Genomic DNA, 288,358 nt, shown 5'->3' with positions numbered 1-288,358 from the left:
GTGTGAATAGAGATGTTTTTGACAGTGTTGTCTGCTTGCGAAACTTTTGCAAAATGCAAATTTTTGCATATTGTTGTGTAATCTGAAACTATTTTGTACTGATTACAAGTTTAAAGCCCCATTCACACCAAGAATGATAACTATAGAGAAAACTATATTAGCGTCCACACCAGTGGACGATATCGTCTGTAAGCGCACACTCAACTGCGTCTTTAAATTCTTGAGCTCATTATAGCAGGATTGATTCCAATTGGCTGTCAATGTTTTTATCGTTCATCAGCTGGAAAAAAAAATCATTCTGAAAGTGATGCCAATGATATTGTTCCTCTGTACATTTATCGTTATAGCTGTGGCGTGGACTCTGCTATTCTTTAATATTGATAACGACTTTTAGAAGTATATCTTTATCGTTATCTTTATAGATATATTGTGCTTGGTGTGAACGGGCCTTAACACTTTCCACTTTACCCATACAAACACTTTTATGTATTGAGTGATGTGTTACATCTGCACGCCATCACAAAGTCCCCACACTCATGTTTTTCTTGCCCACAAAACAAGTCAAATGTTAATTTCTGTAAAAATATGTTGTTACACAAAAAAAATAAAAAATAGCTCTCTCCCTCTCTTCCTGTCTACAGGGGAAGTTGTTGGTGCGCACAGGCCGCGTGGGTCTCGGGGAGAAGATGCTGAGGGACGCGATACAGGTGGAGAACACGGCTCACGAGGCCTGGAGCTGTCTAGGGGAGGCGCTGCAGAGCAGAGGCAGCGCACAGGCTCCCGACTGCTTCCTCACGGCATTAGAGCTGGAGTCCAGCTGCCCTATACGGCCCTTCACCATCATCCCACGAGAACTCTGACACGTCTCTCACACTCATACACGTGTGTATGAATGACTAGAGCGAATGCTGTTCTTCAATCACTTTAATGACACATACTGTATAACAATAACTTTTAGAACATTTAGGCTTTTTACTAATGAAAGGGAATGGTCTAAAGGTGTGGTCACATTAGTGAAATATCAGCAAAATTTTGGGGGTAAAAACGGTATAAAGCATTGATCACCCAGATATCTTTTTCAAATCAAGCTCTGGGAATTCGTATGACCAACTCGAATATGAGCAGAAACTGGGTAGGGAACTTTTTCGACTTTGCATGAAACTCATGTGAAAATGACTGGATTTCGCCTGCAAAATGCACTAAGCAACTGTATATGTGACCACTCATTAATTCAGTAGCTAAATTACATTAGCACAATTACATTAGCTAATTTTAATGGGCGTGAAAAGTCCATTGTGAATTGAGTATAAAGCACTGTCCACCCAGGAATTAACTTTCAAACCAATCAGCTTTCCATTGCTCAATGTCGTGAATTCACATGAAAAACTTGAATCTGCCCTGGCACAAAATTCTTACATTTCTATTGAAATGCCTACGAATTTCAACTAGCAACAGTAAATGTGACCTTAAACACACTGCCACTTTCAAACCAAGCAGCTTTCTGTTGGTCAACACAGCATATCTCCGTGATCAAACTGAACACAAGCGAAATGCGCATGGGCAACTTTTTTGTTTTTTTACATGAAACTTCCAGTCAAACGTTCTATCGGATTCCTATTATAATGACTGGATTTCGCAAAGCCTCTTTTAGCGTTAAAAAAGTACTGTCAGGAATTACTGAAGAAGCACAGTGAAAAATTATTTTAAAAAATGAGTGATTTTTTGCGGCTGAAGAAGACGCCTAATTTATGGGAGGAGAGTATTTAAATGAATCACGCAACATGATTTACTAAGGTTTGTGGTAGTGAATTTCCTGCTTTCATTTGCGCCATTATTTACCGCCCCCAAAAAAGCATGTTTTAACACATTTTGCGCTTAGCATGGCTGTGATTGTTGCTGCCAGCAGAAGGCAGAAGCGGCTGTGATTGTTGCTGCGGGGTGTTTTTGGAATGGTGGGGTATTAGGGAGTATTTTTGGAATGCAAGAATGCGTTGGTCATTGTGGAAAGAAAACGTTGCGTCTGTGTTCTTCATTTAGAACATTGTCAGTAAATCACTTACAGAAATTTCCACTCCCATTTGTGTTTTTTTTTCGTTTTTTTTTTTTTTTTTTTTTTTTGGAATTGTGCTCTCATGCTAATTTGCCTTTTTTAGTAAATCTGTCCCTCAGTCTTTCGGAAGTTAACCAAATAGCTTCTTTTACAGCTCCTTTAGTGTGATGAAAAACATACTGTATTAGCCCAGGGTTATGTGTAGTGTAAAAAGTCTTTATTATTATATAATACACTATATACACAGCACTAAAATAGCGCCGCCCTTGTGACCACAACACAGAATGACTGAACAAAACTCATTTTCTTTCTAACTGCAATAGTTTTTGCAAATATGCTGCAACATGTTCAGATACCGAGTCTTGTTTCTCAGGGACAAAGCTGTTGAATTCTTGACTCTTTAAATTCTTTAGTATTTATTAACCTAATAATCTTCTGTACTGTGTGTTGTTTAAAAATTGTTCTCATAAAGAGTTATTTTGCAGTCCCAGTTTCTCTTGTTTTCATTGCATATCAGTTTCAGTCCTGTAGCTCCAACCCTTAAGATCTTATGTAATGTTTACAGCGCTGCTGGTGAAAGCCTCGGTCTTCTTTCTCTGGGGCGGCTGTGGTTGCCTAGCAGCCGAGCCTTGTTTGAGTTTCTGGGGAGGCTGTTGGATCTTCAGCACGTGGGTCTAAAGCCTCATGGAAAACAGCGCTGTGCTATTTTAGCTGGTTCTCTTTGATGACGGGATCAAGATGTTAATTAGGGAGAGCATTGAACGAACGCATAGACCATTGAGTTGAGTTATGTAAGTGTTATAAGTGGGATTCTTGTTTACTTGCACACATCTACAGTATACTGTACATGCCTATGTTTCTGCTGGCACAGATGAACAAGTGTTCTTTAAATTGTATTTCTGTCACCCTCCCATTTCTATTGTTTGAAACCGGTCTTTGGCCTTTCTGTTTTGTTTTGATATGTGGAAGTGATTCAAAACAAGTGAAAAATGTGTGAAAAATGAAAAATGCGTTATGTAAATATTTAATTAAATAATTGACAGTTATACCACCAGATTTTTTTTGTTATTACATTGCTAGAATATTTTTATTAGTACATGCCTAATGCCACTGGAAGTACTGGAAGTAAAACTCCTGATCATGTTCTCCATAGAGAAATAGATTATGTACAAACCTTTTAGGACAGAAGTACCGTGAGCTCTGAAATTGTTAAAGGGATAGTTCACCCACAAATGAAAATTCTGTCTTCTTTACTCACCCTCTTGTTATTTCAAACCTGTATGACTTCCTTCTTCAACTGAACATAAAAGATGAAGAATTTTCAAGAATGTCGCCACCAGTTTCAATTTCCAAGATTTTCTAAATATTAAATTTTTTGTGTTCCACAGAAGAACGTCATACAGGTTTGGAATGACATGAGTGTGAGAAAAGAAGTCATTGGCTTTACTTGTTGGTGAAATATAAATTTAAAGATTCAAGATGTTTTGGTTGTGGTGTAAGTGGAAGTTTGGCATGAATCAGCAGAGCGGTGGCCACTTTTACACCCATATAGTGTACTTTAGTCCATATAGTATGTATAATCTAGTAAAAAAGTAATATACTTAAAATACATTTATTTCATACTAAGTATAGTTTAAATCTATTTGTATATTTACTGAAATATCGCTCAAGACTTACTGATAAAAAAAAAATAAAAAATTAAACGTTTTTTTTTTTTTTTTTTTCGGAGTAATACTTGTGTACAATGCACATTTCATGTAACATGATCACTGTTGCAGATCATGGCAATGTTTTTGAGGGCTTCAGCACATGCTGACATAAGGTCAATTTATTTTGTGTGTTTGAGGTAGTAGGTAGGCTGTAAATGATGGACAGAAAAAATTTTCAGTATCTAAATCAAATTTATTGGTGTTTAAAATGGGTGGTATAATGTCAAATCAAATGTCATTCTGCTTATCCTTCTAAAGATTCTTAAAGTTATAAATGTGGCTGAAGTTTACTATTAGAAATATCCCTGACAGTGTTATTATAGTTCATTTTAAACCAAAAACCATAAAACAACCCCACTTTATATTTGGGACCCTTTTTATTTTTCAATTTCATTTAATTTAAGTTGATGTGCTAAAATAGCTAAAACTGAAATAAAATTAATATAAATGTTAAAAGAGAAATTTAGACGTTTATGAAATAAACTAAAACTAAAAAAAAAGACATCATTATTACTAAAACGTAACGTAAAATTAAAAAAATTACTACAATTACTAACTTTAAAAAAAATATGATATGACCCCTTTAAATGTATTGACTGTCAAATCAACTTTGAAAAAACTTTGAAAACACTGAGTTTATAAACTGAGTTTTCAAGGTTGTAACCTTGCATTCGCGCTCACATTCGGAGTGCTCAATTAGTTGTTGTTCTCAGTATGGAGAATTTGTGCCGTTCATATTTCACCAACAATAGTACACTCCCTGCTGTCCTGATCCCAGACCATCCTCTTTAAAGAATTATGAGTCATATAATAAACCTGTGATGTAGTACCAGCACCTGACCATTGCAATGTAAAATGATACGAGGCCTCCAGCCACTTTTGTCTTGTGTGATATTGACTCTGAACCTGACCCTGTTAGAAAAGACTTGTGTGATTGCATGAAGCCCTACAGCGTCACCTGACTGCACACAAGTCTCGTTCACGTTCTATTTTGGGAAGAATGGACACGGGTACACTCATTTTGTACTGACTTTGTGCAGTTGTTGATTTGACACCAATAGTTTTGGTTTCCCTTCTTGCTTTTATAAAACAGTAAATATGAGCATTATCACACAAGTAGCCATGTGATATCACACTATACCAGCATGGCTGTGATTCGGCCATAGTCACGAGATGCATGCATTTTACTAATGTTTCTCTATCTCTCTCTCTCTCTCAGTATATAACCCACACGGAGGCTACATTCTCAGTATCATTAATGTCAGCAGAATTATTCAGGACCTCAACAATGGAGTTAATCTAGCTATTGGTGTGAGAGTGTTGTAAACAGCTGTTTTATTGTGTGACAATGACCTCTTTGTTCAGGCTGAATGAGTTATGTGAGTGTGAGAGTCATCACAAAGCTTTGTGCATTATCCACCTTTTTCCTACTCCCCATGATACTTATCCCAGTATGGAAGTAACTTCCGTTTGCACTGTAAACAATTAGCAAAAGGTTCGCACTGTGAACACAATAATCCACATCAATATTACGGATGTGTTAAATATCATTATAGTAATATATGTATATATTTCGTAACAATTACATTTTACAGCATCTGTGTGAAAAACAAACCTGGAAAGAGGTAGATATATAATATAATATAATATAATATAATATAATATAATATAATATAATATAATATAATATAATATAATATAATGTATAAAGTCTATTCAAGGGAATTATTCATGGTTTATATCATAAATTAAATCGGGAGAGCAGACCACAAATGCACAGTATATGTTATATTTTTTCATTTACTTACAGCGGAATACAAAGGAAGCATGCAAATAATCAAGAGGAAAATAATGATAAAGAGCTATTCTATAGATGTTGTTATATCGCGTCACAGTAATATTGTTATTCTCCTGACTTCTGAAAATAGAAAATTAATGAAAATAAATTTCCAGCCCATTCAGTCAAAATGACGGATAAGTTTTATTTGGAGCGCAATCTTATGATTTGAAATGATTTGTTACAGTCTTTTTGAATGGACCTTCCCTAAACTGTAAGTGCCTTACATAATTTAAAACGCAGTGGGCTTGTTAGGAAAAAGGCAGATGCGGGCATTATCATAACATAATAGAGATAGCAATGAGACCCTCCCTTGTGAAAATAAAGTGTGCAAAATTTTATTAAATGTGCACCTGTGCATCTTAAAAGTATATTTAAAAAAAAAAATGTAATACATAATCATTTTCAGTTAATTTGTAACTTTTTAGAGGCAACCCAGCCAGCATTTCAACAATTATTCACAGGTAAAGCAACATCATGGATCAAGGTTGAATCACTATTTAATTTTGTTTTGATTGTTCAGATCGAATCAATGTCAATACGGCGATGTTATTTCAATGTATCTTCAATATCTTGTTAAAGTGCCCCTATTATGGGTAATGAAAGGTTAATATTTTGGTTTTGGGAGTACCCAACAACAGGTTGGTATGCATGCAAGGTCAAAAAACACTTTTATTGTCTTATTATATGCATTTATTTTTACCTTACTTGCTCAACGTCTCCCAAACGATTCGTTTTTTCAGTTTTCCAAACCCCTCTTTTGCGTGACGCTAATCTGCGGTGATTTGTCCGATTGGTCTCATTTCCATTTCATCATGGCAGTACACTTTTTAAAACTTTGCAGGATGTTTTCATTCACTTAGAGCTGTGTTACACACTGCATGAAAGGTCATTTTCAAAAATTTTCAGTGTTAGTGTATGCATCTTTTTTTAACTTTGTTTTTTTACAATTCAGAATTAATGTTTTTCCAATGTTAAAACAACCGCTTACATTACTGTATTTCAACCACATTTCAACACTGAACGTGTCACATGCCAGCTGGAAACACTTTACTTACTAAAGAATGGGAAATATAAAAGGAATAAATGAAGTTCATGGTATGTTGCGAAAAAGAAGTCCACTTTGACATAAGTGCTATTCCGCTGACCTTTGTCAAAAACAGGCAAAATGGCAAGGTTTTGAGACTTTTAGCTTCATTTCACATTTAAAAACATGTACATCCTTCCCACTTATGATGAACAATATACTGTCTGGCTGTGGTGTTTGCTGGCCTTAAACTGATTTTGCTATTGTAAAACAGGCATAGAAATGGAGCTTACCGAGTGCACGCTGTACAGCTGTGGTACAGTAGACCTAAAGCAGGAAGTGACTGCAATGCCTGTGCTTGGCCTTGGGTTGTAATGTCCAGGTGCTGGTCCCTCCTTCAAAATCCATCAGTGGAAGTCAATGCAACAAAAAAGAAATTAGAGTTTTATTTAATTAACCATTAGATGGAATAGTTCACCCAAAAATTATCCTTTTAGGACTTCTTTTATAATTTTGGACCATATCAGTTTAAATCACCATCAACTTCCTTTGTATGGAATAGAGCCGCTAGGACATTCTATTAAACTTCTCATTTTGTGTGTCACCAGGCTGAAGTATTTATTTAAGGTTTATTTAAGAACCCAAATCAAATTAGAATATTCAAAACTGAATCCAAAATAAAGCAATTCATCAACTTTAGCTTTAATGCATAAACACCAATAGGCCTATTTATATGCTTTCAAAAGCATAGTTGAGAAGACTCCTGTCCTACAAAAGCTGTCTGCTATCATTATATGCCATTTGATTCCACCGGCGGCCTCACTTAATCCAGCTGGCCTGTGCTGTGGTGTGTGTGTAGTGGGTTGAACTGTGCCGGAGGTGTTAATGCTGACCGCAGGGAGATCGCGTCCCTCTGCCTGCTTGCCCATGAGGTCAACTTCTGATGGTTTTAGAGCCCTCATACCATTGCGCCCTTCTTCTATGGGACAGCCAGCCAGCTCGACATTCCCCTGGATAAGAGCGGATAGCTGTGCCATTCTGCACATGTCTGTAGAGGCACTGAGCTATTATTTCATTAAAGGGTGTGAGTCCTGTCCAGAAGAGCCAAATTCAACACCCTCCACCATCAGCCACTCACAATTTAAAGAAAAATATGACATTAGTAATTAAAAAAAAAAAACAATTTCATTACATTTTCAAATGTTGGATATGTGAAGGCCAAAATGACCCAGGAATGAAAAATCACAAATAAGGTCTTTATAGTATCTCAGTAGTTCTCTTAGATATCAATGATGTTAAATGGAGAAGAAAGAAAAATATATAATTCTTATACATTCCCCCTGATAGAAATACCCTGGTAATTTTCTAGTGTGCCCTCTAGAGTTTTAGAGACAACGGATCTTTTTCTAGACATTTTTCATCAAATAACCTGAACTATGCTATCCACATTCATTTTATGCTTACTTTATGCCAAAAACTGTCTTACTTTTGTCTATTTTTATATCTCCTAAGAAATACCATCAGATGGTTCTGAGATTAGCATACAGCCTGATATTACAGTCCAAAAGCATTGGGACGTGTCACTGTTTGAATCAATCCGCTTGTCTGTTTTTGTATGTTGCAGACAGACTCACTTCCAGACTAAAAATTTCCAGATAATTTCCTCACCTCATGTCATCCAAGATGTTCATGGCTTTCTTTCTTCAGTCGAAAATAAATTCGGTTTTTGAGGAAAACATTCCAGGATTTTTCTCCATATAGTGGTCTTCAATAGGAGTTGAAGCTCCAAATTGCAGCTTCAAAGGGCTCTACATGATCCGAGCTGAGGTATAAGGGTCTTATCTAGCAAAAACGATCGGTTTATTTCTAAAAAAATAAACATGTATCTACTTTTTAACCACAAATGCTCAATATTGCACTAGCTCTGTGATGCACATCTTCATGCATTGTGTAATCATATTGGAAAGTTCACACACAGTTAATTCATTGTCTGTATATTTTGGTTCAAAAAGGTAGGCAAAAACTCCATCTAATTTTTTCCTCTAACTTCAAAATCGTCTGTCATCGTTGTTTTACCTTTTTTGTAAAGGGCGTTTGACTTTCTTTGCACGTTCGCTTTTAAAACACTATACTTCTGCCTACTTCATTTGTGGTTAAAAGTATATCATTTTTATTTATTTATTTTTAGAAAAAGATTTCGCCATAAGGTTTTCCTCAAAAACCGTTTTTCTTTTCTTTTGAAGAAAGAAAGACATGAACATCTTGGATGACACGGCAGTGAGTAAATTATCAGGACATTTTTATTCCGGAAGTGAACTAATCCTTTAAACATGGATTCATTCAGAAACAAAACAGGTGACTGTATTTATGAGTAAGTTGTTGAATTATTCAATTAACCAACTTTTCGAAAATGCAGACTCATCCACAATCGAAAGAAGTATGAGTGAGTCATTGAATCATTCACCAATTCGTGCAATAGCATTGATTCATTCATGGACACAGCGGTTAATTATGCTTTTGGATCTATTTTATATATTGTGTTAATTATTGTGTTATTGGTTTGATTATCAGAAAGGTTGTGTTTACCCGCTGCCAAATTAGACCCACAGCACTCTTGTTCATGTGATATTATGAAGAATTTTTTTGGAAGAAACATCTGGCGAAAACAATTGACCTCAAAAATCCTTTTTTTTTTTTACCTGACTTTTTTTACAGAATTTTTTTTTTTTTTTTTTTTTTCAGATTTACAGTCTGGAAGTTTGGAGTCAATGGTACTTGCTGAAATTCAGAGTCAGTCTATAGTTTTTCAGACAAACAGAGGATCTTTTAGATTCAGACTGTGATTCCATCCAGTCAGAGGATATCAAACTTGGCATATGTTTCTCCATGAGTTTATTGTGTTTGGAAAGACTTGAAAGTCTGGTAGTGTGTGATCCTTAGTCGTTTAGTGTATGATGCCTAGTATAACCATTTATGAAATTGGAAATTGTATGATGTCTAACATTTTAATATCTGGTCAGAAGAAGTATTTTGTGTATGTCAGACTTAAGCTATAAAAGATCATCCAGTGAGTAATAGAATTTGGCTGTTTGCTGTTGATCTGTCATCTTAAGAATACGTTTGAGGTTTCTTAGCTACTTAACCTTTGACAAAACATTTACATGTCTTACATGAAATGACACCCTCTTTCAACCACACAAAGCCCTAATGTTCAGCCTAATGAGACTTAGAGGATGATTTAGCATCCTCACTGTTCCGTCAACACTAGACAGCTGCCAGCACAGCTCGAATAACCAGCCAACACACCACTGAAGCCATGGTGCATGAGGTGCGACACTGACGCACAGCAGTGAAACTCACTCACAGGAAACTAGATGCTTTAGAAAACATTCTGGGCAAAAACAGGAAAAGCATTTAATATACATACACATAATAGGTTAGGATTTTTATGTTGAAACCAGACACTTACCGGGAAAAAGCTGACTCTCTGTACCGCTGATCGGAACATCACGTGTCTGCAACAAGAGGCCAGTTTCATAAGAGAAAACAATAAAATGGTGCAGACAGGCTGGAGGAGAGGAAAGAGTCAACAGACACAGGCGAAACACTACAGGCCTCAACAATAGGTCAGGCTGTGCTTCAGATTTGTACTTGGTCTGCTAATATTTTATTGGCTCCATCACAAAAATAATGTATTGTGTTTATTTATTTGTTTGTTTGTTTATTTTTTTATATTCTCATTTGTGGTAAAATTGGTAGTTGACATGAAATTTCGAGCATTTTTATCACTGTCCTGTCATATGACCTTTTATAGTTCAGAAGGCTGTGAAGTACTTGGGTAACTGTATTTCACACTATTTTGTGGAACTTGTGTACTACTGAAACTGAATACTTCTACTTTTACTCAATTGCATTTTTTAAGTAGTAGTCATACCTTTCAGTTGCATTTTGAGCTAACACATTTGACTGGTCATTATGATGCAATATGTCCTCTCATTTCTTCATATTTAGTGGAAAAATCTCCACTGTTTCTTGATTTCATCAGTAAATTTCCAAAGCTAAGAAAAAGTGTAAACTTTTTTATTTAAGGCCTTTAATAACAATTAAATTGAGTAAACTTGGAACGTTAGATATTTGGCTAGATACTTCAACATTCAATTGATTAATTGTCCACAACAGTTAAAATTAATTCCCTATCAGTCAGTCTCTCTCAACGTCACGTCGGTGACCGACGAATTGGGATATCGCTTTGATAGACCAATCTACTTTGAGTGTAAACTAAACGAGCCAATGCATATTGGCATGCAATTATTGCATCCAGCTGCTGCTTATCACAGAGTGAGTATAAGGCAGCAGCAGGTGCAATGCATACCAGCTTTTCGCTTCGGAGCCGAACGACAGTATCGTAGACAGTACTCATGCACCCTCTGCCAACCCGTGGAAACAGGGGAGCCTTGCACCCCACACTCACACCACAGTGTTGGGTCCCTGTGTTCCACCTCGCTGCCCCACTGCGGGTACGGCTGTCGTTCCACTGGTTCCACTTGTCGGTTTCTTAGCACCCGGTCAGTGCTACCCAGCCCGTCTTGCTGGCTTCTGTGGACCATCAGCCTAGGCTATGTGATTCAGTTCGCCCAGCATCCCCCCCAAGTTTACTGGTATCCGCTTCACTATAGTGAAAGTGGGCAATGCCCCTGTTCTGAGGGCAGAGATCGCAGTGCTACTGGCGAAGGATGCGATAGAGCCGGTCCCTACAGCCGATATGAGGGCGGGGTTTTAGAGCCCTTACTTCATTGTACCCAAAAAAGGCAGTGGGTTACAGCCAATCTTCGATCTGCAAGTTTTGAACCGGGCCCTTCATCGTTATGAAGTGTTATCCAATCTCACCCAGTGATGTAGTGCTTCGACAAAAGTGAGTGGAACTACTTGTTCCGAGCCCCGGCCTACACCTAATAGTGGCACAGGCGGCTCGCACAGGGCACTGGAAGGGGCAGCACCCATGGTGCTTTGGTAGGCATCCCAATTCGTCGGTCACTGATGTGACGTCGAGAGTGACCAACTGAAAGGGAACGTCTCGTTACGTATGGTAACCCTCGTTCCCTGAAGGAAGTCTTCAGGGAAGACTTACTTCCTATATATATATATATAGGAAGTAGCTATATGTATAGCTACTTTAGTATAATTTAAAGCTTGTTTAGTCTTATTTTAAATCATTTTAAGTTATCATAAGGCCACTGCTCACAAGTTGACCCTGGCTGCCTGGTTGAGAAACACTGCTCTAGGATTCATCTAAAACATTTAAACAAGTCTACAACTTTTAAAAATGTAAATGTCTTGCAGCATTTAAAAATGAATGTGTTATCACAACATTTATTTAAAATGTTGAGAAGAAATGGTGACAAGAATGAGATTGAAAAACATGTGTGATGTTCTCTGACTAGGATGTGTAAAAGCGTGCTGAGCGTGATGGCAACTCTCTTGCAGGGTGATTTGGGGACAGGCTTCTCTGTAACATCATAATGACCGGGTGAGAGGTTAATATCCTGCATTAAACACACACAAACTCTACATCAACCAAATGCTGTTGACACTAAACCTATATGTACTGTACATATCATGGAATATAAGACAGAATGTTGTAGCCACCTTGAGGAACATTTTAATGCTTAGAAATTTTTGGGGTCAGGAGTGCAACAAACAACTATTTGTTTACATTCAGCTGTCTTATTTAACACTCTGTCACATTGTAATCTGGGCAAATTTATAAAGCATAGTGCACCAAGTGCAATACTCCTCGATCAACAGCCATATCAGGGCTCGCAAAATCTCAAAATCCCTGGTAGCCCTTCAGGCAGGCATTCTTCAGGTTTTGGTAGCCCAAAATGAATTTAACTAGCCCAAATTGAAAAAGACATAGGCTGAACTTTATTGTGGACAAATCAGCATGATCAGCAAAAACTAGCGATAAAATTCACAATAGAGATTACACCATACAATTTTCTTAAAGTGTGTGTGTGTGTGTGTGTGTGTGTGTGTGTATATTATTTCTCAGACAAAATGCTGCATGTTTCTTTGTGAAATTGAAATGTTAAATAATAAAACTAACTTGAAATTTTAAAACAAATCCTAAATCAAATAAAAAAATTATACAACTAAAAGAAATCTCTTCGTATAAACAAAGGCTTTGTCTGTGCTCTATTTAAAATCAGAGGCAAAAAAGATGCTAAATACATGTTCTTTGGATGGTATAATTTAAAAATTTGAAGCAAAAACAGAATGGTCTGATTTTAGCTTTGTGAATGAGACGCAAACGTCACTCTCTTACAGCAGGTGGAACTAATGGAACAGCAGGTATTTAAAGGCTGCTGCCCCTTTAAGAGCGAATGCACGTATCCAATGTAATAACGCACAGGAGACTTCTTTCTCCACTGTATACGTTCACTTAAGACATAACCGACTGTGTTTACGAGAATACTTGCAGCAACAATTATTTTGAGATAATTTTGTGTGTATGTGTTCATTCAGAAGCAAGGATATGCGAAAGAGGAATCAATTCTGTGTGTGCACATTGTCTGAAACGTGGCTCTCTGTGCCCGCTTTGAATGAGCTTGCACGCGAATAGTTTCAAATGCTTGAATGTTTAAATTAGCAATACTTAGAAACAAGTGCAAGTGATCAACTACGATCCATTTCACCCCTACAAGCGAGTGAACAACGCAAATCAATTTAGGAATTTTCAAGATAGCCCGTGGTCAGGGCGGTGATACATTTTGGAGCCCGACTGGAAACCACAATAGCCCCTGGACGTCGGCCTAGCGGTTTTGCGAGCCCTGCATACTGATCCTGCAGCAACATTCCAATTAACCAATCAGAATTTATGGATACATTTGCAGGAAATGTCAATTTTAGCCTTACAACCAGAGTTTGCTTCTACACTCTTGTTATTCAACAATAATTTCCCTCTGATTTTAGGCATAGGCCTATACTGTGGGTAGGGTTAGGTTTAGGGGTAGGGATAGGGTTAGGTCTATATTTTTGGATAATAATATTGATCCTGGATCAGCAAAAGATGTTTTGTGGCCGCCACTGATTAGGTGACTGACTGACCTTATCTCTGAGGCCCAAAGTGTGGATGTCTGGTCTGGGGCAGCGTTTGAAAGAGCAAGTTTCCTGGCACCGCAGAGCCTCATTGGTTGAGTCAGTGAAGTTATATGCCCCGGGCAGTAGCACATCCCCTCGACGCACAGTCGACATGAGCGTGTTTCGCTCGGGGCCTTTGGCACAATACGTCCTAGGCACAGGGTTCAGTCCCATCTTCTCTATAAAGTCCCGAATGTGGTAACTGCCAGGAATGGGATAGTCCTGGTGGAAGAAAGAGGAGAGTTTTAAGCCAGTTTCAGACCTAACATGATTCCTGAGGTTCATACACTGAGTATGTGCTTTTGCAACATATAGGAGATCCACATTCACATCCAAACGGCTATTAATCTACATGATATGAAGCCCAAAGTTTAAGAAACAGCTGGACTGAAAACAACATTGTATTGATAGTAGATTTAATAATCTTTTTTTTTTTTTTTTTGTGCAGGCAGCGTGAAAGCTTTAACCTGTTAACATGAGAACCAAAATAAATACTGCTGCTTTCGTATGTGGCTTGAAACAGGCCTTATTTTTGAGACAGAGTCCACTTGTACACCAAAAATCCACATAAATGCCATAAACGTTTCAGGAAGCATTGCTTAGATACTTATACTATTTAACTATTAATCAAAGAGTACTGGATACATGAGTTCTGCTATTTGTTTGCTCTCTTAGTCGTCAGTTACATTTACTGGTTTTGTTTGATATTGTAAAAAAGGATCTTGATTAGTTTATACATCAAAATTCTAAAATAAATCTAAATTTAGTAATTTCTTATCAATTTTTTTCAAGACTAGATCATATGAGCAGTTATTTTACTCATTCTGTATGAACATATGTGACCCTGGACCATAAAACCAGTCATAATTGCATGGGTCAAAACTCTTTTATGACAAAAATCATTAGGATATTAAGTAAAGATCATGTTCCATGAAAATATTTTGTAAATTTCATACTGTAAATATATCAAAACATAATTTTTGATTTGTAATATCCATTGCTAAAAACTTAATTTGGACAACTTTAAAGGCGATTTCCTCAATATTTATTTATTTTTTTGCACACTCAGCTTCCGTTTTCAAATGGTTATTTCTCGACAAAATGTACTCCTATCCTAATATCTTATCCTATCCTAACAAACCATACATCAGTGGAAAGCATATTTATTCATCTTTCAGATGATGCATAAATCTGTTTCAATTAATTGACCCTAATGTGGTCCAGGGTCACATATGTGTCTGATTCAATTTCTCATAAAGAATCGTAAATTAAACAACTGTTTAATAGTTGTATTATTTATATAAATGTTGTATGCAAGAGGCGTGTGACACCTGCGTTTGTAAGGGTTTGTCACACATGAGTAACAGCAGAGAAGGCAGCTCTCTCTGGGAGTTTAGGGCAGAATGTTCTGCTCTGTTGCTAGGTGACCAGGAACACATGCTTCTAACAAGCAACTGAAGGGCCCAGTGTTTACTGTTTGTCAGAGCTGTCTCCTGTACCAGTGCACTTCAACACTGACATACCGTGAAAAACCAAGCCATGCTTCACGGCTTACTGGTGTTATTGTAATGAGCTCATGAAAAAAATAAAATAAATCAATCAATCAAATCAGCGTAACATTCTCATACTTTTGCTCTGTATTGCCCAAAATGCTCCTCTAGTGGTAGTCTAGAAAAGTCTTTATACCCAATGCATGCATGATGCTTTAAAGGGGTTTAATAACTTGGTTTTTGGACAGCATAAACACTCCAAACATATATAAAACAACTAGTCCCTGTTAAAAACTTCTGAATAGCATGCATTTATACTCAACAGAAAAATGACTTACAACAATTGTCATTCAAGAGTACTTTAATGAGCTTTTTTGACATGGAGGCCTCACCCCAATCCTATCCTGTGAATACACAGTCATTTGTCCAGCTGACTCAGAGACGCATTGAATAGTGATTTACAAATGAATCATTTCAACTATTACAATAAATATTGTAAACATCTCGGTTAAATTAGTGGTTTCAAACCACTAAAATCAGCTCTGGGATGCATAATGATTAACAAAAGAGTTTTTAATTAGAGGGCTAAAAGACAAATCGCAAAACAAAGAAACTTTTCAGTATGGGTAAATAGTAAATTTTATTGGAAAACAAATATACAACTTGGAATGGACTATCTGAGGCATGACAATGCCATTAAGTGGCTTTAAAAAAAAAAAAGAAACGTAGAAGTAAAGAAAGAAAAAGAAAACTAGTGTGAATAAGTGAATAAGACATTAAAAAGCATTGTAAGATTCAAACAAGTTCTTGGTATAGAACAGCAGATACAAAAAGAGTTTATGTACGAGTATCTTGTAGATACACCCGTGTCTTTTTTTCTTTTTCTTTTTTGCAGTAGTGCAATGCTGAGAAATTTCATATATATATATTATATACTTTGTCCATAGTCCATGCAGAGTCACTCCTCTACATTGATGCCATGCCAGCGTCGCTGCCAAGAGACAACCAGCTGGCAGGTCTCCACTCTTGCTACGCATGAGGAGGGCAGACAGACGTGACGTGAGCTTTCTTTTGCACGTCACAACCCCCTCTTCGTGGCAACAAGCACCTGATCGTGTAACCGCACCGCCACTCCAAAAACACGATGACAGCAAAAGAAAGGGACATGAGGACTGAAGATCCTATGCAGTTTACATGCAGCTCCTTTGGACAATCGGGAGGAGGAAGGGGAGGGGACTTAACGTTTTACAGATAAATTAAACAGAAAAAAGGCAAATTATTTATAGAAGAGAGAGGATCTGTACAAGGCCTTCATTTCGCCGTCATCATCTGTACAAATTCTGTGGAGACAGAGAACCTGTTAGTCCGTTTCCCAAAGATGACAAGATTTCATACGTGAAGTAAAGTTGCACCCTGACACTGCGTCCTAACCAGCCACAACGACAACAAATGACATTTTGCGTGGGAGCCCGCCCACAGAGGAATCTAATTGACCCGAAAACTACATTCTGATATGCTGTGATTGTGCATTCTCACTTTTATTGAGGACAAGTTGTCATAACTCACCTTCGTAGTTAACCTGTCCGTCTCCGTCAATGTCTGCTTCTCTGATCATCTCATCAACCTCTTCGTCGGTCAGCTTCTCTCCGAGGTTGGTCATGACGTGACGCAGTTCAGCTGCGCTGATGTAACCATTCCCATCCTAAAGCACAGGATATCCAGGTCAGCGACTGCACGTGACTTTATATTCTGGAACGGGACGAGCTTTACCTTATCAAAGACACGGAACGCTTCTCTGATCTCCTCCTCGCTGTCTGTGTCCTTCATCTTCCTCGCCATCATGGTCAGGAACTCAGGGAAGTCTATCGTCCCATTTCCTGTGCAGAAAGCAGAAGCATTTAATTAGACAAGCCCCAACTTTTAACACTCAACACTTGGGTCGAGGATGGCTGCACGCCGTCGTCCTTACCGTCAGCATCCACTTCATTGATCATGTCTTGCAGCTCAGCCTCTGTTGGGTTCTGTCCGAGCGAGCGCATGACGGTGCCCAGCTCTTTGGTTGTGATGGTGCCATCGCCGTCCTTGTCAAAGAGTGAGAAAGCCTCTTTGAATTCTATGGAGGGTGACAGATAAATGAAACAGGACCTTGTATTAACAGAATCTCCCAAAGATAAACAAACACTGAACACAAAGCCACACAGAGGAACCAGTGGGGCCAGTTCCAAAGAAGGGATGCCCTTCTTTACACATTCACTTCCACAACAAGCTCTTTCAGATATTAATGCAAAAAAAGCTTGAGCATTTAAAGTCGACATGAAACATACTGACTTTGTTTACATTAACAAATGTTCCTGGTCTAACTGAACGATTCATCAGAGTGCCTGTTGTTCAAAAGAAAACAAATGTTTTAGCTTTTTTGCTGATATCATAAATCCATAAGGATTCATTCTGGTAAATAACAGCCACTTTTACATAAAGAACAGTACAGTGTGCAAAAAAAAAAAAAACCTTCGCATACACACCTGCATTGCTACAATAGTTTGTAATTATCAGTTTATTACGCAAGGCACACGCAGGAAGAACATGTGTGACACCCAAACTAGAACAGGCTTGAATGACTAAAATGGAAAACAAAAGTCCCAGACCTCAGTTCCTCTAAAGAGAAATGTGACGTGTTCATGTAAAAATGCCACTGGCTGCTACAACGGCCTGTCCTCACGCAAACGAAACCTTACCCTGCTTCTGTGCGAACCATCGACTCCGAGGCACGGTTTCTATGGAGATCCAGCACAGTGACCTCACTCTGTTCCTATGGAGACCCGCTGAACCATATGGAGAACCCCAATGAGCTGATACAGGAGCTAGACTTCAGAGCAGTATGGAAACACTGCCGTGACCTCACACGATCTCCAGGGAAAAACACTTCAGTGACCAGGTCTCGACGGATAAACCACCATGACCTCACTGTCGCTATAGTGACCGACCACAATGACCTAAACGGTTTCACAGCCTTTCTGTTTGAGGCTCTCCACTGTAATCACACAACCACGATTAAAACATCTGTCAAAAAACAAAAGCGGTGTGTCCTGAAAGTGAAACGTTTTCACATCCCATTTTCTTCCAAAGGTTTTAGAGTAGACTGGACGGCCTTTGCATGCAACACCACAAACATAAACCCCAAAACATTTCTGTTGTCATAAACGAGCACACTAGCGCAATTCTAGCTCACATAAGATACACAGAGACAAAAGCATTCACAAATGCACAAAAAAATAAACACTTGGCCACTGAAGTTAACTAAATAAGCCAAAAAATGCATTATATTGACAGAAGGAACATCATGTCCCACCCATACAAGTCCATCATGATACTAGAACCTGCAGTATCAGGTCATAAATGACTCAAACTCAACCAGCGGCTGGTGAAACAGTAACTTCACATCGAAGCCATCGAGATGTTCAGTCCAACAGGGGACACACCCTTGTTCCTCAGTGCCTGCAGTTACTAACTCTCTTCAACAGAGAAGAGGGAGTGTTCATCGAAATCTACAACTAGCCCCGGGAATTACTCACACACTTAGTCTTAAAAACTGGTGTTACAGGCTTCCCACCACAACAACCCGTCCATTCATTCAGGGAATGTGTCCCGACTGAGTCTCAAGGCTTGCCATAAAAGGAAATAAGATAAATCCACCGAGAGAGGGGGGCGGAGAAGAGGGGAAAATCCACACCATGTGCAAGTGGACAGGAGCGGGGATGTCTTACCGGCAATCTGCTCTTCTGTCAACTGGTCAGCCTGCAAGGGACAAAAAGAGAAGAGGTGCACTGAAATAGTGAAAATATTAATTTACAAATCAGCCATCGTAGCAAAACGTATACTGATCCACTATTAACTGGAATATTGGTGGCTTTAAACATAGACATCACATAAGATATGATTCTCTTCTGTTAAAGGAATAATTCACCCCAAAATTAGACAGAATGACAGCCTCAGTCACCATTTGCTTTCATTTATGTGGGGAAAAAGCAATGAACGTAAACGTTGACTGAGACTGACCCTTACATCTCTTTTTGTGTTCCAAATTAGAACGTCAATCAGTCTTATGGATTTGTAGCAACACGAGGGTCAATAAATGACGGTTTTCGTTTTGGGGTGAACTGTCCCTTTAAGACCAACTGCAGAAGGTGGCGCAGTCCTTCTCCACTCCTCGTTAAAGTCTTTGTACCGCTTTATTCATTTAAAGACCGCTGGATTAAAAGACCACAGACGTCAAATGCTTTCCATAAGAGTGTTTGATAACGAGCATGTATTCAAACTTGAGCTAGTGCGAGAGAAGTGCGCCATATTTGCAGCTGACGCGCCTGGATTCGCTATCAATGAAGCTTTTCCAAGCTGTTGCTTCAAATTAGTTCACGTTACAACAAGAACTGAATATTTAACTTAGCGAACTGATGTTTATATACAAAATTCAGTGTCCACGCCTACATAAAACCAAGGAAGAAGACTGCCTGCTATTAAACCATATCACTCCCATACATTACAAGTAAATTATATACAGCCATTCGATAGCAAGGAACTGTAACGCGCGTTATTTAAGATATGCTGACTTACTATAAAAGCTACATTTGCATTTTAACAGTGACGTTAAAATATAACAGTTTTACTCACCATAGCGCTGTTTTAACAGATGTATCTCCACACAGAACAACAGTCCGCAGCTGGCAAACAAGCAGGATGCACTCATACAGAGCTCGACGCGCCTTTAATGGTCGCTAATAGACTCCTCCCCCTGCTCGCTCTCCATCCGCCAAAACACTTCCTTCCCTATCAGAAACGATCGTCAAAAATGTCACTATTGTGATACGCGAACGGTCAGTACTGATTACCGTGGATTTTGTACGATAGCGACGTGTTCAAATCGCGAAGATTTGCCGTAGTCAGCGAGGTGGACCTGTTTTGAGCGGAACTAACTAACCGGCGGACTCATACATTCTGCTAAAATGTGATGCGGCAGTAGCAGTACTGTACGTTATGGCCAGGAGAGGCGGCTTCTGATTGGTCCATTCGCAGCCGCAATGCGTCACTCGCTAAAATCTGCATTCCCAGCTAGACTCACTCACTACACAACATCAGGGTCAGAAATTAACCAGGGCTCGTGGGAGGAATGCCACGGAAAGTGACAAATTTGATCAACTATTTAAAATGTTATGGGGGGAAATCTATGATGTAATATTTTAGATATGTAGTAATATTGTTTTCTAGGCTTATCACATTTATTATTGGTTAACTGGACATAAATTGGTATGATGCAATGAAAACTGGCTTGAAAATGTTGTCCATTAATAATAATAATAATTAAAAAGTTAGACATTACAAGTCATGCACATGAAGATAGTGTAGCATTTAAGCATCAAGTGATCTAAGACACGTTTAAAGTTTTTTTGTATTTATTTTTTATTTTGATTGATATAGAGCAATCAAGTTAAATAAAAGATTGTTAAAATTGAGCAAATGATTCACTACAATCATTGCAAGCATCGTGGAGAAGCAAAAATGTCTCCACCTATTCAGGATTGAGGCCCTTAATAAATTATTCATCAAATCATCAAAAAACATAACGGTCAACCGCTAATCTGAATATTGTGGGGAATGTGTCGTTATCAGTGCAACTTGAAGAAAAAATTGCTAAATGTATAGGCAGGGCCTATAGTAGGCTATAGAGCATTTCATGTAATACTATTATGCCTTTAATGTAATCAATGAAATAAAACATGGTTGAACCGATCCTGCTCTGTTAAAAGGATTTGAACATTAGTTATGGAGTGCAATCCACTTAATTTCTTTATCAGATTGATTTGGTAAGGATGGCCCGCTGCAAGCTTTGCAGAAAGTCTGCCTACCATTTGTTTTATATATGGCATGAAGAATAAAGCATTTAGAAGCATTGGCAATTAAAAGCCTCCGTGACGATTCAGATCCCATTAATACTAGGCTACATATAAATCAACTGAAGTAGAATAAAATTCAGCTTGATTGCAATTAAACCGTATGGTTATGGAGATATAAAACATTTCACTGTATTAGATCCATAGCTCCTCGTAACAGGCTTGCGCAAGTGACTGACGGTGACTGATGTGTGTATGCTTACGGCATGCATGCAATCGAGTGTAACATCAGCTGAGACAGTCTCATCTAGCGATATGTCAGATGTGGCATAAGGAGCAGCAGGTTTGTGGGCACACGTACAGTAGACGCTAGGCCTGCTTGTGCTCACTGAATGCATGGGAGTATCTGATGGCCTGCTTCTCTATGCTTGGCTGCCTGGCTCTCTCTCTCCCACTGGCCACCTGTCTCTGGACCAAACCCAGGGAAGCTGCAGGTGGGAGAGAGTGGAAACTCCAGGGTCAGTCTGAGAGTAACCAGGCCTCGTAGCAAAACATGAGGTTTTTGTCCATGTGATGAAAGTCAGGGCTCAGAGTTGTTCTTGACACCACTGATTGTCACTGCATGGACAAAAATAGTTGAAACATTCTTCAAAATATCCCCTTTTGTGTTCTGCAGAGGAAAGAAAGCCACATGGGTAAGTTTTCCAAACAGAAATGTAGCTTTCTGCATAAGTACCACAGTACTAATTAACTAGCAAGTCATGACTGTTTCCTTAAAACAGGAAGGAACTTTATCATAGATTGTAGTTGAAATCATGTTGGTTAGAAATTAATGACATCAAGTAGGTTGTGAAGTAAAAACTTCTGCTAATTAATCCATTCAAGATCAAATTGATATCAGATTGTCTTGTCTTGATCCTTAGCTGGCGTTGTGCTGAAGGCGTCTTTGTAGCTCATACGCTGCTGTAGGTGCCGACGGACTTCCAGCATCTTTCACGATTTGTTTCCATGCTGAGCGATCGATGGATAGGTTCATGGCGTCCACGAGTGTGAGACTATGCCTTTTAAGGTTGTCTTCAACTTGTTTTGCCCAGGTCTTCAGCGGTGTACCCTCCACGTTGGTGGTTGTCGGTGCCACATGTGCCCACACCACTGCAAGTGTCTTTTCTGTATCGCCTCCTCGATTGTGGACTGGTCACCGCATTGTCGTCGTACAGTTTCATTTCGAATTCGGTCGAGCCGAGTTACCCCCAAGAGACATCGTATTTGAAAGACCTCTAGTTTGTTGATTTCCTTCTTCAGAAGGGTCCAATTTCTGTTCCAAAGAGAAGAATCGGAATGATCAGGGTCCGGAAAAGACGCATCTTGGTCTCGATTGTGATATTGACCTTCTTCCACAAGCACCATTTAAGCAATGCAATATGACATTGAACTTTTGCAACCAGTGCGATCTTCTTCTCCTGGACCAGAGATCCTAAGTACTTAAAATTCTATACTTGTTCAATTTTAATCCCCTCAAGGTATATGTTTGCTGGAGATCCTTCAGTGGTGAGCACTTTGGTATTGGTATTTTGCTTTTATTTCGGGTTGCTCATGCATGCCCAGTTTGGTTTGGCTGGCAATGGCGCCTTTTTCATGGCTCTTTGCAATTGTAGTTGGAGCTTAGCATGGATGAGGTAATGATCAGTACCATGGACGGTTAGTACAGCCAGGCAGTTTGATATCAGCTGGAAGGCCAATACACTTCTTGTTGTCCGGTCATCCACCATAAAGCAGACTCCAGCCTCTCTTTTCTCCCCTCAAGAGTAGAATAGCATCATTTTTTTTTTTTTTTTTTTGAACTGGGTTCGTAGACAGTTGTTATTCCGGATCCCATAAGTTCCATAAGTTCAGATAATGCCGCATTTGAGATCTTACACATCATCAGATTACAATCATGGCATCTGAAGAATGTTTTGCTATTGTTCTCTGTTGTTTTGTTGTATTTTGCAGGTTTCCTTATAGCAAGTACGTACACATGCATTCTTCAAAAACAGGTTTTAATTCTCTTAATATACTGAAAGATGCAAATTGAAATTGATTATTTATGGAATGAAACATCAAGGTAGTACATGTTAACTTGCTTACTTTGCTCAAGTGCATGATCTATATAAGTTTTATATTCACAGGTTGAGACCACACAACTTTGCGATGCTGTTTGTGAATGTTTGTTAGAACTATGGATTTTGGAAACACAATGAATCACTGAACTGTGTTGGTAATGATGGAACTTATGGCCATAGTTAGTCATAACTATGTTTTTGAGAAATGCACCTCTGGTTTGGAACAAACAAAAGTGCAATTAAAGCATTAAAGCATTTTTAGGTGAACTATCCCTTTAAACGGACCACGACATGTTCACAGATTGCATAATTAACATGAAATTGCTGATTCTTAAATAGAAGCAAACATCCACACACAAACAGGAAGCTTACAGTCCGCACCCAGCCATATGCATGCATAAACACACACGCATATAGTACACAAGCACACCATTTAGTGATCCTTATAAGTAACTGCTTTAGTGTGCACTTGGCACTTGTCACCGTCTCTGCTGCTTAATCCCCAACACAGTGGGGTCTATTCATTCAAATCTGCTTTTCTACACTCGGATTGCAACTCATAGAGAAGATTATGCAACAAAGAATGGATAAACATCATAAAGGGCCGTGCTATATTAATCACAAGGAGAAAATAAGCTGGATTCAGAATGAGCATGAATGCACTGTCTTAAAGAAGAAGAAACAAACATATTTGTAACAATGGCTAAATGTTAACATGTTCCAAGGCTTTCTGTGTATTATAGCTTTGAATGAGATCCTCTTGTTTAATATAAAGATGTTTTAAGATGTTTTTGTTTTATTTTTTTATGGCATTTCTTCACCTACTCCGACATACTGGGGATTTGTTTCAGGTCAGAGTTTATTGTGATATGTGAAATAACCAAATGGATGTATATCATTTGTCCTTGAAATATTTTATTACCATAGCAAAGGACCATATATTCTAGAATGATGTTATTAAACTGATCCTGATGCTGGTCTCGTCTGGCCAGAGGAGAACATCACACTACATTTCGACACACTATTTCCCTTTTTTTTTAATACTGTAAAGCTGCTTTGACACAATCTGCACTGTAAAAAGTGCTGTATAAATAACAGTGACTTGACTTGATTGGTCATTACAGAATTCCAACATAAAAGTTATTTTTGTCCTAATATTTTGTGTATGTAATCATTTTATAAAAGCAATAAGGCACTCAAGGTTGTGCTGTATTGTGAATATAGTCACCTGCACTTTGTTTTGTTTGAGACTTTTATTTATAAATGTTAAAGTTCTGTTTCTGGAACTTGATTGGTCAGTACAGAATTCCACTCCATCCGTTACCATAGTGACCAAATATTGACCTTAAATAGCTAACAGATTTACTTAAAAAAATTCACATAAAGTCATAACAAAACAGAAGCAGACAGATATTTTCTTTTATATTGTGACGTACATCTAAGTGAAACCGATTATTGAAAAAGGGAGGCCGGGACTTGGTTTTGTACATCAGTTATGTCGTTTCGCCAGATTACAATTACACGGTCAGAAAATGTTAAAAATGAAACATATGCATGGATTAATCATTCAAAATAAGACCAACAACATCCATTTCTAAAATAGAACTGAAAATATACACGTGCCTACTTTAATTTGTAATATATATGAATATATACCTGTCACTCTGCACCACAACACCTATTCTCTGTGACTTCTACAGAAAAATGAAAATCTAATTAAATTCATATGCTTTTGAGAGCAATATTGTCATGAAGGCACCACTGTGGGTGTTAAGAATTTCAATCTCGTGCTATTTTGAGATAATGTGGCAGTATGCATGTTTGAATGTAAACCTGCTTGCATGACGTGTTTGCCCTATAATAGTTTTGGGTAGTGCTTGAGCGATGGTACCATACGTGGGCTGTAGTGTGAAGGCAAGTCGTTTATCTATATACTTCTCTAAATGTGTTGTTCTCTTGAAATGACTCACTCTTCCATGTTTTTTCAAGTCCATTTATCCACTCGGTGCTTGGCTCTTCTCTTGTGAAGCATGCAGAAATGTGCCACTTCAAGGAAACAGGCCTTATCTGCCACAGAACATTCCAGATCTTTACAGAGTTCTCATACTTTGAGCATTTCTAGGCAAGTCAAGGCAAGTCTACACTGGGTCAGGCACTCAAAGGACAGCGCAGAACACTTTTTTTTACAAGAAAGACCACATATTTCTCCTCTTAAGGGCAAATGTTGAGAACCGCGAGGCGCGCTCAGGTTTGTTCGCTGCAGGAGTCTTCATCAAAGGGCTAGTGGGAGTGGATACTGAGGCCAGAGCAGGTGTCTGGGTTTAGATGTCCGCCTGTGTAACTGGAGGTTGTGTCGTCTTTAATTTATGAAGCCTGACAATGAGTTGGTTTTCAGGGGTGCATGAGGATGTCAAGCTCAACAAGAATGTACAGTGGTGGTTTCAGATGGTAATACCATGGTATTTTGTACCATGTTATACCATGGTATTTTGTACCATGTTAAAATTAAGAATACTTGGTAACATTTTAGTATAGGGACCAATTCTCAGCTGCTTATAGCATGCCAATTATTAACATACACTCTTAAAAATAAAGGTGCTTCAAAAGGTTCTTCACAGTGATGCCATAGAAGACCCACAAAGAATCATTCAGTCAAAGGTTCTTTAAAGAACCATCTCTTTCTTACCTTTTTGTAATCTGAAGAACCTTATTTCACCACAAAGAACCTTTTTCAGATGTTAAAGGTTCTTTATGGAACCATTTAGACAGAAAGGTTCTTCTATGTCATCGCGAAGCACCTTTATTTTTAAGAGTGTATTGGCTGTTTATTAGTACTTATAAAGCACACATTCTGCATGACCATATTCTATGTCCTTAATCTAACCTAATACCTAAACTTAACAATTACCTTACTAGCTATTAATAAGCAGCAAATAAGGAGTTTATTGAAGCAAACGTCGTAGTTAATGGTTTGTTAATAGTGTGAATTGGATCTTAAAATAAAGTGTGACTAAATACTCTCCCATGTCTTAATTTGTACCCTCGTTTTAGTTAAATCATGGTCACAGCTTACAGTGACTAAATTAAAAAGGGAATAAATAAGTACAATGTAGCCACTTATTAATCTACAAGCTATTTGTAACAAGGACGTACAATGATGGTATCAGATGGTAATAACATGTAACTAAATGATTAAAATATTGATGTAGCATGGTTTTTATACACTCCATAGTACTGTACAATATATAGAAAATACAGAGCTCTGCATGTGGCATGCAAGGGACATCAAACAAGATATTGTGACCATGAATTAAGAATTTGTTCCCGTGATTTATTTATTTGTTTCCTTGTTTTAGGTACATTGTGGATACTTTGTATTAATTCATCCCCTTGTTTTAGTGAAATCAATGAAATGGCAATGACTTACAGTAACTAAATTAAAATGAGTGAACTAATTAGTACAATGTGGCTACTTATTTACCATTTACAAGAATGTGCAGTGGTGGTAGCAGATGGTAATACTGTAGTATTTGTACCATAATAATAATTAAAATATTCTTATAGCATGGTGTTTTCATACTGCTCCAAGAATGGTACAATGTCTCAAAAATACAGAGCGCCACATATGACATGCGGGGGACGAAAACAAGATATTGTGTCCATGAATTAAGAATTTGTTCCTTTGACTTATTCATTTGTTCTCTCGGTTAAGGTACACTGTGGCCACATTATACTAATTTGTTCCCTTGTTTTACTTAAATCATGGACAAGACTTAGAACAACTAAATTAAAATGAGGGAACAGATTAGTACAATGTAGCCACATTTTTAAATAAAATGAGGGAATATATTACTACAATATGGCCATTTATTTAACTCTTACTTCTATGAGAACAGTCGTGGTATCATACGGTAATACCACGGTGATAAATAATTCAAATATCATTGTTTTAGTTAAATTATGGGTACAATTTAAAATACCTAACTTATATCAAGGGAATGAATTGGCACAACATAGCTACAATTTAAGTAAAACAAGGGAAGAATTTCAACAACGTGGCTATTTGTTTAGCTCTTATAAGAACATATAGTACTGGTGCTATCAGATGGTAATACCATGGTATTTACACTTTTATGCACTACAGTATATCTCTTCTTGTTGTTTAACCAGTAAAGCATAGCACTAGCAACGCCAAGGTCATGGGTTAGATTCCCAGGCAGAACAAGAACTGATCAAATGTGTACATCGAATGCAAAGTAACTTTGGATAAAAGCACCTGCTAAATGCATAGATGTTACTGTTCATTTAAAACAAGGGAACAAATGAGCACAATGTAACCATGATTTCACAAAAACTACAAAACTACTACAATGTGACCATGATTGAACTAAAACAAAGGAACAAATTATTACAACGTGGCCATGAATGAATAAGTAGTGGGAAATTAATTCTTAATTTGTGTCTACACTATCTATTTATTTTCCCATGCTGGTCTTCGTACAAAAACACATACTTTTTATTATCGATCCTTATGTCTGCTGAGTTGTGAGAGTCTATTAAAACCATTTAGCTCTTGTGCATCCAATAGCGAATAAGTACAAGTACTTTCACCCTCGAGTTCGGTAAAGATTTACAGCCAGATGTTGTTGCATTCATGCAGTTTCTTAACTGCTCTGTTACACTTAGATTGAAAAGCTGTACTCAGCATTACTCAGAGCCCAACTCTGGATTAAATTGTTGGCAAAAAGCAAGTCGAGGGCTTGCAGAAATGACGTAAAGGGGAGATAAGGCTGGAGCATGAAAGAGCTTAGTTCACATCCCAAACTTTATAGTTTTATGGCTGGGAGATAAACGCTTGCAAAGTGCAGAGTCCAATGGCAGGACCATAAGAGCAACCAATAGTTCTTTCTTTTAAAAAAGTTTACTGCTTCAAGTGTGGCAAACAATCCAGATTCAACTAGGCATCACTTCTGATCCCCAGGTTATATAACTTCATGCCATTAAACAATACAAACAGAAAGAGAGAATGGGTGTCAACAAGACATTGAGTCTTATCTGAATGGAAAAAAAAGGGTTGTGAATAGAAGGCAGTTGTTTCCAGGCAACCTGAAAAGTTAACATACATAAGTGACAGTCTTACGCCCAGGTTACACCTCTCAAATTATGCAATACAATGACAGATTGACATGTAAAAGAATACTTCTGCTCTCATGATATGTGACTCAGAGACCCCAAGATTTTATTAAAGGCTCAAATATGATACTTGAAATTGAAGAACTAGGTAGATAACTCAATAACTCACTTCAAACAACCTCCAAGGAAGCATATTAATTTTGTTTGGGGTCTCAGAGAACATAAATATAAAATATGAATAAATGCAAATCCCATGGCATGGGATTCTAGTTTATTTTTTCAAAGAACTGTTCACTGAAATGGAACCAAAAATGGTTCTTCGGTCACAATTGTCGCTATTAACAAACCATTAACTATGAGTCTTGCCTCAGTAGACTCCTAATTTGCTGCTTATTAAGAGTTAGTAAGGTAGTTGTTAAGTTTAGTTACTGGGTAGGATTAGGGATGTAGAATATAGTCATGTGCTTTATAATAAACAGCCAATATGTTAATATTAGGTATGTTAATAAGCTAATAGTGAGAATTGGTGTTATTTGAGAATTGGTGCTATTGAATCGCTACAAAAAAAGTGCATACTACATTGAACACATTTATGAAAAGTGCATGTCTGCTTTTTTAACACAAAAGACCTGTACTATGCATTAACACCCAGAATTCATTCCTAAAGCCAGAATGAGTGTTTTACCTGAAGAAACAAGAGTAAGAAACAGAGAAAAATTAAAGTAGAGACTGCAGTAGGTGAGGGGCTGATGCATGGGAAAAACAACTGAAAGGTTTAGGACAATTACTGGTCGGGAAAGGACAGCGATAAGGATGATTAAGAGAAGTGGTGGGGTGTAAAAGGAGGGAGAAAGGAAAGTGTATGTGTGGCTGCTGTCCTGTCCTTGACCCCCTCTCTGTGTGGGCCTTCCTCTGCAGTGCAGGGCTGCAAACAATTTTGATGATCTCATCTTGCAGGCGCCACCACACACACACACACACACACACACACACACACACACACACACACTGCATATGTAGAAGTGCAGGTGTCTGCCTGTTGCCTCTTGTGATTGACTGTCTGCTCTCCACATCACAGAAAGATGCTGATGCTGCCACCCAGGGGTGAAAAGTACACAGTACACGTTTGTACAAAAAGTCCTTAGGCTTAGATCATGCATATAAAATGCAATTTATTCCAAAGCTGAATTTTCAGCATTATTCTTTCAGTCTTCAGTGTCACATGATGCTTTAAAATCATTCTAATTATGTTATTATATTAATTATAATGTATTTGACATTATTTCATAACATTAATGCACATTTTACCACAATTCTTATTACTAAAATGCATCCAGACCTTTGAAATTTTTGAGTGGTCCTAAAATGTGCCTAATTTCCCTAAATTTAACCATATTTCCAGCAATACCTGCAACTAATGTTCAGATGTTACTCCTCTTACATATACATCTTTGAACTGTAACTGTAGGTCAGTGCTACAGAAGTGCAACTAATGCATGTCAACTGATAATTTTGTTGAAATCTGATGAGATCACTGCATATATACATGATTTATCTTTACAAGAGTTAATAATTCAGCAGAGCTTGTTGCTCACAGATCGCTCCATGTTTGTTTTGCATGTGTTCTTTCACTTTCACACATGACGAAAAAGTCAGCAGTCTCTGTTTATTATAAATAATATCAGACTGGGATTTCTTTTAAACACAAATGTACATCTGCACTGATGCTGCATGAGCCACACAGGGCCTGATGTTATCGATACCGACGCCTCTGTTGGGTGATGTAGTGCAGAGAGGGGTCGTCAAAGTTGAACGGAGGGTTGAACTGCTCCTGAATGTACTTGGGCTGCAGATGAGGAATACTTGATGGAAAGAGAGAGAGTTAAGATCTAGCATGTAACCATCCACATATTGTAAATGTCATTCTACTGTACAGTATGTGTGATCAGAACACTCATTCCCCACGGAGATGGTTTTCTTGCGTGAGCAGCAGCAGAAGCAGGCAAGCACCGCCAGCAACAGCAGCAAGGAGGACACCAATGCCCAGGACCAGCCCCAAAATGAATGACTTCTTATCCTCCGCAGTCTGAGCAGCCGTCAGTTCTGTGCGGTTACCATTGTTCCAGTCTGAAGTGGAGGAGAAAAACTAATTTTTATGAAAAATCTAATGACCAGACTCACACAGAGCCTGAACACTGTTTTCTAGTGATGCTCTTACCAAAAATGCAAAGCTGTGATTCCTCCTTAAGATCAGTGCCATTGCACACACACCTGTAGCCCCCGTAGGTGTTGACACACTGGGCTGATTTTGAACATGGAGCCTCTTTTGATGTACATTCATCAAGATCTAAAGAAAACAAGGGATACAAGTCTAAAGACTAAGGAGTAACTACAGTGGAATTAGAGGTTAATATCGTATATGCAATTTAATTGCTGTACCCAAATATAATTGGTTGAATAGTGCTCCAAGAGGGCAACAGCACTGTTTGATGTCTGTTTATACCGTTTGATGTCTGTGTTCTAGATAGACTGTCAGACTGTGTGTTAGTGGTGGGGATGTTTCACTGAGTCCTTCTGCAGGTTACATTTTTACACCAGTAGGTGGCGACAAGTGACTGTCTTTATTAGAGAGTCACTGACTTAATCACTCAAGGATTTGTTCAAAAACACTGTTGCATTCAGGAACAAAATAAGGAACCGTCTTTATGAGTGGGTCACTGAATCATTCCCTGAAGGATTCATTTTGATTTTCAGGAACAAAATAAGTCATTTTCTTTACGAGTAAGTTATTGAACCATTCATTCAATGGTTTTATTCAGGTACAAAATATGTGATTTTCTTCATGAGTGAATCATTGAATCATTCACTAAATGATTCATTCAAAAACACTGATTCATTCAAGAACAAAATGTCTTTTTTTTTTTTTTTTTTTTTATAAATGAGTCATTGATTCATTCACTCAAACAATATGCTCACAAATACTGATTTATTCAAGAACATTCTTTATGAATGAGTCACCCATTCACTGAACAAATTTGTTATAATAATAATAATAACAATAACATTAATTCAGGAACAAAAAAAAGATGATACTTGATTAAATCATTTAAGTCATTAAATCATTAAACAAAACAGACAAAGTAATGGGGAATATGACTGTTGGTCTTAATATCAGGTTTGATCACACTCACTTTTGATAAAGCAGTGATTGGCCAATCAAAACCAAGCAGTACACAGAGTCACGTCAAAAGTTAAAATCAAATGTTTTAGTATGTTCTTACCGTCCACAAAGGCCAAACGGATGCCGTAGTACTGACTGACTCGGGTCAGGTAGTCCATGACATACCAGTGCGGTGTATCACTGGACACATTGATCCTGTACTCGTTCTGCCCGCCTGCTGATGCTGAATCCGGAGCTATAGCACTGGCGTTATAGAACTTGTTCTGGAAACCCATTGATAGGATCTCCTCCAGCTGCAGAAATGAATGTGAGCTGTAGTGTTAATGACATGCCATGTCTGAATTTATCTGACATTTTCACATCTCAGATATATGCTCTGACCTTACTCAGTCCCGGTGCTGATGCCTGGTTTCCCCAGCCCATGGATACGTTAAAAACATTCCATCCTAAAGACAAAAATGCATTTTTGTTGGTCTCTCTTAAATTATGCAACCTAGGGTGCAGTTTGCAGGGGAGGATATGGGGCAGTTTTCCCTGCCTCTGCTTTTGATATCTCCCACTTCAGGTCATTCATTTTTAGGGATTTTTAGTTGTTGTACTTTTTCATCTTCTTCCACTCTGTAAGTTTATGGCAGCCCATAGAACCATATTGTAAAAAGTTGTGAAAGTTGGCACAGAGTGGACAGTCTGAACATGAATAACACCAAATTTGGAGTCTTAAACCCTAACCATCTGGTGCCACCACTTGTCCAAATTTGGACTCATGTTTGTGCTAATGACTTTGAACCATAAAGAGCTAGAAACAAAATATTCATGTCCACTGATTTCTTGGCTCAAGATGATTGCATTCCTTGGCTAGATGAATTCCCCTTATAACATACTTTTCATATAACATAAAGTTGATAGATGAAATAATTTTCATATACTGCATCAACAATTTAATGGCATGATGCCAAACTGCATCTGAGGCTTTATAACTCTGCAAAGCTTTAACATACTGACACCAAACTTTATGTTTCATCATCACCTGACACTGACCACAACCCATCAATCTGGTAGCAGATTGGTAGCAAAAAAATCACCTTAAAATGTCTGATCCTCCCTGCCGTGCTTGCTCCTCATTCTCATGTAAAGAGGTTTTACATGAGGCAAGATTATCTATAGTTGCTGCCACCAGTCTTACATGAGACCAAAACAGATTTTCATATTATTTTGTGTTACATTTAGTTTTTTTAGCATCAGAAGCAGCCCATTAAAACATGCACAGCATCACAATTTTTCCTGGACTAAGATGGAATGAAAATAATACATAATTTGTCAAGAGATATGGCTTAAATGTGTTCAAAATGTTTGACAGTTTATTTATCTTAATACTTCATGAGTCCCGTAAATTCTATAAATAATTTTTTAGTAAGTTAGTTAATGGTCAAAATTTAATTCAGTTAATTAAACTAAACTTCTAAATTAAAAATTCATGGCATTTAAATATTCCACCTTCTTTCTTTCTTTCTTTCTTTCTTTTTCTTTCTTTCTTTCTTTCTTGTTTTTATAAATCACTCTCTAATGAAACCCATATTAATAAAAGTAAATAAACACAGCCTCACCTGTAGGATTAGCAGAGTCACCTAAAAAAAGGAAAATAAAACAAAAGTGAAACAAAATATAAATAAATTAAAACAGTCAATCATGTAATGAAGCAATTGGTTTAACTGATTTAAAGATGAAAAATCTTGGTTTTTCAATCTGTTACCTGTGTACAGTAAATGTAAAGTCATGTTGATAAGTTGTTGAAATTTAAACCACTTACCACAGCCGTCGGTATTTCTGGTCTTCTGATAACGGCATGAGCAGCGCACTGATCCCGGCATGTTCACACATTCAAACTTGGCATTGGGACAGGCAGAGGGGTCCAGACACTCATTAATATCTGTGGGTGAAATAAAGCATGAGTGACTGCAAGCGTGTCTCAGAGAGTGACTGTTAGCATGTGCATTGTTGTGGCATACCTTCACACTGTTTTCCATCACCTCTGTAGCCACGCTTACATTTACATGTGTAGTTGTAGCCGTTGCTGGTACAGTCTGCCATCTCATGACAGGGGAAGGGGAACGGAGGGAGGCAGAAGTCTGTGGGACATGGTTAGACACGGTTAAAAGAAAAAAAAAAAAACTATTACGGCTCTAAAATCTCATTTGAAGCTGTTGCAATGAAGAATAGCAAAATAAGTGTGCCTTTTAAATAACTACTGACCATTTTCAAAGCACTTGTATCCTTGTTTGCCCTGGTATACAGTGGGAGGAGGGCACGGTCCACATGTGAACAGGTCTCCTTCTTTCTGTCTTATGCATTCCACGCCAGGAAAACAGGGTTTGCCTTTACACACATCTGCTCTGTTATCACAGTACTTGCCACTGAAACCCGATGGACAAAGACATCCCACAATCTAGATGTAGACGCACAGGAAAACATGTTTGTCTATGTTTAGGAAGCATTACATATTATTACCCAGAACACCCCTGTACACAACTGAACGCCACATACTGATTAACATAGAATTCACCTGGTGACTTGTACACTCTAAATAAAGCTGAAAATAAAAATAAAATGAAATGAAATTAAATAAAATAAAATTAAATTACCTTTATATATGCTTTGGCAAATATTTTGCACTATAATAATTAATTAATCAGTTTTTGATTTTTTCATAATATATACACTACAGTTAAAAAAATTGTTTGGGGCAATTAAATTTTTTAAAGAAACAAATACTTTTATTCAGCAAGTATGCATTAAATTGCATAAATTAATGAGACATTTATAATGTTAAAAAGATTCCTATTTTGAATAAACACTGTTTTTTAAAAAAAACCTTTCTATTCATCAAGAATTCCTGATGTATATAAATAATAAGCAACACAAGGGTTTTAAACATTGGTGATAATAATAAGAAATGTTTCTTGAACAGCACCACATTATAATGATTTCTGAAGGATCATGTGTCACTAATGCTAAAAAAAATAAACATTGCATCACTAAAATAAATTACATTTGAAATTATATTCAAACAGAAAATAATTATTTTTAATTGTAATAATATTTCACATTATTACTGTATTTTTGCTCCCAAATGGGGGTATCATCACACCCTATGCGTGTTCACCTGAAACTTTCCCTGCAGATGGTTCTCAACCACGCTGTCGTACTGGCAGCTTCCTCCATTCATACAGTTACAGAGCTGCAGAACAGGGGTGATCACAGACCTGGATGTTTGATCGCTCACTTGAACTGTCAGATTGACTGGCTGAATGCCAGAAGGGGTCCAGGTGAAGACACCATCACCCAGCACGCAAATAAACCAATGAAATATTAATGCACCAAAATGTAGAGCATGCATGGCATTAAGAGTACAATGCTTTAGATATAGATCTAACAGATGATCTCACTGACATTTGTGTTTAACTTAGTAAGCAGACTGAGTTTATAAAAAGTATGCTTTGCAATAAATCATACCACTGCCGATGGTGACCTGTGGAGAGCGCGGTAAGGCAATGGAGAAGGTGATTGTGTCTTTGTTTGGATCCTGGGCCTTGAACTGAACTCTAACTGTACTATTGACTTTACACATAATAACAAATGGCTCTGTCACAATGGGCGGCAGGTTTCCTGTTGAACACAAGCAAAGGGAGAGAGTCGTTAAAATGTCCTAGACAGTGAATGAATGAACGAAAGAATACATGAACAATTATTGTGACTAACAAGAGGAACATTTTATCACTCACAATTGTAAAACCCATATTAGAAGAATTTAAAAATAAATGTTTAAGTTCAAATCGAGATCTCTTTGGTGCTGCAATATACTGTGCTAAAAGTATACTGTGCTATATATATAGTGGTTTTGACAAAAATATTAAGCAGCAAAATTATTTGCACATTGACAATAAGAAACGTTTCTTGAGCAAATCAGCAGATTAGAATGATTTCTGAAGGATTATGTGACTCTGAAGACTGGAGTAATGAGGCTGAAAATTCAACACTGCAACACATAAATAAATTAAATTTGAAAATATATTCAACTAAAAAACAGTTATTATAAATAGTAATAATATTTCACAATATTACTGTTTTTACTGTATTTTTGATCAAATAAATTCAGCCTTGGTGAGCATAAGAGAAAAAACATTAAAACATCTTGCCAACCCCATTTTTTAGTTTAGTTTTTAGCTAGGTTCTTATATTTTTGTGCTTTAGATGAAGGTCAGTTGATGTGGATGACCAGCTAACCGTAAATTTGTGCTCGGCTATGAAGCAGCTGCTGGTCTTTCTGAACATCCTGACCGAGGATTGGGTTTCCTGTGGCCAGGATGTCATGCACACACTGCATGCTGCCCTGACAGGTCTGACTGTGTTTGGCCAGCACGTCTGGGCTCACTGAGGACATCAGTTGCTCTGTCATGACTGGACTGAATGGAGCACTAGGAGGCTCTGACAGCAGTAGACTCTCTGGAGCAGGAACTGCCCCTGTGGAAAACAATCAGACAAGGAAGACACCATAAGTACAGTGACCAATAATAAAATCTTAAAGGAATATATAGAGTATTCCTTTTCCCCCTATAATTCAGAGACAGTTCTGAAGGATCCTTATATGACTGTCTAGCAGCAACATATTATTTCAGTATAAAACAGTAAGAAATAGTCAAAAAAATATTGTGCATAAGTTTTGATTTGTCCATTAGGAACTTATTTGATTCTTACAGGATTCCATTATATATTTTAATTTGAATGCAATATCAAATAACACTACATTTAAAATGATAGGCAAATCAAGTACTTTACATGTGCTTTAGCGTGTTAGTCAACACATCAAAATAAGTACTTCTTTAAATACTGTTAAAACATAATGATTTAAAATGTACTTTAAAGTAATTTTTTTTTAATTTGACATTTTTTACAAAGTGCAATTTTAAGTGCTCTTATTCCCCAGTTTCAAAGACAAGACAAGGCTTTAGCCTAGTTCCAGACTAAACTGTACTGTAAGTCTGAGCTGTTTCAACTGAAAGAAACTTGCACTGATTGATCTTAAAATATATCAATGCCTTTGTTTTGTGTCATGATGGACACCAGTAATGTTTTTTTCGAAGGCACGTTTATAAAAATTACTCAGTTGTCCTAATTGAATTATGGCCTAATCCTGGCTTAGTCTAAGCCCTGTCTGTGAAACCAGGCCTAAGTGTGTTAAGTGTTATGAAAGTGTCTGTCTTCAAGTTAACTTAAGTGGCCCTTTATTTCTTTAGTATTATAGCCTTTTATCTGCAAGTACTGTTTTTTTAAATATTCTTTTAAGATATGAAGTAGCCTTTACTACCAGTGCACATTTGAATACAATTAAGCACACTTCTTTTTCCACAAGGGTATCAGTTTTTATCAAGTCACAGTTTCTACAATATTAAACATTTTATCACAAATACTGAATCCTGCTGAAGAGTGCACGCACATGACTGTCCAAAGGGAAGCAGACTCTGTTCAGAGGGGATGTTGTTGTTTAGAGAAGGCACCATACGGCCATTGGAGAGCAAGAAGTCATTGGTCCTATTGGAGCTCCAGTGTCCCAGCAAACCCAGTGTATGGTTGTAGAACCTCTGCGGGACCTCCACCAGAGCGCTGAGCCTCCCAGCATTGCCTCTCCACACGAGCACGTACAGGCCCTCACCGTACACCACTGCGCAGCGGCTCACAGAGGTACAGCGCACTGCAAAGCCCTGCTCGTTTACATGCACCACTCCTGTCAGAACAGCAGAGAGCGCTCGGTTAAATCTAAAACAGGAGCTGCTTCAGAAAAAAAAAACAGCATATGAAAGGAATTCATAGTATTCATTAAACATTTGCTGAAATGCCAAGATGATGTACTATTTCCCGGGAGATTCTGAAGTGCACATCTGATTGACACTAAATGGATACTATCCCATGAGGCCACAGGGGAGGATTACCTACTTAGAGAGTATACAATTTCGGACAAAGCCAAGTTATGCCTCTTTTACACTTTTAGGTCTGTTAAGTATTTATTCACATTAAGGTTTTATTTATAACCAATCCAAGGTGTTTTTCTATGAATGATATAAAAATTATTTACAAAACTAACACTTTAATGGATGAGTTGTGATGGATATAGGTATGTTTGTTATTCTAAAATATGGAAAACAGTAATTTTATTACCCATTTTAATATTTCTTTGCTTCAGCATGTGAAAACTTTGAAATGGTTCTCACCAACAGACACAGGAATGTCCTCATTATTAACCAAGACCTTAAGTCCATCCCCAGATTCAGAACATCGCCACTCCACCTTTCGAGAAATCATTTTACAACCTTTATATTGTGGACACACTCATTTATTATGCATTTAGATCTATATTTAATCTGAAATGTCAGACTCACCTTTCCAGCATCCTGATAGAAGGCGGCTAATCGTATCAGAGCAGGCACAAGTTTGGGCTGCCCGTTGACCACTAGAACATCTGTTTGTCCCTGCAGGGTGAAGATGTTTGATCCCGTGCTGGAGGAGAGACGGACTATAACATACTCCCCCAAACCTTTGAAGGTATACTCACTCCCGTCAAAGGTAATAAAGTGGAGACTACCGTATACCATGCCTGGATGAAAAAGAGTGCAACAGAGACGCTTTAAAGATACTTCCTTGTCAGTATGAGCTTCAGTTATTATTATTTTTTAATTCAATTAAGCAGTAGTCATAAGGGCTGTAAAAGTGATCGAATCTGACAAAGAAAATGCAATGCATGGATTACGTGAATATATAATAATGATGCGCAATATGCAGGAACCATATCAGTTATGCATACTCATTTGCCCTGTATTTACATTTAGATTACCTTTGCTGTCATCTAACACAGTTAATCTTTAAAAAAAAATTTATAATATAATCTTTAGCAAAGCTCAGAATGAATAACTATATTTCATACTGTTATATAATGTTGTGATGCATGTACAGTAGTATTTAAAATGATTGAAGTTCTTCATTTTATGTAAACTACATACATTGAAAAACATTTAGTGTAGGATTTACTTTAAAACATTTTCAATCAGAAATTGCTAGTAAATTTCATAAACAATTATGAAGAAATGGCAAGTAACATCCTGAATTTTGTTCAAAAATAGTACTTTCTTGTAAATTGTACTCCAATAGTCTTTGTTTTATTTACAGTTTTGAATTTTTTTTTTTTTTTTTTTTTTTTACAGTACTGTAACATTTTAATATCACTCATATATCATTTACTGGCCATAATGTCACAATAACCGGCTTATTGGTATCAGCTAAAATGTTATATCTGCTCCCATAATAATAATTTACTACAATACGCAATGTATTACATATTCATTTCTTATCCAAAGTACAATTCTTGACATACTTTCAGATGTTTTATCCATCAAATTCAGATCCCCAATCTAGTTTAAATGCTTTGCTCCACAATTTGTGAAGCAAATTGTGACCAAATTTCAGATTTCTTGATGCGTTGCATAAGTAAGGAACCCTAATGAATCAAATAATCAAATCATTTCCAGAGCAAATATTTACAGCCCTGGTAGTCATGCATAAGCGAGCTCTTACCAATGCCTGGTGCTCCCCGGTTCTCAGGTATACTGCTGTCAGAGCTGTTCCAGCTGTACCCTTGGCACCGGTCAAGTGGTCTCTTTGCCAAGTAAATGTCACACAGAGAAGACTGAACACAGCACCACTGGAAGGGTAAAAGATCCTTATCTAGTAACAAAGACAGCATGAAAAAAATCAAATCAATAATCAGGTAAATCATGATTACAACATACAAAGCCTCTGCAAACTTCATAAGAAGAAATTATATTTGCAATGTCTTTACCTATATGTTGTTGCATCTTGTCCTCAGTAAAGTACCGTTCACTGTATCCAGCCAGCAGGGGGCCCTCTGGATCATACACACATCTCTTTCCTGCATTTTGTTTGTTATACAGGACAGACTGAAAGACACGGCCCCTGTTGCCACCCCACCTAAGAGCTCTCAGATCCCTCACTTGTGCCATCTGTTCTGATGGGAGAGTCTCAAGGCTAAAAGCCAGGTCCTCCTGTGCTTGAAAACGAGTGCAGGGACATGGTGCCAGTCCTAATGCCCACTCTTTAGGATCTGGCTCATTGAAGGCCCATACCTGGCACTGCCTCTGAGGATCCGAGCTGGCTTCAGAAGAGCCTGACAGGTCATACACCAGCTGCCCCAGTTTTCCTGTGTTACCCATGGCAGTCTGGGGTCGATAACGCCCTCCTGGGCCAAACAGGTTGTCTGGTGGCTTTGGAATCTCATTGTGAAAGTTGCTCTTGCCATCAGTGTAGCCTACTAGAGCGTTATGATTGGTCCTCCTTCCTGGACCCCAGTTCATGTCACTGTAGCGGAGCAGAGCAAATGAACGTAGTCCATCTGTGGTCAGAATGCACTGGAAGGTGTTGGTCTGTGGAAAACGTTAAGATGATTATTATAAGACAAACAAACATTTAAAGACCTTTAAAACAGGACCTTCTTGCCAGGATAAAAGTATTTTAACCTAGAAATATCTTGTCTTAAAGGGATTGTTCTCCCAAAAATGAAAATTTGATGTTTATATACTTAACCCCAGGGCATCCAAGAGGTAGGTGACTTTGTTTCTTCAGTAGAACACAAACAAAGATTTTGAACTTGAACCGTTGCATTCTGTCAGTCGTATAATGGAAGTGAATGGGAATTACGTCTTTGAGAATCATTGACACTTCTAATTGAGATTGTAGATAGAGTATTTTTGGTATTTTTGATGGTGTTTTGGCATTGTTGATGTTGTAAGTGTTCGGTTTGAGATAAAGCAAGAAGAAGAAGAAGACGTGTCATGCGCCGGCTGTGTCAAGGACGCGCTCAGGACAGTTCGGACATTGCAGTGAATCAGAGGTAAAAAAACTATATAAAAACTGTTCAGCTAATTGCACAGAGCGATCGTTTTGTGTCTTCATCAATGTATCGTCACGAGCGGCAAGGTTTAATTTGGTTTTGTTTGTGTATGTTTTTTTGACTCTCAAAGCTGTGATTCCCATCCACTTACATTATACGACTGACAGACTGCAACGGTTTGAGTTAAAAATCTTGGTTTGTGTTCTACTGAAGAAACAAAGTCACCTACATCTTGGATGCCCTGGGGGTAAGCAGATAAACATCAAATTTTCATTTTTGGGTGTACTATCCCTTTAAGAACCCCATGGTTTGTTCCATTCCATTCTGTGTAACTGTTTTTGAAAACAATAATGCATCCTGCATGAAAAGCCTCTTAGTCATTGCTAAAAACAATACCCAGGATTTTTCTAACAATACAAACTAGGACAGAGAGTGGGGGTTTGGGTGGGGACAGCAACACTATACCAAGTCCATAAATTTACTACGCATATCATGAACTAGTGGGAGAAAGGATATAGCTTTCATATTGTGTAAAATGAGACCATAACCCACAATTTTGTGTCCAATTTTGACTGAAATAACTTTTGTTATTTTTTATCCAACCTTTATGTTCTGTACTTTATGCCCCTAGATATGGTAATTTTAAAGGGGTTATAAGATGCGATTTCAATTTTTCCTTTCTCTTTGGAGTGTTACAAGCTCTTGGTGAAAAAAGAATATCTGTAAAGTTGAAATGACTAAAGTCTCAAATCCAAAGAGATATTCTTTATAAAAGTTAAGATGTCCACACCCTCATAAAACGCCTCGTTTAATCATGCCCCCACATGTCTACGTCACTGTGTGGGAAGATTTGCATAACACTGCCCAAATGTTCACGCAAAGAAAGCAGGTGTAACTTTTATTCTCGCTGTATTATTGTTGTTGCCGCCATGTTATGGAGACGCTGTGTTTTGTTGTGAAAGCGAAACTACTTTGTTTGGCCTTCCAAGAGAGGACAATATCCACTTCGTCATGCCTAGAGCTGATCCGTGCTGGTCGCTGAGGAAATACATCAACTTCACGCTGTGGATCGCTAGATCGGCTTTCACTGTGGATGAAGCGATGTCCAGCGCGGGGTAGTCGCATGTGTCCTTCGTTGAATCTGTCGGCTGCTGCTCACTCAAGCCTGCAGTGTGTGACGCATTTTATGGAGGATTGTTCCCTGAACCTGCAGACTAGCCTACAATGGGTCTGTGATCAAAGGCTGTTCTATAAAGTGAGGCAGTTCTAACTTTGCAAGGACAGTCTGGTGCTTCTGACTCACAGCCTGTAAGTACATGTTTTATATTTAAAGAATTTGCCACTGATGATTCAAACATGAGTTTTAAGCAGTGTAGAGTAGCGCTTGTTGCATCACAAATGCAGACATGGTTTTATGTTTACGCAGCGTGATGCGCGATATGCAACGCAATGCTTAAAAAGAAAGTAAAAGTCATTATAATCAGTAATTATGTCCCCACTGGATGCAACAAATGCCTCGTTTGTAATGGGTTTTATTGGTTTTGTCTCATCGCGCTGGGAGACGGCATCACAGTATGATAAGGGGCGTAACATTTCCGTCACACGCTTGAGGTATTCAGCCAATCACAACACGCTGGATAGCTGGCCAATCAGAGCACACCTCGCTTTTCAGACGATGAGCTTTGTAAAAATTGAGGGGTTTCAGAAAGGCAGGGCATAGAGGAGCAAACATAATGTACATTATGTGGAAAATAATGTTTTTTGAACCCAAAACCACATAAACAAACTGCGTTACACCAAATACACAACATAATGTTCTTTTTAGCAACATCATATGACCCCTTTAATTTAAATGTATGTTTTTCTCCCCCACCAATTTTATCATCTTTCAGGCAAAAGTAATATGTCTGATTGCTTAGAAGAATAATAGCACACCTCTCCTCAGCAAGCCATGTTATTTGTGTATCACTCATCATCCATGTCCGTTGTACAAATGGTGTAGGATCAGTTACATGCTAAAGTTTAACACTTAGGTTTAGTTTGTTCAAATCACTAACTCTAATGATGAGCAATATTAATAATATTAGTAGTGATGCTTGCAGTAGCAAACATTTTTAATTATAGCCGCTGTTACTGTAGTTCCCTTTGTGTGTATTCATTCATCTAACACTCACCTCAGAGAAGTTGATCTTTTGATAGGACACAGGCAAAACGTGATCCCATGTGATTTTCAGTATCCAAGTTGGGAAAAAGGGGGGTTTGCCTCTTTGAGTCTCAAAATTGCTAACATCTTGTGCTGTTCGTTGAAATATTGCCTCAGCATAGATGTCAGATACATTGAGCAGACTGTATTCCTGTTGGACAGAAAGGGAGAATGTTTAAGATTTCCTTCAAGGTAATTACCACAAAAATATATAGTAAGATTTCTACAAAAAAAGGAAAGATTTACTTGAGTGATACTTAAAAATGATTAAATGTTAATGTTAAAATTATTTCTACAATATGCATTAATTAATCTCAATATGCACACCATTTGTTTATCATTTGTAATAAGTCATCTTATTACTAATACAGGACCCACATAACCAGGTCAACAAATCACAGAAATTCAACTTCCAAAAATAATATTTTTTACATTAATAATAATAATAAGAAGAAGAAGAAGAAGAAGAAGAAGAAGAAGCAAAGCCACAAAATGTTGCATTTTTTATTGCAATGCTAACCTGGTATAGCAGTTTTCCATCCCCAAGGGTAAGGTCAGCATCGTCCCAGAATGCAGCCAGCATGGGATGGCCCTCATTACCATTGAAACCCTCTGGGAATGGAGCAGGGAGCAACAGTTTCTCATTCTCACTGACCGACTGGAACTGCACCAAGCCATTATCTGAAAACTGAGAATGTTCATATATCAAGAAACTGTTAACCTTTAAAATGTGAACAGAGGTAAGCCTAACTGTAGGTAGCCACTGTGTTTACCATAACAGCTATGTATGGTATATTAGTTAATTTCAGGTATATTACGCTGCTCACCATTATATTGCTATTAAAACATGAACAGTTAATTGTGCATGCTTACAAACAGCCGCTCATATATTTTGCCCATGAATGGAAAGCCTGCAGGAGGAGTGATGTATGGAGAACTTCCATCTGCCTCTGTCTTTGGCAACCCAGCATCGCTTGCTTCCTCTCCAAAAGGATACAGGTCACTTTCTGTGAAAATATATAAAAATCCACCCCATGGGGTCAAGGTTTGGCTGGTTATCATGGGCATTTAGCCACTGCTCACTACACCATCTGGTCAAAAAAAACAAACAAACAAAAAAAAAAACATCGACCTGTACACAACATAACAGGTTGGCATTCTCTGCCTGGAAAATAAGTTTGAGGTAAGTTTAAGATATGTCAGGAATCTCAAGTCATGTGAGTGCGCATCATTTACTTGAACCAAAGTATTTTAGCAACAAAGTGCCAAAAGTCAGAGAGAGATACAAAGAGACAGAGAGAGAATGAAAAAAAAAATACAGAGGTATTATTTTATATAGAAATATTGTATTCATGATTGTAATATAATACCCCACCCATTGGCGGCAGCTGTGGGCAGTGGGTATCTCTTGTAGAGCAGGCACAGCTGTAAGATCCTATGAAATTGGTGCATATTCTGTTGCCATAACAAACGTCAGAAGAGAGACATTCATTCCGATCTACGCATCCATCCATTCCATGCCCATTTCTGGTTGTGGCTTCCCATCCGTTGCCACACTGGCACTGAAACCCACCTGCAGAGTTGTAGCATGTGGCAGCAGTATGGCAACCACCCCTATTGGGCTGGCATTCGTCTAGATCCACACAAAGAGACCCTAGTGCAATAAGGCCTGGTGCACATACACATACATAAGATCCAGGGGTATTGATGCATTGGCTTGACTTGTGGCAACGTAAGGGTGATTTGGAACACTCATCAATGTCTTTACAATATGTCCCATTTCCAGTGTAACCTAAACCACACTGGCATGTAAAAGAGCCCACTGTGTTCCAGCATCTTGCCATGGGGTGGCAAGTAGAGTTATTCGCACATTCATTATTGTCGATGCAGGTACCATTTTCCTCATGATGTCCTGGTGGACAAGTGCACTGGTACGATCCAGGTTTATTGATGCATACCTGATCAGGACGGCAAATTCTGTCCAAAAGGCATTCATTTATATCTGTACATCTTTGGCCCTGAGCTTCGAAACCGGTTGTGCATGGACACTGGAAAGACCCTGCTGTATTTACACATATAGCGTTGGCAGTGCAGGGACTGTTATTTGCTAGGCATTCATCAATGTCTTGACACTCGGTTCTGTTAAGAATGTAACCCAAGTTGCAGTTACATTCATAAGACCCACGGATATTGACACATGTAGAGTGAGGTTGACATATGGATTCATTCTTTTCACACTCATCTATGTCAAGACACCTAGTGTCATTGCTCCAGTATCCTTTGTGACAAGCACAGTAAAATGAGCCAATTGTGTTAATGCAAGTCCCATGAGTGCATAGTGGGCCAAACTCTGGGTGTGAGCACTCATCTATATCCTCGCATCGGGTACTACTGGTACCATTAAAGGAGAATCCATGGTCACAAAGGCACAGAAATGAACCTTCAGTGTTGACACAGACACTGTGGTCTGAACATGTAGAATTGTTCAGGCATTCATCAACATCCTCACAGACTGTCTGATTGCCTGTATACCCATCCCAGCATTCACAGAAATACCATCCCACTGTGTTTTGGCAGTTGGAGGCATTTGGGCACTGTGCTTTCCCTGTGGCACATTCATTAACATCCAAACACAGAGAGTTGTTAGAGTAAAGGAAACCACTGTTACATGAACAATTATACCCTCCCTCTTTATTGTGGCAGGTGCTGTTGTCTGGGCAAGTAAAGGTTCCTACACTGCACTCATTTATGTCTTCACAGTGTGTCCCGTTGTAATGGTAACCTTCCCAGCAGTCACAATGAAAGGACCCTTCTGTATTGAAACAGTGGGACAACTCTGGGCAAGCCTCTGTTTGTTTACATTCATCTATATCCTGACAGTCCCTACCATTCCCAAGAAACCCTTCAATGCAGAAGCAATAGTTTGACCCATGGATGTTTTTGCACTCAGCATGGGTGTTGCACGCATTGGTTACATTCTTACAGTCCTTCTCATTCACACAGGTACCCAAACTATAGACTAGACCAAGGGTGCATGTGCATGTATATGTTCCAGGAAAGTTTTGGCAGGTCATGTTGTCCCCACAGATTGAGGGTGGCAAGCACTCATCCACATCCTCACAAGTAAACCCATCTCCTTGGTATCCCTCCTTGCACTTGCAAATGTAGGATCCCTCTGTGTTTTTGCACGTGGAAAGACGGCTACAGTTATGAGGCAAAGTTGAGTTTTTATTACACTCATCCACATCGTGGCAATCAAACCCAGACCCAGTCATGCCAAATGGACAGGTACACTTGTAGGAGCCAGGGGAGTTAGTGCAGCTGGCAGCTGGGTGGCATCCTCCATGTTGGGATTGGCACTCATTAATGTCTATAAGTCATCCAAAATGGGACAGGGTCAGGAAAAAAATCCCTAGAAGACTAAGAAGAGAGTTCTCAAGCAAGCAAAGAGGTGCAAAAATTAATTTTGAAATGGAATAAAGACTTACCAGAGCAGTTTTTTCCATCACCAGTGAAGCCACTGAGACAGGAACACAGGTGACTGCCGATTGTGTTGACACATTGTGCAAACTTGCTGCAGTTATTGACTCCAGATTCACATTCATCCACATCTGTAAGGTTGGGAAAAGAGTAATGCGAGAAGAAAAGATTGAAAGAATACTACCATTCCCTGGCTAACTGAACCCAGGAACTTGGCTTATGTAAATATAAATGTGGTTTTATAAATGCATGTGTATTGCACATACCTATGCATTCTGTTCCGCTAAGAGTGTAACCCACTTTGCAAATGCAATCAAAGGATCCTGGGTTATTGACACATTGTGTCTCTTTGTTTGGGCACCCATTCTCTTCACATTCATCGATGTCTGAGCAAGTGAGTCCATCCCCTTTGAATCCCACATCACACACACACTGATACTCTGAAGGTGAAGGATGACACAGTCCATGTGGATGGCAGGCAGGATCACATTCACGACTAGGGAGAACACAAGTGTTGTTGTATGCTACTGTGCCATTCAGACAAGAACAGATATATGCTCCAGGGGAATTGACACATAAAGAGATGTCTGGGCAAGTATTATTTGATAGGGCACATTCATCCACATCTGTACAGGTAAAACCATCTCCTGTAAAGCCCTGGTGACATATGCACAAAAAGTCACCTGGATAATTGTAGCAGTTGGCATGTTGATGGCACATACCCTCAATTGAACATTCATTTATATCCTCACATGTAATGCCATTTCCTGAGAACCCATGATTGCAGGTGCATGAAAAGGAGCCTGCTAAATTCAAGCATATGGCATTCTGGTGACAAGATTTCTCCTGTTCACATTCATCAATATCAGAGCAGTCTAAATCGTCAGTGATTCGACTGAAGCCTGTTTTACACTGGCATGAATATGACCCTTCCATGTTTGAGCACTGCTCGTTGATGCCACAAGCCTTTTCAGGTATCTGGCATTCATCTATGTCCTGGCAGGTGGTACGATTGACTAGCTGAAAGCCTGAGGGGCAAACGCAAGAGAAAGACCCCTTGCTGTTGACACATATTGCTCTGTTTCTGCAGCCACCGTTATCAACAAGACACTCGTTCACATCTGTGCACTGCAATACACCATCCCCTGCGTAGCCCACCATACAGCTGCAGTTGTATTTCCCTGGTACATTAATGCAGTGTGCATTAACATGGCACCGCCTTTCCTTTGCACACTCATCCACATCCTCGCATATTAACCCATCACCTTCGAAACCAGCAACACATGCACAGATGAATGAACCAGGTAAGTTTTCACAAGAGGCGTAAGCACTGCAATGTCCTGTGGCACATTCATCCACATCCATACACTGGGTTTGACTAAAGCTGTAGCCTGGACCACACTCACAGAAGAATGAACCTGCTGTGTTGACGCATGCAGTGTTAGCTGGGCAAATGTTATTGGTGGCACATTCATTGATGTCAGTACACTTTGCACCTGTGCCCAGGAACCCTGGGCGGCAAGAGCATTGATAGCTTCCTAGCAAATTGGTACATATTGCGTTGGGGTCACAGTTGTTCTTTCTGTCACACTCATTTATGTCTACGCATGCCAAGCCATTCCCCACAAATCCATCAGGACAAGTACAAAGATATGAGCCTGGCAAATTTGTACAATCAGCAAATGAGCTGCAGATGTTGATTTCACATTCATCGATGTCCTCACATGTCTGTCCGTTGCTTTGGTAGCCACTGTTGCAGAGGCAGGTGTAGGTTCCTGGCAGGTTCTTGCAACCTTTGTACCCAAAGAAAGCAGAGCACACAGCAGGAGTCTCTGAGCACTCATCAATATCTAGACAGAGATAATTTCCAATGCCTCTGTAGCCAGCGTTGCATGTGCACACGTAGGAACCAGGGTTGTTGGTGCAAGTGGCATTCCAGTGGCAGATTCCCAGTCTTGTGCACTCATTATCATCAGTGCACTGAAATCCATTTCCAGTGAAACCAGACTTGCAACTGCAGTCTCTTCCTCCATCTCTGTTGGTGCAAAGCGCACTAACATGGCATCCACCATTATTAGTTTGACATTCATTGACATCTTGGCATTGGAAACCATCACCAAAATAGCCATTTTGGCATGAACAGGTGTAACTGCCCAGAGTGTTACTACAGACTGCTTTTGCATGACAGCTGTGTAGACCAGTTGTACACTCATCGATGTCCTGGCACTGCACTCCAGAGCCCCTGTACCCCATTCGGCACATGCAGAGAAACCTATCCTCACGTGTTTTGAAGCAATCTGCATTGGCATGGCAAATGCTCCCTGCAGCTGCACAGTCACTGAGATCTGCAGCTGTGTAGACAGAGTGGATAAGAGGTGGGTAAGTCTGGCAATAAGTGACAGCATTCAGTACTGTGAGTTGATCAAAAATAGAGGACTCTGATCTTGACCATGTTTCTCACCTGCAGATGTGTGCCTGAGCATAATACACAGGCAAAGCAGATACAGCAACAGACTCCTGCAAGAGAAAGTCAACAAATATGAAAACACTAAAGCGATTGTTTCAGTAGTTGATTTTTTTGTGTAGGCCTAATGTAATTTTATTTATTTTATTTTTTTACATGCCATTAACATGGCACCACCTTTTGTTTTGGATTATGACTCCCTAAATGGGAAGACAACTTCTTTTTGTAAGTAATTAGGTGAATTCCTATTCCTACAGTATATGCGTGTATAACGTTACATCTATAGAGTTACGTGAACCAGTTTAAAGAGGGTTTGTGATTACTTTGTTTTAAGCCTCAATTAAAAAAAAACAAAACAAAAAAAAACAAGATAGTGTAAAACAAAGAGTTTCTCAAGTTTGGAAACTGAAGTCAACATGATGGAAGATTTCCTGAATAGGAAAAATGATGACAATGATCCCTGATCTCTGACTGGGTTACATGCTGAAAGGTTTACTTCCGTGTGGGTCATCTGATGGAATCTACTGTATAGAAATCAATGTAGAGCATCAGAATCACATTACAACAAGATGTGTCTTTAGCATACTACAGTAAGTACTTACTGGAACATCCTTCTCAACATCACAACATGGCTGAACATTATCACCCAAAAGGTATATTTAAGTTTGGAATAGTGTTACAACTAAAATGACCCATTAAAGCAAATTTGAGACAATTGTTATGTAATGTAATATAAAGTATTTTCTATAATCTTCCTAGACCGTCCATATCAAATTGAATGTTCTCATCATTCAGAACATAAAAATAGCTCATGTGTTTCATGGAACTCATAGTATGATTATAGAGTAAACTGTTATTTGCTCAGTTCTGTATTTGTAATCTCAAAATAAATCATGAGAGATAATTTATCTTTTTAGACAGATTTAGCACTCAGCACTTTTACAGAAACAAGCCAACAAATTCAAATTTTACTGGAAAGTAACCTGACAAACAAAATGATCAATTTAAATCAGTACTTACAGCATATCTCACAGATGGCTGGTTGTCCTATAAGGTGGACATTAGTACACAGAGTGACTTCCAAGGTCTGTGACTTCCCTTTTCTATGGACTCTTCTGCCCAAGTTACAACACTTTGTCTTTCCTGGTACAAAGCATAATGACCCATCTCAGCACCTGGGACATCCTAAACCTGCATAATAGGCAACACCCAGATATTCCTATGATAATGTTTCTCTCTCCTAGTAAGTATACTACTCCCATTGGGCTTTAACTTGCCTCTGGGTGTAAAAAAAAAGAAAGAAAAAAAAAAAACAGAAAACAGAAATAAAACTTTAACTTGTTTCCTGCTCATTAATTCTTAAAATTTCCCCTATAACTTTCATAAACATTTTTAAGTATAAAATTTGCCAGTTGCCCTGACCAAGGTTGCTTTTCAAAACAGAAAACAGCACCGTGTGCCTGCGTCGCAGAACCACAGCAACGAAAGTGGCTACAGTGTGGCCAAAAGTCTGCCACAGTCTGTCAAGTTTTAAAAAGTGTGAAATAACATTTCAGCATCACAAATACTTTGCTGTTTTTTCTTGGTGGAATATGTTGAACTACTTTATTGCAACAGAAATATCTGAAATATAGTGTATAATGTTGTTGAGATCTCTTTTAACGTGTTAAAGGAGACCATTGTGAGAGTGTTAGAGTTTTTGTCTCAGGAGACAAGTTTGAGAAGCAGGAGACTCAAGCAAAAATCTCCTTTTGATTTTAAAGTAACCTCATTTCTGTCTAGGAGAAATATTTGAGAGGCTTATAGGCTAGTGACAAATGGTCAAAAAGTGCTTTAGTTTTTGAGATACCCCTACCGGAGGTAGAACTAAACCCAACAATGTTTTTCCTCATCTCTAAGGTCTCCCATATATGAAATGGATTCTTGGCTAAAAATATTTTACTGCTAAGATTGTTAAATTAACAGATATTTTAAAAAGTCCGCTTATTTTAGGTATGTGTTTATATGTCTCTATTTATTCCATACATCAAGATATTCACATCCAGTCTTTTCTAGTAGTTAAATCAACTTCCTGACTACAAACATGTCAAGTTTCAAAGCTCTCAGAGCTTGTGTGATTGATCTGCATTAGTTTATATGCCTTAACTCCCTTACGGACAGGCTATATTTTTAGTCCTTTTTTGGTTTTGGGGTGTATAACAATATCTGTTAATTTAACAATCTTAGCAGTAAAATATTTTTAGCCAAGAATCCATTTCATAAATGGGAGACCTTAGAGATGAGGAAAAACATTGTTGGGTTTAGTTCTACCTCCGGTAGGGGTATCTCAAAAATTCAGGGGCATTGTCACTAGCCTATTAAGAGATCTCATTTTTGGTTGTTTAACAAGTTTCTTCAGATAAATAATAGTAATAATAAAAGACATTTTATGTAGCCACATCTATTTATTCAGGAAATAGTGGAGAAATAATAACATTTGAGAAACCTAAGTGATTATAGAGCTTTTCAATAGATTCAGCTTTATTCTCTAACACAAACTTCACTTAAACTATAGTGAGATAGTGGTGCTATATAACACCATCTTTAAAGATATGGGTGCTAAGTAGCACTTAAAGTGGTTCTCCTATAATTATGAGCCAAAGAACCATTTTTAGAGTGTAGAAATAGCAAGGTAAAATGGGAAAATAACAGAATTGATGACAACATAGTTGTGTTAACCATATATTTTCATTCAAACACTAGCAACAAGGAAAGATCAAAACAATGTGTGACATCTTGAAATGTTTTAATAAAGGAGAGTGTGATAAATAGGCTGCAAATTTAAATGTGACTCTAGATATTCCCCGTGTTTAGCTGAGACATCTTTACATTAAGAGAATAGGTTTTATAAACCATAGAGCTACACATACAGTAGGCCTAAGTGAGGTTTCAGATCCATAAAGGCTCTGGCACATTAAAAACTGCTGTTAGAGCCAAAAATAAAAAGAACAACAAAACAAACATTAATCCAGACAGGCTAATGTTGTTAAAGATACTACAGAGATTATGACGTCAGTTTCTGTGTTGTTGTGGGTTTCAGTCAGGAAGGGTGTGTCCATTTTACAAATCGCTCAGCTTTGACAGTGCTGTGTTTCTCATGAGGGCATAATTCTTTTCGACGCAGTCCAAAAGGTTCCTGGAGAAGCGTCAAGTTTTGTTTAAAATCTAAACATCTATAGCATACTATCAAAATGTCCTGCTTGTAAAATGCTTAGAAAGTCCACAGTTCTGTCTGAACTTGTTCACCTGGTTTTCGCTGCATTGTGAGAAACACACTCAGAGAGAGAGAGTGTTGATGTCTAGTTGAATGACTTCACCTACACCACTTAGTGTCTCTTTACAGAGCATTAACACTATTGCATGTGTCTCTGTTATTGTGATTGCAATTATATCACCTACAGTATCTTCTTTTGACAGACGTTGTAGTGGCATGAACTATATATTTATGTTGATAATACACATATACCTGTATAAACGTTAATATGGAAAACCAATTTCCTGGGGTAACAAGGTTTTTTCTCCCCCTTTATTTTTGTAATATGAGGATCAAAATTAACTTGTAAACTAAAAGCTTTTATGGGTATTGAATATCACATTGAAGAATATAATATTTTATTTTGATTTAGATACCAGTCCTATCATTTAAAACGTATACAATGATCAACTGGGATAAAAGGTACATTTAAGTTACTTTATTTCATTAAAACGGTTTGTTGTCTTGTATTTTTTTAAACATAGTCTCACAAGTTCTGTTTTTTTTTTCTTTAAGGCTTTTATTCTTTATTCTTTAATAAGACTTTTAGCATTTTATTGTCTTTTTCTTTTCTTAACATGTTCTTCAATATTTACAATATCTACAATATTATTATGCATGAGACTCTTTGAATCACTATTATGAATGAAATGCAAGTAGTATTATAGAAATTCTAGAAATATTATATAAACTTGTCATGTCCTAAATCTAGTCTAGTTTCTAGTCTGTCATATACCAGTTTCACCTGGCAGTACTGGAGTTGCATATGTTGAGTATCAACCGAAAATCTTCGGAAAGCTTTACATTTCCAAAATGAGTTTTGCGTTCACTCTCGATGCGTCAAGTGGCCATACATGGTCATGGGCGGAAAAAGAGGTGAGGTGTTTTAGAGTTAACTCCGCCCATTTTCACCTGACGTCACGTGACGCAAACAGGTATACATAATTTGACACCTGTTTCGCGTTTAGATCAGTCGTTTGGGGATAGAGAGAAGATAACTGCGGGATCTATTCGTTATTAATCTTAAGGCTTAACAAAAAGCGGAATAACTCTTTTTGGTTGGATTTCTAGTTTTTCTTAAAGCTTTGGTAAGAAGACGTTTTATTGTTTAAAGACTGGTTGAATTACGTGGAGGTTCTGGAGATTAACGTACGCATCGGTTCCTCGTACGGAGTGATATATAACGCCGAAATCTTTTTCTTCTTCTTTTTTTTCAGTTCTCTCTTAAACCAAGATGAAGTTTTTAGTCGCCTTGTTTGTTGCGGTGTTAGTGGAAGTGGTCGCCTCATGTAAGTAACAGCTATTTTAACTTCAGTTAAAACAAGATATTTAAACGTTTTAAGATGTTTTAAAGTAAACTAAATCGGGTTAAACTGTGACAAACTGTTTAATCCTAGTGGATAATTTGGTACACAGGTGGCAAACAATACAATATGATCCAGGGTATTGTTCAGTAGGCTATGTGGGGGAGCTTTACTTGGACTGGGTTATTCATTTCAGCTTTAACCTATCTACCAAATAAAGTTTTAGTGGTTTTAAAACAAAGTTGTCCCCCCCAAACAGGTTCTTGTAACAATATGAAATGGGCCACATGTGATGGAGACCCATGCCAGTGCACTCTTCAATTCACGAAGACATACAAGCAACCGATTGATTGTACAAAATGTGAGTTTTCCTTTTATATGTGCTGTAACAACACCAGGCAGGTTTAAGGTGCTTTATTCCTCTTATCAAATGTAGTAAATGTCTTCAATTCTCCCTACCTACAGTGATTCCCAAGTGCTTCCTTATGAAAGCGGAGATGTTTCTCACCAGAAATAACAAGTCTGCAAAATTACTTGGTGGGAAGCCGGTAGAAACGGCCTTTGTGGACAATGACGGCATCTATGACCCGGAGTGTGAGAATGATGGAAGGTTCAAGGCTATCCAGTGTAACGGCACTGAAGTGTGCTGGTGCGTCAACAGTGCCGGTGTGCGCAGAAGTGACAAGGGAGACAAGAACATCAAGTGTGAGCCTGTGGAGACCTAGTGAGTGCACTTGTTGTCAACAGGATGTTCTTCTGACTGACACACCTAGCTTGAAGTGCGGTTAGAATAGCAATGCTGTTTGTGGAAGGAAGCGAGACTTGTAAATTCTGACAATGCCACGTTTTCTTCTCTAGTTGGGTTCGTCTGGAACTGAAGCATAAAGATGTGGCTGCTCCTGACGATGTTGCCAAATGGAAGACGTATGTTACAATTGGTTTCTAGGGTCTTGCTGGAACATGTGTAACATGAAGCTCTTATGTCTTGTTTTGCTGATGTTTCTCCATATTTTGCAGTGGGATTGAAAATGCCTTACAGGAACGTTACAAGTTGGATAAGAAATTTGTGTCGGAGGTTCAGGTAAGCATTTACCATTGTTATCCATCCCCTTAACTTTGTGCTTGTGGTACACAGCCTATCAAAACCCACTTCCTCCTCTTCCAGTATGACAAAGCTGGCCGTCTCCTTGTTGTGGATGTGAAAAAGCCTATTGGATCCAGTGATCCAGACATGTCCCTCATGACTTACTACATGGAGAAAGACGTGAGTCTCGTTATGATTTCTCAGTTGTAATGCCTGATTTTTCCATTTTATAACTTATGCAAAAATTCTACACAGGTCAAAGTTCTGCCCCTCTTTCAAAACGCTCAACCATTTGAAGTCAGTGTTGAGGGATCCAAGGTGTCCATGGAGAACATCCTGGTCTACTATGTAGATGAAGTGGCGCCCACCTTTACCATGCAGAGGCTGACTGGTGGTATCATTGCTGTCATTGTGGTGGTCAGCTTGATTGTGATTGCTGGACTTCTAGTTATCGTAAGTGCCATTTATTTTTGGGGTTTCATTTAAGATGATGTGTGCTTAGTCTAACTGTTGTTCCTCCTTTATTTAGTTCTTCATTGCACGGCGACAGAAGGCCCAGTACAGCAAGGCACAGGTTGGTTAATTTACTTCAGTATGATTCAAACTGTGTGGTTCTTCCCCAAAAGGAGGCAAGCTTTTGTGTTTTGACACATTTCCTTCTGTTCTTGCAGCCCAGAGAGATGGAGACCATGTCTTAAGCTATTGATGACATCTCGTGTACTTGAGTCTGACACTGGGATGTGCTCCATGCTGAAGCTGATACCTGCTGTATATTTGCTTGTGACCATTTATTAGAAACTAAGTGTCTGTTACAGGCTGAGTACAGTTTTTTTTTTTTAATTGTTGCACTTTGCCATTTAATGATGGCTCATTTTCAATTGGATCAATGTTTTAACATTGTACAGTTTGTGACTTGTAAGTTTTAATAAAATTTTAGTTTTTTGTTAAACTTTTGTCATGAAAGTTTTAAATATTCTGGCATGTGGCAGATCAACTTGTCATATGGTAGTCTTGATAAATCAAAATCCTTTTATCTATAGAGCTGTATTTGTGTTGCTAAATGAAAAGGACTATCCTAGCACAAAACCATTCCTAGCTTTTGTTTGCAACCACATGATTTGTCCTTTTCAGCCCAGGGCAAGCAGTTGAGCTGCACATGTTCTCTGCCTTAGTTTCACCACAATTCGAATCGGTGATGGATGCTTTGTTGAATGAGACTAGTTTTAGCGTGACAACACTTGTCCATTTAAATGATGTGGTGTCAAGTAGACAATTTACTTCTGCACTGCAAAACTACTTTCTGTAAATGTGAGAATTCTGATTCGTTATCATTACAAGTAAAAAATAAATAAAAAACAGGCAGTAAATGACAACACTGCTTGCGCTAAAAACTGGTATGATTATGACAATAAAATAACATGGCAGTTTGCATTATATAGCATTATAACAGACTGGTTTTGTACAGTTAATAGCGGAAGCTTTGGGTAATGTTAGTTACAAATGGTGGCATGTGCATTATCCACCTTCATTTTTGACTTGTAAGCATGTGTTTTAAATGATACAGAGCCTGTAGGGTCTAATAATAGACCCCTAAAACCTGTGCATTTGTACAAAACTTTTTTTGTTCTTTCAAAATGTAAAACAAAAAGGCTGTTTATTAACTCGTAGCTGCTGACCATCCAAGTGCACAAGACTAATAATTAAACCCATGAGAGAGTGGTTTAAAATACAGGTCAGACCTTACCAAGTTTCGGGCAGCAAAGTTCCTATGTCATTGTGGTATGACTTACACAAAGGTCTGACTAACAAAGACTCCAAACTCCTCCCATGAAGCTGTGTTTACTCAAGTTCTGTTTTGTTTGAAGAGTTTGTCAGGTTTTAACCGGCACATTAATGAATGACCAACGTATTAGTATTGAAAAGCTTTCCCACACTTGCTAATGGCACAAGCTACAATGTGTATAGCAAACACTGCCAAAAATGTTGCTGCATTCATTTTTTGTGACATAATGACATTTTACGAGCTTTTATTGTGGTATAAGTCAAAATTAAATCTAACTTTTTTTTTGTTCAAGAGAAATCTCCACACAATAGCTTGGCTTTCATCTAGTCCCCCAATTTATTTCCCAGAAGAGCCTCGGCCGTTTGTTTCTCAGACTATAGTTGAGATGGTTTGGGTGGGTCACATGTTGCCCTCCCCCGTCTGCAAGTTGGAAGACACACAGACTCGGTCTCTGTGTTTCCATGGCAGAAAAGGAGGGATTAAATGACAAAAGCCTATCAGATGAGTGTGGGGCACATTAAGGAGGGACGTTTTCATGAGGATGGTTCACCCTCACCTGTTTCGGTTCACACTGTCAACAGTGTTTATAAATTATTTAATAGCAGTACTCTAAAAATCACACAATATCTTTTAAACAAGTCAATGTTTGGGTTTATAAGTCAAGAGTATAAAAGTCATCATCTTAAGCAGTTTTCATATTTCAGATGTTTATGTAGATCACTAGATACTCTGCATTCTTGCTGTGATAGTAATATGAGTCAGGATGGGTAAACACGGAAGGTAGTGGATGACTAAAATTGGTAGGCTACAAAGGGCGAATGGTTCCAAGTAAGATATCGATGTAATTGATAAATGGATTTTAATCAGTGTAATGATGTGAGGCAGTCCGCCAGCGGAACAAGAAGACATGCTGCTATAAAAACAACTATTGCCAAATGGGAGGTTGTGACATGTGGAGGATATCCGGTTTTTAATTTCAATGGATTATTGGGGAAATATCCATAAGTGTAGCAACTGAGGAAATACAACAAAATAGTAATTTGGGTAATATGCAAAACGAGTTTGCATCATCAGAACACTGATGTCAAGAAACCAAACAATCATTCACATCCTGTACATTTTAACCCCCCTCCCTCCCCCCAGTCTCTTATTATTGAATAAATGATATTACATGGCATTCATAATTTGGTGAATTGTAGCTGTGTAGCATCCAAAAGTGACAAACAGGATATTTATAATGTTGGAAAATAATTCCAATTTAAATAAATGCTGTTCTTTTTAAATTTCTATTCTTCAAAGAATCAGGCTTTGAAGCAGCATAAAAGTTTTCAACATTGATAATAATAATAAGAAATGTTTCTTGATCAGCAAATCAGTATATTAGAGTGATTTCTGAAGGATCATGTGACACTGAAGACTTTTATTTTTAATTTTGTAATAATATTTGACAATATTACCACTTCAAACTTTTGAAAAGTGTATTAACATACAATGAATTTCTTTCTTTTTTTTTTGAAAAGAAAAAAGAAAAACTCAAATTTTCCTTTTTTTAAGTAAGGACATTTATTTAAAGCTGCATAATAGATAATTATAGAAAATACACTTTAGAAATAAATAAATACAATTTGCTATGACATTATCTGTGTCACTTGTTCAATTATGTCAGTATAATATTTTGGTATTCCAAAACAAAGACAAAAACAAAACAAAATCTTACAGTTTCTATCTTCTGCAGTGAATCCTTTTATGAATCTCACACACCATATTCATTACACCAGTACAATATGTTCTCTCAAAAACACCTCAGCCGTCCTACGGTATATGACTCCATGTTGGCTTTCAAAGACCACATGTATTCTTTGTAATGCACTTCCTGTTTTATCTTAATCTGTGGATTCCTTCTACATGCTTCATCATGCTAACGTGAGATGAGATTTAATATAATGACAGAGGGAAACTTAGTGTTTTGAGTTTCTATATTTCTTGTAGGGTTGGGTGATTTTTCTGATTTTATCGATTAATTCGATTTAAATTTTTAAAAAAAGTATTTTTCTTGTATTATTTCTGAACATATAATATGTATTAGACAGGTTTCTATAAGATGTAGTTAACATTTACATCATGTTGAAAACTTCATGTGTGCTGCACTTGGAATAGAATTTTCTTTAATAAGAGGGTTAAGAAAGAACAAGTTACTTGAATCATGTTGCAGTTGAATTTTCATGTTGACTAGTTAATTTTTTTTATTTAATTTTTAATTTTCACATATCGCCCAGCCCTAATTTCTTACAAAAGAAATTGTTGGTAAAGCCTAAAATTAAAGTAGTTGGGTGAGTCTCATGAAAACTGAAGAACAGTTTTGGCCATATTTCATTCCTAACTCAAATGTTTTATTTTACTTTTTTTTGGCTTAGGGAAAAATTAAGATCCTTTGACATTTTCTTGACTTTTATGCACATTTCAACCAAAAAAATTGCATTACCAAAATTCATGATTCAAATTAAAAGACACCAATACTGTACAAACCTCTGTCTACTTGTAAAAGTAAGCATAAATTAATAAATTACACAGTGTTTTGTACAGTATTGTTGCTTTTTTAACACACACACACACACACACACACACATACACACACACACACATGAGAATTGCGAATGTGCATTACAAAAAAAAAAAAAGCTCTCAAAAAGTACAATGTCTGGACAAAACATGTTAATGACAATTTGGTGGAAAATGCCATAAAAATGTCACAGTGCAAACAAACAAAACAAAAGTAGTTCACTTCTAAATGCAAAGTACTATTTGTTTTGTTTATTTTTGGGAAAAGGAACATGACTTGACTTTTAATGTTAAGAACTACTGTCAGTTATGTCACCCTCAGCCACAACAGGAAGTGTTAGATGATTTTCAGATTGCATTTGATGTGAAGCGGTGTATTGTAAATATGGTTTTGGACACCAGCCAGGGATTTTGAACTGGGATCAATTAGTGAACTAGGGAATGGACTGACGTATGTCCTGAGTGAACACTAACACGTGCTGTATACTTAAAGGAGGGTGGGTGCTTTGCTGGGTTTGCAGGCGGCTGGAGGAGACTTGCTCCTCGATTCCTTGCTCTTCTTCATCTCTCCAGATAGAGCCAGCAGCAGGGCTGGGGCGGACAGGTGGTGCGCTGCTGCTTTTCGTTGTTGTGTGCAGTTAATGTAGCTGGCTATGAGCAACGTCACGTCTCGAACCTAAACAACACCAGAAAGCAGAGAAATGCTGTGAGTCACGCTATTCATAGATTTCACAGACTTTCGATAACCTAAACTTTTTCAACCTAAACTTTGACGAGCAACACTCTGCAAACAAACAGATGAAGAGGAGGAGGAGGATGACGGTCCAGCGCATACAAGGAGAAAGCTTTGTAGTTTTAGTTCTCTTTCTAACATTCGTTCAGTATCTCACTATGGGACCGCCTCAGGGCGTGGCCGATCGCGGAAGCACTTATAACACCACGTCTGCCAACCATGGCAGACCAATCGCTGCAGCGATCAGGGAGTCCTGCCTCCCTGTATATAAACCGCAGCTACCTGCCATTTCGTCCTTCCTCGCTCTCTTCCCCGTGAAGATTTCGGAAGCTGTCCTCAGCAGACTTTGGGAATTATTGCTAAACAGTTTATCGACGGAGCCGCAAGGTAACGTCCCAAACGCAATAGATTCTTAACGTTTTGTCGAGTGACTTGCCACTTAGAGTAAGATAACTAACGCGTTAAGGCGAGTTTTCTACTTTAAGCTTTTCTATTTAATTTTTCCAAGTTTTTGGCGCGCTCACCACGCACCAAAAAGTAGGAAAAAAAGGCTCTCTGTCGCAGCACAGCTCCGTACTAGTTGTCACGTTGTGGTGGGCTTACCGTACGAAGAGAGTGCAGGCTTCATGGCCACTGCAAAAGAGCCGGAGAGCCCCGGAGGAAAGGGCAATCCTCCTCATCCGTGTGCGTGCGGAATGTGGATTTCTGCGAAAGATTCACACGGTCTCTGCATCTTCTGCTTGGGTGCTAAACACGCTCAGGCAGCGTTGTCCAACCCCGAGGGCTGTCCCCACTGCGCGACGTTCTCGGTTAAAACCCGAGAGCGAAGGCTTCGCGTTGCAGTAGCTGGGAAGTCGGACCCATGCCTCTCTGCTCAACCCAGAGAGGAACCGATGGATTGTCCACAGGCCTCCAGCTCCTGGGGTGAGATGATGGAGAAGGTGTCACCCGTACTTCCCCCACTGTTTGAAAATCCATTAGCGGGAGAGGAAGATGACGATGACGAAGAGTTGTCGACCATCCTTGAGGACGAGGATGACGACGATGAAGATGCTATTCTTCCCCCGATGCAGTCGCGTCCGCCGAGTGCACAGGATGAGAGCTCACCCTCCCCTGTGCAGACGGATACAGATCTTCTCGAGGTCTGTCGCAGGGCCACGGCTAGACTGTCGATCGACTGGCCATCCCAACCAGCAGATAAAGGAGCTGAAAGAGACTTGTATGACGGAAAGAGACTTCCGTCACGTCTCCCTCCAGCGAGGCAGTTTATTCCAGCCGTCCCGGCTTGTGTGGCTGAAATGAAGAGGTTTTGGGATAAGCCTTTTTCCCACCGAGTACCTGTTAAGGGCTTCTCGAGGCTAGATGTCCAGGGAATGGAGGATCTGGGGATGGCAGATCCTCCCCCTGTAGAATCATCTGTGGCGAATCATTTGAATCCGAGCTGCAGAGCAGCGCTCTCTTCAACTGGGGCCTCTTTGCCAGGGAAAACAGAGCGCTTCGCCGCCTCCGTTTTTCAAAAGATTTATAAATCTTCTGCACTGGCCGTACGTGCTTTGAACGCGACGTCCCTCCTTACAGCCTATCAAGCGGAGTTATTAGAGGAGTTGGGCATCAGATGGACTCCGGTTCTCCCAACCCAGCGCTCTGGGAGGAGATATGCGTCATTGCAGATTTAAACCTGCGCATGTCCCGCGGAGCAGTTCAAAGCTGCGGTCGGAGTATGGGCTTAGCGGTTGTGGGAGAGAGATCGCTATGGCTGGGGTTTTGTCAGGGCCTCTCTGACAAAGAAAAAGTGGAGTTTTGGATGCCCCTATCGATCCAAAGGCCATGTTCGGGCGCGACGGTAACAGCTATGCGTCAGCAATGTGACCTGCGGAAAAAAGAGGGAGAAGCATTCGAGGTCTGTCTCCCCAGAAAGCCGACAGCTTGTCCTTATCACCCAAGCCGTCCGAATTTCAGGCCTTCAGGTAGAGGAGGTCATTCGGATTACCAACCTTCCCGTCCTGCTCCGCCACAACAGCCGGGAAGCGCGGGCCCTCAGTCAAAGCCTGGTTTCGTGAAACCGAAACAATCGTTCGCAGCCGCAGCAGCGAAACACCGGTCGGGCCCCCCCTCCGGGGTAACAAAAAGAGGCGGTCGACCTGAGACATCAGTTTGGCAACAAGAAGGGTTTGGAGACAGCACTCAGGGTTTTTCTGTCCCATCCCTTCAAAACGATTCCTTTCTCCCTCCCACGGGACCACGGGGAAACGGAGAAGGAATTTAAGTGTGCAAAGCGTTCGTGTGGGCAGTTCAAAGTCCAGTGTTCGCGGGAAAATGGCCCATGTTCCCCTGGCGCCCCCCAAAGAATTGTCTCTCCCTCCACTTACGAGGTTTGTTCTGAGGGAGGAAAGACAAAAGTTTGTAAGCATCCCATCACAAATAAAGTTTTCTCTGTTGCATCCAAGCCAAGGGCTGAGGGCACAGAGCGGGATAAAAATAAAAATATATCACAAAAAAGTAAAACAATCACAAAGAATAACGAATATAACTCCTTCAACGGAGCGTTATTCCCCCACTTCGCCACTAGAGGGTGCCACAGCACCGCTAGTGAGCGAAGCCGGGAAGGGCTCACTCGCTGCTCAAGCGGAGAACTGGTGCGCATGCGCAGTTCATCCCTGGGTTTTAACCACGATAGACAGAGGATACAGACTTCAATTCGCTGTAAAAACTCCTGTGTTCAATGGAGTGGTAATTTCAGTGGCCCAAGGGGAAGCAGCTCAGGTTTTAGAGGAAGAAATATCCTCTTTAATGAGAAAAGGAGTGATAAGAATGATTCCAACGGAGGAAAGCCAGACGGGCTTCTACTCCCGCAACTGACCAGTTCAGTGGCAGAGATCGGCAGGTTTCATTATAAATGTTGTTTTGTTTTCTCAACAAACACCTCAGAAAATACAAATTCAAAATGCTTTCGGCTCAGAACTTTGTGCCAAAGTATCCGTCAAGGGGATTAGTTCACCTCAGTGGACCTCCAGGACGCATATTTTCACATAGATATTTTTCCTGCTCACAGGAAATATCTGCGGTTCGCTTATCAGGGCACAGCATACGAGTATATGAGGATCCCCTTTGGCATGGCTTTGGCACCCAGGGTATTTACCAAATGTGTGGAAGCGGCTCTGACACCGTTAAGAAACGGAGGAGTCAGAGTTTTATCATATCTGGACGATCTGCTCATCTGCGCGCCGTCTCCGCATCAAGCAGAGAGCGATACACACACACTAGTGACGCATCTGGAGAGATTAGGTTTCAAGATAAACCAAACGAAGAGTTGTCTAATTCCTTCACAGGAAATAGTCTACTTGGGTCTCAGGTTGAATTCAGTGAGGTTTCGAGTGTTACTATCAGAAGAGCGAATCAAACATTTCTCACCTGCCTCTCCCTATTTCAACGAGGGAGTTTAGTCTCTTTCGGAATGTGTCTTCGACTACTGGGTCTGATGGCCTCAACAGTGTCAGTGGTTCCCCTGGGACTGCTGAGAATGAGGGATTTTCAGAACTGGACAGCGTCACAGGGCATTCGCCCCACGAGCCGTCTCAGCCGCAGAGTGCGCGTCTCACCAGAATGCATGAGCGCTCTCTGTCACTGGAGAGCACCGTCTTTTCTCAGGACAGGATGTCCTCTGGGCCCTGTACTATTGAGAAAAGTGGTGACAACAGATGCATCTCTCACGGGCTGGGGGGCAGTGTTTCGAGGGCAGAACAGTGAGGGGAGTTTGGTCTCCGGCACTGAGAGAGAAGCACATAAATTTTCTAGAACTAATGACAGTGTTACTAGCTCTGAGACATTTTGTGCATTTTCTCAAGAATCATCATGTATTGGTCAGGACAGACAATACAACGGTGATAGCCTACATAAACCGTCAGGGAGGAGTGCGTTCTCACAAGCTTCACTTGTTAGCGAAAGAACTGATTATGTGGAGCAGCAAGAACCTCCTGTCACTACGCGCGACGCATGTTCCAGGAATAATGAACAGGGGAGAGGATTTACTGTCCAGAGGGAATCCTCTGTACGGGGAGTGGAGACCCCCAAGTTACGCTCATGGTGTGGCAGAGATTCGGCCAGGCCGCCGTAGATCTCTTCGCATCGCGCGAAGACGCGCAATGTCCCCTGTTCTTCTCTCTGGTGGGCAACGATGCACCGTTGGGTGTGGATGCTCTAGCCCACGTGTGGCCAGACATATTACTTTACGCTTTCCCTCCGTTGAGCCTGATCGAGCCGACACTACGAAAGGTTCGGGAACAAAAGCATGTAATGATTCTGATCGCGCCATACTGGCCGGGGAGACTTTGGGTTGCGGAGATTGCGCAACTGCTCTACGACCAGCCATGGCCGTTACCAGCGCGCAGGGATCTCCTCTCACAAGCACGGGGGGAAATATTTCACCCTTCCCCTCAGAAACTAGCTCTCTGGGCCTGGCCCGTGAGAGGCTAAATCTGAATGCAGCTGGGTTACCTCCGAAAGTGATTGAGACAATTCAGAACGCGAGGGCTGCCTCAACGCGCTCTTTATATAATCTCAAATGGAGGGTGTTTGAGGGTTGGTGCGCAGATAGGAACATAGTTCCTTTCCTGTGTTCAGTTTCGGATGTGCTGGTTTTTTTTACAGGACCTTTTAGATAAGGGCAGAGCCCTTTTCTACGGTTAAGGTTTATCTGTCCGCTATCTCGGCATGTCATGTGGGTATTAACTCGGGTACTATTGGCCAGCACCGTCTCGTCTGTCGATTTATGAGAGGTGCACGTCGGTTACACCCAGTGTCGAAGCCACTGGTCCCGCCCTGGGACCTGTCCGTGGTTCTGAACGCGCTCTCAAAAGCCCCTTTTGAGCCCATTGATAAAATTGCCTTGAAGCTACTAGCTCTAAAGACGGCTCTGTTACTCGCTCTCACTACAGCAAAAAGGGTGAGTGAACTACATGCTTTATCAGTTCACTCCTCATGTATGATGTTCGCTCCGGGTGTCCAAAAAGTCACTTTTAGAACTAACCCGGCGTTCGTACCCAAAGTGTTTGATCACGCTGGTTCAGTTCAATCAGTGGACCTGCTAGCTTTTCATCCACCACCCTTTGCATCCCCAGAGGAGGAGAGGTTACACAGTTTATGTCCTGTTCGTACTCTGCATATGTATGTTCAGAGAACACATACAATTCGTAAGAGCAATCAACTGTTTGTCTCTTGGGCTGACTCTTACAGAGGAAGACCTATCTCCCGTCAACGCCTGTCTCATTGGGTGGTGGAGGCTATCGTATTATGTTACAATAATTCGAATTTGGAGCCCCCAAAAGGACTACGAGCACACTCTACTAGAGGCATGGCTACTTCCTGGGCCCTGTTTAGAGGCATCTCTATTCAGGAAATTTGCGCGGCAGCCAGCTTGTCTTCTCCGCACACATTTGCTCGTTTCTATAGACTGGATGTGACAGAGCCCTCTCTGGCCCATTCTGTTCTGGGAGTGAGTAGTCAGGTGGTATAATGCAATTTTACTAAAGGACGAGTTCCTCATATTATTCTGTTTTCACCTCAATCGGGAGCTATGATTCAGATAATTACACAGCCTTTCTTAGTCTGCTTCGTCAGCATATCGGCAATACTGGAGTTGTCTATATCCCATAGTGAGATACTGAACGAATGTTAGAAAGAGAACGTTAGGTTACTGACGTAACCCCGGTTCTCTGATAACATGAGTGAGGTATCTCACAAACATTGCCCTCCTTGCCTATCCTGCACGGAGAAGAGATATGCGGAGAATGACGAAATGGCAGGTAGCTGCGGTTTATATACAGGGAGGCAGGACTCCCTGATCGCTGCAGCGATTGGTCTGCCATGGTTGGCAGACGTGGTGTTATAAGTGCTTCCGCGATTGGCCACGCCCTGAGGCGGTCCCATAGTGAGATACCTCACTCATGTTATCAGAGAACCGGGGTTACGTCAGTAACCTAACGTTCCCACATTCTTCTTTTTCTGAATGTAACTGAATGTAATTATGTCAAGGATGTAAGAGTGAAGAGGATTTGTTTGTACTATTGGTATTACAATTCTATAGAATGTATGTATAAATTAATTAATTTCTTTCTTCTGCTGAACATAGTAGAAGATATTTTGAAGAATGTTGGTAACTAATTTATTTCTTGTGGTGATTGTATTATATGGTATTTTGAAGATTTTTTGTAGGTATTTTTGTTAGATATTGTGGTTGGTGACTAAATGAAAACAGAATTTTCATTTTCGGGTGAACCTTTAATTCAAAAGAAAATCTATTCGACTTTAATGTGTCTTTGCTGCATGAAAGTATTAATTTCTTACTGGCCCCAGACTTTTAAACACTAGTGTAAAACCTGAATATTTCATATCATTTTCACACAAATTACAACTGTCCCCACATCTGGCATTTCCACAACAACAAAAACAAAAAGACTGTTTTAAGAGAACTAAATACCTACCTTTGACGGGGCCATGGCAAACAGATGCTTCTCTGTAGACTTATCTTTGGATGTGTTTGTGCCAGAACTCAGCATAAAGTCCTGACCACACGCTCCAAATGTCACGATGCTTTTATAAGGGTAGGACGCAAGGACTTTCTAGAAAACAAGTGGTGAAAACTCAACTTAGCTCTGCACTAACAACATGAAGTGATTTGGAAATATTGTGAAACTGTGTTCGCTTACTACAGAGTTGAACTCTAGCATGCTGACTCCATCTTCATGTACTGCCAGCCATACACGCACGTTCTTCTGTGATGGAGTCACGGACTGCAGAGAGAAAGAGAGTGAGATTAAGAAATAACACCACAGGATTTACACTGTTTTGAGTTTTTGAATTGTACACATTGCCTTTAACCTTAGAGGGACACTCACCTCAGCCTCAAATAGTTTGGCTCCAAAAAATGACCACTTGCGAGCCACGGTTAGGTAAATTCGTATGCACTCTGATGAACTCCGACCCCTCAGAGATGCCCATCGGGCAGAGAGCCTCTGCAGCAACTGCCTGAGAAAATGTGTGTTTCAGAGCGTAAGAGGGCCAAACAGATTCTTTGTGTTCATATTTGAGATTATGTCATGCACTCAAGGCACAAATACCTCATTTGTTCCTCAGTGCAGGAGTGTCGGTAATGCTTCGGGTAGAAGCGCTCTAGAACCTGTTTCAGGGTCTGGTTAGATTTGGTCTGTGCAGCTCCTGAAGGACCTGGACTAAATGGACGCTCAAAGTCCCCAAACTCCACCTGCATGACACAAAAATTTATATATATAAATAATGTTTACTTAAGTAAATGAAGCCTGTATTAGGACCATTAAGAGTTTTTTTGGATGGTGACATTATTTCTCTTACAATTAAGCAAATTTCTTCTTAAATTATCACTACAGTTGTAATTATTATCATCCATTAACAAATGACTGTAATGCAATGAGTATTTATTAGTTGTATTTGAATTACAAATAGTACAACAAATACTACTGTAATGTATAAATACTATTAATTTTATTGTTATATTTTATGGCAAGTTACAGTAGTGATTAATAGTAATGATTTATTTTGCATTGTGGAAATTTAAATTATGTAAAAGTACACACACACACACACACACATTATAAGTGTGTAAGTGATTTATAATGCATTGGAGTTTCATTATGCCATCATGATTTATTTTTCTGCGACTTCTTAAATGTCTTTTTTGTATAGATTGTATTGTTTTACTTTATGTCTCAGACTTAAAATTTTAAAATCTAAAAATTCCATTCAACTCCATCCATTCAACATTAATTATTATGCTTGAAACTATGACGGTCTAAACAAAATACGTTAATTGTTTCATTATTTATCATGTGTAAATGATTTATATAATTTTTACACAAACTACTTTTTTTTTAAATTGGTTTTGAATTGACCTGGAAACTGTTAAAATATGAAAAAAATAAAATAAAAAAAATAAACGGTACCTAAAATTGAGCTTGTTTTCTTCAGAGATGCTGTAAGCAATTTATTTTGCTATAAGTTTGATTGCATAATTGCTGTTAATAGTGTTAATCGTCTGTTTGTTTACGTCTTTTATTGATTTTTATGAACATTTCTGCCGTATGCACATAAACTGACAGTCATCACTGATCACTAATACTAAATATTTTAGAAACTTAATTTTCTGTAAAGTTGCTTTGCAATGATTTGTATCGTAAAAAGCGCTATACAAATAAACTTGAATTGAATTGAATTGAATATTAAGACAGGAGTTGGATGGGAATGGTACAGAATTCACAGATTATGGTTCTAAAAGGATACTGTATATATTATGTTAGTATTTGCAGAGCTGAGGGAGCTGATTTGTGTTTCTGACATTAAAAGAACATTCAGTAAATTAATTCAGAATTCATTAAAAACTAGTTCATAACATTCATATATTTGTGAATCAGACTTTGCCAGATGCATTGCATGTTTGTTGATACATGCAACATGCATGTTAACAGCATTAACAATTAAACAATTAAAAGAGACATAGGATCACCCCACAACTTTAGCAACTGAAAAAACTAGCCAATCAGATTTATTTTCTACATTTGAGTTAGCTGACATCGGGTTGGTCCATGTGTCTTTGGAGGCGTGGTTTCAGACAGAGGGTGTGATTTTAAATGTAGTGAGCTGATAATTTATTGACAAAGAGAGGGTCAAATATAACTTGAACAGGTTTGTTGAGACGCATTAATATTCTCAGGAGCAACTGTGTACCTGAGCAAGCAGGGCGGCCATTTCTAAAGCAAGCTCTTTGTTGACAGGGAAGTGACCAGCTGTAATTTCCAAATTTGTTTGGTACGCCAGAAGCAAGCGCTCTCTCTCGGTCTCCCCTCTCATCTGCTGGGAGAAGTATACCCTAGAGGGAGCACACCAGTGGTTAGTCACACATGATGGCCTTTTGGAAACAGACATTTCATTTATGCTTAAGAATCTGCACTCTACCGATTCTTATAAGTGAGTTTCACCGTCCTGGCGTTCTCTGATTTGCCTGTGTGCTGCTCCTTCGAGGCTTGCTCCCATTTTGAAATAATGTCACAGATCTGAGGACACAGCACATTTTTAAGATAAAGACACAAAGTACAGTTTCTGAAATAACAGGGTGTTTTTGTGTGCGTCTGACCTTTAGGTTTCCCTGAAGACAGTGCTCAAGGTCTTTGCCAGTGGGGTCGTCAGAATAAAGGCTGAAACCAGACTGAGCAGTTTTCCTCATGCCCGTGTCCTGGTTCAGACGACTCTGAAACTCCTCCACTGTGGTTGAAGCATCAAAACTAACAACCTGACACACACAGACAGAGAGCTTAGACAGAGAGATGGTCAGTTTCCTGTTGTGTCCTGTTGACTTTTAACCAATGGATTTCCATGAGTTTTTCATTAATGGATCAGGATTTAATAATTTTACAGAGTGGTGTGGATGAGTAAGCTTTTATTCTTTCTTAAAGGTGCTGTATGAAGGATTGACACCGAGTGGTTGAACTAGGTATTGCAGTCCAAATTCAAAATATTGAGAGGGTTTTTTTCACCTGGCCCCTCCTCCTCAGACTTCACGCACATGTAGGTTGTCAGATTGACGACACAAACAGGATCGAGTGCACTTGACTATGAATGAAATGAAATGCGCTGTGTTTTCCGCCAACTGGCAACCCGGGGGGCTGAAACACAATTGGGTAAACTGGCAGTGGGCGGGTTTCACAAACCAAAACAGAGACTGACATTCCGGCCTGGAACGTACATTTTCGAAGGAGAATAACTGACTGTAGCATTGTTTTTTTATCAGATAAACTTAGCATGTTTCTTAAATATCTGCAAACATATTATGGTAGTTTTATGCTTTAGTAGAGTCAAAAACTTACATACAGCACCTTTAAAGAGATTAATACTCATATTCAGCATACTAAGCATATAGCGCAATCGTTTTCAATAATAAGAAATATGTTTGAGTACCAAATCATCATATTAAACTGATTTCTGAAGGATCATGTGACACTGAAGACCGGAGTAATGATGCTGGAAATTCAGCTTTGCCATTACAGCAGTAAATTTCATTTTAAAATATATTCAAAGTGAAAAAAGTTATTTTGAATTGCAATGATATTTCACAATATTCAAAATATTTTTTAGGATTTGTTGAGAGCAGAGCATAAAAAAAAGTACTATAATTAATTCTCATTCAAATTAAAATTCAATGATAAGTTTTACATGACCATGGGATTTTTTTTTGTGCAGTTTTTGGAAGAATCTTCATGCAGCTTTTTTCTATACATTTCACAGATACTGAAAAGCAACTAGCAAATAATCAGTTTTTGCATTGGGTATCAAACCCATCATGCTTTTCCATTCAAGCTACAGAAAAATGATTCATAGTGACTACATCAAGATACAAAATGCACAATAAACAGTTTTTTATAATATTAATTAATCGTTTTTAAAACTACTTTTATAATGCTTTCATAGTGTTTTTTTTTCTTTTTCTTCTTGCTCCATGATATTAAAAAGAGCAGCATGAAGATGTAGAAGGACATCAGGATAGTTTGTGATTTCTAAATGAACTGTTCTTTCATCATGAGGCTGTGGACCTGGTAGGTGTTGTTTAGGAAGTGTACAGGGACGCTGAAAGGCAGAGAGTGATGATAAGGGTTCCTGAGTAAGATTGACAGGATCTCCGTTCGTGACGATCGGGCTTGCCGATCCCCCTTCTGCTGCGTCCTCTCCAGTGAGCGCTGACAGTAAATGGCATACTTCCCTTCTTCAGTCCTGGAAAAAAGAGCAGAGACTAAGCAACTGTGCAACTTCCAGGACTCCTAAGACCTAGTTTCTGTATTGATTTACCTGGAATCTCCATGCCTTTTGAGATGAACCTGCAAATACCAAAGAATAGGGGGTGTGGGCAGGAAAAGCCCGACACACAGAGCCAGGAACTGCCATCCCTGTGTTACAGAACATGGAAACATGTCAAGACATCTCCTGAGGAGAAACACAAAACAAAAGCAATCACTCCATCTAGTGGTGCATGATCAGATCTGACCTGCAGGGTTCCCGGCGGTCCGTACGGCGGCGTCTTCTGTGTCTGTTTGATAAGCTGGCAGTAGATCTCGTTCTGCAGCTCTGGATGGGTGAGACACACTTGGAGAGCACACTGGGCAAGAGTCACGTGATAATCTATGGCTGGAGTGTCAATGGCCACGTTAATGAAGAGCTGACACGTCTGTAAAAAAGAGAAAAGGTATGTTTCTCCCTGTTTTTTTTATGGGTTGTTCCCTCCAAATGTGCATTGAATGAAGAGTTTAACCTTAAAGAGCTTGATGGCTTCAGTTTGTAGAGCTTGTGAAGGAAGGGTGGTGAGAGGAGACGACAGTCCTTCATTAGTGAAGCAGAGCGTCGGGTGTCTCCAGAGCTGAGACCCTGAGAAACAACGGGACAAACGTGTCATAGACATTAAACTGTTTTTATGGAGCTACAGTTTAAAAGGGCAGCATGGGTTGAAGTAAACAAGTTGAGAATAAACTGAATTTATGATGTAATGTTTGCCATGCTTATATTTAAAAACATATGTCAAATCAGCCTCAGCCTCAAGCAGCACACCCATACACCACAGTCCTTCATTTAGAGGTGTTTTTACCACCGCACAATTGATTTGAGGGGCTCCTGCTGGCCATTAGCAACTGAATAAACCACTTAGTTACTGCATACAGTATTTTTACATTACAGTCTTGTTGGCTTATAGTATATGCAACCGCATGAAAATAAAAACATAAAAAATAAAAATATACACTTAAACTTAGTTCTTATAAGGATAGTTCACACAAAAATTTCAATTCTGTCTATATTTGAAGGCAAGGCAAGAGCTGAATGCTCTTCAAGATTCCCACTCTTTTTAACAAATTTACACAACTTTTGCAGTTGCTCATCTTTTACTGAATAAAGATTAAGAATAACGAATCTGAAAAATATTTTAATAGCAATATCTACTCAAAATATTTTAGAGCGTAACATAACTAAAGTGTATATCCATGATATACTGGGATGAATTTCCCATGGCTGGTGGCCTATCTTCCCCTTATACTTTCCACCACAATTAAATATATGAAATGAATGCAGATATGAGACTTTTACCTGGATCTCCCTCTATGCGGAGCAGTTTACCAAGCAGCTGCTCGAACTCAGTCCCCACCTGCTCCACTGCGCTGCCCGCGGCCACAGACAGATGGTACAGCCAGGACGTCTACAGGACAGAAACACAGACGTTTCATTTCATCATGAACCACCCAAACATGTGGGATTACCTTTGAATATATTCCTATTCTGTGCCATGATGAAATTAGATTCTTTGTTAAGCAGTACACATACTAAAATCACACTTTTAAAAGGAGTACTATGTAAATAATATACATTAAAATAATATAAATAAACGCAAACTCAATGAAATGGTTTCAGACAGTTAAATCTTGTAATTTATAATTGAATGAAAAAGATTAAAATGTAAATTTCATAATTATTTTACCTTTTTTTTAATATGGATAATGTGTACAGTACTGCTGAATGTACTGACAAGCATTTAAAGGGGTCATATGATGTGATTTCAATTTTTCCTTTCTCTTTGGAGTGTTACAAGCTCTTGGTGCATAAAGAAGATCTGTAAAGTTGCAAAGATTAAAGTCTCAAATCCAAAGAGATATTCTTTATAAAAGTTAAGCCTCGCCCCAGCACTCCTAAAATGCCTCGTTTAAACACCCCCACACGTCTACGTCACGATGTGGGAAGATTTGCATAACACCACCCAAATGTTCACGCAAAGAAAGAAGGCGTAACTTCTATTCTCGCTGTTGCTGCCTCCGCCATGTTGTGGAGACACGTTTCAGAAGGCGGGGCATAGAGGAGAAACAATAATGTAAATTATATGGAAAATAATGTGTTTTTACCTTAAACCGCATAAACACATTTCATTACACCAAATACACAAAATAATGTTCTTTTTAGCAGCATCATATGACCCCTTTAAGGTAAAATAAAGTATACTTTAATGTCATTTCTTTTTAAACACGTATGACATGTGTTTAATTTTTTCATAAATATATTCAAATGACACATTTGTAATGATGGAGTTACAATTTACTAACTGTACAATTTACAGATAACTAATTTGACATTATTACAAGTAGACGTTTTAAAAGTGTACTTAATTTAGTCATGAAAATGTGCTCACTTACATTTTTACTGAATTTATTTTACATTGTCTGCAAGTTCAGTTTTTTAAAAATATACACATTCAGCACAATTAAGTGCACTTCTTTTTCACAAGGGATGTGCAACAGTTATTTGTGGCTCTGTTTCAACTCAATTCATTACGGCTTGCCTACCTTCTCATAAGGAGAGTCGATGAGCAGGTATACCGGGTCCTGATTCACTGACTGAATGGAGAGGGTGTACTGAGCAGAGACTTCAGCTACGTCACATGACTTATGCACTTCCTCCACACGAGCCTCCCACAGTTTGATCTGACCCAGAGGAAACTGTGTAAGGAAATACAACATCAGTGCATGCAGACATACAGAAGTCCTGTGCAGGATGACTGCAATTTAATGAGACAGAAGACCTTGTCCTCTTGATTTCTGAAGTAGTAGAGAGTCTTCCCAAACAGTGCACACCACACATGCTTAGAGTAGCCATGCTTCACTTAAAGAGTCAGAGACAAACAATTTATCAAGCTACAGCTTGCCATATGTTTTACCTGGGTTATGATTTCACACTTTCATCTCTCAAGTTTTTTTTTTTTTTTATATCAGTTTACATTACAGTATGGAAGCCCGTTTCCACCACTAAATAAAAAATAAAACAAGGTAATTGCGACTTTATATCTCCATGATATATGAGAAATTTTTTCTCTATGAGAAATAAAGTCAGAATTGTGAGTTTATATATAGATATAGACTCGCAATTGTGAGGAAAAAAGTTAAAATTGCAAGTTTACATCTTGCGATTCTGACTTTATAACTCGCAATTTTGACTTTATAACTCACAATTTTGACTTTTTAACTCGCATTTGCGTTATATAAAGTCAGAATTGCAAGATATGAACTCGCAATTCTGAGAAAAAAAGTCAGAATTGTGAGATAAAAAGTCACAATTACCTTGTTTTATTTTTTATTCAGTGGCGGAAACAGGCTTCCATATTAAAGAGATTAAATAAGTGATGCAACGTTTCTTTGTTTTGCCCAGGAATTTTTTTTAATAAAATTTTTTTAACACGTTGGCTGCTATTTTGGCATATTATCACTGTACGAACGAAAGTAGAAAATTTGAGTAGAACAACAACATATTTTAATTTAAATAATTTAATATTTAATATTATAGGCTATTCTTTCCAGCAATAATACAGTATACACAGTAAAACATTATGAAAAGCATAATGGATAAAACAGCAGCAATGAAAAATGGTTATCAAACAATTATTTTGGACAACAGAAGATTACATTAATAGAAACAATTACACTACTGTTGAAAATTTGTTGCTGTTTTTTTTAAGAAATTAACAATTTAATTAAAATAATTTTATTCAGCGAGGATGCATCAAATTGTTCAAAAGTGACAAATATTTTTATTCCAAATAATTGCTGTTCTTTTGAACTTTCCATTTATCAAAGCATCCTGAAAAACATGTATCACGGTTTCCATAAAAATATCAAGCAGCATAACTGTTTTCATCATTGATAATGATAAATGTTTCTTGAGCAGCAGATCATCATATTAGAGTTGATTTTTTTGTGATTTTTTTTCTATGAGTGATGAAGCTGTGGATATGTTTATTAGTTTCTGCATCACAGGAATAAATTATATTTTAAAACATATTCAAACAGAAAACAGCTCTTTTTAATTATAATAATATTTCACAATATTACTGCTTTACTGTAATGCATCCTTGGTGAAGATAAGAGACATAAAAAAAAAAATCACAAACTTTTGAACAGTAGCATATATCTAAGAAATCTTTTTCTTTCCAACAGTATACCTTTGTCAGATGTCCTTTCATAATGGGCCGTGTGTCAGGGTGAGTGAAGAGCGGACTAGCAGCTTTGATCCTCAGGACACTCTGCAGGACCCTCAGCCACTCCTCCAGCAGGTTTGGGGAATCTGCCTTCAGATTACACACACTCTTACCTGTCACCACCTGAGGGGACACATCATCAGCGTGGACGGACATGTCAAATAATCTGAGCTGTATGCACAAACACTCCTCTCTCTCTCTCTCACACACACACACACACACACACACACACACACACACACACACACACACACACACACACACACACTTTACCTGAAGCATCTGCTTGCCATCACCACGAGCTATAGTGCTGCATGCATTCAGCTCAATCTGACCTTGGGGTTTACGGATCACGTCACTCTATGAAACAAGATCAAACATCCACAGGAAATGTTGGAAATACAGAATGTATAATGATAAGAATAAAACTAAAGAATTAAGATCAGATCATGAATGAAATAAGAAATAAAACATAACAACAGAAATAAAATAAGAGATGAATGAGTCATTTAAACTGACTGGTGATTTGTAGTAGAGAAGCTCCCCATCCTTCAGAACAAACCAGTGTCTCTTCCACGTTTTCTTCCATGTCTTAACCATCTTGAGCAGGTACCCAGATTTCTCCATAGACTCCTGGAACATGACACATTCTCATTTGGTCAGGCATATGTGTGTGTGTGTGTGTGTGTGTGTGTCTGTACACGGGTCTTACAGTCTTGCCGTTGTCAGTGCTGGAGGAGCAGGTCTTTGGGAGTTTGTTTTCAGGTTCAGAGCACTCTGTGTCAGTGGAGTAAGCATCAGGAGGGATGGCGTAGTCACTCTCAGATGTCATAGAAGACAATGACACAGCTGAGAAAAACACAGCACATTCAGTGACTGGGGGGAGGATGTAGGGCTCTATGATATTTATTTGATTTTCCCAAATTTTGTGTGTTCCATTTGAATATCCCTTTGAATTAATGGGTTAATTTAAAAAGCAAAAACATGTTTAATTTACAAAACTTTAACTATTTAATCTTTCGAAATGAAATCATTTTCAAACGAAAATAAGGGTTACTATAGTTAAAAGCTAAAACTATGCAGTATACAAAAAAAAAAAATCTTACTTGAAAATAAAATACATTTTAACAGAAATAAAATATACAAAAACAATAAACATATTTTATTTCAGCTAGTTGCCAAGGCAAAATTTCTAATTTTTATCTAGTTGAACTTGATGCACTAAAACTAAAAGTGAAATAAAACTTAATAAAAACTTTATAGACAAATAAAATGGGAAAACACACACTTATGAAATTACTAAAATAAAAAACCCTCAACATATTAATATAACTATTATAGACTCTCAATGATACTAAAACAACACGGATGAAAATATTTTTTTTGTGCTACATAACATAGGTTTACTTTTATTTTTAAATATATAATTTAATATATAATTTTTAATGCAATATTTACATGAACTATATTTGAAGGCTTATATGCCAATGTTTTCATGCATTATTTACATAATTATTAATAGCATTAATAATTAACTGATATTATTTAATTAATATTTTTATTTTCATATCAAAATAAAATAGTTACAATCATTTTGTTATGCTACCGAAAATGGTACAGAGAATTGTGTAATTTTACTAGTATTATTACTGACTACAGAAACTTTGGTCCCATGAGAACACTTGTACCTCTCTTAAGTGAGCGGGGGCTTTCATGGCTACTGCTCTTGTGTGACTCTGATCCAGAGGTCTGGGAGTTCTCCTCCTCTCCAGAGTTAGACTGACACTCCTCCGAACTGTCCTCCTCAGAACTAGACGACTCCTCGGAGAACTCACTGTTGCTTAACAAAGTCGCTTTCTATGAGAGTAAAAACACTCATTGCATTCATGAAAACGTAATTCAAATATTTCCTTCTATTACTGATAGAAGTGCTGACTCTTATGCAAATAAACAGTCATTTCTGATTAATAATTTTGCCAGTGAATGCTGCTTAGCACCATGGTTTTATGACACACACATACACACAGACACGTAAAAACACACACAGGTTCCTACCCCTTTGTGTGTGGCAAAGACAGGTGTGCTTGTGCTCCTGTAGATGAGGGACGTGTAGAGCATGTGGGCGGGGCATGAGGATGCGTGGGAGGAGTCTGGAAGAAGAGGATTGAACATTTTCACTAGCTATTAGTAAATGCACACTATGATTTAGGCAAGTAGATGTTTTTGAGTCCTGGACCGATATTTACATTTCTATGCAACAATCATTGTCCAAACTCAATCCCATAACCATAAACTAAAACCATATCTCCTAAAATCAAGAGAATTAGAGGAAGATAAGAACATGTGGACAGCTGATGCAGGAACATGTCCTACTTGGGTAAATCAATATGAATATGAATATGCACATCATGTGTACCAGTAAAATGACTACTGAATCAAAATGGGCACTGGCCAGCTGTTGGTGTTCTTATTTTGCGCCATTAAAATTAGTTTTACATATGATAAAGACTCTAATATTTCTGCCTTCTAATTGGTGAATGAATTGTAATAATTCAAGGGAAATTGGGTGAATCTCAGTCACATTTGTGAAGAGCTTTGTTTTTTGTAACATGGCAATGTAACATTTTTACTAATATAATTTAATTTTTACATTTCCTTCCCACAAATATCTATCAGAAAGGCAGAAAAGTGGTGCAAAATAAAATACTTTTTCATTTGAATTTATTTTATTAAATAATAACGGTAAAATATACACAGTTCAATCAAATTAAATTAATATTTGAATAATTAAAATTTTAATTTAAATTGTAATATAAATGTGTTAAGCCAATTTGATTTTTAATTTCAGAATTTACTTTATGCAAATTTAAAAAAAAAAAAAAAATTTTTTTTTTTTTTTTTTAGCATTTTGGTAAAGGGAATCTTATGACATATAGTCAAAATGCAAAAATGTTTTGAACGATTGTAATGCACTGATTACCACCAAAAACTGGTGGTGATGAGAAAGTCACATGATGAACCAAAGCTAATCACAAACAGCTTTTCTACGAGCTGAGGAGGGCAATACTTATATATGTGTCATTCACACAAACACTAACCCCCATCATGGTGACACACTTGATACTGAAACAATGAAATAAACATTAATTTAACAACATTAGATGTAGGATTAAACCCTAATGTAAACAACTGATAAGAAAGAAACTAAGAAGAAACATGTTATTTCAACAAAAAAACATAAAAAATGAAGTGTCATGCAGGGAATTCTGGGAGTGTCAATTTATGGTTTTTCACTATGAATTATACAATGCTTTTTTCTTTTTCACTTTCAAAAACCGTATTTTTAACAGTATTTTACTGTAAATCTACATTAAATGTAATTACATTTATTCACCAAATATATTATGGTAACTTATTTTTACACTCTTTTACTGTCTTTTAATCACAATAATTTTTTACAGTGTAGGTTTGGATTTTTCCTTAAGAAGTGCATGTGAAAGACAATGAAGATAAAAGATGAAGAGCATTCAATGAAGGGCAGCTGGATTGAGAATATGTGCAAATGTACAAACAACAACAAAACAAAAAACCCCACACCTTTATTAGCTACATCTGTACACGATGTCTCTGACAGACGAATTCCAGATTTTGCCACAGCATATATTCTGCTCTCCTGCAGATAACATGAAACCACAAGTTTACCACATGAAACAAAATGACAAATTCAGATTTGTTGTACTATTGGTGGCGTGACTCACCCAAGAGGGCAGTCTGTGCAGTGGAGGGGTCGGAGGTTTATTCCCGGGCACAGCTGCAGAGGCGTCGGGTGTTTCTGGTTCCTCGGGTGGCACTTCAGCTGCAGACACATCAGCATGCTCTCGTTCACCAGTCTCCATCTTTTGCTCTTGGTCCATATCTGTTTCCTGAGGCTGTAGAGGACGTAGCATGCTGAAGGCGTTTCGTGTCCGCCCATGCGCAGCTTCACTGTACAGCGGAGGCTGACTCAGATGCTTTTTAGCCAATGCCAAACTAACATTACACGTGTTTGGATTGCGCAGTCGGGGCTGTTTGGGGGAGGCTGGGGTGTCTTGGGAGTCCTGGGATGGGGTGGGCCGCTTTGGTGTGAGAGCTGGAGTTAATATGGAGCTAGGAGTGTTTGTGTCACTGGAGGATGACGAAGAATCAAGCCTTTGTGACTGGAAGCGTTTGTTCAGCTCATCTGAGGATCCATCCTCAGTGTCCACCTTCTCGTTGTCTTTTTCTGAAGCGCTTTTGGTGCCAGGAAGGCAAATTCTGGAGCACTCCACGCGCTGCATGTCATCGTCAAACAGCGAGCTGCTGTCGTCTGAGGCTGTGTGGTAGGTCTCACTGGCGGGTCGACTGAAACGCAAACCTCCAAACAGACTCCTCTCCCCTTCCGAGGCAGCACTGGACAGGATAGAGGAGCCACCACAGGTACTGTCCCGCTCATCCTCGTCCTCTGATCCTGTCTTAGGGCAACGACCAACACACTCTGTTTCTGGACATTCTTGTTTCATTCTAGAATCTGGATCAGACCAAACACACAGACTTGGTGAATATGTGAATACATGTAGTAAGTACTTGATATATTAAAAGCATTAAGACTTTCTGTGTTAAAGTCAAATGTTGATAACTGGATCGATTGATTCAATTTTGCAAATCACTGTTAAGTCATTCATTTGAATGAATCAGACTCAAGACAAATGACCCATTTGAGTGATTCATTTAGTGAGTTAAAATGCATTCATCATAATGAATGCCATACAAAAGTCAGTTCTTCTGAAACAAAAACAGAAAAAGCTTTGAGACAATTTCACTTTCTAGCCATATGTTGGTGGTATTGATAGGGCAATGCAATTGGTGGATCAAAATGATGGCTTCTCATTTGAAGTTGACACACACACACACACACACACACACACACACACACACACACACACACACACACACACACACACACACACACAATATTATATACTGTATATACAGCTGTTAAAAGGTTTGGGTTTGGTAAGGTTTTTTAATGTTTTTTTGAAAGAGGCTTACCAAGGCTGCATTTATTTGATCAAAAATATTGTGAAATATTATTTGAATTTAAAGTAACTGTTTTCTATTTATAATATATTTTAAAATGCAATTAATTTCTATGATGCAAAGCTGAATTTTCAGCATCATTACTCCAGTCTTTAGTGTCACATGATCCTTCAGAAATCATTCTAAAGCCCTATTCGCACAGGATTAGTATTATCTGGGGACCTCATGTGATTTAAAAATGACCCCCCACATCCACATCTGTGCAATTTTACACTAATTTACTGACTTATCTCCTGGATATGATGTCAAGGCTTTGTGTTACATTACATATCACTAACAGAAGGATGTCCCTTACAGCATGTTACTATACATGTCATCCATCTCCAACTAATTATTATTTTTGTTTTCTCTCTTCTGATGGTTTTCAGCTTTCTCTTTCTGCAGATTGTATAGTTGTATGGTGTATAGCGATAATGACCCAGCACCCAAAATACTACCAAAACAATCCAACGCAGCCTCCATTCTACGCAAAAGATGGATAAAAAGGTGCACCGCACAGGGAACAAAGACCTTGAAAAAAATTATATATCCGGCCCCGCAAAATCCTAGCCAAATTACAGAGATGCCGATTCGCACGGGACTACGATTATCACAGGATCTCGGTGTTTGGCGAAATATGGTGGGTCATTTGCTGGGGAATTTTTACTTTACAAATTACACACATGGCTGATTTGCACGGGATTAAGATCACAGACAAACTTCGCAAATATTACAAATGACTAGAGGACACCAGGTAATACTAATCCCGTCTTTACTTTCACTTTTGATCTGTTTAACATGTTCTTGCTGCATAAAAGTTTAAATTTCTTCCCAGCCTTGTTGCATCTCGGTCAAACTTAACAGATTATGAACTAATACTTTCAGTCAAACAGCTATAGATATCAAATCAGTCTTCTGACCAGTAGAGGGTCTCCTGCAGTCTTTGTGTGTGGGGTCACGATCTGGCAGGGTGCTGATGCTCTTCTTGGATGGCTCTGGGCCCGTCAGTACCTGAGGGCTCTTCCCTCTAATTTGGAAACAGCCAAAAGTCAGACTGCTGAGCCGCTGGGCCTCACCCACATTGGGCTGCACTGGGCCACCAGAACCCAAAGTCAGCTCCATGGCTAAAACACAACACAAAAGCATGACACTTTCCATCACTGGAAAAATGATGAAAAATTTCCTGTATCTTTTTTTTTTTTTTTTTTAATTATGCTGTGCTTAGTCCCAATTTATTTTATTTTCCCAATTCCTTTTTTTTTTTTTTTTTTTTTTTTTTTAAATCTTGTATTCCTTGCTTTGTACAAACCCGATTCCAAAAAAGTTGGGATACTGTACAAATTGTGAGTAAAAAAGGAATGGAATACTTTACAAATCTCATAAACTTATATTTTATTCACAATAGACTATAGATAACATATCAAATGTTGAAAGTGAGACATTTTGAAATGTCATGCAAAATATTGGCTCATTTTGGATTTCATGAGATCCTTCACATTCCAAAAAAGTTGGGACAGGTAGCAATAAGAGGCCGGAAAAGTTAAATGTACATATAAGGAACAGCTGGAGGACCAATTTGCAACTTATTAGGTCAACTGGCAACATGATTGGGTATAAAACGAGCCCCTCTCGAGTGGCAGTGTCTCTCAGAAGTCAAGATGGGCAGAGGATCACCAATTCCCCCAACGCTGTGGCGAAAAATAGTGGAGCAATATCAGAAAGAAAAATTGCAAAGAGTTTGAAGTTATCATCATCTACAGTGCATAATATCATCCAAAGATTCAGAGAATCTGGAACAATCTCTGTGCGTAAGGGTCAAGGCCGGAAAACCATGGATGCCCGTGATCTTCGGGCTCTTAGACGGCACTACATCACATACAGGAATGCTACTGTAATGGAAATCACAACATGGGCTCAGGAATACTTCCAGAAAACATTGTCGGTGAACACAATCCACCGTGCCATTCGCCGTTGCCGGCTAAAACTCTATAGGTCAAAAAAGAAGCCATATCTAAACCTGATCCAGAAGCGCAGGCGTTTGCTCTGGGCCAAGGCTCATTTAAAATGGACTGTGGCAAAGTGGAAAACTGTTCTGTGGTCAGACGAATCAAAATTTGAAGTTCTTTTTGGAAAACTGGGATGCCATGTCATCTGGACTGAAGAGGACAAGGACAACCCAAGTTGTTATCAGCGCTCAGTCCAAAAGCCTGCATCTCTGATGGTATGGGGTAGCATGGATGCGTGTGGCATGGGCAGCTTACACATCTGGAAAGGCACCATCAATGCTGAAAGGTATATCCAAGTTCTAGAACAACATATGCTCCCATCCAGACGTCGTCTCTTTCAGCCCACCTTGCATTTTCCAACATGACAATGCCAGTCCACATACTGCATCAATTACAACATCATGGCTGCGTAGAAGAAGGATCTGGGTACTGAAATGGCCAGCCTGCAGTCCAGATCTTTAAGCCATAGAAAACATTTGGCGCATCATAAAGAGGAAGATGTGACAAAGAAGACCTAAGACAGTTGAGCAACTAGAAGCCTGTTTTAGACAAGTATGGGACAACATTCCTATTCCTAAACTTGAGGAACTTTAAGTCTCCTCAGTCCCCAGACGTTTGCAGACTGTTATAAAAAGAAGAGGGGATGCCACACAGTGGTAAACATGGCCTTGTCCCAACTTTTTTGGGATATGTTGATGCCATGAAATTTAAAATCAACTTATTTTTCCCTTAAAATGATACATTTTCTCATTTTCATCTATGTTGTATTCTGAATAAAATATTGAAATTTGAAACTTCCACATCATTGCATTCTGTTTTTATTCACAATTTGTACAGTGTCCCAACTTTTTTGGAATCGGGTTTGTAAATGATATATTTTAGATACTATATAATATATTTATATATATATATATATATATATATATATATTTTTTTTTTTTACATAAGTCATGGTTTTGATGAAACATTTATTTGACAGGCCTAACACTGGACATACTGCAGAACTAGCAGGAATAATGTGGTAGAATGTTATTTTGAAAACACAGTAGCCATTGCTTAACCTGCTATGTATGTGATTACATGCATGAATACCTTGCAGTCGTCTTCTCAGGTCTTGTATCTCAGCCTCCTGTTGTTGGTTGATCTCTCTCAGAGAGGCATTCTCTATATCAAACTACAAGAGTGAAACATTTACACACCATTTCTTTCTTTCCACCTATTCTAGAACAAACACATGCACAAAAAGCATGAACATACTTCATTCAACTTCCTCATGACCCATTCTTTGATTTTGGCTGCTTTTTCTTCAACCGCCTTGGCATCTTGGATTCGGTTCTGTTTCTGAAGGTATAATGTCATGGATTTAAATAGGCCTCTATGATGCAAACCTGATGGTTTTGGAGACTGGAGTTGGGACTGACCTGTTCCTCCAGCTGTTGCTCAAGGGTGGCAATAAGCTTGTCTTTCTCTTGCAGTAGCGCTTGAAGATTTTGACAGCGCCTGAACAGCGGCAGCTCTGAATTACTCGACTGGATATCTGATGCCTTTAGACGCTCTTCCATCCATTGCACCTGAAACACACAAATGAACATTCACACATTATTAGTAATGGTCATATTATTATATAAAAAATCAAATATACAGGGGTTGGACAAAATAATGAAATAATGTGAACACCCATTATTATAGGTGTTAATATAATTTGTGGAACAGATTACAGTGGAAACTTGCGGTTCCGTTGTTTCTCCTGCCTCCTCAGACTTGACACTCACGCGGGTTGCCAGATTGAGGACACGCTTCAGGAACGAGCGCAATTTACAGTGGAAGGTGACAAGCCTTACACACTGTAAGTTGATGAACCTATTTACCTGTGCTTTAATATTATTCTGTTCATAGATCTTTTTTGATGGCTGCCGAGTAGAATCTGTGATCTCTCTGCAATACGCTGTGTTTTCCACCACCTGGCAACCCGGGGAGTCTAAATACTATTGGGTAAATTGGCAGTGGGCGGAATCACACAGACCAAAACAAAAACAGACATGGAACCACATTTCAAAACAGAATAACTGTAGCATTGTTTTTTTTGGAGAAACAAGTATGTAAACTTAGCATGTTACCAAAATATTTGCAAACATATTTTAGTATTTTTATGCTTTAGTACAGTCAAAAGATTTACATACAGCACCTTTAATAAAGGAATATTGCCTATTTCCAATTGTCATATTTATTTGTTACATTATATTAGTATTAACTGTATCCAAAATAATCAAATCATTTAGCAAGCCATTTAAGGTAAAGAATCATAACTTAAATAAATCTTTGTCAGTGCAAATACTTAACATTCCTAATATCGGATTATATCCTAATACCATATGAAATGTCCAAGAGAGTGTTATTAGTATTTACCTGCTGGTTGGCCTCATGTGCCCGCCGCTCTGCTTCCAGTACCTGCGTCTCCAGCTGCTGCATCTGACAGAGCAAGAAGTAATGTTTATATGAATGGGCAAATGAGCCGGGCTTGTGCATGAATATGTATAAACATGAGAATTATTAAAAATCTACATCCAAATTTTCCTCATGCATAACCTTTTTCAAGCATCACTGGGAAGAACAAGCCAGCTGGTTTTGTAAACAAATATCCTTCTTTTTAAAACATGTATTTGTCTCATGGCATAGTATTGCCAGTAATGCAGCATATCCATTTGCAAATCATTTTTACCATAGCGGGAACGCCAGGCTATATTACTGTTAATGTTATTCCTTTAAGCATTTTATTTTTCTTTTTTTGGATGAAAAGACAATGTGAATAAAGTTAAGGAAACTAAAAAATAAATAAATAAATAAAAATACTGTCTAAGCAAAAACATTTCCCAAAAAAAAACTTAAGCTGTGCTGTATTGGTTTCAAAAAAAAAAAAAAAAAGCTATGTGGTAAACCAGAGGTAATGATTTAGTTGCCGGTCATTTTGATGATTGTTTCCTGTAATCAAATTCAGTGAAATTTCAGGGAATTTTGACCACTGTATTTCCAATCCTCATAATTTCAAGTTAATCTTTATTATAAATTCCTTAATCCACTTTCCAGTGTCATAAAAGTCTCACTTCACACATTCTGTGGCTTAGTTGTGGTCATCAGATTGGGTCTTGGAGACTGAATGTGGACCACTAGTAAAAAAGTATTATATTTAAAATAATTTTTCTTTCCATCACACATCACAACAGTTAAATGAAAAGTTTTTTTTAAAAGAAGAAAAATCTGATGATCTGAACAACTTTTGAAGATCACATTTTCCAACATAATTTGATAATGATCCAAAGAGCTTTATTAGAAGAACAACATGAGCAACATACTTTATCAAAATGCAGAAACACTCAAATACTAACATAGTGAAAAATACATATTTTTTTAAATTGCATATATATATATATATATACACACACACACAGTATATATATATAACTAAATATAACTAGCAAAACTAAATATATATATAACTAACTAAATATATCTTTTTTCACATTATAATATTGAAAATGTATTTTTCAAAATTAATTATCGTAATGAGAATTTAGAGGTCGCCTATTTGTCATAAAAAAGAGAGAATTCTGCTGAAAAATATTTTGTTGTTAGACAAAAAATATATTAAGGTAAAAGGTGCCATTTTTAATCACTATGCAAAAACCATTGACATACTACTATAGCGTATGCACTTCACAATTTAATAAATATATAATTATTTTTCACATTACTGAGAAGTCATTTTTATTGCATTGTGGTAACAACAAATTAGGGGGTGCTCTTTCAATATGCATAAAAACCCAAATACTACTAACAATATTTAATATATCTTTATTTTTCACATTAGAGTATTGAAATATCAGTTTCATCGGATAACGTTAATGGATGGAATTTTTTTTTTAGGTAACTATTCTGTCTTATGTCTTTTTGATTTTGGGGTTAAATTACCGTAAATTAACAACATACCATATAAAATGAGTGAGATTTGCATAACACCGAACATTTTTGGGGTTAAATTTGCTTGATCGGTGTTATGTGCTTGTTTCTGCTTTGGCAGGAGCTCCATCAGCAACCTGTTTCTCTTCATACAGTTCCCAAAGGAGAACAGACAAATATGACCTAACACACTGCTAATAGTTACCGCTGCACTCATATTTTCCACTGAACACCATACAAAAGTGTTTTTATGCACATGTGTGTGTATGCGACCCAATGATATTCTGATCTTTCTAACAGCCTCTTTTCTTTACAAACCTCCATCATTAAAGATGTTTAATAAGTTCCAACACACAAAAGCACTACTGACAAAACCATCTTAATGATGGCTCTGGAATAGTCCTGTCCATGTTCTGCTCTAGTTCTTAAGTTAAAGGAGATTTTGTTGGATTTGTTAATGGTGCATCAGGCAGATCTTGGCGAATGACGTAAATCACTGATTTGCAGATGGAAGTTAAAAAGATTTCAAAGACTCTGGTTAATTTTGCATGATTGAAGTCTATTGATATTCAAGGTTTAGTAAGCCAACGCCTACCGGACTAAACCAAAGGGTGTGTCCACCAAAACACTGATGGCCAGAAAAACATCACACACTCATTATCTCTGTTGTCCACACACACAACCACTATCCCCGCAGACTATTCATACACATAAGCTTAATGTGGAACTAACTACATATATGTTTGTACTGCAACAACCACACACACACACACACACACACACACACACACACACACACACACACACACACACACACACACACACACACACACACACACACACACACACTGTACAAACGGGGACACAGTACACACCCAACCTCATCTGTGGTCAGGCTGGTCCACCACTGCCCAATGGTGCAGATATAGAAAATAAAAAATAGCAGAGTAATTACAGACTGTTCTGAGAACAGCTGCACAAACCCAGACAGACTCTGAATGGTTCAGCCACAGGTTAGTGCTACATATTAACACGTGCTGATTTCTAAAGAGATTAGTATTTTTAAATACATTTCAAATAAATGCTGAGCAGTAAATCAGGATACTAGACTGATTTCTGAAGGATCATGTGACACTGAAGACTGCAGTAATTATGCTGAAAATTCAGCTTTGCATCACAGGAATAAATTGCATAAAAAAAAAGTTGTTTAAAATTTAAATTATATTTTACAATATAACTGTTTTTACTGCCTTTTTGAAAAAAAAGAAAAAAAAATAGCCTTGGTGAGCAGAAGAGACAAATCTAAACATTAAAATATAATCTTAAATAAAAACCCTAAACTTTTGAATGGTTGTATAACTCATTGTTGTCAAAACTTTTAAAAGATACAATTTTTTTGGCAATCTTGACAAATAAAAAAGCCTAGTCAGTCCGATTTGGTCCTCTGACACTTCAAACAATTCAGTACACAAGTGAGCTGTCTAAATGATTCAGAATGAATCACAACCTGATTCAGTGATTTTGCTTACTTATTTGGACATTTATAAATGAAAGAACATGGCCAGGAATTAATAAGTCTTAATTTGTGGCCACAATATCTAATTTTTCTTCTTCACGTCATCTGCAGGGCTCCATACAAAAGTGCATTGTTCTGTTTGAACAGGAGATGGTGCTCTAAGAGGACAATGGAGTGATTCAACGCAACAAAGTGACCAGCATCATTCATTTTTTAAAGAAATATGTGACCATTAACCACAAAACAAGTCATAAGGATATTTTTTTTTTTTAAACTGAGAAAACTGAATACATTGATGTATGGTTTGTTATGATAGGACAATATTTGGCCGAGATACAACAATTTAAAAATCTGGAATCTGAGGGTGCAAAAGTTCTTAGCAATGCATATTACTTATCAAAAATTAAGTTTTGATTTATGTACGGTAGGAAATTTACAAAATATTTTCATGATCTTTATTTAATATCCTAATGATTTTTGGCATAAAAGAAAAATTGATAATTTTGACCCATGCAATGTATTTTTGGTTATTGCTACAAATATCCCGGTGCTACTTCAGACTGGTTTTATGCTCCAGGGTCACATCTGGCAAATACTGGTGAAACAAGCAATAGAGACTGCTGATGATGCGACAAAGCTGAATAGAGCTCAACTACATAAAACCTATGTAAATGAGGGGTGACGGCCAATGGGAGTGCTGTAAACCAAAACAAACCAAAAACCTTCATGGATGCTTTCATCAGTTTGCACATGTATACTTCACATTTCCATCAACAGCTCTTTGAATCTTCTACAATCCCCCTCACTTCTGGCTACAGTCAGTCTTCCATTCCATGCATTCCATCCTGGGCCTTCTGTGGCCGGCACGCCCTGCACCCCTCATCCAGCCTCCCTCCACAGGCCAGCTCACAAAGGCTGTCTGTGTGACAGCCTTCACTGCACCACGGCTCCAAATTCCCCGGCGTCACTCGGCCTCTGCTCCACACTGCACTCATCTGTGTCCTGCAGCAGTACACTGTATGTTACACTAGAAGCTCGTGTTTCCATTCTAGCAGAATCTAGTAGGAGTGCTAACCTACAACAGATTCCTGCTTCACATAATGTACTCTCAGTGTGAGAACACAGGTTCATATGCATTTGACTGCACTTGAAAGTTCTCCATATTTTTACCGTAATGGTTTAAAGAAAGGTTTGCATCTGTTCATACACAGGATATGTGTCTTCATGTGCGCCTTTGTGACATTCTTTGAGGCTGGCTCACAGTGAAAGTTCGTTACTGTTTTGAGTTTCTTTGCACGATGAGCAATTGCTGTCCAAGACTGGCTGATTCATTTAAACTTCACCAAACAGGATGTAAACCAGGGGAGAAAATGACCTACATTTCTCCCAACATTAGCATATATGTGTTTGTTTGTGTATGTATTTAGCATGCTAACTTCCTGTATAGCACGAGGCCAGGCATTTCCTCCCTTGGGAGTCTCAGTGATTAAAACAGTTAGGCCAGGTGTTTGTCTGTTTGTATGTCATTTTTACTTCTTATTTTACTCCCTCTCTTTCCCTTTCACTCTTATACCTTCTTACCCGTCCTACAAGACGTGTAAAACTACAAAAACATTTTAAAAATTATAGTTTGAGACTACCACTGATTAGGAGAGATAAATAGGGTCCACTGTCCCAATTCAGATCTGTTTCTTAGGGAGTGATGGCCTGAATATGTACGTAAAGCAATATAAAAAAGACAGAATACAATAATATCTTTTGACAGATAAACAGGCTAAATATTCTTAGGTTTTTATGGAATGTTTTTGTACTTATAGCAATTTACAAGATAAATTCATTCATATTTCAGATAGACTATCAGTCTGCGAGGAATTTCTTTTTCTGCAGGTTACATCATTACATCAGTGGGAACAAGCCATCTTCATGACTTAGCAAATAACATTACTGTCAGTTTTTGTGGCCGGCCGCTAATATATTTATTGTTATAGTCCTCTTTATAGTTATTGTTCTTGGTGTAAATGGGCCTTTAATTTAAAGACACAACTTCGTTGTATGTTTTTACGGAGCCCCTCACATGACATGCAAGAAAAAATAAATACATCATGCGCACCATTTAATAATTTGTTCCCTCAATTTTTTTCCTGCATGCCATGTGCAGGGCTCCGCAGGTTTTAGCGTCATAAGATGAAAAAATTCTCTCCATGAAGTTACATTCTCTTAATTCAAGTGCCATTGCTTAAAACACAGCTTTAAAAATCTATATAAAGAAGTCACCCTTCACTTGATTAGTTGTGTGACTAGTTGATCAAAGTTGCCCATTCCTACTTTCCTACTTTCTTTATCCTATGTCTCAATCCTTCCCATTCATCCTCTTCCTCCGTTTTTTTTTCCCACCACAGATTAATCTCTGACATATCCTCAGCTAAACTATGCTCCCCAGCTATCTGTATTTTAACAGCTCAGCTGATCCAAGACCTACTGTACAAGGACAAGTCAGGAAAGAAACCCTATGTAAACATTTAATGGCAGCTTTTTTCAATACTGCAATAAGGGATTCTGTCCACATATGCAAGTGAGGAATAATAGATGGCACACATAAGTGAAGCTAGACTCTACCCAGCTGCTAACAATAACACGCCTACTGATGAAGGAATGAGAAACAATTACAATGAGATTCTCATATGATGAAATCATACACTTGAATCAGCATCATAGTGGTTAGAGGTCACACTTACTGAGACCGAGGCTGCATTTGAAATGACGTATTTCCATATAGCAGGCACAAAACAGTACATGTATGTGAATTCACAGTATTCATAAAATAGTACGAGACAAGTATGCAGTTCACCTACTACTTCCGAAAATTCCTGAAGTGCACACTTTGCTATCCCATGAGGCCATCAAAAATATCTTAATTTGCGTTCTGAAGATGAACGAAGATCTTATGGTTTTGGAACGACATGAGGGTGAGTAATTAATGACAGAATTTTCATTTTTGGCTGAACTATCCCTTTAAAATTGTATGAGATTCAGTTACAAAATACTTTGGGGCACCAATCGTTAAAATTGCTCAAGAAAGAGCCTCATCACAATAGCTGACTATACATTTTCTAAACTTGACCTCTCCCCAAGGGCAAGACATTTAAAGCACCCGGATACATCCTGAGTCTGTAATTCAAAGTAGATTCTGCTATCCCAGAATGCAGCAGTTTGGAGCCCTGCGGTCAGGCCTCTGTTTATATTAACCTCTAATCTGCTCTCCCTCGAGATAGGCCAAAGAAATAGTCCATGGCACGCATATACACACACACACACTCTTTCGTGGAAATGAAAACCAAACATGGAAATGAGCAAATACTTTAATAGGTGGCTTCTTTGCCTTTCCTAGAATTCCCTTAGATTGAGTATCTTGGCAATATAAATACAGACGGGAATTAGCAGGGTGGTGACAGTTACCTACAAATCATATGCCTGTTCTGTTATTACTTTAATAAAAGATGGCTGAGGTAGGTTGAGTTTAACTTGCTCAGCATGCGGTCTGATGTAATGATTTTTAAAGGTCAGAGAGCAGACCAGCAGGCCGAGCGAAGGGACTCAGGGACTGAGACGTAGACTGAGACTGAGTAGTGTGTTTGACTGACCTTTTCTGCCGTGAGCTCTCGGATCACGCTCATCTGTCCACGGAACTTAAAGAGCAGGGCCTCGAGGGCCATGCATTTCTCTTTCCACTCCCCTCCTGTGCTTTCATCGCCCTCCGCCATGCCGTCACCCCTCAGGCCCTGCCACAACATGAGGCACACAGAGCTTGTAGTAGAAGACGACTCAAGAAGATAAACTATGAATCAGATGTGATATACAGCAAAACAATTATCTTGATATTTTTCCGCCTCTTCATGATATTTGATATACATCTTTTCTCTAAGGAAGCATGCTTTTGACCAACCAACCATATTTCAACACTGAAATGTGGTTAAGATAATATTTTTTTTTTTTCAGCACTGAAAAACATTGAAACAATACTTAATTTGGTAAAAAAAAAGTTAATCAACAATCGTGTTTGCTGGCTTATGTTGAAAATGAAGATGTTTAAACAATGTTGCAATATCAATGAACACATTTCCTTTTGCCTAATTGAAAAAAAATTCAACTAATCAAACCTTGATCCATGACGTTGAGTCACATCCGTTGCAAATAAAATCCATAAAAATAGTTTAAGCATGTATCCACATAATTATTTACATGCATTTTTTATTGAAAGATTGTAGTACAAGAAAAATGTCATGGAAATTAAGTGCCAAAATTTGTCTCATGACATGGTCTTTCGGAAACTTTTTGGCCAAACAAACAAGTTGGTGTGTGACCAACCTTCAAATGTAAAAACAATATCAGTTGTTGGTGAAAAAGCATTGGAACAATATTGAAACAATGTTAAATGGTACTTAGAAATCAAATAAATACTTATAAATACTAGAAATACCAATAAATCAACATTGAAATTAATTCGCCCATATCAAAAAGATGTTGAAACAACATTGCAATATCAACATTAATTTAATTTGCAATATCAAAACAAAATTCAACAGTGATTCATCTTCGATCCACGATAAATACAGACTGACAACTCAAAATAATCATCATCAAGAGTTGCTAAATTTAATACTTTTAACATTCGGACAAAATTATTTGTCTCCTCCATTCTGCAAAAATATGCTTCTTCCACAGTTTGGGTTTTCACAGCTTCCCATGTTTCACAGGAACTCAGAATTACATTTGTTTGGACATGCACAGATGTAAATGAACAGTGAATATTCTGAATAGGACGTTTATCTGATGTATAGATGCATGCCACTTGTCAATATTAACTGAAATTTTCATATAGCTGTATGACATCTGAGATAAATTTGAACTTTTATCAGTTGGAAAGAAACTGTATTGGTTGGAAAGAGAGGCAGTGAAACATTCTTGGTCTCGAATGGCAAAAGTAAGTGTTTGAGCCCTGGACAAACTGACCACCACTACAAAAATAAACCCCTCCAGCCAGCACTAATGCACCATCATCACACTTCTCCATCATAAAATGTTAATTATGAAAAACGTGTGTCAGCTGATGTAAAGCAGGTGGGGGAAAGCACAACAGAAATGCATGAGTGAACACATTTCACAACTACTTCTCTAAAACTCTTGGTTATAATAATAAGCTCTCATTATAGCATTGGCACGGGCACAAACAGAGAGCAAACGTGCTGAGCTCAATTAAGCTGTCCTGGTAAATAAGACCTTTTTTGTTTGGGTTTGAATCTTAACCAATGTGGATTAAAACAGTGTGTTTTACTGTGGAACTAACTTCTTAAGAGGACAATGTACAGAAAAAGTGAGCCAAAGTGGATAACAGGGTCATTATGTAGATCTAGAACACAAGGATTTGCACATGGAAGATCAGGAAGTTAATATATACTGCAGTATGTGAGGAAAATGCTCCTTTCCTAATCATGAAAAGTAGAAATATGTGTTTAGTAATGAGGTCTCCAATATGATACACACATATGGTGCATATGTTGTGAATTTTACTGTTGAGACCAGGTAGGAATTTCCATCTCAGGAGTCAGTGATCCTGGTTCTGGCTCTCAGTTTCACTACATAACACAGATCAAACATACAGTGATTCAACATAACATTATATATAGGACACACACATTTTAACCTAATCAAAAACCGACTATGGGTAAGTTACCGTATATATAATGTTAAACTGTTAGCTGCAGTTAGTGACAGAATGATGATGCAATAGGTACAATTATAGTTGTATTCATGAAAATAGATAATAGAATAGAAAATAATATAATTATTTAATATTAACTGAATTTCAGTTATATCAAATCAATAAATAGTGTATTTCAAACGTATTCAATATATTAAGCTTTTCATTTTCAAAATCACTTTTAGAACAATCAGCAGGGTACATAATAAAGTCTACATTTAATTTTAGAATCTGTTTTCGTTTAAATATATAATATAGAACTTTCATATTTGAATAAGCGGAAATAGAAACGTCAATACTTTAATATCGTATTCCCTTTTTTTTTTTGTTAATAATTAAAGATTTTATCCTTACCCGGCAATCAAGTGTTACAGTGCTGAAGATGGAACTGGTTTCACACCATAATAAAAATAATATTCCGTCTTGTCGTAGTCGTTACTGCACCAGTGACCTAATTATGATATAAAGAGCGACCGTTTTCTAACTCAAAGTTTTCACTCCAGCATCGTCCTGTGGAAATGGGCGGGATCGGGGGCGTTTTTTTCCTTTCTTTTCCCTTTTTTTAACAAGCAAACTATTGTATGTGTGGTTAGGGAATGGTGACGTCATGTCTGATTGACTTTGTCGTGGACCAATCACGCATCATAAGCATTCTGCGTGAACCAATCATCTTTGTGCTGGGCGGTCCTCCAGCGCGAACCCGGAATTGACGCGTCACACGTGCATGTTGTGTTGCCGTGGAAATAATTATTTCTACATGCAGCGTTGAACTTTTTGACCGTTACCTGCTTTGTTACAAAGGTATGACAATATATTTTCATGTTTTAGAATGTGTAGTAGAACGGGGTTTTCGGTGTGGAGGAGAACGTAATATAAATAGCCGCAGGAAACGTGACTAGCACTAGATAAGGTTAGGTTCAGCCAGAGCTCTTATAACTTCTTTAACTTGATCTTCAGCACTTGTTGTATGAGCGTTGTACGTAATTATACAATTAATTCATGATACACATCTGCAGTTGTTGTTATGTCTCAGATCTAGTCATGGTTGTGAAGAAGAAAACACCTAAAGTGGAGGCTGTAGCTTTGGATGATGTCAAGCTGAAGAGCCTGACAGGTGAGTGAAAGAAATCACCTTTAAGTGGTTGTGCATACGTTACCTGTAATATTTCACGCTTTCTCCCAGATTCTCTGTCTGTGGATGGAGATAGTAGCTCCACAGAGCTTGCTGGGGTTCTGAAGGACAGTCTGTCATCCTCTGACCCGGTCGAGCAGATCCAGCTCATCTCTAAGGTCGGTCTGCATCACATTCATCTTAAAGATCTTGACTGAGTTATACTGAATGCACTTCACTGGTTTGTATGTTGACTACAGGCAGGCTTCCTGTTGGAGCAGTTGAGAGAGGATGAGTGCACTATTGGTCCGTTACTGCAGGCTTGCCTGAGCACCCTAGCATTCCTGTTTACCACACTGCCAGCTAAGAACCCACTTAAGAGAACCGTAGCAAGGTCCCACATTTCTCTGGCACTCATGCTACTGGAAAATCAATGATTGACTTCTGTGTGCTTTGTTTGTGTATATTTGTCTGTTTAACACACTCTTCTCTATCAGTGCTCTGGGAAGTGGCCCGGATTGGCTGCAGGAGCAGACGGTTGGATGTCTGTCCGAGAGCATGTCTTCCTGTCTCTCCTCTACGAGCACAGATCACTGCTCACACTCAACAGATAACATCACTTCCTGCCTGGATGGCTTTAAAATCGGTATGTATAAGTGATATAATTTGATTGGATTGGATTGGAATCGGTAAGTTTTTTTTTTTTTTTTTTTTTTAAGAAAGCAATGCTTTAATTCGGCAAGGATGCATTAAAATAAAATTGAAACTAATTGCAGTTATAATGCTGCAAAAGATTTCTACTTTAAATAAAAATAAAAGTTGTGCTTTTAAACTTTCTATTTATCAAATTTTTTTTTTTAAATAAGAAAAATATTAGGCAGCACAACTGATTTCAGCATTGATAGTATAATACATGTTTCTTGAGCAGCAGATCATCATATTAGAATGATTTCTGAAGGATCATGTGACAGTGAAGACTGGAGTAATGATGCTGAAAATTCAGCTTTACATCACAGGAATAAATTATATTTTAAAGTATATTCAAATACAAAACAGTTGGTTTCAATTGTAATAATATTTCACAATATAACTGTATTACTATTACTTTTCTGATTTTTTTTTTGTTTGTTAAAAAGTGAGCCTTAAAAGACACTTAAAAAAAAGAAAATACAGATTTTTTTCCCCCCAACCCCAAACAGTAGTATGTGTAGTGCAGTACATTTTTAAATTGTTCTGTTTGTTTTACAGGTGAGAAATGTGTTCACCGTTTGCTAACAGAAGGTTAGTATACAAGTTAAATAATTTAATGCTGTATATTTGGTTTTCTCTGCTCTTTTACAAATTCTGTCACTGATTTTTTTTTTTTTTTTTTTTTTTTTATAAATCTCATAGTGCTCCAGTTCTTCCAAAGGACATTGAATTATTATGTGGAGCAGAACAGGTAAAGGTTTCCCTGTTGTACTGTATAATGACGAAAAAGTTGCATGGATGGAATCTTGTTCCTGTTACCCAGAATTCTTGAAAAATGTCTCTAGCATGGTTTGTTGTTGTGCACTGACATTTGATTTGTTGTTCAGGGGTTTGTCTGGTCGTCATGTGGCCCAGGCTCAGCTGATGCAGTCGTGTCTGGCAGCGGTGAAGGCCTCAATGCTGGTGGTTCAGAGGTCACAGGAACCCATCACACTGCAGTGCTTTCAGCTTCAGAGGACCAATCTGATCTACATCAGGCTCTCAGTGGACTTCTCAGCTGCTATACATGTATCTTGACTGATGGTAAGGCAAAGACCCCTATATTCTTCACATGCAACTCGACATTGTGTTTTTGTATTTATTTACACTTTTTATATATATATATATTGTATTGTATTGTATTTATTTCTGTTGATTTTTGTATTATACTGAAGTTCTTTTCCTGTCTAGAGGAGTTTGTTCAGACGGTCCAGAGCACTGCTGGGATGGCTGTTGTTTTGCTCATTAGATCTATTATTGGCAGTGGAGATGATGTACCTGTCATAGTAAGTGAGAAGCAAGAAGCTTACTGTGTACTCTGTCTCAACTTGAGCTGCATTCAAATCCATTCCTGGCTGTGGAAGTGCTGTTAAGTGAGAAGTGTGTTTCTAGGTTGCGGGTCTTCTGCAGTGTTCAGTGGGTGCAGGCAGCCTCGCCCCCCAGTGGCTGAGACAGAGCTGCGCAGGTCTGTATGAGAGCAGCAGGCCTGCAGCTGTGGCTCTGTATCTGAGTCATGGAGCTCTGGCTATGCTCAGCTGGAGAGGAAAGACTCTTGGTCCACAGGCCGAGAAACTGCTGCTGCTCATACCCGAAGTGCTCCTGTCTCTAGATACGAGGTACTAAAGGATACCAAATGCATTCACACAAAGGACTTGCAAAACTACCATTTTTAACAGTTATGAGAACAAGGGATTTGTTTGCAAAATTAAATAACTGCCACTTGCTACAGCCTAAAGAAATATTATTTACTTTGTGTTAAGTTGGCGGCGCATTTTTTTTCTTCTCACAGTTATATGTATAAACTTTAAGATCAACATTCTCTATTCAATTTTATATACACTACTTTTCAAAAGTTTGAAATAGGAAAAATGTAAAATGTTTTAGAAAGAAGTTTCTTATGCTCATTCTTAAGCTAAAAGTGACAGAAAATGAGAAACACCCCCCTGGAAAGACACAATAAAAAACAATTTTAAAAACTCTAAAAACCCTCTTTTTCTGTCAGCTATTTTTATGTTAAAAGCACAAAAAAGATCTTTCTCTTCAAATTTGTTTTTGGTAAAAATTAATGTCAGATTAACTAATGAGTAATCTTATAATTTCAGTTGTTGGAAAGCAAAATGAAAAAGTAGTAATAAATTATTACTTTTTTTTTTTTTTGCATCACTAAATTCTTCCCCTAATTCACATTGTACTGCTGAGCTGAGTTCATTCTGAAGTTGATCAGCCTGGATTTCCATGTGAACTGCTCTTTGTCGTGAATCTCTCTCTCAGAGTGAAGGAGTCCAGTACGGTGATGGTAGTGGCTCGGGTTTTGACACTTTGGAGTGGAGCTGCGGTTGATTGCGTCCAGGTGGACACATGTCCCCCTCTCCTTCGCTCGTCTCTAATCGGAGGCTCTTCTCTAATCGCACGCCTTCACCAGCACATCTACGCCCACTGGGAGCACCCGCTGGACGGGGTTCGACACCAGACGCGCTCCATGTTCCAGAACCTCCTCACAATCCACCAGCACTGCAGTGACCACAAGTCCGATCCCACCGGTGACCCTTACATCACCCAGCTCACCCAGGACCTTCTAGCACTGGAGTGGCATATGAAAGGGAAGTACGGCACACTGGGCTGCCTGGTGGAGCATTTAGGAGCAGAGTATTTACTCAAGCTTGATGGTGGACTGCCAGCCAGGCTGCTGGGTCTGATGGGGGATCAGACGATGGCACCATACGCCAGCGACCTTCTGGAGAAGTTGTTTGTCAGCCATAAGGCCCAGTTGTGTGCACGGTTTATGGATGCGGATGGCTGGATAGATGGGTGGCATGAAGTTTGGGTGAGGCCTCTGCTGCAGGTACTGTGCACAGCCCGATTGGATCAAACCACTTATATCCTGGACTACTTCCTGCCCAAACTGCTACGCTGCAACCCCTCCAGCCTTAGCCACATGGTACAAGCCCTGCAGGAGATGCCAGCTTGCACTGAGGGTAAGAGTCTTGTGTACATATAGTACTGAAAGATTGGACTCAGTAAGAGTTGTGTGTTTGTTATTTATTTATTTTTATTGTAATGTTACAAAAAATTGTATTTGAAAAAAGAGAAAAAAAATGTTATTTTGTGCAAAACAGAATTTCCATTTTGGGGTGAACTAACCCTTTAAAACATGTTTTTACATATGTTACTATAGACATTCCCCTGCTCTGTTCATATGGTATTCATTTTTATTTTTAGATTAATTTTTTCAGGTCTTAAAAAGTCTTAAATTTGATTTTAAAAATCCTGCAGGCATACACACACACACACACACACACACACACACACACACACACACACACACACACACAAACACTGTATAAATAATTTTAGGGTATTTGAGTATGGAATATTTTTTTAAAAAAGTGTTATTGAATTTGAATGATGATTTTAAGGAATTAGGGGTATTGTATAGAACTTATTGTTTTTTATAAGTGCTAAGTGTTTGTTCCTCAGGGTCAGCCGGCAGCAGAGGTGCGTTGGGGGCTTTGATGACGTGTCTGCGTGCCGCCCGGTCTCAGGGTGTTCTCAAGTCTGTGGAGGAGGAATTGTGTGGTGGCCTGGTGCCGCTCCCACTAATGCGACAGGCTCTGGTGCACAAACACGATCAGGTAAACGGGAACCGCATTATATTTTACTGTACCTTTAATAGTTAATGTCTGACATGCTAAACTGTGTCATTTCTATAACACAAAGAGAAATGAAGGCTGTTTATGTGAATTCAGGTGAGAATGGATGCTCTGGGTTTGGTATGTGAGAGCCATCGCAGCACAGAAACTCTGTCCAGACAGGAAATAGAGCTGATCCGCCACTTCCTGCCCTTTAATCTAAACAGTCAGTCACCAGGAGCCAGACAGCAGAGTGTCAGTCTGTTAAAGAAGGTAGGAAGCGATGATGGCTTAAGCTTTGATTGGCCAGAGGACATTGGAGGTGTGTTCTGATTGGTTCGTCTCTGTTTTGTTGTGTTGTCAGCTCCTGTGTAGGGTGAAGGACAGCGCTCAGCTGCTGCAAAAGAAACTGGACCAACATCACAACCACAAAGACCAGCAAGTCCTCAACATGTACCAGGTAGAAGTGTGATACTAACTGAGCTGTAAGATACTCTTTGTGGATAGGAGATTCACCGGTTCTAAATCTATGCGTGAATGATTTTACTCGATAGACATTTTTGCTTTTGAAACTGATTAGATAACTGACTAAACCAAAAAAGCTGGATGGGAAATCTAGCTAAAGGAGTGAATTTAGAAATCTAAACAACAAGAAGTGCCAAGGAACATTAGGAACAGAGAGATAAGAGTCCTCTGATTACACCGACATTGAGTGATGTGTTGAACACAGGAGACACACATGAAGCAATAAACATTAAGATAACAGAAGAAAAATGTGTTTTTCCATTAGCAGGAGTTCTGTTACTTGTGATGAATACATTGATAATTTTCCACTTGTGTTTTTTATTTTCATGAGTTAGTTGGGGACATTAATTAAACATCATCACGCTGAACAGGAAAACTCATTTATTCACTAGTTTACTTTTGCAAACTATTCAAACTCAAGTTAGTAAACAAGTTGGAAGCTTAATGGTAGTGAATTTGAAGCCATGCGGCTGTTGTGTAGTTTATTTTGTACAGCCAAGCACCACTCATATTTCTTATAGGGGGCATGAACTGAATGAACATGAACTTTTTTTTTTTTGCACTGTTCTCTGAGGTCCACTTATAAAGTTATCAAGATTTTTACATCAAAAAATATAAGTAATAGGCTATTTTCTTTAGTGAAATGCTTTGTTTGAATAGGCGTGGCGGATTGTAGACTCAGAAGTAAACACCCATTGCTATGATTGGCTAACAGCTGTGTGTTTGACAACATACATTCCTCATAGATGGACGCTGTTGTGGTTTAGGTTAGAAACACAGAAATACTCCGTATACATATCAAATGATGTGTAATAACAGAAAAAGCAAAAGTGGCTATGTAATAAAGACAGTTACTCACACTTGTGTGTTGCAACATTACTGTCAGATCCAATATAGTCCACACAACATCGTCTTTAAGTTTCAGTCTTTCTGAAAATCCTTTGTTGAATTGAGCCTTGTTTCTAAACAAATCTGTGGTAAAATTAAGTGGACAAAGGACAAAGTTCTTACTGACGTGGTCTGGCTCTTCATTAAAAATAAAGTTAAAGGTGGGGTAAGTGATTTCTGGTAGCCAATGTTGATGTTTCAAATCACCAAAACAAACACGCCCCTACTCCAAAAAGGGTCTCGCCCCTATTTTGATAGCTCCGCCCCACACATACGTACACAAAGCAGGCAACGATTATGGCGGAATCTGCTGTATTAAACATATCGTCTTACTTTTTCGGACACCCTTTGGGAGCTGATGCTTGAAACAGACAGTGGAGGAGGTTTAGACGCTCCAGGCTTATAGGGTGTGGAAATGAATGTTCATAGCTGAAGGGAATGACAATACGATTGCAGATGTACAAACAAGCGAACATGACACACTAGCATATTCAAGCAAAAGCCAGCATATATTACTTCTGTGAAACAAAGCAAAACGTTAGGTTACTGACGTAACCCCGGTTCTCTGATAACATGAGTGAGGTATCTCACTATGGGACCGTCTCAGGGCGTGGCCGATCGTGGAAGCACCTATAACACCACATCTGCCTCCCTGTATATAAACCGCAGCTACCTGCCATTTCGTCATTCTCCGCATATCTCTTCTCCGTGCAGGATAGGCAAGGAGGGCAATGTTTGTGAGATACCTCACTCATGTTATCAGAGAACCGGGGTTACGTCAGTAACCTAACGTTTTCTTTCTAACATTCGTTCAGTATCTCACTATGGGATATAGACAACTCCTGTATTGCCGATATGCTGACGAAGCAGACTAAGAAAGGCTGTGTAATTATCTGAATCATAGCTCCCGATGGAGGTGAAAACAGAATAATATGAGGAACTCGTCCTTTAGTAAAATTGCATTATACAACCTGACTAATCACTCCCAGAACTGAATGGGCCAGAGAGGGCTCTGTCACATCCAGTCTATAGAAGCGAGCAAATGTGTGCGGAGAAGACCAGCTGGCTGCCGCGCAAATTTTCTGAATAGAGATGCCTCTAAACAGGGCCCAGGAAGTAGCCATGCGTCTAGTAGAGTGTGCTCGTAGTCCTCTTGGGGGCTCCAAATTCGAATTTTTTAACATAATACGATACCCTCCACCACCCAATGAGAAAGGCGTTGACGGGAGATAGGGCTTCCTCTGTAAGAGTCAGCCCAAGAGACAAACAGCTGATTGCTCTTACGAATTGTATGTGTTCTCTGAACATACATATGCAGAGTCCGAACAGGACATAAACTGTGTAACCTCTCCTCCTCTGGGGATGCAAAGGGTGGTGGATGAAAAGCTAGCAGGTCCACTGATTGAACTGCACCAGCGTGATCAAACACTTTGAGTACGAACGCCGGGTTAGTTCTGAAAGTGACTTTTTGAACACCCGGAGCGAACATCATACATGAGTGAACTGGTAAAGCATGTAGTTCACTCACCCTTTTTGCTGTAGTGAGAGCGAGTAACAGAGCCGTCTTTAGAGCTAGTAGCTTCAAGGCAATTTTATCAATGGGCTCAAAAGGGGCTTTTGAGAGCACGTTCAGAACCATGGACAGGTCCCAGGGCGGGACCAGTGGCTTAGACACTGGGTGTAACCGACGTGCACCTCTCATAAATCGACAGACGAGAGGGTGCTGGCCAATAGTACCCTAGTTAATACCCACATGACATGCCGAGATAGCGGACAGATAAACCTTAACTGTAGAAAAGGCTCTGCCCTTATCTAGAAGGTCCTGTAAAAAAACCCAGCACATCCGAAACTGAACACAGGAAAGGAAATATGTTCCTATCTGTGCAACAACCCTCAAACACCCTCCATTTGAGATTATATAAAGAGCGCGTTGAGGCAGCCCTCGCGTTCTGAATTGTCTCAATCAATTTCTGAGGTAACCCAGCTGCATTCAGATTTAGCCTCTCACGGGCCAGGCCCAGAGAGCTAGTTTCTGAGGGGAAGGGTGAAATATTTCCCCCCGTGCTTGTGAGAGGAGATCCCTGCGCGCTGGTAACGGCCATGGCTGGTCGTAGAGCAGTTGTGCAATCTCCGCAACCCAAAGTCTCCCCGGCCAGTATGGTGCGATCAGAATCATTGGCTCGATCAGGCTCAACGGAGGGAAAGCGTAAAGTAATACGTCTGGCCACTCGTGGGCTAGAGCATCCACACCCAACGGTGCATCGTTGCCCACCAGAGAGAAGAACAGGGGACATTGCGTCTCTTCGCGTGATGCGAAGAGATCTACGGCGGCCTGGCTGAATCTCTGCCACACCATGAGCATAACTTGGGGGTGGAGTCTCCACTCCCTGTACAGATTATTCGATGTGGAGAGTTATTCGGTTGCCCTGTTGATTATTCTGTATGCCACACCATAAGGATCACTTGGGGGTTTCTTGCTGCTCCACATAATCAGTTCTTTCGCTAACAAGTGAAGCTTGTGAGAACGCACTCCTCCCTGTCGGTTTATGTAGGCTATCACCGTTGTATTGTCTGTCCTGACCAATACATGATGATTCTTGAGAAAATGCACAAAATGGCTCAGAGCTAGTAACACTGTCATTAGTTCTAGAAAATGTATGTGCTTCTCTCTCAGTGCCGGAGACCAAACTCCCCTCACTGTTCTGCCCTCGAACACTGCCCCCCAGCCCGTGAGAGATGCATCTGTTGTCACCACTTTTCTCAATAGTACAGGGCACAGAGGACATCCTGTCCTGAGAAAAGACGGGGCTCTCCAGTGACAGTGACATTCTGGTGAGACGCGCACTCTGCGGCTGAGACGGCTTGTGGGGTGAATGCCCTGTGACGCTGTCCAGTTCTGAAAATCCCTCATTCTCAGCAGTCCCAGGGGAACCACTGACACTGTTGAGGCCATCAGACCCAGTAGTTGAAGACACATTCCGAAAGAGACTAAACTCCCTCGTTGAAAGAGGGAGAGGCAGGTGAGAAATGTTTTGATGCGCTCTTCTGATAGGAACGCTCGAAACCTCACTTCAGCCTGAGACCCAAGTACACTATTTCCTGTGAAGGAGTTAGACAACTCTTCGTTTGGTTTATCTTGAAACCTAATCTCTCCAGATGTGTCACTAGTGTGTGTGTATCGCTCTCTGCTTGATGCGGAGACAGCGCGCAGATGAGCAGATCGTCCAGATATGACGAAACTCTGACTCCTCCGTTTCTTAACGGTGTCAGAGCCGCTTCCACACATTTGGTAAATACCCTGGGTGCCAAAGCCATGCCAAAGGGGATCCTCATATACTCGTATGCTGTGCCCTGATAAGCGAACCTCAGATATTTCCTGTGAGCAGGAAAAATATCTGTGTGAAAATATGCGTCCTGGAGGTCCACTGAGGTGAACCAATCCCCTTGACGGATACTTTGGCACAAAGTTCTGAGCGAAAGCATTTTGAATTTGTATTTTCTGAGGTGTTGTTTGAGGACCCGTAAATCTAAAATGGGACGGAGACCTCCCCCTCGTTTGGGAATCACAAAATAACGGGAGTAGAAGCCCGTCTGGCTTTCCTACGTTGGAATCATTCTTATCACTCCTTTTCTCATTAAAGAGGATATTTCTTCCTCTAAAACCTGAGCTGCTTCCCCTTGGGCCACTGAAATTACCACTCCATTGAACACAGGAGGTTTTAACAGCGAATTGAAGTCTGTATCCTCTGTCTATCGTGGTTAAAAACCCAGGGATGAACTGCGCATGGCGCGCCAGTTCTCCGCTTGAGCAGCGAGTGAGCCCTTCCTGGCTTCGCTCACTAGCGGTGCTGTGGCACCCTCTAGTGGCGAAGGGGGGGAATAACGCTTCGTTGAAGGAGTTTTATTCGTTATTCTTTGTGATTTGTTTTACTTTTTTGTGATATTTTTATTTTTATCCCGCTCTGTGCCCTCAGCCCTTGGCTTGGATGCAACAGAGAAAACTTTATTTGTGATGGGATGCTTACGAACTTTTGTCTTTCCTCCCTCAGAAGAAACCTCGTAAGTGGAGGGAGAGACAGTTCTTTGGGGGGCGCCAGGGGAACATGGGCCATTTTCCCACGAACACTGGACTTTGAACTGCCCACACGAACGCTTTGCACACTTAAATTCCTTCTCCGTTTCCCCGTGGGAGGGAGAAAGGAATCGTTTTGAAGGGATGGGACAGAGAATCCCTGAGTGCTGTCTCCAAACCCTTCTTGTTGCCAAACTGATGTCTCAGGTCGACCGCCTCTTTTTGTTCCCCTGAGGGGGGGGCCGGCCGGTGTTTCGCTGCTGCGGCTGCAAACGATTGTTTCGGTTTCACGAAACCAGGCTTTGACTGAGGGCCCCGCGCTTCCCGGCTGTTGTGGCGGAGCAGGACGGGAAGGTTGATAATCCGAATGACCTCCTCTACCTGAAGGCCTGAAATTCGGACGGCTTGGGTGATAAGGACGAGCTGTCGGCTTTCTGGGGAGACAGACCTCGAAAGCTTCTCCCTCTTTTTACCGCAGGTCACATTGCTGACGCATAGCTGTTACCGTCGTGCCGAACATGGCCTTTGGATCGATAGGGGCATCCAAAAACTCCACTTTTTTCTTTGTCAGAGAGGCCTGACAAACCCAGCCATAGCGATCTCTCTCCCACAACCGCTAAGCCCATACTCCGACCGCAGCTTTGAACTGCTCCGCGGGACTTGCGCAGGTTTAAATCTGCAATGACGCATATCTCCTCCCAGAGCGCTGGGTTGGGAGAATCGGAGTCCAGCTGACGCCCCATCTCCTCTAATAACTCCGCTTGATAGGCTGTAAGGAGGGACGTCGCGTTCAAAGCACGTACGGCCAGTGCAGAAGATTTATAAATCTTTTGAAAAACGGAGGCGGCGAAGCGCTCTGTTTTCCCTGGCAACGAGGCCCCAGTTGAAGAGAGCGCTGCCCTGCGGCTCGGATTCAAATGATTTGCCACAGATGATTCTACAGGGGGAGGATCTGCCATCCCCAGATCCTCAATTCCCTGGACATCTAGCCTCGAGAAGCCCTTAACAGGTACTCGGTGGGAAAAAGGCTTATCCCAAAACCTCTTCATTTCAGCCACACAAGGTGGGACGGCTGGAATAAACTGCCTCGCTGGAGGGAGACGTGACGGAAGTCTCTTTCCGTCATACAAGTCTCTTTCAGCTCCTTTATCTGCTGGTTGGGATGGCCAGTCGATCGACAGTCTAGCTGCGGCCCTGCGACAGACCTCAAGAAGATCTGTATCCGTCTGCACAGGGGAGGGTGAGCTCTCATCCTGTGCACTCGGCGGACGCGACTGCATCGGGGGAAGAGTAGCATCTTCATCGTCATCATCCTCGTCCTCGAGGATGGTCGTCAACACTTCGTCATCGTCATCTTCCTCTCCCGCTAACGGATTTTCAAACAGCGGGGGAAGGATGGGTGACACCTTCTCCATCATCTCACCCCAGGAGCTGGAGGCCTGTGGACAATTCATCGGTTCCTCTCTGGGTTGAGCAGAGAGGCATGGGTCCGACTTCCCAGCTACTGCAACGCAAAGCCTTCGCTCTCGGGTTTTTGACCGAGAACGTCGCGCAGTGGGGACAGCCCTCGGGGTTGGACAACGCTGCCTGAGCGTGTTTAGCACCCAAGCAGGAGATGCAGAGACCGTGTGAATCTTTCGCAGAAATCCACATTCCGCATGCACACGGATGAGGAGGACGGCCCTTTCCTCTGGGGCTCTCCGGCTCTTTTGCAGTGGCCATGAAGCCTGCACTCTCTTCGTACGGTAAGCCCACCACAACGTGACAACTAGTACGGAGCTGTGCTGCGACAGAGAGCCTTTTTTCCTACTTTTTGGTGCGTGGTGAGCATGCCAAAAACTTGGAAAAATGAAATAGAAAAGCTTAAAGTAGAAAACTCGCCTTAACGCGTTAGTTATCTTACTCTAAGTGGCAAGTCACTCGACAAACGTTAAGAATCTATTGCGTTTGGGACGTTACCTTGCGGCTCCGTCGATAAACTGTTTAGCAATAATTCCCAAAGTCTGCTGAGGACAGCTTCCGAAATCTTCACGGGGAAGAGAGCGAGAATGACGAAATGGCAGGTAGCTGCGGTTTATATACAGGGAGGCAGGACTCCCTGATCGCTGCAGCGATTGGTCTGCCATGGTCGGCAGACGTGGTGTTAAAGGTGCTTCCGCTATCGGCCACGCCCTGAGGCGGTCCCATAGTGAGATACTGAATGAATGTTAGAAAGAGAACCAGTGTTACTCACCTGTCCAGAAGAAACAAAGCAACCTCGGCATCCGATCGCAGGCCTTCCTACTCAGCGCTGGAAAGCTGATCCGAAATTTACAAGGGTCCTAGTTCTTGCCTTATTGTAAGCCGCTTTTTGTTCTGCAGACGTTTTCATCTTTTGTTTTTATCCGCCATCTCTATCTTTCTGTCGTCGCTCGGCTCAGCTAATGTCCATCCTGTGCACTGAGTGCTCTCTCCTCCACATCATGAGTAGACACGCCCCTTACTGCTGATTGGCTACAAGTTTGTTTTGGTACTCGACCCGTACCAAAAAAATACATGCCCTACCTTTAATCAAAAAAAAGTTTATAGTTTGGTTTCTGCGTAGACCTGCATTTGCCCCTCTCTTTATTTACACTACATGCATGAATCAGTAGGTTTGGTGACGCTTCATTAAAAATAAAGTAGAGTTTTTTTTGTCTTTTTTGTGGGTGGGGTTTAGCCACACTGTTATGTCATAAATAGAACATTCCACAAGCTGTCATTTTGGCAGATTGGCTTCAATATAAGCTATTTTTAACGAGACAGTTTTGGGTTTTGAAACTTACAGGACGGTTTTATAGCACACTGTCCTCTTATATATCAAAAGATCAAGTGAATTTTGATTTCACAGTTCATGACCACTTCAAACTGAAAATTTATTTTCTCTCTCATCAGGAGTTTCTGCACTGGTTCTGTGAGACTCTGTTCCAGGTGTTTCACCCAGGAGCCTCGTTCTCCAGGTGTCTGATGGCTCTACACCTGCTGGGGCTGATTGCGGAGCATTTCACCTTTAACACAGGTATTTTTATAACTTTTTCTTGCACAAGGATGTCACCTTAAGTGGTTGACCCACCAAGACAAGACAAGACTAATATTATTGGTCGATATACAGTATGCCATTCCTTTTATTTTATTGCTGTTTTTAATTAGTTATCTGTTTATAGGTTTATCAAGTTGAAATTATTTTTTCCCCTAATTATTGATAATAATTTTAGTACATATTATGTAAAATAAATATTATTATATTGCAGAAGTTATCCATGTGTTATTTGCTATCTTTAAATAGCATGGTATCATATAAGCCTCTATTGCCTTTATATCAGCTGTCAGCCACCCTGCTCTCTAAGACATTCACTACTTCACTAGTCACCTCAGTATAGAGCTGTAATCGGGCCTTAAAAGTTAGGCCCGACGGGACCCGAGCCCGACAAGTTTCGGCCCGAGCCCGACAAGTACATTTTGATTGACAGCTTTTCAAAAGCCCGAACCCGTTTACAGCCCGACATTATTCAAATGTGCGTGCACACACAGCTCTTTTGCCTTTTGTCAAGAATGAGTCATTTATACATGTTTTAACATAATTTATTCATAACTAACGTAGACTAGACCACTTGGAAGTTGGAATAAAGAAATAAAACAAGTCCGCTGTAACATCTTAACATCTCAGCACTCTAAATAGGCATAGGCTCATTTAGCCTATAAATAGACCAACGCACCAATAAAAACGAGTCTTTTTTAACAAATTAAATTAAGATGAATTTTAAATTAAGATGGGTATTTGGCAATAACGAAATTAAGATAAAGGCTCCGCAGGATTTGCTTCGCCACTATCAGCTGACATTTAATAAAAGAATAATGCCAACATTAGCGTATACTCTGTCCACATTATGCATTTTTAGACTTAATGAATATTTAGTTATCATTTGAAAAACCTTTACTCACAGAGATTTGGCTAATCCTACATGTTTTTGTGGAGGAAAATTATTGAATCCACTGTAGATGTCTTCAGCGCGTTCCTGCGCTCACTGATGGTGCGTCATTATTCACTCATTATTCTCATTATAAACATGGTCAAAATTTTTCCACACCTCAGACTTTGCTTTAGTTGCTGGTGCAACCAAAATGTAATCGCCAGAGGCAAGCCTCCGTTATACCTACTCAGCATCCATTTTCGCATCTTTCTCGCACTAATCGGAACACATCACATGACCGCTCGTTTACCTCGCAAACCGGAGCGCAAGCCCTTGCCCGCCCCGAGCCCGCGTAAGATGATACAAATTAAGCCCGAACCCGACCGAACCCGTCGGGTCCCATCGGGTCCCGTCGGGTTCGGGCAAAGATCTTCAGCTCTACCTCAGTATACTTCAAATCATCTGTTCACCTCTTTTTTTCAGGCTGTGGTTTTGCTCTTGGAGATTCAGTGAGCTTTTCTCATGCTCAAGCTGTGCTGTGCTGTCTTGCAAGCAACTTTCTTGAAGTCAAACAGCTCGCCTGCAACCTCTTACAAAAACTGCCCCCTGCAGCAGTGCGACTCCAGGTCCGTGTGAAAGTAAGAGTCTGACACTACTACTGAGCAATGTTCAAATGAATATGAACGTATGTCCTTCTCTGTAGGAGCCGGAGAGACTGCAGTCTTTGCTTCAGGTCGCTCTGGACCTCAGCACAAGCACCAAACCCTTCGACAGCGTCACTGCCTCTCATCTTCTCAACCTGCTGCTGCACCAGCCGGGTCTGCAGGATGCGTTACTCCACTGTATCCAGAAGCAGCACATCCCTGTCCAGCCACCAGCACTGATCCAGTCCCAGACATCTGAGGCTTCCAGTCTGGAGCAGAACACTCTGGCAGGTACGCTAGTGTTAGATGACCATCACTCAAGATGGGTGAACATATTGGTTTATGATCCAGGCTGCCATCTGAAAGATTGTAGGTTTAAGCAGGGTATTCTTCATACTTCATAATTTCCATAATTTAATTGCAACCTTAACATTGCAAAATGCATGTACAAGGCTTCAAAAACCAAGTGTCCATTCTTAAAGGGACCGTTCATCTAAAAAATAGTATTGGCATCAGTTACACACCGTCACATCTTTCCGAACCCATAAGACTTTCATTTATCTCCAAAACAAAAAGGTACAAGATATTTTTAATGAAAAACCTGACAGATTTCTGTCCCCAAATTGAAATTCCATGAAACCAAAGCTTTGATTCAAGAAGTTTATGAAGACATTGTAAAATAAATCCTTATGAATTGGGCGGTCTTCTGAAGAGACGTGATGACTATATAATGAACAGATTTTATTTAGGGTTTTTTCACATATATATAATTTGCTCCCTGCATTGAAAGTTTTATGTAACCAAAATTTTGAATTTATTTTTTTTTTTTTAATTAACTTTTTGAATTATAAAGGTTTAACTTACTTGTGGAGGAACCAAAATCTTTCTGGGTGTAGTAAAAATATCTTAATTTGTGTTTTGAATATTAATGTAAGTGCATTTTAAAAGACATGAGGATGATTAAATGATGATAATTCTTTTGGTGAATTCACCCTTTAATCTATAATTTTCAGAAATATACTTGAAAATTTTATATAATTAAAATGTTATATCAATTATTTAGAATTTTCATCCTAAAAAAATCTGTTACACTACTTCTGCTATTATCAATAATAATAATAATAATAATATTACTGATTTTTAATATACAGTTAATAATTTCTTTTGATTTAATAATGTTTTGTAGAAAACATTCAAACACAAAATATACATTCAACAGATCAACAGATTCAAACACAAAATATACATTACCAATATACATTGTTTTCAATGAGTGGAAATGACCAGTCAGACTTTTGCGGTTGTTTTAACTCTATACATGAATTTAAGTTAAATCATGTGTATATTTATGTATCTAAAGAATGTTTGTCTTAATGATGTTTCAGTGGTGCAGTGGCTGATGGTGTGTCTGAAGGAAGAGGTTTTGAAGGCCGAGTCATCTCTTCTGCAGGCCGCTGCTTCCTATCCTTTATATGGCAGAGCTCACTGCATCACTGCAGTCCTGCAGCCGCTCAACACCGGGTACATCCACACACACTCGAACTTTAATCCTCTATTACAGAGGTCTTTGTGTTCCTTTAGTCTTGTGTGTGTGTGGTTGATATGTTTCTGTGTGTTTAGGTCACTTGTACTGCTGTCTGAGTGGAGGGCTGTTGTGTCGGAGCTCATAGGCCTGTGCTACAGGAGGTCTGATGTCCTGTCACCTGCGGTTCAGAGCTCAGGCCTCATTCCCATGGATACTGAGTCTGGTAAATGCATCAAACACTGTCTTCACCAGCTGGCAGCATGTCCAGCAATGCACTAGTGGACATTTTGTCTGTCCCTTGATTTGCACAAGGTAGCCTCTGTAATGTGTGACAGTAGAAATGCATCAGATGATTGCTATTCTGTTTATACTGTTTAGATTGTGATTGCTACACGTGAGAGGGATGTGTTAAAGAACATGTAGTAATCCTAAAAATGGAAAGCGGGACATGTCCCAAGAAAGTTAAGGCGAGGAAGAACATCTTAGTTTTTGTTGTTAACTAAAATGCCAAATTTTATGTTCAGTTGTCCAGCAATATCACAACTTGGCACTTTCATATAGAATTCAGATGATGTGTGAGATACAGGAGTATTTTACAACAACTTCAAGCATGGATCATCCAATTAGAATTCAGAGGCAGAACTGTGAATTTTATCATGTTAGTCTTTTGTGGTTATGTTGGCATATGTCTGTCAAGTTCTAAATCAAAGAAAATTAAATTAGATTAGAATTAGATTTTTATTTATTTTTTATTAAAAAAATGAAAAGTACCTTTCATTTGTATTTATTTAACTGGAATAGGGGTTCCTTATTTTTTTTTTTTTTTTTTGTCTCCTTATAAAGTCCCCGCCGAGATTTTAAGTTAATATTTCAGTAAACGCATTCATAAGAAATGCTATATAATAATTATAATAAGACTGAAATATTGTTTGTAAATGTATAGTTGTAATGCCAAATATTTTACAGATTTTAATTATTTTACAGTGCAAGTTGCAATACTTGTACATGTTATGTCTTAAAATTTTCACTTTCAAACATTCAAAGCTACAGGATTTTAACGTGAAATCCTAAAGCTTTTATTTTGGTGAAGTGCTTTAATATTTGCTGTTTGTTAAATAAAGTTTGCTGGTTGTTATTTTTATTGTATTTTGTATACCATAACTGTTTTTGCCATGAAAAGATGTTGACATGGCATTAAATAAAAATATAGTATTACTACTACAATTATTATGCAAAAGTGAAAATAAAGTGAACAATAGCATGTTCCTACATGCATGTTTAACGAATGTGAAATGGACTTGTGCCACTCTTCACTCTTAAACACAGCGTGCACACTATATATAGTTCTTTACTTCATTCACAGCGTATACAGGTCCTTCTCAAAGAATTAGCATATTGTGATAAAAGTTCATTATTTTCCATAATGTAATGATAAAATTAAATTTTTATATGTTTTAGATTCATTGCACACCAACTGAAATATTTCAGGTCTTTTATTGTTTTAATACTGATGATTTTGGCATACAGCTCATGAAAACCCAAAATTCCTATCTCAAAAAATTAGCATATTTCATCCGACCAATAAAAGAAAAGTGTTTTTAATACAAAAAAAGTCAACCTTCAAATAATTATGTTCAGTTATGCACTCAATACTTGGTCGGGAATCCTTTTGCAGAAATGAATGCTTCAATGCGGCGTGGCATGGAGGCAATCAGCCTGTGGCACTGCTGAGGTGTTCTGGAGGCCCAGGATGCTTCGATAGCGGCCTTAAGCTCATCCAGAGTGTTGGGTCTTGCGTCTCTCAACTTTCTCTTCACAATATCCCACAGATTCTCTATGGGGTTCAGGTCAGGAGAGTTGGCAGGCCAATTGAGCACAGTAATACCATGGTCAGTAAACCATTTACCAGTGGTTTTGGCACTGTGAGCAGGTGCCAGGTCGTGCTGAAAAACGAAATCTTCATCTCCATAAAGCTTTTCAGCAGATGGAAGCATGAAGTGCTCCAAAATCTCCTGATAGCTAGCTGCATTGACCCTGCCCTTGATAAAACACAGTGGACCAACACCAGCAGCTGACATGGCAACCCCAGACCATCACTGACTGTGGGTACTTGACACTGGACTTCAGGCATTTTGGCATTTCCTTCTCCCCAGTCTTCCTCCAGACTCTGGCACCTTGATTTCCGAATGACATGCAAAATTTGCTTTCATCCGAAAAAAGTACTTTGGACCACTGAGCAACAGTCCAGTGCTGCTTCTCTGTAGCCCAGGTCAGGCGCTTCTGCCGCTGTTTCTGGTTCAAAAGCACACGCCTGTGCACGGTGGCTCTGGATGTTTCTACTCCAGACTCAGTCCACTGCTTCCGCAGGTCCCCCAAGGTCTGGAATCGGTTCTTCTCCACAATCTTCCTCAGGGTCCGGTCACCTCTTCTCATTGTGCAGCCGTTTTTTGCCACACTTTTTCCTTCCCACAGACTTCCCACTGAGATGCCTTGATACAGCACTCTGGGAACAGCCTATTCGTTCAGAAAATTTCTTTCTGTGTTTTACCCTCTCGCTTGAGGGTGTCAATGATGGCCTTCTGGACAGCAGTCAGGTCGGCAGTCTTACCCATGATTGCGGTTTTGAGTAATGAACCAGGCTGGGAGTTTTTAAAAGCCTCAGGATTCTTTTGCAGGTGTTTAGAGTTAATTAGTTGATTCAGATGATTAGGTTAATAGCTCGTTTAGAGAACCTTTTCATGATATGCTAATTTTTTGAGATAGGAATTTTGGGTTTTCATGAGCTGTATGCCAAAATCATCAGCATTAAAACAATAAAAGACCTGAAATATTTCAGTTGGTGTGCAATGAATCTAAAATATATGAAAGTTTAATTTTATCATTACATTATGGAAAATAATGAACTTTTATCACAATATGCTAATTTTTTGAGAAGGACCTGTACATATGATAATCACACTAAGCTATATCGCGATTTGAACTTTATTTTGATTAACTTTGCAGAGTTAATTAAATTAATTATTTGTGTGTTTGGGAAACCTTATTTGAGTATTTAATTTTAATTTTTTTTTTTACTTGCTTAACAGCATATATTGTTTTATTTTTGTTTTATGAAGGTCACTTTAAATGGAATGCTAGCTATGAAATTAGCCTATTGACAAATCAGCTTTTGTCACAGTCATTTCTAACCCAGAATGCTATTAAACACAATACATCATTTAAAATTTTATTAGAAATTGCACTGGAATACAAATATTCAGAAAAAGGACAATTCTCCTGTAATGCATGTTGGACATTGTAAGTGTCTAGAAGTCCACAGGAACATAACTATTTTAGCTCTATTAAATTTCAGTGTCGCATTGTATGTGGTTAGGATTGGGACAGTATGTTGTTCCACTTTAAATCTGTCAGTTGCTTGTATGTGATGATAATACATATTTTTCTTCCCTCCACAGAGACCTCTGCTGGCCTCCAGAAGATCCTGCAGGAGATTCAACCTCGTGACACAAATGATTTTTTCACTAGTGCAAGAGAGCTGGACCCCAGTGAGAGCGACTGTAACAGTGAACAGAAAGAGAGAGAACACGGTTCATAAACCACAGTCCTGTAACAGCGGTACAAACACGAACGCCCTTCACTAAATACAGTTCAAGCACCTCTACCATAGCATCTGTATCAAAAAAACTAATTTTAAACTCAAATTTCATACATTCAGACATGTCATAAATTCACTAGTATTATGTCTATAGTAACCGCACTCATATTTTAACCATTAAACTTTTAGTGGACCCACAATTGATTTCAAATGAGGGCTGGTGTTGCTGTAATACAAGTTCTGTCCATGAGAGGCCAACATTTGATCAGCGTTTTGCGAGTGTTTATTTGTGTGTGTGTGTGTGTGTGTGTGTGTGTGTATTTGTGTTGTCTAGGTGGCGGTGATGGAGAGGCCTATCGAGTCACAGCTCAGATGGTGCTGGTGTGTTGCTGGAGGACTATGAAAGAGGTGTCCATGTTGCTGGGTCATCTGTGTCAGAGCATGCCGCTGTGCTGTCCTCTCACACACGCTGAAGGCAGAGGAGTCGTCACAGAGGACCAGGTCAGACACAGACACACACTCGACAGGTGTCACCTGATCTAGCATTCATTGTCTGACACACATGTACACGCTCATCTCAAAGAAACTGTTTTGATGGAAGCCACCGAGCCTCCCTCAAGCCAAGATCTCGGTTACATAAGAGAGTGAGATATAATGGAGAACTGTACCTCATGCCGTTGAGTGGAGACTTTTTCCAGTAAGCTGATCTTTTTGAGCTCAGGGCCGAGAGATGAGACATCATGGTAATTGCTAATACAGGCTTAAATATGGTCTAGCGCGCAGCCCCCGAAGAGGCGTCAGGAAATGTGATCACGGTGAATACAACTTCATTTGCCATAAAACTGAGCCTGGCGGCCATTAAAAAGAGAATGTCAAACGTATTTCCAGTACAGACTCAAAGACTCTGTTCTAAACCCTGGGTAGCACCCTATCCACAATATGTCTTAACTTGAATGTTATATAATAATAATAATAATAATAATAATAATAATAACTTTAAGGGATAGTTCACCCAAAAATTTTAATTCCACTTGTTCCAAAAGGGTATGAGTTTCTTTCTTCTGTTGAACACAAAAGTAAATATTTTGAAGAATGTTGGTAACTAAAACATTGACAGTAGCCATTGACTACTTTTTTTCTTTTTTCTGTCAGTGGTTAATGTCATACAGTTAGGTGCATATTTGGACACTGACACAATTTTTCATAATTTAAGCTCAGTATATAATAAATAAATAAATATAGACTGTAAGAGATAAAATCTAAAGACTTATTATTTCTGTTCAATAAAACCATTTTCTAGTATTAATTATACCATAATTTTAATAAAACATACAAAATAAGTCAGAATGTATATACGGGTCCATAGGCAGAATTATACCCAGAACAACACGAGGCTATGATATCGCTACTGTCAAGAGCGGCTCTACGATGTTTAGTGTCCCGCGGCGGGAGCAGCTGCGAGCGTGCCATCAGCACAGCTTAAGAGATTTGCATTTAAATGCACGCAGTTAGGGGTGTGACGGTTAGTATATAACCGTGAGACCGGCGGTTATAGTTGAACACCGTCATTAGAACTCTATAACCGCCAAAACCGTGTCATTAAAATAGTTTTTACAAACATTTTTTATCAAAAATTATTTTCATTTTTTAGATAGGATCATAAGATGTGCAATATATCGGGAGACATGGTTTTTACCACTTAATGAAGTTTTGTAAATCGTCAGACACGATATTTACCACTTCATTAAATTTTGCTTTGTAGAAAACCCTTCTTAAAAACAAATTTCGTTTTGTACAAATTTTATCTTAATTTTAATAAATGTTTCATCAACCAATTGCATGTATTTTAATAAATAAAAAGCAAATATAGCAGACAATGATAACCGTGACATGGAAGCGACAGCACGCCGCGTTCACTTGCACTGCACCGTGAACTAGAGCGCATCTCATCGTAAATGAAACTCAGCGTAGGCCTATGCCTCATACATTAGCATTAAATATCTTTGCTGCATCCTTTCTAGAACAGACAAGGGGTTTTTTTGCGGCTCGCATCAGCAAAGCATTGCATCGTCCATAGACCGCAAAACAATCAGCGGATGGCGGGCGGGTGCGGCTTTGAAATTTGCTCAAAAAACGTTGGCGCGGATGATGAGTTTTGTGATGTGGTTGCGGATGAAATAATACCCCATCTGCGTATCTCTATCGATAACAACATTTAACACTACACAAATATTAATTACATTTTTTTAATTTAGGCGATTAATTTCCCATAGTGACATAGGACTGAGGTGCCGGATCCAATAAAAAATGTTCCGGATCCAACGTCGGAGGTGACGGAACATGTTCCGGCTCAAATTAAAACTTCGTGAAGAAAGGTAAAACCGATGGATCTCGTTGCGAAAAAAAATGTTACATCGCCTATATGGGCACATTTCGGGTTTAAACCAGATGGCAACGGAAAAACAGAAAATCTTGATGAGCCTGTGTGCAGAATATGTGGAAAAACGGTATTTGTTACAAGTAGCCTACTTTTTTAAAATGTTTTGTTTACTGTGTGTGATTTAGTTAAAAACAAAGCACGTTCATTGCAAAGTTTTTTTTTTTTTTTTTTTGTTAAGGATTTGTTCACTGTGTGTGATTCATTTAATGGAAAGCACATTCACTGCTAGTTGTCTTGCTGTTAATTTTAAATAAACGTAGAGCAAGTAGCTAATCAGTGTCTGCTCGTTTATTCAAACTAATACCTAATAACTAATACCCCCCGACGGTTATGTTATAAACCGTCACATTTGACTCACGTCATAACCGTCATCACCAATTCTGAGACCGGCACACCCCTACACGCAGTAGGCTAAAGCTTGCAGCAAAGCACCGGCAAAAGTAATTACCATGTATGTGTCGGGGGAAATAGTAAGAAGATATTTGAATTATTTACTAATAATCTAGTGTTTTCTGAGTCCGTGTCGCAAAGATGAAGTTGCCGATCCAGACTTGCCATCTCCTCATTAGACGCGCCTTTAGAGAGAAGTGCATCTTTACAGATTATGATTATAATGAAATAGTTGTTGTTTTCGATATGTTTTATTTTAAGTGGTAATTTTGAAGCTTTCTGTAGATATATTTATCATGTCTGTGAGGCATGTTTTCACTGACTTTCGTTTCATTTTTGTGAAGCGCTCCTGTTCAAGACCGAGACAGCAGAAAGCGCATCATGATTTTCTTTATTTTATAAAAGCACAATGTTTTGTTGATATTGTGAGCGCACACAAATAAAGAAGACCCTTTACAGTTATTAATGATGCATTACTCTTACCTTTATGATCGCGCTGGTGCCTCCATGTCATGCAAAGCTCACTTTAGCTTGCACTCTCCACACAAACTATTGGATATAGCGCACATTTATCTAGGTTTAACATTTAAACATTGTTATATGCTTAAACTGTTTTACATCTATAGATTTTATTTTGGGCAAGTTGTGATGATTTGAGAAGGCTAAACTGATCAAAAATAGGCTATGATCAGCTCATTGTTTGCCGCTGGCCGCTTGGTCGTTACTTAAAAAAAAAACACGTAGGCTATATTTAACGATCAAAAATGCTCAATTTTTTTTTCTAAATTAACTTAATAAAAAATGAAAATATATATAATCACTTTGCCATTACATACAAAACTGAATTATTTTAATAGCTGAAACAGTAGTATAAGCTGTTTTGGAAGATGGGGGGGTTGGGTTGGAGACGAGATCGGGTCGGTAATTCTGATAAGCTGTCAGACACGGGCCGGGCTAGGGCCTAAATTGTAGCATTTTGCTCCGTATGGTTCAGTACAGTGAAAAGCACCAGCTGCCTGCACTTAGCAGTGTAGTTACTTTCTGTCGGCAGTAGTTTAAACCACGTGAATGTATATGTTGTCTCCTGCTGTGCCCGTCTACAATTAGCATGTGCCCTCTTAGCATAGCGCTTTCATTTCAGACCAGCCTGCTGTTTAATGGGCCGACTACCTTTCCTATCCTGCATTCTTTTCAAATGGCTTCCTCTTTCCCTGAAGAGCCGGACCACTTCACACAGAACTCATTCAGCAGCTTTTTACACCTGAGACTCTGGCAGCATCTCTGTTCTGTGAGCCAGTGCGATACATAAACATCAGCGTTTCCTACATCCTGGTATATGTTCAAAACCTCATGGGTGACTTAAAGCCACAAGCACTTAGAGTACAATGTGAACATGTGTTTGTAACTGTGCAAAAAATAGCTTGATGTGTAAAGTGAAAATTCCCTCTCTCAAATGGGCCCTGTCCTGAAACCTACTGCCCTTAAAGGAATAAATCAGCCAAAAATCATCTTTTACTCAACCTTGAGTTGTTACAAACACATAGGACTGTTTTTTTTTTCCTGTGGAAAAGAAGAGGAGATATTAGTCAGATCTTTTCCGTACAGTGCAAATGGGTAGGAACAAATGCTGTTGAGCTTGAATGAGTAGTTAATAGTTAACTTTTAATGTAAGTGTTTTTTTTTTTTTTTTTTTTTTTTTTTGGTTTTATAAAGTTTCTTTTTTTATGATTTTGTATTTTACCATCAGTTTTTTATTTTCTTTACTTATAGTTTTCTTATGTTGGAGTTGCCACAATTAATTTGTCAACTGGTATCATTTAAAAATTAAAAATGTAGTGCTTTTACTATTTAGTATCCAAGTTTAATCCATTTTTAATGCATGTTTAATGGTTGTAGGTTTTTATAATATACCATGTATCAAATATATGAATTATTTTGTGGATAATTTATTTTCATTTCACCGTCTGAAGCCAAAATGTAAGCCATTATTTGTGTAAAATCATAAGATCTTCTAACTGATGAAGTGAAAATGCAAAAGTGCAAATAAGATTTGAGAGGTACAGTAGAGGCTTTCAGAGATTTTTAGTGAATAGCAGGTTAAATTTCAATCTCTTTCTCACACAAAACTAATGCCTGACTTGAGAAGAATATATTGCATACCCTGTATGGACATTGCATGTAATATTTGGAGCTCTCACTCAATTTACGGCCTCTGACCCAATTTGATTCTAGGTTTCTTTTGTAGCACACCCTGTGGAGAGCAGATTTTAAGTTTTTCAGTTTAAGGGGCAGAAGGTTTAAACTCTTAAATTAGTTTTTGATGTCTTAAGCTAAGAGCCTATCTTCGGCCAAACCCAGACAGCTTGATCAAATGTTCCCACTGCTATAGTTTCCAAATCCAGAAATTAGCGAGGGAGTGAGCAGACCTTGCAACATCGTTGCACATACAGAAAAATGAAGAAATAAATCATTAGAACTGTTACTTGATATCTGTGCGAAGGTTTCCGAATCGGAGTTGGTCGGCGAGCGCGTTTATGTGTCTGTGCGATTGTTATTTTCATCGCTCTGTCCTGCTGAATGACCTCAGCGCTTCAACAGATGGAGTGGAGTTATTCAGTGATGTCACCATGGCATATTCGCCTGTTATATAAAGGATGATCTAATGATGCTGCCGGGGTCCACATGGCTTGTGTTTGTGGTTTGTGTTCATGCCTCGTACTACATCTTTTTCCAGACCGCATTTCTTCGGAGGGATTGGGCCGAGCGTGTGTTTATGACAGTTTCCCAAACGTGTGTGTCCTGCATCCTGTTATGTCCTCTGTCTCTGTGGAAACGCGGCACATGTTTTTGGACTGCAGAGGAACCATGGCAACTGCAGTTAGTCACATCCCAGTGATGGATAGTTTCTTGAGTTAAGAGTAAACAGCTTCTCGGTAGGGGATCGTTGTGGTACCCGGAGAGTCATACTCTGGTCATTTGAATATCAAATCTGACAGTTTCTATTGCGTAGGTTGCCTTTGAAAAAGCAAGTTGGTGTGAAATTAAAGTCCTGTTTATTTGTTTCAAGATCATGTTTGGCTAGACGGATAGACGGGCTAATCTGGAGCTAAGAAAGTTGGGTCTGTCTGGCTCTCCCATGGCTTTGGTTAAGCTAGGGGTCTCTCTGTCCCCTTTGGGCTGAGCTGAGAGAGTTGTGAGTAACTTGGATAATCCGTGGCTCTTATAAGCTTTAAGGGCGTTTGAAGTGCCTTGCTCTGTTTACAAGTTGGTTGCATTAGCTTGACTGTTCCTGGAGCTGATAGTGATTGTAAATTAGTACTTTTATCACTGTTTTGCAATTTTTCATGGGCGAAATCCAGGTATTTTAAAAGAGAGTCCTCATGATTGGAAAAGATTTCCTTGTTCACACAACAGGTTCACCAACTTTCTGTTGACCAAAAAAAAAAAATATGGAAAGAAAAATGTTAGTCAAATTTTCATTTTTCATTTTTTTTTTTTTTTTAAGTTAAATGTAACTACTTAAATTCTTCAACTGCAATAAAACAAATTAAAGCTAAATAGAACTATATAAAAAATGACAATCACATAAAAATATTGAAACTTAAATTAAAATGCCAACGGGAAAAAAAAATAAAAAAAATAAAAGCTAATTTAAAATATTTTTAAATACTATGTTCGTTTATCATTAACACTAAATAACACTGGTTTGAAAGTGACTTTTTTTGTAAGCTTTATACATCACTACCCTGTTGATAGCAGACAGTAGAACTTGTTTGCCGTCAAACTTTTGCTAATGCACCTTTATCCTTCATATAATCCTTATGTAACTACTGTTTTTCCTCAACTGTATACAGTATGCTTGTCCAAAGACACTTTTGTCACAAGACTCGTGGTTTAGGTCCATGGTTCTCCATTGGTTTTGCTATAAGATTCAGAGTTTATGTTGGACAGCAATTGGTGACCCAACAGCGTGCCAAACTTGTACACAAACATGCTCTTAAAATGAAGCATTGACGGATGGGGATGAATGGGAATTTCAGCCACTGAAAATTATTGGCCAAAAATAGCATTTTTATTTTTCGCCTGAAAGAAGAGAAACAAAAACGCCCTAAAATATGAGCCAAAAAATATATGTATTTTTTAAAATTCGGTATCATTAAAATTTAGTTAAATTAAAAAAGTCTTATAAAATTACTTTATATTATTTAATAAAATAATAAATCATTATTACAAAGCATTATAACCATGAGCTGCATATCATAGCTTTCATGCAGAAGCCTTTTTTGTTAAAACCTGTTACTTTTAGGAAATGAGAAACACCCTGTAGTTCCTACATAATTAAACACTGTGTCATCAAAGTTGGTTTTATGGCTTAACATATTGTCAGTAACAATACCATTTTACCACAAGCAAGCTTAAATGGGGTTGAGGTTTTTGACCAGTGAATGTCAGAGATACAGTTTTTGTCCATCATTAGAATGGCTGCATCACATTATGTTTTCATCAGCTTACAGGTCACATAGTTAATTGTAACTATGGGTTTTTCCTGTTGTTTAATACATTGGACTTTTTTTCTTGAGTAGAACAATAAAGAAGAATTTTAGCTGAAACCCTGGACTTTGGTGATACATAAAATGCAAGTCAATGGCTGCCGGCACTCGAGAGCCAAAAAAAGAAGCATATACAGGCAACACAAAATTAATTCCCTTGGCTTCTGACATTATACTGAGGTCCTTTGGATCACATCTTGTATGATGTGATCCATTTGTAAAGTTGTGACCAACCATAATTACTTGTTACTGACTAATAATTTTCAACCTGCTAGTTCACTGCACTCTACAAGTCTGCATCCAGTCTTTCTAAATTTGCTGATCACACCATCTGTGATATTGTTTGTATTTTTCTCAATACCCGTTTAACCAGAATTTCCTAATCCACAGCAAGTTTGAGCTTTACTTGACTTATGTTAACCCCTCTTAGTGCTAGACGTGCAGGAAAAACTTCTATTTAGGTCGCTGACCTGACGTGTAATTAGTTGGCTGTATTGGGAAATTTCTCGGCGCACGTGGAGCATAAGCAAACTTTAGTGGCGGTGTTGTTGGTGGTGGAAGTTGGGGGTGTGGGTAAAATTGCAAACAGGAAGTGTTTAGCTAAATAAAGTCCTGCAGAAGCTGAAGCGTTTGGAGTACGATGTAAATAGCTGCTCTGGTGCCATATGGACCTTAACCGCTGGCCGCCTGTGGGAGGAGCCGTTATGTTGATTTGAGAGCCAGGCTGGACATCTGTCTGTTTTTCTAGGCATATTCATTAAAGGGTTAGTTCACCCAAAAATAAAAATCCTGTCATTAATTACCCTCATGTCGTTTCAAACCCGTAAGACCTTCGTTCGTCTTCGGAACACAAATTAAGATATTACTGATGAATTCCGAGAGCTCTTTGACCCTCCATAGACAGCAATGTAAGTAATACGATCAACGTCCACAAACACAGCAAGGAGATTGGTAAAATAATCCATGTGACCTCAGGGGTTCAACCATAATCTAACAAAGTTAAGCAAATACTTTTTGTGTGCAAAGAAAATAAAAATAATGACTTTATTCAACAATTCGTCTCCTCCACGTCACCCTATAGCACCTATACCCTATAGAGTATCACATACATAAACAATGTATGCTGTTCTGTGTCAGCTGCGTCACGGGGATACGTTGCAGAACAGCATATGTTGTTTACATGCGAGGAAAGTGCATATACGCCGCGATACTCTCCAAAATGGCGCCAGGGTGACGTGGAGGAGACTGGAGGAGAAATTAGATTTTTTCTTTGCAACTAAAAATATTCTCGTAGCTTCGTAAAATTACGGTTGAATCCCTGATGTCACATGGATTATTTTAACAATCTACTTACTACATTTGTGAGCCTTGATCGTGGCAGGATCCTTGCTGTCTATGGAGGGTCAGAAAGCTCTCGGATTTCATCTAAAAAATCATAATTTGAGTTCTGAAGATGAACGAAGGTCTTACGGGTTTGGAACGACATGAGGGTGAGTAATTAATGACAATTTTATTTTTGGCTGAACTATCCCTTTAAGAGGAATGTGCCATTCAGAAGTATATTGAGGCTGCTTTTAAAACTCAGATTCTGAAATTGATTTGAGATTTGATATTATTTGATATTATTTATGTTTGTTTATTTAAAATAATTCTCAGTCAACGTGATTCTCAATTTATCCAGAAAAGAAAAGAATTTCAAAGTGCTTTCATTATTATTTAACTGAAATCATTTCTTTTTTATGCATCTATTATATTTTAAAAATGTGTATAATTACACTGAATTCTCTAATTTACTCAGGTTTAGTAGATTCAAATTGTGGTGACTGTAAATTATTTTAGATATTATCTAAAATAATTATGCAGTGGACATTTTAGTGCTGCTTTATGGAAGTATTAAAACCTGTATTGTTGTGCTGAGAAGACAAACAAAGGTAAAAATATTGTAGACCTCAAAATGAATGCTCTATGTCTGGTTTAACTTCAAAAAACCTAACTGAGGCAGTATGTGCAGAATGAAAACTTTTTAATGTGAGTGTCCAGTTCCACACACCCATCTTGTTAATCTCTGTGTCCATCTTTCTGTCAGGTGGAAGGTGTGGGGAAGTACTTCCGGGAGCAGCTGCTGCAGTCTCGTCACAGGGGGGCGTTTGAACTGGCCTACGTGGGTTTTGTTCGGCTCACTGAGATGCTCTGCAGGTGAGAGATCTAAGCCAATCAGACTGCTCGACCTATCCCAGCGGTTATATAATAATGACTGAAACACATGTCCAGACTCATCAGCTCTCTGTGCAGTAAAATAGGCCCCTTGTTATTACACAATTCAAGATGTTTTCAACTAAAAGGCCTTAGTCAGAACAAGTGTGCATCTTTATTAATGAGGGAGTCATAAGGACTGCTCCACCAGAGCCTCTGATGTTGTGCTTGGCAGTAATGCTTCATACCTGAATGAGTCCAGTCCTTCTCATCCGTGCTCCCTCTCAGCTGCTGGGCTGGAAACAAGGACAAGCTTCAAATAATCAGGAAGTTTTTAACATCTGGAAATGTGAGATTTAATGAGCTTTGGAATGTGAACTCTGTACAGAGGTTAAGGAAATTGATTCGCTCGCTGCCACAAGTGTGACATGAACGGGACATCAGATCGCTTCTGCTGCTGTGGAGTTACTGAGGGAGCGTCTTTAATGATCTGACTCCATTCCTGCCGCCTGCTTTCCTCTTCTGCTTTTAATTCCCCTCTCTGCAGTTTCTACTTCGTTTTCATTAAACTCTTTTGACATTTGAAAACAGTCAATATCCAGTGTTATCATAAACTTAAATTATTAAATGTTTTTTTTTTTATTGAAATAAATCTAAAATTAAATACAAATATTTATTTTGTAAAAAAAAAAGAAAATATATATTAGAAATGTTGCCAGGCAATTGTCTGAAATGAGTTTAAGTACTGAAATCAGGTTTTTGGTTGGTCTAAAAGGTTGTAAAAAATCTTAAATTAAACTAAAATAAATAAATAAATTAATTAAACAATTCAATTCATTAAGTCATGGCATTAAATGGTGCATGCATGCATGCATGCAAAAAAAAATATCTTCATCAGTATTTTTGTTTTTCAATACAGTTTTTTAATAGTAATTTAATAATGTTGTTGATTCAAATGTAAAATTAAGTCTTAAAACTAAACAGAATTAAGTGAGTTTATGCTTAAAACAACATAAATATCTGTCAATGAAGTATGAAAACATACTTTTTTTTGGCAAATATTTTTAATAATGACAATTTTTTCATTTAGTTTCGTTTGCAAAGTACATGTATCTTAAAAAATAAAACAAAAATTCTGATGAGCTGCTTTTTTTTCAGCAGAAATAAAGTAAATATTTACTTCCATATTCTTGTGGTTGGGAGCAGAGGTATTTAAGCCTAAAGGTTTTTTTTTTTTTTTTTTTTTTTTTTTGTCCTAAAACATCTTTTAAAAGTAATCAGTTTACCTTTATATAACTTGCAGAAACCCTACAAATTTGGAATAATAGCGTAACTGAAATACTAATAAACTGCATCTGTTAAGAAAAGTTTTAATACAAAAAATAAATGACAAAAAAGACAATCATTGAAAACTGAAATAGAAAAATAAAAGCTAATTGAAAGTAATAACTGTAATTACAAAATAATGCAAAAATAACACTGCTCATAGATGTTGTCTAGTCTGTTAGGAGTGATAAACACAGTTTTGTTTATACAAAGCATATACAGTAACAGAAGACACTGTTTGGTTAATGTTTTCTGCATAAATATCAACAACCAGTTGTTTTTTCATTTACTTCCACACGACTTGAGACGAGCACTACGCATTAATCGCAATGTTGGTGCTGCCAAACTCTCTCAGGTTATGAGAAATGGCAAAAAGTAGGTATACTGTGTGCTTTTAAGTGCTTGGGCAAAGACAAAAACTGAACTAGATTGAACTGGATAGTTATTGGACTGCGTATCTGAGAATAGTAGAAAAATCTTTTTTTTTTTGTCTATAATTTACTGTCATTTTTCTAGCATCCCTATCTATTAAAAAAACAGACATGCAAACAAATGCTCATACCTGAGATGGCAACAGTTTTTGAAATCCCTGAGGAAGCGTTTGTGGTGGATGGGCATATATTAGCAGTTGTGTCTGTATGGAGTCTCAGAGGTGCTTCTGGAGGAAAAGCATTGCTGTGTGATTACACGGCTCCACCGGCAACCATTAAGCCTGTTACAAGGTGTTGATTGTGGGGCCTGCCTTTTGAAGGTTTCCCCTTGTGTTTGGGGTAGTGGATTACTGAGTGAGGTGTGTTTGTGTGTGTGCTTGGCCGCTCTGTGTGGTTTGGGTTGTTTGATCTGGCCTGTTCGGTCCAGCGCGTCTGGTTTAACGGTACTTTTCATAACGAGAGCCTCGCATTTTTCTCCGCACTCAAAGTGGGCATCCTGCACACGCTTGGGCAGCTCCTGCTATGTGTGTGTGTGTGTACTCAACTGAGGTTTGCAGTGTAAATGGCTTGCTTAAATGGCTTGACTTACTGAGATTTCTTTTATTAATCATGGCTTTGTGAGTTAAAAGGTTTGGGTTCTTTAATGCTTTTGGTAAGAAGTCTATTTTTGCTCACCAAGGCTGCATTTATTTGACCAAAAATGCAGTAAAAATTGTAATGTTGTGTAATATTATTACTATTTCAAATAACTGTTTTCTATTTTAATATATTTTAAAATATAATTTATTCCTGTGACGCAAAGCTGAATTTTCAGCATCATTGCTCCGGTCTTCAGTGTCACATGATCCTTCAGAAATCATTCTAATATGATGATTTGCTGCTCAAGAATATATCTAATTATTATCAAACAGTTGTGCAGCTTAATATTGTTTTTGGAAATAGAGCAAGTCTCTGTAGGATTACACAACGACTGTTTATAAAAATGTATGTTTATCTTCACAGCTTTTCCCCGAATGAGTGTTTAAATTCAATTAATTTTATAGTCTGTGCTTTGAGATCACATTTGGATGAGATTTTTAGATTGCTTTGAAAACTGTGGATAATATCACATAAGAGAAAACATAAGCAAAAATGTCTGAGACACTGGGAACCACACAAACTTGGATGCCAACAGTCCTGGGAGAAAATGTCTTGTTCAGAATTCTGAGGTCTTGTGTGTGTGTGTGTTAGGAGTGGGAGCGCTACGCTACAACAGCTGCCAGCACACTGGCTGAAGGAGGTTCTTGAGGAAGTGAAATCCAGTGACCCCTCCTCGAAACTGTGTGCGACCCGCCGCAGTGCAGGAATACCCTTCTATATACAGGTTAGTACCTTGGGCCTCCTTTATGTACGGCACTGACCACTCGATCTCTTATCCTCCCAAATTAATCATTTACACCTAAAGAAACAATAGCACTTTCCTCTTGTATAAATTTCTAAATATAAAGTTTACTAATTAGAAATTCCCCCACTGTATTTTCTTAATTCATTTTATTGTGAATGATTTGTGCATGCACGTCAATTTTTTTTTTTTTGGAGCTTTGTAATGAGCTTCTAATCAGTATTGTAACTCGATTTTCCAGTGAAAAGACAGGTTTCTCTCTAATGACATGTCAGACTTTTTCTAATCATTTAGTCTGCTTAAACACCACTCCTTTCTTACTTTATAATCACATGCAAGCTCACATTCAGAACTGCCTGCATCCAATCAACAGCCGATGGATAAAACCAAGTCCCCGCCCTACATTTACTCCACCCTGTAATCCATTTCTATTTAATGTGCAACACAATATAGAACGCACGTTACACTGAAGTTGCAACTTTAACAAAAAATAAAATAATAAAACCTGGGAGAAAAAAGGATTTTAAAAACATGAAAACAGGAAAGTTATGAAATTAGTAAAAAATTAGTAAAGTAAAATAAAATTAGTAAAATGGATCGCTGTATGACCTGCAGCGTGGAGCGTGAGTCACTGTGATCATCCCTTCCTCTTTACTTCTAGTTTTAACGTAAAATAAACATGAATGAACATCTCATGCCTCATGCAATCCCTCAATCAGTGTTTCAATTGCAGAAAGACGTCATTAAAACAGCTTGTAAACAAAATGTCATGTAGCATTTTATTTGCCTCAGTCAAGTCATCAGTGTCCACAGCTCGTTAGTTCACTAAAGAAATGAAATATAAGACTGTATACTCATTTAATTTTACTTCACATGTTAGTGATTAATTATTTATTATTAATTAATTAAACTTAAAAATCTTTTATGAAACCATTATGACAGCCACTGTGTAAATTATTATATTTCAACAACAAATAGAAATTGTATAATTTAGAAGTTAATTTAAAACTGCATTGAGTGCAATATACATGTTTGCATATATATTTTTTTGAGTGTGTGATTTATTATAGTTAAAAATAAATAGTAGTCTAATTGAATTTAAGTTTGGGCTCGGTTGTTAATTGTAACCTTCCTGATGTAAAAGGGCTCCCTATAACTTTTTTATTTTTTATAGTTCTTTTATATCTATTTTTTATAGATTTTTTTTATTTTATTTTATGAGGTAGATTTATAGAACATTTAAATTATAATTGAATTTATTGAAAGAAAGAGCAATTTGTTCAGTAAACCATTGATTAATTAAAAAAATAAAAATAATAATGTTTTTAAATAGTCTTTTCCTTCTGCTGTACTGAAACCATACCGAACCATGATGTCAAAACTGAGGTACGTACCGAACCTTCATGTTTGTGTACCGTTACACCCCATATCAAGTGATTCTGTCATTTAAGTACACACAAAACAAAACGATGTTTGAAGACTTTCTCATAATAACTCAAAACTGAATGCATAAATTTCAATGGGGAAAAAAAGTCGTAAATTTCTACTAGTGGTGTACTAGTGGCTGTTAACAAGTGGCAGTATTAATAGGTAAATAGAGTATTTTACAGCGTATTTATAATGACAACAATATGGAGTCACTTTAGTATAGGGACCAATTCTCACTATTAACTAGTTGCTTATTAGCATGCCTATTATTAATAATATATTGACTGTTTATTAGTGCTTATAAAACATATTCCGCATGAACATATTGGTCACACTTTATTTTAAGGTCCAATTCTCGCTATTAACAAGCCATTAACTATTACTTTTACTCGGTAAAATTAACTGTAAAATGATGTATTAGTTGCATAGTACAGACCTCCAAAACAATCATACTTACACAAATAAGTAATAACCTGACAATCTCTGAAGATTCCCACCGCCAGGAATTAGTTTCATTAGTGTTACTTGAACATCTGCGGATCGGTAATTGATTCCACATAGTTTTTATGATGGAGATCATCCCTAGTGGACAGTCCTCTGAGAGGTCAGAACAGCTGAAAACTGAAGTCAAGGAAAAATGGGCTTTGGATCTGAAACGCAAGACAATGAGAGTGTTTTAGGGAAGAATAAGACAGGGAGAGAATGGATAGACTCAACACCTGGCATGAGCGCACATTCCTGCGGTATGTCCCGGAAAAAGTTCACACCCTTTGGCACGAGGACAAAAGAACAGAGGCCGTCTTCGGTTGCACACTGTGAGTCATTTTTCCTCTGTCATGCTGTCATCCGCTGTCCCCGTCTCAAAGGAATGTGCTGTCTGAAATACAGCTTCAAGGACAGTTCACCTAAAACTGAAGCTTCTGTCATCGTTTACTCGGCCTCATGTCATTCCAAACCATGTCAAATGTGTGGGAACTTGCCTGTTAATCTTCCGTTGTAATAATGCTGTCTGTTTGTAGGCCCTGCTGTCCTCTGAGCCCAAATCATCCAGCTGTGGACTCCTGAAGATGACCATGAGATCTCTGACGGCATTGGCTATGCCCTCTAATGATGCAGACACTGAGAGCAGCTCTGTGCCACAGGTGGACACACACACACACACACACACACACACTTCTTCTCCAAGAGGAAAATATGAGTAGAATCAGGCATGTTTAATGGGTCTTTGTTTTTATGTACGTACAGGTCCACGCTCTGAACATCCTGAGGGCTTTGTATCGAGACACACGTCTGGGGGAGAACATTGTGCCGTTTGTGTCAGATGGCATGCAAGCTGCTATCCTGGGTTTCACTTCTCCAGTGTGGGCCGTGAGTACACCCTTTTACTTATTTTTATACAATGTCTATGTAAGTTCCTTCAATAACAAAAAAGTATGGTTTTTCAGATATGGTTGACCACAGAATATGTATCTCAAAGTTCCATTAAAGTACCATCATGCCATTTTATTAGATATAGTGGTAACACATTATAAAGGTATACATAATGTACAGTTTTTATAAATAATTCTAACCACAAATTTTAGGTTTGTTTGTTACATGTTTTAATGCATTATCATTTCTACAGGTGAAACCGTTAACAGATTAGTATTATAATGCATTATAACTGTGATTATAATTATTCTTAAGATCATACAATGCATTATAAGGTCCATTATAATGCATAATAAATGCACTAAAACTAATCTCATAATGCATTATACATAAAGGCTTTAAGTAAAGTGTTACCGACATACATTAGTCAATTAATTTTAAAATATAATATTCACTGTGACTGTCTTAGTGGTCAGTAAGATTTTTTAATTTTTCATTTTTTTAAAGTTAATGTGTGTTAAATTGATCAAATATAACATTGTTTCAAAGGTAACTTTTAAATTGTTTAAAAAAAATGTAAATCTATTTCAAATAAGTGCCATTCTGACACTTAAGACTGGAGTAATGCCTGCTGAAAAATCAGATTTGAAGCACAGGAATAATTTGATTTTAATTCAGAACATTTTTAAAAATTCCAGACCCCACATTTTTGAAAGGTAGTATATACTCTAAAATGCCTACTCTTTACTATTGTTATTAAAGGGGTCATCGGACGCCCATTTTCCACAAGTTGATAATGATTCTTTAGGGTCTTAAAGTCTATAACATACTTTGGTTAAAATTTTTCAAAGGTGGTGTAAAACAACACCCTTTTTACCTTGCCAAAAAAATTGCTTTTTAGAGCATGCATATTGTTGCATGCTTCTTTAAATGTTAATGAGCTCTGCTGACCCCGCCCCTTCTCTTTACTTTAGCTGCATTCATCGTGAAACTTGCTAAATAGCATGTTATTAGGAAAGGCGATCCTTACACTCACACCTTCTGGAGGTAAAGCTGGATCACGAATGATTCGCGTGAACATAAATGCATTTAGGTAGATCGGGGATCACGCATTCCCTTCACAAACAAACGTAATCCACTGCGTCTTCAGCGGCTCAGATGCCGGTAGTAAATGACGACTGCCATGTTCTTTATTACATCCAACAACAAAACACCTCAATCTCTTAGGAGACATTCTTGTCTACATCTGCTGTCTGTGTGACATCACACTGACAGGCATCTGAGATCGGCTCGATTTGAGAAAGGGGTAAAGATTTTAGTAGATAAAAAAAAAACACTGGGTGGATTTTTATCATTATAGGGTGGTTGTGTACACACACTGCCAACACACATTTATGCTCAAACAGCTTGTAAAAATGCATGTTGCATCCGATGACCCCTTTAAATATTTTTGAGTTTGACGTGAAGCATCCACATATGCATGCTTTGCACAGACTAAACCTATTTGTAAAAGGGGCTTAAAGTGAATATAATACTCTCTCCAGAGTTGCCTGTCTCTTCATCCTTTCTCACACTCATTTGTTCACTGTTCCTCACATACACCACCCTGTCAGGCCATAGCTGTTGCTGAGGCACTGACAGGTTGATAATTAAAGTGAATGAGAACACTAGGGACAGGAGCCGTACGTGCGGACACACACACACACACACACACACACACACGCTCACACACACGCTCACACTGTGTGGTAGTCCTGGCCGGTTGCCCTCGATTGCTCGCTTTGATCACCTCCACATGGGCCACACGGCTCCTACAGGTCACGATGGCGACAACTCCAGGTCACATTCCTGCGCTCTCCTCCCTCATACCTGTCTATCTGCTGTTAAGTGTCTTTCATACATCTCTCCTCACTTCATTTTCTTATCAGTTCATTCCTATTGAGTCCTCCCCCCACTCGTTCCTTACTCTCGAGATGTCAGAAGATCTGCTACTGTAGAGGTTTCCTTCTTTTTCTGCAGTGCTCCAGCCAGCAGGCTTCACTGTAGAGTACAGTAGGCCTAATCCTTCCCAGAATGCAGCAGTCAGGTAGTCACAGAGATCTCACACAGTCGTCTTATAGTCTGTGAGGAATGTTTCTTAAGCTGACATAAAAATGTGATCAAAGTTATGAGGCAGTAACACCTCGAACATTAAGTTTGGTGTGTTCAGTATTACTTAAGCCACATAAGATTGTGATTTGAAGGCCTTTTACAGTTCCTGGAATAAGATGTCATCAGACCCTGCAAATCCTGCATGACGTGGACTTTGTGACTCTTGTACACCCTTGAGCTCCAAAACCAATTTTTGCATTGTAATCGTCTCGAGGGCCATCATCATGTGCTCTGACTCACCACTCTCTCATGTTAAAGAGGTCATATCATATTTTTTTATTACATTTTCCCCCTGAGGTCTATTTAAAGAAATAATCCACCCAAAGAAATTAAAGTTTTTCCTCTTTGCTCACCCTAAATTGTTCCAAACCTGTATGACTTCCTTTTTTCTGTGAAACATGAAGACATTGGAGCTCATTGACTTCCATTGAATGAACAGAAAACAACACTGACGCATTTCTCAAAATGTTTTTTTTTTTAATGTGCCACAGAAGAAGTGACATAATGTCATACAGACATAAGTTTGAGTTTGAAGGGTTAGTACCAACAGTCGCTATTTAATTTTCATGAGCATTTTTTACTTTTCCCTAACATTTTAAATCAAATTTTAAGTCATTTTTTCACTGCTTTGTCTTTAAAGTTACAATCACATTAGCAGAATTTGGGTGAAATTTTACAGGCATTGTCCATCCATTGTCTGTTGTCAATAGTGTTGTGATTACTCATGGGCATGGGCAAATCTGGCTGTAGAAGTTAACATGTTGTTAATTTTATTTGCATATCAGTCTATAAGTGTATTGCTGGCCTACAGTCCACAGCAATCCATTTGCATTCAACATCATTATCAGTCTGACTCTTGCCGCTCACAGAAAGCAATTTTTGTGTTTTCGTTTGCAATATTTGTTTTAATTGTCTGTCTGTGCACAGCATACGGACATTTGGAGTAGCCACGAGTGTTTTTTTTTTTTTTTTTTCTTAGATTTGAAATGAAGTTGACCTCATTAATGTAATATTGTGCATCAAAGCTCGAATGATTAATGTAAATGGAGGGAAGGTTTGCTCTGATGTCAGTTTCTCCATCCTGTCCTCTTTCTAGGTGAGGAACTCCTCGACTCTCCTGTTCAGCACTCTGATCACGCGGATATTTGGGGTGAAGAAGGGAAAAGATGAGCACTCCAAAAAGAACAGGTGTGACTTCAGTTATTTTGTGTACCACTCCCAACTGTATGGAGTCAATATAATGTCACATATATATGCAAAAGAATAAAGTTTTGCAAAAGAAAATGAAAGTATTGAGAAAAAATGTGCCTTTTGGAAACAAAAATAAAGAATTGCAAAAGAAAATGAAGTTTTGCAAACATAAATAAAGAATTGCGAAATATAAATGAAACCGCGCAAAAGCAATGATTTTCAATACATATTTTCCATGGCCATATCTACTAATTTATTTGCAATGCTGCTTTTAGTCAAGTTTGAGTTTGCCATACCGTTTTTTCCCTTCGCGCTTCACGTTTCTGCGCGTCTCACTTTCTGGCACTGTTTTGACGTGGGGGTGGAGTCAAGGGACGGAGGCGTGTACAGCATCCAGGTACCATCATGAGCAGAGGCATGCGGGTGGATCGTGTATTAGCAGCGTTTGCTCAAGTTAAAGAAGTTGTTAACATGAACATCTGCTGTTTATTTCTCTCAATGTGCACACTTTTATAGCATTAAAATTTGTATTGTTTCATTTGGTTAACTGCATGTGTATTAACAGTGTTTGTTTCAAATCTCTTCACCTGCGGAAGGACACCAGCGAACAGAAGCGTTCTTTCTTTACATTAGTTCAGAGTTACTGCTAGTTTTAATGTAAAAGAATGCAAATAACTTCATGAACTATAACGTACATCATTAAAGAGGTCTACGACTCAGGTTTCATATCGATCTTGACTTAATTTTTCATTTACATAACTCCTGGCATAAATTAAGAAATGACTGTCGCTGTAAGATTAAAAAAAAATTAAGCTTGAGTCTTTTTGGTTTAGTTTTGTCCTGGCCACGAGATATTAATTCGTGGGAACGTGATAATGTCGTGGAGTTTAATGCATAAACAAACCCGCGTGACCATAGGGAAGTTGTGGCCTAATGGTTAGAGAGTCAGGACTCCCAATCGAAGGGTTGTGAGTTCGAGTCTCGGGCCGGCAGGAATTGTGGGTGGGGGGAGTGCATGTACAGTTCTCTCTCCACCTTCAATACCACGACTGAGGAGCCCTTGAGCAAGGCATCGAACCCCCAACTTCTCCCCGGGCGCCGCAGCATAAAATGGCTGCCCACTGCTCCGGGTGTGTGTTCACAGTGTGTGTGTGTTCACTGCTCTGTGTGTGTGCACTTCGGATGGGTTAAATCCAGAGCACGAATTCTGAGTATGGGTCACCATACTTGGCTGAATGTCACGTCACTTTCACTTTCACTTTCAACCTGAGATTATCAGAGATTGATAAAATATTTTTATCCATCCTACAGTCCGTTGATCGTGTCTTTTTATGTAATATATGTTTATAAGCTATTATTATTAGTAGTAGTAGTATTATATAGGCTAATCGTATATAATAATTAATATTATATTAATTAGGGCTTTATTTTTATATTTATTGTTATGCTTTTTTTCCCTTTCAGTCCGTGTATTGCTTAGCCCACCTAATTAAGGTTCTGTGTAATGCTAGTACGTGCTAGGCTAACATTTATTTAGCAAATTCTGAAAACGCCTGACAATTATGCCAATAAAGTTTTGACTTTATTGCATTTATGCCCGTATGTCACGATAAATGCGTGGTGTTTTCATTATGAAACTAGCGAATTATTAATTTATAATTCTAGTATTTATTATTATATAGGTTAGGGTATTTATAGAGTTATTGTTCAATTCATCCTCTAAATTGTACTTCCAGTAAAAATTCCTGTCGTATAGCATAATCAATGCTTTATTTGCATGTATTTACATCATAGGCTATTATTTACAAAACTCTTCAGGGCTGTGTTTCCCAAAAGCATTGTAAACCAGATGATGATAGGTCTTCAATCAATTTAGGCTTAAGATGCTTTTGGGAAATGCAGCCCTGAATGTTAAGTAAAGAGAACGAAATGAAGGGAAAATAAATGCATAACAACAAATATAAAAACATTACCAATAATAATAATAATACCAATAAAATACATTTACTTACAAGATTTTTGGGATGAATAAAAATGTTTTCTTGTGGACCTATTTTATTTTATGTACTTTATGTAACATTTATTCATAATAAGCTTTATTAATTCAACTTTATTCCGGTAACCTAGGACTATGGTTAACACTTAAACCACCAGAGGTCGCTGTATAGCCTCCCTAAAACAGCCAGCAGCGGGTAAAATTTATACATGCATATGTCTACTGTTTCGCTATGGCTAAAAAATGTCTTATGTCACCTTATTATGCCACTGTCTTCACAATGTTTAGAGTCATAAAATGGTTATTTTTAGTCATCAACTTTTTTTTGTCCTGTTGTTTTAAGTTCAGGGCTATTTTTAGGCAGGTTACACTAATCACTTTTCTTCATGGTGAATATAAACCAGCTTGCAATGACAACGAGAATTACAAGGAAATAAATACATATTTGGGTGGTGTAATAGTATAATAAAATGTTTTAAGATAACCCATGTTATTTAAATAACTAAAATACCTTAAATAGACTATAATAAGTCATAATAATTCATAGTTTATGAAATTAATTGCATTCCTTAACATTAAACCTAGCAGTAACTCTGAACTAATGTGAACAAAGAACGCTTCTGTGCGCTGGCGTCCTTCCACAGGTGAAGAGATTTTAAACACCCGCATGCCTCTGCTCGTGATGGTACCTGGATCAGTGAGCTGCGTCTCGGGCCGATGCTGTCACTTCCAGGGAGGCATGCTGTACACGCCTCTGTCCCTTGACTCCACCCCCACGTCAAAACAGTGCCAGAAAGTGAGACGCGCAGAAACGTGAAGCGCAAAGGGAAAAAAACGGTATGGCAAACTCAAACTTGACTGAAACGCAAAATAAAAGCAGCACTGCAAATAAATTAGTAGATATGGCCATGGAAAATATGTATTGAAAATCATTGCTTTTGCGCGGTTTCATTTATATTTCGCAATTCTTTATTTTTGTTTTCAAAAAGCACATTTATTTTTCTTAATACTTAAATTTTTGTTTGCAAAACTTCATTTTCTTTTGCAGAACTTTGTTCTTTTGCATATATATGCGGCATTATATTGACTCCATACAACTACACTGTAAAAAAAACAAAAAAACACCAGTAGTTGAGAAGACTTATAGCAACCGGTTTCATGACTTTTTTTTTTTAACTTTGAATTTAACTTAGTTTTTAACTTGAGCTCAACATAGAGAAGAATTACTTGTCAACTTAAAGTCGGTCTGTGCTTTCAGCACACATAATAAAACAAGTTTTATAAACTTGTGAATCCAAGTTTAAGAAGATGATATTAATATTGCACATTATTAAGGTAAAACACTCTTATTTTGGCAGACCTTTCCATTAAACAATTAAAGGTTGCTTAACGTGTGAGTTAGCTGCACAAATGCAAAAGTTCATAGAGGTGTTTCTATGCATCAAAATACATATAAAACTTGCTCTTTAAAATTAAAGAAACTTCACCAAAGCCACAACTACCTATCCTCATAATGAAACAAAACATGACTTTTAAACAGAACTTATTAAAAACACTAAACAGGTCAACACCGATAGCCTTGTATGGGCAGTGTGCCGACATATAGTGCTTCTATACCGTTCTATAGTAATAAAAGGCAAAAATGCAAGGTATTGACATTGTAAGTGTGACATTGTAAGTTCTTGATGTCCTAAAAGTTGACTTTAATATTTTATGTAGTGTCAATTTTTTCCACAGTCAGTCTACTATCCAAATAGAGTTTTCTGACAGAATGGAAGTTGCAATAAAGTTGCCAAAAATAATACCAAAATGCTATTACAACCCACGACAGAACTTGATGCTATTTATTAGGAGTTGGAAAAAAAGTGGCTGTAACATTGCAAAATGGAGCTAGGTGGTCTGAGAGAAAAGGTTGCGAAAAGACATTTGTGATATCAGCTGAAAAGTAAAGGCGTTTCAGATGCAAAGCAAGTGTTAAGACTTGATGCAAGCATTCCGTTAGAATGCATCAGCTTGCCACAGCTCACTTAATGTGAATAGATCTTGAGGTGAGTTCTGTGTGATCCTGCTCTGTCAGGGGTTGTTCACTAGGGGGCACTGAAGTTCTGTGCTTTTTCTCCTTCCAGTCCTCTATTCCAGTCATTAATCTCTGTCGTATGTTGGCCTACAGCGCATGGACACCTTCCAGCCCCTTAAATGTTCTGGATGTTCCTCCTAACTCCCTGATGGCCTTTGTTTGTTTGTGTTCTGCCTGTATCCTCATCCCACGTTTATCCACCCTCACAAAGACTTACTCTTTTGTTTGTAGTTTCAACTCTTCCCTTGTACTGATCGAAACTCTTGACATGCATTGGAGCTGACGCACAGGGGTTAACGCACTTCAACGCGTGTTTATCTTTTCCGTAGTAGAGGGAATGCTAACAACATCTTGCCCAAGCACGCACAAACGTTGACACAATTCTTACACACATTCGCACCCTCTCGATTGCTGCCCGGTTGACCGTGACCTCTGATCCCTGGCCACCGCAGGACTGAGCGGGTGGGCCTTTATGGGACCTCCTGCTGCGGCGACGACTGCTCTGCGTCAGCTCCCTAATCTCATCCAAACCTGTGGAGCGCGAGCTGTTGCAAGAATGTCCTGATGCATTCTGGGATTGAATACAGAGAGGTCACAGATGGAGTGAGGAATGACTAAACAGGAGTGGCACTGACCTCGCTGCAAAACAAAAATGGCTCACTCGTGAGATCATGGTTTGTTATGATTAATCGGTGTGCTGATTGGACTTAATTGGAAAATCGAGTGGGCCGTAATGACACAAGCCAGTGTGTTGGACTACCTCACACTTCAAAGAGCCCATGTGCTCCCAGGTCAGCTGACCGTGGCATTACCCTGGGATTTTCTAAAGAGACGCTGAATATTTAGAGGTCACGGAAACTCAGTATAATCGCAATGATATAACGCTGACTCTTTGGTCTGGATATATTCCCCATAGTCAGGACCGTTTACTTTCTGCATAACCCTGCCGCCAGCTTGTCCGACATCTCCATGTGTTTGTCTTTAGTTTTATGTGTTTTTATGGCAGGCATCTTCATCCTGCGGGTCACTCCGCTATTGCTTATTGTTGTTTTGTTCAATTTCTCTTCCTCTGTGCAAGTGTTTTTGTGAGTCTTGTGATTTGTGCGCTGACGTGTACTTGTCAAACATTTTGACAGGTCGCTCACTGTTATGACTTTTTGGGTCTTTTTGTTTACAATCTGTGTGTACTGTGGCTGTGTTCTGAACAGCATACTATCTCACTATTTCTGCAGCATAGAATGTATGTACTGATTTTCTTTTTGCATGGAAGACTGACTGCATTCTCCAAAATGCAAGGTGCACACATCTCACATATTCTGCGCTATTCTTTGCTATGAATTCACGTGCTTTTAAAAGGAAAGGATATTGTACCTTTCTAAATGGATACCTTTCTAAATGTCAGAGTGCATAGTTAAGTGTAAGGCTCTAAAACTGCCATTCAAAAGTTTGAAGTTTATTGGATCAAAAATACAGTAAAAACAGTAATATTGTGAAAAAATATGATTTAAAATAACTTCTATTTGAATATATTTTAAAATGTAATTTATTCCTGTTGAAAACAGTGCTGCTTAATGTTTTTGTAGAAATACATTTTCAGGATTGTTTTCAGAAAAGAACAACATTTATTTACTGTAAATATTTTTGTTACAAAGTAAAAAGTCACTTTTGATCATTTTAATGCATTCTTTCTGAATAAAATATTAATTTATTTTTAAAAACCAATTACACCAAAATAGTGTAACTTGGGACACATTTGCTTTATACATACAAAAATTATTGGAGTATGTTTTCCCAAGAAAACACTGTCAGTCTATCTCAAAATTTCATGTTTGTTTCTTTGAAATAATTTTCGCTCAAAAATTGCCAGCAATTTTCATAAATAATTAAAATGTGAATCATGCACCACATTTATTATTATTATTATTATTATTATTATTATTATTATTATTATTATTATTTTTTTTTTATTTTTTATTTTTTTTATTTATTTTTTTTATTTTTATTTGCGTGTACCTAAAACATGAGAGTTGTATAATCTTTTAATTTGTTTATCAAACACACATTTGTTTATCAAACCTGAGTTTTAGTAGCTGTGCTCTTCCGAATTCATTAATGTGGGGTTTGTTTGTGTTTCTTGGATTGGATTGCTTTTCAAACGTTTTAAATTGAGATTTTTTGTTTTGATACAGGAACGAATGATACACATCGAATGATTCACATCTTAGTTAAACACTGAAACGAAACAAAACGAAAGTCTTTAAACCATTATATAAAACATATTTTGACAAGTAATGACTTCAGTTGCACTCAAGTTTATAAACAAGGCTCGCATCTGATAACATCTTCTCGCGTAGGTAATTTCGTTTGGACTCTTTAAACATGCGCCTTTTTTGTAGTAACTTGTTTGACGTTTTCCTCCGCAAAGAAGATGCTTTTGTTAGTTTGTGTTTGGTTGTTCTTATCAGAATATGATCAGAGAGTTTGCTTGGTCCCGAGACTTTTATTGGATGTCCTCAGTCATTTAGTGCACAATACAAAAAAAAAAGTTTGTTTCCTGTTTTCATGATCTGAATGTTATTTATGTTACACACACAAATAAACTGAAGAAATACTGCAGTGTAGTGTGTGTGTGTGTGTGTGTGGCCAGCGTTTGTGATTATGATGGCCCTCTGCAACACACTCAAGCGCATTACACATAATATGCAAATTTATATCAGTTTACATTCATTTGTGAATGTAAGTAATGACAAAGGAATGGTTAAAGATGGTTTAAGCTCGACAGGCTGCATTTATGGACATCTTGGAAGTGTTTTGCCTGGAAGACTCTAATCCATACTGAAGGTATGCAGGGTTGTGTTGAGCTTAACTGTAACCACATTTGCCCACGTCAGAGCTTGTGTGTGTGTGTGTGTGTGTGTGTGTGTGTGTGTGTTGCTAGCATGCAGCATGTGGCCAGTTTGCAAACGTAGCTGACCCACCTCGTTACCATGACAGCGCCCTGGCCTAAGTTCAGACCAGACTGTGTGCATTAGCGGTTGAAACAGGATGTGGTGTGTTTTTTGTGTATGTGTGTATTTTACATAGCTGAAGTCACAACATGTGTGTTTGAAACACTGGCTCTTGAGCTAAAGTTAGCCCTGTATGGGCTGTTTCAGTTAGACATGAAGAGAAAAAATGTTTTACTAGATGGTCTATCTTAAACACAGAGGCTTAGCTAAATAAAGATACGTTTATGTGTGTCACACACGCATACACTTTCACTGTCTGTCTTAACACACATGCATTTGTCTCGAGTGAAATTCCCAGGGTTTATTCCAGCCGCGCTGCTTTCTAAGGAATAAACAAGCTGGGCCTGTGAGCCGCGTGTCCCTGCAGCGCTCCATCAGAGGCTGCGCTAATGAGAGCTTTATAGAGCTGTAAAGAGCACAGACTTTAGGAAGTGGTTTACAAACCAGACCTTTAAAGCTTGCAGTCTCTTTCTCTCCTCTCCTCTCTTTGTGTGTCACTTAGGCTCTGTTCCAAAATCTAGTGAGCTGCATACATAGGCAGCACGTTCCTGACATATACGGTGTTCCAAAAGGAAATACCTTCTTTTGGCAGAATTGCACGTATCCATAGCAGAGGAAACAATCCCATAATGCACTGTGATGTGAAATGACACTTACAATAGTTTTTTGTTATAAAGCCTGATTTGCAGTAGGTCAGGAAATTCTAATTTTGGACTGAAACCTCAATGCATTATTATTGATAACTATATTTATACCAGACATTTTATAACACACCTCTGCATGACTTGAGCATCTTTTAATTTTCACAAAGGTGTTACTTTTCTACAGTTTAGTGATGGTTCTGAATGTGCTGTGAGTGTACTGTTGCTTTAGTAGGGCATGCAACATTGATTGAATGATAAACTGCACATCCTTGTTTCACTGTTGTTGTTTACATTGTGGTTAGGCAGACAGTTTGCTTCTTGCATTCAGTTTAACAGAATTAACAACAGGTCAAAGAGGGCAAGCTTTCGACTGAACTGCACACATGCATTTTAAACATTTTCATCATGCTCTTGCTCTGTCTATGCAATAAATGCACATTTTTGGAGGCGCAGGTTTTTCTAGCATATTTAATTCAACTTCTCTGGTAATTTCAATGATATGACCTATTTCAGGGTGGCCAAAATTACACTTTTAAATCAATCAGAGCTGCAATTAAATATGAGGATACATATTCATGAAGATGCATATTAAACCCATATTCGCACTCTTATAGCATGCAAATATTTCTGCCCCGTATTATTCATGTGATAGTCGACCTTCCAGACTGAAGCCGCCATTTGGGTGTAATAACAGACCTTTGTTTTCAGCTAAAAAAAGAGAAAAATGCAGAGCTGTTAAACACCATAAACTAAGAATAGGCACTCTAGTCTGCAAAATACTGTTAAAACAAAAAGTCTCATTTATGAAACTTATCAGCCGAACAGAAAAACTGTTTACCAATCCATGTCAGATTAATGTCATTCATTCGTCATTTCTTATCTGATCTAATCTGCAATCCTACACACACTTTAACCTTAATTCCTCTCACTCTTCTCTTAACAGAATGACCGGCCGAGAGTTTTTCACTCGTTTTCCTGCCCTCTATCCCTTCCTCCTCAGTCAGCTACAGGAAGCTGCAGCCTCCGTGAACAGGTGAGAATTTCCCAACAAAGGGCCCCTATAACATCACAGGACCCCGCAATGTGTGTGCGATTTGCGTCGGATGTTGTTAAAGAGCTGAACGATCCCAGCGTTTGCTAAACGGACCCAGTTCTTCTTCTCACCCTCCTTTAATTTCTCCGAGACCCTTATTCAAGATCGTTTAAGTGCCCCATCAAGCCTCTTTAGACCTATTAAGCATTTTGACCACACTGATGGACAGATTCCTAGCTGAGATGCCTCAGATAAGTAAACCGTGTGTGGGAGTTTCGGCCATGTTGGATCCAGACCTTGCTCTTTGGCGGCTGTGAGAACATGTTAGTCTCTTATCTCCCTCAGATAATTTCTCTACAGACTGATGCGCCACTCTTCCAAATAGCACTTACGTTGTGCAAGAGGCCCTTGAGCCAATAGTATCTTAATATGTATCGAATTATTTTAATGCGTTTTCAGTCTGCCGTTCTCTCCTTTTAGCTAAGAGTGGTCTGACTCTTTCCCACGGCCCAGTCTTTGCGTCCTGCTTGCCAAGCTAGGCTCTGCAACACTCGTATTTTATACCGCCTAGCAATTATTTAGCATATAAATAAGGGTAGAAAGAAGTGCGAAGAGGTTTGCACCACCCACCTTTACCAAATATGAATAGAGCATCATGGGATGTCTAGGGGGGAGTTCGTCATTAAGCGTGATTGAGAAGTTTTTCCTATTGAAGTTCAGTCCAGAATGTTTCTTTTATCTGGAAAGCAAAAAGCGTGTGGGAACGCTGGAATACGGTTCATCGCCCTCCTCGCAATTTGTAAACCGCTTTGCGATATGAAGATTTCACGAGCACGGATGAAATCGTGATGAATGATTTGCCTCAGCTTGAGGGGTTTATAACAATTTTAAACGTTTAACATGGGAAATGAGTGCTGAGAGGGTTCGATTGGACATGCACCAGAGATGAAATGAGATGAAAAGACCGGGGCAAGTGGAGCCAAGACTGAAACTCGCTTTGCTAATCTCACATTCTCTTCCAGGCTTATCACCTCTTCACCCTCGCTGAACTTTTTTGCTCATTTTAATGTCTTTTTCCATTCCTCTGGTTCATCATATTTCATTGGTTCGCTCTCGCACGCCCCTTCCAGCTTTTTCTTGAATGTGCATGATGTTTAACACTTCAGTCTCCCTGGGCTTGGTGTTGATCTCAAGTTCTTGGCTGTCCCACACTGTGCCTGACTGAAATCAGACTCTAAACGCATTACCCAGGCCTTGATTAGCAAAATAGCATTTCCTGCACTCTGGCCCGGGGTCTACAGGCTCCTGGGACCCTTTGGTGGTGGGGAGTTTGGCTATGTTTGATGTAATAATGACAAGCGTATCCACAGCTGGCAGCTGTGCTGTAGAAAGCTCATGGCCTGTAGAGAACAGAACAGATTTTGGCTCTTTCACAGTAATAGAAAGATATGAGTAATTTACATTTGTGTGTTTTTCTGTCTGTTTTTTTTCTTTTTTCATGTGTTTGCTCTGGCTTAAGTCACTTTCCACTGGACTGTCAGAGAAACATGTGCAGAAATGTAGTAAAAGTGAAGGGCCATTGGGTCTCATCTTGTCATTGAAACTGTTAGTAGCTGTATGTGTTTGGAATGGCTGGTTGCTAATTCTGAAACCTCAGCTAAAACATCAGTTATAATATCCTACATTATGTTGAGATTCGAGAAGTCACATACAGGTAAGTTGGTTAGGTTAGTACTGTTGTATGTCAGTAAGTGAAGGACGTTTAATCATTGAAGAAGTTATGAAATCACATATAGATGAGTTAGATTAGTTTAGTTAGTAATGTATATTTGTATATGGAGAAAGCCATGTTAAGCTGTACTAGTTAAATAAGTTAGTTGGAGAAGTTATGAAGTCACGTATAGGTAAATTAGGTTAATTCAGTTATTTATGTGTGTTAGTGTGTGAAGAAAGTTATGCTAGTTAAGTTAGACAGATGAAGACGTTACACAGGTTAGTTCAGTTAGTTAGGTTAGTGGATTAAGCTATGCCAGTAAAATAAGTAAGGTAATTTTTAAGTCACAAACAGGTAAGTTAGGTTAATTCTGTTAGTTATGTTTATTAGTAAGTAATGGAAGTTACGCAAGTTAAGTTAGTTGTGATAAATCTACACAGGTTAGTTCAGTTAGTTAGGTTAGTTAGTGGATGAAGCTATGCTAGTAAAATAAGTAAGAACATTTTTAAGTCACATACAGGTAAGTTAGGTTAATTCTGTTAGTTATGTATATTAGTAAGTGATGGAAGTTACACAAGTTAAGTTAGACAAATGATAAAGTTACACAGTACAGTTAGTTAGTTAAAGTTTGAGACGTAAGTGGATGAAGCTATGCTAGTAAAATAAGTAATATAAGTTATAAAGTCACATACAGGTAAGTTAGTTGGGTTAGTTAATTTTGTTATACAGTATATGCTAGTAAGTGAAGATGTTATTCCAGTTTAGTAATTAGAAAAGTTATGAAAACACATCTAGATACGCATGTTTGGTTAGTTTCATTTAGTTACATTGGTATGTAGAGGAAGTTATTTTAGCTAACTATTATACAAGTTAAAAAAGTTATGACATCACTAACAGGTGAGTTGGTTAGGTTAGTACTGTTGAATGTCAATAAGTGAAGGGCGTTTAATCATTAAAGAGGTTATGAAATCATATAGATGAGTTAGATTAGTTCAGTTAGTAACTTATGTTTGAATCTGAAGAAAGTTATGTTCTTAAAGTAAGATATACTAGTTAATAAGTCAGTTGGAGAAGTTATGAAGTCACATATAGGTAAGATAGGTTAATAGAGTTATTTATACATGTTAGTACATGAAGGAAGTTATGCTAGTTACATTAGAAAATGTATGAAGTCACATACAGGTAAGTTAGGTTAATTCTGTTAATTCTGTATGCTAGTAAGTGGTGGAAGTTACGCAAATTAAGTTGACAAAAGATAGACATGCAGGTTAGTTCAGTTAGTTACATCAGTAAGTGGAGGAAGCTATGCTAGTAAAATAAGTAAGAGAAGTTATAAAGTCACATAACACAAGTTAGTTGGGTTAGTTAATTTTGTTATGCATGATAGTGAAGAAAGGTTTGCCAATTTAATAATTAGAGAAGTTATGAAAACACATCTAGATAAGTTAGTTTAGGATTAGTTACATTAGTGTGTAGAGGAAGTTATGTTAGCTAAATGTGTTATACAAGTCAAGTAATTTAAGAAGTTATGTAGTCACATACATATGGCTTATTTCTGTTAGTTATGTGTGTTAGTAAGAGAAGGAAGCTATGGTAGTTTATTAATTAGAGATGTTATGATCTCATGTCCAGGTTTTAGGTAAGTCAATCTAATGTATTTCCCTTTCTCTCTCTTTCAGTGATTCAGGGCAGGTGAAGCTGCACCCCAGTCTTTTCTTGTTGCTGTTGGTTTTGGGTCGTCTCTACCCGTCTCCTATGGATGGTTCATCATCTCCTCTGGGATTAGCTCCCTTTATGCCCTTAATCATCAGGTAGGTATGGACATTTAGATCGCCTTTAAGTGCAAAGCTGACCAAAAGATGAGCTGCACTGAATGTTTTAGCTCAAAAATCATTTTGATTTGATTCAGCTGACTATTTCTCAGCCCTCTGCATTTCTATCCGTCAACTCAGCGCATCCATTCCTGCAATAGATTTTTTTTCCACTGCCTCCACATTTTTTCTTCTCTTACAATCTGTAATGCTTGAGACGTGCAGCTACTGTTGCTGTTCCCGTGTACACATTTTTTTCATTGTTTTGACAGTGGAGAAAAAAAATATTTTTGGAAAACATTCTACAAGTACCTGTAGAGGCATCCAAACATAGACATGTCTTACACACACACACACACACGCATACAGAGTGAAGGATAGGTCATGGTTGTGATCCCAGAGCCAGGAGTAATCCTTTCCACTCCTGTTTGTGTGTCACAGAACACTGTGTTCCTCCAGCTGGGGAGCAATAGATCTATTTGGATGAAAGAAACAATTATAGGATGGTGTTTGTTTTGGATTAAAATAAGGGTGGAGAAGTCTTGCTCCCACTGCTGCTTCTGATAACAGCTCCTGACTTTGCATGCTGACTGACACCTTTAGAAATCTCATTGTATGTTGAATACATTTTGCAGTTTTTTCAGGTAAAGCTATAAAATAACACGAAGGCTTTGTTGCAAAACCCTGTGAGCTGCCATCACAGGCGCATTCCCGAACATAAAGGGTTTTCTAAAAAGTTGACCCACACACTCTAATAATGACAAAGAAAACCAAACGCAGCCACTGCTTTACTGAAAAAAACGTTTGCATTTTTAAGGGCCTCTTTGTAGACTAGGTCTATTCCGAATCGATTAATAAAAATTATGCTACATAAATGGGTCGTGCATAAATGGTCATGCATGAGCACTTTAACTTGTGGTCGCCCATGTTTACAAATCAACGCCGGTTTAATATTCAACAGCTTAGTGGAGTTGTTGTTACTCTAATTCACATGCAAAGTCTTTACCGTATCATAACACAGAGGTTCCTTTCAGTGCTTCCTGTCAAAAATGTTGACCACCAAGTGTGAATTCATGATTATCCTCACTATCTGCTGTTTAGATTGATGTGATAGTAAAGTTGTTGTAAGCTTAGTCTTGATTTGAACTGTTCTGAAGAAGAACATCTAGTGGAAGAGAACTTCTGTTGAAACTGATGGTCCAGATAATGACCCACTTCAGAGCAGAACGGTGAGGTCAGCACGTCAGATAACAGTCACATGAGCATCTTTGGGCTTCTGCAATAACTTTCTTTAGCCTTCTTTTTCTTTTAGCATGAAGTGTGTGTGTGTGTGTGTGTGTGTGTGTGTGTGTGTGTGTTTAGTCATCTGTATTTTTGTGGGTTTATTTGAACTAGTGAGAAAGTATGTGTGTTAGTTAAAACTTGTTTGGTTTTTGTGGCTTCTGTGTAAGTTAAGCTGTTGTGGCCTGTTTTCTACATGGAAAATATTAGAGCTGTTATTAAATTATTGGTTTAATGAATAGTGATCTTTATTCATGTATTTATTTGTTAGTTTTAAGTTCAGTTAATTGACATAGATGATATATATATGCATAAAAAATTGGATTTATTTTTTATATATATATAATATATTCGTAAGAGGTTCCTTTCTGTAATAATTAAGTAACAATTAACAAGTAACAGGCTGTTATTTATATATATATATATATATATATATATATATATATATAATATATATATATATATATATATATATATATATAGATATATATATATATATATATATATATATATATTTTATATATATATTTATGATATTTTGCAAAGATTTGTTCAGGCCACTGATTATCAATAAATAATAGCAAATCTTAAATGTGTAGTTTCATATGGTTAAAAAAAATAAATTAATTAATGAATGCCATTTTCAACCAAAATTTAATTTTATGTATGTAGTGTAAAAATGTAATGTGGTGTAACCTTCAGATAAAAAAAAAAAAAAAGATAATAAGATTTTAATTTTGAGTTATGTTTTCAAAGTAAAATACATTTTACAGATCTTGAATGGTTAATTCATAGATATCATTAAAGTTTTTTTTATTATTATTATTATTATTGATGTTGTTTGTTTGTTTTTGTGGGGGTCAGGGTCATAAAATCAATTTATAAAAATTAATTATATATTTTTTTCTGCATGCTGGTTACATGGGTTAATAACATGACCTTGACTATTTTTTTAATGATAATTTTAATGATTTTTTTTTTTTTAATGATTTTTTTAATTTTTAATTTAACTGCTTTATCAGTTTTGATAATGATAAAAGATTTAGCTAAACCGTTTCCTGTTTTTTTTTTTTTTTTTTTTTTTTTTTTTTTTTTTTTTTTTTTTTTTTTAGAATTGTACAATTTTAATAAGATTTTATGATATCAGGACACTTGCAACGCCCAGATATTTATGACCTTATGGCTTTAACACTGTTATACATGTATTTAATTGCATTTTGAAAGCCCTGGATCATTGTTTGGGTGTCAGGGCCTGTATAATATCATAATTGTGTTATGAGCCCATGTGTGTGCTACAGACATCTGGAGCGGAGCAGAGGTGTGGAGGGGCTGGGGAAAGGATTCAAGGCCTCGGGTCTGGAACACAGATAACACAGAACAGAGAGAAACAGATCAAGCTCACGACTCTCATGCACTCTGAGTGATCAATGCCACCATAAAAAAACAGACTCAAACCACATGGCCACATATCAGCTAACGTCTCAGCCCTTCTGAATCAAGCGCAAGACCACCTGATCATCATCCCCCTCTTCAGTTAAACCCTGTCACGTTATGGATGGATTTTCCTAATAGTCAAGGAATGACAGGAGAGTCAGACCTTCGGATTAATAGAAGGATCCGAGTCAATAGAGTTCAGCCTTTCTCAGTATAGGGACGCAAGGGTTAAGAGATTGGAGGATTTGGGGTCTGCCTGCTTCTTGTCAGTGGAGGTATGTAGGCCCATTCACCCAAATGAAGCCCACATGTAGAAGATGTTAAATATAGCTTGGTTTTGGCTTCCACGGCCCCCTCCTCTCCCTTAGGCGTGTATTTGTGAGCGTCTGGGTGTCCGGTGTTGATCAGGCCTCTTTTTACAACAACACAAGTTCTCAGCAAAGCATTCGAGGAATCTGAGTTGTTAATTATTGTGCTGGCTGACATACGAGACAACCCATGATTAGTTACCTGAGCAGACTGTGATTTCATTCCACAATCAGTGTGGAATTCTTCTTGCAGAGTGTGTTTTCATTAGATTAGGCCCACAGTGTTGCCTTCGTAGTTATAAATCCTAGAGATCTGATCTATTTGCTGGTCACACTGTGAATTTGTATTGTGTGCCTAAGCTTTCAAAGCCTCGTCTTCGTGTCAGTGTAGATCTGTTAAGCTCCACTCTGTGAAATATTTGAGAAATAAGGCTTTGTTGGGCTTTACCGCAACAAGCTCTTTTCTGTTATCCAGACTGTAAGAAAACATGGGTGCATTTGAATTCGGCTGAATCTTGCACTCGTGGAAATCCTTTTGTTAATATTATCACACACCAAACAAACATGGGTTTACACTATGTGCATGAGAGCCATGACAGAAAACCCTGCTGATTTCCCACCAGAAAGAAGATTGTGCAAAGGGGGCATTATGGAGATTTTGCATAGTGCATAATGATAAATCCATAAAAAAAAAAAATAAGAAAAAGTGTCTAGCTAACATTATTTTTGCCACTTGGCATAGATCAACTAAAAAAGTGGTATCTTTGTATTATTTATATATCCTTATTAATGTTGAAAGGGTTTTCTTATTATTTTTTGTTTCCATTTTATTTATTTATTTATTTATATATTTTACTAATTTTATATATTTTTAATTTAGGTTTAATTTTTTTTTTTTTTTAATTTATTTCAGTTTTAGTAATAGTAGTAGTTCAGATGAAACTTTTATTATTATTATTTTCCCCCCAGTATTATTTCAGTTGCCAAAAAAGATTTTTTAATAGCTTTGGTTTTAGTTTCTCCAAACTTTTAGGCCAGATAAACATGTTCAGTGAGGGAAAACTTGATTTTTATCCTCAAGGAATTGGATTGGGTTGTGAAAAGTAGGTATTGCATATCAGATTGTAGTTGAATTTGAGTAGATTTTTGTAATGGATTTTCTGTTAACCAAGTCGGTGGCTGAGAAATCTTGACATATCCCAATTCTAACGCTTCTTTTTGTCCTCCTTTCAAATGTTTTTATTGACTTTACATAGCATATAGTCATAAATCCATTTTGAAAACAAGACAAGTGTGTCTAGCTAGCATGACGGTAATCTTATTTCCTTGCTGTAGCTGGCATGTCTGGTCTTGAGGAAATGCCAAACAAGGGTTGGGGTCTCCATTGAAGTTGAGGGCTTACTTAAGGGTGTCAAATACCCTTGACCTGTCAGGCATGTCCAGAACATAGGGGTTGGTTAGAAATTGTTTGCATATATAGTAGATTATGCCTGGTAGAGGAGGAGTTTACCAGATCCAGAATGTCACACCACTGGTCATCCAAGATGGAAATTCCTAGTACGTGTTCCCAAGTAGGACACGGTGAATCTCCATTTAAGGTTCTAGTTAGGTTTTTTTTATGCTGTTGAGGTGTCTGTTGGGTGAATTGTATTTACAGGACTAAAAAAAATAAAAGAACCACATCCTAGTTCAGATCAGGACCATTCGTTTTGAAGGGGGCCATTGATAAGTCAAATGCGGAATCAAGATGTGTGTGGAAGTGGAAATCTCTGTATGAACCCAGAGAGGTCACACCATTGGTATATTTTTTATTTTCAGTATACCATTTCATTAATGTCACTACTTCTGTTACGTCACGACTTCAAAGAAAATGTTGTGATCTTTTGATTTCATGTGGTGGACTTCAAACTTGTTTTAGGCAGATAGTCCAACAACGTGCAGGTCATAAAAAACCAAGTGTGTTTATACACTCGTGTGCTTTCTGGAGCGTGTGATGGAACTGCGTGTACTCTTTCTCATTTAATTTCTCCAGTGCACCTCAAGAGCCAGACGAACTCGAATAAACAAGATGTGTTATGGTGCTCTCGCCAGGTGCTGTCCAACACCGTCTCGGCCTGTTGTTTTCGAGCCAGACTAAGATTAGGTTTGTTTGGTGCTTGCAGACTGTCGAGTCATACTCGGGGAAACTGTACCACCGTGCCTAATAAGAGCCAGATGGCCTTTGAGCCATAATGGCAGGTCGAGACTTAGAAAGCCCCCTGGAGATGACTCGCCTCAGACTGCTGTGTTTCTAAAATTACACCCTTCCAAATTGTCATTTCCTCTCAAAAGACTTTAAATGGGACATATTAGCACTGATAGTTAACATATGAGGCCAGAAAGGGGGAACAGTTCAGACTTCGGCAGTCATTAGATCGAAATATGTGTTTCTGCCGATGTTTATGCATTTACTTGATTTACATTAAAGGAGTAGTTCACCAAATCTGCATGACCTTTCTCCTGTGACTCAATAATATTGCACTGGTCACAGGGTCTGTGCAAGTCTAAGTCAAATTTAAGACCATTATAACTGTCTCAAATATTTTGACAAATGTCTTTATTATGATTTTAAGAGATCTTAAATTTGCAGACAGTAAAGCAATGATTGCAATATGGCCAAATTTGATTATTACCATTAAAAGGGAATGATTTAAATTATTACATGCGAGCGTTGCATGTTAAAACTCAAAACCTATCAAACCTATCAAAACCTGCCGCAATTAATGATCACATTTCGTATTACTTTGTTGTTTTTATATTTTAATATGTTGTAGTTGGTTGTAAAAGTGCAATATATATATTATATCTCCCTTATTTTTTGCATGAGTCTCTGGAAGTAAAGCAAAGATATTTTCAAAATAAGACTCCCAGTGTTGTGTTTCAGACTTTTTGTAATTCCCACATTATGCATAAAATATTTTTCTTTTTTCCTGGATATTATTTGTATTTTTGTTACACAGTAACATGATTTAACACATTCAATATATGCAGATTTAACTAGTGTTTGCATTATCATTGTATTAGATTTTTTTATCAGAAATGCAATGTATGTATAGTTGCAGTTTCAGTACCTGTGTACATGGAAAGTATCGTAAACGTGATGTATACAACTTGTACACTATATTCTAAGTCTTTTAAAGTTTCATAAGTCCTGTAAATCTTGACATCCACCAGATCTCCTTGGCATTTCAAGAGTTAGAAGTATGTAATGTCTGATTCCTGAACAAATCATTCTTTGATTTGTACACAAAACATGATTCATTTAAATGATTTATTCTCAAATTTGATTGATCCAGTTTTTGATTTCCCAATGATCTGGTAGCACTGGCGGCTCACTGTAGTGGAAGACCATAACGACTTGGAATGACATCAGTTTGAGGTAATGATTTTTGGGTGAATTATTACTTTACTGTGTAAAGGAAAAGGTGAACACAAATGGTTAGGCTGGTTTTGTGTGTGCTGTGTATTTGCAGCCACAAACACCTCTGCGTCATGTGACTGGTCGCGTCTGTTGACTGTGGTCATGCTGTGACTGCTGAAGGCAACATGTATGCCATGTGGGTTACTGTGGATGTCTGTATGTCGGAGGAGTTTAAACTCAGCAGGTGAAGGTTCACATGTCTGGCAGGCTGTTATTGGCGTCTCCTGCTTTCTTTCTTTTCCATTTAGAGAGTACAGTCTGTACAGCACACATATCAGTGGTAACCTGGCATAGGTGTTTGTACTACTGTATGTAATTTTAATAACCCTTAATATTAACCATTCCATGACCTATCACTGGCCCTTTGACCGTACAGTGGGACACCGCTTTTCCCCTCACCATCACTTTCTAAAATGTATATTAATTATGAATCTCAAGTTGTCAGAATTTGTTTTTAGAGCCACACTTTGACGTTTTGAGGTCTGGCCACAACCCAAATTCTGTGCTTGTTTATAAAAAAATAAAATAAAAATAAAAAAGTGTTATGTAGATGTCACTACACACAACAGACATTATTTAAATATCTTTGTTCTCTTAATTTAGTCATTGAGCCTGTCCCTATACCCACTCCTGCAGTCTTGTCTGCTTGAGAGCACATGGTCGCAACAGGAAGCATTCAAGACCCAGGACTAAAAAACACCAAAGCTCAAAGCCCTTAAAGGTATATTTCACCCAGAAATTTTATTTTGTTGTTAATTTGCCCATCCTAGGTGAGTCTTTACTTCAGAAAAGTAATGTAGCTTTTTAATTGAAACCATGGTCTTTGGTGATTCATAAAACATAAAAATTCAGTGGCTACCAGCACTTCATATTCTTCAAATCATATACAGGTTCCATTGTTCATCATGTTAAGGAACTCACATTCCCCAAAATTGTGGGAATTTTGAGGACAACATTCAGGTGTAAGTTAAGCTGTTATATTTACTTTGAAAGTAAAACATAAAGTGTTGGTGTAGAAACAGATGCTTGACTATTCAAGCTCCAGTCCTAAACACTGACTGTGTGAATGTTGTCAACAGAAGTGCATGATATCCTGTAGTCAATGTTGTACTTTGTTTCTTTCCCAGAAACAGTAGTTACATGTAACTTAATGTTTAATTTGTTATGACATGGGCTTAATTCGCCTCCCCAGAAGTTGTTATTGTGCAGATTAACATGCCCTCTTTAGAATCCATGTGACATTCATGGTTTGAGGTCAGCAGATCTCTGTTCTCTAACTGCGGTTAGGTCTGGTAAAGAATGTGAATGTTAACACAAACTCGTACCTCCATGCTCGCTTCCATCTGCTGTCAGCAGATCCCAATCACAGCTTTGCAAGTCTAGCTATGGTTTATTTTTTGTTTCTATCTGTTCATCTGTCAAACTTCGATTCATTTATCTACAAACATGATGGCTACATCATTTTTATTTTTCTTTTTTTCCAATCCCCTTCTTTTTGATGGATATTCCCTATTTCATGTCTCTGGAGCTTCTTGGGGGAGTTTCCAGAACTTTGGAGAGGCTTCTTTGATTTAGTGCTTGTAAAGCAGTCATCTCAGTCATCAGGGGGCTGCTCTGAAAATGAAATCACCAAGACCCCGTCCCCCGAACCTACTACCAGTCCAAAAGAGTAAAGTAAACCTTCCAGGAAATCTGTAAAATTATGTTTTACATAAAATATAAATATATGTCCATAAAATATAGTACCGAGAAAAGTTTGAAGGCACTTGAATGGATTTGTGTTTCTCAAGATCTTTAATTCTTTTTATCTATAGGCTTCTGTTGAAATGTTAGACATTAATTTTGTAGGCGGCTATAAAGTTGCCTGTGTATCAATTTCAATCCAAAAAACTACTGCCCAAAAGTTTGGGGTCTGTAACATTTTCTTTTTTCTACATGGTTTCCACATAAATATTAAGCAGCACAACTGTTTTCAACTTTGATAATGATGAAATGCGTCTTGAGCAGTAATAAATTACATTTTAAAATATGTTTAAATATAAAACTATGGAAGCCCGTTTCCACCACTAAATAAAAAAAAGTTTATTGCAAATTTTTTCTAACAATTCAGATTTTTTTTTCTTAGAATTGTGAGTTTATACTCGCAGTTGTGTTATAAAGTCAGAATTGCGATAAATTCGCAATTCTGAGAAAAAAGTCACAATCGCGAGATATAAACTCGCAACTGCAAGAAAAAGTCGGAATGAGCTAGATATAAACTCGCAGTTCTCACTTTTTTCCACAGACTTTCCAGTTTATATGTCACAATTCTGACTTAATAACTCACAGTTGTGTGTTATAAAGGCATAATTGTGATATAAACTTGCAATTCTAAGAAAAAAAGTCACAATTGTAAGATACAAACTCGCAAATGCAAGAAATCGTAAGAATTGCGAGATATAAACTCACAATTCTGACTTTTGTTTTCTTAAACTTGCCAGTTTATATCTCGCAATTCTGACTTTCTAACCTGCAATTGCTAGTTTACAGTATATCATGCAATTATGAGGGGAAAAAGTCAGAATTGTGAGATGGTATCACAATTCTGAGAAAACTGTGGGATAAAAAGTCACAATTATCTTTTTCTATTTTTTATTCGGTGATGGAAACAGGCTTCCATATAAAACAGTTATTTCAAATTGTAGTTATATTTGACAATATTTCTGTTTTTTATTGTATAAAGTCTTTACTGTTTACAGTACATGTGAACTTGTTGTTGTTTAAATGGATGGTTCACCCAAAAATGAAAATTCTGTCATTAATCACTCACCCTCATGTTGTTCTAAACCCATAAGACCTTCGTTTATTTTTGAAACACAAATTAAGATATTTTTGATGAAATCCGAGAACTCTCTGACCCTCCCATAGACAGCAATGAAACTGAAATGAAACGTAGTGAGGACATCGGTAAAACAGTCCATGTGACATCAGTGGTTCAACCATAATTTTACAAAGCAGTGAGAATACTTTTTGTGCACAAAGAAAACAAAAATAAGTTTATTCCACAAGAGACATACAGAGAGTATTCTCGCTGCTTTGCAAAATTACGGTTGAACCACTGATGTCATATGGACTATTTTAACGATGTCCTTACTACCTTTCTTGGCCTGTGAACATTTCAGTTGCATAGCTGTCTATGCAGTGTCAGAAAGCTCTCTGATTTCATCAAAAATATCTTAATTTGTGTTCCGAAGATGAACGAAGGTCTTACGGGTTTGGAACGACATGAGGGTGAGTCATTAATGACAGAATTTTCATTTTTGGGTAAACTAACCCTTTAAAAGTATTCCAGGATGCACATGAAGTTGGTTAAAGTGCCCCTATTATGGATTTTTTAAAATTACATTTCATGCAGTGTGTAACACAGCTCTAAGTGAATGAAAACATCCTGCAAAGTTTTAAATCTGAAAGTGCACCGTGTATAAAGTTATTGTTTTTCAAAAGTCGACTCTGAATCATTTAAATGAGTCGTTTTTGAAACGAATCCCAAGCCGTTTTATGTTAACACTTTTGGAGTGGTAAAAAATGCTGTTTCCACGGTAACGCTATACACAAAGCAGCACTGCTGCTCAGGCATTACAGGCATGATGAAATAGAAATGAGACCAATCAGACCAACCACCACAGATTGAGAGTGGTTTGGAAGAATGAATTGTTGAGCAAATTGTTTGGGAGTCATTGAGCAATTAAGGTAAAAATAAATGCATATTATAAAACAATGTAAGTGTTTTTTGACCTTGCATGCATGTCAACCTGTTGTTTGAGACTCCCAAAACCAAAATATGAACCTTTCATTACCCATAATAGGGGTACTTTAAATGTGCACAGCTTTAATCTCAAGAAGAGAGATTAATTCCAAAAATACTTCTCAGTCCTTCACCAGAACCCCCTCAGAACCATGCAGTTACTCTGAGTTGAAGATATCATAAAGTGGCTGAAATATAATTGTGAACCGGTTGTCTTGTAGGTGTGGTCGCTCTGCAGTGTACCGCACACGTGAAATGGCAGCGAGAGCCCTGGTTCCGTTTGTCCTGGTGACCCAAGTTCCCTCCACCATCCATACTCTCCTGGAGGAGCTGCCTCAAGAACCTGGACCAGGACTCCAACAAAACCACATCCATGGCACTCTGCTTCAGGTGTGTGAATCCACCCTAGTCTCATACTCTCTACAGCAATCCATTAACTTAACATGTTACATGACATATAAGGTGTGTACCATAGAGTATTTGCAGAAACCTTTAAATGTGTTATTCTATTGTGCTATTCTCTGAAAGAAGATGATACCTGAAGAATCATTCCTGTTTAAAAACAATTAAAAGTGTTGATGAGTTTAGTCAGAAACATGCAGGGTGTGTTTATGTATCACTGGTACACTAAGCAAATGATTGGGACAAGCATATGGAACTAAATTATGTGACACGCACACATAATTGTACTCCAAAGGGAAATTCAAGTGCTCAACAAGCATCAATATAAAACCTAGAAGCTTGGATAAATGTACATAGCAACAGAGAGATGTTGTAATTTTGACACTGAAGCAGGTTTCTGGACCTGAAACTGGAATAATTTGCTAGCATGTGTGTGTGAGATGGACATAATTGTAGACTGCTGGGATGAAGATGTACTCGGTAAGGAAAGAGCTGGATTTGGAGTTCTTTCCTGTCATGGCAGTCATATATCTGCTCAAAGCTCCTGCAGATGTGGAGGGAATTAGACTGCGGTGGGGAATCGCTGAGATCTGCGTGAGAGATGTTGTGTGGGTGGTGCTTTGGTGGCAGATTATGCAGCATTTTATTTAGAAATGAGAGAAATTCTTGTTATAAACATAAGACAAAAGTCTTTATGTGATTATGACAACTGTAGCTGAATTCCTTGACACGTCTGTGTGTGGTGGCTCTTGATGCCTTGACCCAGCCTCAATCCATTCCTTGTGAAGTTCACTCAAATTCTTGAATCAATTTTGCTTGACAATCCTCATAAGGCTGCGGTTCTCTCAGATGGTTGTGCATCTTTTTCTTCCACAATTTTTCCTTCCACTCAACTTTCTGTTAACATGCTTGGATACAGCACTCTGTGAACAGCCAGCTTCTTTGGCAGTGAATGTTTGTGGCTTACCCCCCTTTGTGAAGGGTGTCAATGATTGTCTTCTGGACAACTGTCAGATCAGCAGTCTTCCCCATGATTGTGTAGCCTAGTGAACCAAACTGAGAGACCATTTTGAAGGCTCAGGAAACCTTTGCAGATCTTTTGAGTTGATTAGCTGATTGGCATGTCACCATATTCTAATTTGTTGAGATTGTGGATTTGGTGGTTTTTTGTTAAATGTGAGCCAAAATCATCAGAATTAAAAGAACCAAAGACTTAAACTACTTCAGTCTGTGTGCACTGAATTTAATACACAAGTTTACAATTTGAGTTGAATTACTGAAATAAATTAACTTATCCAACCATTCTAATTTATTGAGATGCACCTGTGTGTGTGTGTGTGTCTGTGTGTGTGTGTGTATATATAATATATATATACACACACATATACATACACACACACACACATATATATATATATATATATATATATGTATGTATGTATGTATGTATGTATGTATGTATGTATGTATGTATATATATATATATATATATATATATATATATATATATATATATATATATATATATATATATATATATATATATATATATTTATATATGTGTGTGTGTGTGTGTGTATATATACCACCAAATCAGTATATTAGAAAGATTTCTAAAGGTTCACTGAAGACTGGAGTAATGAGTGCTGAGATATCAGCTTTGCATTACAGGTATTTTAAAACATATTCACATAGAACCACATATATCAAAAATGAATAAATAAGATAATTACATGAGAGAGACTACAGAAGAAAGGGAAATCGAGAGTGAAAGGTCTCTTATTTTCCTGTTTGACTATGTTTTTCGATTTGCTGTGTCACAGTGGCTCTCTAGACTCTTTGAATATGGAAATTATGGATGTTTGTGTGTACAACCAGATTACGAACAGATAACAAATTTATGATACATAATCTTGTCTCTGTGTGTGTGTGTGTGTGTGTGTGTGTGTGTGTGTGTGGAGCTGATGGTGTGAAGTATGTTCAGATCAGCTGGAGATAACGTCACGATGCTTTCAGTGGGGAACTGCCATCATGCTGCTATCTGATGCGAATGCCTGAGTTGCATGCAGGAGTGGTGTACGTGTGGATCGCAGCATCAGCTAAGAGATAGAGAAAGATGGCACTGCCAATGCATGGCTTTGTTTTTAAATCTGTGTTCTTAAATTCTTAAAGAGACAATTCCACCAAAAAGGAAAATTCTGTCATTATTTACTAACCCTTGTGTCATTCCAAACCCATAAGCTTTAATGTTAATATTTAAAACACAAATGAAGATCTTTTTAATGAAATCTGAGCAATTTCTGATCCTCCACAGTCTCGAATTGAAATACTATTTCTATAATGTTCTTGGTGGGTTCTAGGGTGTTTAGGATGTTTACCAGGTGTTTGCATACTATCTTAAGTCAAAAGACTCAATGGCCAATTTTCTATTGATATTCAAGTTTCTAGATATTAGGGCTGGGTAAAAAAAATTCTGGATTTCTCGATTTTAATTGATTCTCATTTTTACAAAACGAAATTGATTCTTAAAACCCAAGAATTGATTTGTCTAGCCTGTGTTCAGTTAAAGAACTCCATCCAGTCCAATAAATCGCTTTTGATTTTACTTTTGACATGAAACAAAGTCTCAGATTTCAAATTTGTTCCATTTTATTGCTATATTCAAACAATAAATGCTGTTTTGGTGCTGTTTAATGTGGAGTGACAGATCGCTGTGTTCAAGAGAAGCAGCAGCGCGAAACGCACGTGAACTGATCATCTACTCCACTTTAATACCAGTTTCAGCATGAAATAAACATGACTAAACATCCAAAGGTATGTTAATCCATATTCTGCCTCATGTAATCACTCAGTCAGTGTTTCAACCACGTAAAGATGTCAATATAACAGAATGTAAACAATGTCATGTAACGTCACCTTTACCTCAGAAGCAAACATGTTCGGTGACCATAAACTCGTTTGTCAGCTAGAAAAATTAACTCTAGAGTGGAGCTTTTTGCTAAATATATGCACATAACATATTCATAAAAATTTTTCAATGTTTAATTTGTTTGAAAAAAATCTGTTTTTATGACAGCCACCCTTTAAATGTTTGTATTAAAATAAATAAATAAAACGAATTGGAGTAGAAATATTATGATGTAATTGTAATTTTATTATTATAACAACTTCATTGGGTGAAATTTAAGTGTTTGTTTACAAATAAGTTGATTTTAACCTTCAATATTATAGTAATGTAGTACCAGCTGACTCTCATGTATATTTTACAGCATTATTTGAGAGATGTTTTTCCTTAAGACAATTTGGCATGTACTGAACCTGATATATATCCAAAATAATCAATATTGAAGTGAATCAAATTGAATTGGTAATCAAATCGAAGCACACGCTTGTGAATGAGAATCAGATCGAATTGTGAAATTTGTGTCAAAACCCAACCCTACTAGATATGTCTCTGGATTTTTGTTTCATCTGTCAAAAAATATTTGAGGTGTTAACCATCTCTGTAGTACAAACAATCATCTCTGTGGTGTGCAATTCATCCTTCTAACATTGCTTTGGACATTACTGACCATAAGCAAATGATACAGTGTGTTTTTGTTTATACAGATATGGCAAGAGAAAGTGAAATATGAAAAACAGAAAGAGCGGGGGTGGGAGGAAAACAGGTTGTAGATGTTGTTGTATCAGTCCTGAATTAAAGCCTTTTTGTTCTTTGTTTGAATCGGATACCTATAAAAATAGCTTTACTGTATGTACACCTTCCTTAACACAATACCCACAACTCTCAATTTGCATTACAGAGTTCTGATACCAGGATGAAATGAAGAAGTGTGTCACCACAGTCTTTCAAAGTGCCATTTTGATTACAAAACCAGCTTTGCTGAGTAAAACGCTTGAACCCTGCTGAGTTCACCTAAAAATCCCTGTTGACACAACTCACTGGTTCCCTTTAGGAGCCGGCTAACGAGGGAAACAGATTGAGCAGCACTAACCTAACCTGACGCCTCGGCCCCTGCTCCGAGCGCTCTCCACCACTGCTGCTTACCCACAGTGCAATAGCTTCTTTTGAAAAGTTCTGGGTAACATCCAGGTCCCACAGGGAAATTAATCCACTGTGTGTTTTGAAAACAGTAAATCAGATCAGCAGACATACTCCGCTTAATGGGGGTCTTGCACACGCACACTAGCGCATGCACACTTTTGAGGTAAAGTACTGAGTGCTGCTTCAACTTATGACCGTGTGAATGTATTTTCTTGTTTGTGAATGTGTGTGATTTATTTATTTATTTGTGAGCAAATAATAAGTGAGAGCTGTCCTTTGTTTATTTAAGGAAATATCAACTATTTTAAGATAAACTTTTAGTTTTGTTTTTGTTTTGTGTATGCTTTTGTTTTGTTTTATAAATGGAGAACAGACAGATTATTTATTTTATAAACCTGTTTTTTTCGCTCTTTTTTTCTGTCTGTATTTGTTTTTATTTGTTTCATTTTATAAATGGGGATTTATTTAAATTTTTTTCGCTCTGTGGGTTGCACAAGGCTATGTTTTTTTTTTTTTTTTTTTTTTGTGTGTCATTTCTGTAATTGACAACAGCCTGATTAAGTGTTCATGAATATAGACAGGGTCATAGGTGCCGATCGACCCCGATTGAAAACTCAAGATATTCTGTATTCAGTATCATATTAGCAAAACAGATCTGGCAAACTATCCATTTAATAATTGTGTTTGCACTCTGGAGAGCGTCAAAAGGTTTATTTACATCTTGTTTTCTGCAGCGTTGAGCAATGTAGCCAATCACAGCCATATCTGTTGATTTCTTGAATGCAATTTGCCAATCAGAGACTTTTAAGTTAGAATCCACTCACCACTCAATACTCCAGAGTCCAGTGCTGGGTTTTCCAAGAATCCTCTCATTATAACAAAACTTCCTGAGATCGCGATGAACTAAAACAAAGAACAGCTTTTTAGTGATTATAAAGCGAGTGCTCTTTGTGCTTTCTAGGCAATATTATAAATTTATATTTTTATATAATTTATATATTATAAATGTATATTATATTATAAATATTTCTTTTTAAAAATGTATAATATTACTATATTATACATTTTTGTAGGCTATATTATAAATTTTAGGTAAAAAATGTTAGCCTGAATGCACTGTAAGTCGCTTTGGATAAAGGCGTCTGCTAAATGCATAAATGTAAATGTAAATTTATATGTATATATTTTTTTTTTCGGCTACGTAGGTTACGCTGCAAAGTTTCGGGAATGACACCAGCATATAAATGTGGAATTCACACTTGAAAGAGCAATAGACAAAACAAAAATGCATGAAAATGTATGTGCATTGAGGCTAGAGCACACTCACTAATTTCTGAAACACCCTCAGTATTTAATTCTGGAACCAGACCTGGATGAAACTGTGTTTCAGCAGTTTTCATTACAAGTAGCTCATATTTAGGCGATCACACTGAGTTTTATGTGGCAGTGCTTCAAAGTCGGAAAAATTAGCAGGATATTTGTTAATTTCCTTCGTGAAAATCTCTATACAGTTGAAGTACACAGTATGCACACAGGCTTCATTGCCCTTGCAAAAATTAACCATGGTTTTACTGCAAATAAAACCAAAAAACTGATTGCTATAGTTAAACCATGGTAAAAACTAATTAACCATGGTTCTGCTACACTAGCCATAGTTTAAACATGTCATTTGTAGAAAACTGTGGTTATGCAAATGGTAATCAATAGGCCAAAAAAACATGGTTACTACACTTTTATTATAGTAAAAGGCACCCACCGGCAGAAACATGAATCGGCGCCTATAGACAGGGTGTTTGTGTAATGGTGCTTTTTTTTTTTTTTTTTTTTTTTTTCTTGTGAAGTAAGAATATATTTCTCAGACTGCATCATAGTGGATGTATCCGCAAATTATTTTATTAATTTTCCTTAATTATTATTATTTTTTTTGTGCTGGATAGTTCAACCCACAGTGAAATCTCATAACTGCATAGTTAAAATTTAAATATGTAGTAATCTGTAATACTTCTTGCCTGATTTTTGTTTTCAATATTAAGCAAACTATTTGTCACAAGAAACATGTCTTGCCATCCCTGGTTAGGTAGGGATGTAACAATTCACTCAACTCACAATTCGATTCGATTCACGATTTTGATTTCATGATTCGATTTGATTAACAATTTTTTTTTTTTTTTTTTTTTTTTTTTTTTTAGTTATATTTAAGACAAATTGTGAATTAAATGTGTCCTTTTATTATTGCTTGGACAAAATGCTGTACATTTCTTTAAATTGAAATTTAACTATAATAATATACTAATACAGCACTTGCATATTATTGCTCTTTTGTTAGTTTTGATTGCTTTTGTTGTCCTCATTTGTAAGTCGCTTTGGATAAAAGCGTCTGCTAAATGACAAAATTTAAATAGAATGTAAATGTAAATAACAAAACTAAATTGAAATTTTAAAACAAGCCCCAAATCAAATAAATCAGTAACACAAATAAAATAAATTTCTTCATATGAACAAAATAAGGCTTTGTCTGTGCTCTTTCCATTTAAAATTAGAGGCAACCACTGCATTTTATTCATGATCCAAACAAAGATGCCGCATACATGCAACATGAGCAGGTTTTAATTTAAATTAGATTGTATTATTTCAAAATTTTGAAGCAAAAACAGAATGGATTGACTTTAGTTTTGTGAAACTATACATAAAAATATCTGCATGAAACAGCAGATGAGCTGAACGAGACACAGATTCACTCTCTGCCAGCAGGTGGCGCTTAAAGCGTTTCCTTGGTTCTGCTGTAAACAAAGCAGTGCTGTACTTATGAACTTTAATATGCATTATACTGAGGCAAGATGAAAAGAAAAAATACCATCTAAACTTTTATAAAGACAGTAAGTTCCCCTCAGACATACATTCATATAAACTCCTACCCTTAAATGAGTCGTGATTTGTTTAGCATCTCAAACGATTTAAAACGTCACACATTAGAATCGTTTTTCAACCGGCTCGTGGTTAATCGTTACATCCCTATGGTTAGGACATGTTGTAAGTTGTTTTTTTCTATTTATTTATTTTTTTATGCCTTTCCTCTTTGTTGTGCATTGCTGGCAAAGGTCTGGTTTTAGTGACCACTTCAGTAGGCCTTGAAACACCCACTCATATAAGCTTTGTTTCTGCTTTAAGGAAAAGCCTGTAAAAAATGTCAAACTGATGAGACAAATAAGCTTAATTAGATTCAGATTGTGTCCAGACTTTCCAAATCTACTCATAAAAGCATCCGCCCACAGATTGGCTTTTAAAACATTTCCTCAGTCTTATTTAATGGCCGACCCAAGGTCTTAGTGTGTCAGAGGTCAGCATCTAGCACTGAATTCAGGCCGTGTGCTGGTGTTTGTTTGTGCGTGTTTCTTTTCTAAATGTGTGCACGGCTCTCTGTAAACTTAACTGAATTATGGACCACTACGGGGTGTTTATTTTTGCCTTTAGCCACTGCCATTGGTTTGTGGTCACAAGTTGTGTAGTTCGTCACTATAAATACACGCACTTTCCTCCGAGGGCACAGAAGAGGCCGGCCGTCATGGGCCTTTCCACCCGACGGCGCGAACAGGCCTGGGCTAGATGTGTGGGATACAGGGTGTGGGCCGCTAGTGTCGGGGTGTCCGCAGCTGGAAGACCAGGCTAAGTATTTCATGGTCAAACTTATTTTGCCCTGTGCCTCTCTGCCTGGGGCATAATGAGTGGCTTCCACATTGCGGCTATAACCAAGTAAAGAGACTATTTCAGCCTGTTGTACACTCTTTAACCTTGCATGCAAAGAGTTGTCTACTATCCATTTACTTCTTTTTATTTCTTTCTATAGACTGTTTAAAATAAGCTTAAGACACTGATTTCTCTGTCTGATCTCTAATTTCTCTCTCTTTTTGATTAAGAAAGATGAACTAATGAAGAATCTGATCTGTCTTTCTAATTTCTCTGACTGCTGTGTCTGATCTTTGTCTGACCCCTCTCTTTGACTTATCTGTCTGATCTGATTTCTGTCTTTAAAGGCACGATATGTAATTTTTTCGCCACTAGAGGATGTATTCAAAACAAACAAAGAAGTTTGATGATGCCGTGACTGAGTGTGGAATCATGGGAGATGTGGTCTTCATCCCCACAGTCGATGCAATCCAACGAGACTCGGGCAGAAATCATGTTCAAGGATGAGTTAATGATTTATTAAGGTTGTAGTATGAAGCAGAGTGAGGCGGAAAGCCGTAGAAGTAAATCGAGGTTGATGAACGAGTGTGACGCGCCTCGAAAACACCAGAGCTTTTATTATGCCACAGTCGACCGCTTTCGCTCCTTTCGGTCGTGCGTATGTGGGGTAAAGCAGCGCTGTTTTATCATACTTGATACATTTGAAAGTTCTGTTGTAATGCTACTCTGTGTGGTCTTCACCGGTCTATTAAAACGCACAACATATTAAAGCGTCTTTGGTGTTTCCATTTTTCTACAAAACAAAATGGAAATCGAGGGTTTGTGACATCATTTGGCAGGCAACACAATGACACTATGGACACGGTCCGTGTCACTAGTTAAAACTGCTTATTTCTCTGCATTTAAACATTCTTCAAAACATTTGGGATAATTCAAGTACACAAGTCAGCAAAATATATAACACTGTTCTAGTGTTTTTTGTTTTTTGATATTTTAATAAAAAATCTTACATGTTCTGCCTTTAATGTCTCTGTCTGATCCCTCTTCAATTTATATGTCCGATCTCTGATTTGTATATCTGATATCGCTCTTTGATATCAATCTGATGTCTCTGTTTGATCTCTCTTTGAGATATCTGTTTGATCTTTGAGATTTATCTCTTTGATTTCTCTCTTTGATCTGACTCTGTCTGATCTGTCTTGAATTCTCTCTTTGATCTTTGTCTGATGTCTGATCTCTCTCTGATTTATATAACTGATCTGATTTCTATCTTTAGTCTATATCTGATCCCTCTCTTATTTATTTGTCTGATATCTGAAATCTCTTTGATATCAATCTGACATCTCCATCTGATCTCTGTTTTTTATCTCTCTGATTTCTCTCTTTGATCTCTGATTTGACTGTTTGATCTATCGGTCTTTGATCTTTATCTGATGTCTGATCTATCTTTGATTTATCTATCGGATCTGATTGCTTTTTTTAATGTCTCTATCTAATCCCTCTCTTATTTATCTGTCCAATCTCTGATTTATGCATCTGATATCTCTCTATGATAGCTGATGTTTCTGTTTGATCTCTGTCTGATTTATCTATCAGATCTGATCTGTTATTTCCCTCTTTATGGTCTCTGTCTGATCTATCTGATTTATCTATTTGGTCTGATCTCTCCTTTATCTGTCTGATCCCTCTCTTGTTTATCTGACGTTTCTCTGATTTATGTATAATCTCTAAATGTTAATCTCTTTCTCTGTTTTCCCTGATATCTCTGATTTAAATCTGATGATCACTTAATCTTTGATCTTTGATTACAATTAAAAGAAAGTAAATAACAGAGTACTTGGCAAGAATAATAGCAAAATTGTGATGAGTACAAAGACTTTGTTTTCTGTCTCTGATGTCTCTGATTTGTCTAAAACCTTTCTGTCTAATCTTGGTTGTTTTAGTATTAGTAGTGTGATTGCCCTGTTCTCTGTATACTTTTTCTTTGTGATCTCTCTCTCTGTGATATTACTCTCTGATCTCTCTATTTCTTTCTCCCCAGCTTATTCTCATAGTAAAGTTGTGTCATCATCTTCACAGGTGCTGTCGCTGTTGCGTTCCTACCTGGCGGACACCCACAGACCTCAATCAGGAAATGAGCAGGACTGTGACCTCTCCAGTGGCCTTTTTCCACGGCTGTGGATCGCCACAAGGTAGGCCTATTGTAGGTCATTCTGATACACTAACCACTACTGTCATTATTTGCATATATATCAGCAAATATAGTGCGCATGCCAGCATCATTTTGGTAAGGCATTTGCAAATAATATTATTTTACAAATTAAGATGGCTGCTCTGTTCACACACCAGCTTACTGGTTTGTAAAGTGAGCTCTCTGTGTTCTGAGTTCCTGTTTCAAAAGCTGCTGTCTGCTCAGTGACCCAGCACACGGACAGCAGTGCTGCAGGACGAGTGACATGGCTACGTGCCCTTTGACCACTCTCACTCATCCATACTGATGCTTTATAACAAACGCCCTACTGAGAAAGAGAGACAGAGAGGGAGAGATTGGGAAAGTTAATGAAGACGGGACATGGCAGTGCATTCAGAATAGAATATTATGCATGCTGAGCAAGATCTAGTGTATTCTTCCTACTAGAAAAGTACAGGTGCTGGTCATATAATTAGAATATCATCAAAAAGTTGATTTATTTCACTAATTCCATTCAAAAAATGAAACTTGTATGTTATATTCATTCATTACACACAGACTGATATATTTAAAATGTTTATTTCTTTTAATTTTGATGATTATAACTGACAACTAAGGAAAATCCCCAAATTCAGTATCTCAGAAAATTAGAATATTGTGAAAAGGTTCAATATTGAAGACACCTGGTGCCACACTCTAATCAGCTAATAAACTCAAAACACCTGCAATGGCCTTTAAACGGTCTCTCAGTCTAGTTCTGTAGGCTACACAATCATGGGGAAGACTGTTGACGTGACAGTTGTCCAAAAGACGACCATTGACACCTTGCACAAGGAGGGCAAGACACAAAAGGTCATTGCAAAAGAGGCTGGCTGTTCACAGAGCTCTGTGTCCAAGCACATTAATAGAGAGGTGAAGGGAAGGAAAAGATGTGGTAGAAAAAAAGTGTACAAGCAATAGGGACAACCGCACCCCGGAGAGGATTGTGAAACATAACCCATTCAAAAATGTGGGGGAGATTCACAAAGAGTGGACTGCAGCTGGAGTCAGTGCTTCAAGAACCACTACACACAGACGTATGCAAGACATGGGTTTCAGCTGTCGCATTCCTTGTGTCAAGCCACTCTTGGACAACAGACAGTGTCAGAAGCATCTCGCCTGGGCTAAAAACAAAAAGGACTGGACTGCTGCTGAGTGGTCCAAAGTTATGTTCTCTGATGAAAGTAAATTTTGCATTTCCTTTGGAAATCAGGGTCCCAGAGTCTGGAGGAAGAGAGGAGAGGCACACAATCCACGTTGCTTGAGGTCCAGTGTAAAGTTTCCACAGTCAGTGATGGTTTGGGGTGCCATATGTCATCTGCTGGTGTTGGTCCACTGTGTTTTCTGAGGGTCGAAAGGTCAATGCAGCCGTATACCAGGAAGTTTTAGAGCACTTCATGCTTCCTGCTGCTGACCAACTTTATGGAGATGCAGATTTCATTTTCCACCAGGACTTGGCACCTGCACACAGTGCCAAAGCTACCATTATCTGGTTTAAGGACCATGGTATCTCTGTTCTTAATTGGCCAGCAAACTCGCCTGACCTCAATCCCATAGAAAATCTATGGGGTATTGTGAAGAGGAAGACGCGATATGCCAGACCCAAGAATGCAGAAGAGCTGAAGGCCACTATCAGAGCAACCTGGGCTCTCATAACACCTGAGCCACAGAATGATCGACTCCATGCCACGCCGCATTGCTGCAGCAATTCAGGCAAAAGGAGCCCCAACTAAGTATTGAGTGCCGTACATGCTCATACTTTTCATGTTCATACTTTTCAGTTGGCCAAGATTTCTAAAAATCCTTTCTTTGTATTGGTCTTAAGTAATATTCTAATTTTCTGAGATACTGAATTTGGGATTTTCCTTAGTTGTCAGTTATAATCATAAAAATTAAAAGATATAAACATTTGAAATATATCAGTCTGTGTGTAATGAATGAATATAATATACAAGTTTCACTTTTTAAATGGAATTAGGGAAATAAATCAACTTTTTGATGATATTCTAATTATATGACCAGCACCTGTATATGAAACCGCATGCAATGATAAATGTTTCAAACAATTGTATGCTACATTGTTTTAAGACGGTGCTTTATTGCATGTTTCATTCATTAAGTGATGTCCCAGTCAGGGTTATTATAGTTACCAAAAACTAAAACCATAAAAAAGTGCATACAATAAATGCTAACTGAAAAAGAAATAAATTAATAAAAATAAATAGATATAAATAAAAATAAAAATTAATAAAAAAAAGTAGCAAATAAAAATGAAAAAAAAAAAAAAAAAAAACAAACTTTTTTTAATATTATTATGATGAAGGAGGATGATGAATTATTTCTTATGTTTTTTTTTTTTTTTTTAAAATAAAAATTGTATCTCAATCATAATTTAATAACACTGGTCCTAAATAATTAATCATAGTTATTTATCATTTTAATCCAGTTTTGTGTGAAATTACTGACCTTTTAATATTCCAATCAATTGAGTCAAGGAGAAGAATGTAGTTTCTAATTCATTCCTATTACTGGAAAGTGAATGTCAAGTTGAGTGCTTTGTATTTAGGGATACTGTGCTCTTTTTGTATATTGCACAATTTTGCAAATGTAATGGGTAATTCAAGTATTTCATGCATAGAGAAAATGTTCACACTGTGCATAGTATTCATACTATATGTCATATGTCATACATCATTCTAAACATATACAATGAAAAGATGTAGGGAACGCATAGAAAGAAGGAAAAATTCTAGAGGAATAAAGATGAAATGAGCGTTCTTAAACATCTGACCAAATTTACCCATAATCCTTAGCTTTGTAATTTGTTGAACTCTGAGCAATAGTATGTGTTTAAAGAGCAACAGAGTGACACAAAAAGATGAAGCCAGACATTCAAATAGAGGGAGAGCGTTTGTGTTATTAATATATCAGTGATGAAATACTGACGTCAGCCCTGAACACTGGCACTCTTGTTCTAGCCCATGTCCACACACTCACCCCCGCACATACGTAATTGAATTACTCTTCCACATGCCCTCTCCTGTCTCTTTCCACACACATCCACTCTCTCCCACAAATGTTACCTCTGCAGTTGGTCTGAGATACAGGGCCCAGAATTCCCTTTGTGCCCATGGACAGCACATGTGATGCTTTATCCTCAGCATCCACAATCACTGTGGACTCTATTTTACTGCTCTCAACTGCAGGACAAAAATCAGTTACTCTGACTATAATACCGTAACCCAAAAAAGTGTTTTGACACAAATACCAAATAAATAAATGATTATTTACTGTAATTTTGCAGAAGTAAAAAAGCACAAAGCTCTTTGTAGTTATTGGATACGATGCATGCTACAAATGTTTGGTGAAGGGATTAAAAACGTGGATCTGGCAACCCGTCTTTGACTATAAGTGATTCATAGGAGCAAATAGAACCTGTGTTAAATGCACTATTTGTCTTGTTTTTAATTGAGATTGCATTCATTTTTTGTTGCATTAACTCTGACAGCCAATTATTGGCTGATACATTGGTGCATCTCTAATAATTTCTATTTTTTCCATTAAAATTTCAATTAAATATCCCCCCTCTGTTTTTTTTTTCACACTTTGCCACACTTAATTCAATAAAATGTGTAATTTCTGTACAACTCATGGAGTAAATGCAATGAAATATTATGACGTATATATTTATCATTAACATAATATCTCTGTCTCTCTCTCTAACTCTCTCACACACACACACACACAAACACAAACTGACAGGCTGAATCCATGTCTGGTAACACGTGGTGCGTTTCTAGACCTGCTGGGCTGTCTTTGTGGTTGTCATCCTGTTTCTGTATCAGGTAAGAGCTCAAAACAAACTGTAGTGAAATAAACACCTGTATTATGTGCTTGTTTCCAAATCTCTAACCTCCAGTCTAGTTTTTATTCCAAGGAAATATGGTGTCTGCTTTGAGTGTATGTTATTTTGAGTGTGCTGGAGGCCTGTGGTTCTTTGATATAAGAAAAACTGTCTCTGACAGATGGTACAATTGTGCCCGTGTGACCCAGTTAAAGAGGGCGGCCCCTGCATGTTTGCGGGCCCCATGTGTCGCACACATGTGGGCATGGTGGCGGTGTTTATCACTTTAAGACAAGCATATTCTTAAAGTCCCACCCGCCTGCCATCACTTACATAACAAACGGTGGGTGCACACACGGTGGGTGCTGTTCAGAGATTTATTTATACACTCTGCCCTGTACTCTCAGTCTTAACACCCTCTTAATCTCCGTCTACCTTTCCTTTCATTTCTCTTAACATAAATTTCACTCTCTCTATCTCAATATTTTACGCTCTGTCTGGCTTTTTGCAGTGTTTTCCTCCCTCAGTACAAGGAATCACCCTGAATTAAAATTGTCAGCAAACTTTGTTAAAGTCTGTCAAAGTCGTATGACTTACTTTGTGCCGGGTAACACAAAAATAGATGTTAGGCCAAATGTTCACACTTTGTCATACAGTAAAAGATGATAAAAAAGGGTTATCAAGTTAAAAATGACAAAGAATAAACTAAAATATTATATGTATACAAAATTATATTTCTATTCCTATATTTCAGGTTTTCTGAAGTCATATGACGTGCAAGAAACAGTGCAATTTGTTTTATTGACATCAGACCAAATGTAGGACTTGAAATACAGCACACAAGCATATGAAAATTTTATGGTGCTTTTTATTTTTATTTTTTTATTTTTTTTGGTCCTTTTGCAGCATGACTGACCCTGGTCGATGTTTGCTTTCATTGCATGGGAACATATTTCTATGAAACATCTCCTTTTGTGTTACATAGAAGAAAGTAAGTCATATGGATCTGGAGAAACATGAGGTTAAGTGAGTTATGGCTGAATATTTTGTTTATTTATTGACTGATTGATTGGAACTTTTCTTTTAAAAACAATCCTTTTCATGTCATAAAATCCAGGTCACATTTTACACCTGAAAGACAAATGAAAGGATATTATATTTTGCATAAAGAAAATAAAATAAAGTCTTTAGAATAAGACCAAGATTTTGTGTATTTTGACATTATTTTAATGTCAGGTAAGCAACGTAATTCAAAAAAGTATTTTAACTACTGTTAGGCAAATAAATGTTTAGATAAAAAAAAAAGAATAAATAAATTAATTACTTTAATAAACAAACTTAAAAAAAATATTACTGTTAGAGAATCACCATTGAAAATAATGGGAGGTACAAAAAAGTTTTGAGAAACATAAATAAAACTTGGTAAAAAAAAAAATAATAAAATAAAAATGTGACTAATGGAAATAATTTATAAAAAAAATCAAATAAAAAAATATTAAATGATGTTTAAATAAAGAAGAATGAAATAATACAAATCGTAATTTTCGTTAAATAAAATATTTTGGTGCATAACCCTAACCCAACTGTAAACAAAGTAAATGTTGTTAAATAATATCACTCAGTACTTATTTATCTAATTACACTAACTAGGATACCGTAAAATAAAGTGTAACCAATATTTCTGTTTTTCCCCTATTTTTAATTTAGGATATTTATTTCCTTTTCTCTCTGTTTATATCTTTCTCACTCAGCCAGTCACTCTCTCTTTCCTAAAGCACACTCTTCACAGGTAACCTCAGTGAAGAAATTAACATTTTAATCTGTCACTAACACTTGAAGCTGGTCAGAAGGACCTTAACAATCTGCTTTTTCATTCATCTTGGAACTATTAAGTAGGAGTTGAAATTTTCTGGGCAGTTCTTGCATGTATTCCCATTCTGATGTACTCCTCATTGGAACAGGACGAGTGTGTGTGTGTGTGTGTGGGTGGGTGGGTATAAGGCCGAGCGCTCTAAGTAGTTTGGCTCTGAGACTCTGAGCAGAGTTTGTGATGGTGTTTTTACTGGCGATGCTTTAGCTGGGCATGAGATGTACGGGTTTACGAGCCTGTGTGGATCAAACACTGTACTGCCTGAGAAATGCTCCCTTAACATACACCACCACACAAATTGGCCATTCAGACCATCATTTTGGCACAAGTGGTACTGTATTCCCCATATTTCTCTCTCTCAGGTGAATAAATTGCGGATACCACGCACACACTCTTAGCAGTAGGTGGTTGGCAGCGTAGGGGTCACATCTGCTCTGCACGTTCCTCCCTCGTCTGGGTTTTGTTTTTCACAGTTTGGGTAATGATGGCAGGGCATGATGTAAAATCCATGTGTGCGCGCACGTTGTCGCATGTGTGTACCGGTGAGTGTTTACTACTGTAGTGAGTACAGACGGCCCACTGTTTCCCTGCACCATAAACTCTAGCTGAACACTTAGAAACAAAAAGATCAGAACTGCTAGCGTGTCGTAAAGCTGCTTGGGCCGTAATACTGTATTTCACGGAATTATTGAGTGTTCCATCTTATATAAAGTGAGAAAGTGTTATGAATAACTAAAGGGAGTCAAAATCATCTCATCGTTTACTAGGGCTGTGTTGCAAATATCAGTTAGTTGATTTTAATTTAGATAAACTGATATGGGTTCTTAGATGTCAAAATCAGTCTTTTTGCCTATTCTATGTGAAAAGCATTTTTGAAGAAACTTTCAAATTCTGGCAAAAATACTAATTCAAATGTAAAAATTAAGACAAAATTCAAACAATATGTGTGGTTTTGATGCTTTTTAATGTTGTGTTAAAGATATCGTAGCTGCCTCAGTTTAATTAGCAGCGATCATCTCTTCTTTTTTTAACTACTATTTCTTTAATAAAATATACAAGAATGAACATCAGAAGGTGTGTTGAAAGACATATACAATGTCACGTATCATAACATTTACCCTTTCGGGAAGTCATTCAGTGTTTATAGCTTGTCAACTAGAATAAAATAACTTTGGAGAGTAGAATTTTGCTAAATATATTGCGTATACACTACATTTTTTTACATAACCTGTTCATAATGCTGTCATTATTTAATGTATGTTTGAATAAATCTGTCATAAAGTCAAGTCACCGTTTGAATGTTGTGTAATTTAAATGTTTGTATACAACTCAATTTTTGGCTGTTGATTATTATATCAAAAATAAACATCAATTTCATTTAATAGTTTAATTTGTATGTGTTAGTGTTGTGCTAACTGACAGGAAACCTGTAGAGTTCAGAGCTTTACTTGAGACTTTTTTGCATTTACTGTGCCTGATATACATCCAACTGAACTGATATTGAATTAAAATTGGAAACAAATGAAGAGCTTGTGAATTGTGTTATCTGTGTCATACCCAGCCCTATGGCTGACTTACCCTCATGTTGTTCTAAACCTGCATGACTTTCAAAAGATTTTTTGAACATGTTGAACAAAGTTTGTTGAAATGTTCACGTTTCACATGCTGTGAATCTCAATGAAGACAAAAAAATAAAACAAATACTGTGAAAGTGGTCCATGTGACCATAAGTCTTCTGAAGCCATACAATACGCACTATATCAATGTGTATTATATGTACTCTGAAAAGTGTTATGCAAATTAATTTGAGTTTGTATGATAAGCCGAAATTTACATGAATATTTTTCAAAACATCTGTTTTTGTGCAAAAGGGAAAATGTTCAGAACAGCGTGAGGGTGACTAAATGATCACAGTTTTCAATTTGTGGGTTAAATATCCCTCTCAAATTTCTCTCTTTTTGCTGTTTTCATTTCTCCTTTTTATTTTTTTGCTGAGAGGCTCAAAAGAAAACTGCCTCTCCAGGTTGTGAGTGTTTTGCCAGTGTTTGATTTCACTGCCCTGAGCTTTATTTTCTATTGCCAGTGACTGTAATATTGCTATTTTTATGAGAGAGCAAAATTTGGTCATTGAGACTTGGTGGTCGTGGCATTGATGAAACCACAGCTTTCTCTGAGTCAAGCTGGGACGACGGCTGTGTTTGTGTGTAACGCTCCGAACGGTTTAGGTTTTCATAAAGATTCCAGCACATCCCCAGAACTACTGTCTCCAAACTCACACACACACATTGTCTGCCACGGTCTGTCCTGCTGAGAAATGCCTTTTATTTCCGAGATTAATCTTTACCGTGCTGCTCCGTCCCTCCAGGGGGCCAGTGATATTAATAAATGCCGTAGCGAATAGTTCTTTCTCTTCACCGCACTCACTGTTTACTCTCATTTCCTCTTTCTTCCCCTCTTTTGTGTTCTTGCATCTGTGTATGTTGGAGGAAAACAGAGATAGAGAGAGTTTAAAATAGGAATTAATCAGAATTGTTAACCGAAGTCGGTCTCATGACTGACTAGTTCTCGTCTCCCTCCCTCTGTTAATGATGTTTTTCTCCCAGTGTGTTGCTTTGTGGTAATGAGTACTTGGCTTGGGTTTAAAGACTTGAGAACGGTTACCATCACTCCTCTTATGACCCATTACAGTTTCATTTTGACTTCATTTCACTTTCTCTCGCTCTGAGTAACCGTGGCATTCTTGGTTTTTTCATTGGAACCTGTAGGAGAGCCGTTCTGTGAAACTCTGCCTTCTGTATTGAGGAAAAGTGTCTGTTAAAGTACTTTTTTTTTTCCTGCATGGTTTTAAACATCTAGCAGACATCTGTAATACTATTTAATCTATTGTGAATGGGGGGAAAGTATTTATTTATTTATGGAAATACTATTTTGAATAGATATTAATTGTTTTCAATTAATATATTTAAGTTTTCAAAACATTCAAAAGGTGTTAGTAATTTTTTATTTTATTTTCTAGAATGGAGTAAATTGACAAAAGTGAATGTAAAGATATGCATAATGCTACAGAATGTTTATATTTGAAAATAATTTGTTCTAATAGAATAAAAAAAAAAAAAAAGTAGTGCTGTCAAACAATTAATCGCGATTAATCGCATCCAAAATAAGTTTGTTTACGTAATATATATATATATATATATATATATATATATATATATATATATATATATATATAATAAATATACACAGTGCACACATTATGTAAACAAACAAACTTTTATTTTGGATGCGATTAATCATGATTAATCATTTGACAGCACTAAAAAAGGTATCACTTTCTACGAAATATGAAGCAGCACAACTGTTTTAAAAAATTGATAACATTAAATGCTTCTTGAGCAGCAAATCAGCATGTTACATTGAATTTTGAAGGATCGTGTGACACTTAGGACTGGAGCAATGATGCTGAAAATTCAGCTTTGCATCACAAGAATAAATTATATTTAAAATATATTACATACAATTACAAAACACATGCATGCTTACATACAAATGCAAAACAGTTATTTTAAATTGTAATTATTTTTGCAAATTTACATTTGTTGATCAAAAATAATAGCAGCCTTGGTGAGCGTTAGACAAATAAATGTGTATATGTAAGAATTTTAATGGAATGTTTAAGCAACTCAGCAGAAGTTTGTGCCTGTGTCTGAGCGAAAGAAGGAAAACATGAACAAAAGCATGTGAATGTGTTCTGTATTTATGATAAATGACTCTTTAAATAACTTGTTGTCTGTTTCTTGGGTTGACGTTGCGTTGGCGATGTCTGTGTCAGGGTTCTGGTGAAGAGGTATTTTCCACATTAGATTAGATATTCCAGTTCTCATCACTACAAACGTTTGTCAACATTTCCACCCTGGTTTTAAACATGCCTTCCCATCACCCCCATCTTATAATAACGGTCAGGGTCTGTGTGAACATGTCAACAATTAATGCCATTGAAACAGGTGTTGAGCAATGTCCATGCCCTAAGGAGACATGCAAGTACACACACATACAGAATCCCGTCTCACACTTGCACACGCTAGCTGCTTTAGGTCAAAGTGAGCGTGCTCAGAGATACATACGAGAGCTCTTTTGATGCTCGGGTGTCAGGGTAACCAGGCCCATCTCTTGGGGAATGTGGCATGGCTCCGCCCTCTGGTTCACTCCTTGTTGAATCATGTGCAGGGCTGGACTGAGTTGCACTGTGGCACTGTGAATGGGTCCTTGGTTGGAGAAGTGGGCTTTATTATAGCTTTCAGAAGAATATTGTCTTCATAATAATTCAATAAGGGAAAAAGGAAGCTCTGAAGCTCTTGTAATTCCCAGGATGCTTTTCAGCAGAGATGTCATAGTGAAGCTGAATCAATATTTAGCCGTGAAAGTTCAAAGCGTGATCATCTTTCACTAATATACACCAATAAAAGTAATTCTCTTGTTGCTTTGTACACTTTGCTATGTCAGTTAATATCAATTATGCTTTCATTTTGGATTTTTTTTTTGTCACTTGTAATGGAGTGCATTTGTTGTTTTCGGCTCTAGAGTCACAGCTGAAGAAACTGCGCGAGGAAACTCTGCAGATCCTTATGGCCTCTGAACTTGTGGCCCCTCAGGGGCCCGATGACACGAACCTCTCAGTCCCTGGAGCCACACAGTATCTGCAGAGTCTGGCTCACATAGCCGTGAGCGTCTGTGTGGAATCACCTCACCTGTGGGACTGTCCAGAGTCTGAAGGGTTTCAGAGAGACCTTCTGGAGCGACTGCTGCGGTGCCCGCACTATGAGGTTCGGCTGTTTGCTCTGGATCAGCTCCTCAGGAGACTTCAGAAGACAGAGGAAGAGTCTCAGTGTCGTGGTCAGGGACCCATGCCCTTTGACCTCAGTGTGTCTAGCCTGACCTCCCTGGCCCTTCATGAGACTTACCCTGGGTGTCAAGCCAAGGTGAGGAAATCACGCTTTTGCATCAGAATACTGTACACAGCTTTATAAAACACTGCAAAAAATACAAATAAATAAATAAATACAACGCAACAAAACTTGCAAAAGCTGCAACTTTACAAAACTTTAAACACTTTAAAAAACAAAACCACAATAACAACTTCACAAAATGACTTGCATTACTTCACCTTTAAACACTCATCTAAGCCTTACAAAACACAATACAAAAGCTTCAAAAATATCACTCTGGAAAAACACCACCACAAACTGTTTAACAAAATTTTAAACACTCAAAAACAGAGGCACACTACAAAAAGTTAAACAACTTGATGTTACAAACAATCTACTGAACTTTAAAGAACACTTTACAAATAACTGTGAAAACTTGACACAACTTCACAAAATGCAGTGCAAAAGTTTACAAAATGTTAAACGTGACAAAAATTCTCCACAAAAGCCTTACAACACTACAAAAGTATTTACAAAAAACAACACACACAAAAAACTGTTTTTTAAAATTGACTTAAAACTTTAAACACTCTAGAAAACAAAACTTCATAAAATGATTTGCATCACAACTTCAGACACTCAACTAAGCTTTACAAAAAAATACAAAAGCTTCAGAGAACTTAACACAACCTCACAAATGCAGTGCAGAACTTTACAAAATGTCAAACATTAAAACCTTGAACACTATCCAAAAACATGACAAAAAATTAACTATTTAACAAAACTTGAAACAAAATTGCAACTTTACAAAACTTTAAAAACTCTACAAAACAACACATCACAAAAAAGATTTAAAAGATATAATTTCAAGCTTAACAAAACACGATACAAAAACTGTGACTTGAAAACTTCACAAAATGCAGTGCTAAACTTAACTGACAAACACTCTACAATCCCCCCACCCCCCAACCTTACAACAACCACTACAGAACAAAATACAGTAGGGAAAAAAAACTTTACATAAAAATAAACAAAAAATTACAAACCCAGAAATGTAAAGCAATTAAATTAGGACTTTGGACTATATGCGTACTAGGAGTAAAGATATTTTTGATTCTGATTATTGTTATGATTTTAAATTAGGACTTGAGATTTACCGTAACCCTGATCACAGATCCGGTCCTGAGATTAGTGAATTCAGCTAAATAACACATGGCTTCATGTGGGGATTCTCTCTGATTAGCTGAATAAACATCTACACTGTAAAAACCTGCTGGACAAGAGCTACTCACAGCTGTGTCTCTGAATGAAACCGGCTGAATGTCATTTAATTTCCATTCACAGACTCAATACACACAAACGCAGTTTCAGCTCAGAGCTTTAGCTCTGCAAAGTGAAATGGCAGGCGATTTCCTGTTTAGAAAAAGGGGTCGCGTTTCAATTCCTCATAAACACTCAACCAACCATCAATTATCCTGCTGTTTTGCCATTTCTGTCATTAAGCTATGTTCAAGCTGACGGGAATCGGCTTTTCTGGAAGGACGTGTGTGTTTGTGTCTGGAGATGCGTGTTTTTGTATGTGTCTGTTGCAGTGTTTTTGGCTGACTGGGAGTGTGTGTGTTCTTAAAAGCTGTTTTATTGGCCAACTGTTAATGTTTAAAGTGCTGCTGTTAGGCTCTAGACTCTGGATATGGCCTGGTTTCCAGGGGGTAAGTCTACTGTTCCACCAAAGCATTCTGGGAAGTGATGAGGAAAGTTAAGTTAATTTGCTCTGTGGGCTCAAATGGCAGCGCTAATAAGAAAATATACATCAAACTGCAATTGCACTAAAGCCTAGTGCCTAAATCCATTCTGAACATATTCATTTTAGTCTTAAAACTAAATCCACATTGGTTTTGTCATGCGCTTAAATATAATATAATGCACTGTAGTATAAAAGACTGAAATTGCCATTTAGAAAGATGGCTTAAATGCCTTTATTTAAGGCTCTTGTGCACTCCAAGAAATAATAATCAACCAAACAAGCCTAAATAATGTCAACAAACCACTGTAAGGTACCTGGCCTGTCACGGGAAAGGAAAGGAGAGACGGTGGGGGTCTGAGGAGAAGAAAAACAAGTCTTCCGTTAACTCCCTCGCTCTGCTGAGGGGAAAGCCAAGGGCCTGAGCTGAACCATATGTGTTTTATGTGCAGGGGGATGGAGGGAATGTTACTGACAGACAGGAGGGTGGAATACGGGAATGTTCATATGGATGAAAGGAATATGGGTTGAGAGGTGTGGCTGGCTAATGAAAGCATTGAAAATATTCACAAAACATCCTGGACAGACTTCAGCACATTTTCTGTCTCATGCTCCTTGTGTATGATTAGTCAGGGTAGATGCCATATTTATTTAGATGTGAATGAAAACAAGGATGTGTAGGATAGATCTAAAGTCTGTTATACTGTTGGAAAGCCTGTGATCGCTCACACGATGCAACACTGAAAATATGACTTATTTTATATAAATACGACATCTAGCCTGAATAAAGTCTCCATTTCTTTTGGTGTTTCACAGGTCTTGCAGGTTCTCGCTGTCCTCCCTCTTTCTTGGCTGCTGCCCTGGAGAGATGGGATGACGTCTTTGAGCTGTCTGGAGGTTCTAGAGCATCTCCTCACACTGCTGGAAACCTCTACTCACAGGTGAGCCATACTGATGAAACTATAGCATCCGTTTTGTTTGTTTTTTTCCATGGACTGTTGAAATATTCCAGAAAATGAGTTTTTGACCAACATTCATCATGATAATCTTCACAAATGAACACTACGTATGAATTTTTAAGCATCAATACAATCGGCAAAAGTAAAAAGCTATACACTATAAACAAACCAGGAAAAAGACTCACTGAGATTAAAAATCTCTTTTACAGGAGTGTCCTGGCCGAGTTTGTGTATACAAATAAACAACAAAATTACAACATAGAATACTAAAGCCATCATACAAACAAATAACCAATTAAAAACAATTACACACCATTAATTCACTGTCTAGATGACTTAATGATTTTTTTTTAATAATTATGAGACAAAAAGTTTGAGTTAAAACAGAATAGTTCCCAAAACGCAATTTATAAACATGATGCTGTGAAGGAGAAAAAAGTTTTATATTTATGAGACAAAAAGTTTGAGTTAAAACAGAATAGTTCCCAAAACGCAATTTATAAACATCATGCTGTGAAGGAGAAAAAAGTCCCAAGACACGTTGTATTTTGTGTTGTCAGAATAAAGCGTGAACAAATCTTGAGCTTGTGTAGACCACTAACCTTATTTCAGGCATTTAACCAAAAACCCATAAAAAAAAAACAACAACAAAAAAAAAAAACCTTGACTTTGAGACGTCAAAACCAGAAGTGGATGAACAATCATAAGTTACGATATTTAGACATTAGACATGTCTACCAGATTTTTATATATATATATATCATTTGCTGTTATTAAATTATGTATGTAACATTTTCATTTTTATTAAATTTTTTATGTAATTATTTCATTTGCTGTTATCAGACTATGGACTGTATATTTTAAATGGTGCAGATATGGAAAGCACAGCTGACACAGAAGTCACTTTCAAACCAAGCAGCTTTCTGTTTGACAAAGTGGTGAATCCTTGTGGCCAGCTTGAACCTGTTACAAAATCCGCATGGATAAATCTTTCAAAATTCCCAGTAGAAAGTGATTTCCCATTGAAAAACTGGATTTCTCCTTTAAAAATTCACCAGACATGATGAACATTAATTTTCCATTCGCATCCAGTTGTGCACACACCAGATTTAAAGGCTTTCTATTGCATACTAGATCGCACCAGCACCCTAAAAACATAGCATGCTCTCAGCAGCTGTGGACTCCAACAAACCTCCTCATTGTTGAGGCAGTGGTTTGAGGTGGTGGAGATCCCTCTGGGGAGGCGAGAGGTACTCTGTTGAGCGGCTAGCTCTGTTAGCGGGAAGCGTAATGGCTTCAGATGTGGGCTCCGACTACAAAAGAAACCACACATACCTGTGGTCGCCAGCCGGCCCGTGTACATCAATCACCCTTTCATACCTACGGCAGAGTGGGAAGGAGATAGATTTACACATTAAAGGGTCACAGCTACCTGTGCTTTCAATTGAGAGAGTGTTCGGATACCTTTACATAGGGTTATTCCCTATAATTTGTGGGTATGTACATGCTAGGAGGTTGTGTGCATGTCTAAATGTGTGTTTATGTGGCAGCAGGTGCAGTTGGATTGTTGTTTTTGGCTCCTAGATGCCTGTAGGGGCCTCAGAATACCAGACACCTTCACATCCCAGTGCGCAGTGAACACAGGACGTCGGTATTACATTACAAAGACTCCCGCTCCCTGCAACGCTCGCACGCTTTCAATCTCTCCCCTTAAGTTCAGTGTTGTGAAACGCTTCGCGGCGTATTGCTATTTGTACAGTGTGACATGATACATGTCTTTTGTAGCAGTCTCCCTGTGATTAAGCAACACCGTAGTACTTACGGTTAGCTGTGTGTGTCTGCGATTGTGTAATGCACTTGGACGCTTGCAGTGTTGTGTAATGGCACTTTTGCTGAGTGTATTTTGGTAGCCGTGTTCTGTTGGACAACACATGTTGGTTTACACCTGTTCTGAGATCGAGTTAGTAAAACAGCCCCTCTGGACTCGGCCTGGGGCGCGTGTTCAAGTGTGTGTCAGTGTGTCGTCAGTTTATGATCTGATAGCATTTATGATCAGGGTCCAGACGGTCGTGGCAAAATCTGGAAATTCTAAAATGGTTATTTACAGAACTGGAAAGTTCAAGAGTGAGAGAGTTAATAACAATGATGATGATGATGATAATAATACAAATAATAAAATCCTGGAAATTTCTGTAATAAATATGATTTTTATGAATAATTAATTGACTTCATATTTTGAATTTTTGTGTACTAAAAATGCTTATAAATTTCATTTCATTACAAATAAAGGGCAAGTGGTACACTGAATTAAAAAACAATTCTGAAGAAAATACTTTTTTTTTCTTGTAAAACCCTCCAATTATCTTTGTAATAGTTGTAATAATTTTTTACAGTGCAGAACCTTACAATGCTAGATTAGACTTTATTTACTAATTTATTTATTAATTCATTAATTTTCTTATTCTATTATTTTTTTATTCATTATGTATTCTAGGTGAGTTTTGTATCATGTATGTCATAAATATAATATAATATAATGTAATATAATGTAATATAATATAATATATAATATACTATAGTGTGTGTGTGTGTGTGTGTGTGTGTGTGTGTGTGTGTGTGTGTGTGTGTGTGAGTGTGTGTGTTTATTTATTTATTTATTTATTCATTCATTCTATGGGAGTTATTCCTTTTTAAAATGTTTTAGTGAATCATATGAATTCATTTATCAGCATTCACAAATGTTCATGGAAGTCCCTGTGTTGCATGTATGGAAATGCATGAAAGAAAATGTGTTGTTAGCCGGTCAGTGAATTTACATGGCAACCCTGTAGAGAAAAAAAAAGAAAAAAAAAAAACAATGTAAAAAAAACATGCCTCGAGCCATCAAAATGACCTATGACAATATTTGATGTATTTTTGTTGTATGTAATAAAGTGAAGTATGCAGATGCTCTTGTGTGTGTTTCAGTGTGGAGCTCTACTGTGCCGCTCTCTCCCTGACATCTCAGCTGGTGCTGCACCTGGCCGAGTCAACGCCGCAGGTAAGGAAGAAGAAAAGAAACAAGAGACAGAGGAAGAGAAAGAGTGAAGCATTGTGTTGGAAGTTTCCAGACAGACTTAAGCAAGTTAAACTGGACACTCTATCACTCTCTATCTAGACTGGAGCAGATTACAGATACTTAACCTTAAAACGGCTTAACATTCCGCCTCATCTCACTACAAATATGAAAATCCCTGGGAAAAAAGAAAGAGCATATGTGCTTTAGCTTAACCACAGGCTCTGGAAAGATTAACCTGTTTGATTTCACATGAGTTTTTAAGAGTTGTTAACATTGTTTGCAGTTTACTGAAATGTTTGTGAATGGTTGTTAGACGATTAGCCGCTAGGTGTGATGAAGTGGAGGGGGATTGAGCTTTATGGCTTCCGATATTTATTTCACGTTGACAATGTGATTTCAATGAATACAGTTCTAAAGTTTATATATAAGAAACCAATACTTTTTCATCAAAGATTTAATTTCAGGTGTCAATATGGATTCTTACATTGTTACACAAATATTTTTATTTTATTTTAATATTAAATAAACACTGAAAAGAAAAGAAAAAAATAGCATTTTCTACAAAAATACTAACCAGCACAACTCTTTTCAACACTGATGATAAGAAATGTTTCTTGAGCATGAAATCAGCATATTAGAATGATTTTGATGTGACACTGAAGACTGGAGCATCACAGTAGAAAATTACATTTTATTAAAAAAATAGAAATGGCTATTTTAAATTGCAATAATATTTCACGATATTAATGCATGTTTTAGTGTATTTTTGCTTTTGAAGAGTAGTGTGTTGTCAAAGCATGATCACAATCACATATCACAATAATATATTTTTTGTTTTTTTATGAAGTTATTTTTTTGCTGGAATTTCAATAAAATATGGTTTGTTTTAAATGTGGTAACATTTGTATAATACTGTGAGCTATCTGATTTAATTAAAACAGAAAGTGTCTATCATTTCAATTTTCTACTATTAATTTGGAACTTGATGGATGCAAACCAGTACTTTGCATTACTTGATCAACAAATTAATTGATTCATAAGCAAGTTTGGCATCAATGTAAAAAAACAGTAAAACTAATATTTAAAAATGGATTGCGCCAGTTATGATTAGATTAATCACTTTCTGTTGTGCAGTAACAATAATAACATACATTGAAATATCTAATAATAGTCATGTATGATATAATATATAATACGATACAAACATACAGCACTGTGTTGTATATATCAACTTTCCAAGGCAATAGTATCTTATGCATCACTGTATCATGGTATATCACCACAGTACTTCTTTTCCCTGAGAGACTGATGTTCTTTCAGTAATGTGTTTGTCTTACAGCAGGATCTCAGTGAGGCTGCAGTGGTCTGTCTGAGCAGATGGGGGGCGCTGGTCACACAGGGCTGCGCTGAGGATCAACCTGCAGAAGTCAAACTCATGTCAGCAGAGGTGCTGGTGAAGGCCGTCCCCACCTTACTGACGGCTCCAGCCCTGCCTCTGGGTGAGTGGACGTCTGTGGACAAGAACACGTGTGCAGGAATCTGAACTAAAGCTTACACTGTGTGTGTGTGTGTGTGTGTGTGTGTGTGTGTGTGTGTGTGTGTGTGTGTGTGTGTGTGTGTGTGTGTGTGTGTGTGTGTTTTCCAGGTATCACACACACTGTGGCACTATGGAAGAGCCTGTTTACATTATTACAGGATGAAGATCAGGACGTCAGAGACGGAGCAGCTGACTTCACCTGCTACATACCAGCCCATTTACACAACACAGGTACACACACACACACTAAAAGAACATTCTGGGTTCAGTGCAATTGAAGCTCTGTGCCGCAACATTGAATATCACAGAGTAGGGATTCACAATTTTTTTTTTTTTTTTACCTAAAATATTCACACGAAGTAAATAAAAGTATATTTTAAGTTAAGTTAAGTAATTTCATTAATTTCACAAAACAATTGGTTGTTTACAGTTGTCTGATGTTGGTTAATGGTCACATGACATGCGGGTAAACAAATAAAATATAAGTTTTATTATATAAACTCTTTCTAGTATTTTAAGTATTTATTTTTGGTGGTTTTTGTTTCAGATTTATTTGATTTATTTATTTGCAAACAAACAAACATATTATGTGTGTTAGGCTGAAACTAGGCTTAAATCACTTGCAAACTTGGTGTGTGCAAAGTCATATTCAATATGTCATTGTCTTGATTTGTATCTGATTTAATATATTATTGGCTCATCATTATTAGCTTTTCATCAACTATGTCATTGTATTGGTTTGTGTATGATTTAATTTGTTATTAGGTAATAAACATTCAGATATACACAGTTTATGAAATATAGCCTCAAAATAAAACATAACACTAGCATGGTAAAGTCACTTGCTACCCTTGTCTGTGCAAAGAAATAATGTAATAATTCAGTAAATAGTAAATATTTAATTTAATAAATAATCAATATTTCAGTTTCATGACCATGTAAAACCAAAAATACTACAAAGGGACAGTTTATACAAGCGCAAGCTCACTCATTTTCAGGACTGACGTCTGTAACACATACTAAAACTTCCTCAAAGTAGTTTCACCACTTAAAGAATGATTTAGTTTAACAGCTCAAACAAAACAGATTTTGCAACTTCGAATCAATATGAGTGCTTCAAAGAAAATGCAGGCTGCATATTTTTAAACACTTCCATCGTGAATGCATTACTGTGCTGATTTTTAAAAGGAGACAGTTGTAGGTGTAATTTCTGAGCTTGAATTGAACCCAGATCTTTGATTGAAATCAATGGAGACATGGCCTACACAGGACAGATACTCCGAACAACACTCACTCAGGGGATCAGATGAAGGAGGTGTTTCTGAGAGATGGGGGGAGGTCAGGTCAGTGTCGTTTACGAGCTCGTCTGACTGAGCGACAGAGGAGAGGCGGTGAACGGCAGCCCTGCGCCTTTGAAATGAAGGTGTGTGGGTCAGTGATGCAGAGAGGAGCAGCACCTCTGTCCCATAAATCAGTCACATCAAAACCACATCATTACCACATTCTCTGACACGCTGATATCCTGCTTCACAGGGGCAAGAAAAACAAGAGCAGGGTGGGGGAAGAGTCTGAGAAAACCTTCCAATTCTTCGTGCCTTCTCTGGTCGCCAACCCACAATAAGTTACTGGTTTTGGGTAGCTGACATGAAGTTTCAAGCAGTGACAGCTGCTGCAGTTGATCTAAATGAGATGTAAAATTGTTATGCATGCAGTTTTTATGATCTCATATACATGGCTGGCTGGAATCCTTGACTGATCCTTGAAAATTAATTTGTCACTCCGCACAAGTGGACACTTGTGTAGAACTTTATATTTTATCATTTTGTATATAATTTTATATATTATATTTAGGCCTGTTGATTTAACGTGTTAAATTGTTGCAATTAATTTTGGATTTTTTTTTTTTACATTTATTAATGCATTATATTATATTATAATTTATTACATTATAAAACACTACTGTTCAAAGGTTTGGGGTCAGTAAGGTTTTTTAATTACATTTTTTAGGGCACTTTAAATTTATCAAAAGTGACAGTATAAACTTTTGCATTGTTGCAGAAGTTTAATAAATAAAAAAAAAAAAAAAGAGGATGGAAAAAATGCATCACAGTTTCCACAAAAATATTAAGCAGAACAACTCTTCAATATTGATAATAATAGGAAATGTTTGCAAATGTATGCAAATCAGCAAATTAGAAGGATTTCTGTCATGTAATGCTGAAAATTCAGCTTTGCATCACAGGAATATATTTAATGTTTTATGTTATTTTGTTTTTGTAATTTATATTTGAATCACAGGAATATATTACATTTTACAGCCCCAAACTGTTGAACTGTAATGTGTATGTACTGTACATTTATCCTAAAATGTTGATGTTGGAAAAAAATAGTTTACTGGTATGTTATTTTTCAACAGACTTCTAGTTTTAAAAAAGAAACTTGACTCTGAGAAAGATGAAGCAGTTCAGATATATATGAAGTAAGTCTAACATGATCTCCCATGCACTGTAATCACATTTCTGGCTTTGTACTTGGCCCTCTTTCTTTTCGCCGTCACAGTGAAGTCTTTGTGCAGTACACAAAACCGAATTTAGTTAGACACTTTTATTCCTCCGCTATCTCAATACAAATTAGGTTGGAAATCAGAACCCCTGGCGTCACTTGACAAGGCTTTTAAGAGGGTGAGAGGTACATCTGATAACAGAATTAAGATGGAATAGGACCATATTCTCACGGGGGGAACTCGGGAGTGTTCAAGCATTTCAGATGTAATTACTGTCCCGAAATGCTCAGTGCTTTTCACTTGTGTTGTTTTTTTTTTTTCTCGGGGCTGGTTTGCCTCGGTTACAGAGACATAGCTTTGAACAAGTGTAAATATTTGGTGAGGAGTAGTTGCTAAGGTGTTATTTACTGGCCCAAGTCAAAAAAAAAAAAAAACAACAACCCTAATATGCAAGTCAACAGGATTACTAAGGGACTTTTTTTTGCCCGTTTTTCCTCTGCCAGGCAAAAATTACATTCTGATCCCTTAGAAATAACTTCTAGTCAACAAAACGCGTGATTTGAGGCATTACTCATGTCAGAAGTTCAAACGGTGTGGGACGCATAGTTTATTGCTTAGGGTTAAAGGTTTGTTCTGATCCCTAAACCAAGAACCATTAATTATGTTTCCTCAGTGTATTATTGTTGTCGTCATAATGTGAATCACCATAATAATGCTCCTTCTTGTTCCACTACCGAATCATGTTTTTACTTGCCATATTTAAATATAAAGCATTATTACTGTTATTACATGTAAATTGCGAAGCTTTTTCCCCCATGTTATATCCAAGTACAACATCAATTCAACCCTTTTGAAAAACCTTAAACATTTGTTGCTTGCATTACTCCGGTTGGTATTGTTCTTGGCGCGTCTGGTTTCGTTTTGAGGATGTTCTCACCAGTCAGCTAATGTCCAACTCCAGTGCTGTGCGTGTAATGTCTTTAGCAGTAGATGCGCTGTAGTCATTCATGTAATGGATTACAAGACAAGATCTGAAGTGGTCCGTGGATCATCCATCTATTAAACCTGTAGTGTAGCTCAAAGGTGCTCAATCATTAAAGCAGAGCTCTTAGGCACTTTTATTGTTTGTGTAGGTTTGCTCATTTTTTGTAAATTAAATCTTTAGTGTAGCTATGAAGTGTTATGTTTTTAATTATATAAATTGTAGAAACAGAATCTGTATTAGATCCATGGAAATTATTGGATTATTGAGTACTTTTTAACTTCATATCAAAGTTTATGGTAACACATTCGAATAGGGAATACATATTCACTATTAAGAGTTTTGCCTCAATAAACTACCAATTTGCTGCTTATTAATAGCTAGTAAGGTAGTTGTTAAGTTCAGGTATGGGGTCATGTTAACGGATCTGTCTAATAAGTACTAATAAACAGCCAATATGCTAGTTATATGCATGCTAATAAGCAGGTAGTTAATAGTGAAAATTGGACCTTAAAATAAAGTGTTACCAAGTTTATAAAGTTATGTTTCAACTTGGAGCTTTTTGGCCTTTACTGAATTTTATAAAACCCTTTGAAGAAAATTTATAGGATAAATGCTTCCCGAACCAAGGCCTCTGAAAAAAAATGGGCAGCCACTGTTTATTGACACAGGATGAATTTTAAGGATTCTGAGGTACCACATACATTACAGAGTCTTTTTTCCCATCAGTCTTAGGGTCATGTGACCGTGTGCCAGGCCTTTTAACCAGCAGACACCTGGGTGATACTGTAACACTCCCATTAGACAGGTTAGGCTGATGTAAGGGACACTAAAGAACTCTAGCAGACGTCTCAGTTTTGGCATAAATGTGTCAGATGATATCCGTCTCCAGCGCTTCACCTGATTCTGCCGGCCTGCTGAATATCCAGGGCCATGATCGTAAAAGTAAGCTGCACTGAAAATCAAATGTAGGTTTAAGGCATGCAGTTAATGGTCTCTTACTCTCCCAATAGGAGCTGACAGAGATTGTGATTTTTTTTTTTTTTTTTTTTTTTCAGCTGATATCAGTTTTAGCTCCTGCTTTTGACAAAAAAAAGTACACTGCAACAGTATAATTCAAAATAATAGATCACAAAAATTGCACAAACATATTAGTTTAATAATATAATTATTTACACCCTTACATTTGTGCAATTTTTGTGATCTATTATTATTATTACATCAATTAAAAACAAAGATTTTTGTCATTTAAATATAATGGCACTGATATATAATGGTATAAATACTAGGAAAGAAGTTGATATTTATATTTATCTAATTTTCTGTCTGTAGTTGATCTGATTGTCAGTCTATCTACGATCTATCTGTGTACGTGTGTTTGAGCCTCCTTTAGTTCCTTGGTTCTCATAGATCACTGAAGGAAGTTAGAGCTGTAAAAGTGTGTGTGTTTTCACACCTTGACACCACTTTAGCCCACACCAACATTTCCTGCCCACAGACTTCTTGCACCTTGTTCTGGGTGTGTGTCCAAATATGCATGTATGTATGCATGCATGTTAGAGAGTGTGCAATGATGCACATGTGGTCATTCCCACATGCACGGAAACCTCTAGCCTCATACAAGCCCTGTGCCTTCGATTTAGCATTTGATTTACCTTGATAAGTAAAACTGTGTGTGTTTACAGAATTTAAATTTCTGTATGTATTTCTTTCCAAACCTGTATGACTTTCTTCTGCGGAACACAGAATGTTATCATAGGGCTTCTGAAGACTTGCCATCATGTGAATACTTTTATTGTGCTTTTTTTGTTCTTCTGGAGCTAGGCAGCACCCATCCTCGTTTCACTTACATTATACTAAGAAAAGCAGTCAAGATATTCTTCAGAAAGTATTATTTTGTGTCTCACTGAAGAAAGTATGGCATACAGGTTTGGAACAACATGAGAGTGAGTAAATGATGACATAATTTCCATTTTTAGGTCTGTTTAGTCGAGTTTAGTGGGATAAAGTGGTCAAACCCACTGAGACCCCTGTTGCATCATGGGTAGGCTTGATAAATAAGGATTTGCATTCATCCAGCCCATCTTCCTGCTCACCCTCCCTCACGCCCGACACCCGACACTCGCCCAGCTGCGCTCGCTCACATCCCAGATTTGCCACACTAAAGCTCTTCTTGCTCTCATTATTCAGAAAGTTTTTTAATTAGTTCCAGTCCCATGACTCCCACAGATCGATTACGGGAATGAAACTGCCCTCCTCTTCCTTCTGGAATCTCTGCACAACTGTGTGCTCCTAGACGCAAACCGGCTGGGCGAAGTGCCCCGAAACACCTCAAACATTTCTGCTGTCACATCTACAGCCAAGATCTGGAAGCTTCTTCATTTTAACTTAAAGAGATAGTTGAGCCAAAAGTCTGTTATTATAAACTCGTTCCAAACCTGTCATTTTTTGTTCTTCTGTGAGATGTAAAAGAAGACATCTTGAGGAATGTCTCAGTAGCTATGTTTCCATCACCCTGTTTTTATGTGCACTTTGACGTATCGCATAAGAAACGAGTGATGGAAACGCCAAAATTTCAAATTAAAATCAATTCGTTAAAGTAGGGATGTAGCGATTAACCGCAAGCAGTTTGAAAATCGATTCAAATATGTGATGATTCATAAACAAATCAAAAATTAGGGGTAGGACAATGAATGTATGTCTGAGGGGAACTTACGGGTCCAAATCCACTTTTGCTATTTTAACGACGGAAAAACGGTTGGCGTTCCCATGGTCTAAACGGGTTGTCCCTATTCTCTTAATGAGTAATGGGTGTTTTTTGAGCGTAACGTTCAATAAACCAATCTGAGTCTCATCTTCCATTCCCTTTAAGAGCCAGTTGCGATTGTGCCATGATGGATTTGCTATTTACTCGGCGGAATTTGACAAGCTCAACGACAGAACGTGGTTGCGATATTGAAATGATCTGCTCGTGTGCGAGCAAATAGATAGCCTTATTCTGATACATGCGATAACTATCCATTATGACATGTAGGCATTTTTATTTTTAATTAGCCTACAAAAAAATTCTTATGCATTGCAATTATTTAATTTTTAATATTTGGCATGTTTGTGTGCTGCTGTGCATCCCTGTGTTTAATAAGCAGCCTGTACGCACGTTGTGGACCCGCCTATACTAGCACGCTCTTTAAATAACAAAGAAAAAACTTTGCGCCAGACTTTAGACCAGGTTTGAGTTGGTCTATGGCGCAGTCTATTTTCAGCTCCTTAAAATAGCAATGCGACAGCAATGTGCTTGAACACACCTTTTTTTTAGACCAGCACGCCCATGGGCGCACAAATGCATTTGCTAATTAAACGACGTGGCGCTGGACGGGAAAATGCGAACGGTGCCCGACAGAAACTAGCAAACACGCTTGCGCTGCGCCTTGCGTCGCATTGCGCCGGGTGTATGATAGGGCCCACAGTCTTTATAAAAGTTTAGATGGTATTTTTTCTTTTCATCTTGCCTCTGTATAATGCATATTAAAGTTCATAAGTGTCAAGTGTTTACAGCGGAAACCAAGGAAACGCTTTAAGCGCCACCTGCTGGCAGAGAGTGAATCTGTGTCTCGTTCAGCTCGTCTGCCGTTTCTGTTTCATGCAGATATTTTTTTATGTATAGTTTCACAAAACTGAAGTCAAATCATTATGTTTTTGCCTCAGATTTTGAAATGATACAATCTAATTTAGATTAAAAACTTCTCATGTTGCATGTATCCAGCATCTTTGTTTGAATCATTATTAAAATGCAGTGGTTGCCTCTAACTTTAAATGGAAAGAGCACAGACAAAGCCTTTTTTGTTTATATGAAGAGATGTATTTTATTTGTGTTACTTATTTGATTTGGTGCTTGTTTTAAAATTTCAATTTAGTTTTGTTATTTACATTTACATTCTATTTATTTTGTCAAAACAATAATAGAAGGACACATTTAATTTATAATTTGTCTTAAATTTAATTGTAAAAAGAAAAATGTGAATCCAATCGAATCGTGAAATCAAATCTGAATTGTGAGTTGAGTGAATCGTTACATCCCTACTTAAAAGTTTTTACACTCGCTTGAGGTGGTTTTTGACTTGTGCGAAAAAGGGTTAATGTGAATAATGAGAGATGGAAACTTTATGCCGAATAAATTCCTCCATGCGCACCAAAAATGTATGTAACTTTGCGCTATGGGATGACAAAACCTGACCCATCGCGTTCCACAGCATCTGAAATGTTCTGTCTGTCAAAGTATTTCTGTATAATTGCCTCCCAGAACTGTTTTACATGACGAAACAAAACAGCAATTACCACATTTATTATTTCGTCTGCTCACTCTGAGGCGCAAATAATTTATTATACTGTATATTAATATTATATTCAGTGGCTTTTCACACTTTCCTTAGTGATATATGCTAGTTTATCAGGAAGTGACTCATTGGATGGAAAGAGTGCTTAATCGCAAATGTTTTGTGTGATTTTCCAATTTTGCGCACAAGTTAAATTGGCAACTTGGGATGGAAACCCAGCTAGTGTGTTTATGTCCATATAATAGAAGCCACTGGTCACCAAAACAGTTTGGTTACCAGCATTCTTCTAAATATCTACAGGAGAAAAAAAAAAAACATCGGAAAGGTTTGATGAATATGAGTCAATGGTGACAGAATTGTAGTGTTTGGGAAAACTATCCCGTTAAGAGCAGCAAGGACAAGGACACACTGCTGCATACACCGTTAGGAACATTATGAAAATAAAGAAGTTGTAAAAGGACAACTTTGTGCCTTATCTACCCATAAAAGGTGAATAATAGTACCTTGGAGTAGTAATATGAACCCTCAAGGTGCTACTATGATCGTTTTAGGCATAAAACGATAGAAAAGTTGCCCTTTTAAGTTTACTGCAAAATTGACAGTTTTTTAATGAGAGCGTACATTTTCAGCCTTTAAATTTGGAATTTATACAGATGTGATATATGTAAGTTCTGAAACACATCAAAGGTTCATACTTGCTCTTGCAGATGAGAATACAGAACATCCTGTTGAGTAAGTGCTGAAAAGATTGAGAAATCCTGTTATTAAAGTGCTTAACCACAGAAAAGGGAATGGAAAGAGCTTGAGTTTGCTATTATTTCTAAATGTCTGGGTGCCGTTATTTGTTCGGCCTTGGATGGCATCCAGCACCAAAGCCCACGGGGATGAAAAGCACCTCTGATATCAGACTCCGGTAAAGCAAGAGATGGGCGTCCCAACGCATCACACAGAGAAAGGACTATGTCACCATCCGAGTCTACACAATCGACATCTTTCCATGTTCTTGTAATGTCTGCCTGTGGCCTCCTACTTAAGTTTGTCTTGGAAAGCCGATCTGTGTAGAGATTGCTTTTCCAGAGTTCCTTTTGGGGGAGGGGTGAATGGGGCAGCCTTTAAGGTGTTGCTTTGCTCTTGTTCTCTCTTTTGGTTTTGACTGGCAAATCCTGGTGACTCTTGAAGTCGCCTCAGTAATTTGCATGTCAGATTCTGGTTAGGAAGGGGGGGTGATGGAGGGAACCCAAAGTTCAAAACAAACTGCATCAGATCTCTCACGTTACTGCTTTGATGCATGAACAACTGGGGTCGTTAAAGCCAAAGGGAGGTCGACGGCCATCCTGGATGGGCGTCAGTGTTGTTGTGTCTTCTTATGTGTACTCAGATCTTTTCTCACTTCCCTTATCTCACGTCTACATCTATTCTTAGACCCAACTTCCCGACCGTTGAGTCAAAAACAACCCGTTTTGAATGCCTGCGCGCATGCATATGGCACGTTGTGGTTTCCATTGTGCGCGTTTTGCTTCTGAGTTATAGTTTTGTTTCTCTCAAATGGGTTCCATGCCAGGCGAAGATGGAAACACGCTGTCTAGAGAACAAAAAGAGAGTGAGGCATCAATCTCAGGCTGTTGCTTTACATCCAATGCTCTGGCAAGTCTCAGATTGGGAGCAGATTGCATTGTGGCAAAGCACCACCTCCACTGCCTGAACCCAGTAATGCCTCGGAGACTAAGATTGACGTGGCTCATTAAATTGATCTATTTAAACTTTCCATACATGTGTTCCAGAATCATTCGTTTCGCTGAATTCTGTTACATCAGGGAATATTTGTCAGACTTCTGTCTTCTACCGCATTTCTAGGTGTTTCCACGGGTGCCGTCTCTCCTCCGGTTGCCCTGGAGATGGGGGTGGGTCTTTTGTGCCAGCTGTTCCAGATGTGGGGCCAGGTGGCTGCTGGAATGGTGAACCTGATACAATGGCTCCTGGGAGATGAACAATCGGATACAAGATGTGAAGAGTCACTGGACTTGGTAAGGATTTTTTCCTGTGGAACTAGTTTTTAATGCATCACTGATTTTGCTCATGTTTGGGAGCTTTTTAAACTTTGGCACTAAATTCGTCCCTCGTTTGTTCTACAGCCACAAAATGACATCAGAATCATGACAAAAAAATTTGGTAACTTATTGCAGAGAGGTGTGCTATTACTTTTCAAAACTGTGAAATGTTTAAGTTTCACATAGCGGGTGATAAAATTGTGTGGGAAAACCCCATAGACTTACATTGATGGACCTATATTTTTAGCCACCTTGATTCTGGAAATATTTTTCCCATAGGAATTTAAAAAAAAAGTCTTTGAAGAAGAGTTCTAAGCTATGAACCAAACCAACCAGTCACAAGGTGAATCACAACATTGCAAACTTTGATTTGAAGCTTAAAATGTATTTAAAAATTGGATTCTCAACAGCTTCGATGAGGAAAGGACTACAATCCCATAATGCACTGAGAATGACATGATAGAAACAATATATTTTGTTTATTGCAAACTATGCTTTAATATATAAATATTGAAGTAGTTTGAGAGCATATGGAGACTGAATTGCTTGCCGCGATTCTCTGATTGGTGGAGATTTTTCTGCAGAATCATGGGAAATGTAGTTTTTCCACCAGGAATTCCTCTATTCAATATGATTATAGCATATAGCATTGATTTACAGCCTCACTGCTCAAAGTGATTCTGTCTTTAAAGGTGTATAAGTTACAGTTTAAAATCTATAAATGAGATTTTTGGATCCAGAACCCAAGCGTTGCACTTTATATGACCTGTCTATTAAAACAGGCCACTACACATTCACTTATTAACACCTTAGAAATCCCGCAGAACACCCTACTGCATATCAAAGAACTAAAAAACACTTTAGCAACTGCATAGCAATTCCCTGGAAGCACCCATTGTATCCATTGTCAATGCCCTGTTCACTTTGTCTTCAGAAAATCTAGTTGAAATATGTAGGTTCTTCTTATTCTCTTCCTTTTCTAGGATGAGGAGTTCCTCTTTGAGAAGGGAGATCTTAACCTGTGGGCAGAGCCTTTGTCATGGGCACGGATGTTGCACAGACACCTCTCTGCCCTCATAAGTGTGACACATTCACCGGATGTAAGCACCACAGAACTCGACCGACTATCAGCCATCGCAAAGAGCAATGCCCTGGCGGCTCAGCGTTCAATGAAAGGCCTCCCTGCACTGCCCCAGTTTTCAGCCACCATCGAGTATGCCAAGATATCGCTGCTGAAAGAGAGAACGTCACTCGCTCTGAATCTTCTAGATACACTTAGACCTTCTTAGATGACTGTGAAAGATAGAGAAAGTGAAAGGGGTCATGCATTACGAACCTATTTTAATCTCACAGTGGTTTTCCTGTTTAGGAGCTGAATTGCATGCAGGCGTGACCACATGCTTTTTTAATTCAAATAAAGTTTATTACATTCATTCAACTGTGGGATTACTTTTGTACAATGATGTGTGTTTACAATACTGAGAATGTGAAAGGTTTTATTCTCCTCAGCTGTGTTTTCAATATCACACCTTGTGGTATTTGAGCAAGCTGTTGAATTTTTTTTAATGCATAGCTTAACTGTTTATAGTTAAAGAAATTCTTTGGTTGCTCCTCCTGTGTATGTTATGCAATCTGAGCAAAACAGTCTAGTGTCCGTTTGCTAAGTAGACAGCTGGGCTGCCTTCAGGGGCTGTAGTAGCAATCTTCCCTTTTACTGTAAAATGATGTAATGTTTTGGAATGTCAGCAGCCTATTCCTCACACACACACACACACACACACACAGGGTGGGTAAAATAATACATACCGTTCTCCTCACCAGGATTAGGGGTTTTTTTTTTTATGTGTAAATGTGCTTCACTGAAACCATAAAAACTGAATTGTAATAAAAGAGTACTGCTGAGATATGCAATGGGAACTGAAGGAGAAAAAAGTGGAAATGTGAAGTGAAATATTTTTTCGGCTTGTTATTTTTTTTGCCTGTAGGTGGCGCCCAAGCCCTTTTTTCAACGATATGCATTGAGACCGTTAGGGGGCAGTGTTGTATCGTTTTTAATAGAGTTTGAGTTTCTTGAAGGATTTGATTTTTACTTTGTTTCAGCTTGTTGAAACTTTTAGGTTTCATATGTCTATATATATATATATATATATATATATATATATATATATATATATTTTTTTTTTTCTTTTTTTTTTTTTTTAATTAATGATACAATGCAAACAATAATTAATGATGAAATATTTTTATTTTGTATTTTTTTAAATGCATTTCTAGGCTAAAATGCACTTTAGTAATACATGGAAAGATAAGCAGAGGAAAACGTAACATGCAGATAAGTGTCATAGTTTATCACCCTGTGTATTAAATCTAGCACAACTTCAAAGTTTGGCCTTTCGGTCTCGATTATGCAATCGTATTCACCCACTAAACATTTACTGATATCAGAGCGACCAGCCTCGACCCGCATGAAGTCTCTCTCTCTCTCTCTCTCTCTCTCTCTCTCTCTCTCTCACACACACACACACACACAAACACACACACACACTCCTCAGTGGATCAAAACATTTGATCAAAGTTGTCCTAAAATTAAAATGCGTGAAAAAAGTAATGCATTAGTATTTATATATTATTTTTTTAAGCATTTATTGACTTTTCTTGTTTTAGAAATGTATGTTGATTGCACTGAGTTCATCTTGTAAGTTGTTCAGTGTTGGAGAGGGTCTGTGAGTGAGTGAGTGAGTGCGCGCACAGGAAGGGTGCAGAAAGCGACCAATCAAATCCACAGTCCCACCTTGAAAAGCAGGGCGTAACTTTGAGGCAACTTTGGCAGTAAGTTCCTCCTCTACGCGCTGTCCTCAAGCTTATATGTGCGGGAGAGCAAAGCAGACTCTTTACTGTTCTGGCTCGGCACTGCGCGGTGGGAGAAGACTAACAACACAAGCACGCAACGAGGAACCCAGCTTTTCCTTCTCCGAGTTTCAGAGCACATCTGAGACTAGCCTTTTCCGTATCTTTTGCACAAACTCTAAGCCAGAGGCAAACTAAACGCCTTCGCATCCAAAGGCTCCAAGTCGGTCCTCAAATGAGAAATCATCTGCTACTGTCTTCTTCTGAAGAAACAGAAATGTCTGCGACCATCCTGTCCGCTTTCTACGACATCGACATGCTGTACAAGGTACTTTGCTGTTTTAACAAACAAGCTTGCTTCTTATCTTTGCTGGGACTTTACAAAGTTAATGCATGGCCGAAACGAGGGCATAAATAGTTTTGCAACTATGCATTGATTTTAACTTCTTTTTTCTCCCCTCTGCACAGCAGGAGAAGAGCCTGAACATGAACGCCATTCACATTAACAGTATGCTGGATAAGAAAGCAGTCGGGGCCCCGGTAACGACCTCCAGCAGCAGCGCCAACAACTGCAACTCGTACGCGTCAGGATTCTTCCGTCGAAACTCCACCAGCAACATGGAGTCCATGACAAACGGCAACAAGTACCCCGCCAGTCCCTACAGCAGCATGAAGGAGAACGCCATCATGAACAAGGAGAACAAGTTCCGCGACCGCGCCTACAGCGAGAACGCCCAGCAGCTGCAGCAGAAGCCGGGCTCGCAGATCAACTCCACCCGCTACAAGACGGAGCTCTGCAGGCCCTTCGAGGAGAACGGCGCTTGCAAGTACGGCGAGAAGTGCCAGTTTGCGCACGGCTACCACGAGCTGAGAAGCCTGTCTCGCCACCCCAAGTACAAAACCGAGCCCTGTCGCACTTTCCACACCATCGGCTTCTGCCCATACGGTCCGCGGTGCCACTTCATCCACAACGCCGACGAGCGCAGACCGGCGCCGAGCAACGCCAACAGCGTGCAGGGAGAGTCCGCCAAGCCCGCTCGCTGCGAGCCGGTGAGCGGCTACGGACAGCAGCACCAGCACCGACCGAAACTCCACCACAGCCTCAGCTTCTCGGGTTTCTCCAGCCACCACCACCACCACGGACTCGACTCGCCCCTTCTCGAGAGCCCCACGTCGCGCACTCCGCCTCCCTCCAGCGGCTCCTCCTGCGCCGCGAGCTTCTACGAAGACGCTCGGTGCCTCGGAAACAGTGCCTTCTCTTTCACCGGCCAAGACCTTAAAGCCCTGCTCGCGCCGCTGGCCGTGCACACGCACAACGGTTATTACGCAAACCTTCAGGTCAACATGGGCGACGGCCTCGGCCACTTGCAGTCCCTCCAGCGCCTGTCAGAGTCGCCGGTGTTCGACTCGCCCCCCAGCCCGCCCGACAGCATCTCTGACCGGGAGAGCTACGCCAGCGGCTCGCTCAGCTCCTCCGGAAGTCTCAGCGGCTCCGAGTCTCCCAGTCTGGACGGCGGGAGGCGTTTGCCCATCTTCAGCAGGCTGTCGATTTCCGATGATTGATCCGCTTTAGTTGCTGTTGCTGTGGACTCGATAGCGGAGGAGTCTCCCGTTTAGATACGTAGTTGAGCAATAGACTTTTTAATCTCGAGGGAGATGGATTTGTTTTTGTCAGACTCTCGACATGGCATTAGTCTGTTTGAACTGCTTTGAAGGCATTCCACCGGTGCAGTTTGTTGCATTCTCTTGGTCTTTTTGGACCACCTACTTTCCAGATTTTTGTACAAAAGACTTGTGAACGTGAAAGACAGAGCGGTTTCAGATTTTCCTTCATCCTTGCCAAGAATATGCCTTGACGAAAAGTATACTAGTTTTCAAAGTATGTACATCCATTCCAAAAGTTATCCAGTATCGCGACGCCACCCAGTGGTTTGGTTGGTTTGTGCAGTTTGAAGCTCTCTCGTTTGGCTTGTTGGGAAATCACTGCTGATGGTTGAATATATCTATTTCTTTTTTTTTTCTTTTTCTTTTTTTTTTTTTTTTTTCGCTGATACGAGTGATTACATAGCAGTGCTTAACTGGCTATGAACTATTTAACTTATTTATTTTATCTTGTGAAAAGTATAGGCTACATTGTTAATTGTCCATACTGTATTTATCGAGTATGATGAAGCAATAGATCTATATTCTTTTATTATGTTTAAATTATGATCGCCATTATTAATCTACATAAAGTGGAGTGTATGTTCTTTTCACAGTAATATATATTTTTGTTTGGTCTCTTTTTTTGTAACTTCACTTTATTTTATTGTAAATGAGTAAAAAAAAAAAAAAAAAAAAACTTAATTTAAGAGATTGTATGTGATATTTATTTCATTAATTTTGTTTCCTTGTTTACGTTCATTAAAAAAAAACAGTTTGTGTGATTTGCAGTTTGTTGGGATCTTACTTTTCAGAAGGGTTCTTTTTTTTTTTTTTTTTTTTTTTTTTTTTTTTTTTTTTTTCCCATTCTGGAGAATCGTCAGACACGGTTTGTCTGTAGAATGTATAAACTGTGGTTGGCAGAGGACCGTCCGAACATGTACTAGCCTTAAATTTTCATAGAAATCAGATTTCAAAGATCCCAAGTAAATCGATTAACCAAAAAGTATTTTTTTTATTTCATTTTTTTTTTAAATACATGTATATCTATACAATGCACGACAGCCACGTGCGTGAGAATGTAGCAGACCAGAGCCCCAGTGTATTACTGCCTAGTGCCTGCGGGGATTCACCATCTTACATTGCCTTATGATTAACCAAATAAAGTATTTTCATACATGTTATTGTTTTACAACAAGAGGAAATGAATGTAGTTTGTAATTCAAACTTCTTGGAAGGTTGTTACCACTTATCAAAGGAGAGAAATAGAGACTTGGAGCAAAAATCTGAGTTGTATTTTTTTCTATTACTCCCTGTTCCTTGCATTGTTTTGCTTTTTTGTTTGTTCTCTTGCTTTCCTATGATATGGTAATGGTCTGAATCTTCCAAACTTGCTGGACGGGGAAGAGTTTGAACACATTTAGTTTGTACATAGTAGGTACAGGGGATTCGCACTATGTACCTTTTTTGACTACTTTATCAGAAGTAAAGCTTTTTGAATGTAATAAAAAAGACAAAAAGAACAGGATTTGTAACATATTTGTTTTTCGCGGAGTCAGTTCACTACAAATTGCGTGTGAGACTGTTAACTTTGTACTGTACATTTTTGTAGTTCTCCCAATAAAATAATTTTGAAAAAAAAAAAAAAATCTGTGTGGTTTTCATTGAGAGAAAAAAACTAGCTGTTTTGCAACATACTTATGCATTAGCTCTTAAAGTCACACACACAAGCCACTTTTTCTATTCCCTTTCTATTCCTCTCTCGACTCACATGAACCCTGACGGCTTCTGCATGCTGAGGTTGAGTCTAACCGCAGTGGTCTGCATTCTGTCTGCATGCTTAGCTGCCTCTGAAAGACGTTATGGGGGTTGCCCCAACCTGGTAGTTTTGTTTTCTGTGGCTGACTAAGACTGAACTCATCTGTATGCAGTGTCAAAACTTGTTTGGTGCGTATAAATGCATATTTCAAACAATACATGATTCATGACAGTTCGCTTGCTTTGGTTATGTGATAGTACTTGCATAACACAGCCTTCCCTAAAATAAACAGAAGAAAATGAGCGTTCACTCAAGAAACGATGAGAACATTTAGCACACTGCCATTCACATATTGCTCACCATTCATAAATGACCATGATTCACATGTGGCTCAGACTTGTGCCTGTCGTACACAACAGATACTGCAGGGCATTCATGCAACCTTGACTCGGTTTAGTCATTCAAAGCTGTTTGTTTTTGCCAGCGTTTTAAAGCACTGCGGTGACTATTTCACAAAAGCTATCACCACCATTGAAGTCATATATAAAATAAGGAAGAACGATAACAGCGGGCAAATATTTATATAGCCCCACTCTATTTATGATAAAGTATTTATCAAGACCCACGGCGAGCAGCTCAGTGCAAAATGTGCCGAGATGTATTTCTTTTGTGTGGCAACATTTGTCCGTCAGGAATGTGTTGTGGAAGTGTTGTAAATCTGTACGCCGTGTCTTATATGTGTGACTACAAGCGCTTGAGTGTGCATGTTTGTGTGTCAGCGTGGTGAATGGCCCTGGAGCTCCTACAATGACAGGAAATGATCTGACTTCTGATTATGGCAGGAAAGACCCAGTTCCTCACCGCCTCCCATTTCCAGCCTCTCCCCTGGTTTTGTCATTTTTATTGGTATCGTCAGTCAGGCCTTCTGAAAGTTTCTATTTGTGTTGCACTGTGTTTAACAGGAATTGTTGGGGAAGGAGGGGGCACCAGATTCATGAAACACTGCTGTCATGTCCAGTAAATAAATGGGCTTACTGATATTCTATTTAAAGTTTTAGTGCTATCTATCTATCTATCTATTTGCGAGAAAAGACTTCAAAGAAATCCTGCTGGCTCTGCATGAGGGATGCAGCTTGGCCGTAACTCTTGACTATTTCACTAGATTGCAAATATTTACTCATGATGTGCGGAGGTCACTGTTCAGACGGTGGACCGGCGACGACAATATCCATAAAGGGCAGGATGCGTCCAGTAGAGTGTGTTCCCTGCTTGAGTCAGACACTGCTCAGTTTCCTGATACTGGACACATCCTCAGCTCAGTGAAGAATGTCACATATTATAATACTGCTAATATCATTATAAGAGAACTTACTAAACAGGTTGATCTGCACGTGAGTTGTGTTTATACGTTACTGTTGCTAACAATGGGTGATGCCCTTACGAAACAATAAATGGTAATATACTGCAAAATGTAATGCGATATATAATACATTTCCATATAATGGAAACTAGTGCTTATATTTTTCAATATACAGCGATATATGCATTGACAATATATAGATATATGCTGATACATGCACATACATTTAGAAAAGAAGACAAAAATAAATATTCATTGTTCAACATTTTATTGAGTATGTATTGCACATAGATGTTCCCATATAAATGATAATGTATGTACACATATATACACACATTCACGGAAAGAGTTACAGCAGATTTCTTGTTCCCAGCATGCTATGCTTCTGACTGTTAAAGGAGAGTAAACATTCAAATTAAGTGTTATTGCATTTGTTTTTGCTCAATATTAATATAGGGGGAGATCTGTTAGTGTTTAATGTTGTATTATTTTGAAATGTAAAAGGGTTTCTGGTATGTGTGAGTTTGTGGGGTTATTAATAATAATTACTAACCTAATAATAATTAAAGGGGTCATATAACGTTGCTAAAAAGAACATTATTTTGTGTATTTGGTGTAATTAAATGTGTTTATGCGGTTTAAGGTAATAAAAAAAAACACATTATTTTCCACATACTGTACATTATTGTTTCTCCTCTATGCCCCGCCTTTCTAAAACGTGTTGATTTTTACAAAGCTCATCGTTCTGAAAACTGAGGTGTGCTCTGATTGGCCAGCTATCCAGCACGTTGTGATTGGGGTGGGATGAAATGCCTTTTTCCATGTTTACTCCATCTTGAATCGCACTCACAGAAAGCACTTGAGAAACGGTGTCTCTCGGTACACTTTCAACAATTTTTTTTTTTTTTTTTTTTTTTTTGTCAAGTAAGACACTGTATGACATTCACGTTACATGATCTGACTGATTTGTATGTAGAAAGGGCAACAGCACATTTCTTCATTTAAAGAAATGACATAAGCAGTTTTCAAAACCGCTGGCCAAATTCAAAAACGAAACTAAAATTAAATCATCTTTGAGAGCAAGGGGCCCCTGGTGTTTCGGGGCCCCTACGCAGCTTGCGTACTTTGCGTATAGGCAGAATCGGCTCTGATACTGTAATGCCATCTCTCGGCACGACGAGACAAAAACAATAAAACCCATTACAAATGAGGCATTTGTATTATCCAGTGGGGACATAATTACTGATTATAATGACTTATACTGTCTTTTTACGTGTTGCGTTGTGTATCATGCTGCGTACACAAAACCATGTCTGCATTTGTGATTGGAGAAACCACAAACAACAAGCACTACTCTACACTGCTTAAACCTCACAGTTGAATCATCAGTGGCAAATCCTTTACATATGAAAATGTACTTACAGGCTATGAGTCAGAAGCACCAGACTGTCCTTGCAGTTTGTACTGAATAAAAACCTTAGTGTGTGTGCTCGCCTGCGCCATTGTACTTGATCATTATTCAGATTGCTCCCTGAACTGTGAGTAAATGATGGGTGTAGCTTTATCAGTTATGTTGCTCACTCTAAAAATGGACTGATCTAAATAAGCCTGTGCTCAAGGGAAGCAAAAGAACTAGGTTATTTATGCCAACAATGTATAGAAAACTCATATAGAGGAATCAAAGTGAGTTTGGATACTGAAGTCACATTAAAAATGTATAAATGTAGACTATTGGTTAGAAAATAATTTAAAAAATTTAAAAATGCTTTTAAAAGTAGTCTCTTTTGCTCACCAAAGCTGTATTTATTTGATCAATAATACTGCAAAAACAGTATTGTTGCTAAATATTATTACACATTTAAATAGCTGTTTTATATTTTAAAATGTAATTTATTCCTGTGATGAAAGCTGAATTTTCAGCATCATTACTCCAGACTGCAGTTTCACATGAACCTTCAGAAATCATTCTAATATGATGATTTGATTCATTTTTATTTTATTTTTTAAACTGCATTTTAAATATGTATTCAAATACAGAAGTTTTTTTTTTATTGTAATATTTTACAATATTGCTGTTTTTACTGTTTTTGATTAGATGAATGAATGATGGTTTTAAAAAGTGTAAAATACAGACAAAACATTCTATTAAACATTAGTAGATCAGGTTGATGGTTAACGCTATTCTCTACACCTGTGGTTATTCTGCTGGACACCTGTGTGAACAACTTTATACATCCACTAAAAAACATTAGCTGATGAAAAGTCATCTGTATTTGTTTGTTCTAGCCACTTGCTTTGATATTTAATTCAGTGGCATTTACTGAAATTACTTTCAATACTGAATTTACAAATACTTTTTGGGACACTGTTTCTAAAGCATTTTGATGACTTAAATCACATTTATTCCAAAAACAAATCCACTTGAGCTTGATCCAGTAATTCCCCTTTAAACCGGACACCCCCCTTGTTGTTTGGCCAGGCTTCCCCATGACCCCTCATTGTCTTTGTCATTGTCTCGAGTTTACATTTGCCGGTCAAGATGTTTTCTGCTGAGGTCGAGACAAACAGACCCTGGTCAACTGTGAATGGAGCTCCAAAATAGACCAAATACGCAGTTCTAATCTTATATGTTTTGAGGCAATGCTCCTTGTGCTCTAAGACTACAAGGAACCTTTATTTCTGCTTCAAATGGACAGTAAGAAAGAGATATGAGTATTTACTTAACTTATACTACTTTATTCTCACACAGAAACTAATAGGTTGAACCTGTTTTGCCCTATGGACCGTGTGCGGTGGCTGTGAAGTATTACAAAGTATGTATTGTATAGTTGTTTTGTTAGACTGGGTGGAGCTCAGCTTTGTGATAAGGAAGTACTCAAGCTGTAATAAAAGATGTGACAAATGTGTGTTGTGATCCTGAGAAACGTACTGTACAGCATCACATTCATGTATGAATCAAAGTTACGTATTAGCATAGTCACAGTTATATTGTTACAATTTCATTATTAATGTGTTGTTTTTAAATACTAACTTCATTCATTTATTAAGTTTATGCTTTGGAGATTGTCAGGCAGAAATGTGTGCTTAGTCATATTGAATGTGCACTTGTAGTATATTTCAAAAAATCTTAAAAATACATCAAAACTGTACTTGCAGATAATATAATATTAATGAACTAAAAAGATACTTATGTGTACTTAACCAGAGTAGACATTCACGACTATGTTTCTGAACACATTTAAAGTGATAATTCCCTCAAAAATGAAAATTCTGTCATGATTTACTCACCTTCAGGTTGTTCCAAACTTGTATAAGTATTTTTTTTTTCTCTTTGCTAAACACAAAAGAAGATATTTTGAAGGATGTTGGCAACCAAACAGCTCACGGTAGCCATTGACTTGACATTCTATGGAAGTCAATGGCTACCGTCAGCTGCTACCAACATCCTTTAAAATATATTCTTTTTTTTATATTATATTAAATTATATTAATGTATATTTTAGTGTAGACAATACACTAAACGTATTTCAATGATCTATTTAAAGATCTATTTAAGGCCTGAAAACTATTAAAGTGTCTGAAAACATTACATTCAGTTTGCACTTAAGTATATATTTTTAGTATATTATTTCTGTAATAAGTACTTTTTAAAAGTGTGCTTAAGTGTACTTTTCTCAAAGATAGTACTCAAAGATAACTTGTCCATTCCAGAGAATCCAGCAGATTTTGTCCCAAAATCAGCACAGAAAAAGAAATAAAAAAAGATTCTGTATGGCCAGGTGATCAGTGCAAATCTGAATTGAGTAACATTCACTTATGTAAACTATTTACAATATCAAAACGGTACATTTTATGGCCAGAAATGTGGAAAACATGCTTCAGTGCGGTGGTCTAATAGTTTGCAAGTAAACACACACTCCCACTACTTGCTCTGTACATACACAACTTCAGTGGATCGTAAAAGTGGAAGCCTTATTTGAAGACGTTTAATTGGCACACACCCTCCAGAAATTTCTTGGCAGTGTGACGTGGATAACTGTACTCATTTGCGTTATTACTGAGTAAACATTTGGTTCGGCTCCCTAACAGAAACCCTTGAGATCTGTTGGTTTATGATGGAGGAGCGTCTATATGTGTGTATGTGTGAATGAATTTGTGTTTATTGACCACAAAGAAATTGAGCATAATCATCCAAAATTTTTATCCTGTACCGATACTGTAGCTACGCTGAAAGTGTGTGAGCTTGGTCATTATCTGCTGTGTTACTGGTGACATTGGCTTGCAGCTGGCAAGAGCGTCACTCTGGAACATTTGTGAGAAAGAAGGACAAGGTCTTCAGGTTTCAATGGGTCAGAGGTGAGCTCTTAACGGATATTAGGTGAAGTTGATTTTGAGGGGAAAGTAGGGTGGAGGACACCGGAGCGGAAGGTGCTTGGTAATGTTGAGATTTCATATCGACCCCTTTTCAGACAAAGGCCGCGTTGATAAGGTCTCTGAGGGAAATGAGTGTTTGTGCATGTCAGGATGTTTATTATCCCTCTCTTTCCTTTTCCCTCTTTCATTCCCCACACAGGTTCTTCAAAATCTTCTAATATCTTATTTGTTTTTGAGATTGATGGTTAAAAATCATTGGCCACACTTACTTAATACTGAAGTGTTACCAAATCATTTCTTACCTTTATGTTGTTCCAACCTGCATGACTTTTGTTCTTTTGTAGAACACAGAAGGAGAACTTCTTCTGAAGCCATCCAATAGTTTGTGTGATGAACAAACTGAAATGTAAGAAATTACTAAATAAAAGTTGGCAGTTAATGAGAGTAGCAGAGCTCTGCAATGCACTTACTGTGTGCATACGTGTTTTACATTGTACTTGTATTTTTAAAAACACCTGCATTATACTGTTGACCTGTCTCTAACCTTACCAGTATCCCACCTCAATAGCAGCAAAAGTGTTTTGCAATACAATATGGACACAATAAGTGCATTTTACTTTTTTGATGCAAGCACATTAAATCACCTAATATTAAGAGGGACCAGGTAATACTTTAGATTAGGGAACACTATTAACAAGTTGTTATTAAGTAGTATGCATTATAAAGCACATATTAATGCCTTATTCTGCATGACCATATTATAGATCCCTTAACCCTACCCCATACCTAAACATAACTACTACAACAGCTACCTTATTAATTATCAATAAGCAGCAAATTAAGAGTTTTCTGAAGGAAAACTGTAAGTATGTGTTCCCTTATCTACAGTATTACTGTATTATCAATTAATCAGTTAATCCAGTTCACAACATTTTTTAACAGTTTCATGTTGCTCCTCACAGAAAGCTGTCATATGACTTTAGAAGCCTTTAAATATTGTGCATGAATCATGATAATTATGATTGTGTCTTTTTGTTTTTAAAGCTGCAAGTCTCAGTCCCAAAACTGTATGGAAAACAGCACTTGGTGCCTTATTCAGAAGCAAGAAAGTCATATAGGTTTGTAAAGATGGTGAGCAGATTTTTAACTTATTTATTTATTTAATTAATTTATCATTTTCTTCCTTGATGGTTTACGTGCATACTACAAGTACATCTACAAGTTGTTGTGCAATGACTGTTCAGTTCTAAAAAAAAAATGCCCCATGCTTTTGAATGTGGGTTGGGATGCTGCCCTCTGGCTGATATTGCCCTTGAGAGCCAAGATCGCACCCTTAAACAGACCCTGAGCCAAAGAGAGTTACACCACGAAAGGGATCCTATTGGAAGAATGTCTTTAAATAAACCCTGTCCTATCTCCATGCACACTACACGCTCATGCTCACGCCCACTCAAACACGCCGCAAATAAACTTCTATCTGCCAGTCTGCACACACACCTCATGTACTGACACAGAATCAGCCCATCACTAATCCAGCTATTGTACACATGCCCTCGGACACACATGGAAAGCACAAACAGTCAGTGTCAGCCTTATATCTGTGCTATTTGGATTTGTTAAACATGCATCCATAGCGTAACAGGTTTATATCCTAATAAGACATAAACAGAAAATAGCGATTTCAAACTGTAAACAGTATGCATTCCTTAAAAATAGCTCAAGTAAACATGTACTGACATGTGCTAACACTCATGTTTTGGCTATATGCACTTGGTTCATTGCATTCAGTTATTGAGGCCTGTTCACAGCAGTGCAAATGCTTGGTGCAAAAATTCATTCCAATATGACCATTCAGAACAACGGGTAAAAAATGACAGATTTAGTTTCTGATAGTAGGTGGCGTAGTAGGTTCTTGTATTTGCGATTGTAATTGCGCATACTGAAGACGTTACTTTGTGACTGTTAAAAAAGTATGTTCTATATAGTTTGAATGTATGTGGTACGAATGAAATCTAGACAATCTACATCTGCCGTGCTGGCCTTGTCATGTGACAGTTGCGTCGCTTCAGTCCTTCATAGATCTTCTCCTGTGGCCTCGTGACAGTAAAGTCTACATTGATGTGCACTTCTCAACTTTTAGCCTACTGTTTTATGCATACTGTGAATTTTGGAATCTTTTCACTTATAATTTTTTGCCTACTATATAACAAGGAAGTAAGCAATTTGGACACAGGGATATCTTAAAGGTAGTGTAGGCAATTTCAGAGAGGCTAGCAATAACAAGCTAGTTTTGAAAGCATAAGATCCCACCCTCCCTGCAAATCACTTCATCTTGCTGTGAACAGGCCTTTACCCATAAGCAGGGTTAGAGACGGCATCCAAACTGAGGGTAATAAACATGCTAGTTAGCCTACAATAATGCTGCCAATAATGTCATCTATGAGTTCTTGAATACATTTAACTTCATAAATGTTTTTGTTTTGCATATTAACATGCATAAGCTGTAAGAAATACACACTGAACTCTCCAAAATCCAACTTTTCCGCTTTTCATAAACAAAATATCTGACAGGCAGAGAGCAGGTTACTCTATTCTGATTGGCCAAATTTGTGTGATATACCCTTATTCTAAAAAATAATAAAATCATCTCATTATTTGATTGTGAGGACATTTTTTTTTGTACAATAAATATTTTTGATATTGTGTTTAGTTTAAAAGTTGAATCGCTATAAAATGGAATATCTCTTTTCCACATCCTGACATACATCTGGACTTGGTTCTATTCCTCAGTTGTTAATTGAATTTTTAAATGTGGAAGTTGCACTCAAAAATTATTGCAAGCTTGCAATCGATTTCAAAAAAGGGGTGGGATTTAAGTTTATATGTATAAAACTTATACAGTACATGGATGAATCTTTCACAATAAGATCTATGATCATTTGACTTTCAAGTCAACTTTAAGCAAAATCAGTTCAGAATTATGAAGCTACCTGTTTACAGATTCTGTACTGTCACATATACAGGTGTGTCATATCAGTACACCAATTTGATTGATATCTGTCAGATAACGGGACATTTCCTGCATGCTGTTCCACAAAATGCTTTACAACATCTTTAGAAAAGTATATACAGGCAGGGATGTGGGTCACCTAAATATTGTCAGTCTGGGTGTGCGCAGAGCTATGCTATTCTAACTATAGTGTTGATTTATCACTGTTATGTGTGGCGTAGCGTCCAAGTAACCCACTTTTAAATAGCAGTGGCTGTTCATGGTTTTCCCCTGGTACTGTAGCTCATGCCATTGAGCAGAGCTCTATCCTGTAGCACTGTCATCAATGACTCCTTCACAGGTCACGTGACCCGGCAGGCCAGGCGATCTGTCTCATAGATCGTCTTTATGCGGAGACTGAGGCAGGTCATTCATGGAGCGGGACTGAGGGAGCTCTCTGCCATGTGTGTGTGTTTGTAAGCATCCTCCTCACTCCTCAGGCTGAGCAAAGAGATCCTTCTACGTCTGCCAACCGTGCACACACACTAAAACACACAAACGTCTGTTTCTCTCGCTCACTTGCTAGAAAGTAAATAAGTAAACACTGATTATACATATCTGTGCCCAATCGCTTTTTAAAAAGGGCTCGTGATAGAGTCCAAATAGTGTGTGGTACACAGAAAAGTGGATAGAAACACTCACCTGACCTTGACAGGCTTTTTTAGAATACAGCTCCTTTGTTTAACCAATAAACTCCACACAGAAACCAGAAAATAAAGTTTAATCGTTAACTAGAATTAGTCACTTACACTAAGCAGCATGACTGCCGCACTTGTGCCGTGTCTATTTTCTATTTGAGGTTAGGAAGCCCACTGACCTGAGTCCACAGATCTGGAAGTCATGCAAAAATCATGGTCAGGTAGGTTTTATCGTAATAAAGGAACTTGCGTAAGATCCTAAATCGCTTTTCAGATAACCTAATTAAAAAGCATGCAGCTCTTAATGAGGCAAAATGTTGCAACAAGCTGTTACACGCCAGTGTATTTGGTTTTAGGGGGATCTGTAATCACAGTGCTTTATGCTTTTAGAGCTGGTTAAAGTCTGGTTGAAGTCTTCTCAAGAACAGATACTGAGATTGGGCTGTTTGTTTGTGGCTGTAAAACGGAGACAGGTGATAAGAGAAGTTCACCTAGAAAGATTTTATATATTTGAAGGCCTAATAATCTGGAGTTACATGGAAACAGAAAGTTATATTTTAACATTTGAATTTAAAATTAAGGTTACACTTTATTTTGATAGTCCACTTTAGACATTCTACTAACTATAGGTAACTTTTAATTACATGTTAACTAACTCTCAGAGTAGACTGTTAGGGTAGGTTTAGGGTTAGTAGAATAAGTTAGCATATACTTGTAAAGTTTCTCATAGTCAGTATGTTGTGGACCCATCAATATAAAGTGTTAGAAGTTATTAAGCAGACAGTCTACTAATATTTTAATGACTGCAAGTCGACATGTAGTTACAAAGTTAGAATGTCTAAAGTGAACTATTGAAATAAAGTGTTATCAAAATTAAATTTGTGTTGGTCTACAGAAGCCTTTGTCAGAGTTTCTCATATTTCAGTTAGAGCAATAGCTGAGGGGAAGATCAGTCATTTATTATGTTTTGATCTCTTTCTCACACAAAGCTATTGTATGTCTTTAAAGGCTTGAAATATATCTCATGAGTCTACTAAACTAGTTTTATGGTGCTTCAGCAGGGCTGGTATTGTAAACTAAAACTGAAACTGAGAAACTGAAATTTCTGTAACACTTTAGTTTAAACTATTAACTAGTTGCTAGCATGCATATTAGCTAGAATATTGACTGTTTATTAGTGTTTATAAAGCAGATATTTATACCATATTCCGCATGACCATATAACAACTACCTTACTAACTATTAACAAAGACTATAGAATACCCGAGATGTGTCACTCGTATAGTTTTGAATGGGGAAAAATACAACAGTCAATATGGCCGCTCTATCTATAAGCCTTTTTAACGCTATTTGAGCAAAATAAACAACGTTTATGATACAGTTGTTGTCAGATTTCATTGGTGATTTCAAAGATGAAATTTGTTTCCCCATTTCAAAGATGGCTGGCGAGTGACATGACTTGCCTTAAAGGGACTTTGCTATTAATAAGCAGCAAATTAGAGTTTATTGAGGCATAAGTCATAGTTAATAGTTAGTTCATAGTGAGAATTGGTCCCCAAACTAAAGTGTGACCAACATGTCAGTTAATTGAAAAATAATAGCTGAAATAAAATAAAATATTAAGATTAGATAAAAAATGTAAACAATAAAAAATTATTAAATGTAAATTAGAAATGTTGCCTTAGCAACTAAATGAAATAGAAAAGTTTAAGTTTAAGTAAATTACTAATACTACTTAAAAAATATATATTTTTTTACTAATAAAAATGACAAAACCACATTAAATGACTAAAAACCTAAAAATAAAAGATAATTCAAAACATTAATACAGCTATAATACCTTTAAAATACTGGTATTATAACACTGTACTTCAGAGGAGCTTTTTGGCCTTTTTGGAGTTTGACAGCTCAGCTGTTCAGCTAAACGAGATCCTACAGGTTTGGAAGGACGTTTGGAGCATGAGTAACACAATCTAAACTTGAATCACATATCTAGAGCACCGTATGAAGTAATAATACTTGAACCCCCCTCACCTTAAGCCTCTGTTCTCCTGCAGTGGTTTAGTTCAGAGTGAAACCAGAGCGCTGAGCGGAAATGAAATGTGGAGATTCTCCCCCTGCACAGACCCCATCAGCCTGGCGATAACTGTTTTCATAACTGTTTATTACACGGTGACCCTGGGCCAAGCTCAGCGCTGCTGCCGTGTCTCAGATGACTTCCATTTTAAGGCTTTATCTTCTCGTTCCTGTCTGCTTTTCTTGCGGATATGGTGTTCATGTGTGAGGTGCTGGATAAACTGTTTATGAAAATGCCTCCGGTTTCATTTGAGGGAAAAATATATGGGGTATTTCACGACTGGCAGAGTGTTTGGCGAGACTCTCTGGACTCTAATTCCAGATAGAAAGCCATATTCATAAAGCATGTTTTAACCAACCAGAATCTGAGCCACCATGTGTGACATGGGAAAAATGTCAGCTCTTACTTATATAGATCTGCTTAGCAGAAGAATTGGTGCGTTCAAGTAATGTCAGAAAGATCACATTTACGAGCTGAACGCTATGAGTAGTAACTCAGAAGTTGCCTTAAGCCTGAGTTTCCGAGGAAGACTCGATAGCTGATAATACCTGTCGTGTGAGATGTTGCTTGCCCACCTCCTTCAACCTAGTTTCTGTAATTTCCTCCTGTCAATATTTGTGTCAGTAGTGCTGAGCTGTCATCACACACTGACCTACATTCTATATGTGGACAGCTGGGGTGGATGAGACAGATGTTTCTAGGCTGCTTACATTAACAGGAAGCATATTGCACAATAAACATGAATTGTACTTGTAAATGATGTAGGCTCTTACATGCTTTCATTTGTGATTGGCTCAAACTGCTTTCATTTGACACCGCATATATGAATAAGTGGTTTTGAAAAGTTTTCGATAGTCATGCAGCAAAAATGCATTGTAACCAGTTTGCTTTCACATTTGTTTATTTATTTATTTTTTATATAAATTATTTTAAAATTAATGTGTTTTAGTCCTTTTCTTACAAATAAATAGCTTGGTTATTTATTTATTAATTTTAAGTAAATAAAACTAATTTTACACTAACTTATGCTGATTTTTTTTTTTTTTTTTTCCTAGCTGTCGTAAAAGTGTCTCAATGTATAATATAATATAATATAATATAATATAATATAATATAATATAATATAATATAATATAATATAATATAATATAATATAATATAATACCATTCAAAAGTTTGGGGTCACTGGAATTTTTTTTTTTTTTTTTTATAAAGAAGTTAATATATTGAAAGTAACAGTAACGACATTTATAATGTTAAAAATTAAAATACAATAATATAATATAAAACTCAATCTATATTTATTGAAATTTATAGTCATCAAAGGATGAAAATGTATCATGATTTCCACAATAAATAAATAAATAAATACATGAATGAATTAATGAAAATGAAACAGCGAAACTGTTTTCAACATTGATAATAAACAGAAATGTTTCTTGAGCAGCAAATCATCATATTAGAATGATTTCTGAAGGATCATGTGACAGTAGACTGGAGTACTGACTGCTTAATATTACAGTATTATTGTTTTTACTGTATTTTGATCAAATAAATGCAGCTTGGTGAGCATAAGAGACTCCACCGACCCCAGTCTTTTGAATGGTAGTGTATTTTGCATTGTAACATTTTTTTCTTTATGCAGAATGTGGTGATTTTGAGGCGAGCTATGACTGGGGCATATTCTTAAACAATGTTCAGTGAGATATATCCTGATGAAGTGTGAACTGAGAGCAGAAATGTTAGCGAGGCTGTTGGTGCACTATGTACTTTTGTTCTGTGTGAAATCGATGGATGAGCCCATTAAGCAGACCATGTTTGTACACATCCTGACGCTGGAGCCAGCATTTGACTTACCAAATAGTGTACATTCCTCACTATGACAAACACACAGTCTCATATGCACAGGCTGGACTTGGAAATGCACTTGGAAGCTGGATGGAGTGCAGGGTTGCGGTGCATTCCAGCACATGTTGTTCTGAACGACAAGTCTCATTTTTCTATAAATGAGAAGAGTTATGAACATTTCCTGTTTTGAAATGCCGCATTCTGTTATTCCTGTGTCATATCTGCTATTTAAGAATAATTCCGCTATTAATATACACACACACTGACACGGTCAGTTCAGATGCCAGCTTTCCAGAGCTGAGACTTGTCATAAATCTGATAGAAGCCATTCAGACACCATTAGTCTCTCACCTCAGTCTAGATTAATCCGTTTCTCTGTTGTTTACATCCTTCAGTTCCCAGTGGGTGGAAAATGAATACAGTTTGTTATATTATAGGACATTCGTCTTTACAAGGCAACAGGTTTGACATTTTTACAGGTTCATTTAACATTATTAGCCTAGTGTTTGTTAAACTAGAAGATGCTCCTTAAAGAACTTAATGCTGGTAATTTATGAAATATTATTCAAATATTTTAATTATACATAATGCCAGCTTAAATCTAAAAAGATACTTTTGCTCAACACTGTGGGGCCAGTTAGATTTTTTAATGTTTTTGGAATAGGTCACCAAGGCTATATTTATTTGGTCAATACAGTTAAATTATTCTTATTGTGATTTTATCTTACTTTTATTATCTTGTTTTTTTTGTCAATACAGTTAAATTATTCTTATTGTGATTTTATCTTACTTTTATTATATATATATATATATATATTAATAACTCTTTCTATTTTAATATATTTTAAAATGTAGTTTATTCCTGTGATGGAAAGTTTGAATTTTCAGCATCATTATTCAATTGTGCCACATTATATTATATTATATTATATTATATTATATTATTATTCTTATTGTGATTTTATCTTACTTTTATTATCTTGTCTTTTCTCGTCTTTTATTTTTGATCAATTTAATGTGTCCTAGCTGAATAAATTCATTATTGGTATTAATTTCTTTGGAAAGCAACATATATACTCTCAAACATTTCATTTTCTATATAATCTGATTACATTAAAATGTGCATATTTGCTAAGAGAAAACAGAACTGGGCGGAGCCAAAAACCTTCATCCTCATGATAAATTATAAAGAAATTAAATAATAATAATAATAATAATAATAATAATAATAATAACAATAATAATAATAATAATAATAATGTTTTTAATAGTTGTTGTGTTTTTGTTGATTGCATTATTGATTATTAGGATTTGATGATGATTTTCCATGTTGTCTCAGAAAGTAAGGGGTTAAAATGAGCACCATTGTCATGCAGAGGATATTGCAAAACATGGACAATCTGAATCCTGCTGTTTTGTTCTTGTACCACAAGTATCGGAGAACAGCTTATGTGTAACTCCTCATCACACAATGTTCAATGGAGGGATGTAAACAACAGCTGAACTCCAACCTGCTGCTGGAGTGTGTCGTCACACACGTTGAGGGCTCCTAGTCCTGATGACAGACCTTCCCCGAATGCACGTGTCCAGATCCCGACGATGCGTGGCAAATCAAACCCTTCTCTGGAAGCAGGCACCAACTGGGGCCAACAATTGTTCTTGGGTCTTATTTTGGTCACTGTGAGCTCCAGTGCAGGAAGTATGTAGTATAGGGCCAGAAAGAAGATCTTGGCTCTATTCCTGCATGGATTCATCCTGTTTATGCACTAAAGACAAATCTTACTGGCTCTATTACAACACCTAGTGAGCTGCCTTGCTGTCTGCTGCCCATATAGGCAGCATCTGGACTCAAATGGAACCTTATAAGTGAACATCTTCCCAGGCAACACATTTAGGTTATAAACAAAATTTTCCTAAAACACTGAAATGTCCAATTTACTTGTTGGGATAATAGCGTTATTTAAAGGTTACAAAAATATTCTTATAGCATTCTACTTTATATTCCCCTAATATATAACAATATTTAATTAGTTATTTTTAATATTCTAATAATGTTAAAATTTTTTATTTATTTTATATATTATAATATTTAATTAGTTATTTTTAATATTCTAATAATGTTAAAAGTCCAGTTTTCTTGTTAATATTAATACCGCTCCTCATGTGTAATGCATGGGAGACTAGACTCATTTGGTTTCGATGCAATTTGGCATTAGCTATGCCAAAGCTGCGATACTCAAAAGAGCATAAAAATGCATAGAACACAAATACTGAGTAAAGTAGTCATTTTATTTTTACTTTTCTGTCTTGAATTATGGCTCAAGGTATACAAGCTATATATAAAGTTATCCAAAAGACAATATCTTAAAAGGCATCACAACAATACTTCCTACTTTTTGGAATAGTCTTCATATCGAATACCTATGATGCTGCCTAGTTTTGATATATTGTTCTCTCTTTCTCTCCACATCTTTTGTTTTCCCCCTTGTTTTTCATTATTCACTCTCTTATTCCAATATTCAATAGTGTTTGGTTTTACTGGGTTATTTTCCTTCTTTGTTTCTTCATTGTGAGCATTTAGGTGTTTTGGGTCATGTTTCCTCCATGGGTTTCCTCCTTTCAGACCTGGAACAGACTGTACCTAACATCTGACACCTCAGTATGTGAGAGTAGACCTTTTACAATCATCTAGTGTCTATATACACATACTGAACCAAAACCCCTCACATATCACGCACTAAGGATATTGGACATTAGGAAGGACGTGGAACGTTCCCAGGTCTTGTATCTCAGAATCTTTTATTGTCCTATTTATTGGCATGATAGAATAAGAGACTATAAAAGTCTTTACCTCATTGGGAATTGTGAATCATTTAGGACAGAGGTCGGCCTTAATTGACTTATTTGTCTGGGCATTACCCTTGGAAATGCCCTTGGATGAGACGCACACACATATCCTGTCTTAAAATGCTGGTAAATGTTTTGCCTTGGAATCTAATGCCGCATTATTATGTAAATTAAGGTGCATTTTGAATGTGAATGTGAACACATGAAAGGAAAGGACATGGACTGTAATGAGTATAAAAAGGGGAAAAGGTTTAGTCATTGAGACTAATGTGCTGATCTGATTTATGGAGCTCATCAGAGTAAGATGAGAGGCTTGTTCTCAGCTGTTGTCATAGTTAATCATTAGCCTCCAGAATTATTGTATGTCTGTAAGCTGTAATAAACTATCCCACACATGCTGAATCACTCTTACAGACTCAATGGCACAGTTACAGCAGGGTTCGGCATGGAGGAAATTATTTTCAATCACAGTTTTATAACACACCTACCCATTCTTTATTTAACATTCTCTCAAAAAAACGTCATGAGGTTCATGCTGGGATCTTTTTAAATAGTATTGAAAAACTTCACATATGTGCTGAACACTTGGCTGCTTTTTCTTTACAAACTCATCTATTAAAACAAAACAAAAACGAATTAAAATGGTGCAATGGTGTTTTATTTTTGTCGGCCAATCTTGAAGTTATCATTACCATGGTTAAGATTTTTCCATTTGGCATTATTGCAGAAAACAAGATCTGTGACCAGCAAAAGTTTATGATTCTTACTCGGTTTATCCATCAAGATAATCTCAACAAATAAACATAACTTTTATGAATTTTATAGCCTGATTACACTGGCAGAATAAAAAACTAAATGGAGCTCATAAACAAACTTCACCATGTATGACATCAGTGTCATCATCTTTAATAACTCTTGGTCACACTTTAATTTAGTTAATTTGCTGCTTATTGATAATATGGTAGTCATTAAGTTTAGGTATGGGGTAGGGTTAAGGGGTCTAACATATGGTCATGCAGAATAAGGCATTAATATGTTCTTTATAGGTGCTAATAAACAGTCAATATTCTAATAATATGCATGCTAATAAACAACTAGTTAATGTTGAGAATTGGTACCCAAACTTAAAGGGATAGTTCACCCAAAAATAAAAATTCTGGCATTAATTATTTACCCTCAATTTGTTTAAAACCGATAAGACCTTTATTCATCTTTGGAACACAAGTTAAGGTATTTTTAATGAAATCTTTCTGACCCTGTATAGACAGCAAGAGAACTGACACGTTCATGGCCCAGAAAGGTAGTAAGGACACAAATTAAATATTTATTTATTCATTCATTCACATTTAAATTTAAATGTAAAAACATTTTCCCTGAAATATCGTCATTTGATGGCTGTAATAGATTTTAACTTTTTACATTTGGAGTTCAAAACTAAAAAAGTAAATTTAAGTGTAAATCCTCTAATCCTTTCCATAGTAGTAATTAACTTCCGTCATCACTCCACCACCCCAACTCCACCTTCATATGGAGAAATAATCAGGTCTGGGCTGTTGGGGCTGTGGCATAGTGGTTAATGCATGTGTTCTGACACACCGAGAGCTCATACGGGAGGCTCAGGTCCCTCCTTCAATGCAACTGTATGGAATCTTCATTGTTTTATCATCTAAAAGGCAATTATCACTCTTCTGAACACCCAGAAAAGTAATAGAACACCTCATCACGGCTGTAACACAAACAGTGTGTAATGTTGAGTACTTAGGGGTTTGTGGTAACATTTCAAATTAGGCAACACTATTCACTATTAGCTAGTTGCTTATTAGCATGCATATTACTAGCATATTGTCTGTTTATTTGTAGTTGTAAAGCACATATTAATGTCTTATTCTATATCCCTTAACCATACCCAATACCTAAACAAAACTAGTTTATTGAGGGAAAACTGTTAGTTAACAGTGAATATGTGTTCCCTAATCTAAAATTATTGCCAGGTTTGTTTGATTTATTTTGTTTGAATCACTAATCCTAAGCAACGGCAAGCTAAAACAGTTTACTTTCACCACTCTTAAGTCATGTGTTAAAAAAAAAAAATTAATAAAAAAAACATACTGCTGATAATATTATTGCTGTCTTTTGTCTGATTATATGCTTGGTATATTCTTTACACAATGAAGTGTATTAATAATAAAATGCCAGTAGTCCTAGTGAATTCAGCAGAGGATGGACAAAACAACCGTTACTTGTATGTATCATCCTCCGGTCACAGGAATTTGATAACGATTACTGAAGTACTGTTGCTGATCAGAAATGAAAAGTTTATTGTAAAAGAGGTTTCAGTCTGTAACTCTGTTATCTCTTTAAGTTTTATGTAGGCTGTCAAGTTTCCAAGTGACTTGATTGCTTTTGTGAAGTTAGTGGGTTCATGCATTGTAAAAAATCTAATTAACAAAATGTTGGAAGGGCAAAAATATTTAAAGGTGCCAACGAATGCAAAAATCACTTTTATAAGGTGTTTGAACACAGTTGTGTGGCCGCAGTGTGTGAAAACAATCAGCCTATAATGGTAAAAATCCACCAACTCATTTTTTTTATAATCCCAATAAATCATAAACAGTCTCTCCAAACAAGCGGTTCCAGATTTCTCCCTATTGTGACATCATACTCTGGAAAGTCCCGCCCATTTGTGACGCTCTCTGTCCTATTAGCATAGACATCGCCCTGAGTTAGAAGCAGCAGTCTGCCATTACTGTTTTATTGCTGTAGCTGGAGATACGATGTCAGCGCCAAAGAGGCATTACAAGTGTTGTGTTTTTTCGGGATGCACCAACGAACATAGGAATCTCCATGGTGGTTAAATTAAATTTTTGAAAGAAATGTCCCGGAAAAGTCCTATATGTTTGAGCTAATCATTTTACACCGGACTGCCTCATAAATGAGGGTCAGTTCGGGGCTGGAGTTGTGCAAAAATTGCTTCTAAAAGATGGAACGATACCAATGCTTTGTGCGCAAACGTCCAGACAAAGTAAACATCACACGTCATATTGTGTTTTCCAAAAGAGCTTCTTGGCTCTCTGTAAGGTTAATGTTGCTAAAGCTACCATTGTCTCTGCATGTTTTCACTAATGCTGCCTTCACGTGCTACCAGAATGATCGTAAATTGGAATGTGGTAGTTAAAAATTGCATTTGGAAGCAATGTGAAGTTGGTAACATGGTCACCACCAGTTAAACCGTAACCCCGGTGGTCTGCCCGCGAGTATGAGCTCTTGAAGCTTCATTCTCTTCTGAAAAGGTAGGCAGGAGCACCAGCTCATTTGCATTTAAAGGGACAAACACAAAAATTTGAATGAAAACTTCAAATACACACTCTGGGGACATCAGAGACTTATTTTACATCTCTTAAAAAGGGGCATAATAGGGCACCTTTAAGTTGAGCTAATTTTATTGCATGGGATTAGTTGAGAAGACATATTATATTAAGTCTACACAAATATATTTTAAAAACATTGAATGAAAGGTTTTTTTCAAATCCAGTCAACATTTCAGAATGCCAGTGTTGACTGAACTAATAAAAACAAATCCAGCCAACACTGAGATCATTCAGCACGTGCATGAGCCTGAGTGACTTTGCGGAAGAAACAGCGCCATCTTGTCAAGTTCACGCCTCAGTTAAGTGGCACTAAATAATTTTTTTGACTAATATTATCGTCAAAAACGTACAGCATATCAGATGTTTTTGAGTGGATATTTAGTAGTGTTTTATAAGTCGTATGTCTGAAGAAAAATGAATTTATGTTAAGTGTATGTCAAGTTAATGCATCAGGTAAGTCAAGTGGCACTGAATAAATACTTAGACTTTGTACTTAGACTGAATTTATCAAAACTTTTATATTAAAAAAGGTGTAAACACATTATTTAAAATGTATATATTTATACACAAAGTGCAACATATATATAAAACAATAAGCGTTGTATGAATATGTCTGAGGGAACTGAGCTGTTACTCCACCCCAAAATGAAAATGTTGCCATTATTCAAAATGTCGTTCCAAACCCATAAAAGCTTTGTTCTTCTTCAGAACACAATTTAAGTTGTTTTGGATGAAAACCGGTAGGCTTGAGACTGTCCCATAGACTGCTAAGTAAGTTACACTGTCAAGGTCCAGAAAAGTATGAAAAGCATCGTCAGAATAGTCCATCTGCTATCAGTGGTTCAACCATAACATTATGAAGTGACGAGAATACGCTTTGTACTCAAAGGAAACAAAAATAATGACATTATTCAACAATTCGTGTGCTCTGTGTCTCTCTGCATCACCGTAGCACCATTTTGGAGAATATGAGCTGAATGCAGGCAGTGAACGCTCTTCTGTGTCAGCTGCATAAATACACGTAGAAAACGTATCCTTGTGTCACGGCTGACACAGAAGAGTGTAAGCTGCCTGCGTTCAGCTCATATTCTCCAAACTGGCACTACGGTGATGCGGAGAGACACAGAGGAGACGGATTGTTGAATAAAGTCGTTATTTCTTATATCTCGTTATCGTTATATCTCGCTTTTTTTTTTTTGCAAACTCCAAATGAGGTTTCTAGGTAGTAAATCACTAGATCTTTTTTTTTTTTTGCAAAACTGGTAAAGAGACCATGGCTTAGTAAACATTGGGACAATTGATCAATCAATTTGCAAAACTTCACTACTGGCATTTGTCAACAAGGCAGGACTGTTATATTTTGATATTATTTAGATTTTTTTATGCTGTTTAAAGGAACACTCCACTCATTTTCCAACTCCCCTAGAGTTAAAACATTTAGTTTTACTGTTTTCGAATCCATTCAGCAGATCTCCGGGTCTGGCGGTAGCACTTTTAGCTTAGCTTAGCATAGATCATTGAATCTGATGAGACCGTTAGCATCTCCCTCAAAAATGACCAAAGATTTTCTATATTTTTCCTATTTAAAACTTGACTCTTCTGTAATTACATTGTGTTCTAAGACTGACGGAAGGCTGATATGAAAAAAAAAGTTGAAGAAAAAAGTTAACTACATCTTGGATGGCCTGAGGGTGAGTCAATTAATAGCAAATTTTCATTTTTGGGTGAACTATCCCTTTAAGCCTGCATGTTTAGTCAGTATGACAAATGCTATAAATGCAGATTGTTATTAAATAAAGGCTATAATGTGTGTAATGTGTGTGTTTTTAGTGATTGATAGACACCAGTTAATAATTTTCTTAAACTCACTATAAAATATAATAACTAGTTCCACAGCAATTTCTTAGGATGCCCAAATAATAAATCTTAGTTGAGGTAACATATGAAACACATTGAGTAAATGGTTAAATTTAAATTGACATAATTAGCTTTAGTTTTCTAAATGTTTCACCATTTAAAACATCTTATTTGAATGGACTATCAAACTATTTCTGTAACGGTTGAGCCAACTAAAAAAAATAACAGTTCAGGCAACACTTTGAAGACAGACATTGACTGAAAGTAACATTTTTGTGGAACTACAGTAGTTACTAAACAATAATTAGTTGAAACAGCTTGATTTTTTTTACTCTGTGTGTGTGTGTGTGTGTGTGTGTGTGTGTGTGTGTGTGTGGAGGCAGTTTGTCTTGTCCACCTTGAAATTCTTCACACATCAATTAGCGCAGATACACACACCACACCTTCACATACACACAGTATGCTCCATCTTCTGCAACTGTGGAGGACTCAGACACTAACAGCATGAGACAACAAACTCTGCGGTGAGAGAGGCCTGTCTCTCAAGTGATTTATAGCTGACTGTAGACTGACTGACTGTTTATGGCTGTTTTATGTCTAATTGGGGGCAAGTACCTTCTCTTGTTTTAATGATTAGTAAAATGTTGTATGACAGCACACCCTATCTATCTATCTATCTATCTATCTATCTATCTATCTATCTATCTATCTATCTATCTATCTATCTATCTATCTATCTATCTATCTATCTATCTATCTATCTAAATAAAAGAGTGATAAGAAATGACAGGAAAAACTACAAGGTAAACATACGATAACCATAAAACATAATAATAAAATGTTGCAGCTTGAAGTAAATATGTACAATAGTACAATGGGAATGGATTTACAAATGGATTTATAAAGTAGGGCCTACTTATGCCAAGTAGTAAATGACTCTGTCTATCTGTACTCCTCTAAACGGAGGTGAGCTGAGCAAGAGAAACAATTCTTCTACCAAGCAATATACTGTATCAGTTGTTTTTGCTTTTCACAATGCTTATTTATTTATTTCTATGCGAACATGACATACATGGATGTATTTGATGATTCTATCACGTCTTTCCCTTTTCAACATATTAACACCACCTTTTAAGATGGCTCAACTTTTCAAAAATGTGCTTTGAGACCCTATTTTGGTGTGACATATTTTGTTTTTTACTGCTGTCAGGAAACTTGGTGTAGCATTTACATGTTATTTTTTTATTTTTGGTTTTGTTTCCAAACAGCTTGTTTAAGCAGAATTTAAGGTGCGATCACAGTAGCAAAACATTATAGGCAAAAATGCCACTGGCTATTGTCATTAGTACAGTAGTGATGTTGGTCAATGTGGTAAATTTGTGAGACCAACATGAACCCAATGCTGAATCTGCATGTGAAAATCTTCTGCCCTTATACGAGAAATTCCCAGTTGTATGGATACCAATTTAAATGGCTGGATTTTGCCTGTAAAAATTTCCCAAACAACAATAAATGTGACCGTACCTTTGAACAGCAAGTTTAAAAAAAATTGATGCTTTGTATGGCACCTAATACGGCTTTTCATGAATTAGATGGCTTTTTTTTTTGTATTATTAAATGGTTTGTTGTTGTTATTTTTTTATTTTTTGTGTTGTTGTTGTTGTTTGATGATACGATGATCTGTACTATCAAGACTTTCCAGAATGGATTTTCGGTGGAAAATAAGGGTAAAAATAATCTCTTCTTTGCTTCAATTCATGAGTTTTTTGTCACCATTTGACATTTCCCCCACCCCCAAGCGCCGAAATGACTGTTTATACATTTGCACAGTGTTTCTGTAACTATCTATAAACCCAACTTCTAAATTACAAGTGCGAAAAAATGTTTCTGTATCAGGATTTAAAAGCAGGGTTTTGAGCAAAGATAATCTGGGGTTAAGCACAGTGTGAAAAGACCTACTGATTTTCCCATTCACGTTTCAAAGGGTACCATTGTGTTTTCATGCTATATGTCCCACAACATGCCATTACTGTTGTAAATGTTTAAACTAAATGACTCATCATTTTCAAAATTGCATATGATAATACTATATTTTTGTCATTGCTAGCAGACAGTAATATGGTATATAGGCCTAAAGTTTATATTTTCAGACTGTCAGACTGATCTATTTGCTGTTTACTTAATAATCCAGTTGAAAGTATTTTGAACTTAAAGTGCATATATATTCACTGGTATTCAATTCACATTCCAAACAACTGTGCAACAGCAGAGCTTCAGGGTAAGCAGACACACAAGCAAAACATGAAAATGAAAACAGGATGATGTAAAAGTGGAACACGTAACACAGGAAGCTGATGGGTTAAGCAGTCTTACAGAAAGTATGTTGGGTGTGGTTGCATATGTGTGAGCATTATTCTCAGGTGCATTAGAGTCAATTTGCTTTTGCAGCACTGCACAGTCACAAGACAGTGGCCCGTCTCAGTAACACACACCCTTGCAAACACACAGACGGTAAATCAAACAAGCATAACGAACCACAGCAGAGATACCGCACTATTTGCTGATTCTGCTCCCTTGCACCTGTGGCCGGGGCAGGGGGCTTGCATGTCAGTAGGATGTGGTTGCGTGCGATACGAGCTAAGCGTGTCGTTAAAACTAGTAGCTCATGTCCTTGAAACTTTGGACATGGTCTCAGTCACAGACCAGCACCTTTGAAGTCTCTAATCTCTTTTATTATGGGCTGACTGGCTAGAGGTATGAGTAAGAGTCTGTGAAAGTGTGAGACACTGTTTACAGCAAGAGGCTAACACACTACCAAGTTTGGGTCACTTTTGAGTTTACCTTTCGTAGGTTTAGTCATGGTTTATCGTGTTAGTGTCTGCCTAATTTGGCCTGTTGCAGACTCTCTCATGCTTACCTGACACAATGATCTGTTCTCACAAAAAAAGCTGAAAGATATACAGTATGTTTTGAATTTGGCTTGAACTATATACAGGCTATATACAGGCTTTGTGCTTTTAAAGGATTTTGGTGTTCATCAGGTGACACATATGTTGGACAACCTCAAGGTTTCATGGGTTGATAAACAGAGGAAATGCTGTTTTCTTCAGGCTGTGTGATTATGTTAATGTGGTTGTTTGAATAACCTTTATTCTAATTCCCAGCCCCCTGTTTACGTATATATGTGTAATGTGGGCTAATGTTGGTGTTTGGTCTGTTATACTGAAAAAAGACCAAAGTTACAAAATGTTGGCGCTGTCACATTTACAGTGCATACGTCAGTGCTGAGTCAAAACTGTCCTGCATTCATAATGTCTGAATCTCAGAGAAATTCCCCTGCTGGCCACACATACACACACTAAACCTTGATTAAACACTACTGCTTGCTCACCATAATGTAAACATTCAGTTATTCCTTTGTTTACTTTCTTTGCAAGACTATGAGATCATCAATACATCATGAGTGCATCAATACATTTTCCAAATCACATGAGCAACAAGAACTGCACTTCATGGCAAACATGCTGTAACTATATACAGCAGCTTATCATAACTTTTCTTATATATTTATATAGCTAATATTTTTTTTATTGTCTTTATCTGCAGATTTCTCTCCAAAATCAAACCAGAAAATGTGAAAAAGTCAATATGGTCATGCAGAATATGTGCTTTATAAGTACTAATAAACAGCCAATATGCTAATAACAGGCATGCTAATAAACAGCTAGTTAATAGTGAGAACAGGTAAGTGTTACCAAATGTGCTTTATAAGTACTGATATACATCCAATATGCTAGCTAATAAGCAAAGAACTGGTTCTTTTACTGAAATTTAACAAACACTCAAATGAAGGAACGTTAAAGCAAATAGTCATAATGACTATTGTACAGATGTGTAGGGAGTGTTGTGGTTAATATGACACAGAGAATAACAAAACAACGCAAAATGGCAATTCCTGTTAAAGACAACGTAAGCACAGTGGGGGGCAATTACGTCAATTTGACATCATTTAAATGCCGCCTAGACTAGTTTTCTTAAAGCTAGACTTGACAGTCACTGGCCAATACGTAGCCTATGCTTTTTGTGACAAAACATTTAACCCTTTCATGTCTGACTCATAGTGTCTCATGATGCACCCACTGACAGTACAACAACTCTCTCAATTTCAGTCACTTGCTGCTAATGCTGCGATACCCTTCTCAGAAGAGGTTTGAACATGCAGTCGCTGCATCAAACACTAGGACACCATGGAGGTGTTTTTGAGGGGACACCAGACTCCTGTTTCACCCACATACCATGTCAAATCACAACTGCTGATCTAACTGGATGGAAATGTGAAAAATATTTTAACCAAAAAAGTCCTACATTTAAAGTAAATGCCTCCTCTTCTTTCTAAATAACAATTTGTCAAGAAAGAAATCCCATCAGTTTGTATTAACGGCGAATTCAGAATTAGCCTTGTCATGCTAAGCTAATCCTTTTTTCACACTTATAACTATAAAACTAGGTTAGCACCACTGCAAACGTTTAGTAATAAAACCCTCTTTTACAACAGGCTTATCATCCCAGGTAACAAATTTAGGTTATAAAAACGTTGTGGGAGCAGAAATGTTTCTAAAACATTGAGTTTTCCTTCTTTTGGTTAGAACGTTACTTAAAGGTTACAAAAACGTTTCTTGCAGTGTTCTGCTTACTTTATTTTCACTCCAAGCACTAATATTCGAACGATTATTATTATTATTTTAAGAACATTAAAATGTTTTCTTGTCATGATTATATCGCTATTTAAAAGTTACAAAAATGTTGCGTAGAATGTTCAAGTAGCCTACAAATAACATCATAAAGATGTTTTGAGAATGTTGTTTGTGAGAAAACACTGTTTGAAGAATGTTTGTTCTAACATTTAGATAGCTTTTATAAAACGTTAGTAAAAATTGTAAGAACGTTAGCCGAGATAGCTTTTGCTATGCTAACACCAAACTGCTGTGCCCCAGGGAAACTAGAATGTGTACTAAAATGTAATTGTAGTGGTTTAGCAAACAGGCAAACAATATTAAATACATCAATGTTTGCGCTTTATTGAACTTTCACAGGCTTTTCACATTTATTACACACTAGCTGAGTATGAAATACTGCATACTGATACTGTTTACCTACTTGTGTCTGACTTGTTATGTATTTAGTATTTTTTTTTTTTGTGTGTGTGTGTGCAAATTTATACACAGCAATACTGAATTTTAACACTAATAAGCATGCATGTAGCTCATCTTGAGATATCTCTGATGTTTGATGGCTTCCTGATACGTTATTCAAACTCTTGTCTGTTAGATTTTATGACGTCTGCATATTTGTTGACCCTAATGTATGAGTGTGTTGGCCCACATCTTAATTTGACACAAACACACACGTTTTAGTCTGTCACTGCCCCTGAGAGCTTCCCAGAAGATGTCTGTGACAATGAGGAAGCTTTAAAGATGTTGTGGTCAGCAGACAGACAAGAGCATATGAAAACAAAGCCAAGAACATCTTTAGCCAAGGGCTAGACTGCACTGACTCCACACACTTTTATCTGCTCCTCCAACCGTGAAGAAGCAACTCAGAGCAGATACAAACACAAACAAATAGAAGTCATTTTCCCGTGAGCTCATTACTCACTCTGAGTCAGTCCTTTGAGAGATGGAACTCTTTCTATATATGGAACATTCTCAATCTCAGGTTGTGCAAAACAGGAAATAATTAAGAGCTCACGTTACAGTAAACAGCAAGAAATATTTTCCCCCATTTATTCACACTTAATTTCCATTATTGTGAACTGATGAATTGATAAAGTAATAGTGTGTGTTATAATAACAGGCCCATTATTTCCCCTGTAATCTGCATTTCAATGACTGTTCTGGTAAACTTCTGTCACTCTGACTTTATAAAACATTGTGGCAGCATTGTTTCTAAAACATTAAAATGTCCAGTTTTCTTCTCATGATTAGAATGTTATTTAAAGGTCACAAAAAGGTTTCTTACAACATTCTGCTAGCTTTATTTTCACCCCAAATGTAACATTATTTGTTAATAACAACGTTTATTTTTAATATTCTAAGAATGTTCAAATGTCTGGTGTTCTTATAGTAATTAGTATGTCCAAAATGTCCAAAATTATATCAGCTTTATTGGAAATAGCTAACAAAAAAAATATTCATTACATGGGGCAAAATTGTTTAGTACAGTTTGATGGAAATGATGTAAAAACTGAGGGACAGCCATAATTTCTGTAAATATTGATGTAAATCAATTTCACACAAAAATATTGAAATAGTTTATGGATTCTTTTTACACTTTGTTATGAGTTCTACAAATGTACTTCAAATTTATATTTATGTAAATATATATATTTATATATGTGATTTAAGATAATCTATTTCTAGGAGAAATCTGCAATAAAATCTACACATAAAGCATTTGAGAAGTAGCAAGAGTCATGGAAAAAGTTAGCAGGAAAATGTTAATGAGACCTACATATAACACAAAATAAAGCATATTTGAATCATACAGTTTGAAGAAATCTCTTGTAAAACAATGCATACACAGTGTAAAAGCAGAGGAATTATCAGTTTTTTTTAGCTAAAAACACACACCAGTGGAAGATTTATGAGTAATAACCACACACACACACACACACACACACACACACACACACACACACACACACACACACACACACACACACACACACTGCACTGAACGCACTTCAGCTGCAGGCATGCTGCAAATCTGAACCGATAACCACAACAGTCACGTGAGTAACTGGACATGATCAAAGCTCCAATAAATTCAGAAGAGAACAAAATGTTTTGCTGTCTATCACACCCCACATCAGTTTAGGCGGTTAGAGTTTGAGTCCTTATTTATTTTCAGATTTTATTTGTTGACACTGTCTTTCTGTTAGCAGATGTGTTGTAAGTTTACTGTTGACTCATCTGGTCATGTGATGGCAATATTCTTGTGTGGCATTTTCCTGTGCTTGATGTAAACAAGAGTGATGCTTCCCTGTGCCTACAGTGCTAAGGTGATGGGATGGTTGCCAGGGTGTTGATGTGTGGTTGCTAAGATGCACAGAGTGGTTTGAACCATGTTGCTATGCCTTTTCTGTAGTGTTCCAATGATGGATTCTTATTTGCCTAAATCACGTCTCTATGACAATCTGGCTTCTAGACAGGGCTGGACTGGTAATCAGGCATACTGGGCATTCTCCCGGTGGGCCGACGCACCTATTTTTTATTTATTTATTATTATTTTTTTGCCGATCAAGCACAGACAGCGAGCAGCCAGTGGCCCATTGGTTTGTCTTCTGTACTGACAGCGTAAACCACCCAATCACAATGCACTATAGACGGAGCGATTAAGTACTTTGCTCTGCCTATATAAAGATCGCTTCACCCCAACTTCTTCCTCGTCGGCTTTTCCCAAGTTTTCACAGCAGCTTTATCAAGAACAGGCATTGCATCAAAATTTGTTAATACTTTACTATATTTAAGGGTGGATAATTTTATCAGTTGCTTATTGCAACAATATATAACTACAATAACTTTGTCTAGTGCTCTTATGAAAGTTTATAGCATTATTTGTGAAAATGTAACTATACTGAATGACATAGCATAGACTTCATTTTTAACAAATTTTTAATTTTGAACATGACAAATTTACAGAAGTAATAGCTGGTTACGGGCCTGGTGATATGAGTGTGATACATAGGCTACATACATATACTACCAGTCAACATTTTTTGAACAGTAAGATAGAACCAACAGGAAGATACAAAGATTAGCATTTATCTGAAATAAAAAGCTTTTGTAACATTATACAATACCATTCAAAAGCTTGGAGTCAGTATTTTTTATTTATTTATTTTTTGGGGGGAAATGATAGAAATTAATGCTTTTATTTAGCAAAGATGCTATAAATTGATCAAAAGTGATGATAAAGACATTTATTATGTTACAAAAACTTTTGACTGTTATAGTGTATGTGTATATCTCTCTCTCTCACCAAAGCACCAGTAATACTGAAAAAAAAGAAGAAAAAAAAAATGGTTTAGCATTTACTTTGAACCAGTTTTCACTCATAAACTGCTTATAAAGTTCACAAATAATTATAGATATTTAGCAAGTAAAACATGGCAATTGAGTCATTCAATTAAACGTTAAATTCTGAAGTATTAAGACTGAAATGTAAATGTACTCCAAATTTCGTTGTTTTATTTGAAAAAGCCGATGGAATTTATTTATTTTTTATTTTTTTTTACAGTGCACACAGAAGTCATCAAACCAAAGCAACAATCATGAGTCAGATCACTTAGAAACGTGTGCAGGGTTTGAGGATCCATCCAATCTGGATGTAACACAAAAGGTGCTGGATGAGTTCAAACCCTATCACGAAGTCAGCAGAGATAAACAGAGATCCTCACCAGCATCCTGGCCAAAAAGTGAGACAGGAAATGACATGGGAGAGACTTCTGTCCATTCAGTCTGGTGGCCAGGGGCCAGGGGCCAGGCCACAGCAGGCAGACGTGGGAAACAGGAGACAGGGTGATTGACAAGCACAAAAGGCCATAACATAACAGGTTTGGATTTTTAAGTGTGTGTGAGTGTGTGAAAGAGAGGAAAGGGTGAGGGAAAAAGTGCTTGTTGTGTCTGTCCTTGATTATGCATGGTTGTATAACCACTTATGTCGGTATGTGCATGTGGGGGGTGTAGAGTGGGTTTTTTTTGCTGCATGTCTCTATGTGTTTCAGTATGTGTGAGGCTGAAGCATATGTGTGTGTGTGTGTTATTGCTGACAGCAGTGCTCTGCTCTGATTGCTGGATGACTGCTAGGTGCTGACAGGTATCTGTCATATCATGACCCCATAGCGAACGAGCATGATAGAACGGGTTGTGTGTGTTTTGTGAGTCTTTACGTGTGTGGTTGTGAGTGAGAGAATCCCGCTGGCAGTGGATGTTGGGTGAATATCTGAGTTTGGGACAGGCTGGCAAGTCAGCGCAGTTCGGAAAAGCGCTTCATTCACACAAACACTAACCCATTAATGGAAAATTCCATTCAGAACATGACTAAACTGGGTTCAGGGATAAATTGTGGAAAAGCACAAAGGATATCCTGTGTGATTGGGATTTTTTCCCATTGTTTTAACTGAAGCATAACATTTTGTGGTACAATGTACTTTCTTTCAGTTCAGTCATTAAATGTAACGGAACTTCAGTTGCCCAAGGAGCACCAAACGGAATTGCAAAAATAGTAAAATATGTACACTTTATGAAGAAAATTTTAGTTGTATTCTTCTGTGTCTCATTCTTAAAAGCTAAATTGTAAGTGTTGCCACCTACTGGACTCACAATACATTACAAGCACATGTTACAAATTCAGATGCATAAATGTACACAAGTCTACAAAAATTGAGCCACACGTCTTTCTGATGATGACACATGCTTTATATTCATTGTGCATGAGATATAAATGTAAGTGGACATTCTAGTTGGCACAGGCTGTTTACACTAACTCCACCACAACCATTGTCTGTTTGAGCCAGACAAAATTTCAAAAGAAACCAAGACAGTAATTGGGACTTGTTGCGCAACCACAACCATTTGAGTACACTATTTTCCTATCCCATTATTCTCTCTTTTTGCATATCAACCCATAGCTTAATTTATTTAAAAAGGTGAAATGAAGAAAATATCTGATAGTGGGAATAAAGTGCATAATGGGTATTTAATAGGCCAGTAGTTGATGTGTTGTTCTTGGGTTGATCAAACAGCACATTATACACCAGCTCATGTAACTCATGCTGTTATTGTGCTCAAAACTGTGACTTCCTTCCTGGAACTTTATGATTTTAATAAATATACCCAGAATATGTTGTTATTATTGCATACTGTTTTATAATGTACTACGATACATCGATGAGCAAATAGCATCTGCCAGTATTTGCACTAAGTATAAAAAGCATCTGACACTATTGACACTTAATGTCAATAAAAAATGCTATTTACACTTGGACTAAATGGAATCTATTACTATTTGTACTTGGTGTAGCCTCTGGCAAAAAAAAAAAAAAAAAAAAAAAAAAAAAAAAAAAAAAAAAAATTTATGACTCTGTCCATTTCTTTTTATGTAGAAGATGGGAAAAGATGGAAAGACAGAACAACCTAATGACTCGTTAGCATTAACAGGCCTTGGAAAAGGAATACTTTCGTTCTTGCTGGTCATGATATAAATTTGCAGAAAGGCTGACGAGTTGCTTAGCCACCAGTGGTCATTTTATTGCCTTTTTCGGCCCAACTTGTAATTTCATTGACATCTATCATGCGCTTCTGAGAATTTTATGACAGAAGACAAACACACACACACACACACGCTTTACAGAAGAGTGAAGGCTGCTCTCCACACCAGTGTCTCCACCACCCTTGCAGATTTGGCCTCTCATGATAAGTGATAGTCCCTAAATATAGAGTGCTATCAAGGCCAGTGGCTATTTTCTCCTACTAACATAGGGTGCAGAATGGAGGCCATATTTAAGAATGTTCTATCAGCAAACAGATACTCTGCATTTCAGGATCAAATCAACAGATAATGCTGTTATCTGAAGTTTTATCAAGGACAGTTGAAACTGTAAAAACAAAGGCTAACAGTGTGTGTATGTTTAGTTCGGTTATACTAGATTATCTCTGGTCCTGTTCCTGCCACCACACATTTTCAACAGCATACAATTAGTCTAAAGAACTAAATATTATGTAGCGGAATAACTGTTTATTGTTTTGATACATTTGGACTGTTTATCGAGTATTAGTGATCATATTGCTGTTGTCGCAGTTTTATAAAAGATTTATAACCCAATTACCACTGTTGAGGGGGATTTGGTCACTTCACTTCATGTGGATTTTAAAGGCCCCAATATATTTCAGAAAATTGTCTGCGAACTGGTGTAATGTCATTTCGAACATAATCAGGCCAAAACAAAGTTAATTTTGAGTTTGAAACAAAGCCAAAGCAAAGTTTCTGGGAAAGTTCACTCCAGCTGGTAAACGGTGTCAAAACTGAGCGCAGCGTTAGTTCAGTCAGGCCACGGAGGCATAGTGCTGCGACCAGCTGATGTGGTCAGCTGTCAAATCGCCCCAATCACTACCATTCTCCTATTAGACACGGGACATATATAGGTGCCACCACTGCTCGGTAAGTATGCTCAAGCGGCTCGCAACCCTCCCTCCCCCTCATTATAAGCATGAGCATATTACCGTGCACCTTCTTGTTGTCGTCTTCTTTGTTTCAGATCACTAAGGCTTTCAAGTCCAGGTTGGCATGGACCTCACTGCTAAAAGACACTCATCCTCATAGCCAAGCTACAGGATAGACGTCCCACTGCCACATCTACACAATTACCACGGTTTGCTTTTAAAGACATTATTAAGTGTCTTAATTCTCATGTATTTCCAAGCTGATGGTTCCGGGGGTTAATGTTTAAGCTCTTGTATGTTCAATTAATTTGGGAGCAAGAACCCCCAAAAGGAACCATACCGCCAAAGATAAATTGTGTTTAATAAACTCAAGTAACTTGCCAAAGTGGTCCTGTCTGAACTATCATTGTCCTGCTGTGATTATGTATTAGGTGGGTGTGTTTGACCCCCTCATCAGAACACTCTGTTTGAACAGGCATGGCAGATTGTAGACTCGAAAGTAAATGCCCACTGCTATGATTGACTAGCAGTTGTGTATGTTTGACAGTACGTCCTTCACAGATGGACGCTGCTGTGATTTGGGTTAAAAATGCATAAATACTCAGTACATATCAAATTATCTGTAATTACAGACAAAGCAATTGCAACCACGTAATAAAAACAATTACTCAATCTTGTCTGTTGCAACATATAGTTCCAATATAGTTCTCGGCACAGCATAAGCTTTTAGTTTCAATGTTTCTGAAAATCCTGAGTCAAACTGCACCTTGTTTGTAAACAAATCCATGGTAAAATAAAGTGAACAAAGGACCAAGTTCTTGGTGATGTGGTCTGCTTGCCTCCCTCGTTATTTACCTCCTACATCCGTGAATCGGTGGGTGGGGCTAAACAGGCAGCGATGTAGAAGCAGGTGTTGATCATCTTCTGCAGAGGCAGTGCAGCCACACTGTTATGTCATAAAGTGTCACATTCCACAAGCTGTCGTTTGGCAGATTGGCTTCAATATAAGCTGTTTTTACATTAATAAGAAAGTTTTGAGTTCTGAAACTTTCAGGATGTTTTTATAGTACAATTACCTCTTAAATGTCAAAAGATCAAGGGAATTTTGATTTCTCAGTTCATGACCCATTTAAAGCAATCTATTGCAGCCTATAAATAGCTACATAAACATGATATGATGTGACTTAACTGGAGTGTCGAATTGCAGCGCTGCTGCAAACATATTGCTATGATCCGATGCTTTCTTAACTGCTTTTTTCTCACTGCTGTCATTTTTGTTGTATGTTTATTTTGTTATAAGAGGAAAGTGTGCAGCACATATTCACATATTTACATCTAAATGCCAATCTCAGCAGTGTGGGTGGCGTTAGGAAGTTCGCCAACAAGTTACTGCTGCTCAGGTATTTCCAACTTCTTACTCCTAAAGAAGAAGGAAAAAGAACTTTGCCATGAGTATACAGGGGCCTTTAAAACACCTCATTCTATTGTAAAATCTCTATAACACAAAGCCTCTTTTGGCTTATGCTACTGAATCTGAAGGTTTTTGGTATTACCTCAATATGGACTGTTGGAGAGTCTGTGTAGACAGCTTGTCTGATAACCTCCGAACCCACAAACCTTAAAGCAACATTCTCATTCTTCATCCAGCCTTCACCGTCTGCTACAGACGAGACAACACATGCCTTCTTCTCAAAGCAACATCTGCTTGTCGAGAAATGACACATTGCCATGTCTTTATTATTTGCGAATGATGTCCAGGCCGCTGAAAATGAAGGTGCTTGTGTCTGTGTGTGTGTGTAAACGATCGCTCTTGGCTCCCCGAGCATTGCGCACACCCTTCTGAGGTTTGGATAAGTTTATCCATCATCACTCTGTTAGCTAAATCAACAAAGTTTTCTGAAAGAACAGGGTGGGGCAAAGCTTCAGCAGAAATATGACGAAGAATGAAAGAGAAAGCAAGGAATAGACATACTAAACTAAGATGAAGACCTACATGACCAACAATGTGACCATAATGAGATGGCAAGAAAAAAAGAGTGAGTAAATTGGCTTGAAAGATGTAAGACAGTTACCATTTCAGGAATGCAAACATGCACTGGGGTTTCACAGACTCCCCTCAGACTGCACACTTTGGGGTCAGAAGTATCAGCGTCAGGTCAGAGTCCTCCATCACATAACACTGTCCTCCAGGACACTAAGATCTGTGGGAAGAAACAAAATGGCCATCCCTTGGGCCTGGAACAGATGAATCTGCTCATTCACTGACCATTAAACTCAAATGCTAAATGTGGCGTCCTTGGATAGGAGTGACTTTTTGTATTGTGGTGTTAACACAGGTGATAACAAAAAACATTAGTGTTTATAGGGATTATTCATTAAACTACCATAAAAAAAAAAAAAAAAAAAAAAAAATACAAGCAAGGCTGATGAATCATGCACAAAAATAGACTGTACATGATGAATCCAATTGGTCTTGATTTTTTTTTTTTTTTTTACTTTTTTTTTTATGGATGTATGATGTCAGTTCTCCTTGCAGATGTCCCACACTCTTTTAAAATAAAGGCTCTATGTTGCCATCCATAGGTCCATGATAAACCTTTTAAAATTGTTCCGTTCCAGTCTACAAAAGGTTCTTTAGTGGAAAAATATTCTTTTAATTATCAAAATGTTCTTCAAAGTGAGAAATTAACTAGTTGCTTATTAGCTTGCATATTGCTAGCATATTGGATGTTTATTAGTACTTATTAGGCACATATTAATGTGTTATTCTTTATGACCATGTTCTAGATCCCTTAATCCTACCCAATATCCAAACTTAACAACTACCTTACTAACTATTAATAAACAGCAAAGTAGGAGTTTATCGAACAGTAATAAGCTGGGCATTTATGTGTGTTCTCCTGGAAAATGAGCCAAAAATAGTCATGATCTTGAAATCAGTGCTAAGTCTTAATACTCGTAAGCAATGTGTTAATATTTAAAAGTGGAGACCAACGTGTCAGTTGTTTTCATCTCTCCATCTGCAGTCATCCATCAGCGGGACTGTCACTCGGGGCGGCAGGGATGGCCAGAGGATGTGAGTAATCCTCTAAAGTGACTCCACAGAACGACTTGGCTGAACTTTCGTACAGCAGTCACCCTGAACCCTGCACACGCTGCCAATACCACAGTCAGGCTGCCCTTATTGGTTAGGCTCTACCTGACTGAGTGGAAGGAAATAGGACGAGGAAAAAAGGCTTTTGACTCAATGGTAGAGAGGAGGGCCAGGTGCATTCTGGGAACTGCGGTGCCCTAAGGGGGCCCCTGAAGGAGAGCTAAAGGGCGTGGCCCCTCCTGCTGTGGTTTACAGCTCACTTGTCATTTCTGCAGACACGTTGGCAGGGCAACCGGCACTTTCCCTCGGGGCTGGTGTTCACACCGAACATAATCCTGGCGGAGGCTGTCATTTCGTCTTTTTTAAGCACTTTTTTAAGTTGTCATTTGGGCTGTTTGTGTGACTTTATGCGTGCCTGTTCAGTTTCAAGGGCAGCCTAAACCGTAGTGTCTTTTTTTAGCCCGTAGCATTTGTGTGTGTACTGTATGTGCGTTTGCTCAACTATACCCACACGATATCCTTTGGTGTGTCCTTGGGAGTCTGAAAAGTCTTTGGTCTGGCCTTATTGGCTCTCTCCGCCAGAGGCCTATAATGAATCAGTCGGAAAGAGGATTCCACAGTGTTTTTCTCCGGTTCGGATAAACACATGTTTTTTCCATTCACCCTCTCAAGGAAGCACCAAGCTTGTGAGTAACTTGACCTGCATTTCAAAGACGCTGTTCATCATATTGTAGTCGGCTGTCAGTTGGCTTGGAAAATATGGCTAAACTTCCTCGGGCAACCTCAGAGCTATTGAAGAGATAACAAGAGGGGAGATTGTTTGGAGCAATAAATCCTGACATGATAATAAATGGTAATCAAGTGAGCAACTTTTCAGAATCTCTTGTGCCAACAGCCACAGATGTTTGTTGATGTCTGTCTCGATTCTTTCATCGGTGTTACATGAGGACATGGCTTTGTGAACATGAATTGTGCCTGACGTTCTCAGTGCCGATGGCTATTAAGTTATGCAATGTGTGCATGCCAAAATGGTCTGATTAATGAGGAAAGTTCTGCAGTGCTGCAGTCTGCGTTAACCTTTTTACAGTTATGTTCAAGAATGGCTATGCACAGTGGGGTTTTCTTCAGTGTTCGAATGTATTTGGACCTAACATAGAAATGTAATCGATATATGAAGAGTTCAGATTCAAAAGCCTCTAAATTTTCTTCTAAAATGAGCATTTTTCTCAGGCTCCTATGTGTAGGTTCAGTAGTTTCACTTTAATGGCAGTGAATGTGTTCTTTTCATTTTCATTAACACCAAATAACTGAACATAAACATAGGAGCCTGAGAAAAATGCTCATTTTAGAAGAAAATTTCACCTTGAGGCTTTTGCATCTAAAGTCTTCTTATATATACATTTAAACATAAACTTAAATCTTAAATTATTTAGGTATACTCAGCTTCAGAAATATTAAAATCTTTACAAATCCTTTATTGATAGTTATTAAAAGTATGTATATGTATATAGTTCCTTTTTACTACTGTCACATGCAAACAAAATAAAAACATAAATGGTTAAGAAATGACAGAAGTTTCATTCATTTTTATCATTTAAAGTTTAGTGTTACAAAGTGTGAATTCTTTGAAATGAGATGAATAGAACATCATAAATCAAATGAGTTAAACATGTTAAATAAATATGATGGAATTAAAACCATTGGATTTTACTCATTGATTAAATTAATTAAAATTAATCAATTTATTCCATCAGTTCAATATTCAATGAACTTAAAAGGATTAAGTCTGTATTAGAAGGTATTTTTTTTTTTTTCACTAAACCATATAATGCCATTAACATTATATGGTTTAGTCTTGGGTAAAGTGAGGGAATTTAAAAAACGAATTAAAACTAAATAGAAATATTAAAAAATGAAGAGTAATAAAACAAATGACAAAAATATAACAAAATTTCTTAAACTAAATATCACAATTAAAAACTGAAAATATAACAAGTAAAGCTAAATCAAAAACTGAATAAACACTATAATAGTATATAAATAATACTAAAATAATATTAAACTAGACATGTTACATTAATTGCCCTGTTATATATATATATATATATATATATCATATATATATATATATATATATATATATATATATTATATATATATATATATATATATATATTAAAATCATAAAAGTCCAGATGTGTTGAAACTTGCTTTCCACAGAGATCCATATATTCTAAGGACGCATGCCAAAATGTGTGCAATTATATTCAAAGTAACATTTTATTTTGCATTTTCTTGTGACACATTGTATTTTAATAACTATATTAATCTTGAGGGAGAAGCCCATTTTGCATCGGTCAGAGACAAAAAGATGATGAAGAAAAAAAAAGACATGTATGATATTTGAATAATGGATCATTTATAGAAAGAATGCACTCACACTTATACACTCATCATTTGAAGTACAGTACAGCTAGACACAATTCCCTCACATACTGTAGAGGGTCTGCACTGTACACCACGGCCTGCACTCTGAGCTTCCTCATTATGTGAAGTAAATCAGTTCCTCCCTAGTGGAGAGGAGACAGTAGGCAGTTTCTGTTGATTCAAGGTTTGTTTGCTCTGGCTGAAGTTATGAGCATCTAAGCGCTCCATGCCATTCAGAGTGGATGCCAGTGCACTCATGTAGAGAGCTACCTTCAGATTCCTGCAGGCTTTCCAAATCACAGCCCCATCTTGATTAATGCTCGCTCTCTGACTAATGGGATGGTCTACACATCACTCATAGGTAGAAACTCTGCAGTCGAGAGCTCTCGTTACCTCCGGTCATGGTCCAGATACCTCCAGAAGTGCTCTTTGAACTAATGCAGCGACTTTGATGGATTAGAAGCTAATTCCAAGACACTGCTGTCTCTTGAATACTGTGTAATATTTCTGTCTCTTTCTTGAAAGCATGCAAGCCACAAACATAAACACACTGCTCATTGTTCTTACTCAGTGTCCCATGCCAGTGGGGACAATAGAGGACATTTGGAGCCGAATGAATGCCCACTTCTGCTGTTGATGACATAAGCAGGTGCAGCAGTGAGCTATCAATTTTCCTTAGTAATCATTAACCACCAAAAGCTGCCTCATGCCAGTGACAGACTCGGCCAGACAACTCTCTATCTCTCGTTCTCTCCTGGCTTGAGCTGATCGGCCGGTAGTCACACCTTACATAACACACAGGCTTCTTTTGTTGCCTTTGAGTAATGATTCTGTCATAGCTGACAGCTTTGTTGCACACCTATGAATAGTGATGTCACTCTGCAGGTGTCTGAGTGTGTGTGTGTGTGTGTGTGTGTGTGTGTGTGTGTGGTATTCAGTATGTTATGGGGACCAAATGTAAAGTACTACAAGTAAAAATATCTAGTTATTTTAATGTGAAATTGGTGGTCACACTTTATTTTAAGTTCCAGTTCTCACTATTAATAACCAGCATGTATATAACTATGTCATTACCATTAACTATGACTTTTGCCTCAATAAACTACTAATTTACTGCTTATTAATACTTAGTAAGGTAGTTGTTAATTTTATGCATTGTGTAGGAGTAGAGATGTAGAATATGGTCAAGCAGAATATGTGCTTTATAAGCACTTATAAACAGCCAATATGTCATTAATAGATATGCTAATAAGCAACTACTTAATACTGGGAGTTGGTCCCTATTGTATACTAAAGTGTTACCAAATTGGTTCTAAAATAGAGTTCTAATATCTAAGATCTATAAAAGGAGCTTTAAATTAGTAGTCTTTGTGTTCAAGAACACTGATACAACTTGGAACATGAATACATGGTCATTTTCAAGCTAGTTGCTTCCTGTATTTTAAAGGTGATTTTTTTTTTTTCATATATGTTCTTCTATCCCCGCTTAATGTGTAAAAACAAGTAAGCCATCCATGAGTTTGTAATCACATCAGTATGAAAGTGTGAACACATCAGTATGCTTATACATGTGACGTTATAATCAGGCTTCAGTGTTTTTGCACAGTCAAGTTTCTAGTATGCAAAATTTGGATTGTAAAATGCCATGTGAGCACTTTAGTGAGACTGAAATCAAAGCAAAGACATATAGTTTTAGTCTGACTGAAATCAAACTGTTAAAGTGAATGTAAACTTTAGTAATGTAGCACTAAACACAGCACATCAACATTGGCTCAACCAATGGTGTAAGTTTGGGCGCAGGCCAAATTTTCCAACCAATGTTAAAAAGGGGACATTTTTGGAAACCTGTTTGATAACAGTTATAGTTTTTGTAATAAGTTTTGTGTCGCAGAAATCACAGACTTCCCTTACCCTTAACATTAGTACTGATTTATGGTTTTCTGTGTAACTATATAACTGAAAAAATGTTTAGTGAAAACTGGGTTTAAGGGATTGTTTCCTTGCATATCTTCAGGGCAAACACTGAAACAAGGTTTTAAGTATTCCCTCACAGCATCCAAGGCACTTTAGCTTAATGCATTGAGAGTGAGTCAATAAGGAAGGGCTCTTACTTACTCTTCCCCTGCCACTTAGCCCTTTACTAAACCAGCTTTCAGCTGCCAAAGCATTCCTATCAAATTGAACAAAACGGGTAATTACCTGTGACAAGTACCTTCTCGCATCTCTCTCCCTTTCTTTATCTTCTCTCATTCCACCCTTTGATGGATGCTTGGCCTCTTCTGGAGGGTTATGTAAGAGAGAGAACCAGAGAACAAGCAGCTTGTGCAAACAGGCATGTACGCCGCAGCAGATACGACCTGCAGTCTGACCAGAGACAAACCACACTTCACTTGAACTCAGCATGATGGGGGAACTGACCTGGAGTCTGCCCTAAAATGCTTGTGTCATGTTTGAGGTTCAACCCCATGACTGATTACCAACCCCACACTCAAGAGAACGTCACCGAGAGATAAGGAGGTGGTTTGAGCGGTAAAGAAAGAGAAGTTACAGAGTAATGAAAGTGTTCTTAGTTTTATCAAGATTTCAGACTGTTCACAAGATGAATTGATCTTTGATTATTCTAATCCATTTACAACAATATTTCTCCTGGAATGGAGACTTAATAGACTAGTTATTAAATCCTTATCTTAAACCAGCATGAAGATAAAGTGTAAATACTTGTATTGCAAAGTAACATTCCAAAATATGTGCGTACGTTTTTTTCAAGGTTTTGAAATTTCCCTTTTGAATGTCAATACTTGAACAAGATGTAATCTGCAGGGAGATTTGGATAAAAAACTGTGAATGTAATTTAAACCAGATAAAATGAGATAAGAGAAACTATTGGTTATCATCCAATTAGTAAAAATATAAATAAATGTTTAATAATAGTTATATAAATAATAAGAAATGATAAATAAAAATGAGGGGCACTAGTCAGGATACTGTATGTAAAAGAAAAAAAAAAGGGGGGGGGGGGGTATTTTTTGAATTAATCTTTTAAATGCATAAATATATATATTTAAAAGCATTTATGAACATATTTTTTATCTCTACATTTCAGTCCAAGAAAGTACATTTACATATGTCACATTTGAAGAAAACCATTTGCTGTCTAAATAAATAAAATGCCGTATTGCAATATATAAAAATATAAAAGAACATTAAATCATTATAAATCTAGTTATGACCTCAAGCAGACCATCCACATTTGTATTTAGCCTAAATGTAGGCTACTGTAAGACTGGAAATGTATTTTCTTCACAATGAAATACATTTTGAAATATATTTTGATACATACAGTTTATTTTCTATGTATATTTATAATTGAGCTTTACTGTTTGCAACATATATTTAGCATATATTTCAAATATATTTTAGCCACAAAAATGACATTTCTTGCCATATGCGGTAGATGCCATATTGAATTTTTATTTTTTTTTATTAGAAGTTTAATCAGCTGAACAACTGGCAACAATACAGTCTTTTGAACACACTGTACTTCTTTCCCTTATGTGCTCATTTTCATTCCTTTCAAAAATTAAACATGACAATAAAACCTTCTGGACTTTCTGCTGAGTTCTATGCTGGGCCATTTATCACATGATCTATTTCCATTTTGCTAATTCATCTATCCACACTAGCTCTACAGATTCCTAGAAAGGGGCCCTCGGCAGCTAGCAGTACCCTTGACCGTTAAGACGTGATACAAATACACAAATTCAATACCCAAACCCCCTCCGCTCACTGTACAGGCACCATGTGCCCATCAGCGTATCCACAGTAACACACTGGTGAACACTGTGCACTCCAAAGCAATAACATCAATCCCATTTACAGGTCTACCTGACATGGCAGGATGGTTGTTTGTGCTTGCAACTCTCGCGCACAGACACACTCCCCAAACTCATGTGGCTTGGCCCATATTTAGTTGTCTGTGTGACACTGGGCAAAATGCCCAAAAAAAAAAAAAAAAAATTTGCCTACTGATTGCGTTGAACATTCCATTCTCAGTTTGTTTCTACACACAAGTGTAAAAAACACAATGGCAGGAAAAGTTAATAGTGTGACAATGTCAGGGATGGGTGCGGCACCCCATCAACAGATTCTGTCCATGGCCTGTGTGTACGTGTGAACATGCAAATGTGAATGTGTGAAGTGTGAATAATATGTTTTCAATTCTGATAAATGTTTGGGGAATCACAAAGTTTTTATCTGATCATAATGAATTCTAATTTTTAGCCAGCAACTGATTCAGTTTTCACTTTCTGTGACCTGCACAAACTGTCATTTGAAATTTCTCTTTCAGTCTGTGGTGTGAACACGTGTGTGTGTTCTTCAGCGTTCAGCGGAGCTGTCAGTGTTTATTGGGAAAGAATGACTCAAAATGCTGGTGTTTCACACCCCAGACCACAGCAAAACCTCAGAACATCATCACCAAACTACAGACTGACTCATTGACCCTTCATTGTTATTCAGCCGTCTTCCTCTCTAACCCTCACCTTTGCCTTGTTTTCCCTTCATGACTCGAAATGGGAGTCTCCAAGAAGATCTTAGTGCATCCTAAGAGACGTTGTCCACTTTTATCTTTGTGTCTGCTCTTTCCTGTGCTGACCTTTGAGGCACAATAGGAGGAACCACAGTCAGAGGCCGTCCAAAACAACCCCTGACCTGCTCTCTGGAGAGGGTCGAGGAGGCCAGCGGACAGCAGGAAGAACAGGTTCCTGTTCGGAGTGGCTTCTACATGCAGACCCTTGAAATGAGAGAAAAGAGGAGCTTTTGTGTTTCCTTCAGACACCGGCTGTTTTTGGAAGCAGTCTGTTCCCAGTCATAGTGACTTTGCAAGTTTAATTGCTCTCAGACTGTGAGATGGCATTCTCTTTGATGAGAAAGAGGTGGTTTCTGTCTTGGTGAAGAGTAGATGTCAGCTGACCCTTTGTGGGGAGTTTGATTGACAGGCGAACTGACCAATCGTAACTCAGAATCTGACTTTTTGTCTGACAAACGAACCAGACTGGAGAATAAATTGACGTCAGTGGACTTGAACTTGAAAAATAGTGTGTATTGATGTCTTTCCGCAGCTAAAACAAGACACCTTCTGATATGCATTCATGTTTATTTCATGCTATAACTACTAATGAGGAAGAGATGATTGGTTCACGTGCCATTTGAACTGAGGCACTTCTTCTGTCACGACACATTAAAGAGCCACAAAATGGTATTTATTGTTTGAATTTCTTAAGAAATTCAGAGAGTGTGAGAAAAAGTTTTCAGATAGTCTGCTGACCTCAGCTGGACAGCAATCCAAATCCTCCCTCACTCTTTTCTTTTACACGCATGCACTGGAAAACCAAGAATTCATTTTAATTTGACAACAAAACGACTTTGACGAGCAGACGTGGGACGTAGGCCTCGGCTCTGTGGGCAGCTCACAGGAGATCTGATGAGTGACAGGCCTTTTAAACAGCCAAGATTAACTCTAATCTCCAAGAGCCCTACCTGGAGCTCCATCTCAACCCCCCATAACCCTGCACGCTCAATACCAAACCATTCATATGCTGTGCATCATTTGAATAAAACCCAGATGCTCCAGAATGACCAAATCAGCACCCCGCCAGCCTCAGAAAAACGAAAAGTTTTACCCCCATGGATAGTTCTGAAATGCAACTGTCTCTTTGCTGATGAAGACATTCAACCCCCCATAGACGGCCAGTGGAATTTCAGAGAGTTGCTTCTCATGTCTTTCTGAAAAGCTCGGGACAGGCCTCAAAGGGAAAGCACCCTGGAAAGAGCTCTTGAGGCTTTTCACTAAAGGAGGACCCAGAGAGGGAACAGGGGTTCTTCTTGTGCTTGCTCTCGCTGGGCACATTGAGAGGCTCACAATGCCAGGAGCCAGTGCATTACAGTAAAAGGGGGGCAGTCCTCACTGGGCGACTCTAAAATAGAGGGGCCAAGAGGGAGGGCTGCTTTCTCTGGACTCCAATAGAGGCATCTGCAATCTGCCACCCTACAGTCAACCTCCACTCCATCTTGCCATTGACAGCTAACTGTTCCATAAACAAGTTCAAATGCAGCATGAATTCCACAGCGCCTGGCAGACGTTGCCCTCTCTCTGGTCTTTTCATGATTTCACTCTCTCTCTCTGTCTCGGTCTCCCTCCCTTCACTTTGTCTTTTGTTGCAGGGATTCCTGAAAGGCTGTTTTTCCCTCGTTTTTTTTTTCTCTTTCACTAGCCTTCTGTCCATCTTTCAATCATCTCCTCTCTCTGATCTCTGTCATTCCAGGAGAGGGAACAGAACTCAATGGGCGCACGCTAACGAACAGCATTCCAATAAAGGCTCTTTAGCATGGCTGCTGAATGAAACTCTGGGATTACAGCCATCCTTTGGGCCTCTGAAACACACAACCTGTTCTCTTCCACAAAACAACACACAGATCCACACTTTCGCCTTGATTTAGTGACCTTTTCTAATAGAACACATGAGCACAGAAGAGGAGTTAGTGTGGGCAGCTGCAAGGCTGAGCTACAGGGTTTAAATCCCCACAACAGAGCGATACCACCCAACCTCACAAATCCATTTCGGTTAGCAACAGATGCTAGCCGTTATTGGGCCCAGTGTGACGTCAGGTGGTGATCATTGGAGAAATTCTGGATTTTGATTGCACGTGGAGTTCAGAGCATACTTTATCCGAACGGTGATGCTGCCTACACATCATGATGAAATTCCCCAAATCACCATTCACATGGTTGTAGCACTGGTACAGGATAAAAATATCAAACATAGTTAGATACAAATTTGGGTTAGTTCCTCTAATTTAATGGTTTATTATACCTTAATAATAGAGCATAGTATAGACATAAGACATAAAATATACCTCAACACCAGAGTTTTGCATGGATAGGATTAGAGATGTAGAATATGGTCATGCAGAAAATGTGCTTTATAAGTACTAGTAAACAGCAACAACAGTATGTTAATAATAACCCTAACCATAATAGTTAGAGCCTAATAGTGAGAACTGCTCCCTATACTAAAGTGTTACCAAAATTATATATAATTTTTCCTTGGTTTCTTAAAATTACTTTCCATTGGTATTCCAGGCCTAGAAATGTTAAAATGTTCAGGTGTTTCATGCAGGTGCTTCAAATAACTCCAATAATGTTTTCATTTTTGTATAGCAGTGATTTATTGCAGCTGGACGTCTGAAGATCAAGTTCACTCATGCTTTCACATGTTTTACTTCAAAAATAAACTTTTCAATCTTTTATAAAAAAGCTTTTAGAATTTAACAAAAAAGCATAGAAAATTTAACATACTGTACAACAAAGTGAAATGTGAAGAGTGGACAGTTATTGTGAACCACCTGTTTTCTGTATCGCCCACTCACCCTTTTCACCCTCTCTCCCTAAATGTGTTTGGGGCTGCTTTGGAAACAGCTAAGGAGTCAGATCACAGACTTTGGTTACACAATGTCGTTCTAAGGGCACCATGGGCTGCTGTCACAAACACACACTGGCCCCCTTAAACCCGGGCAATCACTCATGCAAGACCAGGGCGCTCTTATGTACACATCTGCCATGCTGGGCAGTGTGGGCAGAGAGAGAGAGAGAGAATAGGAGAGGGCACTGGCTTTAGGAGGCCAGGCAGATGCCTGCTAATACTGCCGTGGCTGCCATGGTAATAGCCCTACAGTGTTTACTGCCCCCCAGTAGAGTGCTCGGGACCCCCATCCCCTCCTCCATGTCATTCTCTGTCTTCCTCTCCTTCTAATGTAAATGACTTGCTGTGTTAAAAAAGGAGGGAGATGTTTTGTGCTTGCTGTTTTTCTTTTTCTCTCTAGATGTGTGTAGGTTGAGTTCTGTGTGTGTAGGGTCAGGTTTATGGTGACAGTCTTTTGGAAATAGCCTTTGGCTGTGAGGGTTCTGGCGGGCTCATTTCGATGCCTATAGAACTCATTAAAGCCAGAAACATACTCTATGGTATTATGCAAATGCAGGTCAACGAACTCCAAGTTTGTGGTCCCATTATGGAGTGTGCAGTTTCTTTGCTACTAGTGTCACCAAACATAATTACAATAATGACTGTATCAAATTGGTTTCTTGAACAATCCCCACATCTGCTATTGGTTCGTTGGGTTCTGTCCTGTGCTTGATTAAAGGGATAGTTCGCCCAAAAAATTAAAATTAATTTAATCACTCTCAAGTAGTGTTGGGTAAGTTACTCCAAAAAAAGTAATTAATAACTAGTTACTAATTACATCTTCAACAGTGTAATTAGATTACTGTACAAATTACTCTCTCCAAAAAGTATTGAATTACTTATTACTCATTACTTTCTAAATCCTACGTATATCAACCTCGACAAGTTAATAAATGATACAAGGATAGACCTGAAATTGTTCTTTTAATTCTTTCAAATAAATAATACATAATTTCATAAATTATTCTGGTCACACTTTAGATTAGGGTGCAATTTTCACTATTAACAAACTATTAACTATAAACTAACTATACTTTTGCCTCAGTATACTCCCAATTACTGCTTATTAATACTTACGAAAGTAGTTGTTGACAATTAAGTTTAAGAATTGGGTAGGATTAAGTATTTAGAATAAGGTCTTCAGAATAAGACATTAATGTGCTTTTTAAAGTAGCCTAATAATAAACAGCCAATATCCGAGTAATATTCATGTTAATAACCAATTAGTTAAAATTGAGAATTAGACACTAAAGTGTTACCAATATTCTTATTAACTCACCAAGGTATTTAAAGTGAAAAGGGTACATAAAAAGCATGCATTTTAAGGTTAGACTTTAAATTTTGATTTTAGACCCACTATTGTATTGTATTATATTCAGTGTTGGGGAAAGTTACTTTTAAAAGTAATGCCTTACAATATTGCGTTACTCCCTAAAAAAGTAACTAAATACGTTACTTAGTTACTTTTTATGGAAAGTAATGTGTTACATTACTTTTGCGTTACTTTCACGTTACTTTTTAAATATGAGCAGGGCTTGATTGTTTTTAATATAAGAAGTTCTATTTTTAGCAAATGTAAAAGCCCTTTCACACCAAAAAGTGTAATGAATAAACCTCAGGCTGAAGGAAAAGTAAATTCACGTCTGTACAGTAGAACACAGGAGAAGAAGGTTCAACACTCTTTCAGCAATAAAAAAAAAAAACAATGAAGCACAATTGTTAGTTTATCTAAAGTCATTTTTGATTATTAGTATATGGTTGAACTGGATCATTAAAGGTCAGCAGCAAAGACACTGTTAATAAAATGGGAATAGATACATTTGTGTTATTTAATATATTTAGTTATTGCAGGTTTGCGTCATATTCTGAGTTTGCATTTCACTGTTTTGATTAATTTTGATGAATACTAACTGACTCTGTTTTGTTTTTTGTTTTTTTGTGAGTGGGATGAATTAATGCACATTCACATTTAGTCTAGAACTACAGTAACATCATGTTCACACAGCGCACACAACGCCTCCATACTTCTGATTTCTCCCAATATGGGAACAGGAGGCTTGTCAGTCAAAAAATGGGAATACAAAGTAACTGGCGTTACTTTTTTGGAAAAAGTAACTCAGATATTTTCTTGTAAATTAAAAAGTAATGCGTTACTTTACTAGTTACTTGAAAAAAGTAATCTGATTACGTAACTTGCGTTACTTGTAATGCATTACCCCCAACACTGATTATTTTGTATTGCATTGTGTATAAATGTTCGACATTCTATACACAGTATTAAGTTCAATTACATAAGAAGTAACTGTAATTAAATTAGAGATAAAAGAGTAATCCCTTACTTTACTTTTTCAAGGGAAAAGTAATTAAATTACAGTAACTAATTACTTCAGTAATTCAAGTTGTTCCAAACCTGTATGGATTTCTTTTTGCTGTTGGACACAAACGAAGATATTCTGAAGAATGTTGGTAAGCAAACAGTTGACGGTATCCATTGACTTCCAAAAACTGACTGGCAAAAAAATGTAAATAAATAAATAAACAACTATACAGACACTTACTGTACTACAGATGCCAATGGCTACCTTCAATTGTTTGGTTACCAACTTTCTTCAGAATATTTAGTAAATATGTGGGTGAACTAATCCCTTTAATATTACATTTTGAATGATTCAAAATCTGGGATTCTGGATACAAATCTTGCACAAAACCACAACCACAAGCAACTGATATCGAATGATGCCAAATTTGTGTCAAGATGAGACATTTCCTGACATACTTGTCTGATGTTTTCCTTTTCTGAGAAATGAAAGGTAGAGGGAGGAAAGACTTAGAGAAGACTAAAGTAAACTTGCTTTGGTGTGGTTGCACCAAAGTCTCAAATAATACAGACAACATCAACTGCAGATTTGACATATTTCTTAGAATAAAGTTGATAACATATCACAGAGGAGAGATATGCAAGGGAAGCAAAAACACTTTTCATGTATCCATCAGTTCTAAGGTGCAGAATAATCAGTAAATATCAGTATGGAAGAAACTCTAAGCTATTATCGAATAGCACACAGAAAAAGTGTCCATACTACCTGACAGGCATCACTGAAACAGGTGTCATGAGATTTCAGTCTATACCTGTGACAGCTTGTCAGATATTTTAAGATTTCCATACTGCTAAACCTAGTAGGTGGTAGTTAGTTTCTTGCTGACCCAAGATGGCAAGGCTCAGCTACCAGAAACCAGCTACCAGCTAGTCCTACCAGTTCTGTTTTTTGGAAAATGGTAAGCAGCTGGTCAAACAGCCAATGACAGATTTGGCTAACTGGTTTGGACCAGCTAGAAACCAGCTACCAGGGTTCAGGATTGCAGTTTTTGGGTTTGCTGACCTGTTTTTTGAAAGCAAGAGAGCTATTTGGTGGTTACATCTGGTGGACATTAGCAAATCTTCAGCTGACAGCTTTTTTAACTCTACAAAAATATCATATGTATTTCATGAGCTATAACAGGGTGGTCCATGGTTGCATCACAGTACTCTTTTGTAAGTATGAGATGGAATTGCATGTGTGGGTGTATGTGTGTGCATGTATGTCAGCATTTGAGGGATGTGAGGGATGTGTGCATATGCCTTGGTCTATAAAAAAGCAGGTGTAAGGTCCATGTAAAGAGGGGTTCAGTGCACCCATCTGCCCAGCTGTGCCTCTCTTTATCTCCACTTCCGGACCCCATCAACCAGCTTTTCCATGGTCTTCACTCTTTAGATGGCCCTAAATCCTCAACCCTCAACACACACACACACAGACACACACAGACACACACACACACACACACACACACACACACACACACACACACACACACACACACACACACACCTTTCACCCACCCCAGCCCATATATTATAGGCCCATTTCCTCTGCCGGCTGCTGCATCAAAGCCACACACACTACACCAGACGATCCTTTACTTTAAGACAGGAGGAAGCTTAGTGCCGGAGCTTTTGTCATGTCACTTTTCTCTTTAAAGAGCCATTCTGGAGAGTGCCTACCTATCTCATTCATTTAAGACTCGTAAAGGGAGATTGTTGAGTTTATAAAGGGCTGCTTAGGCAGGGAAGCATTGTGTGGAAGGGGCCGTAAATATCGATATCCCTGCTGGACAGGACAATAGAGGGCTCTATGGGTGCTAGGCAGGGATAGCGGGGAGGACGAGGAACAAAGGTTTTTGGGTGAGAGGGAAAGTGATCGTGTTTTACAGGCAGAGGATTGTGATGGATTGTGTTTGCATGAGAGGAAAAGGGATTGTGTATGTGTGTGTGTATGATTTGATCGAATAGAATGACAGAAAACACAAAGGTTCTAATGCTTACAATGCCAATAATCAAGATTAATGTTGTTCTTACTTAAAGGGTTAAGGATTTGAAGAAACCTTTAAGTATTGATATCCAGAGCATTACCTAATATTTATGCTAATCTATGCTCATACCATTTATGTTGGATTATAAGGCTGCAATGCACTCAATTTTAGTCACTCAATGCTAGTTCCACAAAATTTACAGCTTATACAGCTGCAAATACTGACCAGTCAGAGTTAACTTTATTTTTTTACTTCAGATTATGATTCCATCTATTTGGAGGATATCAAACATGTTTGGTAATTTAAGCCAATTGTTGCATTTGTCATGCATCTCCTATCAATAGCCTCTTTCACACTGCATGTTGGTCCCGGAAAATGGCCGGATTGCCTTCTGTGTGAATGCAAACATGTCCCGGCATTGATTCCGGGATCGATCCCGGGTTGGGGACCTAGTAACATTGCCGGGTTCAGTCCCAGAAAGAGCTCTGTGTGAACAAAGCCAGAACCAATGCCGTAGTGATGACGTTATCGTGCGACTCTTTTACCAGGTGTTTTGAAGGCAGATCAACGTTCGCGACGGAAAAATATGTGCAAACTGTAATGAAGCAGAGATCAGGTAGATCCTCACTATTCACGCTGAAGCTGAGATTGTTCGCTAGCTTAAGTGAAAGAAAGTTTGCGTAGGGTTTTTGTGTGGTGAATTTAATGTAACATCCTGATGTAACGTGTCATTACGGGACCTTTACGGGTTGTGTGTGAACCATAGACTGTGGTGTGAATGCACGCACAGATTCCGGGAATCACTGGCAGTGTGAATGAACCACAATCTCACAATCCGGGAACAATTGCCGGGACACATTACCCGTGTATTATCCGGAATCTCAGTGTGAAAGGGGCTAATGAGACACATGGTTCTCTGTGAATTTGTGTGTTCGGCAGAACTTGAAAGTATAGTAGTGAGTAATGTGAGAATCAGTTGTTTATTGTATGATGCCCAGTTTTTCTCTGTAACCATTTACAAAGTTGGCAAGTGTCTGTTTCTTAGTGTTTTAAAATCCGACAAATGTGTAGTGTAGTGTATTCCAGCATTGTAGCAGGAAGTTCTGCTGTCATTTTAACAAACAACCTAAACCAACCTAATCTGGTTTTTGGTCTCACAGCTGGGGTTCAGATGGTTTAGATGCACGCCAAGCTTTCCAGCCTGACCAAACTGGGACAGCAAGTAAGACCAGCAAACCAGCTTAGACTGGATTTTTTTTTATATATATATTACTAGAAATACATCATTAAATTTGTTGATGGACAAAATACTGTTTAATTAATAAGAGCATGCAGAAATGTTCTGTCACAAAGGCAATCGAAATTTCTTAGAAGCTTTAAAGTATGACTAAAAGTATGACCCATCCTTTTCAAAACAAGCCGAAACCTCTTCAAAGCAGAATTCTGCACAGCTTTTTCTGTGAACCACATGCTACATTCTGACAAACACTTGAAGAGTGAGCAAACCGCAGATCTGATCCCAGAGACAATGATAGCATCAGAACACCTTGCTCTTATTTGTTCCCTGTTAAATGTCACACATCAGGTTTAGTCAACCGCACCGGTGACAGTTAGTGGCATTTGCTTTTGTTTTGCCGCTGCTCTTGCTCTGAGTGTGTGAACATGCTCATTAGAATATAAAATTCGCTCTCTGTTGCAAAAGCTAGCATTGCGGAAGTATAGATGTGATCCTAATGTACCGACTATTTGCTAAAAATATTTTATTTACCAAATGCTTGTCAGTGTATTCGACAGTAACCATATTTTAAATACAACAGAAGTAATTATGAACTAAATATGCACTTAAGTAGGTTCAATAAGCACTCTAAAGTTCAAATGCATTTAACATACTTTTTTTTTATTATTTTAAAAAACATTCAATTAAGTGTCTGAAGCATTACATTGAGTTTGCACATATTATTTTAAAGTATATTATTCCAATGATAATCACTCTTTTTAAAAGTATGCTTAAGTGTACACAAGGGTATATTATAGCAAGTGTTTTTTGTATCTTGGTGTAATGAAAAAAAAAAAAAAAAACAGAAAAGGAAAAATGGCCTGGTATTTGAGTGCTTTGAATTTTGTTAGAGTAAGATTATGGCACAGTTAGCTTAGCAACATGCTAATGCCAAAGGTAACACTGGTAGTTTTGGAATGCTGTTTGTATGTTGCTGCCTATTTACAGCATTCTAGTCAGTTCCAAGATGATGCCAAAGAACGAAGCTATCTTTGTAGACACCACTAGTCCCCAGTTGCAACAGAGCTTGTGTGTTTCTGTGTGAACACTGCACACTCATCTGAAGATCTCTGTTACTCAGTTAATACATGTTGTTGAGAGCAGTTGTGAATTCAGGAACAAATACATTTGTTTAAGTTAGCAAATTCACAGGCTGTATCTACAGTACGTCACCTGTGTTTGTTTGAATGTAAAGTTTCCATTTGACCTTTTGCATGAAGAAACAAACCACAGACAATTGCGTGTGTGTGTGTGTGTGTGTGTGTGTGTGTGTGTGTGTGTGTGTGTGCAAGCAAACAGCATTGTGGGTGCTGGACTACGATGAAACCCGCAGCCCCACTTACGTGTGTGAGGTTAACCCTTGACCCTGAAACACAGGCCAGCAGATAGCACAAAGCAGGTCTGTGTACTAACTTGTCAAGTGCACCATCCAGGACATCACATTGTGCAAACAGACCAGAGAGCGAGGAAGAAAATATATCAAACACACACACACACACACACACACACACACACACACACACACACACACACACACACACACACACACACACACACACACACTTTTTGATATCTTTAATCATGTTCAGTTAATCATAATCAGTTGACAGCACCAACAATAAAACTGCTAATGCTTTAAGAACACTGAACTGTAAAATGTGTTTTTTTTAGTGTCCAAGTGAGCGAAAGTTTGAGATAAATTTATGGTTAGGCTTTTATTCACGTATAAATGCACTAGCCTGCACATATGTGCATGCTAAAGTGAGTATTCACTGGCATACATGTGTTTTTTCACAAAAGGAAGTCAGTGCGGTAAGATGAAGTGAGTTGCTATGTCGCCACGTGTGTTGCTGAGCCGAGAAACCTCAATGTGCGTAATTGATATCAGGTGCACAGAAAACTTCACTGGTGTGTACAGATGAGAATGCAGATTAACTACCAGCTGCACACGCACAACAACACATTCTGTGGGTGTGTATGCTTTCTGCAGTGGCTGGAGACGAAAGGTTTAGTGTGTATGAACTTCCTGTACTCACAGGTCTCTCTGAAGTGCAGCAAGGAAGCATTGAGCTTCACCAATGTCCAAAATCAAAAGCGAGATGCAGAAGTTGCTTCTAGAACATCATGTTCTGAATGACTGCATGTGTTGGAATACGATTGGTGCAGAAAGGAAGTACATGTAATATACGTGGCACACGTACCTCAGGCAGGAAGTATTTGTTTATGCATGCATACACTTTTTTTGTACAAGTATGCAGCATTGTATTACCAAGCTCATGGAACATCAAGTTATGCAGGGCAATAAAATGCGTTTACTTGCAAAAAAAAAAAAAAAAAAAAAAAAAAAATATATATATATATATATATATATATATATATATATATATATATATATATATATATATAATAAAAATATTCATTCATTCATTAATTTTGTTGGGGCAGATAAAGTAAAAAAAAAAATAAACAAATAAATAAGCCCCATCAGAATTAATATGACATATAATGAGAAATTATGAGAAATAAAGTTGTAATTCTGTGATATAATGTCAAAATAAAAGTTTTGTCACACTAGCTGCTGACATTGTTTACACTGGATGTGAGCTGCATGATGCAAAATTAATTAATTAATAGATAATTTACCCCCCCCCCCAAAAAAAAAAAATCACAAAAAAAAACAACAACAACAAAACAAACAATAAAACAACACTAATTGGATATGAGTTATAATGATGGATACTGACTTCACTGTACCGTGCTGCATTGAGACAGCGGCAGTAAACTCAGACTAATGCTCCATTCTATTTCTGACATATTCCACAAACTTACTCTTCTTGCACTTCAGAGTATAAGTCATCGAGGGACTTTTTGCATACTGTATTATGAATACTGTGTATTCCGACATAATACGTTCACATTGTTTTCCTTATGCGATCTATTAGCGATTTTGGATGCAGCCAGCATTTTTGCACCCTTAATGGGCACTTCGGGAACTATTTCAACCAACTATTGTCACGTCAGTATGTATATAATTAAATTAGTTGCATTTCCTGATACCATAGTTACAATGAACCTTCACAAAGTTGTAGGGTTGCAGCTACAGCATAGAAGCATAGTTTCTTAGTATGACATGTGGGGGATAGTTCACACAAAAATGAAAATTCTGTCCTTAATTAATCACCCTCATGATGTTCCAAACCCATTAACCTTTGTTCATTTTTGGAACACAAATTATTATATATTTTTTTTTTAGATGAAATCCGAGAGCTTTCTGAGCATACATAGACAGCAACAGAACTACCATGTTTAAGGACCAGTAAGTTAGTAAAGACATTGTTAAAATAGTCCATGTAACACCAGTGGTTCAACCATAATTTTATAAAAATTTGAGAAAAAATGTTTTGTGCAGAGAAGTAATTGTTGAATAAAGTTGTTATTTTTGTTTTCTTTGCGGACAAAAAGTTTTCTTGTAGCTTCATAAAATTACGGCTGAACCACTGATGTCACATGGACTATTTTAATGATGTGCTTACTACCTTTCTGGGCCTTGAATGTGGTAGTTTCGTTGTTTCATCAAAACTATCTTAATTTGAGTTCCGAAGATGATCGAAGGTCATACGAGTTTTGAATGACATGAGGGTGAGTAATATTGACAGAATTTTCATTTTTTAAATTCTGGGAACCTGTAATTTAATCAAACATCTGGAAATGAAGCAAAACAAACCTGATCCTCATGTTTCATGTTCATAATTTTAATATGGCAATCTCATGGATTAATTAGCAGAAGTTATCACTCCACGACCTGCATGACGCTTATGATGTTAATGTCATAATTACAGTTACCATTTACAGGAATCACATTTAATAGTGCACCCAACAGAACCGGTTATACTGTGTGTGTAGTTCCAATATCTACCAGCAGGGCATTGCTAACAGGTCAAAGCTAGTCAGCCAAACCTTGACCGCTTGACTTAAATAAACAGAGTAATGTTTTTAAAGCACCACAGAACCACAGTGTTTACACTTTTAAAAGAGATCAGTTTCTGAATGACTTATTTATAGTTGTCTGTGCACATTAAGCTCGGATAGGAGAAAGTTTTTTAACAGAAAATATAGCATCACCTTTTAATGATCTATCAATTGATGATTTGGTTATGTAGCTTAGCATTAAAAAAAAAAACACTTCAAATGCGTTAATTTTTCATCCACATTCCATCACTTTGATTCAAAACTTTGATAAATTAATCAATGTATATTTATTTATTGTTTATTCCACAAAATTGCACACAAAATGAAAATCATCTTTCTGTGACCTTATGGCCCAGCGTTCGAAACTCCAAACCCCCAGACACTCAGAGCGGGCGGGGAGCTTCAGCAGTGGTTTTGGAGGGGTGGGGGTAATGCTGGCATGAGAATGCACCTGTCCCACAGAGAGGGAAATGCTGTTGCGCTTAACCAGAGTTGGCAGTACTTCGGCTCGATCTGCTCTCTGTTAGCGCTATAGAGGCCCGATGATCCCATTAGCGGCTGGACCGTGTTAGAAACAGAAGGAGGGGCCCCACATCCTTAATACAGCACTGACAGACATCTCTGATTCAGCTTTACCCGACACAGCTGACTAACACTTATAGATGGTATCTCACACACACACACACACACACACACACACTATAGAGATGAGTCTAACAGAGGTTCAGTTCAATGGAAGTATTGCAGAATATACAAAAACAAGTCTGAAAACATGCTAAGGAAACATTAAGTGTTTAAAGCAACACTCTTTTGACAGGCTTCCAGCTAAGAGGGCCGAAGGGGTGCCAGACACATGGAAACAAGCCACTGCTGATGGAAAATCTAGATAGACAAAGAATAGAGCTTCAAAATGTGTCATTGACTGCCACATTGAGAAAAGACATGCTAACTGGTTCTGGTGCCTAATCAACACTATCAGTTGCTTCTGAACACCTTACTGCAGCTTTAAGGTATGCTTGTACCATTCAGAAGTTTGGGGTCAGTAAGGGCTTTTTTATGTATTTATTCATTTGTTTGTTTTTGATATACATTAATACCTTATTCAGCAAGGATGCATTAAATTGATCAAAAGTTCAGACTAAAGATCAAAACCTCTGACTTAAAAAAAAAGTCTGATAAACTTTGTATTTATCAAAGAATTCTGGAAAAAAGTAGGCCTATAATGGTTTCCACAACAAAATATGAAGCAGGACAACTGTTTTCAACATTCATAATAAGAAATTATATATTTTTTTTAAAGCTAAATTTCACAACTTTTCATTTTGGTTAATATCACCAAGGCTGTTTACTTTTTCCATCCCCCTTTTTCCAATCACCTGGTCCATTCAGGTATGCCACATCCACATTTTATGATTCCTTTTGTTTTACTTTGAGATGCATGAAACGATGGAAGTAAAATGGGTTTTTAAGTGACAGACATACACAGGAATGCACTAACCAATTGCGCCACACAAACAGTATGTCAAGTCAGTTGTAATAGCACATCTTGGTTCGAGTGACAATCCCATGATCTTGTGCATGAGTGTGTGTTTGTATGCAAGCTGTTTTGTACTGATGTGCATGTATATGCAGTATAAGCATGTACTGTATGTGTGTGTGGACAGGGTGCTGGTCGAACCTCGAGGATCAGAGCCACAGCTGCAGACACAGTAACCCAAGATCCGTCTGGAGGCACCAGTCATCCAATCCACAATCCATCCATCTCTCTCATTCCCTCGCTTTCACCCCCTCTATCTCTCTGACAGGCTGTGACCTGCATCCATCCCACGCAGCACTCCTCACCCCCGGGTCACCATCCACCCCCCCCCCCCATGGAACGCTTAATTCTTATGGTAACAAAACATGCTGTAGCCTGTAATGAACTCCATGACACACACACAAACACACACACACACACCCACACACACACACACACGCGCGTGCGCGCACACACACACACACACACACACTAATTTCAAGAATACTGTAGTGCTGTACAACTATTTGCAAACTGGCAGGAATTAACTGGCATTATCTACAAATGAACCAATGGAAATGATTATATTTACATAATTAGCAAGTCCACATGTAAAGTGTCTGCAGAACTCCAGAAAAAGCTCTGCAGAATTCCAGAAATGGAACGCCGATCATTTGCAAAGTTCTGTTTCGCTGCATGTTTGTTTATGAAATATTTTGGCTAATTTAATTATGCTTTCAGCTACCTGTCAGACATTTCTTCAAACTGACACATTTTCACATGCTTAAATCCATTCCACAGACTTCAGCAGATTTTTCTTCTAAAATCAGCTCAGCGAATTCAGAATATTTGACACATTCTGTCTGGGCCTCAAGATGAGAGGAGGAAATCTAAAGTATATTTGTGCAGTTAATTTTACCTCCCCAAACAGGCCATCTTATACCTTCACATCCTGATTCCTGTGACCAATTGAGAAAGAAGACCAATAAATATTCAGTCTATCCACCCATATACACAGAAAATCAGTTTTTGTGTGTGTGCTCAAAACTGGTCTATAGGATTGATGTTCACATTTTGCTAGTCATCATTTTGAAATCTGATCCATTTGTTTAGACAATATAGTGTGTATTTAATATTGTTTGCTCTTATGCTCATCAATGCTGCATTTATTTGATAAAAATACAGCAATATTGTGAAATATAATTACATTTTAAAATATCTGTTTTATATTTTAAGATATTTTTAAATGCAATTTACTCCTGTGATCAAAGCTGAATTTTCATCATCATTACTCCAGTCTTCAGTGTCACATGATCCTTCAGAAATCATTCTAATATGCTGATTTGCTGCTCAAGACACATTTCTGATTATTATCAATGTTGAAAAAATTTGTGCTGCTTAATATTTTTGCTGAATCCATGATATATTTTATTCTGATGTATAGAAGACATTATACTGCCACTTGATCAATCAGAACCTTGCTGAATAAAAGGGTTAATTTCTTTTTCAAAAATCTTTACAAAAAGATTGATGGAAATCTGGAAACTTTGCCTTGGCTCATGCTCATCGTGCCACATCGCTGTCTTGAACTTGAGTTGCATGAGACTATCAGAGGATTTACAAAAATCGAATTATATTAAAATTTCAAACCATCTATAAATGCGCTTCAGAATCAATTTTGTTGCAATTGTTCAGAAAAACGAACACGATTCTAAAAGAATATGCAGAATATCAGTTTTTTTGTGTGTGAGTGGCTGAGACTAAAGACAGCGTTTGGATACATCAGCAGAGCTGTGTGTGGCTTCTATGTCATTCCTCAGGGTTTATTTTTGCCTCCGTCGCTCTAAAACAGGCCTACTGGTCTATGTGGCTTCAGTGACTATTGCCATGACCCTAGTTATGACTGCGCGTGTGTATGTGTGTGTGTGTGACCCCTAGGTTGTCTGGCAGGCTGACTCACTGTGAGACTATGCTGTCTGCTGTTTCAACACCTGTCCATCTGCCCTGATGTCTAAAAACAGAAACAGTGTGCATGGATGTGTGTTTGTGATGTCTGCCTCTCACCTAGCTAGGCTAGTATACAGACACTCAAGGAATCTGTTGTGTGGACAAACAGCGTGGCCAAGGCCATAGTTACAAATGCACACACATTAATCTAACCAAAATGCTATTAGCACAGAAATGCCAACCTGTTTCCATGGTCTTGACAAAGAGTATGTAAAGGTCAGAGTTTGTGCTGGTTTACTTTTCTTCGGAGAAGAAATGAGGAGCGAAGACAGTGTGTTTGTGTTAAACCTCGTGCTGTGTGTGCCAAGAAAAGCTTTCCAAGTAAAACAGATGCATCACAAGAAAAACTGGCCCAGTTACTTTGCGAATACAAAAGCCTGAACCACACCAAACTAACAGTGCATTGGTCTGACTATAAAAGTAAGAGATAGACAGATAAGATAGAGAGAAAGAAGGGCAGAGAGAGTAGAATTATGTGACAGAATTTCCATGGCCCATTTTCACACACAGATGACCACAGCGCCCCCTAGTGACACTAAAGCCACACATGCCACAGATCATTCAACAAATATGATCTCTGCAATATCTCAGTTGTTTTTCCTAGACAGCACTGAGATTAAATACAGAGAAATTTCTCTTGCTTATATTTTTCTTCTCAGAAAAAGACCAGGTGTCTCCTCTAAAGTTTCATCTCTGCATCTCAATATGTGTTTAGATTAACCTAAATTTGAACGCATTTTTTTTTTCTCAGAAAACCAAATTAACTGAGCTATGCTATTTTTTTCCCTACTAAGAAGCCATTCAAAAGTTTAAGGTCAGTAAGATTTAAGATAAATTAATACTTGTACTTTTATTCTAAAATACTTTTATGTAGAAAGGAGACATTAAATGGATCAAAAGTGACATTAAAGATATTTATAATATTGCTAAATATTTCTATTTGAAATAAAAGCTGTTCTTTTAAGCTTTCTAATCATTAAATAATTGTAAAAACTAATACTATGTTTTTATTATTTTAATAATAATTCACAAATGTTTTCAAAAATGATAATATATATATAATATTCTCTGAGTGTAAGGAAATATTTTCCAATTTAAGGGATTCTTTTCCTTCTACTAAAATCAAAGTCCTGTTATGTGTGAAAACTTCAAAATCCTTTGATAAAGCGACTATTGGAAAACATATTATAGATCAGTACAGTAGAGTTAGTGTAAGGAAATAGCAACGTTTGTGAATAAGCTCTCTGAATGGCATCCTCTCTCAGTGGTCAATGACGGGATACTGGCTTGGCAGGAGGTGCTGTCGCAAAGATTACTGTCGGCCCACTGGACCATTTGAAAAAGCAGCCCCCTTCAGACAGACAGACAGACACACACACACACACACACACTGCTTCTCTGGGCAGGCAGCCTGGTGTGGCTGAAACTCAACTCAACTCTGTCAAGATTATTCACTCTGCTCTCTTTCTTTCTATCTCTTTTCATCTTTTTGTCTATCCGTCTGTCTGCTTTCCCCCTTTTGTCTCCGTTTTTTGTCTGTTGCATTAATCTTACAACCAAAAACATGCTCTCAGAAAGTACAAATCACAAGCATAGGGTTTGGCCGTATGAATCTAATGAAACCCAAATATCAATAGCTCATCTTGCTCATCAACTTTGAAGTTGCCTCAGTGACATCAAAAGACAAGTCCGTCCCTCTAAAAACTCTTCAAATCAATAACAATCACAGCTTCCCAGCAACCTCTCCTCAGCCGTCCTGTTCCTTCGCTCTCAGAGGAAATGAGAGGGGTCCTACTGTGAGTCCAGCTAACTTTGCGGCTACGACCGCCAGCTTGATGAGTTTTATTTAGTTCACCAACCCCCCACCCCCTCCCTCTCACTCTCACTTTCTCTCCTCTTTTACTCTGTCATTCTTTTTGAGCTCTTCTAATCCAATTTGGTAGGCGCAGGGCCGTTTTTAGGCCGTGGCGTCTCTTGCCCCCGCTGGGCCTGAGTTTCCCTCGCTTACCCAGCTGTCAGGAGTTATGGAGGGGGCAACAATGTGGCCCGAGGAGCCGTTCCCTACGACACTGAAAGGGCCTCATTGTCCAGAATCTCCATCAGAGCCATTAATTATGGGCCGGAGAACATGTCTCTGACTTAGAAATGAATTCTCTCTCTCACACACACAAGCCAGTCTGACTTCAGAACGCCTCTACACACAAACTCACCCAAACAAAGGCACAAACAAGGATGATGGACATTATTAAAGTCTTTTCCAATCTTTTTATGAGTTTTTTGCTTTTAATCAGCAAGCGAAGTAGTGAAGTGACAGGAAATGTTGAGGAGGGTAGGATCAGGAAGTGGCCCGAGCCGGAATCACACTCAGGTCACTCGCACATACAAGCCTCTAATGGAATTCTCCATTCTTAGAGTAAATATTTTCAGATGTATTCTGTTTACATGGGCATATTCACTGAACAACTCAAACAAAACACAATGGGAGGCCTGATATTGTGATAAGTCATGAATAAACAGCTTGGGATCTGGAAATAATGCAGGACAGAAATGTGACCAAATTCGCCTGGCAATTCGCCTCTTGATTTTAACAGGCGCAGGATAAAAAAAAAACATTTTACTCTCCAAATTCTGACGTACATCACAAATAATATACAGCATTTTTAGCACAAACAGTTCACTGGCATATAAAACCATGGGAAAGCAGGCCAGCATATATTATTTTCATTTTCATAGTGAAGAATCTGAATGATAGAGATGAAGTTGAGTGAAAGTTTAGCGCAGTGGTTCTTTGATGGAACCAGATATATTATGAAAATATGTAAATGAAGTGCTTTCGTGTCTGTTACTTTCTGGATTTGGATCCAGCACCTCATAGTAAAAATGTTAAACAAAAAGCAGCAATGCAGTTTTGTGTTAAATAGTTTACCAACAATTGATTATTTATTTACTCTCAGGCCAACCAAGTTGTAGATTAATTTATTTTTTTAAAAGGGAACAGATTTGGATAAATTTATTGTTACATCACTTGCTCAGCAATGGATCCTCTGCAGTGAATGGGTGCCGTCAGAATGAGAGTCCAAACAGCTGATAAAAACATCATAATAATCCACAAGTAATCCACACCACTCCAGTCCATCAATAACATATTGTGAAGTGAAAAGTTGCATGTTTGTAAGAAACAAATCCATCACTGGGGTGGTACGAAAATTAACCAAGTAAAAAAAAAAAAAAGACAAAAAAAAAACATAAAAAAAACCTTAAACTATAGTGGAAACAATAATTTAACCGTGATATACACTTTGGTTATGCAAATGGTAATTAATACATCAAAAAACATGTTATTACACTTTTACTATAATAAAACCATGGTTCATTTTCGTAAAGGTTGGCTTAGAAGTGAAGAGAAACTACAAATACCTTATAAACTGTTAGCAAACATACAGACTCCAGTCCATGCAAATAAGAGTGACGTTTGGTGACTATGTAAATATATAATACATATTTTCCTCTTAATAACAAAATAAACAAAACAAAAATGACAGTGGTGAGAAAACAGTAGTTAAGAAAGCATCTGATCATAGCGATGTGGCTATTTGCACCAGCTCTGCAATTCAATGGCATCTTGTTAACAGGTGAGGTCATCAAAATTTCACTGTTAAGATAGTTTGATTATAAAGTATATTTGAGACTATTTTAGATCAAGCTAGGGAGCTGAAAAACATGTACAGTAAACATAAACATTAAAAATAGCTATGAAAGAGAAAGAGAAACAAAAAGAGACGTAGACGGGGAAAAATCCCTGCTTGATTATAGGAAACTTTTCTTTCCCTCATTTTTCCCTTGCTTTCTTTCTCCCTCTTTCTCTAATTCTGGTGTTGGCCGTCCTTTCCCTCTGAGAGTTTCTTACATAACTTATTTCCACCTCTCTCCCTGGTCTGGCCATCAGTGTGGCCCTCACTCCCTCCCTTTTCCCTCAGCCTTCAACAGCTCATCAGCTGTGAAATATTTTCAGCCTCGGATCTGTGCTGGAGAGCAGAGAACGGGTCTCGTAACTGAGCATGGCCTGCTTTTCCTCGGCCTGGTTCTTTGTGCTATCCATTGCCTCTCTCTCTCATCTTTCACCTCTTTCCTTTCATCTCCATCGCCAACAGGCCAATGCATTACTCAGGTCACTCTGTCAGTGTGACAATGCTCTGGTTTACATCACTGATTGAGATGCCCCCCTCCCCTGCCCCCCCGCCCATTCCCACTTGGTGGTGAATTGGAGGGGGGTGCAGGGGAAGGGCTCCTCTCCCCTGGCATGTAAGTGCTGTTCTGCAGGGTAGGACTCAGGGCAGTTATGTCAGCTTGGTGCTCTCATGGACACAATATCTTTTAAAGGACAGAGAGAAAAGAGGCACCAGAGGGCACAGTGATATAATGAGGAATTAATGCTTTATTCATGTGGCAAACTTTTGAATTCCAATAATTCTAATCACAGATGTAACCATTGATTCAGGATTAGTGGGGACCAATGTAATAATTAAAGACCATTGAAAAACCCATATTGGTTAAATATTGGGAGGCGTGCATGTGGACTTCATATACCTTTGAGAAGTTTGTGGTTGGTAAAAAGTTGATGGTTTTTGAATTAAGTTTCTGATGCTGGACCAAGGTTGCATTTATTTGATCAAAAAAGAAAAAAGTTAAATATTATTATAATTCAATTGAACTGTTTTCTATTCAAATACATTTTAAAATATAATGTATTCCTGGGAATTTTCAGCATCATTACGCCAGTCTTCGGTGTCACATGATCCTTCAGAAATCATTCTAATATGCTGATTTGCTAAAACATCTATTATTATTATAAATATTGAAAACAGTGCTAGGACCTGTTTCATAAAACATGTTTACAAAATAAGCCAGGCTTACTTCAGTTAGTCTGTCTTATTTTGAACTAAGTCAACTAACAATACATCAGACTATCTGAAATAAACCTGGCTTATTTGGTAAACTTGTTTTATGAAACAGGCCCCAGGTCAATATTTTTGTGGAAAATGGTGATTTTTTATATAGAAAGAACAGCACTTATTTGAAATAGAATCTTTTGTAACATTATGTTTTTACTGCAATGTTTGATCAATTTAGCACAACCTTTAATACATTTAATTATTTTTTTTACTAATCGTGAAAAATTTATATAAAGACTGTATATGGCAATAGTATATATTTCAATTTACTGTACAAATACCATATCCCACCATGCACTTGACTTGTCCGTCTATTTACAGTGCAATAAATTAACTACAATGCTAGCTGTGATTTTGTTTTTCTACACTCATTACGTGATTGAAATGCCAAAAGTTTTTTATATTTTTTAGACTAATGTTTACACTACATTGAATTGCTAAATAAATGTTTACTAAATGTTTGTTGTTACTTTCAAATAACAACCAGACACTGATGTGATGACGTGATGTGACAAAAATGTAGCATGCATATTAGTGTGGATGTTTATTATGGATTAATGCAGACAGTTTCACTATATAAAAAAAATAGTCTGTAACATTTAGTGTGTACAGTGCAGTATTCAGTAAGTACAGTAGCAAGTTAGCATTGCATTCTGAACATGTGGTTACTTTTTTGTGAAATGTGAAACAAATGGTGATGACCCAAATGGTCAGAGTAATGTCCAGTGAGTATAACATTTCAAACACATTGTTCTCATGTTTCTGCATGACTTTTAATTCTAACAAAATATTTATTCTGGGATCTTAACAAATCGCTCTGGTCAGATCAAGGAAGATCACTTTATCTGTGATTTTTGATTCAATTCTGTGTCTTTTGCGTCAACTGTAAGCCGTACATACCTGAATTTAAGCCACTATTCAGTGTGTGTTGTGTATGTCGATGTCGTGTCATAAGGTCACACTGTAGGGGAGGTGTGAAATACTGAATGATGATTTTAATGTGGCTCTGAATTCTCACGCAGCTATTTTAATAACATGACTGGATTTATGATATGAGTTACTGCGTCATTGGCAGGTTATTAAATTTAATTACAAAATAATATTTACATAACACAGTGTTTTATTATCATTCATGACCTGGAGGTTGAGGAAATCACCCAACTTGCAGAGGTGCAGTCTAGGATGGAAAGCTATGTGAAAGTGCATTGGGAGGTTTCTTTGGGACTTTCTTTTTATGTTTTTCTTCCTGTCTTTCTCCCTCTCTCAGAAAAAAATAACTTGGTTTTAATGAAATAAATGTTGCAACCAAACAACTCCCACACTAATGCTGATAATTGACATCATGTTTAAGCAGTAAATGAGTTCACAGTCTTACAGAAAACAAGTGAAAATTAAATCCTGCAAGTGCGGATGTGGAACAGATGGAGTTTGGGTGAGACTTCAAACTGAGAACTCAAACAGACAAAATACGTCAGACAGTCTAAAGACATTAGTGTTGGTGAAAAGGCACAAATCTGGATTTAGTTTGGACAAAGCATTGGATTCACCAAGAAAAGTCCTTATAAGTAGGCCCAAACAGAATATGCAGCTTTTTTCCACATTTTCAACTGTGATTTAATGGAAAAAACTCAATGAAATGGATTTAAAAATGGTAAAACTGAGCTGAGATGACAAGGCTGGATTAGCATGGCGCTGGGGTGGGCACACTTGCTCGTATAATGGGTTCTATAGCACTGTCCAGTTTATGTGTCAGGGAAGAGCTGCTGGACTTGTAGCGTTAAAGGAGGATTTCAATTGTATTAAACTTTGCATTTTAAAAGCGCAGGACAAAAGAGAAGCGTCCTCTCTCCTGCCTGACCCTTTAATACATGGCAGGACCAAATCCAAAGCCCAATGCAAATGAGTGCGTACGATGTTAGTGCTAGCAAACAGACACAGGCGCTGACTGCTAATGAGATGGGTATGCTTCCCACTGCTGCCTGTTTTGGGAGGTTTGAGCCACGGAATTAATGACTGCCACATTCCAACAGGCAGGGTGCAGGCAGCTATGGAAAAGACAAAGTGAGCAGAGCGACACACTAATTCACCCTTGGGTGGAAGGGGTAGAGGAGCCTTTTCAGCTCCAGAGAGTTCTGGAAATCTTTTGTGTGTGTCTAAATGCTGTGTGTTTGTGTGTCATATCCATTCTGGCGCAGAGTGGGATATTTCAAAGTGCAATGAATATCCAACTAGAAGACATCTATGATATATACTTTTAGGTTGTTTGTCAGATATTTACATAAATTTACCACAATACAAAATAACTGAATCTACATAAATAATCCTGTTAAAAGACATGTAATATTAAATAATATTATCAATTTAATTATCATTATCAGATAAGAACAAGATTGGAAGTGAATTGAGCTGTATGATGAATCTATTGTCCTAATCAAATTCTGTTCATTATTGATGAATTTCGCAACATTGAGACTGATTTGAATCAACACTGAACTGACTTGAGATTACTAAGATACTGTACTATTGCCTTCTGAAGCGCTGCTCATCTCTGAATTGAACCCTTTTCATAACTGATGAACTTTATACAGTTATTGCATTTAACTGAGCCAACACTGAACTGACTTTAATTGCATAATGACACAATAATGACAACTTTTTAGAGTTGCTTTAGAGCAGAATTTGAATTTGTTTCATAATTAAAGAAGTTTGCATCACTGATTTTGTTATTTTACTATTTATTACTATGAAGCTAGTTTGGTTTCCCAGCATCCTCTGCACATTTAAGTTCTCAACTACAGTGGTTTAGTGATGTTGATCATTTTATGCATCTCAGCAGTTCAGAAATTAAATGTGAGTTGTGCTAAAAAGTTTAAAGATAATGTACTACCAGCTACACTGAACTATATGCTAGACCTAACCAACAAAGTTAAGAAAAAGGCATTTCCTGAAGCAACCATGCCATTGAACTTGATTAGACAAGTGTTTGAGTTTCTTTATTGAGTGTTTACTCGTTTCGTGGGACTCACAATACACCTAATGACCTGCACTGCAAGTGCAATATTGTACCAGGTTAGCTAATGAGCAAGTTTACTACATTAGAAAACCCATATACTGTATATGGAGCTGATTACCCTGGGATCATAATTTGTGTGAAAAGGAATAATATTTGTTGGTTTTGTACTGCCACTGGTGTTCATTTCAGGTGGAAACTGCAGTGAATTGTATGTAAAGTTGTAAGTAAAGTTCCATTTTTGGGTGAACTCTTACAGGTTTGAACAGAATAATTGTGTACAGTTTTACTTATTATTTTTTTTCTTGTTGAATATAGTTTCATTTCATGAAAATAAAATGAAATTAAAAAACGACATGATTTATAAGGGCTCTCTAAAATGCAAAACATGTTCTGCAATTATCTATGTAAACTTATGAGAAAAAAGGGTATGTAAACTCATGAGCACAACTGTATGTGGTTTGTGTGAGTATTCCTAGGAGTTGATGTGGGACTGTTTGAAATAGGAGGGGGCTCTTTATGAAACCAAACGCAAAAGCACACTCAATCATTTGGCATGATGAATGTGAAAAGCACTGAGACCAACAGCGGCCTGAAAAACAAATCTCTCCCTGAGGAATGGGGAGTGCTTCCAGATTGACTTGTCTCAGGTGTTTCCATGTGGTTTGTGTTGACCCATTTCCCCGTCTCTGCACTGAATAATGCCATGGTTTGGGGGGACAGTGAGTTTGGAACTAACGGGTGTCATACTCCCAGAAAAGAAAGTTATAGTCCACCTACAGTATATGCTCACATAAAACATTTGTTACCCATCTACAAATCCATATTTCTCATATACGAATAAATACACCATGTGGAAACCCCCTTCTACTTCACTATTCCAGCAATTCCAGTGAAAACAAATTTTGCACTTCCAATTTTGTTGCAACAGTTTGGGGTGTCCCTGTGCACAAAGCAATGTCCAAAAAAGACATGATTTACAGAGTCTGGTGTAAAAGAACTTAACAGGCCTACAAAAGCCAGACTTGAAAAACACTGAACACATTTAGGAAGACTAAAACACTGCAGGTTTAGTTCAAAAGTTTAAATCCTGGTGGGGACATCAGCAAACTAGTATTCAAGACACACCAGTTTTTGTTTATCTTTTATTGTTTGCATGCATCTGTAACAAGATGAAACCCTATAATGCTGTGTTCTTCATTTCTGTGTTGCTTTTGGTAAAAAAAAAAAAAAAATAAAAATAAAAAAAAAAAACACAACGAAAGAAAATTCTTATAAATAAATAAATAAATAAATGTAATAGTTCATTATTTCCTTATAGATTGTATAGCTAACATTAGTGTTAGTTACTGCTAATATGCATGAAGCAAGATAAACGGGTAGTTGGCTAACTGATTATATTGCATTAAAAGTGCTCTAAGCTAGTTGATTACACTAAATAGTCACGGGCATTAACCTTTATTAAAAGTAGCGAAGGCTGCTAAATTTCACAGTAGCAAGGTGGTAGTGTTGCTGTTTTCTAATGTGACTTTTGAGTATTTTTTTCATTAAATAGTGAAGGTTGTGAAATACTACCATGTTACACTTTCTTGATGAATTTAAGGAATGAAGACTTGTGTGTGATTTATTCTTTCAGCTGTTAAGAATCCGAAAAATATGTCCATTTTGAGAATAAATGACTCTCTGATTGGTCTCTTTGCAACCACTCGGAAACATCAGAATCCCATTATCAGTTTGAGTTTGAATCAGTTTCCCATTAAACCTTTCCAATTGAATCAAAATGAGAACAGGTTGAATTCACCACATTTGTGGAGTACCGCAGAACAAAAGGGCTATATAATAAAAACAAATGAGAGAGAAAGAAAGAACACTTTTTAAAGGTCAGCAGCACAATCCATCCAAAGCCTGACTCAGTTGAAGTATATCCAGTAAGTTGGTCCAGATTGTTGACAGGGTGCTTGATTTAAAAGAAGAAGGAAAAAAAATCCCATAATTACACTCTCCAAGCAGCATTTGTACAAGTCTCACTATCATGAACAGTGGTTCTAGTGTGTGGGAGATGCATGTGAGTGTGCATCTGATACTCCCCAGTCAATAAGGAGATCTGATCTTTACTAAAGCCAGTCAGTGCCTCAGGTGTTTGTCTCAACATCTACAGCGTCTTTCCAATGTCCCAGTTATGAGAGTTTGTATTTGTTAGCAGTGACTGATCTCATAAGTGTCATCATCAATCCAAATAGTCATCATCAAAAGCCGAATCTAATATACGATACTGAAGCCCACCCCGATGAAAACTTTGTGCATTGTGAGCCTAATTCATAAAACATGAGCAGAACAAATTTCTCTGTAAATTGTTCGCAAAAGAATTCCTACCAAAATCATTGCGCCAAATTGAATCCAGCAATTTATGTAAGAATGGATTTACAATTGATTTACAATTCGCTCTGCTTGAGTTTTATGAATGAGGCCCAGTCTTTTGTAGTTCTCCAAGTTTTGTCTTGCCTTTTAGTGTGTGGCACAAAAATAATTTAACTGATGCATCAAGACTTTGAGGAGGCCTGCTTTTGGCAATATGGGATCCGGGCCTAAAATGAACATTCCCTGAGAAGAATTTATGGTTGTTTTAGATTGGTTTGAAGCTCAAATAGAAGATTTTCAAATGGGTGTAGACTGGCAGTCATCTCAGATTTATGTCCTTTGAGAACAAAAACACTGGATTTATTATTAATCCTTACGGTTACACAATGACTGAAGCAAAGAACTGTTCTTTTAGAGGGTTATTTGCTTAAGGAGTGGAACATGGTTTGGCCTGTTTAGGTATAAGTTAATGAGATGACAGCTTCCCATATTGAGCCAAATTAAGAATTGATCATAGCCAAGGCTCATGCTCAGTGTTCAATCACTTTATGGACTGAGTAGCAAAGCATTAGATTGCTCCATTCATCATCATCATATTCAGTGTTTGTGGATTCTTCAGGTGCCACTGAATTCCTGGCCTCCGGCTGAAAACAGCTAGTTTCTATTTAGAAATAATCTACCCACAATGTCTGGCAGGGTGTGAAAGGCCAGCACGCATTCAGTTCCTCTCTGCACTGTTTGGAAATTACAAACTACAAGTATCCATGCTAATATTTTACAATCAGTTCGTACTTAAATGGATAGGTCACCCAAAAATGAAAAATCTGTCGTTAAATACTCACCCTCATGTCATTCCAAACCCGTAAGACATTTGTTCAATTCTGTAACAAAATTGTATATATTTTTGTTGAAATCCAAGCGTTTTCTGACCCTGCATAGACAGCAACACAACTGAAATGTTTTATGGCCCAGAAACGTATTAACAACATCGATAAAATAGTCCATGTGACATTAGTGGTTCAACTGTAATGTTAAGAAGCTACAAAAATACTTTTTGTGCACAAATGTAATGTAATTAATGACAAAATTTTCTTTAAGCATATTATTAAGTATATTATAGCCATAATAAGTACTAAAGGTATGTTAAATTGTACTTCTACCAGAAAGACTCGGGAGGTGAAGATAAGACCACCTCCTGATAAGAAGACTGCAGAAGGGTTAAAGAATGTTTGTTCCTAACTTCAAGCAAATGTTGCCAGAACATTCTGAAAAGTTCTGAGAGCATTCCCTGTCAGCTGGGACATTTCTGTTTTTATGTCACATGTTGTTTGTATTCTGATAATTACAAGACTGTTCTCTAAAGATCTCTGTCATTTTCTCTCTTAATGGACTCAGTATGTTTACAAGTATGTTTATAATTGAGCTAGAAGTTTTTTTTTTTTTTTTTTTGCATAGTTGAACTTTACACCATCACTATGATTGCCCATAACACAATGTGTATATGAAGGATTAAAAACACATCATTATGGATGTATTTTTGGGCAAGTACACAACGTTGAGGCTAATAATAGTTCCTTTAGTGTGTATAAATGCTGTTCAAAGCAGAGCTACTGTACAATCACATTATCTATAGCACTGTTGGTTTTGTTCAGTTTTGCATTGCACACAGTCATATTTTTTTTAGTCTGACTGAAATAAAAGTTTGTAAAGTTCATGTAAACATGTATAATGAAACCTGTTCAAGGCTAACTGAAACTGCCAAACCTTAGCTCGGCCTGAGTTTCTTTGGGTCTTCATTCTGTTGCCCCATTTTTGGTATAAAAGAGACTAATGGCTGAAACCATAAATACTATTTTCATTTTGAGGTTTATGTGTAAACCATGCACATCTCACATGACATTATCATAACCAACAGGATTCGTTCTTAAAAGTTGTTTAGAAGTTCAAGTTCTTGCCAAACCGTGTATATAAAAAATCAAAACAATCCTGCAGTGCCATCTCCGTTTTCTCACAGAAATACAACGGCAAGTATCCGGGTTCTTTCGAAACAGGCTGGTTTTACTACAGGCTTCGTGGGAGCCAAAACTGGGCAGGCTGCGAGCACAAATATATCACCAAAGCACATTTCAACAGTGTGGTAGAAATAAATACATAGGGGCTCTGAACAGAGTTCAACTACTGATTTGAGCTTGTGGCCTTGACTCTTTCTTTCCACGGTCACAATTCTCTAGTGGCATACTCATCAAAACATTGGTGAAATATGACTGCGTGCCGGGGTTATTAAAACTGTTATTATCATGGGTGATTGGGGTTTAACAGGACCTGACTGTCACTGTAATAACAGGGTGGTGCAGTTCTAGGATCCTTGGACTGAAAGAGTGACCAAAAGTGGTCATGAAGCCCCTCTATGCAGTGTGTCAATAGTTCCCCTACTCCTTCTGCATGCACAGAAATACCCACATCTTCCTGCATGCATGTGAATTCTCATGCAAAAAGGCATGACTGGATATAGACATGCACAAATGAACACTTTCTGTGTCTTAGATACCTGAAAACTCAGATACACTGTATTAACCCAACCGACCAACCCAACATTTCCATCACTAAAACATTTATTTTAGTCTCAGTCAGTGTGGTGTGGCTAAGAAGGCCTCATTATCCAAAACATAATTTCGATATTCCTGTTCTCCAAAAAGCTTGTCAAAGAAGTTTTAAAAAAGAGATTTTCCACCTAAACTCCTGCTGCAGATCAGCACCGCTAGAGTGGTCTGTACCAACAAACAAGGAGTCTGACCCGTGAAATACGAGTATAAAAACAAAGGTTTCCCTTCACGAGTCACCCCTTAGCCTGGTCCCTGCCCCCCGACTTCTTCATTAATCACCCCCACATGCAAAAAAACATGCCCGGCCGGAGTGAATTGTGATTCTTTTGGTCAGTGAAGGGCTTGTGTGTGTCCCTGAGCTACCCACAAGCCCTTGCTGTTCTTGGTGGCCTGTTTATTTGGCCCCTGTAATGGTCTCTGTCACAGGCGATTGACGAGAGGAGACCCTGATTTACTCCAGGTGCCTGTTTACTTATTGTCCGGTCGCTGGTGCTGCCCTGACCTCCAACCCCTGGCTCTGAGGTTGACCCATGAGAGGGTCAGTGTTTGTGCTCCAGCATGGGGCGGCATGGGGATTTAGTGTGGACTGTGTGAGAATGTGTGTGTGTTTGAATAAACTGATAGAAACAGATAGCAACATTTCACACCCATTTTTGTCACGAGAGCACATGCATTTGTAACGATCAAACACTCTACAATCTCATTGATCTGAATGTTTGTCAAAAAGCAGAAGAAAATTACAAGTTCTCTTTCTGCATTTCCGCAAGGAGCATTATGTTTGAGAAAGTTTGTCCTAAGTCTCAAAGACTACATGCTCGCAGAATAAAGTGCCACTCTGTTCCACTTTCCCTTTAACACCTGGAACTAACATGTATTTCGTATCCTGACAATATCTGGATATTTTTATAGCTGCATTTCATGTTTACCTTCATTCCAACACATCTTCAGTGTGATCCAATCACACTTACCTACGCAAAATGTAAATCGGCACTTGCATATTTTATGAGAGGTCGCAATAAATGGAAATATTTCAATATATATTTGAAATTTGAAATGTTACATGAAATTCCTTAGGTAAAGTGTGTTGTTGTTGTTTAAAAGTTAAGAAAAGGGGAAAGGACATTTTAAAGTGTTAAAATAACAACACATAATAAAATAAAACAAAATAAAAATTGGTGATTAAAATAAAGCTGAATATACATTTAGATGAAAAACTTACATAAGAAATGTAAATCAAAATTAGAAATGTTCGAGTAATTAACTGAAATAAATACGTTTAGGGCTGATGTACAAAAAGCACATACAATTACTATTAACTAAAAATAAAAGCTCATTCAAAGTATGAATAATTACCGTGATAGAATATTAATGGTAGCACTTTATTTTACAGTCCTGTTGCTCATGTACATACTATGTACTTATTATAGTAATTACAATAACTGTGTAATAACTAGGTACTAACCGTGAACCTACCCCTAAACCTAACCCTACCCCATGTAGTTACCTTGCATTACAGGACTTTCTTAGATAAATACACTGTAAGTACACTATAAGTACATGTAAGTACATGTACTGTAAAATAAAGTGCAACCATATTAATAATACTACAATAACAGTGTAGGATTTTAAAGGGGTCATATGATGTGATTTCAAATTTTTCTTTCTCTTTGGAGTGTTACAAGCTCTTGGTGAATAAAGAAGATCTGTGAAGTTGCAAAGACTAAAGTCTCAAATCCAAAGAGATATTCTTTATAAAAGTTAACACTCATCCACACCCCCTGAAACGGCTCGTTCTAACACACCCCCACATATCTACGTCAGTATGTGGGAAGATTAACATAACGCCGCCCAGATGTTCATGCAAAGAAAGAAGGCGTACCTTTTATTCTCGTTGTAGTATTGTTGTTGCCGCCAACCGCCATGTCGTATAGACGCTGTGTGTTTCACTGTGAAAGTGAAACTACTTTGTTTTTGCCTTCCAAAAGAAAACATGACTAGAAATCATGTTTATATCACCTTTATAATGGGTTTTATGTTTTTGTCTTGTCGCTCCGGCTGGACAAGGCTTCTCAATATGTTAAGAGGCGTAAAATTTCCGTCTCACGCTTGAGGCATTCGGCCAATCACAACGCGCTGGATAGCTGGCCAATCACAGCACACCTCACTTTTCAGAGAGATGAGCCTTGTGAAAATCAACGGGTCTCAAAAAAGGCGGTGCATAGAGGAGAAACAATATTGTACAGTATGAGGAAAATAATGTGTTCTTTTAACCTTAAGCCGCAAAAACACATTTCATTACACCAAATACACAAAATAATGTTCTTTTTAGCAGCATCGTATGACCCCTTTAAAATACTTTCTATGGAGAGAGAAATTAGAGAAATAACTGTCCAAGTGTAATTTAGTGAAATGATAAATATCTTTAAGGCTTTTGCATATTTTAACTTCCACAGATTTTCCCTCCAAATCAGAACAGAAAATGTGAAAAAGTCTCAGGAAAGCACAGGAAAGCAATGTTTGCTAATGGCTTGCTCTACACTGACTGTGGCAGTTGATGCTGTCTAGACATGCACTATATGACTCTCTATGCTAATCCTGTTTTCCCTGCACTCTGAATACACACTTATGGGTAAACAAAGCCACCCACTTCACTACCTAAAATATGCAAGCATGTTTAAATATAGCATGACTGGATACATGCTAATACCCTGCATACGCTAGCAGGGCCCTGTTCTCATTCCCTGACGTTGACCTCCATGCCAGAACATGCTCATAAAACTCTGATTATGTTGAGAGAGAGAGAAGGTGGGCGGCAGCTGCCAGTCATTGCTTTGTCCATAGACTTGTTCATGTTAGCTAAGCTTAAACTTTCACTAAAGCTAAAACTAGCTGCAACAGCTCCTTCACTTCTGCACCAGCCTGTACATACAACGTAGGCCTTTCAGGTTGAGGCTCACAAGACAATACAGTATACCTTTGTTTAATCTACACTGAGCTTGTAGATTTCCTTTGGAGTTCAGTGAAAGATTTGCTCAATATCAGTCATGCAGAGGACAAATGTCTTACTTATGGCTGTATATATATATATATATATATATATATATATATATATATATATATATATATATATATATATATATATGATAAGTAATAGAAAGTAAATAACAGAAAAGAATTAATGATTTGTAAAGAGTGTGAATTATATAAAGAATTACATAAAATTAATAAAGTACTGTTCAATAGTTTGGGGTCAGCAAAGTTCAAAAATTAGTGAAGATCAAAAGTTACAGTAAATACATTTACGATGTTACAACAACAACAACAACAACAACATTAGTGAAGATCAAAAGTTACTGTAGATACATTTACGATGTTTTTCAACATAAATAAAAATCAGATTTCTGAAGGATTGTGTGACACAGAAGACTGGTGTAATGGCTGCTGAACATTTTCTATATTTTGTTCACTATGATATGGTCTGCTTTATTCTGCTACTACGTTATATTGCATTTTACTCATTTTAAAAGACCTTTACAACAGAAGAAAATAAGGAATGTGTGAACTTGGTGGTTCTAGTACCTAAAGATCATATGGTACTTTTAACAATGCATATGTGGAATATGATTGTTCAATAGCCAGAAAAATGATAATGATTAACTGTCTGTTAATTTCTGGAATCTCTCCCATTTTTTGCAACTGGACACAGATCTGTAGTATTTTCACACTGGGGAATGCTACATACCATTCAAGCATGAACAGTGACCCGCTTCATCTTCAAACCATGAAAGAGTGAAGAAAAAGAGAGCCAGCGAACATTGTGACCCCAGCAGTTGACATTTGAGGGTCAAAAAGGGAAGATGGGCACAAGGTTAAAAGTCAGAGGGTACAATAGATACCAACACTGGGAGAAGATTCCTGACCATTGGAGCAATTCAGTTCCAAAGCAACTTTGCTCCAACTGAATTTTCTACGCTTTAATCCACATCTTGTGCAGATTTGAATGTCTCTGTGTTCTTGTTATATGGGTGCTTACTACAGCTGTCCAAGAGAATAAAGTTCACAGACAAGAATTATAGTTTAGAAACTGTTAGTTAGGTAAATCCTTAAAATCAGAGGCTGATAGTACAAAAGCATCATCTGATTCATGTTACCACCAGTGACTGCATATTGCACTGAATAGTGGCTTGCATCATCAATCTTTCAAGATCCAGAACTTTCTGTGCCTGTTTTTAAACCCTCATTTGAAGGGTGAAATGAAGTCATGGAACTTTAGGTCAATGTGAAAAAGATGAGCTATAAATTTTTCGCTCTTTGTCCACAGTGGAGCACACCCCAGGGACCTCCGGAGGGGGCAAAGAGAACTGCTTTATTTAGAGGAATGGGGTGCATTTGCAGTGATGTCATCTTCTTGACATCTGCACAGCGCTAACAGACACACTCTGTCAGTAACTAGAAGTTTCGCTGAACGTGGATGTTCTTGTTCCCAAGGGTGTTGCATTTGACTGAGAAAGACCAAAAGAAGCCCATTAGAATGCAAAAGAATGTCAGTGAGGGGCAAGAGAGCTACTACGGGGTCCTGGTTTGAGTAGGCTATAGTTTTGAGTGTTTTGTGGAATCGGATGAAGTCAACTCAGTTTGTCAACTTCTAATTCTAATTTCATTCCACTTGCTGTGATGCAGTCTCCAGAACCCTGCCCTGAGCCCAGTGACATGTTTATTCTGATTCTGATTGGTTCTCATTGATCTTCTTGTGGACCCTTGGGTACGTTGTGTAAGATCTGACCATGTGGTAATCAGGATGTTAGCATCTGTTCCTTGTGAAAACATCCTTTGAACATCAGCCTGAAAGACTTGCGTGATGCACCTAGGGTCCTTTGATAAACTCTTACACCTGTTATAATCAAAATGCAACTCTGAGTATTACTAAATAACCAGAACAATGTGATATATTCTACACTTGTTTGTTCTAACAGGATTAGTCCCTCCCTCTATTAATAATGACCCTAAAATGTTCCAGATGTCGCTTGCTTCTATTTAATAATCTGTTCTGTGGACGAAAAGAGAAAAGTTCTGAGGAGCTCCTCTGATTCCCATACATTTCCCAACTCATCTGAGACAACTGCTAATTTATCTGAATAGCTTTTGTGGTGAGTAATACATTTATTATGTGGGTTTCTGCTGTCTGCCAAGCAGGGACTTTAGATCTCTTATGAGCTGATACTCCTTACTGAAGTTTCTTGGGCCTTTCGGTGTTAGCTAAAGGAGTCTAAATGATGGCACATCAAACAATCTAGAAGAAACGTGAATCAACAGATGATTGTTTTATCATGAATGTTGAAAGCACTGGGAACTCTCTGATCTCCCTCTTGCTGTATCCCTCCTTTAAGCTAATCCGTCTAATTAAAATGTGTTGGCCTTCAGGGTGACACAAAAACTGAGCCCCCCTGCCCAATCTGTTCGCCCACTGGTTTCTCACACAGAACAGAGGCTGGATAAAGAATCCCACTCTTTTTTTACTCCACACACAGAGACTGAATTCATCAGATGGACTCTTATCAGCTGTACTCTGTTTGAATGGAGCTCTTCAACGTGGCCAGACTCCACGATACCCGATACACTGAAGCATCTTAGCTGCTGCTACACACACATTACTCTGTCATACATGTGCAATGAAGAGCATTGCATTACTGAAATTGCCAAAGACCCCCATGAATTATCCTGGGAACACACTTAGATGGATAATAATACTCAAAGTTAGCTTGAAAGTCAACATGAAATCAAACTGAACTCTGTTTACTTTCTTAATGATGCAGTTGTCTGGTCTTATTGTGAGTGATTCATCAGTGCATGTTATTCTAAACGGAAAAAAAGTTTGCCTTTGTAATCTTTAAATCAAAATGTAATAACTGGAGCTTCCTCTAAAACAACTTTGCTTTTCCAATGACTTTACTTAGACCACAAGGTTCTAGGATAAAATTGGATCTTATAAAATCAACCAGTAGTAGAATTTAGTCATTGTTGTAGCAGAATCACATTAGTTTTTCAGAACTTGATGACTTGTTACAAGCAAATTTATCACAATTATTTATGACGCAACACTGGATGAGTATTTGTTAAGAAGAATAAATATTGTAATTCAGATATATTTTTGCTTGTTTTTAACTTGCTAGTATATACTTAAAACAATGCAAAAAATATGCTAGTAAAAATACACTTAATAATTTAATAATTTCAAGTTTTTCATATAAAGTAAGATATAAGTATTAATGTTAATATAAATGTTTATTACTCATACTTTTTTTTTTTTTTTTTTTTTTGCAAATAAAAAGTCCCACCTGACATTTTTGTATAGTTTCATGTCAAAATACATCATAACAGATGTAAAAATCAGTGTTGGGGAAAGTCACTTTTAAAAGTAATGCATTACAATGTTGCATTACCACATAAAAAAGTAATTGCATTACTAATTGTGTTACTTTGTTACTTTCTGGAAAGTAATGCATTACATTAATTTTGCATTACTTTTTGTCTCCTGAGCTGAAAAAAAAAAAAAAAAGTTAAAAAAAAAAAAACCTTTGAGGAATTTGAACAAATTTGAAACTGTAATTCCGATGTTTTGTTGTAAATTTAAAAGTAATGCATTACTTTACTAGTTACTTGGATTTTTTTTTTTTTTTTATCTGATTACATAGCATTACTTGTAATGCATTACCCCCAACACTGGTAAAAATAAGTTGCGAATGTCAATTCACGTAGTTTTTTTTTTTGTTGTTGTTGTTTATTGAGAACAAGGAACAAAATGTCATCATGGTTGTTACAAAGTCAAGACAATACAATTTCCATACATTCTTTGGAGTATAGTATTACACTTATCCTTAATGGTGTGTGTACACAATCCATTTATCCCAGTACTTAATACATTTTTCCAAATTAAGTCTAACAGTAAATGTAAGTCTCTCCATACAGTATATTCCCAACCACTGGTCCCTTGTTGGAGGGTCAACCTGAAACCATTTACGTGTTATGGCTTTCCTACTGCTTGCTAAAAGTATTTTTAATAAGTATTTGACACAGTCTAGAACTGTTTTAGGAATTTTTCCTAGGTACAGCGTAATGAATGAAAAATCCAACTCCTCCCCTAATATTTTCCCAATTTCAGCTGCCACTTCATGCCAGTAAGACTGTATTTTTGAACACACCCAGAAAATATGAAAATGATTAGCAATGCCTCCAACAAAGGCCCAGACTCTGTTCATCTCTGCACATTACTGTTAATTTGGGAGTTATAAATTCACATTGTTTTTAAGCTGTGTGGTCACAAAAGGTGAATTATTCTTATACTACATAATAATTCACGTCTGATAAATCACATCATTACCAGCACTTGATGAATGCATAATCATACACATTTGTCTTCGCATAAGTAAACACTCATAGTCGCACACAAACACATGTGCAAACACCACTATACATGCTGGAAAACAAAAGCTGCTCCTGATACATCAAAACAAACCGTCATGATTCTTTTCCATGGCAATGCCGCCTGGCTGTCTATATAAACAAAACCTCACAACTATGACATAACTCACATTCCAGTTACCCTAAAACACCCAGCACAACTATATTAGCCCATGGAGAGAGCTGTAAAACTAAACTGCAATCATTTGGGCCTTGTTACGGAGAATGCAGTGGCAGCTACCCGCACGACTGATTTTCGATGAAATTTCTCGCAAGCCCGTATTTAGCGGGCAGAGGGGAGTTGATGTGAGTAGTTAGGCAGCTATGTGCTGGTCTGAGCGCACATTAAGGGAGGGGGATATAAGGTATCCTCTGTTATTAGTGGCAGGGACAGAATCCCTCTGTCTCAGCCCCTTTGAGGGCATGCAGAGGGGATATATTATGGGATATTAAAGCATAATGATGGGGCTGTGTTTGTCAGGCCATGGGAAAGTGGTTAGCGCGTCTCACTGCGGCCCGCTAGCCCCAAGCCAGAACCAGGTCAATCCACCACATATAGTCATTAGGGTGCAGGGGTAGAGGGGCGAGGGGTTGGGCAAGGATATGGGGTCTCATTTCAACCCAAACCACTTCACTCGGCCAAACAATCTCCCACCACTCTCTTCCCCTGCCAACCAGAACGACCAACCGATGGACAGAGACTGCGGTAGTCAGTATGGGTGCATGGTTGTTGCCATGCCAATGGAGCATCCCGGTCCAGAGCCACAGTGGGATGAGGCATACAGGAAGCCACAGCACCACTAAAACAACTGGAAGAAGCGGGCAAGTGGCTTGTGCCTCAAGGCACATAGTGAAATTGCATACTTTTGCATACTTTTAGTATTTATACGTCACTACAAAAAACGAAACAAAGGAAAATAAAGACACAACAACATTGTGGTTCTCTTCTAAACTTGATTTCTTTGCTTCTTTAGCTATTTAACTAAAGTTTGTAGGGAGCAATGTGAAATAATCAAGTGTTTGAAAATTAGTTTTGCTGTAGTTCAGTGTTTGGGAGAAAAGCAAGAGACTTAATAGTTTATAATGTCCAATTATTTGGGCATTTTTTCAATTACATTTCAATTACACTGGGTTACCAATGTGGTGAAGAGTAGTGGTTTTGCTTTGTCTGATTTACTCAAGGAGTATTCTATACTTGGCATTTACAGTAGCAAACTAATATGTGCTATTACTAGTTAACAAATGGTTAGCGAGTAATAAGACATATTAGTATGCTAAATGCCAAGTATTAAATGCTCCTTCTCGCACAATAATGATGCACCAAAAATAAATAAAAACCCTTAACTAATTTACGTGGAACCATTGAACATGATTAATTTACATAAAAGTATTATTATATAAGCTATCAGTCTAATTATATGATAAGTAAGAACACTCAAAGGGGAGAGAGAGAGAGAGAGAGAGAGAGAGAGAGAGAGAGAGAGAGAGAGAGAGAGAGAGAGAGAGTTAATCCCAGTCAAGACCCATTTATTCATGACACAACAAATAATGTTTGTTTACATTTTTTAGTGATCATATCAGCAGTATTTCATCAAATGAAACTATGAAAATTCGAGGAAAGCAATCCATTCTTAGTGAACTCCACCCTAAAAGTTGATCTCCTGATGTGGAGCAAATCACTCTTTCCCTCATACTCAGATGCACACACACACACACACACACACACACACATGCAAATCCCTTTCCAACTATTCCGATCAGAGCCATGAGCTCTTGTTTCACTGCATTCCTAAGAACAAACCATGCACAGATAACTGACTTTTTAATGAGACACTCCCACTGCATGCATATATATGTTTGCGTGTTCACATGTGTGATGTGGTGACATATTTTTATATGTAACATATGCATGAGAATGTACATGTATTCTGGGAAAGCCGAATCAATCAGAAGGATACTATTATTTTAAAGCAATATGGCACAAGAGGCAGTGCATTGCAGTGTTTTTTTTTTATTTTTATGATCAGTAAGGAGTGTTTCATTGCATCTTATTGTGTTAACATGGAATGTGGGGTCACAGATGTGCATTTTTGAGCATTTTATAACAGCTTTAAATGCAACTCATGCCGTCAGAATTTAGAGTTGGACCAATCTGTTTTGTAATAAATGTTGCTTTGAATTAGCTAAAGGCATGTGATTCAGTAAGAGAAAGCGCACAGCTAATGTAGAAAGTATGGACGTGTGTTTGGGGGTGTAGTTCTTGAAAACATTTGATTAAGTACATGAATCAGAGGAAAGATGACTAAGACATGTTTTTATTTAATATTAAGGCAAATTTCTTGCTGCAGTGCTTGGCGTGACTCAGGTCAGAATAATCTGGCAGTGAATAGCAACTGATAAATAGCTTTCATTCTCTTCTACTGTTAAATAGGTTTATTTATCTTATGCTTTGTTCTGGGTGTGTAAATGTAATTTTTGTTAAGGAAGTGCATAAACATTATTTTAACCTGAATGCACCCTCTCTAATCCAATAAATTTAAGCCAGGATTACTCATATTATTCCATCAGATTCATAACATATTATTCTTTGTGTAAGCCAGGATTACTCATATTATTCCATCAGATTCATAACATATTATTCTTTATCCATCCATCCATCCGTCCATCCGTCTGTCTGACCTTCTATCATCTATCTAAAGTTTTCAAAGTTTAAGCCAGGATTACTCATATTATTCCATCAGTTTCATTGTGTTTTATTATTTAGTTTTTTTTATTTTTATATATGATTTGTTATGTTTGTTGGTGTGTTCTTTCAGAGACCTTTTTTTTTAGGTTCAGAGTCATATATTCAGGCACTTGAATATGAGTAAAAACACTGTTCTGCATATCTAAATTCATCATTAATGTCTGTCTGTGATGTAGGTGAGTAGTTTCAAAAGTGGGATCCCACTGAAAAGAACTGAAAAGAGTTTCCACCTGAAGTGATTCTCAAATACTGCGTCTCTGCCCGAGTCCAGTTTCCTCTGCTTAACTGTGAGAAAACTCTGCTCCCTGCGCCTCATGCATATTCATGGCCGCAGGGTCCTGTTCTAGGCTGAAAGAGCTTGGCGAGGCTTGTCGCTCGCATTGAGGAGCTCTGCAGAGTAGCTTACTGGCAGCAATGGAAGCGCCTACCAAATAGATTCACATGCAAATACAAGTCTGAGTAAAAGACAAATCTTAATTTAGCCGGTTCTCCGTGTGACAGAGATGTGCATGTCTACATAATGTGCCAAACACAGATTAAAACATAAAAAAGGTGAGAATTGAGCTTGTTATTATATGTTTTTAGGCAAAAGGATAAAGTTTGTTTTTAATGGACTGAATGTGTGACTGAGTATATGTGGACTGTCTTTCCACACCCCCCACATCTCATCCCCGCCGTGATCCCACCTCCTCTGAACTGCGCCCACATTTAAACCTGAACTGATTGAGAGTCAAAAGCAGTTGCTGGGGCAGGTTTAGTGGGGCAGAAGCGGTTGCTGGGGCAGCAGTGGTTGCCAGGGGCAGGCAGATTACTAATCGAGGGCAGAGGAGAAGGAGGAGATTGATTTAACATATGAAAAGCAAGAGACAAGGGCTAAGGACCAGTAAGGATGAGTCCAGGCAGGATGGCCTCTCTCCCAGTCAAAGAGGGGGGCTAATGGTGGAGCAGGGGCTGTAGAGGCAAGGGGGCAACAAAAGCCCTATTGAGTATGAATGAGTCCCCCACACAGCCAGAGACAGGGGGGATTCCTGTAACTCCCCACTGTGCTGGAATGACATGAAAAGATTACCATACCATTGGAAGTTCCATGCTCTCCATGTAGCCGTGGATATCCATAGGAGAGAAACTTGACCCTTGTGATTTATATGATATGGGGAAACTCCTTTACAGCCAAGCGAAAGTCTCATTTGTTAGTTTTGAAAATCAACTATTGAAGTATTCTAAATAGTAGAAGATTGGATAGAGCTATTGAGGAAACTGAAGAAGACATACTTTCATAAATGTGTGTTAGTGTGTTCACGAATAAATGAGTCTTTGTGATTTCATTTAAGGCTGTTTCTCAGATGGGCACTTTCAAAAACAGGAGTTGTTTTTTTTTTTTTTTTTTTTTTTTTTTTTTTTTTTAAATTTTCACCACACATTAATTTCCACCATCTTGTATTGTGTGTTCTGTGGTGGAAATTACATTTAAGATGTCATGGAATAAAATGTACAACTCCTTTGCACTCCTTGCTGACAGTTAAAATGTTATTAACAAATCATATTTTCATCTTTTGAATATACATATATGGTGACACTTTATTTTAAGGTCCAATTCTTGGTATTAACTAACTATTAACTAAGACTTTTGCCTCAGTAAACTCCTAATCACTGCTTTTAAATAGTTAGTAAAGTAGTTAAGTTCAGGTATTGGGTAGGATTATGTAGAATATGATCATGCATTAATATGTGCTTTATAAGTACTAATAATCTGCCAATACGCTAGTAATATGCATGCTAATAAGCAGCTAGTTAATAGTGAAAATTGGTCCCTAAACTAAAGTGTTACCATATATATAAATTTTGATGTGATGAGTGAATAAAATAGAAGAAACTCAAAGTAAATGAATCTCATTCTCTTCACTGACTCTGCTGACTCCTTGTCCACTGTAAAATAAATAAATAAATAAATAAATAAAAATTGGCAGAATGTTACCGTAAAAAATATGGAAACAATTTTTTGAGTTTTATGGATTTAACTTAAATTTACATTTTAAAAATGTGTTTCAATAACTGATATAATGTTAATATTAAAACTAATTGAGGAACTGAAATCTGTTTATTACCTTTGTAATACACTGATAACCACCAAGAAAAAGTCACATGATGAACCAAAGCTCATCACAAGCAGTTTTTCCACAAGCCTGCATCTGGAACAAGAGTAAATCTTATCTATACATGACATGCATTTGAAAAGTAGCAATAATAATAATAAAGTAAATGCAGTATTCATATTATACAATATAAAAATAATCTAACAATTTTAATCTAGAAAATCAACCCTTGGGACAAGAAGTTGAATAACATCCCTGAATATGTGTGTGTGCTTGTGTGTTTGTGTGTGATTTCAGCTGTAAACCTAAGACTCCATATCCTGTCTTTGCAGGCATAATGACTTGGATTTAGTGCACTTATTCTATGATTGCACCAATTAGTGGTTTACTGGTTGCCCCGAACCCCACACCAGCAGGCTTACTATGTCTGTCCATCTGCAAGAGGTCTAATCCGGTTCAGCCCAGCAAATTTGTGTGTTTCAATAGCATCTGTGTTTTTGTTGTGGTTCTGTTGCCTGGAAGACTTCAGGTCATAGATGCAAATCACTATTTGACTATAATAGGTGACCTTTACATACAAGTACGGTAAATATATGTAAATCATTCCAAAACCACATGCTGTTATTTTTCAATAAAATCCAGAAGCTTTATTTTTAAAGAAGGTACACACGTTTCAGTATGATTCACATAGTTCAAATTCATAAAAATTTGGCCACCTAGTAAAACAGAGAATTAGGTTGGTGTTTCTGTGTAAGTGTGTCTGTTTAATTTAGAGTTACATGACCACACTGTAGACTATTTGCATGTTGCTTGTCATATGACTTGCGTTATTTAATTTTTTGTAAAGCTTGAGTTCTGCTAGTCATTTCTGTCCTTGATATTTTTGAAGGTTTGTTGGCTCTTAGTGATGGGTTATGTAAACCTCTCATGTCCTCACCTCATGACACATCATGGCCCGACTCGAGAGGATGCAGAGCAGACTTAACAATTCTGTCCAGCATTGGGACAAACACGCACACACAGTGGTGAGCTGGAGGCGATTAGTCACAGGGTCGGATTCCCTCCCTGTTTTTATCAATTAACACTCAAGACGTGGGAAAGAGAAGAGGAAAAATGCAGGGATTAAAGAAGAGATGGACAGCAGCATGTGCCACTAAAGCGTTTCCTCTTGTGCTTTCCTACACACACACACACACACACACACACACACACACACACACACACACACACACACACACACACACACATACACACACCATCTCTCTGTCTGCCCGGGTCATGTTTTTCTCTCTCTATCCCAAATGTCTCGACAAAATTCCTTATCCTAGAGTCTCTTTTCTTAACTTGCCTAGTGAAATACAAACCGCATATTCACATAATTCAGATACTTGACTTAAGTAGGACGTCCCTGCTGAAAAGACCAGGATATATTGTAACCCCAGCATGCTTATTAACCATCTTGTTCTGGTGTGATTTACCAGAGACCCCAATTATTCACGTTTAAAAATAATAATAGTAATTTTGAAATTAACCTCTTACTTTACTTTTGGTTTCTTTTAAAATCATTCCCCTGGCCTCATAAAAACCCTTTTGACAGATATTATTGAAGCTTCATCGCTGTGTTTTTTTAGATTTGTTGTGCATTTCTTTTAGAAAAGTGACTCATATCTATTTTTGTAATGTATTATTTAAGGTTTCATATCTGTAAGGTCCTATTTGTTTATGTGGGGCTCTAACCTAGTATTTTAAGCAGGGAGTATTCACATTATTTTAGTCTAATAAATAATGAATATTTTAAAATAACTTCTATTTCTGCACTGTTCTCCAAGTCATGGGCCACAGGAGCTGTTTTAATGAGAGGAAAGCAGGAGAAATGTCTCTCTTACAGTGGAGACACTAGGCAGTGGCCTTGGCCTCTAGTGAGAGTGTGGCATGCTGGCTCAAGCATACTAATGATATTTAACCGTTTCTTAAAGTCATTGTCAATGCAAATCTCTGTTCATCAGGGCTAATCAGTATTAATCTAATGAAAATGCAAAGTGACCCTTTCAACATGCATACACTCTCCAGGTCCTTGATTTTGGGGACGGGGTGTTTGGCACCCCATGATGAATTCAGACAGTCTCCATGGTTATACAGAAGAGCTTATAGCATGAGCACACTGTGTGTGTGTGTGTGTGTGTGTGTGTTTGTGTGTGTGTGTGTGTGTGTGTGTGTGTGTAGCTTTATTTTGCATTTCTATTAGATTAAACTGATTGATTGATTGACCTTTATACACAGACATGTTCAAGTAAAAGACAATAGTTACACGGTCACATTTGTATGTTTCTTGTCACATTTAAAGGAACGTTAAGGTGTGTGTGTGTGTGTTTTTTTTTTTTTGGTGTTTTTTTTTTTAATCAGAGTGATTTCAGTTAAATTTGGTTCTGCTCAGTTAATCTAATTAAAGTTCAGCTCAGCAGTTCATTAAACTCAGTTAAAACCATTTTATTATAGTCCAGCTCAGTTCAAAACATAATTTGTTAAAATTTTTTTATTGTAGTGCTGATGTTGTTAAAAGTTGTTATTATTTGTTTTCATTAAAATTCAACACAGTTTTGCATAATTCAGTTAAATGCAGTTCAGTTCATTTTGGTTCAGTTCATACAGTTTAATTCAGTTTGGTTCAATACAGTTAAGCTCAGTTCAGTTCAGTTCAATACAGTTCTGTTCAGTACAGTTTAATATTTTAGTTGAATTCAGTTCAGTTCTGTAGTTTTGTTCAGTTCAATTTTGTTCAATTCTGTAGTTTAGTTTAGTTCAATACATTTCAATTCAGTTCAGATCAGTGCTATTCAATACAGTTCAGTTCAGCTGAATAGTTTAACTCAGTTCAAAAGAGTTCAGTTCAGTTCAGTACAATTTGGTTCAGTTCAAAACAGTTGAATTCAGTTTGGTTCAGTTCAGTTCAATACATTTCTGTTTATTACTGTCTAATCTTTTAGTTGAATTCAGTCCAGTTCAGTACATTTTGAGTCAGTTCAGCTAAATAGTTCAACTCAATTCAAAACAGTTCAGCTCAGTTCAGTTCAATGCAGTTCAGTTCAAAACAGTTCAGCTCAGTTCAGTTCAGTTTGCTTCAGTTCAATACAGTTGAATTCAGTTTGGTTCAGTTCAGTTCAATACATTTCTGTTTATTACTGTCTAATATTTTAGATTTAATTCAGTTCAGTTCAGTAGTTTTGTTCAGTTAAGCAGTTTAGTCCAGTTCAATACATTTCAAGTCAGTTCAGACAAATTCTGTTCAATACAGTTCAGTTCAGTTGAGAAGTTTAATTCAGTTTGGTACAGTTCAGCACAACTCAGTTTAAAAGTTTAGTTTAATTAATCTTCACTAAGTTCAGTTAAGGTCAGTTTGGTTCAGTTTAAAGCAGTTTGGTAGTTCAGTCCAGGTATATTCACTTCAGTTCACCACTATTTAATTCCATTCAGTTAAACTCTAGTATGTGTGAGGAAGGGAAAGAGAAGTGCTAAACAACAAAACAACCTTCCGTACAGAAAAAGACGCTGTTACTTTGAGCCATAATAAGCTCTCCCTGTGCAATGTCTTTAAACACATCCACATTTTCCTTGAAAGTCTAAATAAAGCATTTGTGCCCATGCATATGCACAGCAGATATGATATATCAGTTCATAGGGAAGTTCAGATGTTTAACTATTTCTAAACGTATTTTAAATGTCCCAACATTCACCCTGCCAGACACACAGCTGCCGACGCCATCTCACTTTTCCTTGAAAAGCTATTCCCCCCTGATCTCCTCCAAAAATGACAACATCCTCCTGCTGTCCTCTCAGCCCTTGTTCCGGAGGGAGTTACATCAACAACAGGCCTGCATGCTTTGAAGAACAGAGGAATAATAACCATTCCATGGCTGAACATTCAAACATTGCACAACCGGTGGAAATCTTGAAGAGTAAATGAGGGCCTGATGTGAGCACACACTTTGAAACGAAGAGTGAAGAGAGACACTAGAGAAACAGTCTCGTCCCCCACAAACACAGAAAAACAGAGATAAGGCCGTGGGCTTTCCTCTCTTCCTGAGCACCGCAGGGATAAGAGAGATTAGAGAAAGATGAATGAATGAGATGATGAGAGAGATGCAAACAGTATGTGCTTGGGGTCCATTGTGTTGATAAGCACCTGAGGGAAATGAACAGAAGACTGAAGCGTCTCAACACCTCACTTGTCTGGCTGTGGTGATGACCTCTGCAGGACTGCCATTGTTTATCTGGGATGGGTTTCTAGGTGACAAGCAACAAACAGGAGGAAGAAAATCATATGAGTTTTTTTTGGATGAACTCTTTCCTTAAGAGGTTTTATTGGGCTGATTAAACTCAGACATGACTGTATAAAGACATTATGAGCAACAGACTGACTCAGCCTGCTATTATTTTAGTGTCAGTTTTACAAACAGGAAATTTACACATGACATGTTTTGGTTTTGTAATATGCTCGGCTGAGATGGTTTTAATAGAGTTGATGTTGGGGATCTCATGTTTCAGATCAAAAAGATGAGACCCAGTTTGTTTTTTGATTCTAACTTGTTTATTCTGGTATAACAGAAGCATCTGGGATATTGAAAATGACAGAAGAAAAAGTGCAATAATTAGACAGTCAGTATGTTTCTAATTTCTAAAATGAATTTAAATTTTTTCATATAGTCGTTTATAAATAAATAAACAAACAAACATGCTTATGACCATAATAAATCATGAATAAAATATTTATTTTAATAACATAATCAATAATAAAAATAATAATAATCATCATCATCATTATTATCATTGTTGTTGCTTTTATTATTAAAATATCATTATTAGTATTATACAGATATTATTATTGTTGTTTTTGTTATTGTTATTATTGCTATTACATTAATGATTAGTATAATAAAACTTTTTTACTAATTATTATTATTTAGTAGTCCACTGATTAATTGTGATTAATCACATCCAAAATAAAAGTTTTTATTTACATAATATATGTGTGTGTACCGTGTATATTACTTACGTATATATAAATACACAC

General features: G+C 37.7%; 9 protein-coding genes across 13 annotated transcripts in view; 4 read left to right on the top strand and 5 right to left on the bottom strand.

Moving 5' to 3' along the window:
- Window positions 1-1,283, top strand: part of LOC109113807 (tetratricopeptide repeat protein 7A-like) — a 38,258-nt gene extending 36,975 nt beyond the window's left edge. For both annotated transcript variants that reach the window (XM_042736382.1, XM_042736381.1), the window contains one exon: window positions 642-1,283. In XM_042736382.1, coding sequence (XP_042592316.1) covers window positions 642-860 — 219 coding nt within the window. In that variant the 3' untranslated portion in view covers window positions 861-1,283. The remainder of the gene's footprint in view (window positions 1-641) is intronic.
- A 4,203-nt stretch (window positions 1,284-5,486) lies between these two features.
- LOC122139394 (protein STPG4-like) lies at window positions 5,487-14,229 on the bottom strand. Of its 3 annotated transcripts, none has more exons than XR_006156238.1 (3): window positions 10,558-11,560; window positions 10,093-10,138; window positions 5,487-10,014 (listed from the first exon to the last, which is right to left on the bottom strand). XR_006156238.1 is itself a non-coding variant. In XM_042736380.1 (3 exons), the coding sequence occupies exons 1-3, from the start codon at window positions 14,046-14,048 to the stop codon at window positions 6,951-6,953; spliced, it is 432 nt and encodes a 143-aa protein (XP_042592314.1). In that variant the 5' UTR covers window positions 14,049-14,229; the 3' UTR covers window positions 5,487-6,950. The 3 variants fall into 3 exon arrangements, 1 of the variants encoding a protein (XP_042592314.1); XR_006156239.1 differs by having other exon boundaries at window positions 5,487-7,682; XM_042736380.1 differs by lacking the exon at window positions 10,558-11,560 and adding an exon at window positions 13,731-14,229 and having other exon boundaries at window positions 5,487-7,018.
- Window positions 14,230-15,874: 1,645 nt separating this feature from the next.
- LOC109059933 (calmodulin-1) lies at window positions 15,875-20,062 on the bottom strand. Its single transcript, XM_019077102.2, has 6 exons — window positions 19,922-20,062; window positions 19,018-19,048; window positions 17,223-17,366; window positions 17,024-17,130; window positions 16,820-16,955; window positions 15,875-16,593 (listed from the first exon to the last, which is right to left on the bottom strand). Exons 1-6 carry the CDS (start codon window positions 19,922-19,924, stop codon window positions 16,565-16,567), a joined length of 450 nt encoding a protein of 149 aa, XP_018932647.1. The 5' UTR covers window positions 19,925-20,062; the 3' UTR covers window positions 15,875-16,564.
- Window positions 20,063-33,860: 13,798 nt separating this feature from the next.
- On the bottom strand, window positions 33,861-50,568 carry LOC109046951 (fibrillin-3-like). Its single transcript, XM_042736378.1, has 15 exons — window positions 49,675-50,568; window positions 48,652-48,707; window positions 46,457-48,541; window positions 46,199-46,321; window positions 43,584-43,717; window positions 43,231-43,398; window positions 42,682-42,861; window positions 39,440-40,040; window positions 39,175-39,324; window positions 37,986-38,200; window positions 37,818-37,893; window positions 37,046-37,333; window positions 35,836-36,072; window positions 34,715-35,217; window positions 33,861-33,997 (listed from the first exon to the last, which is right to left on the bottom strand). Exons 1-14 carry the CDS (start codon window positions 49,677-49,679, stop codon window positions 35,033-35,035), a joined length of 4,503 nt encoding a protein of 1,500 aa, XP_042592312.1. The 5' UTR covers window positions 49,680-50,568; the 3' UTR covers window positions 33,861-33,997; window positions 34,715-35,032.
- On the bottom strand, window positions 43,712-46,113 carry LOC122139393 (latent-transforming growth factor beta-binding protein 2-like). Its single transcript, XM_042736379.1, has one exon. It carries the CDS (start codon window positions 45,983-45,985, stop codon window positions 44,042-44,044), a length of 1,944 nt encoding a protein of 647 aa, XP_042592313.1. The 5' UTR covers window positions 45,986-46,113; the 3' UTR covers window positions 43,712-44,041.
- Window positions 50,569-52,874: 2,306 nt separating the features above from the next.
- LOC109046614 (epithelial cell adhesion molecule-like) lies at window positions 52,875-55,650 on the top strand. Its single transcript, XM_019064365.2, has 10 exons — window positions 52,875-53,034; window positions 53,164-53,235; window positions 53,510-53,611; window positions 53,716-53,974; window positions 54,109-54,174; window positions 54,268-54,331; window positions 54,416-54,514; window positions 54,590-54,787; window positions 54,864-54,908; window positions 55,006-55,650. Exons 2-10 carry the CDS (start codon window positions 53,181-53,183, stop codon window positions 55,030-55,032), a joined length of 915 nt encoding a protein of 304 aa, XP_018919910.1. The 5' UTR covers window positions 52,875-53,034; window positions 53,164-53,180; the 3' UTR covers window positions 55,033-55,650.
- Window positions 55,651-57,660: 2,010 nt separating this feature from the next.
- plekhh2 (pleckstrin homology domain containing, family H (with MyTH4 domain) member 2) lies at window positions 57,661-93,348 on the bottom strand. The gene is made up of 30 exons (XM_042736376.1): window positions 93,171-93,348; window positions 90,700-90,837; window positions 83,995-84,057; window positions 83,010-83,159; window positions 82,846-82,929; window positions 82,681-82,762; window positions 80,503-80,706; window positions 78,247-79,034; window positions 78,086-78,161; window positions 76,544-76,638; window positions 76,177-76,345; window positions 75,201-75,337; window positions 75,008-75,121; window positions 74,762-74,848; window positions 74,453-74,611; window positions 73,040-73,120; window positions 72,804-72,956; window positions 71,560-71,668; window positions 70,736-70,848; window positions 70,472-70,651; window positions 70,276-70,373; window positions 70,023-70,200; window positions 68,570-68,725; window positions 68,392-68,489; window positions 68,164-68,305; window positions 66,525-66,667; window positions 66,303-66,432; window positions 66,114-66,197; window positions 65,889-66,026; window positions 57,661-59,352 (listed from the first exon to the last, which is right to left on the bottom strand). The coding sequence occupies exons 2-30, from the start codon at window positions 90,817-90,819 to the stop codon at window positions 59,164-59,166; spliced, it is 4,320 nt and encodes a 1,439-aa protein (XP_042592310.1). The 5' UTR covers window positions 90,820-90,837; window positions 93,171-93,348; the 3' UTR covers window positions 57,661-59,163.
- Window positions 93,349-93,463: 115 nt separating this feature from the next.
- thada (THADA armadillo repeat containing) lies at window positions 93,464-194,465 on the top strand. Its single transcript, XM_042736377.1, is given in 39 exon segments — window positions 93,464-93,617; window positions 93,850-93,930; window positions 94,000-94,106; window positions 94,188-94,321; window positions 94,425-94,573; window positions 95,176-95,208; window positions 95,320-95,368; window positions 95,505-95,607; window positions 95,610-95,700; window positions 95,848-95,942; window positions 96,049-96,272; window positions 96,928-97,631; window positions 98,134-98,288; window positions 98,403-98,558; window positions 98,650-98,745; window positions 106,684-106,807; window positions 108,183-108,325; window positions 108,403-108,634; window positions 109,729-109,864; window positions 109,964-110,091; window positions 113,324-113,455; window positions 113,798-113,964; window positions 122,930-123,039; window positions 126,024-126,156; window positions 128,622-128,744; window positions 128,848-128,970; window positions 132,221-132,312; window positions 140,984-141,073; window positions 144,467-144,598; window positions 155,087-155,255; window positions 165,076-165,188; window positions 168,989-169,071; window positions 175,522-175,919; window positions 178,423-178,547; window positions 181,533-181,605; window positions 182,966-183,122; window positions 183,269-183,391; window positions 192,834-193,003; window positions 194,011-194,465. Coding segments are annotated over 38 exon segments (5,751 nt in total). The 5' UTR covers window positions 93,464-93,617; window positions 93,850-93,857; the 3' UTR covers window positions 194,317-194,465.
- Window positions 194,466-195,831: 1,366 nt separating this feature from the next.
- On the top strand, window positions 195,832-199,027 carry LOC109076348 (mRNA decay activator protein ZFP36L2-like). 2 transcript variants are annotated; one of them, XM_042736375.1, is made up of 2 exons: window positions 195,832-196,202; window positions 196,346-199,027. In XM_042736375.1, the coding sequence occupies exons 1-2, from the start codon at window positions 196,110-196,112 to the stop codon at window positions 197,435-197,437; spliced, it is 1,185 nt and encodes a 394-aa protein (XP_042592309.1). In that variant the 5' UTR covers window positions 195,832-196,109; the 3' UTR covers window positions 197,438-199,027. The 2 variants fall into 2 exon arrangements, with proteins under 2 accessions (XP_042592309.1, XP_018947617.2); XM_019092072.2 differs by having other exon boundaries at window positions 195,837-196,202; window positions 196,343-199,027.
- The last annotated feature ends 89,331 nt before the right edge of the window (window positions 199,028-288,358 follow it).

The sequence above is a fragment of the Cyprinus carpio genome, chromosome B13 (assembly GCF_018340385.1).
Source record: "Cyprinus carpio isolate SPL01 chromosome B13, ASM1834038v1, whole genome shotgun sequence".
In the NCBI taxonomy this organism is placed as follows: Eukaryota; Metazoa; Chordata; class Actinopteri; order Cypriniformes; family Cyprinidae; genus Cyprinus; species Cyprinus carpio.
The sequence above is the reverse complement of the archived record's forward strand: the minus strand, read 5'-3'. Positions and strand labels throughout refer to the sequence as shown.

Bases quoted from the DNA above. Each gene is read 5' to 3' on its own strand.
- LOC122139394 (XM_042736380.1), bottom strand. From the start codon at position 14,048: ATGAACCTCAGGAATCATGTTAGGTCTGAAACTGGCTTAAAACTCTCC. The intron at 10,139-13,730 runs GTCAGTCAGTCA...CTCTTGTTGCAG, and splicing joins CTTTGGGCCTCAGAGATAAG to ACACGTGATGTTCCGATCAG. The intron at 7,019-10,092 runs GTAAGTGTCTGG...TGGATTTTGAAG, and splicing joins AGAGAGTCAGCTTTTTCCCG to GAGGGACCAGCACCTGGACA.
- LOC109059933 (XM_019077102.2), bottom strand. The intron at 17,367-19,017 runs GTAAGACATCCC...CACCCTCCATAG, and splicing joins GACAGAAGAGCAGATTGCCG to AATTCAAAGAGGCTTTCTCA. The intron at 16,594-16,819 runs GTGAGTTATGAC...CTGTCTCCACAG, and splicing joins CGGACAGGTTAACTACGAAG to AATTTGTACAGATGATGACG.
- LOC122139393 (XM_042736379.1), bottom strand. From the start codon at position 45,985: ATGACTGGGTCTGGGTTTGATTGCCACGATGTGGATGAGTGTAATAAA.
- LOC109046951 (XM_042736378.1), bottom strand. The intron at 40,041-42,681 runs GTGAGTGTTAGA...CGTTTTCCACAG, and splicing joins AAAAGATCAACTTCTCTGAG to ACCAACACCTTCCAGTGCAT. The intron at 37,894-37,985 runs GTGAGTCTGACA...ATTTCTCGAAAG, and splicing joins TCTATCAGGATGCTGGAAAG to GTGGAGTGGCGATGTTCTGA.
- LOC109046614 (XM_019064365.2), top strand. From the start codon at position 53,181: ATGAAGTTTTTAGTCGCCTTGTTTGTTGCGGTGTTAGTGGAAGTGGTC. The intron at 53,612-53,715 runs GTGAGTTTTCCT...CCCTACCTACAG, and splicing joins ACCGATTGATTGTACAAAAT to TGATTCCCAAGTGCTTCCTT. The intron at 54,332-54,415 runs GTAAGCATTTAC...CTCCTCTTCCAG, and splicing joins AATTTGTGTCGGAGGTTCAG to TATGACAAAGCTGGCCGTCT.
- plekhh2 (XM_042736376.1), bottom strand. From the start codon at position 90,819: ATGGCGGAGGGCGATGAAAGCACAGGAGGGGAGTGGAAAGAGAAATGC. The intron at 75,338-76,176 runs GTACAAGTGTTC...TGTTTTTCTCAG, and splicing joins CCCCCGCTCACTTAAGAGAG to CTGTGTCATTGTCTTCTATG. The intron at 70,201-70,275 runs GTAAATCAATAC...TCTTTTTTCCAG, and splicing joins AAAAGGCATGGAGATTCCAG to GACTGAAGAAGGGAAGTATG.
- LOC109076348 (XM_019092072.2), top strand. From the start codon at position 196,110: ATGAGAAATCATCTGCTACTGTCTTCTTCTGAAGAAACAGAAATGTCT. The intron at 196,203-196,342 runs GTACTTTGCTGT...CCCTCTGCACAG, and splicing joins ACATCGACATGCTGTACAAG to CAGGAGAAGAGCCTGAACAT.